At 53.9% G+C, this 243,793-nt stretch overlaps 2 protein-coding genes and 1 pseudogene across 3 annotated transcripts; 1 reads left to right on the top strand and 2 right to left on the bottom strand.

Moving 5' to 3' along the window:
- Positions 1-13,968: 13,968 nt before the first annotated feature.
- Positions 13,969-208,669, bottom strand: LOC310919491 (low affinity immunoglobulin gamma Fc region receptor III-like; the record flags this gene model as incomplete). Its single annotated transcript, XM_083878857.1, has 6 exons — positions 13,969-14,078; positions 14,159-14,226; positions 14,327-14,348; positions 14,710-14,793; positions 207,858-208,142; positions 208,366-208,669. 6 exons carry the CDS (start codon positions 208,667-208,669, stop codon positions 13,969-13,971), a joined length of 873 nt encoding a protein of 290 aa, XP_083734983.1.
- Positions 17,622-19,635, top strand: LOC310919443 (uncharacterized protein; the record flags this gene model as incomplete). The annotated part of the gene is made up of 3 exons (XM_083878808.1): positions 17,622-17,772; positions 18,191-18,272; positions 18,452-19,635. The coding sequence occupies exons 2-3, from the start codon at positions 18,218-18,220 to the stop codon at positions 19,633-19,635; spliced, it is 1,239 nt and encodes a 412-aa protein (XP_083734934.1). The 5' UTR covers positions 17,622-17,772; positions 18,191-18,217.
- Positions 208,670-228,756: 20,087 nt separating the features above from the next.
- LOC310919490 (low affinity immunoglobulin gamma Fc region receptor III-like) lies at positions 228,757-231,680 on the bottom strand (annotated as a pseudogene). The gene is made up of 6 exons: positions 231,377-231,680; positions 230,858-231,124; positions 229,490-229,573; positions 229,108-229,129; positions 228,942-229,021; positions 228,757-228,857 (listed from the first exon to the last, which is right to left on the bottom strand). The product of its transcript is annotated as a low affinity immunoglobulin gamma Fc region receptor III-like (transcript).
- Between the last annotated feature and the right edge of the window lie 12,113 nt (positions 231,681-243,793).

Raw genomic sequence — 243,793 nt, 5'->3', positions numbered from 1 at the left:
CCATTCCCTCCCCCAGTGCCAGGGGGCACAGGACCCTTGTCCCTCCCACTGCACCCAAAACGCAGCTTTTTGATTAAACCGCGAGAATTGGTTTTTGTTTGTTCAGCTGTGCCAGGTCAGCTCGGACGGAGGAGGGTCCCGGTCAGGTTGTTGAGCAGATCCGTGTGGGATTTGCAGGAGTTTTGGGGCTCTCTCAGTCCCTTGGGGACAGGGACAAAATGATCAATGGGGGCATTTCCGGACTGGTTCCCTCGCAGCTGCCCCGCACAGGGGAAGGAGCTGCCGCTCCCTGTTTGTCCCCTCTGGGTGACACCGGCCAAGGGCTCGGGGACCTGCGGCGGTGCCGCCCCGTGGCCACGGGCACCGATCCCGCAGCTGCCGAGCCCCTCGGGCCGAGCCCAGCTCAGCCCATCCCCGGCCCAGCCCTGCCCGGTGCCCCCCGGTGCCCAAAGCCCCGCACCCGGCGCTCCCCGAGCGGCGTCTGAGCCCCGGAGCTGCTGCGGAGCCTCCGCCAGGCCCGGCCCTGGGGCGGGCGGGGGGCGCCGGGAGGGAGGTGCCGGGAGGGCCGAGGGGACCAGGGAGCCCGGGGAGGAGCCCCCGGCACTGCGGGAGCCGAGTCCTGCCCTCGGGTCACTGTCGCACGTCGCGGCTGCCATCGCGCTGCCGGGGCCGGGACTGTCCCGGGCTGCGGGCACCGACGGTGGCCCTGTGTCCCCAGCGGCTGTGACAGCGTGTCCGAGGCCACTGTCGCCGCGTGTCGGGACCGGCTGTTGCCGTGGCAACGGGACCGACAGCTCCGGGCACTGACGGGGCGCCCATTTGGGGTCACCACTTCAGCCCCAGCACGGCCGGGGGGCAGAGCCACTGCTCGATCTTTCCACGCTCGTCCCCAGGACAGGATCCCCTGGATGTGCCACCCCCAGGATGTGTCACCCCCAGAACAGGGACAGCCCTGAACAGGGACAGGACCCCCTGGATGTGCCCCCCAGGACAGAACCCGCCCCTCCCGTCTGACTCAGCACAAACGGCCTCTTCCTTCTGCTGCAGGAGAGAGAAAGTGAAAGTGTGGGGGGCACAACCGGACGCCCCCAGTCCCCAAACCCCCCCACCTCTCCTACAGCCCCCGCACCCTTTTTCCCCTCCATGGGGCCCCTCAACCCGGTACCTGCTCAGGAGCTCCCCAGGATCGCTGAGCAGGGAACTGGAGGGGGATGCAAAAGTTACAGGAAAAGGAAGGAAATGGAAATAAAGAGAGCAAAAAGCCCCTCGGGTTTGGGGGGGGGGGGTGGGGGTCAGAGACCCAGAGCCCCTCAGAATTCACCTGGGGTGACCCCAGCAGACCACGAGCACACCGGGCCTTTGCTTAGCCCGGGTCGTCCCAAATTCTGAGGCGCCCAGGGAAGGAACTGCGACCCCCACGCCCACCTGGCCACTGCCCATCCCTGGCACCCTCATTCCCCTGGGAACTTGTGGGGGTTTAGCACAGATGGTGAGGTGCAATTGGTGGTTTCCTTTGAATTGACAACCAAAATAGCCAATTGCATGCAGAGATACACCTCTGGGTCACACAGCCCTAAAAGCCAGAAGGAAGCCTGGGGTCTCTCTCTCCCTTCCGCCCTCACAGCAGGAAAGGCAGTCCCGGCTCTCTCCTGTGGAGGGGCCCGGGCTGTCACGGGAGGCCTGGCCCGGTGACTCCCAGCCCGGGGAGGGGATGATGTGCCCCTGTCCCGGCCCCGATCAGTTTTTATCAGCTGTAAAACACCCTGCAGACCCCCCTATGGGGTGGGGAGCTGGCCCGAGGCCTGGCCGTGGCCTGGGCCCTTTCCCCAGCAGGGGAGGGGAGCCTGCAGCCTGCAGCCGCTCCGAGCTGGGCCCGCCCGCAATGAGACCGAGGGCTGGGGGGCAAAGAGCCTTTGATCAGCCGGGCTGCTCTGAGATCTGCCCGACTGAGGTTCTTTTTCTATTCTCCAGGCTTTTGAAAATCCTGGCTGCCCCCGGACAGAGATCATGGAACCCTCACAGGCCTGGGCAAGCTTTAACTCTTTCCTGTCAACATGAAGCTTTTAAAACTTAGCTCTTCTTAGAGAGAGAGGAGAGAGACAGAGTAAACATAAAAAAAAACCCAGAATAACAGTCAAATGGGGAGAGTGAGTGAAAGATTAATTTTTTAAAAAATAAGAGTTGCCTGCTCTCTGGACTTTCTTGTTTAAGCTATAGAACTGAACTTTGTTAGAAAATTGTTCTTTAAATCATAGAAAAATATGCATTTAGAAAAATGATTTTTAATTTTTTAAGCAAAAGTGTTTGTGATAAACTGTATAAAAAGCTCCCCCACCAGTGAAAGGAGTAAAAAGACATTTCTGTTCCTTGAGATGAGAAATCCTTTGCTTAAAGTTGCTTATCTTTAAAAAGTGACACCCCAAATGCCCAAGTTCCACAACCCATAAGCAGCTTGGGCAACTGCTAATGAAAAGACACCACATAAAAACAGGTTTTCCCCGGCAGCTGTTTCTGTGAGAGTTCCGACCCACAAAAAAACTTTTCTAAGTTATCAGTATAAAATTTCCATAATAAACAAAAGACTCCTCTCCTAAAAAATTAATAAAAAACTATATTTAAATAGTAAAACTGACTGAATGTCACAAGTTTTGTCTCTATGTTTTTTGTAAAAAAGTAAAGATTGTAGGGGGAGGAGAAGAGTTTTAAAAATTTTTTTTTTTCTTTCTTTTCCTTACTGCGTGTTAATAAACTGCTTCCTTTTAAGTTAAGCCTGTTTTGCCTTTTTGTCCCAAAATTCTATTTCCCAGTTAATAAATAAAATTCAATAAATGTGAAACCACCACATTAAATAGTGCATTAACCAGAAAATCAAATCCAAGCCACAACATTAATTGGTGTTTCCTCCCAGTTTCAACAAACAAATTAAGATAAAATCTAAGGAAAACAAAACAAACAAAAAAATTAAATAAGAAAACTTAAAAGCAAACCAAGTAGTAGCAATGAATTAAGTGCATTTGTAATAAAATATCTAAAATTAGAGTAGTTAATTGTTTAAGTAAATAAAAAATATATGTTGTATGTAATTTTATTAGTAATTTTCTAATGTGTTTCCCACAGGTGTAGAAGTGGAATGTGTTGGTTTAGCACAGATGGTGAAGTGCAGTTAGTAGTTTCCCTTAAATTGACAACCAAAATAGCCAATTGCATGCAGGGATACACCTCTGGGAAACACACAGCCTTAAAAGTTAGAAAGAAGCCTGAAGAAATCAAACCCAAGCCACAACACCCCCTAATTTGAACGTTATTATAATTCAGAGAGAAGGGGGTCACATTTTCCATCCCAAGGGCGGTTCCCGCCTTCCCTGGCAGACACTTGTCTTTCAAAACAAGACATATTGGCAGCCCAGAATTGGAGAATCACATTCTCAAAGTCTGACAGAGCTGAACAAAGAAACACCATTTGTGTCAGTTTCACCAAAAAACTGCAGTTTTGTCCCAGGAGCACAGAACCGGGTCCTGTGCCCCCTTGGAACTGGGACATGAAACAGGAAGCCACCTGGTGTACTGGGAGCACTGGGAGGGGGATTGCAGAGCTGCTGAGAACGTGGGGGTTGAGAGGAACCAATCTGATTTTCATGTCTCAACATATGCTGTACAGGAGGTGAAAAATTACTCCAGGGCCTGTACATGTGCTGGGAACCCTGTCCTGGGTTTGTCCTGGGGAGACTTCATGTAACAGCCAACGAGGGGAGAGAAAGCTTCTGTGAGTGGGCAGTGAGCAACCCCCCACTGGCTGGTGGGACACATGCCTGGATGCCCAGGAAAAATGTCTGAGAAACAGGCCCAGGAAAAAATGCCTGGGAAATCGACCTGTGGGAAGGAGCCTTAGCAAATAAAAGCAGTTAACTGTGACACAACAGGAGCCTCTTTGCTTTGGGTTTCTTGGAGGGATCAGGGGCTCAATCAGAGGGTCAGCTTCATCGCTTCTGAGAGGCAGCTCATTCCTGCGACGACCTGGTGCTCCACCACTTCCCCAATGGAGTGGGTGCTGCCTGTACCCAGTCATGGCAGCTGCCAGCACAGCTTCCCCCATTGCCTGCCACACCAGCCACAACCTCGTGCTTTGCCACTTCCCCAAAAGAGAAGAGGCTGCCTGCACACAGCCGTGTTACCCACGTTGCCTGTAGCAACAAGCCTTCTGCACAAGCCCACTGCAGCACCAGCCCATGGCATCCAGCCCACAGATATCACTCGCCAATGTCACAGACACGCAGGTACCACCACTTGGAAATCACACCCAGCCACTCACAAAAGCCACGAGGGCTCACCACACGCACACTCCATCTGCTGAGTGATGACAACAGAGCGCCAGGGGTTCCTGTGGTAATGCTGTCCCTGTCTTCTCTTTCTATCTCTGTCTCTCTTTCTCCCTCTCTACTCTCTCTTCTAATCCCCTTTGGTATGAACAGTTAGCCTCCTTTATCAATAAACAGTTCTCAGATATAATATTGCCACATATCTACTTTATTTTCATCCAAGAAATCCATCAGAAAGAATCTTTCCCGACTGCCCCTTTTACAGCAAGATGGGCCAGGGGGAAATGGGGAATGGGGAACCCCTGGGCATGCTGCTGGCACTGTGGAGAGAGAATGGGGAAGTCACGCAAGGTACTTGGAGCAAGCAGATGGGTATTGGGGAGACCCTGCAGGTACTGGGAAGGGGATGGGGAAGCCACTGGGGGTACTGGGATAGGAAATGGGGAGCAAACGGTGCCCTGTGTAGCCTCCCCCTGACTCATGACCACCTCCCTTGGAAGAATGGGCAACCACAGGAGCCATGGAGGGAGCACCTCCAGTGTCCCCCAGTGCCTCCTGCTTCCCAGAGTGTCACAACTTTTGTTGCAGAGTGTCATAGATATCACTGGGTTCCCATGGCTGCCCATGTGGCCCCTGCAGCTCCATGTAGGTCGCCTGAGAATCCTCCCCGGGAAGTGCCAGGGGCGCTGGGGAGGTACTGTGTGAATAAGGGGGTATGTGGAAGAGGATGGGAGGTGCTGGGGGTTTGGGTAAAAGGTGTATCATGGCTGGAGCCTGCACTCACCCTTCCTGGTGCTTCTTGGCATCTGCAAAGGAAAACTGAAGTGGTGACTTTGGAGTCCAGGGGCCTCCATCCACCCACGGGAATCCTGAACCACCCCCAGGCCCTCAATTCCCCCCAGGTCGCCCCAGTATCCCTGGTGACCCCCAGAAGCCCTGAACCACCCCACTTACCCCAACACCCCGAGCCCCAGAACCCAGAGCCTGACAGGGCAGGGGACCCTCTGAATTCCCCAAAACCCCCTGATAGAACCCCCAATTACCCTGCATGACCCTACAACACCTCCCCAGACACCTCAGGGCCCTGAGCCAAGGTCACTGGGGGCTCAGCCCCTCCCAAGTCAGGGGCTGTGGGTGCCCCCCATGGCCCCTGTATTCTGGGGGCCTTCCCACCACTCTCCACAACCCCCATCAGCCATTGTCACCCACCCCTGCGGTGCCACCAGTGAAAGGCCACGATGATCAGCAGGACCAGGAACAACAGTGACCCAATGACCCCAGCAGCCACTGCAGGAAGTAGAGAGAGACACACTGGGGTCAACACAGTTGCCCCAAAGGCTCTGCAGCCCCTATGACCTCGTGAGTTCCCCTCCTGTGCCCTGTTCCATTTGTTTCACTGCCATGGACAAGGCAGGACTGAACCCAGTTAGTCTATGACCTGGGGGTCTCAGGCCCACATAGGAACCCTGTGTGACCCCACCTGTGTATCCATGTCCCCATGATGTCACCTCCAGTGCCAGCTCAGGGCTGAGTGCCCAGAAAATGCGGTGCCCGTGTTGTCCCAGCTGGTTGGTGGCCACGTACTGGTAGGTGCCTGAATGTCCCACATCGACGTCCCCAAGCTCCAGGACAGGACTCCGGGCCACCTCCTGCCCATTGTGCAGCCAAGTGAAGGTGACAGGGGCTGAGCCCACCTGCACTGAGCAGCGCAGGGTCACGAGGTCACCTGTGTGCACCTGGTGTGACAGGGGACCAGGGGTGATGGTGGCATTGGCCACGGGCACTGTGGGGACACAGACAAGGCTGAGGCTGAGGGAAGTGGCTGGCACCCGGTGTGGGGGCAGGGGAGTTGGGGGAGGGAGTGTCAGATGGGGGACATGAGGGAGTCTGTGCATGGTGGCACCTGGAGACAGAGGAAGCCTTTCACCCAGGACTGTGACTTATGGTGGTGTTTCCCAGTCACCCACTGGGGATGCTGTGGGTGAGGGCAGCCAGAGCCAGAGGGTCCCGGTCACCCAGGACTGTGACCTGCATTGGGGGGGGCTGTTACCTGGTGTGGGATGGGGGATGCTGGGCTTAGGGTCACCACCATGAGGGTCCCGTTCACCTGACTTGCAGTGAGGGGCTCTTGGCCAACTGTCCCCGTTGCTGGCCCAGCACTGGTAGTGGCCGCTATCCTTGTCCCCAGTGTGGTGCAGCTCCAGGCAGGGTCAGTGCCCAGTGGTGCATCTGAGCCCTCCTGGTGCCAGCAGAAGGACAGGGGACCTGTCCTTTTGGCCACTGTGCAGCTCACCAGGGAGTTACCCAGTGCCACCTGTCCCCTGGGCAGCTGGGCCAGCAGGGACACCCCCAAGAGCAAAACCCCTGCTGGAGGACATGGTTGGGATGAGGGATCTGTGAAGGGTGGGAAATATGAGGAGTGGCAGGAGGAGAGTACGAGGGGGTTGGAAAGGGACCCCATTGAGGGAGAAGTGGACCCAGGGAGGGACGTGGGGTGGCTCAGAGATGGGTGGGGGGAGCCCAGGGAGGGACTGGGGGGAAGCAGGGAGGGGTGGAAGCAAGCCAGGTAGGGAAAGGAGAGCAGAGGATGGAACTAGGAACTCAAAAGGGGTATAGGTTGCCAGGTAGGGATGGGGGGACCTGGACAGAGACCCAGACAAAGATGGAAGGACCCAAGAGGGGCATAGGAAGGTGTGGGTGACCCAGGGAGGGATGAAAGGAGGGATGAGGGACTCAGGCACTGGTGGGGGAAAGCTGGAAAGATGTTGTGGTTTCCCATCCCCATTTCCACATTCACCATGTGCTGTCACTGTCACTGTCACTGGTGCTGACATCTCCCACCACGATGATGGCCCAGAGTTCACCCAGCCCCCGCAGTGGTAGCGGCCGCTGTGGTGCAGCTGGAGGGGGGACAGGGACAGCTAGGTCCCATTTAGGGGTCCCCCCAGATCCTTCTCCTCGTGGTAAAATCGTACTCCAGTGACTGCACCACCATGCCAGCTCCGGCAGCGCAGTGTCACCGTGTCCCCCTCCACCAGCAGCAGTGCTGGCAGCTGCAGCACAAGACACTCTGTGGGACAGGAAGGACCTATCACATCTGGGGTGTCTGAGGGATCCCAAAGGCCTTGGGAAGCACCAGGAGTCCCCCATTGCAACAGAGGGTCTCATTGCACTGGGATGTTCTGGGATGTCCCTGTGTGCAGGGGACAGGCCCTTGTCACACGAGGGATGTGACCCAGGAAGTGGAGCTCACCCAGAGCCCTGGGGGACCCCGGGGGTGCCAGGGCACCATCACCTCTCACCATTTAAGACACGGATGCGGGGGCTGAGCCTGGTGCCAGGTCTGTCACACTGGTAGCTGCCACTGGCGGTGACAGTGAAGCGGTTGGGTCCCTTCTGCCACCAGCGCTTTCTGTCCTTGTACCAGGTGGTGGCACCGGCGGTCCCTGAGCCCTGGCAGGTCAGTGTCACCTGGTCCCACAGCACCACCGGTCTCCAGGGGGGCTCCACCATGACCTGGGTGGTCTGGGTGCCTGTGGGTGACAGGGGACACCAGCCTGCCAGGGCCACGACGGTGCTGGGGACAGCGGGGTGGGGACATGGCATCCTTTGAGGACTCACCAGCGAGGCTGAGGGTCTGGGCTGGAAGAGAGAAGGGACAGGGCTGGGTTGGGGTGGCACTGTGGGAACAGCAGCACCTGGGGGTGAGGGTGTGGGGTTTGTCCCCAGTGTTCCCAATGGGACACTGGTCCTTGTGAGAAAGTGCTCAGGGATGATCCCCAACAGGTCTGGAGAGACCTGTCTGTGCCACAGCTGCCCACATGCCACATCCCTGTGGCACAGACACCTGAGGGACAGGGATAATGCAACCACCACAGGGTGAGGTAGGGCATGGGAACACTGTGAACACCCTGAGTGTGGGGACACCACAGAGATACCATGCAGCCACAGGTCACATCCACCAGTCCCATGGCACCTGTCCCCATGGCCCATTTGCAAGGGGCTAGTCCCTTTGTCCTTCTTCCTGCATCCCTCTACTTGTCCCTGTCACCACAGCTGGCCCAATCCCAATGTGCTTGTCATGATATCCTTGCCCCCAGATTTCATTCCCCCTATTCCTGTCCCCCTGTTCCTATCCCCACGGCCACCCCATGATCCCTGTCACACCAGCATCCACCTCATGCACTGACTCTGCTGGCCTTGGAGACATCAGGGGACCCCACGGCCCCCCTGTGCCCCCTCCCCACCAGTCTCTGCCTCACCAGGGCCCATCCCCAGGGTGTCAGGCCTGTGCCTGGGGCACTCACCCCACAGGAGCAGCACCACCTTCCCGGCCATCCCCTTGTCCCCAGCCATGTGGACTGGCTGTCACTCGCTGCTGTGGCCACCTGTCCCTTGGGTGTTGGCTCTTTGGATAAAAAGGAAGGAAGTGAGGTCATATCTTGTCCCCACATGTAAGTGGCACTTGGTGGGGGCCGGGTGGGGAGAGGCTGGGGACGTTGAGAGCCTCACTGGGCTATGATGGGACCTGGTGGGTCATGGGGATCCCAGTACCTGGGGGCTCCAGGGATGTGGGGAGCCAATGAGGGATTTCCAGAGGAGCAGGGCAGCCCAGGAATGCGGTCCCTGGGCAACTGGGGTGCCATGGGAATGGGGTGCCTCGGGAAAGGGAGGCACAGGGGGTGGGGATCTGGGGAATGTGGGTCCCATTGGGTGGGGGGGACCAGGGATGGGGCTCCCAGGGGAATATGGGCTGCAGGGATTTGGGATCATGGGATGCAGGTTCCAGGGATGGAGGGTCCTGCAGCAATGGGGAGCCCATGGGATGGGATCAAGGGGAGGGGAGTGCTGGGATATGGAGATTCTGGGAAATGGGCATCCTGGGATGGGGGTTCCCAGGAGAGGGAACCTAGGGAACGAGGTCCCATGTGTCACCCCTGCCCTTAGAGGGGTAACAAGTTGCGACGTGGGTGTGGACCCTCACAGAGGACAGCAGGCAGCAGCAGCAGGGTCAAACATGGAAGGCTCTTTATTATCTGACTCCAATCTACTTATATACATTTTGTACAGCGGGCCAAGATTGGCCCAAGGAGGTTAAAACCTCCTGACCTAATTGGTCACTTACTTTCAATCAAGTTCTCTCTCAGAGAACAACTATGCAAAACATATAGATAATTTCTAAGAATACAATATTGTTTACATGAAGCAGCATGAGAATCAGGCTGCAAAGGTTCAAACACTTGAAAGCAAGAAATGCAGGGGCGACACCCATGGTTGGGGTCCCAGGGGAATGGGGGTCCCAGGGATGGGCAGTGGCTGCATGGACACGTGGGTTGCAGCTTCTTCACTGGGTGCCTCAGATTCTGGGGTGACACAGACAAAAGCAGAGACCTCCATAATATTGGTGGTCTGGGGAACACCAGGGGGTTGCCATGGTGCTCCAGGTCCGTGCTCCCCACACTGGGACTCTTTCCTGTCTTTATTTCTATTTGTTCTTATTTTCCTCACTATTGTACACTCTCCCTCCCAGTTCATGGCTCAGCAATCCCCAGGAGCACCTGAGCAGGTAATGAGTTGAGGGGATGCCAGGGAGGGGGAAAGGGAGTGTGAGGGTGCAGGGAGGGGTGGGGAGGCTTTGGGGAATGGGGATGTGGGGCTGTGCCCCCCCCCCAAAAAAAAAAAAAAAAAAAAAAAAAAAAAAAAAAAAAAAAACCAAACAAAAACTTTCACTTCCTTTTTCCTGGCCAAGAAGGAAGAGGCCTTTGTGCTGAGATGGGAAAGGGGGGACACTCTGTCCTGTGGGAAAACCAGGGGGGTCCTGACCTGGGAGGTCCCTCTTCTGGGGGTGACATGACCTGGAAGAATCCAGTCCAGGACATGGCACATCCTGGCATCAGGTGATCCTGCCAGGGGATGGCAGTTCCGGAATTGTCCCGGCACGTTCCTGGTCGAGTGCCTGTCCCAGGGGTGCCACATCCTGGGGACCCCTGTCATTACAAGTGTGGGGCCCAGCCACGGCCCAGCCCCAGTGCACAGGGATGGGCATTGGCCAGCCCTGCTCTGGCCAGCCCCAGCTGGCAGCCACGACCTGAGGGTCCCCCCTGCCCCCTTGGCTTTGATTCTGGCAGCTTCAGAGCTGCTGCAAAGGTGAGAATTCTGTGGCAGGAAAAGGCCTGGCTGTGGTTTGCTCAGGCCTGTGCAAGAAGCACAAAAGCCAATGGGAGCCCAAGCAGTGGCTCTGTGAGGGCCTTTGATGGTTTTCAGAGCAGGGCTGGCTGGAAACCCCCCTGCAGGGGCAGCTGTGAGGGAACCAGTCCAGAAATGCAGCAATTGATCATTTTGTCCCTGACAAAAGCAAGGGGCTGAGAGAGCCCCAGAAGTTCTGCAAATCCCACACCCATCTGCTCAACAACCTTACCAGGATGCTCCGCCTTCCTTTCTCAAACGTGCAGCCCTTTGGAACTGCCAGAAAAAATATTTGGGTTCTGCCTGTGGCCTCCAGACAAGAGGGAAAAGTGTGGAAATATTGAGCAGTGGCTCTGCCCCACAGCCATGATGTGGCTGTGGAGAATGACCTTGTGTGGATTCCAGGTGTCCCCCCTATCCTCCTCACCTGCACAGGGCACAGGGAATAGACAGGGCTCTGCCCCGCCCCTTCCCTCTCCCATTCCGAGCACCCAAAGCTGTGGGGGGTTACCCTGGCAACGGTCAGTCCCGACACATCCCGACAGTGGCTTGGGACACGCTGTCACAGTCGGTTCAGACACCCCGTGACAGTCCCGGCACTCGCAGCGCGATGGCAGCTGGGCCCTTCCCAGTGCTCTGGGACCACCGTGCCGGTCCCTCCTTCCCGCAGAGCCCAGCCCAGGGTCTCTGCTCCCCCGCCGGGCCGGGGTCTCCCCTCGGCCATTTCGGTCCCTCCACCCTCGGGGCTCCCCACTGGGGTCCCGGTCCCTCCATCCCGGCCCCTCCCACCCGGTGCCCCCCGGCCCCTCCGGCCGCGCCCCCCGACAGCCGCAGGGCCGGCACCGGCAGAGGCTCCCGAGCTCCTGCAGGACAAGACGTTCCTCGGGCAGCGCCGCCTGAGCGGGGCCCGGCTCCCTCCCGCCGTCCTTGCCCGCAGCACGCGGGCTCCAGCAGCCCCGGAATGATCCTTCGGGATGTGCCCACCGCTCCCACAGCGCTGCCCTTTGTCCGGAACAAGCCCAGGAGTGCCCAAATCGTCCCCAAGGCCTGGTCTGGTTCCTCCTGTGAGGCTGTGCCTGAGCCCTGAGGGGGTTTTGGAGCCCAATGGGTGTCTTTGCTCTGTCCCAAAATCTCGGGGCAGCACAAATGGCAAGCGATGCCCCACCATGCCCCGGCCCCGTGGGCCTCACCTGAGCACCCTGTGCAATTCCCGGTGCTCCTGCTCCACCTGCATGGCCAGGTGCTGTTCCCGTGGCCACCTGCTCCAGCCGCTCCCGCCTCAGCCGCTGCTCCAGCTCGGCCTTCCTGGCCACATGGCACAGGCACTGAATCATCCCCAACACCAGCAAAAACCACCAGAAAACCATCCTGGCAGCCAAAATTGCTCCTTGTGGGCAGAGCTGGGGGAACCTGTCCCACAAAATGTGTCCAGTGCTCCAAATTGCCGGGAGAGGTAGTGGAGTTGTGTGTTTGTGCATGGGGGTGGTTTAGGAGGACGGCTGAACTTAAGGAACCCCAGCACTAATTCTAACACCTCGTTAAGGCTCTGCAGCATCCAGAGCAGAACAGAGGCTTTGGCCCAGCCAGCTCCAATTTTGCCCCATTTTGCGCTTTCAAGCCACTGCTCCCAGGTGGGCTGTCCCTTTGCTCCAGCTGCAGCTGCAGAGCCCTTGGGGATGTTGTTTTGCTCTGCTCCTCCTCCTCCTCTCCCTGTGGCTGCTGTGTCAGAACCAGCAGTGGCCCAGGAAGAGCAGGAACTCCAAACGTGGGCTGGAGCCCCCTGAGGAGCCCTGGCAGTGACAGCACTGAGCACCTACTTTCCTCACCATCCCAGGGGAATTCAACATTCCCAAAGCTGCTGTGCCAGGACTGAAGGAGGAAAAGGGAGTGAAAGGCTGAAGATCTTCAGGAATGGTGGCATAAAGCCATGAGAGGTGCTGTTGTGTCCCCGAGACTTGGCTGGGCAGTCGGTGCTGCCTTCCCTCCGCTCAGGAACGGTGAACGGTCACGTGTGTTGCACAGGGTGTGTGCCTGGCCCCAGGACATGCTATGCTGCCACTCAGCACTACGATCCAACCTGCTGCCTTGGCCTCTTCTGCCTGCTGCCGGTGGTGGTGCCGGGACCGATTGGCGGCCGTGAATTTGCAAAAGGAGCGATTTCCCCTCCTCCCTCCCAGCCGAGGCCGCCATCAGCCCTGAGGGGATCGAGCTGGCACCGGGGCGCCCCCTGCTGGCCGGGAGTGCTCCCTGCAGCGCCCCCTGCTGGCCGGGAGTGCTCCCTGCAGCGCCCCCTGCTGGCCGGGAGAGCTCCCTGCAGCGCCCCCTGCTGGCCGGGAGAGCTCCCTGCAGCGCCCCCTGCTGGCCGGGAGTGCTCCCTGCAGCGCCCCCTGCTGGAGGCTTGATTTGTGTAGCACCCCCTGGTGGACGTGGTCATAACTGCACCAGAGATGAAAAACCAGCCCTGAGCGGGTGGGAAAGTTCTGGTTTTGTGTTGTTTGTTCTGTTCTCTTCCAAAATTTTTCTGGTAAAAAGCTGTTGAACACTTTCTTGCATTTTTTCCTGGAAACCCAACAATTTTTGAAATTATAAAAAGTTTTCAGGCATGGGTTTTCTTTCCATTCCAGGAAGGTTCCCGCTTTTCTTGGCAGACGTTTGTCTTTTAAACCAAGAGAGTTGCCAACTCCTGGGTTCCAGTGTGGATGTGACAGCCACTCCAAGAGAAGATAGGGTCAGACAAAGGGCCACTTCATGCTCTGCCTTTGAAGCCCTTGGGCCACCGAGGGCCCTCCTGCCAGGTAGGACTTCTGGTCACTCAGCCGCTGAGGAGCTGGGTTTGGCAGAGTGTCATGCTGTCCCCAGTGTGCCATGGCTGACAGACTGATTGACAGACAGGACCCTGTCTCACCAAAAGCAAGGCCTGACCCACCCCTGCCACACATTGGTGTTCCAAAATGTCTCGAGATATCAAACGTTTCCTGTCTCTGACACCCCACCCTGTGCCATGGCCTTATCCAGGCTGCTGTGGAAAAGGGGGAGGCTCTGGGACACCCACAGGGGCTTTGTGATGTCACTGTGTGGGGAACACGGCAGAGGAGGGGTTTGAGACAGGGGAGAGGAGAATCCAGAGCCTCCTGAAAGCTGCGTTGGCCATCAGAGCAATGAAGATCCAGGGCCTTGATTGGTTTCTCTGGTGGAGGAAAAGTGCTGGAGGAAGAGTCTGGGGTTTGTTCCTTGTTGGGGGCTTTCCCTGGAAATCATTCCTTTTGTGACCCTTTGGGATTCTGAACCTTGTTGCAGTTGCTGTTGGTTTTGTTCTCTCTTTGCTGTGTCAGGAAATTGCTCTTCTCTCAGCCCTTTGGGATCTTTGCCTTTTGAGCCTCCACTGGCAGGGGGAGGGGCAGTTTTTATTGGCAACACAGACACGTGTGGGTGCCCATGGGTGGGGACCCTTCAGTGCCCCCCAGTGTCATGGCACAATCTCATAGATGTCACTGGGCTCCTCTGGATGCCCATGGGATCCTGGAGGCTCTTTGTAGGTCACTTGGGGTTCCTGGGGGATGGTGACACAGAGAGGCCCTGCAAGAGACACCAACTTGGGGGAACAAGCTGGGGGATGACACCAGTGGGTGTCACTGTCCCCCCACCACTGTACTCACGCCGTGCCTGTTTGGTGCTCACGACGTGGGTGTACAGAACTTCCCCCTCCTCTGGGGGGCCGGGGACTCTGGGGGGGCCCTGTGGGGATACAGGGGATGTGTGGGAGGGGATAGAGAGTTGTGGGATGGGCATAAAAGAGGGGCCACAGCTGGAGACCCCCCACTTACCTTTCCTGGTGCTTCCTGGTGGCTGCAGAGGAAAGAGGGGAGAGGTGACTGTGGGGTCTCCAGAGCCCTGACCCCTCTCAAGATTCCTTAACCCTCAAAGGACCCTCAATTCCCATGGGGACCCTCAAGCATCCCTGAAGTTTCCCAGAATTCATGAACCTCCCCAGTGGCCCCAACCAACTCAGCCTCAAGAACCCAAAGCCCAGCAGGGCCCCTGAAAAAAACCCCAACATCCCTGCAGGACCTTCCAGCACCTCCCCAAACCCTACAGGATCCCCAGCCAAGATTAAAATTCTGGGGCTTTGAGTGCTGCCCAATCGCTCCCCAACTCTTCAGGGCTTCCTACAGCTGCCTTGGACCCCTGTCCCTTCATTGTCACCCACCCAGGTGGTGCCACCAGTGCCAGGTCACAATTACACCCACAAGTAAGACCAGGAACAAAAGGGATCCACTGACCCCTGCGGCCACTGCAACAAACAGAGAGGGAGACATCAGGATCACCCATCACCACAGGGGTCCCATACTCCCTGGTGACCCTGTGTGAGCCCACCTGTGTCCCCGTGTCCCTGCGGTGACACCTCCAGGGCCAGCTCAGGGCTGAGTGCCCGGAACACGCGGTGCCCGTCTTGTCCCAGCTGGTTGGTGGCCACACACTGGTAGGTGCCTGAATGTCCCAGATTGATGTCCACAAGCTCCAGGACGGAACCCCAGGCCACATTCTGCCCATCATGCAGCCAGATTAAGGTGACAGGGCCTGAGCCCACCTGCACTGAGCAGTGTAGGGTCACAGGGTCACCTGTGTGCACCTGGTGTGACAGGAGACCAGGGGTGATGGTGGCATTGGCCACAGGCACTGCGAGGACACAGAGAGGGCTGAGTCTGGGGGGAGGGGCTGACACCCAGCAAGAGGGAGAGAAAAGGGGGATGAGAGTGGCCTGGAGGATGCTGTGAGTGGGGTCACCCTCAATCCAGGCCTCCTGCTCATCCAGGACAGTGACATTCATGGGGACACTCTTGGCCACGCTGTCCCCATCACTGACCTGGCAGCGATAGTGGCTGCTGTCATTGTCCCCAATGTGGTGCAGCTCCAGGCAGGGTCCAGTGCCCAATGGTGTCCCCAAGCCCCCCCCCAGTGCCAGGTAAAGGACAGGGGACCTGTCCCCGCAGCCACTGCACAGCTCAGCACCAGGCGGCCCACAAGTGCCACCTGTGCCCCAGGGGGCTGCGCCCACAGGGACATCCCCGAAAGTGAGATGGGGGTCACCAGGGGACAGTGAGGGACACAGGGAGTGTCAGTGAGGAGTAGGGGGACCTCAGTGCTGAAGAGGGGGCACAGAGCTTGGGTGTGCCTGGAAAGGAACCCAAGGAACAATGGGGGGTTCAGGGAGGGAACACCTGGAGAGGGAGAGGGGGGATGCCAGGGAGGGTGTGGGGACCCAGGGAGGGGATGATGGGACCTGGGGACTGTGGGGGGAGATCAGAGAGGGGTGGAGTTCACCCAGGGAGGGGTGAAGGGAGCCAGTGAGGGGTGGGGGGACAGGGAGGGGGACACAAACAGTGGTGGGGGGACGTGGTAAAAATTTAAAGGAAAGATGGGGGTACCCACGTAGTGCTGGGGGACCCGGTAAAGGACCTGGGAATGGATGGGGGACCTGCCACAGGAACTGGGGGACCCTGGCAGTAATGCAGACCCCCAGGCAGGGCTAAGGGACACAGGGAGCTTCTCAGACAGCTCTAACTTGACCCAACACCAATGGAGGTGCCACTAAGGGACACCCTGCGAGTGCCCCAAGTGCAGGAAGAGTTTCGTGTGCTGCTCCAGCTCCATCCCCCATGGCAGGATCCACACTGGATGATCCCCAGTGACCCCCAGTGGGCACAGCCCCCGTGATTCGGGTTGGGAAGACACCTGGCTGGGGCTCCACATCCTCCTGGCTCTCCGTGGCCTGAATTTCCTTTTCATTCCTCTTTGTCCTTTCAAACACCCAAAACTGGGGCAAAAATAAAGACGCTGAACTAAGACCAGGATGGGGAGCATAGGAGGATCTTTCAGGGGATGTGAGGGATGCTGGGTGAGAGGGAGTTGAGGGTTCCTGGCAGGGACTTGGGGGTGGCTCAGGGCTTTGGGCACTCCAGGCCAAGCTGCTCCACCTGCACTGGGAGACCCTGGTGGATGTTCTGGGGCAGCTGATCAAGAACCCCTTGCCCTGGAACTGTCCCCATGTCTCCCCTTCCCGGTTCCCAGTGTCCCCTGTCCAGGATCCCTCTCTCCCCGCTGTCACCCCCTTTGCCCCTTGCCCATTCCCGTGTCTCCCCACTCCCAGCCCCATCCTGCTCCCATCCCAATCCAGATCCCATTCCTGGTCTCATTCCCTGTTCCTGTCCCCTATTCTCTGTCTGGCTGTCATTCCCCTATTCCCAGTCCCATACTCCCTGCCCTGTTCCCATTCTCGTATTCCCAGTGCCATTGCCAGTCCCACATTTTCATTTCTCTATTCCCTGTCCCGTTCCGATTTAGCAGTTCCCAGTCCAGTTCCTGTATCCTCGTTTCCGATCCCGGTCCCATCTCCCTAATCCCCATCCCTTATTCTCTCTCCGGCTGCTGTTTCCTTATTCCCTGTCCCGTTCCCATATTCGCATCCTCGGTCCCATTCTCGGTCCCTGTTCTGTATCTGCAGTACCATTCCCGGTCCCTGTCCCCATTCCCAGTCCCCATTCCCTGTCCCCATTCCCTGTCCCCATTCCCGGTCCCTGTCCCCATTCCCGGTCCCTGTCCCCATTCCCGGTCCCTGTCCCCATCCCTGTCCCCACTCCCGGTCCCTGTCCCCATTCCCTGTCCCCATTCCCATCCCTGTCCCCATTCCCGGTCCCTGTCCCCATTCCCTGTCCCTGTCCCCATCCCTGTCCCCATTCCCGCTCCCCTCCCACCAGACGCCGCCGCCATCGCTCCGCCCCCCCCGGCCCTCACACGACCAGGGAAACCCCGCGCTGCTCCCGCCCACCAATCACAGCGCACGATCGCTCCTGTATTTGCATAACCACGCCTTTGCTTTGGCCCCGCCCCTCGCCGGCTGCAGCCGCGTGGGGGCGCTGTTTCCTCCCAGTTCCCTCCCGGCGCTCCCGGTCAGAGCGATACTGGGAGGGAAAGCGCTCCCAATTCCTTCCCGCCGCTCTCAGGATCGCTCCCGGTGCTCCCAGGATCGCTCCCGGGGCCGCGGGGCCGGGGCCGCTTTGGAACTCCCCCAGGGCAGAGCACGGCAGCTTTTGGGTGTCGGCACCGCCCAGGCCGGGCTGGGAGCGGAGGAGGAGCGGGAGGAAGAGGAGGGAGAGAGGAGGAGGACGAGGGAAGGCAGGAGCGGCAGGAGGAGGAGCAGCAGGAACAGGAGGGACAGAGGAGGAGGAGGAAGAGGAGGAGCGCGACAAAGTTTCCCCGCCGGAAGCCGCAGGTGAGCGGGGAGCGGGAGCTCACCCCAAATCCATCTGGGGAAGGTCTCCGGGAGGGTTTTTTGCGCGGCAGGGGATGTTTGGATCTTGCAGGACCCAAAGCCGAGCCGGACATGCCCCTGGAGGGATCTTGGGGGATCCCACGTGGCCATCGCCCGGTAGCGGCGGCAGAGGGGCCGTGTCGGGTTTGGGACCCCCGGGAGAGCCGGGGGGGAGCGCGGGAGCCCCGGAGCGGGGAGAGCGCAGAGGGGCGATCCCGGAGCCGGGGGACCCCCGGCAGCCTGGAGGGGTGGGGGAGCCTGGAGATGAGCGGGGTCCGGCCCCCCCAGGCTGAAAGGGGCGCTGACTTCTCCAGCTGCACTTGGGCAGCGGAATCGTCAAACCCAACGCGCTCAGCCCTTGTTTTCCCTTCCAAACCAGGATTTCCCGTTCCCAAACCTTGGCCCGATGGAGGAGGAGGAGGCCGGGAGGAAGAGGAAGATGGCCCGGGAGCCCCAGGCAGGTGAGGAGGAAGTCAGTGCCCCTTTCCCCCTCTCCTGCTCCATCTCCCCGCCCAGCCTGGCCCCGGCTGCAGGACAACTCTGCTGCCGACGCCGTCCTGCCTCAGCACTGAGGGAGTCTCCTTCCCCTTCCCTGTGGAACGGAGGCAAATCCCATCCTCTCCTTGTCCTTCCTCCCCAGACACTGAGCTGAGGATGGAGCCCAGGGAGGACAGTTCCCCGCGGCAGAACCTCGTGGAACAGACCGTTTTTAGCAGCTCCACGGCACAGGAATCCAATGGGGAGGAAAAGCTCCAGAGATCCCCCACGAGGAGGGGCTGCAAAGGCACATCACCGCGATCCGAGGAGGAAAGACACACCCTGGGCTGGGGAGGCGGCCAGAGATGCAGCTGGAGCCTGGAGCTGGGGCTCCCTGAGCAGCTTCACAACGGGGAAAAGCCCCACAAGTGCTCGAAATGTGAGAAGAGCTTCAGGCAGAGATCCAAACTGATCCGCCACTGGAGAGTCCACTCTGGGGAGAGGCCCTACGAGTGTGATCAGTGCAGGAAGAGGTTTCAGACCGACTCCAATCTCCTCCTGCACCAGCGGATTCACACGGATGAGAGGCCCTTCCGCTGCCCCGACTGTGGGATGGGATTCAAGCACAACTCCACCCTCGTCACCCACCGGCGCATCCACACCGGGGAGAGGCCCTACAAGTGTGGGGAGTGTGAGAAGAGCTTCAGCCAGAGATCCTCCCTGATCCTCCACTGGGGAATCCACGCGGGGGAACGGCCCTACGAATGTGGGGGGTGTGGAAAGAGCTTCAGACGGAGCTCCCACCTGATGGTCCACCAGAGGAGCCACATGGGGGAACGGCCCTATGAGTGTGGGGAGTGTGGGAAGAGCTTCAGGACGAGCTCCCACCTGATCCAACACCAGAGGAGCCACACCAGGGAGAGGCCCTACGAGTGTGATCAATGCGGGAAGAGGTTTTCGACCAGCTCCAATCTCCTCACACACCAGCGGATTCACACGGACGAGAGGCCCTTCCGCTGCCCCGACTGCGGGATGGGATTCAAGCACAACTGCACCCTCATCACCCACCGGCACATCCACACTGGGGAGAGGCCCTATGAGTGTGGGGAGTGTGGGAAGAGCTTCAGGCAGAGATCCAACCTGATCAGACACCGGAAGAACCACACTGGGGAGAGGCCCTACGAGTGTCCACACTGTGGGAAGAGCTTCTCAGACATCTCTAACTTGACCCAACACCAACTGAGCCACCAACAGCAGCCCTGTGACTGGCCCGAGTGCGGGAAGAGCTTCGTGTCTGCTCCAGCTCCATCCCCCATGGCAGGATCCACACTGGATGATCCCCAGTGACTCCCGGTGGGCAGAGCCCTGGTGATCCCTGGTGCTGGTGATCTGTGTTGGGAAGACACCTGCCTGGGGGCTCCCCACATCCCCACATCCTTCTGGCTCTCAGTGGCCTGGATTTCCTTTTCATTCCTCTTTGCCTTTCAAAACACCCAACACCAGGGTAAAAATAAAGAAGCTGAACTAAGACAAGGATGGGAAACATGGTGGGATCTTCCAGGGGATGTGGGGCATAGTGGTGTGAGGGAGTTGAGGGTTCCTGGCAGGGACTTGGGGATTGCTCAGGGCTTTGGGCACCCCAGGCTGACTGGCTCCAGCTGTGCTGGGAGACCCTGGTGGAAGTTCTGGGGCAGCTGATCAAGGACCCCCTGCCCTGGAACTGTCCCCCTGTCCCAGATCCCAGTGTCCCCTGTCCAGGATCCCCCTCTCCCTACTTTCACCCCCTTTGCCCCTTGCCCATTCCCGTGTCACCCCACTCCTGGTCCCATCCTTCTCCCATCCCAATCCAGATCCCATTCCCGGTCTCATTCCCTGTCCCTCTGCTGTATTCTCTGTCTGGTTGCCGTTCCCATATTCCCAGTCCCATATTCACTGTTGTGTTCCCATTCTCGTATTCCTGGTCCTGTTGTCAGGCCTGCTGCAAGGCCTGCATTTCCATTGCTATATTCTATTCTATTCCTGTATTCTCAGTCCCGTTGCCATATTCCAGTTTTCCTTCCCATCTTCGTATTCCCCATCCCGTATTCTCTGTCCGATTGCTGTTTCCATATTCCCTACCCCACTTCCATATTCCTAATTCCAGGTCCCATTGCAGGTCCCTCTCCCATATTCCTGGCCCCATTCCTGGTCCTTGTCCCACATTCCCCATCCCTGTCCCCTTTCCTGTTCCCCATACCTGGTCTCTGTCAACATTCCCAGTCCCTGTCTCCATTGCTTGTCCCATTCCCATTCCCAGTCCCCATTCCCAGTACCATTCCCCAGGGCCGCCTCTCACACGGGGCCCTGAGGGCTCCACAGCTCAGGCTGCCTGTGGCACACAAACCCTTCAGCCCAGCTGCTGTCCTTGGCCGGCTGCACAGAGCACAAGGCTTTGGCCATTTCTCAGAGGCCCCCAGCTGGCCAGAGCAGCCCCTCCTGCCAGCACCTGCTGTGCCTCAGAGCCCTCCCTCATGCTGGGGACAGGGAGGGGACACGGGCCTGCAGGAGCATCCTGTTCTTGGGACAGGAGCAAGGCTGCAGCTCCAGCCTTTGGGCCCTGGGCCGCAGCAGCCCAGGGGAGGCCCAGCTCCAGAGCTCCCAGCCCCGAATGGGTTTCACTGCAACATTTTGAACACTAATCCCCATCCCATATTCTCTCTCCAGTCGCTGTTTCCATATTTCTTTTCCTGTTCCCATATTCCCATACCTGGTGCCATTCTTGGTCACGATTATGTACCTCCAGTACTATCCCCTGTTCCTGTTCCCATTCCCAGCTCCAGTCCAAGTCCCATTCCTGGTCCCTGTCTCCTCTCACTGGACACCACTGCCATTGCTCCGGCCCCCCCAGCCCTCACATGTCCATGGAAACACGGCTCTGCTCTGGCCTGGGGTGTCCCAATGGCACCGGCACCCCCCCACTGGGTCACACCCAGCACACCAGGGGTTCCCAATTCCACAGAGTCCCCCTGCACTGGGATTCTCTGGGATGTCCCCGTGTGCAGGAGAAAGGCTCTGGTCACACCAGAGGGTGACCCATGGAGTGGAGCCCACCCAGAGCTCTCAGGGTCCCACAGGTACCACAGTGGGGACACTCAAACAACCCTTGTCATTTACGACTCTCCAGTGGGGGCTTAGCAGGAGGATAGAGAGGATCTCGGGGAGAAAGAAGGGCACCCAAAGATGGGTGCAGAGACCTCAGAGAGGGATTAGGGTGACATGGGAGAGTTGGGTTTTGAAGGACCCAGGCAACAAAAGAAGATGAAAAGACAGAGCAGAGAACTGAGAAGGGATGTGGGATGCCAGAGAGGGATGGGGACCCCAGGCAGGGCAGGGGGACCCAAGGAAGCTGTGGGGGCTCCCCGTGCCCATCCCTGTACTCACTGTGCACCATCACACAGAGCCGGGCGCTGCTCTTCTGCATGGCCCCCCCTCAGAGTGCACCTGGCAGCTGTAATTCCCAGAGTGGGAGACCCCCACAGCAGGCACCAGGAGCTGTGGGGACCCCTGTGGGCCCCCCACCAACTGCCCGTCCCGGTAGAAGAGGTGCAGGAGGGGGGCTGGGGGCCGCAGGGGGCTGGGGGTGCTGAGGCAGCTGAGATGGAAGGTGGACCCCTTGATGGTCTCGGAGCGACCCTCCAGCACTGGCACTGTGAAGAGCTCTGGGAAGGAGAGGGGAGGGGGATTTGTGACTCTTAAGGTCCTGGGGAGGGGCTGTGGGGTTGTAGGAGTGGCAGCTGTGGGGTGCTCACCCTGCACGGTCACTGTCACCGGCGCCAACTCACACGACCTCTCTGAGACCCAGGATTTCACCCCACTGCCTCAGCAGTAGTGGCAACTGTGGTTCAGCTGCAGAGGGGACAGGGACAGCTCAGTGCCATCACGGAGCCCCCCCCCCCATTTCTTCTCCTCACAGTAGAATGACACCAAGGTGACCAAGTTGTCCTCTGAGCCCTGGCAGTGTCACTGTGTCTCCCTCCAGCAGCGGCTGCACTGACACCTGCAGCACCAGCAGCACCTGGGGTCACCAATCCCAACACTGGGGTCACCTTGCACCAGGATGTTCTAGAATGTCCCCTGGTGCAGGAAATGGGCTCTGGTCACATCAGGAGGTGACCAGTGGAGTGGAGCCCACCCAGAGCCCTTGGGGTCCCGCAGATCCAAGGCTGGGGACACAAACTCCCCTTTCAGCCTGAGAATCTCATGGCAGGGGCTGAGCCCACTGACAGCTCTGTCACATGTGTAGGGTACCACTCCTGGTGATGGTGAAGTGGTCAGATCCCTTCTGCCCCCAGCGCTGCCTATCCTTGTACCAGGTGGTGGCACCGGCGGTCCCCGAGCCCTGGCAGGTCAGTGTCACCCTGTCCCACAGCACCGCCGGTGTCCAGGGGGGCTCCACCAGGAGCTGGGTGGTCTGGGCAGCTGTGGGTGACAGGGGACACCAGCCTGCCAGGCTCACTCATGCCTTGGGAGGGTTGACCTGGAACAGAGACTAGACAGAGCTGAGAGAATAAAGTAGATATTTATTTAAAGGCTTTAAAGGATACACCTTGGGCAGTACAGGAGCCTGGCCTGGGCTACACCCAAGGTAGATCCCAAAGTGGTCACAAAAGCTGCACGACCAATCAGTCACGAGGTCTCACAGTTTTGTATGTTTTGGTTCATTTGCATATTGGGGTTAATTGTCCAATTACTGCTTCAAGCTATGAAGTCCCATCACCATTGTTTTCTCTCTTCAGTCCACCATTGTTTGTGCTTTTGGGCCTGAAAACTTGTGACCGTAGTCCTTGGTCTCCAGCAGGAAAAGGATCTGTTTTGTCTACCTGTTCTGTGAGGAGAGCTTACTGACACTTAATATGAGATTCAGAACTACACCCCTTGGCAGCACAGAATCTGAAAAAACATGAAAGATAAAACTTAAGGCATCACCACTGTGGGGCTGGGGACAGTGGGGTGGGGACGTGGCATCCCCCAAGGTCTCACTGACAAGGCCAAAGGTCTGGGCTGGAAGGGAGAAGGGACAGGGCTGGGTGGGGGTGGCACTGCAGGGACAGTGGCACCTGGGGGTGGAGTGTGGGGCTGTCCTCGAGCTGTCCCCATCGGACACCAGAGTGCCACAGACCTGTCAGGGATGGGGACACTGTGGCCACCTCGGGCCCAGGCAGGACAAGGGACAGTGTGGATACCCCAGGCATGGGGACACCACGGCCACCCCGTGCTGGCACAGGTCACTCCCACCCACCAGCACCACACCCCCATCCCTGTGGCCCTGTCCCCATGGTCCCATTCTGATGGCACCTGTCCCCATGGCCCATCCATATGCGGCTTGTCCCCTTGTCCCTGTCCCTACATCTTTGTCTCCCTGTTCCTGTCCCCACTGCTGCCCCAGCCCCATGATGCCTCTTCCCACATTCCTGTCCCTCCTCTCCTGTGCCCCCTTTCCTGTCCCCAGAGATCAGTTCCCCTGGTACTGTCACTCTTTTTCTGTCCCCATGACTATCCCATGACCCCGGTCACCTCATTGCACTGACTCTGCTGGCCTTGGGGACTTCAGGGGACCCCACAGCCCCCCTGTGCCCCCTCCCCACCAGTCTCTGCCTCACCAGGGCCCATCCCCGGGGTGTCAGGCCTGTGCCTGGGGCACTCACCCCACAGGAGCAGCACCACCTTCCCAGCCATCCCCGTGTCCCCAGCCATGTGGACTGGCTGTCACTCGCTGCTGTGGCCACTGGTCCCCTGGGTGGCGGCTCTTTGGACAAAGGGGAAGGAAGTGAGGTCATGTCTGTCCCCACGTGTAGGTGGCCCTTGGTGGGGGCAGGGTGGGAACAGACTGTGGGCATAGTGGGGACATTGTGGGACTTGTGGGTGATGGTGGGACACGGTGGGACATGGCGGGGACCTGGTGGGGACACCATGTTTCCAGTATTTGAAGGCTGGGGGCTGTAGGGAGCCAAGGGTGGGTGCCCTGGGGGAATCAAGGTCCCAGGGCAAACAAGGTCCCAGGGGCTAGAATTACCAGGATGGGGGGCCCGGGGAATGGAGGTCCTAGGGAATGGCAGTCCTGGGATGGGGATTCCAAGGAGGAGGGGCCAAAGGAATGGGAGTCCCATGGTTGGGGTCCCAGGAGAATGGGGGTCCCAGGGATGGGCAGTGGCTGGATGGGCCCAGGGTTCACAGCTCCTCCCCTGGGTGCTTCAAATTTTGGGGTGACCCAGGGTCCAGAGCTGCCCCCGGTGTGCTTGTGGTTTGCTGGGAGCCACCCCGGGTGGATTCCAAGGGCTCTGGATCTGTGCCCCCCCAAACACCAGAGGCTTTTTCCTCTTTTCATTTCCTTCATTTTTTCTGTCACATTCACAACTCCCCTTTTTCCTGCTCGGCGATCCTGGGGAGCTCCTGAGCAGGTAATGGGTTCAGGGGACCCTGAGGAGGGGAAAAGGGGGTGCAGGGGCTGTAGGAGAGGTGGAGAGATTTGGGGGCTGTGGGTGTCCGGCTGTGCCCCCCCGCACTTTAACTTTCTCCTGTAGCAGAAGGAAGAGGCCATTTGTTCTGAGTCAGACAGGGAGGGGCGGGTTCTGTTCTTGGGGGGCAAATCCAGGGGGTCCTGTCCCTGTTCTGGGGTGTCCCTGTTCTGGGGGTGACACATCCTGGGGGTGGCACATCCCAGCCAGTGGTGTCCTGTCCTGGGAGAAGGGCAGGGAGGGCTCAGTCCCTGAGCGCCGTCACAGCCAAAACGGACTCGACTGGGGGAAATGAATTGAATTTATCATTCCTCACTTCAGAGCTCAAAAAGGAGAAGTGAAACACGTCTGAAAAAACCCTTCCTCTCTTGGGAAAGGCTCCAGCGGAAACTTTCTACGGGCTCACAGCCCCGTTCGGGCATCCCCTGCTCGGCCGGGGGCTCCTGCAGGGCTGCAGGGGGGTCTCTGCTCCCCGGGGACCCCCACGGGCTGCCGGGGAATCTCCGGAGCCCCTCGTGCCCCTCCCTCCTCCCTGCAGGGCTGTTCCTCCCGCAGCCTCGGGCTCCTCTCGGCTGTCGCAATTCCATCTCCGCCATCCCTTGGATTTGCCCTTCCCAACGCTGGGCGGCCCCAGCCCCTCCCCGCTCCCCCCGCCTGTCCCGGGGCGCCCCGTCAGTGCCCGGAGCTGTCGGTCCCGTTGCCACGGCAACAGCCGGTCCCGACACACGGCGACAGTGGCCTCGGACACGCTGTCACAGCCGCTGGGGACACAGGGCCACCGTCGGTGCCCGCAGCCCGGGACAGTCCCGGCCCCGGCAGCGCGATGGCAGCCGCGACGTGCGACAGTGACCCGAGGGCAGGACTCGGCTCCCGCAGTGCCGGGGGCTCCTCCCCGGGCTCCCTGGTCCCCTCGGCCCTCCCGGCACCTCCCTCCCGGCGCCCCCCGCCCGCCCCAGGGCCGGGCCCGGCGGAGGCTCCGCAGCAGCTCCGGGGCTCAGACGCCGCTCGGGGAGCGCCGGGTGCGGGGCTTTGGGCACCGGGGGGCACCGGGCAGGGCTGGGCCGGGGATGGGCTGAGCTGGGCTCGGCCCGAGGGGCTCGGCAGCTGCGGGATCGGTGCCCGTGGCCACGGGGCGGCACCGCCGCAGGTCCCCGAGCCCTTGGCCGGTGTCACCCAGAGGGGACAAACAGGGAGCGGCAGCTCCTTCCCCTGTGCGGGGCAGCTGCGAGGGAACCAGTCCGGAAATGCCCCAATCGATCATTTTGTCCCTGTCCCCAAGGGACTGAGAGAGCCCCAAAAATCCTGCAAATCCCACACGGATCTGCTCAACAACCTGACCGGGACCCTCCTCCGTCCGAGCTGACCTGGCACAGCTGAACAAACAAAAACCATTTCTCCCGGTTTAATCAAAAAGCTGCGTTTTGGGTGCCATGGGAGGGACAAGGGTCCTGTGCCCCCTGGCACTGGGGGAGGGAATGGGGAGCCCCTGGGGGTACTGGGAGCACTGGGAGCTCTGGAACGGGGAGCTCTGGGCAGCCCCACATGGGACCCCCCACTCGTGGCCCCCCCGGGCACGGTGGGCACCCACAGGAGCTGGGGGGGACACATACAGGGGGTGGCCTTGGGCAGGGAACTCCAGTGTCCCCAGTGTCACAGCATGATCTCGTAGATGTCACTGGGGTCCTGCTGTCCCTCGTGGGGTCCCAAAAGCTCCGCATTGGTCACTTCTGGATCCCGAGGTGGGGCAGGGCCAGGGGACACCAGTGGAGGCCCTGAGAGTGACACCAGTTGTGTGGACCTGGGTGGGGGGTGACACCCGTGGGTGATGTGTCCCTGTCCCCCCCTGTACTCACCCTCTGCCCGCTCGGTGCCCACGGGGGGGTCCTGTGGGGATAAGGGGGGGGTCTGGGGAGGGGAAAAGGGGAGTCCCGGCTGGAGCCCCCCACTCACCTGTCCTTGGGCTTCGTGGTGGCTGCAAGGAAAAGGGGAGGGGGTGACCGTGGGGACCTGGGGACCTCTGAACCTTCCTGGGACCTCGGCAGCTCCAACCACCCACGGGATCCCCAAATCCACACTGGAGGCCTGATTCCCACTGGACCCCTGATTCCCCCTGGGTATTCCAAGTACCCCTGAACTCCCAGAATTTCTGCACCACCACAGTGCCCCCAAACCCCCCAGTGTCCCTGACCCTTTGAGCCTCCAGAACCCCAAGCCAAGCAGGGACGAACACCCCCCAAACTCCCACAGGATGCAAGAAAGATCCCCCAACATCCCTGCACAGCCCTCCAAGAGCTCCCCAAACCCTCCTGGAGCCCCTAGTGCTACTCCAGCGTTCCTCAAAGCCCACTCAGGGTCGGCCCTGGAGCCCAACCAAAACCCTCTAAATACTCCCAAATCCCCCAGGACCCCCAGCCAAGGTCACTGTGGGCTCAGTTTCCCCCAGCTCAGGGGCCCTGGGCACTGCCCATCTCTGCCCCCACTCTGGGGGTTTCCCATTACTCCAGGACCCCCACTCTCCCCATTGTCACCCACCCCGGCAGTGCCAGCAGTGACAGCCCCCGATGACAGCCAGGAGCAGGACCAGGAACAGGAGGGTCCTGTTGACATTCACAGCCACTGCTGGGGACAGAGAGGGACACATTGGGGTCACCCTGAACCCCAAGGGTCTTGAACTGCCCAGTGACCCCGTGTGACCCCACCTGTGACCCAAGGTGAGCCAGGGGTCACCTCCAGGGCCAGCTCAGGGCTGAGTGCCCGGAACACGCGGTGCCTGTCCTGTCCCAGCTGGTTGGTGGCCACGCACTGGTAGGTGCCTGAATGTCCCACATCGACGTCCCCAAGCTCCAGTAGGGGACCCTGGGCCACCTCCTGCCCATTGTGCAGCCAGGTGAAGGTGACAGGGGCTGAGCCCACCTGCACTGAGCAGAGCAGGGTCACGGGGTCACCTGTGTGCACCTGGTGTGACAGGGGCCCGGGGGTGATGGTGGCATTGGCCACAGGCACTGCGGGGACACAGATGTGGCTGGCACCAGGTGAGGTAAGACGGCGATGCCTTGGGTGGGGTCACCCCCAGCCTGACTGTCCCCCTCACCCAGGACAGTGACATTCAGGGGGACAATGAGCCACACTGTCTCTGTCGCTGATCCAGCACTGGTAGTGTCTCCTGTCATTGTCCTCCCCAATGTGTTGCAGCTCCAGAGGGGGGCTGGTGCTCAGCAGTACCCCCGAGCCCCCCAGTGCCAGGAGAAGGACAAGTAACCTGTCCCCACAGCCACCACACAGCTCAGCACCAGGCAGTGCCACCTGTCCCCTGGGGGGGTGCCATGACAGCAACACCTCCGAGAGCAGGATGCCCTCAGGAGGGGGGACACCAGAGGACAGTGAGGTACTCAGGGGAGGTCAGCAAGGGGCAGAGGAACGCCAGTGAGGAAGAGGCAGTGCACAGCTTGGGGGGGCCTGGAAAGGAACCCCAACAAACAATGGGGGGTTCTGTGTGGGGACACCTGGAGTGAGATGGGGGAATCCCAGGGAGGGTGTGGAGACTCAGGAAGGGGATGGGGGCCTCGAGACTGTGGGGGAGATGAGAGAGGCATGGGTTTGACCCAGGGATGGGTGAAGGGACCCAGTGAGGGATGGGGGGCACGGAAGGGGACCCGAGTATTGATGGAGGTGACATGGAAAATGCTTATGAGAAAGATGGGGATATGCACATAGGGCCAGGGGCCCCAAGGAGGCTGTAGGGGCTCCCCATGCCCATCCTCACACTCACTGTGCACCATGACGTGGAGCCGGGCGCTGCTCTTCTGCACGGCCCCCCCTCGGAGTGCACCTGGCAGCTGTAATTCCCAGAGTGGGAGACCCCCACAGAGGGCACCAGGAGCTGTGGGGACCCCTGCAGGCCCCCCACCAACTGCCCGTCCTGGTAGAAGAGGTCCAGGAGGGGGGCTGGGGGCCGCAGGGGGCTGGGGGTGCTGAGGCAGCTGAGATTGAGGGGGGACCCCTCGATGGGCCTGGGGGGACCCTCCAGCACCAGCACTGTGAAGAGCTCTGGGAAGGAGAGGGGAGGGGGATTTGTGACCACGAGTCCATGGGGAGGGGCCGTGGGTGTGTCGGGGTGGTGGCTGTGGGGTGCTCACTGTGCACTGTCACTGTCACCGGCACCGACTGTGCCCATAGGGGCAGCCAAGAGTTCATCCAGCCCCTGCAGTGGTAGTGGCCGCTGTGGTTCAGCTGCAGAGGGGACAGGGACAGCTCGGTCCCAAGGAGAGACATCCTCACCTCCTTGTCCCCATGGCAGAATCGCACTGTGGTCACCGACATTTCCCGCCGGCAGCGACAGCGCAGTGTCACCGTGTCCCCCTCCAGCATTGCCCGAGCCGGCACCTGCAGCACCAAGGGGCCTGCGGGACACGGGGGTCCCATCACATCGCCGGGGCACAGGAGTTCAGATGGGGTCCCCCATTGGGTCACTCCCAGTGCACCAGGAATCTCCAAGTCCCCAACTCGACACTGGGATGCACTGGGATGTCCCCGTGTGGGGATGTCCCCATCCCCAGAGGATGGGCTTTGGCCACACCAGGAGGTGACCCATGGAGTGGGGCCAACCCAGAGCCCTCGGGGTCCCTGCAGGTCCCAGGTTGGGGACACTCGAATGCCCCTCACCATCTAAGACTCTCAGAGGGGCTGAGCCCGGTGTCAGGTCTGTCACAGGTGTAGCTGCCACTCTCAGTGACAACAAAGTTCTCGGGTCCCTCCTGCCCCCAGCGCTGCCCATCCTTGTACCAGGTGGTGGCACTGGTGGTCCCCAAGCCCTGGCAGGTCAGTGTCACCCGGTCCCACAGCACCGCCGGCCTCCAGGGGGGCTCCACCAGGAGCTGGGTGGTCTGAGCACCTGTGGGTGACAGGGGACACCAGCCTGCCAGGGCCAACATGGGGCTGGGGAAAGCAGGTCTGGGGATGTGGCTTCAGGACTCACCAGCGAGGCCGAGGGTCTGAGCTAGAAGGGAGAAGGGACAGGGCTGTTTGGGGGGTGGCACCATGGGGACAGCAGCACAGGGGCACAGAGTGTGGGGGCTTTCCACAAACTGTGCCTGTGTGGCACAGACCCCTAAGGGACTGGGACACGGCAGACACCCCATGCTCAGGCAGGAAATGGGGTCACCATGGCCACTCCGTGGTGGCAGAGGTCCCCCCCACGAGCACCATGATTCCTCCCCACACTCCTGTCCCCCCATTATTGTCCCCATGTTCCTGTTAGCCCTCTCCTTCCCCACGGCCACCACATGACACTAATCACCTCATGCACTGATACTGCTGGCCTTGGGGACCTCAGGGTACCCTGGAGCCTCCCTGTGCCCCCTCCCCACTGGTCTCTGCCTCACTGGGGCCCATCCCCAGGGTGTCAGACCCAGGTCGGGGCACTCACCCCACAGGAGCAGTGTCACCTTCCCGGCCATCTCTGTGTCCTCGGCCATCCAGGCTGGCTGTCACTCGCTGCCAGGGGCGGCTGTCCCCTGGGTGGTGGCTCTTTTACAAAAGGGGAAGGAAGCAAGGTCAGGTCTTATCAACATGTGCAGGTGCCCTTTGTTGGAGGAAGGGTGACCACAAGCTGGGGACAGGCTGTGGGATATGGGGTTCTCAGGAGTGGGGGGATTCAGGGAGGGAAGTCTTAGGGGAACATGGGATCCAGGGGCTTAGGGTCATTGCATGGGGTTCCTAGGGATTGGGTGAGGGGGAATGGGGGGCTCCATGGGAATGGGGGATCATGGGAGAATCAAGGTCCTGGGAGAAGGAGGACTTCCGGGGATGGATTGAATGGGAGAAGGTTCCTTGGGAATGGAAGGTCTGGGCCATGACGATCCTGGGGAATGGCAGTCCTGCTGTCCACCTGGATGGGGGTGCCAGGGAATGGGGACATCAGGAATGGGGGTCCCATGGTTGGGTTCCCAGAGGAATGGGGGTCCCAGGGATGGGCAGTGGCTGAATGGGCCCATGCGTCAAAGTTCCTTCCCTCACATTTTTAGTGCCTCACATTCTGAGGTGACTCAGGCCCCAGCAAAGCCTCCCAAGGTGCTTGTGGTTTTTAGGAGGTCACCCGAGGTGGATTCTGAAGGGCTCTGGGTCTGCATTCCCCCTGCCCTCCAGAGGCTTTTTCCTTTCTTCATTTCCATTTCCTTCCTTTTTTCCTCAATTTCACACTCCCCCAGTTCCTGGCTCGGTGACCCCAGGCAGCACCTGAGCAGGAAATGGATTGGGGGAACCCCAGGGAGGGGCAACAGGGAGTGCAGGGAGAGGTGGGGGCCTGGTGGGGTCTGTGGGCGTCCTCCCCAAAACTTTCACTTTCTCTCTTCTGCAGCAGAAGGAAGAGGCCGTTTGTGCTGAGTGTTGCACGGGTGGGGTGGGTTCTATCCTGGAGGGGCCCATTCAGGGGGGTCCTGTCCTTGGGGAGCTCCATGTTCTGGGGGTGACACATCCTGAGGGGGAGATCCTGTCCCAGGTGTGACACATCCCAGCCCAGGGGTCCCCACAGCCTCATCCATTACCTGCAGGCCCTGCATCCCCTTTTCCTCCCTCCTGGGGTCCCCTCAACCCGTTCCCTGCTCAGGTGCTTCCAGAATCACCAAGCCATGAACTGGGGGCTGTCAGAATTGAGGAAACAAGGAAGGAAATGGAAATGAAGAGAGGAAAAAGCCCCTGGGGGTTGGGGGGCACAGACCCAGAGCTCTTTAGAATCCTCCTGGGGTGACCCCCAGGCCACAAGCACCTTGTGGGGTGTGAGAAACGATGCCCACTTTTAAAATTTCATAGGTTTGCTAAACCTTAACAAAAGACAGCAAAAGACTGAATAAGGAGAAAGAGCAGCGCTGGGACCATGGAACTGAACCGCCATGTGCTTGTCTACAAAATATCTGCTCCACCTTTTATACTCCTGGTGTTACATCAGCCAACTTTGGCCCCTCCCAAAGCCTGTCAGTCAACTTCTCTTCACTGTCCATTGGTGGGGACTGCTTTCTTGCAATTTGATTGGCGGTCAGGTGTTGCCATGCCACGCCTCCTAGTGACAAGCCGGCCCCTCCCCCAATGCCCCAATCACTATTACGTGCAGTCATAGGTTGGAGACAGAAATCATGACTCGAGTCCTCCTGATCATGAGGCAAACAGCCTGTTTTATTCTTCAGAATCTTCTTATATTGGGAGTTTAAAATTCCCAGGTCTAGACAACTGATTGGTCTGGGCTTTAACACCACCCAGCTCTCTGGCCAATGATACATCTGCATTTAGGGTTGGAAGGGATTGGTTGAGGTCTCTGTTGAGTTTCAATCTGTCCTATGATTGCTCACCTAGGGACTTGTTTATCAAACTAGGAGAGCCTAATTGGGTTTCTAATTATAGCCAGATTTCTCTGCCCAACTACAGACTGCCTGTACTGTGACAGACCACCAAGGCCATCCCCTGACAAGAATACAAGGGGAGGGGAAAGAGGACTATGGGAGGACTTACCACAATAACATAACTATACATCAATAAAACTTCTCTTAACATACACATAATATTCATCCCCTAATTTTAAGAGCCAACCATTGCATTGCTCATCTATAACAAACCCTGCTGTACTTTTTCTATAAGTCATTTGACTTGAACAATTAATTTTTGTTTTCAATTTCGATGATTTACTTCTCTTGAGTCAAAGTTTAATTTTGGATGGGTCATACTAGCATCTCTTGACGTGGGTGAGGACAGTGGGAACAGAGAAAAAAAATCTCAGGGTTTTTTTTTCAGCACAATGGTTGGTGGAATTGGTGACATGGACTGGTTGGAGCAGACAAAGGGAATCACAGAGGTCTGGTATGGCTTTTTACTCTCATCTACCATTCCTATGGGGTTGCTGCCCATAGCAGGTGTATCTTGGTGGTGAGTACAGAGGCCAGTTTGGTCCTGCCCTCTAGTCTTGATTGTAATTTATTTGTCAATTGCACCCATATTGGATTCTGGAGGAAAAAGCAATTGAGGAATGAGAGAGGTCTGGTACGGCTTTTTGCCCTCACCTTACCATGCCTACAGGGTTGCTGCCCCCAGCAGGGCTATAGAATCTTCTCAGTGGTGAACACAGGGGCCAACCTGGTCTTTCCCTCTAGTTCCTGTCTTCCTCTACTTGTCGATTCCTAATGAACTGCCCCAGCACCTCTTATTGTTCCCTGTGTACTTCCCTTCAAGAGACACTCGCAATCCTCATCCATTAAAACACGACAATCACATTAATACCAACAGAGTTCAAATTTCCTCCCCAAAGTGTTACTTAAAACAGTCCTTGAGCTGGCTGGTGAAAGTGTGATTTTACTTTTCAGACTTCTTGGTGCTTTTTTTTTTTGCTACAGCTGCCTGCTCTTCCTGTACCCAGTCGAGATTTCAGCTGCACCAGGCTGCCCAGCTCCTGGGATCTTGGAAAGGAAAGTTTTTCTAAAGAAAAGGGACAAAAAGTCTGGCCATGCCTACGACACCTCCCCTTCTTCCCAGGGCAGGCAGCCTCTCCTTTCTTTAACAACTATAAAAGGGAAATGCAGAGGCAAATTTTTTCTTCTACGAAAACAGTGCACACAAAGCGCCAGGGCCGCTTTAGTGACACCTATCAATGACACACACACAAACACACATACACACGCCTGCTCTTCCCAGGTGGGACAGCAGCTGGACACACTGCTCTGCATCCAGAGCCGTGCCCTGGAGCCACATCCCTGTGAGCCCAGCTCGTGTGTGTGCCCAGGTACACCTGGAGAGCCAGTGCACACACACAGGCTTTGCTCACTGGCACAGAGCCCTGGTGTACAGTGGTACTTGTCAGTAGCACATTGTGGTGGTTTAAGTTCATAACCAGGCGGAAACACCAAATCATGTAGTGGTTTCACATTCGCCAATTTCTGTTTCCTAAATTTAGTGTAGTGGTCTGAGTGCTCACTAGAATAATTTACTCTTTTTCTACTGTGAGATAGGATTAGGAGAAAAGCACAGCAGGCTCAAACTTTAAAGGTATGAAGATAGATTTATTAACAAACACTAAAAGAAGAGAATGAGAATTAAAATGAAACCTTCAAAACACTTCCTCTCCCCCAACAACTTCTTTTGATGTTGAAAATGATGCAAGTTTACAGGAAAGTTTTACATTAAGAATGTTTAGCAGAAGGCTGAATGTGGAACCTGTACGTGAAAGAGAGACAAAAGGAAGTTTTGATATAGAAGAATAAAAGATGTCTAAATGAAAGTTGTTACTGGACAACCAAGAAACTCACAGTCTTTTAACTAATGCCTGCTACCCTCCACTATATATCCCACCACGCTGTTTTTCAGACGCTCCTGAAAATCCTGATGCTTTTTGGGTCCAAAAAATTAGTCACTAACTACCACTGCTGACTTGTAAGTTGTCAAATTGAGGAGTTCAGGTTAATAACACAGGTATGTTAGATACGGGTGCCAATATTTCTGTAATCTCTCATTCTCTTTGGCCAAAAGTTGGAAGTTGGTAACTCCCTCAGGTGCTCTCACAAGCATCAGAGGTGCCACTCTGCGCTTGCAAAGTCAGTCTTTGATTAGTGTTACAGGACCAGAAGAAAAGAAAGCATTGATTTGTCCCTATGTCGTGCAGGAACCCATCACAGTGTGGGGAAGAAATTTGCTTTCTCAATGAAAAAGAAAAAAAAAAATATATATATATATATATAAAAAAAGGGGGAGGAAGGAGAGGATTGGCTCTAGGCAGTGCCTCAGTCATTGAAACAAAAGGAGCAAACTGGTAAAGCAAACTGCTCCAAGGCGAAGAGCAGAGGCCCCCTTCAACAGAGTGCAACTCTTGCAAAACTTGTTAAAAGTGGTCCCACTCCCCCACTGAACAATTAGTTAGAGGAAACCACAATAAAACTTGCGGGAAACAATAAAAGTAGTAAAAAAACCCCAAACCCCTCTTCACAAAATAAAAAACTTCACCTGAATAAGTCAATGTAATTAACTGTTTCTTTCAGGCACATGTTTGCTGAGAAGTTTTTGTCTTTTCTCTTTTCTAGGAATGCCAAACATCCCTGCATCCAAGATAAAGACAGGAACAAAGAAACTGCAAACAGCTACTACACACCTAAATGTGATAACCACTTCTCCTGAACTCTGTTACCAACACATCAGATGGAGCTGCATAAAACCCAAAGAAATTTAAAGTGCCACCCTAGTTGCTTGCATTGTTAGTTTCTTAATATTTTATTTGTCTGTATTTTCTTTGCGAGCATCTTAGTGAGAAGACAAATATTACTTAAAGCATTCTACATAATATTGAATTTAATTTTTGCCAAATTAATTTTGTCTTTTTTCTGAAAAAATAGTATAACTAAAATTATAATCTGTCTCAGCAAATCTTATCCTGAGAGTTGGTAAAAGAATTTATACATATTTAAAATCGTATAAATATGTACTAACTTTCCCAGTCCTGCCTCAAAAGACTTCAAAACTATTGTGATTTGAGTAAAATTTTCGAATTTACCAATTAGTGAATTAAGGTCTTAACAAAACACAAGCAAAAGCTACAGAAAAAAATATTAAATATCCCTTCCTAAATCAAGAGAAGTAGCCATAGACTACAAATACAATGTAAATAAAATACAGAGAAACCTTCTACCAGATCTCAAATTAATGTACTGTTGAATTTCATGCCTTTTTTCCACCAGATTACAACAAATAGATCATTTTAGCTAAACCGTTTGATGGTTGGAGCTTTTTACCTTATCTGAAGGAACCTTGTAAAGTAGGCTTGATTGTTTTAGTAGTGATAATTGTAATTAGAGTAGTGGCACCCTGGACACTTCAATTTGCACAGAAAATGATGAATAAGACCATTCCTAGCATCTCTGTGGTTCATTGGAACAGGGGAGATGTTGGAAATGATGCAAGTTTACAGGAAAGTTTTACAGATATGAATGTTGAGCAGAAGGCTCTCTGAATGTGGAACCTGTAAGTGAAAGAGAGACAGAAGCAAGTTTTGATATAGAAGAATAAAAGATGTCTAAATGAAACTTGTTACTGGACAACTAAGAAGGCAAAGGTTAAGTCGAGCTGGAAAGAGGTTTTATGGTTAGAGGAAAAGATATGTTGACCACAAACAAAGAAGGTGTTTATAGCAAGCAGGAAGAGATCTCAAGAAAAGCCAAAGATACCATCAGCAAACAAAAGCATGTTTTTTTATCAAGTAGAAAAAAGGTCTAAGAATTTTCCACTGCAAGAAAATAGAAAAACAACTTTAAGCTTAAACTGTAACATAATATGTTAACAATAGTAGTTGTGATAGGCTAGAAGTAAATGTAAAGAGGTAAATGTAAAGGTATTGTATGTGATGCTGATTGGCTTTTATATATTAAGATGCTCAGGAAAGAAAACTACATAATGCATTGTAACCAGAGCTAAAGTGGCTCCAGTCATGCAAAGCTGTAGCTGGCAGCTTTAGGCATGGCTCTGTCACCCAGGAGCCAGGACTGCTGTAACATCTGTGATACAATAAACAGCATTTTGAAGAGCTGCCTGTTGTCCCAACATCCTTGATCAACACTTTCTTCTACATCTTCTCTTCTCACTGAAAATGTGCAAAGACAAAACACAGAACTCTAGGTTGGTACCACTTACAGAATAGTCTTTCATCAGTCCATTTAAAGAGAGAAGTCTCTTTTGGTCTGTTATGGTAACATTCCACAAGAAAGAAACAGATTGGGGTTTTTATCTCTCACAAAAGCAGCCGCCTGGGGAAAATCCGCAGCTGTGAACCTCCCATATAACACAGCATTTCCCGCAGCTGCATATGGGCCATGGACTCATGTAAACTCATTGGGTATCATTTTTACAGATGAACAGCACCAAAAGCCAAGGGTTTTCTTCATCTCCTGGAAGAGAGAGCTCTTTTTCCCTGGGGCAGAGGGTTCATATCTCATCTCTCGCTCTCTCTCTTCAAATTTCTCGTAAGATCACAGCTTCTCATAATAACAATATTCACTTAGTCCATCAATAAATGCTTTTGCTTATCTCTACAATTTCAACATTCTCATTATCTCCCCAAAATGCATATTTGTTCCACGGTTTAAAGGAATATTCTAGCATATTACACTGTTACCACGGCTCACAAAAGACTTTCAGCCCAAATACCAAGGCATCTTCTCCATCTCCTCAACACTTAGGATATAACTCCTCTTTCACTAACCCTGGTATCTTCATTCTGTCTCTTTACATGTCTCCCACTCTAACTTTTCTCTCACTCAGAGAAGGGTTAGTGCTTTATAAATTTCATCTGTGTAAGGAAAGAGTTAACACCTCGCCTGGGCCTGTAGATGGTCATGTAATCTCTGCTGGGGGTGGCTGCTGTAGCTGCAGGGCTGTTGGATTTCATGTTGGATTTCATGGTGGATTTCATGTTGGATTTCATATTGGATTTCAAAGCCGCGCCGATGGGGGAAGGCTCAGGAACAGCGGCCAGGATCTCAGGAGCCAGGCTGGTGGATGCCTCCCCCCTCCACCCCTCGCTCTCATGGGGTGGGCCCGGCCCAGCCCGGGCTCAGAGCTGCTCCCGAGGGGCACAGGGGACATCTCTCTCAGCCTGGCCTGTGGCGGGGCAGGTCTTAAAGTCAGCTAGATGTCAGTACTGGGGCCTCCCCTTCCCCTGCCGGCAGCTGATGGGGCCCAGGGCCAGCTCGGCCCCGCCGGGGCTGCAGCAGCAGCAGAGCCCAGCCAGGCTGTGCCAGGCCCGGGGAGGACCCACGGCAGAGCAGGACCAGCCCTGTTACCTGTTCCAAGGCAGGAAGGAAAAAGAGAAGTTTCCCAGGATTGCTCAACTCATATGTGTATTCACAAAGGCAAATCCATCCTCCTTAGTGGCTATACAATATGTCACTATCTAAAAATTGGCCTCTGATAGGTCCCTGTCCTTTCCAAAAGAAATTCCAAGATCCTTACAGGGAACTGTTTCCTCTTTAACTATAAACCAAGCTCTGTTAACTCATGACACACACACCTGTATACATATACATGGAGTTGTGCACACTAATATGTGCAGTGTTATATACATACATACCTTACACAGGGCTGTGCTTACACATAATCCCACAGAGGATCTGCAGCCAGCTCTAGCAGAGAAAAAGAAACAGCACTCCTTGGTCAGAGCTGGACTACAGAGGTGTCCATGTGCACAGTGCTGGGCACACGAGCACATCGGTAGCTGTGCAAAGTGGGACGTGTACACTTACATTGGGGCACACTAGAAAACACACAGGCAGCTTCACACACTGACACACGGGTACATCCCAGCACCTGTGTGCGCACACAGAGCCACACATACTGGCACACACAGGCACAGCATGTGCAGACTCACACCCTGGCATAGAGTCACACACACTGGCACATGGGTGCACAGCACTTCCTAGAGCACTTCTGGAAAAGAGAGTAGTTGGACATTTACTGCTTGCTACCCTGTAGGCAATATTCCACCCTCTGTGCCTCTGGGGCGGGATCAGTGCACATTAGGAGAGGAAGGGAAAGGGCAGTGTAGGTAAATTGTTGAGTTTCATCAAGGGGCACCTCTTGCCCCTTACCTGAGGGGGGATACATGTGGTTCCTCCACATTTTTGTGGAGGGTAGCTCACAGTTTCCTGGGGATCAGGCACAAACGGTATGGAAACTCCAGGCCGCTCTGTAGGGTCAGGATGGAGAGACTAGAGCAAAAAGGGTTGTTCAGCGAGAATTCCCTTCTCTCTGATCTCTGCTGGGGTTGTATATAGATGTTTAAAACTTGATGCATCCATTCATTCTCTGACTCACACCAAGGCCAGTACACTTGGTTGGGCTCAATCTTCCTTTCAGTCCACATTATTACACAATACTGCATAACCTTATGTCTTGGTTTGGAAAGACAGGTGTCTGCTATGGAGAGCAGGGCCTCCCTTGGAAAGGACAATGCAAACCCCCTCCCTCCAAACTGTTATAACTTTGAAGAATTAAGGAGCTCTCAGGCAAAGATATGGGGATGTGGATAACAGCTCTTTACTAGTATGTATAACAAGGCAAACAACCAATAACAACCACAGCATTAATAATAAACAGAACCCGGAACCCCGTAACAGCTTCCCTGAGCGCGGCACTTTCCCCTTTGGTGCAGTTCCGGGCACAGCCAGCAGGGGCGCTGGTGGCTCCCGGTGGGCGGGGCAGGTGTGATGATCCCCCCGTGGCTGCAGGGGGCGCTGTGGGGCGGGCTGGGGGAGCACGTGGTGATGGCGGCTGGGCCCAGATGGGAAGGGATGGAAGGGATGGATCAGAAACTCCGGAGCTGAGGCTTAAGATGCAGAAGGTCTCAGAAGACAGGGGTAGTGCTGAAGAAGCATTGAGGGCAGGACAACAGCGACCTTGCTCCCAGCACAGCAACAGGCCCCGCTTTTAGTGAAGCAGGAGATAACCAGGTCCCAGTTCAGTGGCTGATCCTGGGAGCAGAGGCTCCCCCCACACTAGAAGAAACAGGACTGAGCTGGACTTCTGCAGCAGCAGCGAGTTCCTTTCCCCAAGAAGCCACTCTACCATCACCATCTCCAAAAGCTCAGATCAAGTGAGCAAGAGTTTCCCATCCCTGGCAAGGGTTTTCCCTTCCCCGCCATCTCAAGCACGCAGCCATCGGTGCTTCTTAGCAACTCAGTGGGAAAAAAATTCCCACAGGTAAAAAGGAAAGAAAAAGAAACCAAGTCCCAACACCTTATTTTCACTCTTGGTGTTCAGGCTACATCTCCACTGGGTTCATCTGCTGCCCAGGGCACTGTTTAAGGGTACACTTGCTGCTCTCTTCACTTCCTTCTTTTCTCCTTGGGGATTCTCTACTTGCTCCCAGTCCTATCCTGACAGCCAATCACAGGTCTCCTGACAAAACACGCCTTCCCAACTAGCCAATCACAGGCCCTCCAAAACAGCCAATCACAGACCTTCCCTGTAAGACCCACCTTCCCAAACAGCCAATCACAGGCCCTCTTGACAAGAGCTGCCTTCCCAAGCAGCCAACGACAACCCACCTAACAAGGCCAGCCTTCCCAATCAGCTGGAAGGAAAAGGAGCGGGAAAAAAAAAGGAAAGAAAGGAAAGAAGAGAAAAGAAAGAGGAAAACCAAACCTTACCTTCTCCCTGGAAAACAAAAGCAAATAAACAACTCTCCTGTGATCTGGTGACTCCCATCCCACTGGGTCAGTTCCGCTGGGTTGGTGAGTGCTGGGAGTTCCTGTGCCGGGTCCCCGCTCGCTGCTCCCCACGTGGGCCCCCACGGCTCCTCTGCACCGCCTGGCCGCCCCTGCCGCCAGAGGCCCCTTGCCCCGGACAAGCGCGGTCTGCGCTGCTTGGCTGCCTCCACTGCCGGCGCCGTGTGCTCGGAACCTCCCGATACAAGCACGGCCACCACTGATCTGACACCCCCTAAATCCGGTAACTCTGAACCTGACACCCTTAGGAGTTCTTGAGTCTCCTTAAAACCGGTAACCTTCAACCTGACATCCCCAGGTGCTCTTGAGTCTCTCTCAATCCGGCAACTCTTTCAAGTCTCACACACACTCTAAGCACACTCCCAGACCCACACACATGTGCAAATATTCACAGTCTTCCAGATCATCTGCAGTTTTCTCCCCAGGGGACTTTTTCTCTTACCCCTTTAATTTTTCATTGTTCAATATTCCAATGACCTCAAGGTTTTCAACCTGCGATCACCAATGGTCCCAGGAGGAATTGACGGAGTCACTGAACTCACGGCGGCGCGCAATTCTCTTTCAAAAACCCCTAGGGCCACGGTGACAAGGTGTATATCCCAGACTGACTCCCCATTTGTGAGCAACAACACTCACTTTTAAAATTTCAAAGGTTAACTAAAACTTAACAAAATACAACAAAATACTGAATAAAGAGGAAAAGCAGCACTGGGAGCATGAACCTGAACCACCACGTGATTGTCTACAAAATAGCTGCCCTGCCTTTTGTACTCCTGGTGTTCCATCAGCCAACTTTGGCCCCTCCCAAAGCCTGTCAGTCAACTCCTCTTTGCCACTAATTGGTGGATGTCATCCCTCACTTAGAGGGGTCACACATTGCGACGTGCGTGTGGACCCTCACAGAGAACAAGCAGGCAGCAGCAGGATAAAGCATGGAAAGATTCTTTATTTTTCTGACTGCATTACTTATATACACTTTTTACAGAGGGCCAGGATTGGCCCAAGAAGGTTACAACCTCCCGACTGCATTGGTAACTGTGACCATCAGTCAAGTTCTCCTCTAAGAGAACAACTATGCAAAACACATAGATAATTTCTAAAATACATATAGTTTATATTAAAGCACTGTGAGAATCAGGCTGCAAAGATTCAAACACTTGAAAGCAAGAAAATCAGGGGCAACAGGTGGAGACTACTATCTTGCAATTTGATTGGAGGTCAGGTGTTGCCATGCCACGCCTCCTACTAACAAGCCAGCCCCTCCCCCAATGCCCCACCTACCAATCCCGTGACAACAATACAAGGGGAGGGGAAAGAGGACTATGGGAGGACTTACCACAATAACATAACTATACATCAATAAAACATCTCTTAACATACACATAATATTCATCCCTTGATTGTGAGAGCCAAACATCGCATTGCTCATCTACAACATGCAAGCCCTGCTGGGCCCTGGGTCACCCCAACATTTGAGGCACCCAGGGAAGGAGCTGTGACCGACGGGCTCACCCAGCCACTGCACATCCCTGGGACCCCCATTCCCCAGGGACCTGAACCATGGGGCCCCCATTCCTTATGTCCCACTCTCCCTTGGACTCCAAGCCCAGGACTGCCATTCCCCAGGATCTCCATGGCCCAGGGTCCCCATTCCCAAGGAACCCTCTCCCATTCATTCCATCCCCTGAAATTCCCATTCCCACAGGACCTTGATTCTCGAAATGAAAACCCCATTCCCATGGGATCCTCCATTCCTCCCGACCCCATCCCTGGCACACCCATCCCATGATCCCAAATCCCAGGAGCCCACGTTCCCATGGGACTCCCAACCCTGAGTCCCCCCAGCCCCAGGGACCCCCATTCCCAGTGACTCCCCCTTCTCATGACCCCCATTCCCCAGGTACCCCATCCCGGCCTCCCCAAACCCCCTGAACTCCACTCCTGATCCCACCATGTCCCACTTTGTGCCACCCAGATTTGTCCCCACCCAGCCCACAGCCCGTCCTGAGCTTGTGGTCACCCTGCCCCCAACAAAGAACACAGCCACGCTGGGGACACAGCCTGACCTCACTTCCTTCCCCGTTCTTCGGAAGAGCCACCACCCAGGGGACAGCCACCCCTGACAGCGAGTGACAGCCAGTCTGGATGGTCAGAGACACGGGGATGGCCGGGAAGGTGGTGCTGCTCCTGTGGGGTGAGTGCCCTGGGCATGGGAATGGGCCCTGATGAGGCAGAGACTGGTGGGGAGGGGGCACAGGGGGGTGCAGGGTCCCCTGAGGTCCCCAAGGCCAGCAGAGCCAGTGCATGAGGGGATCAGGGTTGTGGGGTGGCTGTGGGGACAGGAGAAGAGGGACAGGACTGGACGGACCAGAAAGTGGGGAGAGGAATTACGGGACTGGTGCAGCTGTGAGGACAGGGACAGGGTGACAGGAATGCAGGGACAGGGACAAGGGGACAAGCACCATGCAGATGGGCCATGGGGACAGAGGCCATAGGGCTGGTGGGGGTGACCTGTGCCAGCACAGGGTCCCCATGCCTGGGGTGTCCACAACGTCCCCATGTCCTACCTGAGCATGGGGTGGCTGCAGTTCCCCAATCTCTGAGACATCTGTGCCACACCAGAGTCCTCCGGGTGACAGTTCAGGGACAGCCCCCACACCCCATGCCGCCATACCTCTCTCTCCATGGGGCCACCCCCACCCAGCCCTGTCACTTCTCCCTTCCAGCCCAGACCCTCGGCCTCGCTGGTGAGTCCTCAGGGGATGCCATGTTCCCACCCCGCTGTCCCCAGCCTTGCATTGACCCTGGCAGGCTGGTGTCCCCTGTCACCCACAGGTGCCCAGACCACCCAGCTCCTGGTGGAGCCCCCCTGGAGGCCGGCGGTGCTGTGGGACCGGGTGACACTGAGCTGCCAGGGCTCGGAGACCGCCAGTGCCACCACCTGGTACAAGGATGGGCAGAAATGGTGGAAAGAGGGACCCAACAACTTCGCTGTCAGCAAGAGTGGCACCTACATGTGTGACAGACCTGGCAGAGGGTTCAGCCCCACCGTGAGAGTCTTAAATGGTGAGGGGAGTTTGGGTGTCCCCAGCCTGGCACCTGCAGTGACCCCAAGGGCTCTAGATAGTCTCCGCTCCATGGGTCACCTCCTGGTGTGACCAGAGCCCATCCCCTGCACACGGGGACATCCCAGAGCATCCCAGTGCAGGGGGACCCTCTTTGTGGAATTGGGGACCCCTGGTGCTCTCGGTGTGACTGAATGGGGACTCCCCATGAAAATGGGACCCCCCTCTTGGTGTGACAAGACCCCCGTGTCTCCCAGACTGGCTGGTGCTGCAGGTGCCGGCGCGGCCGCTGCTGGAGGGGGACACGGTGACACTGCGCTGCCGGGGCTGGCAGAACATGTCGGTCACCCAGGTGCAATTCTACCATGAGAATGAGGAGGTGAGGAGGTCCCCCAATAGGACCGAACTGTCCCTGTCCCCTCTGCAGCTGAAACACAGCGGCCAATACCGCTGCCAGGGCTGGCTGAACACTGGGGAGTCATGGCAGTGGCAACAGTCGGCACCAGTGAACGTGACAGTGCACGGTGAGCCTCACCCCCACAGCCTCCTTGGGTCCCCTGGTTGGAGACACTCAACCCATCTGGAGACCCCCAGCCCTGCCTGCAGACCCCCATTACTGCCCAGTCCTCCCATCACTGCCGTGCGTCCCTCATCCATTTCTGGGTCTCTCACCAGATCCCCCAGCCCTACATGGGCTCATCTTTCCTGTAAACTTTTTCTATATACCCCCATCACTGCTCCAGTCCCCCTCCTTATCCCCCCATCCCTGAATGGGTCACTTTGCTCGGACCTGAGTCAACCCCACCCCTCTCTGATCTCCCCCCACGGTCCCCAGGTCCCACCATCCCCTCCCTGAGTCCTCACACCCTCCCTGGGGTTCCCCCTCATCCCTCTCCAGGTGTCCCCTCCCTGAACTCCTCATCCTTCCTTCGGGTTCCTTTCCAGGCCTCCCCTCAGCTCTGCCACCCATTTTCCTCACTGCGGTCCTCCTGTCTCTCTCTGCCCGTGCCCCCCCGCCCCGCCCCCCCATGTCCCTCACTGTCCCCTGGTGTCCCCTCTCTCGCAGAGGTCCTGCTCTCTGGGGTATCAGTGTGGGCACAGCCCCCCAGGGGACAGGTGGCACCGGGGGACCGCCTGGTGCTGAGCTGCACAATGGCCATGGGGACAGGTCCCTGTCCTTCACCTGGTATCAGGGGCCAGGAGGCTCTGCCAGGAACTGGCCCCCACCTGGAGCTGTGGCATGTTGGAGACAATGACATTGGCCACTACCAGTGTGGAGTCAGTGATGGGGACAGCGTGGCTGAGACTGTGCCCCTGACTGTCACTGTCCTGGGTGTGAAGGCCCCTCGGGCTGGGGGTGACCCCACCCATGGAAACCCCAGCCCACCTTGCCAGGTGCCAGCCCTGTCTGTGTCCCTACAGTGCCCGTGGCCAATGCCACCATCACCCCTGGTCCCCTGTCACACCAGGTGCACACAGGTGACCCCGTGACCCTGCACTGCTCGGTGCAGGTGGGCTCAGCCCCTGTCACCTTCACCTGGCTGCACAATGGGCAGGAGGTGGCCCAGGGTCCTGTCCTGGAGCTTGGGGACGTCGATGTGGGACATTCAGGCACCTACCAGTGTGTGGCCACCAACCAGCTGGGACAGGACGGGCACCGCGTGTTCCGGGCACTCAGCCCTGAGCTGCCCCTGGAGGTGACATCGTGAAGACATGGAGTCACAGGTGGGGTCAGCAAAGGGAACTGGCTGGCACAGGAGAGGGACTCACGAGGTCACTGGGACTGGAGAACCTCTGGGGTGACCCTGGTGACCCCAGTGTGTCTCCCTCTGTTTCCTGCATTCGTTGCAGGGGTCGTTGGGTCCCTGTTGTTCCTGGGTATCATCATGGCCTTTCACTGGTGGCACTGCATGGGTGGGTGACAATGCGGGATGGGGGTCCTGGAGAGTGGTGGGAAGGCCCCCAGAATACAGGGGCCATGTGGGGGGCACCCACAGCCCCTGACTTGGGAAGGACTGAGCCCCCAGTGACCTCAGCTCAGGGCCCTGAGGTGTCTGGGGTGGTTTTGCAGGGTTGTACAGAATAGTTGGGGATTCTATCAGTGATTTTTGGGGAATTCAGAGGGTACCCCTCCCTGCCAGGTTTGGGGTTTTAGGATGTCAGGATATTGGGGGAACTGGGGTGGTGCATGGTTTCTGAGGGGCATCAGGATACTGGGGAGACCTGGGGGGGAATTGAGGGTCTGGGGGTGGTTCAGGATTCCTGTGGGTGGATGGAGGCCCCTGGGACTCCAAAGTCACCACTTCAGTTTTCCTTTGCAGATGCCAGGAAGCACCAGGAAAGGTGAGTGCAGGCTCCAGCCATGATAAACCTTTTACCCAAACCCCAGCACCTTCCATCCCCTTTCATACACCTCTTTATTCCCTCAGGGCCTCCTCCAGAGCCCCTGGCACCCCCCATGGAGGATCCTCAGGCAATCTACATGGAGCTGCAGGGGCCACACGGGCAACCATGGGAACCCAGTGACATCTATGACACTCTGCAACAAAAGTTGTGACACTCTGGGGAATGGGAGGCACTGGGAGACACTGGGGGTGCTCCCTCCATGGCTCCTGTGGTTGCCCATCCTTCCAAGGGAGGTGGTCATGAGTCAGGGGGAGGCTACACAGGGCACCCTGTGCTCCCCATTTCCTATCCCAGTACCCCCAGGGGCTCCCCCATCCCCTTTTCCCTGTACCTGCAGGAGCTCCCCAATCCCCATCCGAGTGCTCCAAGTACCCTCAGTGGCTTCCCCATTCTCTCCCCACAGTGCTCAGAGCACACCCAGGGGTGTCCCACATTCCCCATTCCCCTGGCCTGTCCTGCTGTAAAAGGGGCAGTCAGGGAGGATTCTTTTTGATAGATTTCTCAGATGAAAATGAAGCACAAATATGGCAAGATTATATCTGAGAACTGTTTATTGATAAAGGAGGGCAACTGTTCTTATAAAAGGGGGATTAGAAGAGAAAGTAGAGAGGGAAAAAGAGATACAGGGAGAGGAACAGAAGACAGACACAGCGTTACCACAGGAACCCCGGGCGCTCTGTTGGCATCACTCAGCAGATGGAGTGTATGTGTGGTGAGCCCTCGTGGCTTTTGGGATTGGCTGGGTGTGATTTCCAAGTGGTGGCACCTGCGTGTCTCTGGCATCAGTGAGCGATGGCTGTGGGCTGGCTGTGGGCTGGTGCTGTGGCACTGGTGGCCATGGGATGGCTGCCATGGGCAGGTACTGGGGTGCAGCAGGCTCGTTGCTGTGGGCAACACGGGCAAAATGGCAAAGGCAGCAGGTGTGTGCACGCAGCCTCTGCTCCGCTGGGGAAGTGGTGGAGCACCAGCTTGTGGCTGGTGTGGCAGCCAGTGGAGGAAACCTGGTGGCAGCAGCTGCAGCTGGATGTGGGCAGCATTGCTGTGTTGGGGAAGTGGTGGAGCACCAGGCTGGGGATGCAGTGGAGCACCAGGTCATCACAGGAACCAGCTGCCTGATGGAAGTAGCAAAGCAGGGAAGAACAGGTGCAGACAGGGAAGAAGGACCACAGGGAGGAAAAAGTGATGGAGGGATGAGGCCCAACTGACCCTGCAAGCAAGCCTCTGATACCCAAAGCAACCCAAAGGAGAATGGCTCTTGTTGTGTCACAATTAACTGCTTTTATTTGTTCCCAATTTCCTGGGCATTTTTTCTAGGCATTTTTTCCAGACATTTTTCCTGGGCATCCAGGCATCTGTCCCACCAACAACTGCAGAGTCACTCACAGCCCACTCATGGAAGCTTTCTCTCCACTGATTGGCTCTTACATGAAGGCTCCCCAGGACAGGGTTCCCAGCACATTTACAGCCAGTTGGAATAATTTTTCACCTCACATATAGTGTATGTTCAGACATAAATAAAATCAGATTGGTTCCTCACAACCCCCATGCTCCCATCAGCTCTGCAGTCCCCCTCCCAGTGCTCCCAGTACACCACATGGCTTGCTGTTTCCCATCCCATTTCCAAAGGGAAACAGGACCTCGTTCACTGCTCCTGGGAGAAAAGTGCAGCTTTTTGGTTAATCTGACACAAATGGAGTTTCTTTGATCAGCTCTGTCAGGCTTTGAGAATGTGATTCTCCAATTTTGGGCTGCCAACATGTCTTGAATTGAAAGGGAGATGTTTGCCAAGGAAGGAGGGAACCTGCCTTGGAATGGAAAATATGACCCCTTTGCCTCCGAAGTATTATAACTTTAAAATTTAAGGGGCCTTCAGGCAAAGATATGAGAACAGGAATGACAGTTCTTTACTAGTATATATTGTGAAAAACAAGTTAATTGAATTTGACTTTTGCTGGGTATTATATGAGTTGATATTACATTATCGGTTATATTGTTCAATAAATATTGTGATGCTGTTAATGTTGGGATAGTGATATATGCTGTGGAGTGGTTGATGTTTTTGCGGTGGCCTGGTTGCAAGGTTGGTTTTCGTGGGGATGATTTTGTGTGTTGTGGTGTGGGTCTTGTAGACTGCTGCTGGTCAAGCCTTTGGGACACGACCTTAAAAGGAGCAGAACTTCATCCAGTCTTGGCCCTGAGGACCACAATGACGAAAGTGAGCTGGCACCGAGGAGAGTGACAGGGGCCAAGATTGTATAAAATCAAAATGAATATGCATCTAGATGATGCAGCACCAGGGGTATGAAAGGCAAAGCTACCATTTTGTGGATGAGTCTTTTGCTTTGTGAATATTTTTATTGTTCTCAATAAAACTTGTATAACTCACTCCGACTTGCGGTCTGAGTGGTAAATAACAGATATATATATATGGATAACAAGGCAAACAAACAACAACAATGGCAGCAACAAGCAGAACCAGAAACTCCACAACTGCTCCAGGCACTTTCCCTCTGATGAAGTTCCGGGCACAGCCAGCAGGGGCGCTGGGCTGGTTCTCTCTCTCTCTCTCTCTCTCTCTCTCTCTCTCTCTCTCTCCATGGTAATGACAGGCGCAGTTGGCACCAGGGGTGGAAAAGCAGCTTCATTTACAAACTCATGGTTGGGAATTAGTCCTGGCTACCCTCCAGATAGTGGAATGTGCTGCAGCAGGAACCTGAGAAGCAGCAGCTGGAATGGCAGAGGTGAGCAGACGCCAGAGTGGCAAAACAAAAAGTAACACAAACTCCGCAGCTGTAGAAGGAGCCGCAGGGTGTCCCAGCAGGCACGTGGTGCTGGATTCCAGTGTAGCAAAACCAACCAGAGCAAAGGCAGAAAAACGGCGGGGCTGGGCAGTGGCAGCCTGGCTCCCAAATGCAGCCAGGAGAGGCTCCCTCAGAGGAAGAGGGGCTAAGGGTGCTGTGTTTTTTCTGATGTTATAAATGCTTATTATAAAGTTGGTTTTTCGCAAGATGTGTGCTATATAATTAATAACATTGTGGTAAGGATATAAGTTTTTTATTTCTGCTATTAGTAAAAGAAGATTAGGCATAGTGGTAGTAGTTGATATAAGTATGCTTAAACTGTCTGTTTGGTCGGGATAACAACCAGTGAACATGTAAAGAAGACTCTCCTATTGATATACCAACTATCAGCATCTGCCATCTGAAGAAAGTATGGACCATGGCCCAAGCTGGAGGTGATAATGAAGACACAGCCAAGAAACACACATGCTCTAAAAAGGCAGACCCAAGGAGGGACCATGCTAAACAGTTCCTGGAATATGGAAACTAGTTTATGGAAAAATATGAATATTCAACAAATTGATACAATAGAAAGGGTATTTAAAGAGTGTCTCTGATACAGCTGGTTGTGGACTTGGCTAAGTGCCAAGTCACTCGGCCGACTGTGCTTTGCCTTTTTTCTATCTCCTAATTGTCTTATTTTCTATTGAACCTACTTCTTAAAAGTTACAAAGAAAGTGAACCTCGTTTTGCACATGTGGGAATGGGGGATCCTGGGAAAATCAATGTCCTCAGGGAAGGGGAGTCATAAAAGATGGAATGAATGGGAGAGGGTTCCTTGGGAATGGGGCTCCTGGGCCATGGAGATCCTGGGGAATGGCAGTCCTGAGATGGGGGTCCCAGGGAGGGGGAACATAAGGAATGGGGGCCCCATGGTAAAGGTCCCAGGGGAATGGGGTTCCCAGGGATGTGCACTGTCTGGGTGGGCCCGTGGGTCACAGCTCCTTCCCTGGGTGCCTGAGAATTTGGGGTGACCCACAGCCCAGCACTTTCCTCTGAGGTGGCTGTGGCCTGAAGGTCGCCCCAGGTGATTCTGAACAGCTCCAGGTCTGTGTTCCTCCACCCCCCAGGGACGTTTTCCTCTCTTCACTTTCATTTCCTTCCTTTTTCCCCTCAATTTCACAACTCCCCAGTCCATGCCTTGATGATCCTGGGGAGCACCTGAGCAGGGAGTGGGTTGGGGGAACCCCAGGGTGGGGGAAGCAGGGGTGAGGGGTCTGCAGGGAGGGGTGGCAGGCTTTAGGGGGTGGGAGTGTCCAGCTGTGCCCCCCCCAACACTTTCCCTTTCTCTCTCCTGCAGCAGAAGGAAGAGACCGTTTGTGCTGAGAGTCACAAGGAGAGGTGGGTCCAGTCCTGGGGAGATCTTGTCCCAGAGAGGGACACATGCTGGCCAAGGGGGTCTGTAGGGATTTTTCTCCATGGATGGCAGGGACAAGGAACTCTGCACACCTGAGATGTTCTAGAAACATGTGGCTTTATTATTACAAGGGTCATGGGTAAAGCGGGCCTGCTTCCAGCCACCAGCCTCGGCTGGAGCAAAGCCCTAAAGAGAGAATGGGGAGAGAGAGAGATATAGAAGAGAGCTATGGGGTAAAAACAGGGCAGGAGCAGGGAAAAACGTGGGGAGAAAGCAGGAGCAAGGGAGGTGAGAGAGAGGAGAGGAGAGGAGATGAGTGGACAAGAGCGGGGAGGAGAGGACAAGGCAAGAGAACAAGAGGGGACAAGAGGGCAAGAGGAGAGAGGTAAGGGCAAAAGGTAGGAGAGTCAGGACAAGAGAGCGATCCTCTTGTTACAATACAATATATCCTTTTTTCTGTTGAATATTCTAATTCACATTGACCAACCGGTGTGAGATACAAAACCTACAAACTTTGCATGCAGCCTATAAGAACGACTGCATTACCATGTCATTTGACTCTCTATAGACTTCTTTCTTATGCATTTGTTCCTGGATGGCTTTGCCAAGGTGGAAAGGCAACATTCTTGTCCTTTTGTCACCTTAATCATCGTCTTCCTGCCTGCCATGCACACATCTCGAAACTGGCTTTCATTCCTATTTCACTCAGGTTTTGTATCCACAGTATTTCTTGCCATGCAGTCATATTCATAAGTCCTCCTGTCCCATCTTTCCCAACAGAAGTCTTGTCCTGGGGGATGGCAGCTCCAGGAGACTTCCAGACCCCTCCATTCTTGCTCACACTTTGCAGGATCTGAGCTGGCAAGAGCAGCTTGGGAATGGAGCCCCAGGCAGGAAGGAGCTCCCCAACTCCTCCTCCTTGAAGCCAGTGCCCATCCAAGTGTGGGGCCCAGCCATGGCCCAGCCCCAGTGCACAGGGATGGGCATTGGCCCGCCCTGCTCTGGCCAGCCCCAGCTGGCAGCCAGGACCTGAGGGTCCCCCCTGCCCCCTTGGCTTTGATTCTGGCAGCTTCAGAGCTGCTGCAAAGGTGAGAATTCTGTGGCAGGAAAAGGCCTGGCTGTGGTTTGCTCAGGCCTGTGCAAGAAGCACAAAAGCCAATGGGAGCCCAAGCAGTGGCTCTGTGAGGGCCTTTGATGGTTTTCAGAGCAGGGCTGGCTGGAAGCCCCCCTGCAGGGGCAGCTGTGAGGGAACCACTCCGGAAATGCAGCAATTGATCATTTTGTTCCTCTCAGCAAGGGGCTGAGAGAGCCCCAGAAGTTCTGCGAATCCCACACCCATCTGCTCAACAACCTGACCGGGATCCTCTTTTTTGAACAAAACCTGCAGCCCTTTGGAATCAGCCGGAAAGAATGTTTGGGTTCTGGATGTTGACATCAGAAGAGAGGGAACAGTGTGGAAATATTGAGCAGGGACTCCACACGTGGATCTGGGGAACAGGGGTGTCCCAGCAGGAGCGGGGAGTGGCCAGGCAGGGAAATTCAGGGCAGGGTGGAGTGCATTTCCCAGGGAAGCAGACCCTCAGGGACATATGGGCATTTCCAGGGGTTCCTGTGCACTGTTCCAGGGATGGACAGAGTTTGTTTTCACCATTTTGTGAGAAGAACACTTGGGGAGTAAGTCAAGTTTATAAGTGGGAAGGAGAAAAATGGGAAGAGTTCCTGAATATGACCCAACCAAAGCCTTCCCTATGGGCTGAGTTGCTGCCCAGCAGGCAGGGAACAATCCCATGGACCTGTAGGACACTCAGGGAGATTTCACACTCTGTGTTATCCACAAGCAAATGCTGCTGTGGGATGCACCAATGGGCTCCTAAAGGGAACCAAAAGGTCTCATTTCCTCTGTGATTTGTTTCTGTTGTTATTGTGAGTGACTTGTTGGGAGAGCAGTGATTAAAAGGATTCTATCAACCAGACCATTTTCTACACTGTCAGTTTGATTTTTGCTGAACTTCCTTTTAAAAGGGAAAAAAATGGTGTTGGAAAAGATTTTTACATTTTCATCCTGGATGTATAGTTTTGTCTCAACCAACTGGGCATCAGGGAATTACATCAAATTTAGCCAGCAGTTACCATCATCAGGGCAAGGTTGTAACACGTGTTCCTTAAGTTTAGGGAGCCCAGATATCACAGGGCCCCACTGGGGACAGTAAAAATGATCAGGGTCCCACCAGGACAGAGGTTCCCAGGATTTGCCACCTCTCAGACCAGAATCCCCAAGGACATGGCACCACCAGAACCAGGATCTACCTGGGACAAGACCCTGGGACAAGACCCAGGTGTCACCACACCACAGGAGCCCTTTTTCCTCAGGGCAGGACCCATCTGGGATCCTCCCCCAGCCCAGGACAGAACCCACATCCTCAGCTCAGCATAAATGGGCTCTTCCTTCTGCTGCAGGAAAGAGAAAGTGAAAATCTTTCACCTCCACAGCCCCCCAAACCCTGCCTGCACCCCCCACCCCCCTTATCCCTTTCCTGGGATCCCCCCACTGTTACCTGCTCAGGTGTTCCCTGGGATGGCTGAGCCAGGAAATGGGGGGGATGGGAAAAAGCCCAGGGGTGTGTGGGGCACAGACCCAGACCTCCACCCTGGGGTGCCCCCCTGGCCATGAGCACACTGTGGGGGCTGTGCTGGGCTCTGAGTCACCCCAAACTCTGAGGCACCCAGGGAAGTAGCTCTGACTCCCATGCCCACCCAGCCACTGCCGATCCCTGGGACCCCCATTCCCCTGGGAACCCAACCATGAGACCCCCATTCCCTTGGTCTCTCGTCCCTGGGACCCCCATCCCCAGACTCCCATTGCCCAGGACCACCATTGCCTTGATCCCATCCCATGGGATGCTTATTTCCCCTAAACCAGCCTTCCCAACGTTCTCCTTTTTTTGCCCTACATCCCCAGCCCCGGGACCCACATCCCATGACCCTAAATCCCTGGGCAACTGTCAGAGTCTGTCCGAGGATGTGTTATGCCTCACAACTGTCTCCGATGGTTGAAGACCAAGACCCCCGGAGAGACTGGGGAGAGCCCCTGGCCTGGCTGAGGTGGGCGCCTGCCGAGGACTGATACGCATCTCCACGAGAATGGAATGCAAGAACAATAGCAGCTCGTTACAGTGGACTGAGCTGACTATACTGACCGTGCTAGAAGGGCACAGCTTGAGCTTGTTCCTGAGCACCCAACTTTGACGCAGGTGCCTGCACTGGCCCAGTGCCCTCTTTGGCTCCGTTCCACTCGCCTTGGTCCTCTTCCTGACCAGCCTATAAAGACTCTGCAGATCCCGTGCACCCTTTGTGATCACCCCACTGGAGAAGATCGCGTCTATGGGCATCTCTACGTCTTGAGGACCTCCGACTCTCCACGTGGTAGCTATAATCCCCCTTCCCCTCTTTCTCTATCTTTCTCACTATTCTCTATTTTCTCTCCCTACTATCGCATTGTGGGCACTAAATAAAAGTGCAATTTTTGTTTAAGCAAACTGGTTTGTCCCCTGTTGTGTCTTTTGCGCTTTGAGATCTCCAAAACGAACCATCAGGTTCCCCGCATATGTTTGCGGACCCTGACATTTAAATTGGCGTCACGGACAGGATCTTGATAGACTGTGGAGTTGCGGGTTTTATATAGTTTGTAGAAGGGGAAGGACCCTCGTCTCAGCCGCACCTAGCACGCCACTTCGGTGAGCACTGTTAGAAAGCAAGGGGGGCGAGGGAAAATTCCCGCAAACTGTATACACCCAGGCGAATAAGCACTCCCTGTCATCAGGATATTTCAGAAACAATCTCACTGTGCAAAAGATGGGACTCTGTGTTTTAAACTGCTTGGTGTAGTTGAGGAGACAACAGGTGTTTTTTGTGAAGAAGTGCCTCCCAAGCAGCTGGGTCTCCTCTCCCATTCCAGGGAAGCGAAGGGAAACACAGTATTAGCTGTGCCATTGTTTGTAACTTTAAGAATACCTCCCTGAGAGTGGTTTTTGTCCCTTCACAAAAAAAATGAGTGAAAATTCTAGTACAAAAGATAAGGATATTCTTTTTGCTTTGTTAACAAAGCATGGTGCTAGACCTTCTCCAGCCGGAGAAGAGTGGGCACAAGATAATTGGTTTAAGTGTGAAAACATTGTAGATAGAATATATTCTTTGCAACATGATGCTAAGTATAAACTGGGCAAAAATAAAACCATTCTTTGCTCAGTTTTGGGGGCCTGCCTTTCGGCAGCCATAAAAACCCATTTTAAATGGGTAAGTGAAGAGAGAGCAGAAATAGAATCCCTGCAAAAACAATTGGAACAGGAAAGAAATCGAGAGGGAGAAGTAATAGAATCCCTGCAAGATTTGGTAGAAGCTTTGCAAAAACAATTAGAACAGGAAAGAAGTCGGATGTATTTGCTTGAGATTTCCCTTGCAGAAGAGCGGAGCAAAAATTCAAAACTTGTAGATTCACCAAAGGAAACAGGAGGAAAGGAGACATACAGCATTAAACAAATATACCCTCAGAAAGAATTAGCACACATGCAAAATTGTGGGGAACTCTGTTGCTCCAACTTGAGACCTCTTGTCAAAACAGAATTTAACTATATAAATGCAGAGGATCATGACCCCCACATAACCACCAAAGAAATACCATACACAGCCACTGAATTAGCTAAATTAAAGAAAGAATACTCCCGACTTTCTAGCGAATCAGAGACGGAGTATGTCTTTAGAGTTTCACTTACTGGGGGTGACCAAATTAAATTAAGTGAACAAGAAGCAAGTGGCTACTGGGGACATGGAGTTTTCTTAACAACAGGGAATACATGTGCTCCATGGTCCCTGACACAGCGTGCAGCTTACTGGGCAGGGGGACTAAGCCCCCTTGAAAGGGGCGACCCTCTGGCAATAGTCGGCACCCCGGACCAACTCCTAGAAAACATACACAAAGCTGCATGCTTGCAAATGATACATGAAAGAAAATTGATTTCTGACTATGAGTCACCCATGCAACAGCCTGTCAGACCCGAGATTATGACCCCCCTAATTCGAGGTTTGCCGGAGTCTCTTAAACCAACAACAATTCTTTTTCAAGAAACAATAGCATCTATCACTCCAGTAGACAGGCTTGAAAGATTTCTTGGACACACAAGTGATCAAACCGGTTCCACTGACTCCACTGACTTCTCGCCTTTTGCTACTCCTAGCACACAATCTAACAGCAGTCATAACAGTGGAAAATATGGACCAGTGAAGCACTCAGAGGACAAACCCAAAAAACCCAGAGAAGTCAGGCACATTGCTTCTCCTAATGAAAAACCAGAAAAGGAAAGACAAATCCCTAACCAGCAGCAGTTGTGGTTGCTAGGGCTGAAAAGGGGACTACCTCGAGAAGTAATGGACAAATTGCCTTATGATAAATTGGTTAAAATAAAATTGCTGCTTTTTGAAGCAACTGCTCACCAAGCCCTTGGCCCTATTCATCCTACAGATCCTTTTCAGGTAGAATGGAGATTTGCCACCTCAGGATTGTCATTATATATATGGCAAAGGGGTCCTGAAGGTCTGATCAGATCTGTCAGCTCTTACTCCTGTGGCTTTAAAGATGCTGAAAAGAAGTACACTACCTGGGAAAAAGGCTTGCTTGTGGTCAGCTTAGCTCTCATAGAAGTGGAGAAAATTGCACAACAGCAACCAATTGTTTTGAGAGACCCCTTCAAAGCTAAGTCAGTCACTACTGGGTTCCCCCCACCTGCCGGGGTGGCCCAGAGGACCTCAGTAAGACAGTGGTCTGCTCAGATTGAACATTATTGTAACATCTTCTCAATAACTGAAGAAGCTGTGAAAAATCTAGCACTACAAGAAGCAGAAAAGTTGGATAGCATCCAAGATAAACCTGCCTCAGTCATTACCCCTCCCTTTTCCCCCGAACAGGCAGCAAATCCTTGGTTTACTGATCCTTCTGCCTTTTGCCTGACAGCTTCAAGCATAATTCCCTCACTATGGGGACCAAGCAATTCCAGCAATCCAGCACATTGCCCTGAACAGTCTGTTTTGGTGGACCTCCCTACTGTAGGGGAAGTACCACTAGTGCTGAAAACCCCTCTGAATAAATATACATGGGCAGCCTTTGATGCTCTAGAGAAAGAGCATCAAATAAATACAGGATGGGCAATTTTCATCATTCTAACCTTCTGCCTCCTCGTGGCAGATTCTGTTGTGCTTACTTTCCACAGGAGAACTCCGAGGGACATGAAGGCCATATAAACCATGATAAATATTTTAAACAGAAATTTTAAATAGCATTGATTCAGAAATATTAATGAATAAATTGGTTGCCACAATTAGAGATTTGACCAAATTACAACAATTATTATAATTGTCCTTATTGGCTTTGAGGACACTTCAGTGATTGCTATTAAACATATTACCAAATTGGAAAAAGATAAATGTGAATGATAGCAAATTGGTAATTGATACACCTGATGCTACACAAAACAATGTTTCTTTGGCCCTTAAGCTGCATCCAGGCACAGCTTTGGATGCAAATGGTTGTTACCTTAATTATAAGGCAAGAAGAAGAAAGAATTCTTCCTACTGAAATTTGGAAAATAATTTGGAACAATTCAAATTATTTTCAAAGAGAATTCCAATCCTGGTGGAAATTAGTGAACTTTACCTATAACCCCAATACTAACACAGTTACAGCTTTTGTGTTAACAATTAGTAATGCTTCAGTACATTTGATATTCCCTATCATTGCATTAGGTATAAATCATGATGGAGCTATTCTCTATCCTTCCGAGCATAGGGAATGGGCCGTCAAACTGGTGAGAAATGGCAAACTGTCAATTTAGAATCTTGTGTTGTTAGGGAGCAGCAAGGTTTCATTTGTGAAAGTAATGCAATCATAGCTCAGGACATTTGTTTGGACACTGAGCAAAATATTTGTCATTTTGAAGTACATCCTAACAAAGCTCCTGGAACAGTACTCGTGTACATAGCCAATGGGTGTGCATGCTTTAGGACTGTCTGTGATGTTGTAATTGTAGAAAATGTAATGGTAGATACTAAAAATCACTCAAATTTTTGTGTTTGTGACTTTTCTTATAAAGTCCCAGCTACGTCCTCCTTTTGATTTTGGTTTTGATTGGCCTTGTTTTAGTTAACATCCCTTTTGCAAAGGACACTCCTAAAGTTATTGACGTAAAATGCACTACCCAGACAGCAAAAGTTAAGCCTGTAACGACAATTTGATTTAAAATGGTTTGCTGTTTTGATTAATGTTGCTTTGCCTTAGTCATGGTAATTAAAAATTAAGGTTTGTTTTGGTTTGGTTTGGTTTTTGTTTGTTTAGAAATTATTATCATTAAAAAAAAAAAAAAAATTAAAGAATTTTGTGAAAGAAATTGTTTTCAATTAAGTATTTGATTGAAAATTGTAATTGTTGATTTTAATTGATGGTATTACATTAATTATTTAGTAATTTGAGTTAATATTAAAATTGTTATATTAATTATTTGGTGATTTATGTTGATTATTTTGAAAAAATTGTTTAAAATTGTTAAATCAATTTCTTTAATTTTTGTTTCATTTTTGCTTCTATTCCCTTTCCGTATTTTTCCTTCTTACTCTCTCTCTGTCTCTCTCTCTCTCTCCCTCTCTCTCTTCTACACCCTCTCTATTGTCTCTGTTTTTCTGGGATATGCTGCCAATGTGGATGAGTCCTGAAGACTTCACGAGATTACGGAACCTGCTGATGGAAGAACACCTTCGTCGTCAGTCGTGAGTCACGGGGTGGTGTCAGAGTCTGTCCGAGGATGTGTTATGCCTCACAACTGTCTCCGATGGTTGAAGACCAAGACCCCCGGAGAGACTGGGGAGAGCCCCTGGCCTGGCTGAGGTGGGGCGCCTGCCGAGGACTGATATGCATCTCCACGAGAATGGAATGCAAGAACAATAGCAGCTCGTTACAGTGGACTGAGCTGACTATACTGACCGTGCTAGAAGGGCACAGCTTGAGCTTGTTCCTGAGCACCCAACTTTGACGCAGGTGCCTGCACTGGCCCAGTGCCCTCTTTGGCTCCGTTCCACTCGCCTTGGTCCTCTTCCTGACCAGCCTATAAAGACTCTGCAGATCCCGTGCACCCTTTGTGATCACCCCACTGGAGAAGATCACGTCTATGGGCATCTCTACGTCTTGAGGACCTCCGACTCTCCACGTGGTAGCTATAATCCCCCTTCCCCTCTTTCTCTATCTTTCTCACTATTCTCTATTTTCTCTCCCTACTATCGCATTGTGGGCACTAAATAAAAGTGCAATTTTTGTTTAAGCAAACTGGTTTGTCCCCTGTTGTGTCTTTTGCGCTTTGAGATCTCCAAAACGAACCATCAGGTTCCCCGCATATGTTTGCGGACCCTGACAGCAACATGTTCCTGAAGGACCTCCATCCCTGAATGCTTCAAGGCATGGAGACCCCAATTCCCCTGGACCCCCATTCTCCTGGACAACCATCCTTGGCTCCCCACAACCCCTGAGCCCCCTCACTCCTGGGAACACAATCCCCCACTAAGCCCCCAGACTGTCCCATAGTGTACCCAGCCTGTCCCCCACTGTTTCTCCACCTTTCCTCCACCCTGCCCCCACCAAGGGGCCACCTACATGTGGGGACGAGACCTCGCTTCCTTCCTCTTCATCCAAAGAGCCGCCGCTTAGGGGACTGGTGGCCACAGCAGTGAGTGACAGCCAGTCCACATGGCTGGGAACACGGGGATGGCCGTGAAGGTGGCACTGCTCCTGTGGGGTGAGTGCCCCAGGCATGGGCCTGACACTCCGGGGATGGGCCCTGGTGAGGCAGAGACCAGTGGGGAGGGGGCACAGGGGGGCTGTAGGGTCCCCTGAGATCCCCAAGGCCAGCAGAGCCAGTGCATGGGCATGGACCACAGTGTGACCAGAGTCATGGGGTGGCTGTGGGGACTGGAACAGGGGAACAGGAAGAGGGGCACTGGTATGTGGGGATAAGGACAAGGGGATAGAGATGTGGAGACCTTGGGGATGGGGCACCTCTGGGGGCAGAAAAATGGGGCTGCAGGGACAGGGACAAGGGCCACATATCATGCAGATGTGGCATTGGGACAGCTGCCATTGGAATTAGATCATGGGCACAGGGGCATGGGGATGTGGCTGTGGGTACAGGTGCTTTGAGCGTGGTGGAGGTGACCTGTGCAAACGTGGGGTGTCCACAGTGTCCCCATGTCCTGCCTCAACCAAGGATGATTGAGGTGTCCCTGTCCTCAAGACCTCTGTGCAACACCTCTATTCCCTTGGGGACAGTTTGGGGACAGACACCACACCTAGTCCCCAGGTGCTGCTGTCCCTGCAAGGCCACCACCACCCAGCCCCTGTCCCTTCTCCCTTCCAGCCCAGACCCTCGGCATCACTGGTGAGTCCTCAGGGGATGCCATATCCCCACCCCACTCTCCCCAGCATCACAATGGCCCTGGCAGGCTGATGTCCCCTGTCAATCGCAGGTGCCCAGACCACCCAGATCCTGGTGGAGCCCCCCTGGAGGCCGGCGGTGCTGTGGGACCTGGTGACACTGACCTGCCAGGGCTCGGGGACTGCCGCTGCCACCACCTGGTACAAGGATGGGCAGCGCTGGGGGCAAAAGGGACTCAACCACTTCACTGTCACCAAGAGTGGCAACTACACGTGTGACAGACCTGGTACCAAGCTAAGCCCCCCCGTGAGAGTCTTACAAGGTGAGGGGCTTTTGTTGTCCTCAGGGTGGCCCCTGGGGGACCCCGAGGGCTCTGTGTGGGCTCTGCTCCACGGGTCACACCCTGGTGTTACCAGCACCTGTTCTGTGCACAGGGGGACATCCCAGAGCATCCCAGTGCAAAGGAACCATGTTTCTGATATTGGGGACCCCTTGGTGGGCTGGGTGTGACCTAGAGCATGAGTCCTTGTGAAAAGAGGCCCCCCTGGCGTGACAGCACCCCCATGTCTCGCAGACCCATTGGTGCTGCAGGTGCAGGCACAGCCACTGCTGGAGGGGGACACGGTGATACTGCGCTGCTGGTTCTGGCGGGACATGTCGATCACTTCGGTGAGATTCTACCATGGGGATAAGGAGGTGAACAGGCCCCTCACTGGGACCGAGCTGTCCCTGTCCCCTCTGCAGCTGAACCACAGTGGCCAATACCACTGCAGAGGCCGGGTGACCATTGGGGTATCACAGGAGTGGAAGGAGTCAGCGCCAGTGACAGTGACAGTGCACGGTGAGCACCCCACAGCTGCCACCCTGACACCCCCACAGCTCCTCCTCAGGGACTCAGAGTCACAAATCCCCCTCCCCTCTCCTTCCCAGAGCTCTTCACGGTGCCAGTGCTGGAGGGTTCCTCTGAGCTCATCAATGGGTCCCCCCTCAATCTCAGCTGCCACAGCACCCCCAGCCCCCTGCGCCGCCAGCCCCCCTCCTTCACCTCTTCTACCGGGATGGGCAGTTGGTGGGGGGCCCACAGGGGACCCCACATCTTCTGGTGCCCTCTGTGGGAGTCTCCCACTCGGGGAATTACAGCTGCCAGATGCACTCCGAGGGAGGGGCCGTGCGGAAGAGCAGCGCCCGGCTCCACGTCACGGTGCACAGTGAGTGTGGGGATGGGCACGGGGAGCCCCCACAGCCCTCCCAGGTCTCCCAACCTTGCTCAACCCTCTGCGTGCCACCCTGCCTTCCCAGGTCTCTCCCAGGGTCCTCCCATCACCTTCTCTGCTGCCTGCATCCCTCACCAGGTCCCCTCACTCTTCCATAGCTGCACCTCTCCTACTCCAAAATCTCTCCATTGTCCACAGGTCCCACCATCCATGTCTGGGTCCCTACAACTATCCCTGTGGTTCCCTTATAACCCTATCTGTGTCTGTCCCCTCAGCAAATCTCCCACCCTTCCCTGGGGTCCCTTCCAGCCCTTTCCAGGCCTCTCTCCCATCTCTGGACCCCCTACTTCTCACTGGGATTCCTGCACTCCTTTCTGATCCTCCCCTTCCCTGAGTCCTTCACTGCTCCCTGATGTCCCTCACTTGTACCATGTCCCTAATCACCCTACTGAGCATGACCCTCCCAGGGGAGTGAGACCCTTGGGATTGGGGTGATGCCCCTTTTGATTTGCCTGATCAGACCCATCACATCCCACCCACGCCATTCCATGTCCCCCATGAAGTGACAGCCATCACCTCCCTTGGACACAGCAACCCTCATCCTATCCTCACCTCACCCTCATCCCATCCTCATCTCTCACTCCTCATCGATCTCGTCCATCTCATCCCACAGCACATGATGACCCTCACCACCATGGGGTCACTGTCCTGGCTGAAGGAGACCCTCTGTCTCCTGGTGCCACCACACAGACTCCCTCATTCCCCCATTCTGGGTGCCAGCCCCTCCTCCTGGCCTCAGCCCTGTCTTTGTCCCCACAGTGCCTGTGGCCAATGCCACCATCACCCCCAGTCCCCTGTCACACCAGGTGCACACAGGTGACCCCGTGACCCTGCACTGCTCAGTGCAGGTGGGCTCAGCCCCTGTCACCTTCACCTGGCTGCTCGACAGCCAGGACGGTGGCCTGGAGTCCCATCCTGGAGCTAGGGGATGTCGATGTGGGACATTCAGGCACCTACCAGTGCGTGGCCACCAACCAGCTGGGACAGGACGGGCACCGCGTGTTCCGGGCACTCAGCCCTGAGCTGGCCCTGGAGGTGACCCCTGGCTCACCCTGGGTCACAGGTGGGCTCACACGGGGTCACATGGGGTGTTCAGGACCCTCACGGTTTGGGGCGACCCCAATGTGTCCCCCTCTGTCCCCAGCAGTGGCTGTGAACGTCGGCAGGACCCTCCTGTTCCTGGTCCTGCTCCTGGCTGTCATCGGGGGCTGTCACTGCTGGCACCGCCGGGGTGGGTGACAATGCGGGGTGGGGGTCCTGGAGTGAAGGGAAGCCCCCAGAGTGGGGGCAGAGCTGGGGCAGCACCCAGGGCCCCTGAGCTGGGGGAAACTGAGCCCACAGTGACCTCGACAGGGGATCCTGGTGGGGGGGATTTGAGGGGAATATGGAGGGTCTTGGTTGGGCTCCAGGTCCATCCCTGGGTGGGCTTTGAACAAGCATTGGGGTGGCACTGGGTGCTCCTGGAGGGTTTGGGGAGCTCTTGGAGGGCCGTTCAGGAATGTGGAGGGATCTTTCTGGGGTTCTGGGGGAGTGTGAGGCGTGCCCCTCCCTGCTGAGCTTAGAGTTCCAGGGGATCAGAGTGTTGGGGACAATGGGAACTTGGGAGCACTGTGATGGTGCAGAAGTTTTGGGGGTTCAGGGGTTCTTGGAGTGTCCAGGGGGGAATCAGCGGCCCAGTGGGTTTCAGGGCTCCAATGGGGATTTGGGGGTCCTGTGGGTGGTTGGAGCTGCCGAGATCCCAGGAAAGTTCAGGGGTCCCGGGGTCCCCAAGGTCACCCCTTCCCCTTTTCCTTGCAGCTGCCAGGAAACCCCAGGACAGGTGAGTGGGGGGCTCTTGCCAGGACTCCCTTCTCCCCCTCCTCAGACACCCCTTGGACCCCCCTTATCCCCAGAGGACCCCCCCAGAGGAGGGGGCAGTGCTGGACCCCCACGTCGTGAGCACCGAGCGGGCAGGGGGTGAGTACAGGGGGGACAGGGACACGTCACCCACGGGTGTCACCCCCCACCCAGGTCCCCACAATTGGTGCCACTCTCAAGGACCCCACAGGTGTCCTCTGGCCCTGTGCCACCTCAGGATACACAAGTGACCAACACGGAGCTGCCAAGACCTTATAAGGGACAGAGGAACCCGAGTGACACCTTCGAGAGTGTGCTGTGACACTGGGGGACACTGGCAGCACTTGGGGGCATCGATTCCCCTCAGAGGTTCCTTTTTGCGTTTCACAGCACCCCACGGGGCTCCTCAATTCCTCTCTCACTGTCAGGGAGGCACACAACCTCTACTTCTCTTACTGAATCCACAGTCCTGCTTTTTGATTAAATTCAGAAAAATGTTTGGGTTTTCTTTCTTTTGTTGAGTTCTGTCTGTCCATCTCGTGAAGGAGGATGGTCCCAGTCAGGTTGTTGAGCAGATGGGTGTGGGATATGCAGAATCTTCTTCTGGGGTTCTCTCAGTCCCTTGCTGAGAGGGACAAAATTGTTATATATATATTATAGAGTTAGCTTTTTGCAAGATATGTGCTATATGGTTAATAATGTTGTGGTAAAGATATAGAATATAAGTTTTTTATTTTTGCTTTTAGAAAATTAGGCATAGTGGTAGTAACTGATGTAATATGCTTAAACTGTCTGTTTGGTTGGGATAGCATCCATTGCACATCTAAAGAGGACCCTGCTATTGATACACCAACTATCAGCATCTACCACCTGAAGAAAGCGTGGACCAAGGTCCAAGCTGGAAGCGATAATAAAGACACAGCCACAAAATACGCATGCTCTAAAAAGGCAGATCCAAGGAGGAGCCATGCAAAACAGTTCCAGGAATATGGAAACTAGTTTATGGAATTATGTGAATATTCATATATTGATGTAACAGAAAGGGTATTTAAAGACTGTCTCTGACATAGCAAGGTGTAGACTTGGCTGAATACCAAGTCACTCAGCCGGCCATACTTGGGGGTTTTTTTTCTCCTAATTGTCTTAATTATTATATTAAACATGTTTCTTAAAATTTACCAAAAAGTGAACCTCGTTTTTCACAAAATGATCAATTGCTGCATTTCCGGAGCAGCTGGTTCCCTCACAGCTGCCCCTGCAGGGGCTGTTTCCAGCCAGCCCTGCTCTGAAAACCATCAAAGGCCCTCACGGAGCCACTGCTTGGGCTCCCATTGGTTTTTGTGCTTCTTGCACAGGCCTGAGCAAACCACAGCCAGGCCTTTTCCTGCCCCCCAGAATTCTCACCTTTGCAGCAGCTCTGAAGCTACCAGAATCAAAGCCAAGGGGGCAGGGGGACCCTCAGGTCGTGGCTGCCAGCTGGGGCTGGCCAGAGCAGGGCTGGCCAATGCCCATCCCTGTGCACTGGGGCTGGGCCATGGCTGGGCCCCACACTTGGATGGGCACTGGCTTCAAGGAGGAGGAGTTGGGGAGCTCCTTCCTGCCTGGGGCTCCATTCCCAAGCTGCTCTTGCCGGCTCAGATCCTGCACGGACCAGCAAGAATGGAGAAGTCTGGAACCCTCCCAGAGCTGCCATCCCCCAGGACAGGACCCCCTTGGCCAGCATGTGTCCTCCCCAGACAGACCCACCCCCCCCACCCTCCTCACCCCCTGCCACCCCCCCCCCCCCACGCCCCATGTGACACTCAGCACAAACGGCCTCTTCCTTCTGCTGCAGGAGAGAGAAAGTGAAAGTGTTGGGGGGGCACAGCCAGACACCCCCATCCCCCACAGCCTCCCACCTCTCCCTGCAGACCCCTCACCCCTGCTTTCCCCACCCTGGGGTTCCCCCAACCAGTTCCCTGCTCAAGTGCTCCCCAGGATCATCAAGGCACAAACTGGGGGATTGTGAATTTGAAACAAAAAGGAAGGAAATGGAAATAAAGAGAGGAAAGTTCACTGGGAGGTGGGGGGACACAGACCTAGAGCACCTTTGATTCTGCCTGGGGTGATCACCAGGCCATGAGCACCTCAGGGGCACTGCTGGGCTCTGCGTCACCCCAAAATCTGAGGCACCCATGGAAAGAGTGGTGACCCATGGGCTTGCCCAGCCACTGCCCATCCCTGGGATCACCAATCCTTATGTGCCTCCTCCCTGGGCCCCCATGTCTGCCATTCCCCAGGATCTCCATGGCCCAGGGCCCCCATTTTCAAGGGACCCTCTCCCCTTCAATCCATCTTCTGAAATCCCCCTTCCCCCACGGCCTTCACTCTCCCAGGAGCTACCATTCCAATGGTGCCATCATCCCTGGCACACGCATCCCATCACCCCAAATCCCTGGAGCCCACATTCCCCTGGGACTCCCAGCCCTGAGTCCCCCCAGCCCTAAGGACCCCCATTCCTATGGCACCTCCATCCTCAGTGACTCCCCACTGCCAGGACCTCCATTCCCCAGGGACCCCATTCCCCTGGACCCCCATTCCTCTGGACACCCATCTCTGGCTACTCAAATCCCCTGAGCCCCCCACTCCGGAGAACCCCATATGCCACCTTGTGCTGCCCAGCCTTGACCCCAGCCTGTCCCCAGCCTGCCCACAACCTGTCCCCAGTTTGCGCACACCCTGCCCCCACCACGGGCCACCTACACGTGGGGACGAGACGTGACCTCGCTTCCTTCCTCTTCATCCGAAGAGCCGCCACCCAGGGGACTGGTGGCCACAGCAGCGAGTGACAGCCAGTCCACATGGCTGGGGACACGGGGATGGCCGGGAAGGTGGCGCTGCTCCTGTGGGGTGAGTGCCCCGGGCACGGGCCTGACACACCGGGGATGGGCCCTGGTGAGGCAGAGACTGGTGGGGAGGGGGCACAGGGGGTCTGTGGGGTCCCCTGAGCTCCCCAAGGCCAGAAGAGCCAGCACAATGAGGTGACCATGGTTGTGGGGTGGCTGTGGGGACAGGATCAGGAGGACAGGACTGGAGGGACCTGAAAGTGGGGAGAGGAATTGTGGGGCTGGTGCAGCTGTGAGAACAGGGACAGAGTGACAGGAATGCAGGGACAGGGACAAGGGGACAAGCACCATGCAAATGGGCCATGGGGACAGAGGCCATAGGGCTGGTGGGGGTGACGTGTGCCAGCACAGGGTCCCCATGCCTGGGGTGTCCACAATGTCCTCATGTCCTGCCTGAGCATGGGGTGGCTGCAGTTCCCCAATCTCTGAGACATCTGTGCCACACCAGTGTCCCCCTGGTGACAGTTCGAGGACAGCCCCCACACCCCATGCCCCCATACCTCTCTCTACGGGGCTACCCTGATCCAGCCCTGTCCCTTCTCCCTTCAGCCCAGACCCTCGTCCTCGCTGGTGAGTCCTCAGGGGATGCCATGTCCCCACCCCCCTGTCCCCAGCCCCACACTGGCCCTGGCAGGCTGGTGTCCCCTGCCACCTGCAGGTGCCCAAACCACCCAGCTCCTGGTGGAGCCTCCCTGGAGGCCAGCAGTGCTGTGGGACCGGGTGACACTGATCTGCCAGGGCTTGGGAACCACCAGTGACACCACCTGGTACGTGAATGAGCAGAGCTGGCAGCCAAAGGAACTCAACAACTTCACTGTCACCAGGAGTGGCACCTACCAGTGTTACAGACCTGGCAGCGGGTTCAGCCCCACAGTGAGCGTCTTAAATGGTGAGGGGTGTTTGGGTATCCCAGGGTGGCACCTGTGGGACCCCGAGGGCTCTGGGTGGGCTCTGCTCCAGGGGTCACCTCCTGGGGTGACCAAAGCCTGTGCCCTGAACACGGGGACATCCCAGAGCATCCCAGTGCAGGAGGACCCTGTTTGTGGAAGTGGGGACCCCTGGTGCTCTGGGTGTGACTCAATATGGGGGCCCTGTGAAAACAGGACCCCCCTGGTGTGACAGGACCCCATGTCCTGCAGACTGGTTGGTGCTGCAGGTGCCGGTGCAGCCGCTGCTGGAGGGGGACACGGTGACACTGCGCTGCCGGGGCTGGTGGAACATGTCGGTCGCCCAGGTGCGATTCTACCATGGGAATGAGGAGGTGAGGAGCCCCCGCCCTGGGACCGAACTGTCCCTGTCCCCTCTGCAGCTGAACGACAGTGGCCGCTACCATTGTGAGGGCCAGGTGTATACCAAGGGGTCACGGCAGCAGCAGAAGTCGTCGCCGGTAACAGTGACAGTGCACGGTGAGCTTCATCCCCACAGCCTCCTTGTGTTCCTTAGCTGGGGACACTCAGCCCCGTCTGGTGACCCCTAGACTGGCCTGCAGACCCCCATTACTGCCCAGAGTGTTTCCAGGTCTCTCACTGGATCCCCCAGCCCTATGTGGGTACCCCCATCTTTCTGTAAACTTTTTCTATGTCCCCCCATCACTGCTCGAGTCCCCCTCCTTTTCCCCTCAACCCTCACTGGGTCCTTTTGCCAATACCTGAGACAACCCCACCCCTCCAAGATCTTCCCCCACTGTTCTCAGGTCCCACCATGCCCTCCCGGTGTCCCCACACCTTCGCTGGGTCCCCCCCTGTCCCTTTCCAGGTGTCCCCTCCCTGAACTCTCCATCATTCCTTGGGGTTCCTTTCCAGGCCTCCCCCCAGCTCTCTGCCCCTTCTTCCTCCCTGGGGTAACCCTGCCTCTCTCCACTACCCTGCCATGTCCCTCACTGTCCCATCATGTCCCTCACTGTCCCCTGCTGTTGTCCTCTCCCGCAGAAATCCCAATCCCATGGGTGTCCATATGGGCACTGCCCCCTGGGGGACAGGTGGCACCGGGGGACACTCTGGTGCTGAGCTGTGAGGTGGCCACGGGGACAGGTCCCCTGACCTTCACCTGGCACTGGGGGGGCTCTGGGGCACCACTGGGCACTGGCCCCCACCCGGAGCTGCGACACACTGGCGACAATGACAGCGGCCACTATCACTGCCGGGTCAGCAATGGGGACAGCGTGGCTGAGAGTGTCCCCCTGAATGTCACTGTCCTGGGTGAGCAGGACTCTTGGGGAGGGGTTGATCCCACCCATGACACCCCCATCCCACCTCACCAGGTGCCAGCCCTGTCTGTGTCCCCACAGTGCCCGTGGCCAATGCCACCATCACCCCTGGTCCCCTGTCACACCAGGTGCACACAGGTGACCCCGTGACCCTGCACTGCTCAGTGCAGGTGGGCTCAGCCCCTGTCACCTTCACCTGGCTGCACAATGGCCGGGAGGTGGCCCAGGGTCCTGTCCTGGAGCTTGGGGACGTCGATGTGAGAGATTCAGGCACCTACCAGTGTGTGGCCACCAACCAGCTGGGACAGGACGGGCACCGCGTGTTCCGGGCACTCAGCCCTGAGCTGGCCCTGGAGGTGACCCCTGGCTCACCCTGGGTCACAGGTGGGCTCACACGGGGTCACTGGGTTGTTCAAGACCCTTGGGGTTCAGGGTGACCCTAATGTGTCCCCCTCTGTTCCCAGCAGTGGCTGTGAATGTCGGCAGGACCCTCCTGTTCCTGGTCCTGCTCCTGGCTGTCATCGGGGGCTGTCACTGCTGGCACCGCCGGGGTGGGTGACAATGGGGAGGGTGGGGGTCCTGGAGTAATGGGAAACCCCCAGAATGGGGGCAGAGATGGGCAGTGCCCAGGGCCCCTGAGCTGGGGGAAACTGAGCCCACAGTGACCTTGGCTGGGGTCCTGGGGGGTTTGGGGGAATTTGGAGGGTTTTGGTTGGGCTCCAGGGCCGACCCTGAGTGGGCTTTGAGGAACACTGGAGTAGCACTAGGGGCTCCAGGAGGGTTTGGGGAGCTCTTGGAGGGCTGTGCAGGGATGTTGGGGGATCTTTCTTGCATCCTGTGGGAGTTTGGGGGGTGTTCGTCCCTGCTTGGCTTGGGGTTCTGGAGGCTCAAAGGGTCAGGGACACTGGGGGGTTTGGGGGCACTGCAGAAAAGGTGGTGCAGAAATTCTGGGAGTTCTGGGGTACTTGGAATACCCAGGGGGAATCAGGGGTCTAGTGGGAATCAGGCCTCCAGTGTGGATTTGGGGGGTCCCGTGGGTGGTTGGAGCTGCCGAGGTCCCAGGAAGGTTCAGGGGTCCCCAGGTCCCCACGGTCACCCCCTCCCCTTTTCCTTGCAGCCACCACGAAGCCCAAGGACAGGTGAGTGGGGGGCTCCAGCCGGGACTCCCCTTTTCCCCTCCCCAGACCCCCCCTTATCCCCACAGGACTCCCCCGTGGGCACCCAGCGGGCAGGGGCTGAGTACAGGGGGGGACAGGGACACATCACCCACGGGTGTCACCCCCACCCATGTCCACACACCTGGTGTCACTCTCAGGGCCTCCACTGGTGTCCCCTGGCCCTGCCCCACCTCGGGATCCAGAAGTGACCAATGCGGAGCTTTTGGGACCCCACGAGGGACAGCAGGACCCCAGTGACATCTACGAGATCATGCTGTGACACTGGGGACACTGGGGACACTGGAGTTCCCTGCCCAAGGCCACCCCCTGTATGTGTCCCCCCCAGCTCCTGTGGGTGCCCACCGTGCCCGGGGGTGGCCACGAGTGGGGGGTCCCATGTGGGGCTGCCCACAGCTCCCCGTTCCAGAGCTCCCAGTGCTCCCAGTACCCCCAGGGGCTCCCCATTCCCTCCCCCAGTGCCAGGGGGCACAGCACCCTTGTCCCTCCCACTGCACCCAAAACGCAGCTTTTTGATTAAACCGGGAGAAATGGTTTTTGTTTGTTCAGCTGTGCCAGGTCAGCTCGGGCGGAGGAGGGTCCCGGTCAGGTTGTTGAGCAGATCCGTGTGGGATTTGCAGGATTTTTGGGGCTCTCTCAGTCCCTTGGGGACAGGGACAAAATGATCAATTGGGGCATTTCCGGACTGGTTCCCTCGCAGCTGCCCCGCACAGGGGAAGGAGCTGCCGCTCCCTGTTTGTCCCCTCTGGGTGACACTGGCCAAGGGCTCGGGGACCTGCGGCGGTGCCGCCCCGTGGCCACGGGCACCGATCCCGCAGCTGCCGAGCCCCTCGGGCCGAGCCCAGCTCAGCCCATCCCCGGCCCAGCCCTGCCCGGTGCCCCCCGGTGCCCAAAGCCCCGCACCCGGCGCTCCCCGAGCGGCGTCTGAGCCCCGGAGCTGCTGCGGAGCCTCCGCCGGGCCCGGCCCTGGGGCGGGCGGGGGGCGCCGGGAGGGAGGTGCCGGGAGGCCCGAGGGGACCAGGGAGCCCGGGGAGGAGCCCCCGGCACTGCGGGAGCCGAGTCCTGCCCTCGGGTCACTGTCGCACGTCGCGGCTGCCATCGCGCTGCCGGGGCCGGGACTGTCCCGGGCTGCGGGCACCGACGGTGGCCCTGTGTCCCCAGCGGCTGATTTGATGAATGAGAAATTAATTTCATTTCCCCAAGTCGAGTCCGTTTTGGCTGTGACGGTGCTCACGGACTGAGCCCTCCCTTCCCTTCTCCCAGGACAGGGCGCCACCGGCTGGGATGTGCCACCCCCAGGATGTGTCACCCCCAGAACAGGGACACCCCTGAACAGGGACAGGACCCCCCTGGATGTGCCCCCCAGGACAGAACCCGCCCCTCCCGTCTGACTCAGCACAAACGGCCTCTTCCTTCTGCTGCAGGAGAGAGAAAGTGAAAGTGTGGGGGGCGCAAGGCCGGACACCCCCAGTCCCCAAACCCCCCCACCTCTCCTACAGCCCCCGCACCCTTTTTCCCCTCCATGGGGTCCCCTCAACCCGGTACCTGCTCAGGAGTTTCCCAGGATCGCTGAGCAGGGAACTGGAGGGGGATGCAAAAGTTACAGAAAAAGGAAGGAAATGGAAATGAAGAGAGGAAAAAGCCCCTCGGGTTTTGGGGGGTGGGTCACAGACCCAGAGCCCCTCAGAATTCACCTGGGGTGACCCCAGCAGACCACGAGCACACCGGGGCTTTGCTCAGCCCGGGTCATCCCAAATTCTGAGGCGCCCAGGGAAGGAGCTGCGACCCCCACGCCCACCTGGCCACTGCCCATCCCTGGCATCCCCATTCCCCTGGGAACTTGTGGGGGTTTAGCACAGATGGTGAGGTGCAATTTATGATTTCCTTTGAATTGACAACCAAAATAGCCAATTACATGCAGAGATACACCTCTGGGTTGTGAAAAACGAGGTTCACTTTTTAGTAAATTTTAAGGAATATGTTTAATAAAATAATTAAGACAATTAGGAGATAAGAAAAAACCAAGAACGGCCGGCCGGGTGACTTGGCATTCAGCCAAGTCCACACCTTGCCTTCTCAGGGATACTCGTTAAATACCCTTTTCGTTATATCGATATATGAATATTCATAAAATTCCATAAACTAGTTTCCATATTCCAGGAACTGCTCTGCATGGTCCCTCCTTGGATCCGCCTTTTTAGAGCATGCGTGTTTCGTGGCTGTGTTCTTCTTATCGTGTCCAGCTTGGGCCTTGGTCTGTGCCTGCTGCGGGTGATAGATGCTGATAGTTGGTGTTATCAGTAGCAGAGTCTTCTTTACATGTTCACTGGATGTTATCCCAACCAAACAGACAGTTTAAGCAGCTGCTACATCAACTACTCCCTTTATATCTAGTCTTACCAATAGCAGAAATAAACTTATATCTTTATATCCTTACTATGTTATTAATCATATAGCATACATCTTGCGAAAAGCCAATTTTATAATACACACTTACAACAAACCCCACTTCTTCTTTTTATAATTCATTTGGCTTTGAGCCAAATTTCTTGTTTTCTAGCTTCCATTATTTCCTCTTATAGACACTTACTTTCCAACCAGTAACCGCTGGTCCTCAATTTTTCCGCAATTTAATATTTTCCCAATTATGAATACAACTATCTAATTTGGATGGGTTATAACAGTGACTGTCGATACGGGTATGTGTAATAAGAAAGGAACCTCGGTGTCTTTTCATATAGAACTTTCAATAGTATCTGTAGCATGATTTTGCCAATATCCTATAAGGCAAAAGACAAAGAATGAGTGAAGTGACAGAAAAAGGAATAACAGAGGTCTGGTATGGCTTATACCTCCACCCTCCATGCCTCTGGGGTTGCTACCCACAGCAGGAGTATATGATCTTCTTGGTGGCAAGTACAGCGGCCAACCCAGTCTTGCCCTCTATTTCCTTGTCAATTCTTTTTGTTTGTTTGTTTGTTAGTTTTCAGACAAATTGCCTTTGACTGTTTTTGGTTTGGTTTTTTTTGTTTGTTTGTTTTTTGTTTGTTGGTTTGGTTTTTGGGGTGGTTTTTTTTGGTTTTTTTTTTTGTTTGTTTGTTTGTTTGGGTTTTTTTTGTTTTTTTTTTTAAACCGTAATTCTCTCCACTGTTCCTCAGGTATTTCCCACTCAACAGGCACTGGTAATCCCCATTTACTGGGATATATGTACACATGCATTACTAAAAGGCAGTGAAGTCTTTTAATCCAAAGGCCTGCTGCAAAGCCTTTTTAGAACTGACAATTAATTATGCTGGCCAGAGCTGCACTTCGAGTAAAACTGCATCTTTAGTTCAGCTATTCCATGTACTGTGACTTTTCCGCATGATCATTTTACTGAAATTAGGGTGTCATCTCCCTCTCTGAGGAATCACTTCTGCTACCATTTAATTTTTGAAAGCTTCCACCTTTTAACTGTAACTAGGATTGAGGGACAGGTTAAAAAGAAATTTAAAGAGAGAAAAAAATTTACTCAACAAAAAATAACTTAAACTACAGAGTGAAGAGAAGAAAGAAGAGAAAAAATCCAACAAAAAACAACAGAAACTTCTTTTACCCCTTCTGATGTTAGAGTTTTATCATATTGAAGGTTTCTGTTGGGCCAATCCTCTGCTCAGCCTATTCTTAGGGCAGGAAGACAATGAATTCTTGCTATTCTAGAAGATTTTCCTTCACTGTTTAGGAGAACTTAGAAAGATACATACACTATAGGATTTATTTCTATCTAAGGCAAAAACACTCACTCAATTTGACATGCATTGATTTGAAAGATTAGATACTCCTTAGAAACTTCGATGAGAACCCCCTTTGACAATCAACACCACCAGTTTTGTGAGCTAGGTCTCATCTGCAGCCAGCTGGAAAACTAAGAAAAAAAGCTTCCAAAACAGTTTCTGCAAAATTCATAGTAACTTATCAAGCAGGGAAATAAATGAAACTACTAAAAAATTTTTGCATATACCACAATAATATTTCCAAGCAGCAAGTATCTTGTCATTCATACTATCTCTCCTTATATTCCACAAGAAAATCTGACATCTTCTTATATAAAAAAAAGAAAACCAAAACACCTTCAAAAGTTTCTTAACAAAGATACACAAAGAACTGCCCATAGAAAAAGAAATGCCCCCCCCCCCCAAACAAAAAACAACTTCTCAACCAATACCTACATCTCAACCTCTGTCTAAGAGGCGAATGACAAAGTTTTTCCACCTTATAAAGTTATATAATTAGTACTTTAAATTATTTTTGATCCACTCCCTTGAAGAGCAAATCTTTATATCCCTTCTCATGACTTCTAAATAGTAGAAGAAAAATTTGCTCTTGAGAATAAACCTGACAGAACTAGATTTCTATCAGTAATTATCTGTACCTTTTTGTGGGGACAACGCTGCCAGCGTAACTGAAGAATGTCCTGTATTGGTTACAAATATCTGCATGTTTGTGTGTGTACACAAAGGAATCACAGCTCCTGTATTAACTTTGACACAGTACCAGTTTAGTTGAAAACTCTTTCCTTAATTCCCACTGTGCCGGGTAGTAGTTCACCCTATATTTTGTGAGCACTAACATATCCTCTTGGTATTTCACATAGGCACTCTTCTCTGCCCTCCTTCTTTAAACAAAACAGATTAATAAGTAATAAAATGTCTTTAAGTTAGTATGAAAGAAGTACCTTAAACACACACAAAAATAGGAAAAATAAAACAGGCAAAAATATATTGTTTGTTCCGTAAGATATAAAACCTAAAATGAATTAGCCAAAATGTTAGGGATATGGAGCCCGTCTTCTTCTTGTGATTTTCATGTACCTGCAATATTATACAGTGGAGTGACATAAACACTTTCAAAAAACAATATTACATATTTTAATTTCAACTCCCCACACTAGAATTACTTGAAAGTCCATTTCCTTTGTAGCTGTGAAGAAACAGAGGTAGCATTTGACAGACCGGACTGATTTTTAGGTGTTATGCAGAGAAGTAAAACAGAGAAAGTCCTTTGTCCAAAACTTCCAAATTTACTTGAGTCTTTTCCAGTTCATGACCACTCAGCTCTGTTTAAAATTCAACTTTGTATCCCCTGGTTTAGATGCTACAGTTCATTCTTGGGTTCTCACACCGGTCTCTTGATTTTGCTGACGTTGATTCAAAACTTGCAGCTTTAGTTTTTCAGCCATACCGCAGCTTCAGTTGCCTGCAATACCTGAAAAAGCATCTTCCCACTGTGGGGTTAAAGAACTTCCTCTCCCATTTTTGCAATTGTAAAGCTATACCCTCTTAACATTAATTTCTCTTTATTTCATAATTTAAACATTATCTCATAGGGTGTTACTTTCAGGTTCCAATCTGGGTTGCATCTGGACTCCCAACATACATTTTACTCATGGCATTTGAGCATTAATTTTGTTTAAAAAAATTCCCAATAACAAAAGATCTAATTTCATCCATAATTCCTTCTTCTTCTAATTCCTTCTTATCAAACACCAGAACTCTCACAACTCTTTTGACTCCAATCTCCTGTTCCATTAAAACTATTTCTTCCTATTTCTGAGGTCACCCCCCAGCATTTGATGTCTTATAGCTATCTCTTTAGGCAATTTCAATGCACTCCCAAAAAAACCAAAAACCAAACCAAACAAAAACAACTTCTAAGACCTCTAAGAATTTCCAAAATTCTCAAAAAACCTTTCAAGACCTCTAACATAAGACTCTCCAAGCTTCTGTCCCACCTTCAGGATTCCATCCAGTCACTGCCTGGTCTCCTCTCTGCTATCCAACAGCCCGAACACCACCCCCTCCCTTTTTCCCCCAAGGCACAGAAAACTCATCAGCTCAGCAGCACAGCACCATGTGCTGCATACTCCATCTTTCAAAACAAAAACTCCTATTTTACTTCAGCAGTCTATATTACACATACATTCACTCAAGAACAACAATAACAACAATAAAAACTCTTCAAAATTAATTTCCCCATTAATCTGCAAAACTGCACCAATTCTCTTTTTAGACAGCCCTCTTGAACCTGAATTCTTCATTAATTCTCTTGCAGTTCTCCCTTTTTCCATTCAGACCGTTTCAACAATTCACTTCTTTAACACAAATAAACTCCACAACAAGCACACCTCTTAACTGTAACTACTTCCACTTACACAAAGACAACACAAAAAGATTGGTACCCTTTTTTTAAAAAAAATTGTTAGTTTTTACTCATAGGTATTTGACTAACCCCCAGATGTTCTTAGATTATCACACTTTTCAAGCCTTTAGTATTCCTCAACCTGGCAGCCTTTTCCAAAGCCCAGGTGTCTTGGACCTTACACCTGCAAGGCTTTTTGTGTTTCTATCCTCAATCTGGCAAAAACCCCAAAATATCTATATTTGGCCAAACCCTAAATGCTCTTGGGTCTTACGTAACCCTTTTAATTCAGCAGCAAGTCTAGGTGTCCTTTGCTCTCTTCCTTTAAGGGGTCCAAGCCCTTTTCCTGGGACCCCGTCCCAGACCAGGGGGTTCAAACGTTTCCCCCCTCCCAGTATCCCGTTTTCCCAGTGGATTGTATAGGAAAACTATTGGCTCCCTTGAGGGGTCCAACCCCTCCCTGGGACCATCCCAGCCACCCGGGGTTTTTACAACCCCTCTTTCCTCTGGGATCCCGTCCCAATCACCCGGGGGTCACATTCACACTTTTTATCTTTTGCTTCACCTCTGTACTGGCCGTTTCCCTTGTGAGATAACGAACAGCATGAGAAGCCACACCACACTCACTTCACCAGTCTGGGGTACCCAGCCAATGTCCCATTCACACACCACTCAGACCCCCCTTTTAACCCGCTCCCCTGAGAAATACAACCATTTTCTTCCTCAGGTTCTTCGTGCACGAGGTTTTTATGGAGCAAAAATACTGCAGTTTTAGGGAGCCTTTTCCCTTTTCCTTACTTGCTTTTTTCTTTCTCCTTGCTTGTCTCTTTGGATGTTGTCTTAGTTTGAAAAGACAGGAGTCTGTAAAGGAAGGCAAAAGCCTCCTGTGAAGTGGAAAAGGTAAACCCCCTCCCTCCCTCCGAATTACCACAATTTCAAAATAAAAAAAACCAGCTCTCAGGCAAAGGTATGGGAATGGGAATAATAGTTATTTACTAGAAAAAACTAAAATAAAAAAAAAAGAACAACAAATGTAATTAGTACAAACAAAACTACTGATACAGTCAGAAAACCTGACACCCTGAGGAGTCAGGGTGTTGGTAAAAGTCCAGTTGGATGGTGGCTGTGCCTCCTGCAGTGGCAGATGAAATGCTGCTGAAGCAGAGATCCTGTAGAAGGGTATAGTTCTCTGTGAAGGTCTGGTGATAGAGTAGATGGGCCTGGTCCTCCTCTGGGAATCCAGCAGGGAAGAAGCTGCTTCTCTGGGAATCCAGCGAAGATGGCTGCTCCTCTGGGAATCCAGTGAAGAAAAACTGGAGCCGATGGCTTAGACCAAGCTTATTTTATGCAGGTAGGAATGCTTGGTTCCTCCTTCTGGGTGGAGCATCTCACAATGGGATGATGTACCTTATCAGTCATGCAGTGAGTCACTTAATGGCCCATTAGCAGGAGACATCTCCCCGGAGGGAGACATTGTTCTTGGAAGAGATAAGATAACTGCCCCCCACCTCCAACAGATGGCAAATAGAATACATTCTTATCTCACAAATCCAGGACATTATCCACCCCTTATTCTATTTCCATCTGCATCACAATGAAATCTTACACCCATTTCTCACTTAAGACTAGGTTTCCTTGTGGTACACAACGGGTTTCTCCATCTTCCTGCATTACCCACCAAGTATAACCAGGTCCTTGAGCAAAAACAATCCCACGGATGGGTTTGTCTTTGCCTGAGGTGGGATTAATCCAAACAGTTCTTCCTAAAATACCTTTCATATGTACCACAGGGACTTTATCTCCATCTACTGTGTGCATGGGTTCAGACTGGGCAGGACCAGCTCGATTGATGGACCCTCGGGTGTTGACCATCCAGGTTGCTTTTGCCAGGTTCATTTCCCAGTTTCTAAAAGTTCCACCACCAAGTGCCTTCAGGGTGGTCTTAAGGAGTCCGTTGCACCGTTCAACTTTGCCGGCAGCTGGAGCATGATAGGGAATATGATATATCCATTCGATACCATGTTCTCTGGCCCAGGCGTTGATAAGGCCGTTCTTGAAATGGGTTCCGTTGTCCGACTCTATTCTCTCAGGGGTGCCATGTCTCCACAGGACTTGCTTTTCCAGGCCTAAGATGGTGTTCCGGGCGGTGGCATGAGGCACAGGGTAGGTCTCCAGCCATCCAGTGGTGGCTTCCACCATGGTCAGCACGTAGCGCTTGCCTTGGCGTGTCTGGGGCAGTGTGATGTAGTCTATCTGCCAGGCCTCCCCATACTTGTACTTGGACCACCGTCCACCATACCATAGGGGCTTCACCCGCTTGGCCTGTTTGATGGCAGCACACGTCTCACAGTCATGGATAACCTGAGAAATGCTGTCCATGGTTAGGTCCACCCCTCGGTCTCGTGCCCACTTGTAGGTGGCATCTCTGCCCTGATGACCTGACGCATCATGGGCCCATCGAGCCAGGAACAACTCCCCCTTATGGTGCCAATCTAGGTCTATCTTTGACACCTCTATTCTTGCTGCCTGATCTACTTGCTCGTTGTTTCGGTGCTCCTCATTAGCCCGACTTTTGGGGACATGGGCATCTACATGACGGACTTTCACTGTTAGTTTCTCCACCCGAGAGGCAATGTCTTTCCATATATCAGCAGCCCAGATGGGTTTTCCTCTGCGCTGCCAGTTGGCCTTTCTCCACCTTCCCAGCCACCCCCACAGAGCATTGGCTACCATCCACGAATCGGTGTAAAGGTAGAGCCTTGGCCACTTCTCCCTTTCAGCAATGTCCAGGGCCAGCTGAACAGCCTTGAGCTCAGCGAGTTGGCTCGATCCACCTTCTCCTTCGGTAGCCTGTGCAACCTGTCGTGTGGGGCTCCATACGGCTGCTTTCCACTTTCGGTTTATCCCTACGATGCGACAAGAACCGTCAGTGAAAAGAGCGTAGCATGTTTCCTCTGCTGGTAGTTGGTTATATGGTGGCGCTTCTTCAGCCCTTGTCACTTGTTCCTGTTCCTCATCATCAGCGAGACCGAAGTTTTCACCTTCCGGCCAGTTCGTAATTATCTCCAAAATCCCAGGGCGATTCGGATTTCCAATACGGGCACGCTGGGTGATAAGGGCAATCCATTTGCTCCATGTAGCATCAGTGGCATGGTGGGTAGTGGGAACCTTTCCTTTGAACATCCAGCCCAGCACCGGGAGTCGGGGTGCCAGGAGGAGTTGTGCTTCCGTGCCAATCACCTCCGAGGCGGCTTGAACTCCTTCATAGGCAGCCAAGATTTCTTTCTCTGTTGGGGTGTAGTTGGCTTCGGACCCTCTGTAACCTCGGCTCCAGAATCCCAAGGGTCGGCCTCGAGTCTCACCAGGCACCTTCTGCCAAAGGCTCCAGGACAAGCCATTGTTCCCGGCTGCAGAGTAGAGCACGTTCTTCACCTCTGGTCCCGTCCTGACTGGGCCAAGGGCTACCGCATGAGCAATCTCCTGCTTGATCTGGGTGAAGGCTTGCTGCTGTTCAGGGCCCCAGTGGAAATCGTTCTTCTTGCGGGTAACCAGGTAGAGAGGGCTCACAATCTGGCTATACTCGGGAATGTGCATTCTCCAAAATCCTATGGCACCCAGGAAAGCTTGTGTTTCCTTTTTGCTGGTCGGTGGAGACATCGCCGTGATCTTGTTGATGACCTCAGTGGGAATCTGGCGGCGTCCATCTTGCCATTTCACTCCAAGGAACTGGATCTCTCGGGCAGGTCCTTTGACTTTGCTCTTCTTAATGGCGAAACCGGCTTTCAGGAGAATCTGGATGATTTTTTCTCCTTTCTCAAACACCTCTGCCACTGTGCTCCCCCACACAATGATGTCATCGATGTATTGCAGGTGTTCTGGAGCCTCACCCTTTTCCAGTGCAGTCTGGATCAGTCCATGGCAGATGGTGGGGCTGTGTTTCCACCCCTGGGGCAGTCGGTTCCAGGTGTACTGCACACCTCTCCACGTGAAAGCAAACTGAGGCCTGCATTCTGCTGCCAGAGGAATGGAGAAAAACGCGTTAGCAATGTCAATAGTGGCATACCACTTTGCTGCTTTGGACTCCAGCTCGTACTGGAGTTCCAGCATGTCCGGCACGGCAGCGCTCAGCGGTGGAGTCACTTCATTCAAGCCACGGTAGTCCACAGTCAATCTCCATTCTCTGTCGGATTTGCGCACAGGCCAGATGGGGCTGTTGAAGGGTGAGTGAGTTTTGCTGACCACCCCTTGGCTCTCCAGCTCACGAATCATCCGGTGGATGGGGATCACAGCATCTCGATCTGTCCGATATTGCCGGCGGTGCACTGTCGAGGTCGCAATTGGCACACGTTGCTCTTCCACCCTCAGGAGTCCTACTGCAGACGGGTTCTCTGATAATCCAGGCAAGGTGTTCAACTGCTTAATGTTCTCTGCCTCTACAGCAGCTATTCCAAAAGCCCACCTGAGTCCCTTTGGGTCTTTGTAATAGCCGTTCCGGAGAAAGTCTATGCCTAGAATACATGGAGCGTCTGGGCCGGTCACAATAGAATGTTTCTTCCACTCCTTCCCGGTCAGGCTCACCTCGGCCTCCACCAGGGTCAGTTGCTGAGATCCCCCTGTCACACCAGCAATGGAAACAGCCTCTGCCCCCACCTGTCCCGATGGTATTAAAGTACACTGCGCACCAGTATCAACTAAAGCATCATATTTTTGTGGCTCTGATGTGCCAGGCCATCGGATCCACACTGTCCAGAAGATCCGGTTTTCCCGTGCCTCTCCCTGGCTAGAGACAGGGCACCTCTAACACTGGTTATTATTCCCTTCCTGGGCATACATACTAGAGGTTCCTTCAAGGGGATCTGACACATCATACCCGGCAGCTCGGTCATGGGAGGTCGAGGCTACCTTCACCTTGGTGGAAGTTCCTCGGTTAGAGTTTCCCTCTTTGAGCTGACGCACCCGTGCTGCCAGGACAGAAGTGGGTTTCCCATCCCACCTACCCATGTCTTCCCCATGGTCACGCAGGAAGAACCACAAATTGGCCCTTGGGGTGTACCCTCTATCTCTAGCTGGGGAATGTTGGGCACTGAATTTGGGGCCTGTAACTCGCACAGGGGCTGCATTAACTTTCTTCATCTCCTCCCTCATCTCCCTCATCTCCTCTTTGAACTCCTTAATCACAGCTGAGATATGAGCCTGCATTGGGCCATTGATCATGCTCTCATAATTCCTCAGCTTGTTGGCAACAGAACCCACGGTCTCTCGGTTAGTATCTGCATCAATTGTTGCAATAAAAGTGGTGTATTGAGATGGCCCAAGGTTTGCTAGGCTCCACAGCATTTGCCCTGTGCACCTGACTTTGTCAGGGTCATTGTCATGCTGTCCATCCCTCCCGAAGAGTACCTCCAGTATTGCTACTTCCCTCAGCTGTTGGATCCCTTCCTCAAGGGTCTTCCAGCGCATCCTATGGTGGTGCTCCTGCATTCTTTCCCTGTGGACAAACCTCTCTCTGACACTCATTAAAAGCCGCTCCCAGAGAGAAAGAGACCCTGGCTCCCTTACAAAAATCTGATTCATACCTGAGTCCTGGGTCAAGGGTCCCAAGTTCCTTGCCTCACCACCATCCAGCTGCACGCCTGTACCCATAAGATCCCAGACCCGGAGTAACCAGGTAGTATAAGCCTCACGTCCCCGTCGCACAATGTCTTTGTGCAGGTTACGGAGACTTTCGTACCTCAGGGACTCGGTGATGATTGCAACCTCTGGCTCCCCTGTGGGTTGTGAGGTTCCTCCATTCCTATCCTTATCTGGGTGCTCAGCTTTCATCTTAGACCTCCTTGTTTCTACCGGGGCAACTGCTGCTGGCTGTGACTGCCTTTGTGGTTCGGCTGGACCCTGGACAGTTGTAACACCTGTGGGTTCCACTGCTGTACTATTTGGCTGTCCCTCTTGAAGGCAAAGTGAGGGTTTCTCAATAGCTGGGGAAATGCACTCCTTCAGCATCTGACTCATCTCACGTATCTCCTCAACCAGAACCCCCACCCAATCTGGGTGGTTCATTTCTGAGACAGACTGTGGGGCAGGGTCAGGCTCTGGAACAGCAGCATCTCTAGTCTCTGGGGCAGGTGTCAGGGTAGTTCTCCATGTTAATCTTCCCTTATCTCTGAGTGCTAAATATAACAGGCATATCAACAACACCACCCATTGTATGACATCATTAGCATTCAGAGTGGATCTTAACCCTTCAAAAACTGGTGGAGCAGACCCAAAAAGATGGTTAAAAGGTTGGGAGAAAATCTCCCCTGGTGTCATTTCTTCACAATAGGTACCATTATTAAGGTAACCCCAAAAACACACAGTTAGTGTATGATAGCTCTGAATCCATGTACCTGCCTTCCAGAGGAAGTTAAAGATCCATGAATTCCTCACCTTATTAACCCATAAGCCAAACTGGATAACAGCCACAGTAGCCTTAGTTATAGGACCCATATCTAGATAAGGGCCTGCAAATGGGAGAAATACAGCCACGATCACGTGCCACCCAAACCAAGGTAAGCTAGACCACATGGTGACACTCAAAGATGTTTCTATATCAGTACACACAATTAGATTACTTAAGAACTATTATTCCCTTTTTCCTTTCAATGCCCTCGAGCCCCACGTTGGGCGCCAAGATCTGTCTTAGTTTGAAAAGACAGGAGTCTGTAAAGGAAGGCAAAAGCCTCCTGTGAAGTGGAAAAGGTAAACCCCCTCCCTCCCTCCGAATTACCACAATTTCAAAATAAAAAAAACCAGCTCTCAGGCAAAGGTATGGGAATGGGAATAATAGTTATTTACTAGAAAAAACTAAAATAAAAAAAAAAGAACAACAAATGTAATTAGTACAAACAAAACTACTGATACAGTCAGAAAACCTGACACCCTGAGGAGTCAGGGTGTTGGTAAAAGTCCAGTTGGATGGTGGCTGTGCCTCCTGCAGTGGCAGATGAAATGCTGCTGAAGCAGAGATCCTGTAGAAGGGTATAGTTCTCTGTGAAGGTCTGGTGATAGAGTAGATGGGCCTGGTCCTCCTCTGGGAATCCAGCAGGGAAGAAGCTGCTTCTCTGGGAATCCAGCGAAGATGGCTGCTCCTCTGGGAATCCAGTGAAGAAAAACTGGGGCCGATGGCTTAGACCAAGCTTATTTTATGCAGGTAGGAATGCTTGGTTCCTCCTTCTGGGTGGAGCATCTCACAATGGGATGATGTACCTTATCAGTCATGCAGTGAGTCACTTAATGGCCCATTAGCAGGAGACATCTCCCCGGAGGGAGACATTGTTCTTGGAAGAGATAAGATAACTGCCCCCCACCTCCAACAGATGGCAAATAGAATACATTCTTATCTCACAAATCCAGGACAGATGTTTACCTGCAATCCCCAATTCTCACCAGGAAAAACAAAGTTTTGGGCCGCCAAAAACCCAGGCGGGGCGCCTCCCTCGCTCTGCTTTTCCTGGGGTTTCAGGGATGAGGTATATCCCGGCAAGAGCCCCCAAATTGTGAAAAACGAGGTTCACTTTTTAGTAAATTTTAAGGAATATGTTTAATAAAATAATTAAGACAATTAGGAGATAAGAAAAAACCAAAAACGGCCGGCCGGGTGACTTGGCACTCAACCAAGTCCACACTTTGCTTTCTCAGGGATACTCGTTAAATACCCTTCTCGTTATATCGATATATGAAATTCCATAAACTAGTTTCCATATTCCAGGAACTGCCCTGCATGGCCCCTCCCTGGGTCCGCCTTTTTAGAGCATGCGTGTTTCGTGGCCGTGTCCTTTTTATCGCGTCCAGCTTGGGCCTTGGTCCGTGCCTTCTGCGGGTGGTAGATGCTGATAGTTGGTGTTATCAGTAGCAGAGTCTTCTTTCCATGTTCACTGGATGTTATCCCAACCAAACAGACAGTTGAAGCAGCTGCTACATCAACTACTCCCTTTATATCTAGTCTTACCAATAGCAGAAATAAACTTATACCTTTATATCTTTACTATGTTATTAATCATATAGCATACATATTGCGAAAAGCCAATTTTATAATACACACATATAACATATGGGTACAGGCAGTTTCTTACAGGTGCCCGATAGGAAAAATCACATCCCTTAATTCTATCAAAATTGCAAACACACAAATTGAATTGGGTTACAACTTGGTTGTCTATTTCTATAATGCAGCATGCTGTCTTTGGACAGACACAACCTTGCCCTGTATACACCAGTGAAGTTTTCTGTTTGTCTCAAAGTGACAGATCCTAACTGTCTTCTTGCAGTACAGGGCTCTAGATTAACAGTTTGCCATTTTCCTTCAATTTCTTGTGCTCACATTCGGTGTTCAGAAGGGTACAATACAGTTCCCTCATGATTTAATCTTTAGGGGACTATTGGCATGTATAGTTAAAACAAAGGCTGTCACTGTACTAGTCACAGGGTTATAGGTGAAATACTCCCAACCCTGTTCCTAGCACCCCAGTGAGAGATCTCTAGATGGCACCTGGGGATCACAGCCTTTCTATTACAGGTATTTGAGTCATACTCTTTTATTGCACACCCCTCTATTTTGAGTCTAAATGGAGGACATTTCCTTCCCATAACCCTTAGCATCTTATTTAAAGCCTTACGAGAGTAAGCATCATAAGCTTTTCTTTGGCACCTGTTTATCTCAGTCACATTGTACCTACGCAGTATTGCATTGACCCTTGTTGTGGTTAAGCTTATTACAGCAATAATTACAACTTTCCACATAGTGTCTATAAAAACTATTAGTCCATCTATTTGTGGTTCCGAGTGAGTTTCAGTTTTAGTTCATCGTCGCCTGGTGTGATCTTCCAGATTCCTTCTGGAGCTTTCTTCACTCGGGAGTGGTGGATCCAGGCCTTCTGTTCTTTGATCTTGATTGTAGTGAAAGTAGTAAGAAGCATCTGGAATGCTCCTTCTCACTGTGGTTCCAGGAACCTTTCTGCAAAAGACTTAATTTCTAGGTTGTCTAATTTTTGTTTTGAGCTCCAGCCACATATTTCTTAATTTCTCTATTTAGGGCCACCATATACTTGTGGTCCTTTATCTGGGGATATGGTGGCTGGAACTCTACCCCCGGTATTATTTTTGCAACCGTGCTTTGGTTACTTCTCGGGCTTTAGCCGTTCTAGTAGGCAAGGCTTCTGGCCATCCTGAAAAGGTATCAGTTAACACCAATAGGTAACAATATCCTCCCTTCCTGGGCAGCTCTGTAAAATCAATTTGTTATTGTTGCCCAGGTCCACAGCCTTTCCCAATTTGTCCCATTTTAGGCTTTGGTGTATTTTTGGAATTAGTTTGGAGGCAAAGACTACACTAACGGGTTACCTGTATCACTGTACCTTGTAGCTTTCTGGCCACAATTCTTTCCTTCAATTAACTATACAATATGTGTATTCCCCAGTGTGTTTTCCCATGTTCTCTTTGCACTAATGGCCATAACAAATAGGATGGTACTACAAGCTTCTCTTTCTCTGTCATGGCCCACCCTTCCTGATTATAATTTGCTTTTTCTGCTTTAATAAGTTTCTTACCCTTTATATTATATACTGGCTTATCTTGAATTGATTTTTTTTTTTTTCATCTGGGATAAGTGCTGCCTCAATTGTCTCATCGGGTACCTCACCTTTAGCTGCGTCTTTTGCCTCTCTGTCCGCCAGCATATTCTCTTCTTCCAATTAGAGCTCACTTTTTGATGCGATCTGTGCCATCCTCTCAAGTAGCTGCACAGCATCTAGCAGCTTTAGGATTTTATTTTTTTTTCCAAATGGCTCCATGTGCAAGGACTACCTCAAAGGCATCCAGCCTTCTGTGCAGAGGTGTTGGTGGGCAATGGTCCAGACTCTATTACCTCTCTGCTGATGGTAACTGCATACCCAGCATGCCTCTTTCCACTGACAACGTAGCTGCTTCTGTCAGTAAACCAGGTCTCAGCATTCTCAATCGGAGTGTCCTTCAGATCTGGGTGACTGGAGTAGGTGGTTTCGATGGTCTCCAGGTGGTCGTGGATCACTGGTTCTCCTATACTCCCGCTGAGGAAGGAAGCTGGGTTCACAATGTTAGTTACCACAATCTTAACATCTTGTTCTACCAGTATAGCTTGGTACATTAGGAATCTCTGTGGGGAGATCTAATGTCCTCCTTTTCTTCAAGGACTGCAGACATTGTATGGGACACTAGCACAGGCATCTTCTGGCCTAGAGTGAATTCTGAGGCACTCTGGCCATCCTTTAGGAGCCGTGTACTCACGTCTGGAAGTCCCAGGGCTGGAGCTGACATGACGGCCTTCTTTAGCTGGTCAAAGGCCTGAATAGCTTTCTTAACCCAGGTAAATGACTGTTTGCCTCATCAGCTGGGCTTTCTTCTGGGATCTGCAAGCCCAAAAAGTTTAGGAGGCTTACCGTCCGGTCCGCTCATGTTCCCTGGATCTGGGTAGCTATTAGGAGGTCTTCTGCATACTGGAGCAACTGTTTGCAAGCTGCTCCCCAAATACCTTCCATCCAGTTTGAGGTTCTCCTGTGCAAGGACCACCTCAAAGGACTCAAATGAAAAGATTTTCTGGCTGGCTTTATGGAGAGGGAGGCAAAAGAAAGCATCTGCACATCTAAAATAGTAAATGAGTTAACAAGATATAAGGGTTAGCAACTACTGAATACAAGCCTTCAGTTATCTTGTTAACAGCTAAGTTATGACTTGTCAGGCTTCTTTACTGGCAGGATAGGAGTGTTGAAATTAAACTGACACTCCTTCAGTAGGTTTATCTTTAAAAAGTTTTCTTTGCCCTGCCGGCATGTCAGGAGCCCACACTCCAGGAAACACCTAATCTATTTTCTTTTATTATTATTATTATTATTTTCAATTTTTTTTTTGTTATCTACATTAAACTTTGATCCTTTACCTCCAAAATAATTTTTCTATTTTTAAATATTACTTTTGCCTCCAGCTGCTCTAGCAGATTTCTGCCCAAAAGTGCAGATGGAGCATTAGGCATATAAAAATCGATGGATTCTCTATTGTTTCCCCAATTTAAACTTCAATGGTTTGTAAATGTAAGCCTTTTTTAGGTTGGCCAGCCGCTTCTTTTACTATTACATAGTTACTGGTTACAGGTGTTACGGTTTTATTGCCCCGGTGTCTTATCAAGAATTTTATTTCTTTTTTTCTGTTATGGCATCAAGCAGCAATTGGGATCTGGTAAATGCTGCTTGATTACAAACTTCATTTTCTTAGCAACCCCTATTGGATCACTTTGATAGCCTTTAGCACCCTTTTCCCAAATCTCTAAATCAATTGAGGAAAAGGGGACCTTAATCAATTTTGTAAAAGAAAAACCCCATACAATTGCCTAGACACTTAATCCAAATTACTGGTTATTAATTTTTAGGGTTTCTGAAATTCCGTTTCTGGGCAGGGGAACTCTTTGAACCAGCTTTTCAATTCTTGTTCCTTCTATTCTTAAAACAAAAATTTAGCAATATGTATTCTTTAAAACAAGGCTCGAAGCACCAGCTGTTGAAGAAAGAATTTGTGTTTACATAAAAAAGGAAAAATTCTTTTTATTTAAAAGAAAAAAACACGCGATTACCCAGACAATTCAAATTACTGGTTATTAATTTTTTTAGGGTTTCTGAAATTCCATCCCTGGACAGGGGAACTCTTTGAACCAGCTTTTCAATTCTTGTGCTTCTTATTCTTAGGCATATAGTTTACCAGAAAAAGGGAAAGAACATCTTGTTAATCTTAAAACAAAAAGTTAACAATTGAAGAAAAATTGCAATCAACTTCTTATACACTGTCCCCCTTCACCAAAACCTGTTTATGTGATAGCAATTTTTTTAGGCTCACAAAACAATGGGTTCTGATGACTTTAAACTCACTTAGTTAAAGATTTTAACACAGCGTCTCCGATCAAAAACACTCCACAAATTTTCTGCACTGAGGAAAAAGCAGGGGGATTTCTCGATCAGGCAGTTTTGGCTCTTTTTACAATTAAAACTGTATTCTACAAACAAACAACAGTTAAAACAAACACATCAGGCTTTTTCAGAATTTCAAAGACTCAGCCAGAGGCTGCAAATCCCGGCTCCCTGCCGGTTACCGGGACAACCCAGATTCCTGTCTGATCACTGTGATATCTCAGGAGAATGCTTGCAAAAAGCACAAAAAAACCACCCACCCAAAACTTTTTTTTTTACACTTGCTTGTTTTTCTAATAAACAATAAACAGTTTATCCACCCACAGATGTTTTTCTATTGAACAGCACACTGATTAAAATCACACTATCAGTTATGCGGTCAGAAATTACAGCGCTCTCTGTGACACCCTCCAGTCACAGCCCAAGCACATCCCCCCCCGAATTCCTCTGCTTTTCAGCAGAGATATCCATCCGCGGATTGGCGGGGATTTTAAAATCTCTTAAAAACAAAAACACTTAAAACACAAACTTTCACAATTCACACACATACGGTACACAAATTAAGCACTCAATCACAAAGAAAACCCAAACAGACACGAATACACACACATCCAGCGTTCGCGACCGCAACTTAAAACGGGACCCTGTTCACCTCAAAAATTCAGGCTAGCCTCTCAGATTATGAATCACCAAAGTGCACCTTTAAACTACAAGTCAAATTGGAACCAATACAATAGCTCTGTGCTGCCGCTGCTTTTCCCCCCGGAATGCAGCCAACAGTGACCAGCGTTACCTGGACAAACCAAAGATGGAGCCACTACGCCCCCAATACCAGCATCTCTATGCTGCTGCTGCTTTCCCTTCTGGAATGCAGCCAACAAGTGACCAGCTTTACCTGGAACACAACAACTGTTACAATACTCCTCGGAGATTCCAAAACCCAAGCCTCTGCTTTGCATAAGACATCTCTTATGACTTATAAGCCGCCTCTATTCAAAGGTACCTGCATTCAATACATTTTTCTTTAAACACACCTTTTGTCCGTAGTTCCAGGAGGTTCAGGTCTTTCCCCGGGTGGACGAGAAGGTCTGAGGAGCCCTCACCCCGAAAACTTCGGGCAGGTGCCTGGAGGGATCCTAGACCCCACCGGCCCCACAGCCAGAAAGAGCAGTTCTCCTGCCTGGCTCGCCAAAATGATTTATTAAAAAACTATGTACATTGATCTAATACCAATATCCAACTATGACGGACAAAGACTCTCTAACAGTTTAAAGTTAGAAAGTGTATGTTTATTACGACGATGGGCAGCATGCGGGATCGCTCCCAGAAACACACGCGCAATTTACATATCATCACAGGGTCTTTTATCTACAGGAGTATTGAATACACAAACTACAAATGCATATTCATAGCTCTGATACCTCCCATTCCCCGCTTCGTATGGTAATTAACCCAAAAAGCCATCAAGCATGCGTAGTTTGTTCTTTGAAATGGGTCGGTGGTCTTTTTTATGGGGTGGGGTCCCAAAATGATGAAGTAAGATTGTCTTCCTCAGCTCTGACTTTTTAACCTTTAGTGTTCATGACAGCTAAATCCTGTTTTTCCCAGGACTGTTTGATTTATGATTGTATTGTGTTCATAGGGTCTATTGATTATTCAGGATGCAAAAGCCTAGTTTGACAGCTCCTCTGATTGATCGGTTCCTTCCAAGGATTATCAGTTCCTTCAGTCTGGCTTCTGTTAGCAAAAGGGAAGTCCTAGCTACATTATCTCAGCACTATCTATTTTGACTACAGTCTTTAATTCTTCTAAATCAATGCCTCAGGTGTACCGGCAGCCAGGGGGCCGGGGCACGGCCCTGCTACGGCTGGCCCCGATCCCAGCACGGCCTCAGACACGCGGCCAGCTCTGCCCAACTGCAGCACTGCCGCCGGCAGCCGGGGGCAAAAACACCTCAGCCGGCTCTGCCTCCTCTGCAGCTCTTGGAGGCCCGGCCGGGCCCGGCCGCCCTGGGGCAGCGGGGCTTGAGCCGGGCCCTCCTCAGCTGCCCATGATGTCACCTGGTCACCAGACGGGGAGGGAAGAGGAAGTCTGGAACCCAGCCTCAGCTTAGATGGGTATTACCAAAAGCTGCATTCTGTTTTCTGAGTGGTCAGAACTACGTGTCAATCCAAAACCTGACCCCTGATAGATCCCTGTCCTTTCCAAAGAATTCTAAGGTCCCAGCAGAGCAATATTTTATTAACCAAAAAACCCAAACTGTATTAACCCATGACAAGCTCCTCTAGAGTGAGGTCTGAGATTTCCAGAGGGGCTGATGAGACCCCTGACCCAGAAGTAGACCCAGAAGTCGGCCCAGGTATGGAAAATCCTGAGTGGTGTGGAGAATGGGAGAGAATGGGCTGGGCCTTGAAGGAATTTTTTCATCCCTCACCTTGGGAATTTTGAGGTGAACAAATTTAGAACCCAAATGAGGTGAGGAAATATCTGGAGGAGAACTGCCTTGATGACTCTAAGGAGAAAAAGCTCATTGCAATAAGCTGGGCCCTGGCATATGATTATCTCACACTGCCAGATACTGTAGGGCAGCAGATAGAGGCAGGGGGGCAGGGAGATAAATCAGCAGCTACCCCCGTCACTGAGGCTGCAGCCAACACTCCAGCTACTCAGACAGCAGCTAAACCAGACAGTGAGCCTAAGTCAGCAGCTAAACCAGACAGTGAGTCTAAGACACTGGAAATCGCCCCAGCAAAGAAGCACACACACAAAACAGATCAACCAGTGGATGATGATGCAGGTGAAGGACCCTCCATGCCTCCCAACAACACTCAATCAGAAGCCCAACCAACTGACACCAAATCAGAAGCTGAATAAACTGGCAGAAAATCAGAAGCCCAACCAGTTGGCACAAGATCAGGAACCCCTATTGAGTCCTTTTCCCTGAAGGACCTTCATGGCCTAAGAAAGGATTACACTTGACGACCTGATGAATCTATAATTAGTTGGTCAGTCTGTCTTTGGGATGCTGCAGGTGAGGCTACAATGCTGGACGGCACTGAAGCGAGGCATTTGGGATCCCTGTCACATGATCCAGTTATTGACCAAGGAATGATGAGGGAGGCTCACCCTTGCAGTCTCTGGGAACGGGTCCTGGGAAGTGTGGCACAAAGATATCTGTGTGCAGACAATCTCTATATGCAGCAAACCCAATGGAAGACCATAAAACAAGGGATTCAACGCTTGAGAGAAATGGCAGTGGCAGAGATGGTCTTCTCAAATGACATAAACACTAGGAACCCAGACTTGGTACCATGTACACCCGTGATGTGGCAAAAACTTGTACAAGTTGGGCCACAAGAATACTCTTTTGCTTTAGCAATAATGAAGCAGGATGGTACAGAAGAGATCGTGCTGGATATGGTGAAGGAGCTCTGAGCATATGCAGATGCTGTGCATGGTCCAACACACACAGGAACTGCAGCTCTGGAAACCTGTCTGCAGAAATCAGAAGCCGAGATAGAAGAGAATCACAATACACTCAGAGAGGAGATTGAAGAGATGAAAGAGGGCTTTCTCCAAATCTCAGCAGTACAGATCTGAGGTTCTGGCACCAAACGCAGACGTCCCCTAGATAGAGAGGGAGGGGTCATCTCACGAGGTAAATTGTGATCACTCCTGAATGATTGTGGAGAAGATATGAGGAAATGGGATGGAAAATCTACTGCTGATCTGGCAAGACATGTGCTTGAATTGGACGAAGGCAAGACTCAGAGAGGAAGTTCCATCAAAAAGGAAGCAGCTCGTTACCCAGGAAAAGAAGGATAACCAGGCTTAGAGGGGCCCTGCCTCTAGCCAGGTAGAGGCTAGGAAAAACCATGTTTTTCTCACTGTGTGGATTCATTGGCCTGGCACATTACAACCACAAAAATATGAGGCCTTGGTTAACACTGGGGCGCAGTGCACATTACTCCCACCAAGACATGTGGGGAAAGAATCTGTTTCTATTGCTGGTGTGACAGGGGATCACAAGATTTTGCATTGCTGGAACTGATGTGAGTCTGACTGGAAATGAGTGGAAGAAACTCCCTATTGTGACTGGCCCAGAGGCCCCATGCATTCTGGGCATAGATTACCTCCAAAATGGGTATTTCAAAGACCCAAAGGGACTCAGATGGACGTTTGGGATAGCAGCTGTAGAGACAGAGTGTGTAAAGCAATTGAACACCTTGCCTGGACTGTCAGAGAACCCATCTGCTGTAGGACTTCTGAAGGGGGAAGAGCAACAAATGCCAATTGCCACTTTGACAGTGCATCACCAACAGTCTAGAACAACTCGAGATGCTGTGATTCCCATCCACAAGATGAACCAGAAGTGGAAAGCAGCTGTGTGGAGCCCCAAATGACAGGTTGCACAAGCTAAAGAAGGAGAAGGTGAATTGAGCCAACTTGCTGAACTCAAAGCCATTCAATTGGCCCTGGACATTGCTGAAAGAGAGAACTGGCCAAAGATCTACCTCTTGTCCTGGGTTGCAGTGTAGAATGTACACAAAGTATTTATTCTATCACCATCTTCATGAACTGTTAAACCAAGTGGGGCAGTGTTCTTCCCAGCCCCCTGCCTTTGGACTGTCTTCTGCTAATGGCCCATCAAGGCCTTGCCCATGACTCACAGATAACTCTCTCCAAAAGTTATCTCTGTTTAATGGGCCATCAAGGACCCACTTCACAACTCATCATCCCATTGTGAGATGCTCTGCCCGGGGGGAGGGACCAAGCATTCTCACCTGGATATAATCTGGGATTTGGGACAGTGCAAGCAGCCCTTACCTACTGGATTCCCAGAGGACCAGAGCTACCAGACCTTTCTACAGGATCACTGCTTCAAGAAGACCACCTCATCTGGACTACTTCCACCACCCTGCTCAGGTTGTGTTGTGACTCTGTCAGTGGTCCTTTGTGTTATTGCATTTATTTTATTTTATTTTTACCTTTTTACCTTTATTCTTATTAAATTGTATTTCTGACTTGGAGCCTCTCACTTGTTTTGCTTTCAAACCACGACACCTTTTAACTTTGAACCTGCTTTGCCTTTCTCCTAATCCTATCTCCCAGCAGAAAAAGGGTAAATAATTCTGGTACACACTCAGACCACTACACTAAATTTAGCAAACAGAAATTGGGGAACCTGAAACCACCACAGCCGGTGGTGTCCTGTCCTGGGAGAAGGGCAGGGAGGGCTCAGTCCATGACTGCCATCACGGCCAAAACTGACTCGGCTTGGAGAAATAAATTGAATTTATCATTTATCAGTTCAAAGCTGAAAAGGGAGAAGTGAAACACGTATGAAAAACACCTTCCCGTCTCAGGAACTTCTCCAGCGGAGACTTCCCACAGACTCACAGCCCCCTTCAGGCATCCCCTGCTTGGCCGGGGGCTCCTGCAGGGCTGCAGGGGGCTCTCTGCTCCCCAGGGACTCTCACGGGCTGCCGGGGAATCTCCGGAGCCCCTCGTGCCCGTCCCTACTCACTGCAGGGCTGTTCCTCCCACAGCCTCGGGCTCCTCTCGGCTGCCGCAATTCCATCTCTGCCATCCCTTGGATTTGCCCTTCCCAACACTGGGCGGCCCCAGCCCCTCCCCGCTCCCCCCACCTGTCCCGGGGCGCCCCGTCAGTGCCCGGAGCTGTCGGTCCCGTTGCCACGGCAACAGCCGGTCCCGACACACGGCGACAGTGGCCTCGGACATGCTGTCACAGCCGCTGGGGACACAGGGCCACCGTCGGTGCCCGCAGCCCGGGACAGTCCCGGCCCCGGCAGCGCGATGGCAGCCGCGACATGCGACAGTGACCCGAGGCCAGGACTCGGCTCCCGCAGTGCCGGGGGCTCCTCCCCGGGCTCCCTGGTCCCCTTGGCCCTCCCGGCACCTCCCTCCCGGCGCCCCCCGCTTGCCCCAGGGCCGGGCCCGGCGGAGGCTCCGCAGCAGCTCCGGGGCTCAGACGCCGCTCGGGGAGCGCCGGGTGCGGGGCTTTGGGCACCGGGGGGCACCGGGCAGGGCTGGGCCAGGGATGGGCTGAGCTGGGCTTGGCCCGAGGGGCTCGGCAGCTGCGGGATCGGTGCCCGTGGCCACGGGGCAGCACCGCTGCAGGTCCCCGAGCCCTTGGCCGGTGTCACCCAGAGGGGACAAACAGGGAGCGGCAGCTCCTTCCCCTGTGCGGGGCAGCTGCGAGGGAACCAGTCCGGAAATGCCCCAATTGATCGTTTTGTCCCTGTCCCCAAGGGACTGAGAGAGCCCCAAAAATCCTGCAAATCCCACACGGATCTGCTCAACAACCTGACCGGGACCCTCCTCCGTCCAAGCTGTCCAGGCACAGCTGAACAAATACCAAAAGAACAAACAAAAACCATTTCTCCCGGTTTAATCAAAAAACTGTTTTGGGTGCAATAGGAAGGACAAGGGTCCTGTGCCCCCAGGGGCCAGGGGCCGGGACGAGGGGGGATTGGGGTGTCCCTGTGGGTACTGGGAGCACTGGGAGCTCTGGAACAGGGAGCTCTGGGCAGCCCCACATGGGACCCCCAACTCATGGCCACTCCTCGGGCACGGTGGGCACCCATCAGGAGACAGGGGGGAGGGGACACACATGGGGGATGGCCGCAGGCAGGGACCTCCAGTGTCCCCAGTGTCACAGCATGTTCTCATAGATGTCACTGGGGTCGTGTTGTCCCTCATAGGGTCCCAGAAGCTCCACATTGGTCACTTGTGGATCCCGAGGTGGGGCAGGGCCAGGGGACACCTGTCGGGGCCCTGAGAGTGACACCTGTTGTGGGGACCTGGGTAGGGGGTGGCACCTGTGGGTGACATGCCCATGTCCCCACTCTGTATTCACCGCCTGCCTGCTTGGTGCCCATGATGTGGGGGTCCAGCACCACCCCCTCCTCTGTGGGGTCTTGTAGGGATACGGGGACATCTGGGGGGTGTCTGGGGAGCAGGAAAAGGGAGTCTTGGCCAGAGCCCCCTACTCACCTGTCCTGGGGCTTCCTGGCAGCTGCAAGGGAAAGGGGAGGAGGTGAACGTGGGAACCTTCATGGGACACTGAACCTTCCTGGGACCTTGGCAGCTCAAACCACCCATGGGACTCCCAAATCCCCACTGAAACCCTGAAGCCCACTGGGCCCCTGATTCTGCCCTGGGACGCTCCAAGCACCCCTGACCCCCCAGAACTTCTGCATCACCACAGTGCCCCCAAGCCTCCCCGGTGTCCCTGACCGTGTGAGCCACTAGAACCACAAGTCCAGAAAGGACGGGCACCCTCCAAAATCCCTCAGGACCCCAGAAAGATCCCCCAACATCCCTTCAATGCCCTCCAAGAGCTCCCCAAATCATCCAGGAGATCCCAGTGCCACCCCAGTGTTCCAAAAAGCCCACCCAGAGATGTCCCTGGAGCCCAACCAAGACCTTCCAAATTCTCCCCAAATCCCCGAGGATCCCCAGCCGAGGTGACTGTGCGCTCAGTTTCCCCCAGCTCAGAGCCCCTGGATGCTGTCCCAGCTCTGCCCCAACTCTGAGGGCTTCCCCTCCCGCCAGGATGCCCAATTCCCCCCAGTTTTCACCCACCCTGGTGGTGCCAGCAGTAACAGCCCCCGATGACAGCCAGGAGCAGGACCAGGAACAGGAGGGTCCTGCCGACATTCACAGCCACTGCTGGGGACAGAGCGGGACACATCGATGTCACCCTGAACCCCAAGAGTCCTGAACACCCCAGTGACCCCGTGTGAGCCCACCTGTGACCCAGGGTGAGTCAGGGGTCACCTCCAGTTCCAGGTCTGGGCTGCTTCATGGAACACTCGGTGCCCGTCCTGTCCCAGCTGGTTGGTGGCCACGCACTGGTAGGTGCCTGAATGTCCCACATCGACGTCCCTGAGCTCCAGGATGGACCCCGGGCCACCTTCTGGCCATTGTGCAGCCAGGTGAAGGTGACAGGGGCTGAACCCACCTGCACTGAGCAGCGCAGGGTCACGGGGTCACCTGTGTGCACCTGTTGTGCCGGGGGACTGGGGGTGATGGTGGCATTGGCCACGGGCACTGCAGGGACAGAGACAGGGCTGAGGCCAGGAGGAGGGGCTGGCAGCCGGTGTAGGGGAATAAGAGAGTCGATGTGGCAGCACCAGGAGACAGGGGGTCTCCTTCAGCCAGGACAGTGACCCCATGGTGGTGGGGGTCATGAGGGCATGTGATGGATGAGGGGTGAGGGATGAGGATGGGATGAGGGTGAGGTGAGGATGGGATGAGGGCTGCTGTGTCCAAGGCTGGTGATGGCTGTCACCTCGTGGGGGGCGCAGAATGGTGTTGGTGGGATGTGATGGGTCTGGTGAGGCATATCAACAGGGGCATCACCCCAGTCTCAAGGGTCTCACTCACCTGGGAGGGTCACACACAGTAGGGTGAATGTGACCTGATGGGGAGTGGGGCATGTGACAGCTGGCATTAGGGATCCATGGCCGGGATGTCCTGGGTGGGGATACCTGGAGCCAGACGGTCCCAGTTCTCCTGGGCTGTGACAGCCAGTGGTGGGGGCTGTGACTTGGGGTGGGTTGGGGATGGTGTGGGGGTTTGAGGTGGAATTAGAATGTGTGGAAATGAAGATGCTGTGTGTGGGATCACCCTCAGCCCAAGGGTCCTGCTTTCCCAGGACCGCGATGTTCAATGTGGGGCTCTTGGCCGCACTGTCCCCATCACTGGCCCTGCAGAGGTGTGGCCACTGTCCTCGTCCCCAACATGCCGCAGCTCCAGTTGGGGGCCAGCGCTCAGGTGCCAGGAGAAGGAGAGAGGACCTGTCCCTGTGGCCACCGGACATCTCAGCACCAGGCAGTCACCCAGTGCCAACTGTCCCCTGGGGGCTGCACCCACAGGGACACCCCTGCGAGCGGGACCCCTTCAGGTTGGCACAAGAGGGACTGGGGACACGGGCAGAATAAGGGACAGCAGAGAGCAGTAAAGGCCTCAGGGAGGGGGAGAATCAGAGAGGGGTGGGGAGATCCCAGTGAGGAAAAAGCGGGCTCAGAGATGGGAGGGAGGCTTGGAAAGGGCTGGAAGGGACCCCAGGGAAGGGTGAGAGATTCAGCCAGTGGATATATGGACTGAGGGGTTTGAGACTAATCACAGGTGGGTGCCCATAGTACCAGGGACATCTGGGTGGAGTCTCCATTTTGTGGGAGTACCCCAGGGACACGGAGAGCAACCCCGAGGCACAGGTTTCACAACATGGGTCCCATGCCACCGGGATGCACTGGGATGTCCCCATGTGCAGGGGACAGGCTCTTGCCACACGAGGGGTCCACACTCACAGAGTGGCACCCACCCAGACATATCAGAGGACCTGCCCGATCATTTAAGATTCCCCCCTCACCATTTAAGGTCGTTATGGGGTAGCTGAGCCCATCGGCAGGACAATCACACATATAGTTGCCAATCTCAGTGACAGTGAAGTTGTAGAGTCCCTTTTGCCCCCACCGCTGCCCATCCTTGTACCAGGTGGTGGCACCGGTTGTCCCCGAGCCCTGGCAGGTCAGTGTCACCTGGTCCCACAGCACCGCCGGCCTCCAGGGGGGCTCCACCAGGAGCTTGGTGGTCTGAGCACCTGGGGTGACAGGGGACACCAGCCTGCCAGGGCCACTGTGTGGAGCAGGGGACAGCAGGGTGGGGACATGGCATCCCCTGAGGACTCACGAGTGAGGCCGAGGGTCTGGGCTGGAATGGAGAAGGGACAGGGCTGGGTGGGGGTGGCCCTGCAGTGACAGCAGCACTTGGGGGATGAGGTGTGGTATCTCTCCCCTGACTCGCCCCAGTTTAACAATAGTGTAGAACAGAGATCTTGAGGATAGGGACACCTCGGTCACCTTGGACTGAGGCAGGATATGGGGACACTATGGACACCCCATGTTTGCACAGGTCACCACCACGAGCACTACAGCACCTGTTCCCACTGCCACATCCCCATGGCCCAGTGCCTGTGATCCCATTCTGATGGCACCTATCCCCATAGCCCATCTGCATGGTACATGGCCTTTGTCCCTGTCTCTGCATCTCTGTTCCCCTGTCCCTGCCTTGGGGACCTCAGGGGACCCCACAGCCCCCCTGTGCCCCCTCCCCACCGGTCTCTGCCTCACCAGGGCCCATCCCCGGGGTGTCAAACCCGTGCCCAAGGCACTTACCCTACAGGAGCAGTGCCACCTTCCCGGCCATCCCCGTGTCCCCAGCCATGTGGACTGGCTGTCACTCGCTGCTGTGGCCACCGGTCCCCTGGGTGGCGGCTCTTTGGATGAAGAGGAAGGAAGCGAGGTCACGTCTCGTCCCCATGTGTAGGTGGCCCTTGGTGGGGGCAGGGTGGGGGAAAAGGAGGAGACACAGTAGGGGACAGGCTGGGGACATGATGGGATAGTCTGAGGTTTCAGTGGGGGAAGGTGTTCCCACGAGTGGGGTCGCATAGGGGTTCTGTGGATCCAAAGATGGGTGTCCAGAAGGATGGGGGTCCAGGGAAATTGGAGTCTCCATGCCTGGGGGCATTCAGGGATGCTGGTCCTGTGGGAACCTGGTCCCAAGAAATGTGGGGTCATGAGTTGTGCGTCCCAGGGTGGGGGGTGTAGGGGGAAAAAAGGGGACCCTGGGAAAGAGAGGTTCTGGGGGAAGAAGCATCCCATGGGATGGGAACAAGGCAATGGTGGTTCTGGGCAATGGGAGTCCTGGGATGGAGGTCCCAGGGAGGAGAGACCAAGACAATGGGGGGCCCATGGGTGGGTTCCCAGGGGAATGGGGGTCCCAGAGATGGACAGTGGCTGGGTGAACACAGGGGTCTCAGCTCCTTCCCTGGGTGCCTCAGATTTTGGGGTGACTCAGAGCCCAGCACAGCCCCCACAGTGTGCTCATGGCCAGGGGGGCACCCCAGGGTGGAGGCTCTGGGTCTGTGCCCCACACACCCCTGGGCTTTGTCCCTTCTCCTCCATTTCCTGGCTCAGCTATCCCAGGGAACCCCTGAGCAGGTAACAGTGGGGGGATTCCAGGAAAGGGCAAAGGGTGGTGGGGGCTCCAGGCAGTGGTTGGGGGGCTGTGGAGGATGAAAGATTTTCACTTTCTCTTTCCCACAGCAGAAGGAAGAGGCTGTTTATGCTGAGCTGAGGATGTGGGTTCTGTCCTGGGGGGCACATCCAGAGGGGTCCTGTCCTGAGGGAAAAGAGCTCCTCTGCTGTGGTGATGCCTGGGTCTTGTCCCAGGGTCTTGTCCCAGGGGGTTCTTCATTCTGGGGATGCCACATCCTTGGGGATTCCAGTCCCAGAAGTGGCACATCCTGGGGTCCTCTATCCTGGAGGACCCTGAGCATTCCTTCTGTCCCCAGTGCGGCCCTGTGACCTCTGGGCAGCCCAGACTTAAGGGGGCACCTGATACAACCTTGCCCTGATGATGGTAAATGCCAGGCTAAATTTGGTTCAATTCCCTGATGCCCAGTTGGTTGAGACAAAATTAGACATCCAGGAAATAAAGGCAAAAATATTTTCCAACACCATTTTTCCCCAATTAAAAAGAAATTGAGCAAAATTCAAACAGACAATGTAAAAAATGTTCTGGTTGATAGAATCCTTTTAATCATTTCTCTCCCAACAAGTGGCTCACAGTAAAAACACAAAAAAAATCAGGGAAAAATGAGACTTTTTGGGTTCCATTTAGGAGCCCATTGGTTCATCCCACAGCAGCCTTTGCTTGTGGATAATACAGAGTGTAGATTCTCCCTGAGTATCCAATAGGTCCATGGGGTTGTTCCCTGCCTGCTGGGAAGCAACCCAGCCCATAAGAAAGGCTTTGCTTAAGTCATATTTAGGGACTCTTTCCATTTTTCTTCTTCCCATTCTGCATCTCGATTTACTTCCCATGGGTTCTGCTCCCAAAAAGGGGAGAAGAAACTCTGTCCATCCCTGGAACAGAGCACAGGAACCCATGGAAATGCCCGTGTGACCCTCAGCGTCTGCTTCCCTGGGAAATGCACAACACCCTGCCCTGAATTCCCCTGTCTGGCCACTCCCTGCTCCTGCTGTGACACCCCTGTTCCCCAGATCCACGGTTAGAGCCCCTGCTCAATATTTCCACACTTTTCCCTCTCTGCTGGTGTCCACATCCATAACCCAAACATTCTTTCTGGGAGGTTCTAACGGTCTGCATGTTTTGTTCAAGAAGAAGGGTCCAGGTCAGGTTGTTGAGCAGATGGGTGTGGGATTTGCAGAACTTCTGGGGCTCTCCCAGCCCCTTGCTGAGAGGGACAAAATGATCAATTGCTGCATTTCCAGACTGGTTCCCTCACAGCTGCCCCTGCAGGGGGGTTTCCAGCCAGCCCTGCTCTGAAAACCATCAAAGGCCCTCACAGAGCCACTGCTTGGGCTCCCATTGGCTTTTGTGCTTCTTGCACTGGGCTGAGGAAACCACAGCCAGGCCTTTTTCCTGCCCACAGAATTCTCACCTTTGCAGCAGCTCTAAAGCTGCCAGAATCAAAGCCAAGGGGGCAGGGGGGACCCTCAGGTCGTGGCTGCCAGCTGGGGCTGGCCAGAGCAGGGCTGGCCAATGCCCATCCCTGTGCACTGGGGCTGGGCCATGGCTGGGCCCCACACTTGGATGGGCACTGGCTTCAAGGAGGAGGAGTTGGGGAGCTCCTTCCTGCCTGGGGCTCCATTCCCAAGCTGCTCTTGTCAGCTCAGATCCTGCAGGGGACCAGCAAGAATGGAGAAGTCTGGAACCCTCCTGGAGATAACCTTCCTCAGAACAAGCCCCCCTCTGCTCGCATGTGTTCCCCCCATGACAGGATCCCCCCAGGACAGAACCCACCCCCCCATGTGACACTCAGCACAAACAGCCTCTTCCTTCTGCTGCAGAAGGGAGAAAGTGAAAGTGTTGGGGTTGCACAGCCAGACAGCCCCCATCCCTTAGAGCCTCCCACTCTTCCCTGCAGACCCCTCACCCCTGCTTCCCCCACCTTGGGGTTCCCCCAACCCCTTCCCTACTCAGGTGATCCCCAGGATCATCAAGGCACGAACTGGGGAGTTGTGAAATTGAGGGATAAAAGGAAGGAAATGGAAATGAAGAGAGGAAAATGTCACTGGGGGTTTGGGGAACACAGACCTAGAGCCCCTTGGAATCCCCTTGTGCTGGCTCCCCCAAACCAGGAGCATACAAGGGGGGCAGTTCTGGAAGCTGTGACTCACGGGGCCATCCAGGCACTGCCCATCCCTGGGACCCCCATTCCGCTGAAAAGCCAACCATGGAACTTCCATTCTTTATGTTCCTCCTTTCTGGGACCCCTATCCTGGGACTGCCATTCCCATTGACCTTCATTCCCAAGGATCCCCATCCCAGTAATTCCAGCCCCTCCCCTCCCCTTCCCCTGGGGAGCTCCTTCCTGCCTGGGTACCCATTCCCAAGCTGCTCTTGCTAGCTCAGATCTGGCAGGGGCTGAGCAAGAATGGACAAGTCTGGGACAGGTTTTCTCCCAAAACCCAAGAAACCCAAAATGGCCACACCCCTCAGGACAGAAACCCCATGGGGATGTAGTGGGGATGAGGAGTTAGAGGGGGCAGCCCCCATCAGCTTCAGCCAATCCCGATTTACATGGTCTCAGCCCTGTGGCATCAAATTGGGGCCAAATCAGCCATTTCCATTGTAAAAACCTGCAGTTTTACAGTGCTCTGAGGGGAGGGGCCAGAAGGGTTCTGGTGTATTGTGGATGCTGGGGGAAGGGTCTGGGGTTTGTTCCTTGTTGGGAGGTTTCCCTGGAAATTGTAGCTTTTGTGACCCTTTAGATTCTGAATCTTGTTGCTGTTGGTTTTGTTCTCTCGTTGTTGTTTCAGGAAATTGTTCTTCTCTCAGCCCTTTGGGACCTTTGCCTTCTGTGCCTCCACTGGAAGCAGGAGAGGCAGCAGCCTCTAGTTTTCAGCATGTTGGAGGTCAGGATTTTTCCTCTTGTTTTCTTTCTCTCCAGGAGTTTTCTCCCATTTGTTGCTAAGAGATAATAACAACCATTCGTAAGAGAGACAAAATGGCCAAGGTGGGGGGAAGGGGTGCAGCTGGCTGGAGCATCTCAGCCCATGGGGTTTTTCTCTTGGGAAGGGCAGAGGTACAGCAAGATTTTGGCTTGGGTGTGAGGGGCTAGGCTCAGCTCCCAGCTCTCTCTTCATCTGAGGATCAGAAGGAACAGTCAAACTGCTTCCCACAGCGAGAATTGACTGCTACCGCCAGAATCCAGCCCTGTACTGCTTCCTCCATACTGTTGGTGAGCCTTTGCTCAGAATAGCAGCTGTTGAACTGTGACTTTATTAACATCTCCTTTGCTTGGAAAGAATGCTCACCAACTCCTCAGGCACCTCAGGAAAAAACCTGGGACCCCGAGCCCCTCGTACTCTGAGGGAGCCTCTCCTGGCTGCATTTGGGAGCCAGGCTGCTGCTGCCCAGCCCCGCTGTTTTTCTGCCTTTGCTCTGGTTGGTTTTACTACACTGGAATCCAGCACCACATGCCTGCTGGGACACCCCGCGGCTCCTGCTACAGCTGCGGAGTTTGTGTTACTTTTTGTTTTGCCACTCTGGGGTCTGCTCACCTCTGCCATTCCAGCTGCTGCTTCCGAGGTTCCTGCTACAGCACATTTCACTATCCGGAGGATAGCCAGGACAAATTCCCCGCAGTGAGTTTGTAAAGGAAGCCGCTTTTCCACCCCTGGTGCCAACTGCGCCTGTCATTACCATGGAGAGAGAGAGAGACAGACAGACAGCCAAGCTGGTGCCACAGCGCCCCCTGCAGCCGCGGGGGAATCATCGCACCAGCCCTGCCCTGCTGGGAGCCACCAGTGCCCCTGCTGGCTGTGCCCGGAACTGCACCAAAGGGAAAGTGCCTACAGCTGTTGTGGAGTTTCTGGTTCTGTTTGTTGCTGCCATTGTTGTTGTTTGTTTGCCCTGTTATGTATCTATATCTATATCTATATCTATATCTATATCTATATCTATATCTATATCTATATCTATATCTATATCTATATCTATATCTATATCTATATCTATATGTTAATAGCAACTAAGACGCCAAGTGGGAATGAGTTATAAAAGTTTTATTGAGAACAATAAAAAAGTTCACAAAGCAAAAGCCTCATCCACAAAAGGGTGGCTTTGCCTTTTATGCCCTTGGTGTGGCATCAGCTTGATGCATATTCATTTTGATTTTACACAGTCTCAGCCCCTGTCACTCTTCTTGGCGCCAACTCAGTTTCGTCACTGTGGTCCTCGGGGCCATGATTGGGTGAAGTTCTGCTCCTTTTAAGGTCATGTCCCAAAGGCTTGTCCAGCAACAATCAATCCAATGTAAACCCACAAAACCCACACCGCAACACACAAAACCATCCCCGCAAAAACCAATCTTGCAACCAGGCCAGCACAAGAACATCAACCACTCCACAGCACATATCACTATCCCAACACTAACAACATCACAATATTTATTCAAGTATATGTTCAATAATGTAATATCAATTCATATAATACCCAGGGAAAGTCAACTTCCATTAACTTGTTTCTCACAATATATGCTAGCAAAGAACTGCTATTCCTCTTCCCATATCTTTGCCTGAAAGCCCTCTGTGTTGGTTTAGCACAGATGGTGAAATGCAGTTAGTAGGTTTTTTTTAACTGACCACTAAAATAGCTAATTGCATTCAGGGATATATTTTTGGGAAACACAGTTTTAAAAGTTAGAAAGAAGCCTGGAATCTCTCTCTCTCCCTTCCGCCCTCACAGCAGGAAAGGCAGTCCCGGCTCTCTCCTGTGGAGGGGCCCGGGCTGTCACGGGAGGCCTGGCCCGGTGACTCCCAGCCCGGGGAGGGGATGATGTGCCCCTGTCCTGGCCCCGATCAGTTTTTATCAGCTATTTTTCTATTCTCCAGGCTTTTGAAAATCCTGGCTGCCCCCAGACAGAGATCATGTAACCAACACGGGCCTGGGCAAGCTTTAACTCTTTCCTGTCAACATGAAGCTTTTAAAACTTAGCTCTTCTTAGAGAGAGAGGAGAGAGACAGAGTAAACATAAAGAAAACCCAGAATAACAGTCAAATGGAGAGAGTGAGAAAGGGATTAATTTTTAAAAAAATAAGAGTTGCCTGCTAGCTGGACTTTCTTGTTTAAGCTATAGAACTGAACTCTGTTAGTAAATTGTTCTTTAAATCATAGAAAAATATGCATTTAGAAAAATGATTTGTAAATTTTTACGCAAAAGTGTTTGTGATAAACTGTATAAAAAGCTCCCCCACCAGTGAAAGGAGTAAAAAGACATTTCTGTTCCTTGAGATGAGAAATCCTTTGCTTTAAAGTTGCTTATCTTTAAAAAGTGACACCCCAAATGCCCAAGTTCCACAACCCATAAGCAGCTTGGGCAACTGCTAATGAAAAGACACCACATAAAAACAGGTTTTCCCCGGCAGCTTTTCTGTGAGAGTTCCAACCCACAAAAAAACTTTTCTAAGTTGTCAGTATAAAGTTTCCATAATAAACAAAAGACTCCTCTCCTAAAAAAATTAATTAAAAAACTATATTTAAATAGTAAAACTGACTGAATGTCACAAGTTTTGTCTCTATGTTGTTTGTAAAAAAGTAAACATTGTAGGGGGAGGAGAAGAGTTTTAAAAATTACTTTTTTTTTCTTTCTTTTCCTTACTGTGTGTTAATAAACTGCTTACTTTTAAGTTAAGCCTGTTTTGCCTTTTTCTCCCAAAATTTCTTTTCCCAGTTAATAAAATTCAATAAATGTGAAACCACCACATTAAATAGTGCATTAACCAGAAAATCAAATCCAAGCCACAACATCAATTGCTGTTTCCTCCCAGTTTCAACAAACAAATTAATAAATTATCTAAAATTAGAGTAGTTAATTGTTTAAGTAAATAAAAAATATATGTTGTATGTAATTTTAATGGTAATTTTCTAATGTATTTCCCACAGGTGTAGAAGTGGAATGTGTTGGTTTAGCACAGATGGTGAAGTGCAGTTAGTAGTTTCCCTTAAATTGACAACCAAAATAGCCAATTACATGCAGAGATACACCTCTGGGAAACACACAGCCTTAAAAGTTAGAAAGAAGCCTGAAGAAATCAAACCCAAGCCACAACACCCCCTAATTTCAACATTATAATAATTCAGAGAGAAGGGGGTCACATTTTCCATCCCAAGGGCGGTTCCTGCCTTCCCTGGCAGACACTTATCTTTCAAAACAAGACATATTGGCAGCCCAGAATTGGAGAATCACATTCTCAAAGTCTGACAGAGCTGAACAAAGAAACACCATTTGTGTCAGTTTCACCAAAAAACTGCAGTTTTGTCCCAGGAGCACAGAACCAGGTCCTGTGCCCCCTTGGAACTGGGACATGAAACAGGAAGCCACATGGTGTACTGGGAGCACTTGGGAGGGGGATTGCAGAGCAGCTGGGAGCGTGGGGGTTGACAGGAACCAATCTGATTTTCATGTCTCAACATATGCTGTACAGGAGGTGAAAAATTACTCCAGGGCCTGTACATGTGCTGGGAACCCTGTCCTGGGTTTGTCCTGGGGAGACTTCATGTAACAGCCAACGAGGGGAGAGAAAGCTTCTGTGAGTGGGCAGTGAGCAACCCCCCACTGGCTGGTGGGACACATGCCTGGATGCCCAGGAAAAATGTCTGGGAAACAGGCCCAGGAAAAAATGCCTGGGAAATCGACCTGTGGGAAGGAGCCTTAGCAAATAAAAGCAGTTAACTGTGACACAACAGGAGCCTCTTTGTTTTGGGTTTCTTGGAGGGATCAGGGGCTCAATCAGAGGGTCAGCTTCACTGCTTCTGAGAGGCAGCTCATTCCTGCGACGACCTGGTGCCCCACCACTTCCCCAATGGAGTGGGTGCTGCCTGTACCCAGTCATGGCAGCTGCCACCAGAGCTTCCCCCATTGCCTGCCACTCCAGCCACAACCTCGTGCTTTGCCACTTCCCCAAAAGAGAAGAGGCTGCCTGCACACAGCCGTGTTACCCATGTTGCCTGCAGCAACAAGCCTTCTGCACAAGCCCACTGCAGCACCAGCCCATGGCATCCAGCCCACAGACATCACTCGCCAATGTCACAGACACGCAGGTACCACCACTTGGAAATCACACCCAGCCACTCACAAAAGCCACGAGGGCTCACCACACGCACACTCCATCTGCTGAGTGATGCCAACAGAGCGCCCGGGGTTCCTGTGGTAATGCTGTCCCTGTCTTCTCTTTCTCTCTCTGTCTCTCTTTCTCCCTCTCTACTCTCTCTTCTAATCCCCCTTTGGTATGAACAGTTAGCCTCCTTTATCAATAAACAGTTCTCAGATATAATATTGCCACATATCTACTTTATTTTCATCCAAGAAATCCATCAGAAAGAATCTTTCCCGACTGCCCTTTTTACAGCAAGATGGGCCAGGGGAAATGGGTAATGGGGAACCCCTGGGCATGCTGCCGGCACTGTGGAGAGAGAATGGGGAAGTCACGCAAGGTACTTGGAGCAAGCAGATGGGTATTGGGGAGACCCTGCAGGTACTGGGAAGGGGATGGGGGAGCCCCTGGGGGTACTGGGATAGGAAATGGGGAGCACAAGGTGCCCTGTGTAGCCTCCCCTGACTCATGACCGCCTCCCTTGGAAGGATGGGCAACCACAGGAGCCATGGAGGGAGCACCTCCAGTGTCCCCCAGTGCCTCCCAGTTCCTAGAGTGTCACAACTTTTGTTGCAGAGTGTCATAGATGTCAGTGGGTTCCCATGGTTGGCCATGTGGCCCCTGCAGCTCCATGTAGGTCGCCTGAGAATCCTCCCCGGGAAGTGCCAGGGGTGCTGGGGAGGTCCTGTGTGAATAAGGGGGTATGTGGAAGAGGATGGGAGGTGCTGGGGGTTTGGGTAAAAGGTGTATCATGGCTGGAGCCTGCACTCACCTTTCCTGGTGCTTCATGGCATCTGCAAAGGAAAACTAAAGTGGTGACTTTGGAGTCCAGGGGCCTCCATCCACCCACGGGAATCCTGAACCACCCCCAGGCCCTCAATTCCCCCCAGGTCGCCCCAGTATCCCTGGTGACCCCCAGAAGCCCTGAACCACCCCACTTACCCCAACACCCCGAGCCCCAGAACCCAGAGCCTGACAGGGCAGGGGACCCTCTGAATTCCCCAAAACCCCCTGATAGAACCCCCAATTACCCTGCATGACCCTGCAACACCTCCCCAGACACCTCAGGACCCTGAGCCGAGGTCACTGGGGGCTCAGCCCTTCCCAAGTCAGGGGCTGTGGGTGCCCCCCCATGGCCCCTGTATTCTGGGGGCCTTCCCACCACTCTCCAGGACCCCCATCCCCCATTGTCACCCACCCCTGTGGTGCCACCAGTGAAAGGCCATGACGATCAGCAGGACTAGGAACAACAGTTACCCACTGACCCCAGCAGCCACTGCAGGAAGTAGAGAGAGACACACTGGGGTCAACACAGTTGCCCCAAAGGCTCTGCAGCCCCCATGACCTCGTGAGTTCCCCTCCTGTGCCCTGTTCCATTTGTTTCACTGCCATGGACAAAGCAGGACTGAACCCAGTTAGTCTATGACCTGGGGGTCTCAGGCCCACATAGGAACCCTGTGTGACCCCACCTGTGTATCCATGTCCCCATGATGTCACCTCCAGGGCCAGCTCAGGGCTGAGTGCCCAGAAAATGCGGTGCCCGTCTTGTCCCAGCTGGTTGGTGGCCACGCACTGGTAGGTGCCTGAATGTCCCACATCGACATCTCCAAGCTCCAGGACAGGACCCTGGGCCACCTCCTGCCCATTGTGCAGCCAAGTGAAGGTGACAGGGGCTGAGCCCACCTGCACTGAGCACTGCAGGGTCACGGGGTCACCTGTGCGTACCTGGTGTGACAGGGACCCGGGGATGATGGTGACATTGGCCACAGGCACTGTGGGGACACAGACAGGGCTGAGGCTGGGGGGAGTGGCTGGCACCCGGTGTGGGGGCAGGGGAGTGGGGGGAGGGAGTGTCAGATGGGGGACATGAGGGAGTCTGTGCATGGTGGCACCTGGAGACAGAGGAAGCCTTTCACCCAGGACTGTGACTTATGGTGGTGTTTCCCAGTCACCCACTGGGGATGCTGTGGGTGAGGGCAGCCAGAGCCAGAGGGTCCCGGTCACCCAGGACTGTGACCTGCAGTGGGGGGGGGCTGTCACCTGGTGTGGGATGGGGGATGCTGGGCTTAGGGTCACCACCATGAGGGTCCCGTTCACCTGACTTGCAGTGAGGGGCTCTTGGCCAACTGTCCCCGTTGCTGGCCCAGCACTGGTAGTGGCCGCTGTCTTTGTCCCCAGTGTGGTGCAGCTCCAGGCAGGGTCAGTGCCCAGTGGTGCATCTGAGCCCTCCTGGTGCCAGCAGAAGGACAGGAGACCTGTCCCTTTGGCCACTGTGCAGCTCACCAGGGAGTCACCCAGTGCCACCTGTCCCCTGGGGAGCTGGGCCAGCAGAGACACCCCCAAGAGCAAAACCCCTGCTGGAAGACATGGTTGGGATGAGGGATCTGTGAAGGGTGGGAAATATGAGGAGTGGCAGGAGGAGAGTACGAGGGGGTTGGAGGGGACTCCACTGAGGGAGAAGTGGACCCAGGGAGGGACGTGGGGTGGCTCAGAGAGGGGTGGGGGGAGCCCAGGGAGGGACTGGGGGGAAGCAGGGAGGGGTGGAAGCAAGCCAGGTAGGGAAAGGAGAGCAGAGGATGGAATTAGGAACTCAAAAGGGGTATAGGTTGCCAGGTAGGGATGGGGGGACCTGGACAGAGACCCAGACAAAGATGGAAGGACCTGAGAGGGGCATAGGAAGGTGTGGATGACCCAGGGAGGGATGAAAGGAGGGATGAGAGACTCAGGCACTGGTGGGGGAAAGCTGGAAAAATGTTGTGGTTTCCCATCCCCATTTCCACATTCACCATGTGCTGTCACTGTCACTGTCACTGGTGCCGACATCTCCCACCACAGTGATGGGCCAGAGTTCACCCAGCCCCCGCAGTGGTAGCGGCCGCTGTGGTGCAGCTGGAGGGGGGACAGGGACAGCTCGGTCCCATTTAGGGGTCCCCCCAGATCCTTCTCCTCGTGGTAAAATCATACTCCAGTGACTGCACCACCGTGCCAGCTCCGGCAGCGCAGTGTCACCGTGTCCCCCTCCACCAGCAGCAGTGCTGGCAGCTGCAGCACAAGACACTCTGTGGGACATGAAGGACCTGTCACATCCGGGGTGTCTAAAGGATCCCAAAGGCCTTGGGAAGCACCAGGGGTCCCCCATTGCAACAGAGGGTCTCATTGCACTGGGATGTTCTGGGATGTCTCTGTGTGCAGGGGACAGGCCTTTGTCACATGAGGGATGTGACCCAGGAAGTGGAGCTCACCCAGAGCCCTGGGGGACCCCGGGGGTGCCAGGGCACCATCACCTCTCACCATTTAAGACACGGATGTGGGGGCTGAGCCTGGTGCCAGGTCTGTCACACTGGTAGCTGCCACTGGCGGTGACAGTGAAGCGGTTGGGTCCCTTCTGCCACCAGCGCTTTCTGTCCTTGTATCAGGTGGTGGCACCAGCAGTCCCTGAGCCCTGGCAGGTCAGTGTCACCCAGTCCCACAGCACCGCCGGCCTCCAGGGGGGCTCCACCAGGAGCTGGGTGGTCTGGGCACCTGTGGGTGACAGGGGACACCAGCCTGCCAGGGCCATCACGGGGCTGGAGACAATGAGGTGGGGACATGGCATCCTTCGAGGACTCACCAGCAAGGCTGAGGGTCTGGCCTGGAAGGGAGAAGGGACAGGGCTGGGTGGGGGTGGCACTGTGGGAACAGCAGCACCTAGGGGTGAGGGGTTTGTCCCCAGTGTTCCCAATGGGACACTGGTCCTTGTGAGAAAGTGCTCAGGGATGATCCCCAACAGGTCTGGAGAGACCTGTCTGTGCCACAGCTGCCCACATGCCACATCCCTGTGGCACGGACACCTGAGGGACAGGGATAATGCAACCACCACAGGGTGAGGTAGGGCATGGGGACACTGTGAACACCCTGAGTGTGGGGACACCACAGAGATGCCATGCAGCCACAGGTCACATCCACCAGTCCCATGGCACCTGTCCCCATGGCCCATTTGCAAGGGGCTAGTCCCTTTGTCCTTCTTCCTGCATCCCTCTACTTGTCCCTGTCACCACAGCTGGCCCAATCCCAATGTGCTTGTCATGATATCCTTGCCCCCAGATTTCTCTCCCCCTATTCCTGTCCCCCTGTTCCTATCCCCACGGCCACCCCATGATCCCTGTCACACCAGCGTCCACCTCATGCACTGACTCTGCTGGCCTTGGAGACATCAGGGGACCCCACGGCCCCCCTGTGCCCCCTTCCCACCAGTCTCTGCCTCACCAGGGCCCATCCCCAGGGTGTCAGGCCCGTGCCCAGGGCACTCACCCCACAGGAGCAGCACCACCTTCCCGGCCATCCCCGTGTCCCCAGCCATGTGGACTGGCTGTCACTCACTGCTGTGGCCACCTGTCCCTTGGGTGTTGGCTCTTGGATGAAGAGGAAGGAAGTGAGGTCATATCTTGTCCCCACATGTAAGTGGCACTTGGTGGGGGCCGGGTGGGGAGAGGCTGGGGACGTTGAGAGCCTCACTGGGCTATGGTGGGACCTGGTGGGACATGGGGATCCCTGTACCTGGGGGCTCTAGGGATGTGGAGAGCCAACGAGGGATTTCCAGAGGAGCAGGGCAGCCCAGGAATGCGGTCCCTGGGGAATTGAGGTGCCATGGGAATGGGGTGCCTCGGGAAAGGGAGACACGGGGGGTGGGGATCTGGGGAATGTGGGTCCCATTGGGTGGGGGGGACCAGGGATGGGGCTCCCAGGGGAATATGGGCTGCAGGGATTTGGGATCATGGGATGCAGGTTCCAGGGATGGAGGGTCCTGCGGCAATGGGGAGCCCATGGGATGGGATCAAGGGGAGGGGAGTGCTGGGATATGGAGATTCTGGGAAATGGGCATCCTGGGATGGGGGTTCCCAGGAGAGGGAACCTAGGGAACAAGGTCCCATGTGTCACCCCTGCCCTTAGAGGGGTAACAAGTTACGACATGGGTGTGGACCCTCACAGAGGACAGCAGGCAGCAGCAGGGTCAAACATGGAAGGCTCTTTATTATCTGACTCCAATCTACTTATATACATTTTGTACAGCGGGCCAAGATTGGCCCAAGGAGCTTAAAACCTCCTGACCTGATTGGTCACTCTTACTTTCAATCAAGTTCTCTCTCAGAGAACCACTATGCAAAACATACAGATAATTTCTAAGAATACAATATTGTTTACATGAAGCAGCGTGAGAATCAGGTTGCAAAGGTTCAAACACTTGAAAGCAAGAAATGCAGGGGCGACAGCCATGGCTGGGGTCCCAGGGGAATGGGGGCCCCAGGGATGGGCAGTGGCTGCATGGACACGTGGGTTGCAGCTTCTTCACCGGGTGCCTCAGATTTTGGGGTGACACAGACAAAAGCAGAGACCTCCATAATATTGGTGGTCTGGGGAACACCAGGGGTTGCCATGGTGCTCCAGGTCTGTGCTCCCCACACTGGGACTCTTTCCTGTCTTTTTTTCTATTTGTTCTTATTTTCCACACTGTTGTACACTCTCTCTCCCAGTTCATGGCTCAGCAATCCCCAGGAGCACCTGAGCAGGTAATGAGTTGAGGGGATGCCAGGGAGGGGGAAAGGGAGTGTGAGGGTGCAGGGAGGGGTGGGGAGGCTTTGGGGAATGGGGATGCTGGGCGTTGCCCCCCACCCCCCCCCCCACCCCAACACTTTCACTTTCTTTTTCCTGGACAAGAATGAAGTGGCCTTTGTGCTGAAAGTCAGATGGGAAAAGCAGGGGGGTCCTGTCCTGGGAGGTCCCTCTTCTGGGGATGACACGACCTAGAAGAATCCAGTCCAGGAGATGGCACATCCTGGCATGAGGTGATCCTGCCAGGGGATGGCAGTTCCAGAATTGTCCCTGCACATTTCTGGTTGGGTGCCTGTCCCAGGGGTGCCACATCCTGGGGACCCCTGTCAATACAAGTGTTGGGCCCAGCTATGGCCCAGCCCCAGTGCACAGGGATGGGCATTGGCCAGCCCTGCTCTGGCCAGCCCCAGCTGGCAGCCACGACCTGAGGGTCCCCCCTGCCCCCTTGGCTTTGATTCTGGCAGCTTCAGAGCTGCTGCAAAGGTGAGAATTCTGGGAGGGAAAAAAGGCCTGGCTGTGGTTTGCTCAGCCCTGCAGGAAGCACAAAAGCCAATGGGAGCCCAAGCAGTGGCTCTGTGAGGGCCTTTGATGGTTTTCAGAGCAGGGCTGGCTGGAAACAGCCCCTGCAGGGGCAGCTGTGAGGGAACCAGTCCAGAAATGCAGCAATTGATCATTTTGTCCCTCTCAGCAAGGGACTGAGAGCAGCCCCAGAAGTTCTGCAAATCCCACACCCATCTGCTCAACAACCTGACCTGAAGCCTCCACCTTCTCAATCCGACAGCCCTCTGGAACCTCATGGAAAGAATATTTGGGTTCTGGCTGCAGCTTCCAGGCAAGAGGTAAAAGTGTGGAAATATTGAACAGTGGCTCTGCCCCACAGCCGTGATGTGGCTGTGAGGAATGACCCTGTGTGGATTCCAGGTGGTCCCATAGCAGCCCCATCCCTGCACAGGGCACAGGGAATAGACAGGGCTCTGCCCCATCCCTGCCCTGCCCATTCCGAGGACCCAAAGCTGTGGGGGCGTTATCCTGGCAACAGTCGGTCCCCACACAATCACGACAGTGGCTTGGGACACGCTGTCACAGTCAGTTCAGACACCCCGTGACAGTCCCGGCACTCGCAGCGCGATGGCAGCTGGGCCCTTCCCAGTGCTCTGGGACCACCGTGCCGGTCCCTCCTTCCCGCAGAGCCCAGCCCAGGGTCTCTGCTCCCCCGCCGGGCCGGGGTCTCCCCTCGGCCATTTCGCTCCCTCCACCCTCGGGGCTCCCCACTGGGGTCCCGGTCCCTCCATCCCGGCCCCTCCCACCCGCTGCCCCCCGGCCCCTCCGGCCGCGCCCCTCGACAGCCGCAGGGCCGGCACCGGCAGAGGCTCCCGAGCTCCTGCAGGATGAGACGTTCCTTGGGCAGCGCCGCCTGAGCGGGGCCCGGCTCCCTCCCGCCGTCCTTGCCCGCAGCACTCGGGCTCCAGCAGCCCCGGGCTGATCCTTCGGGATTTGCCCACCGCTCCCACAGCGCTGCCCTTTGTCGGGAACAAGCCCAGGAGCACCCGAATCGTCCCCAAGGCCTGGTCCGGGACCTCCTGTGAGGCTGTGCCCGAGCCCTGAGGGGGTTTTGGAGCCCAATGGGTGTCACTGCTCTGTCCCAAAATCTCAGGGCAGCAGGAATGCCAAGTGGTGCCCCACCATGCCCCAGCCCCGTGGGCCTCACCTGAGCACCCTGTGCAATTCCCGGTGCTCCTGCTCCACCTGCATGGCCAGGTGCTGTTCCCGTGGCCACCTGCTCCAGCCGCTCCCGCCTCAGCCGCTGCTCCAGCTCGGCCTTCCTGGCCACATGGCACAGGCACTGAATCATCCCCAACACCAGCAAAAACCACCAGAAAACCATCCTGGCAGCCAAAATAGCTCCTTGTGGGCAGAGCTGGGGACACCTGTCCCACAAAATGTGTCCAGGGCTGCCTTGTGTGGCCAAAATTTCTTGGCAGAGGAAATGAAGCTGTGTGTTTGTGCACAAGGATGGTTTAGGAGCACAGCTGAACTTTAGGAACCCCAGCCCTAATTCCAAAACCTTGTTAAGGGTCTGCAGCACCCAGAGCTGAACAGGGGCATGGTCCAAGCAGCTCTAATTTCACTCCATTTTGCCCTCTCAAGCCACTGCTCCTGGCCCAATTTGTCCCTGTGCTCCAGCTGCAGCTGCAGAGCCCTCAGGACTGTGGCTCTGCTCTCCTCCTCCTCCTCTCCCTGTGGCTGCTGTGTTGGGACCAGAACTCCAAACGTGGGCTGGAGCCCTCTGACAAGCCCTGGCAGTAGCACCACCGAACACCTGCTTTCCTCACCATCCCAAAGGAATTCAACATTCCCAAAGCTGCTGTGCCAGGACTGAAGGAGGAAAAGGGAGGGAAAGGATGAAGGTTTTCAGGAATAGTGGCATCAATGCACAAGAGGTGCTGTTGTGACCCTGAGACTTGGCTGGGCAGTCAGTGACAACCTGACCAGGACCCTCCTCCATCCAAACTGACCAGGGCAGAGCTGGACAAAAAACCCCACATTTCTTGCGGTTTAATCAAAAAGCTGCGTTTTGGGTGCAATGGGAGGGGCAAGGGTCGTGTGCTCCCCTGGCACTGGGGGGGGAAGGGAATGGGGGGCCTCTAGGGGTACAGAGAGGACTGGGAGCACTGGAACGGGGAGCTCTGGGCAGCCCCACATGGGACCACCCAGTCGTGGCCATCCCCTCGGCACGGTGGGCACCCATGGTGCCCCAGAGTGGGGGGGGGTGGGATGCACACAGGGGGTGCCCTCGGGCAGGAACCTCCAGTGCCCTCAGTGTCCCCAGTGTCACAGCACGTTCCCGTAGATGTCACTGGGGTCCCGCTGTCGCCTGTAGGGTCCCGGCAGCTCCGCGTAAGTCACCTGGGGGGATGTGGCACGGGGGGGCCCTGCAAGAAACACAGGTTGTGGGGACCTGGGTGGGGGGTGACACCCATGGGTGACGTGTCCCTGTGTCTACCCTGTACTCACCTCCTGCCCGCCTGGTGCTCACGATGTGGGTGTACAGCACCTCTCCCTCCTCTGGGGGGGCCGGGGGATCCGGGGGGGCCCTGCGGGGATAATGGGGTGTCTGTGGGGGTGGGGGGGTTTGGGGTGAGGGTAAAATGGGGGGTCAGACCTGGAGCCCCCCACTCACCTTTCCTGGTGCTTCCTGAGGGCTGCAAAGGGAAGGGGGGGAGGGGTGACTGTGGGGTCCTCAGGGCCCCTGAATACCCTTGGGACCCCTGACTGCCCCTGGGACCCTCTAGCATCCCTGAAGCCCCCAAAAATTCTTGAGCCACCCCTTGAACCCCCTGAGCCCCTAGAGCACCCAAGCCCCCTTCAAATCCCTCACAGGACCCCCAATATCCCCACATGACCTTCTTCGACATCCCCAGATTCTCCAGGGCTCCCAGCTGTGGCCTTGGGGGCTCAGCTTCACCCAGGTCAGAAGCTGTTGGTGACACCATATGGCCCTGTACCCTGGGGGAGCTTCATCCCAATCTCTGGGACCCCAATCTCCCTCATTGTCACCCACCCCAGCGGTGCCACTGGTGCCAGCCCCCGATGACAGCCACAATCAGGACCAGGAACAGGAGGCACCCGCTGACCCCGGTGGCCACTGGGGACAGAGAGGGAAACATCAGTGTCACCCTGAATCTCGAGGGTCCTGAACACCCCAGGTGACCCCATGTGACCTCACCTGTCACCCAGGGTGAGCCAGGGGTCACCTCCAGGGCCAGCTCAGGGCTGAGTGCCCGGAACACGCGGTGCCCGTCCTGTCCCAGCTGGTTGGTGGCCACGCACTGGTAGGTGCCCGAATGTCCCACATCGACGTCCCCAAGCTCCAGGACAGGACCCTGGGCCACCTCCTGCCCATTGTGCAGCCAGGTGAAGGTGACAGGGGCTGAGCCCACCTGCACTGAGCAGTGCAGGGTCACGGGGTCACCTGCGTGCACCTGGTGTGACAGGGACCCGGGGGTGATGGTGGCATTGGCCACGGGCACTGTGGGGAGACAGATGGGGCTGGCACCTGGTGAGGTGGAATTGGGGATGCCATGGGTGGGGCCACCTCCATATCAAAGGTCCCACTTACCCAGAACAGTGACATTCAGGGGGACACTCTCCTCCATGCTGTCCCCATTGCTGACCCGGCAGTGATAGAGGCCACTGTCATTGTCCCCAATGTGGCACAGCTCCAGGTGGGGGCCACTGCCCAGCAGTGCCCCTGAGCCCCCCCGGTGCCAGGTGAAGGACAGGGGACCTGTCCCTGCAGCAACCTCACAGCTCAGCACCAGGTGGTCCCCCAGTGCCACCTGTCCCCCAGGGGGCTGCGCTGACAGAGACACCCCTGAGAGCGGGACCCCTGCAGGAAGGGTGGAACAGCAGGAGACAGTGAAGGACATGGGAGTGGTTGTCGAGGGGTAGGGTGACCCCACTGAGATGGAGGGTGCACAGAGCCTAGGGAGGGCTTGGAAAGGAACCCCGTAGAACAATGGGGGTTTCCGGGAGGGGACAACTGGAGAGGGCTAAGGAGGATAACACAGAGGGGATTGGGGGACCTGGAGAGCATGGGGGAAGATCAGAGAGAGGTAGGGTTGACCCAGGGATAGGTCAAGGGACCCAGTGAGGGATGGGAGGACGGGGCGGGGGGGACCTGAGCATGATGTCAAGATGTGGAAAAATTTGAGTGGAAAGATGGGAGTACCCAGGTAGGGCGGGGGGACCAGATGAGGGACCTGGGAAAGGATGGGGGATGGGCCACAAGAATGGAGGGTCTGGGCAGTAATTGGTGACCCCAGGCAGGGACCCAGGGAGGGATGTGGGGGCTCCCCGTGCCCATCCCAACACTCACTGTGGACCATGACGCGGAGCTGGGTGCTGCTCTTCCGCACAGCCCTCCCTTGGGAATGCACCTGGCAGCTGTAATTCCCTGAGTGGGAGACCCCCACAGAGGGCACCAGGAGCTGCGGGGATACCTGCGGGCCCCCCACCAACTGCCCGTTCCGGTAGAAGAGGTGCAGGAGGGGAGCTGGGGGCCGCAGGGGGCTGGGGGTGCTGAGGCAGCTGAGATTGAGGGGGGACCCTTCGATGGGGTCAGGGGAACCCTCCAGCACCGGCACCGTGAAGAGCTCTGGGAAGGAGAGGAGAGGTGAGGACTGTGACCCTGAGTCCAAGGGGAAGTGGCTTTGGGGGTGTCAGGATATTGGAGTTCCAGCCATGGGGTGCTCACCATGCACTGTCACTGTCACTGGTGCTGATGACAGCCCAAAGCTCACCCAGCCCTCACAGTGGTAGCGGCCACTGTGGTGCAGCTGCAGGGGGGACAGGGACAGCTCGGTCCCCCTGAGGAACCCCCTCAAAACCTTCCCGTCCTGGTAAAATTGCACCCTGCTGACCGACATGTTCTTCATGGCCCGGCAGCGCAGTGTCACCTTGTCCCCCTCCAGCAGTGTCCGTGCTGGCACCTGCAGCACCAGCTGGTCTGTGAAACAAAAAGGTCCCATTGCACTGAGGGGCTTAAGACAGGTTCAAGGTGGGTGCCCAAGGCACTGGAGACATCTGGGTGGAGTCTCCATTTTGCCAGAGGATCCCAGGGAAAGCACAAAAAACCCCTTGATACAGGTGTCACCACGGGGTCCCATCACACTGGGATGCACTGGGATGCATGAGAGGTGTAAGGCCACTAATAGAGTGGAGCCAACCCACACCTATCAGGGGGCTACCCTGATCATATAAGATCCCCCCTCACCATTTAAGACTGTCACAGGGAGACTGAGACCACTGCCGGGTCTGTCACACTGGTAGGTGCCACTCTCGGTGACAGTGAAGTGGTCGTGTCTGTTCTGCCCCCAGCTCTGTCCATCCTTGTACCAGGTGGTGTCACTGGCGATCCCCAAGCCCTGGCAGGTCAGTGTCACCTGGTCCCACAGCACAGCTGGCATCCAGGGGGGCTCCACCAGGAGCTGGGTGGTCTGGGAATCTGCAGATGACAGGGGACACCAGCCTGCCAGGGCCACCACGGGACTGAGGACAGCAGGGTGGGGACATGTCATTCCCTGGACTCACCAGCAAGGCTGAAGGTCTGGGCTGGAAGAGAGAAGGGAAGAGGGCTGGGTGGGGGTGGCCCTGCAGGGACAGCAGCACCTAGGGGACATGGTGTGGTATCTGTTCCCAGACTGTCCCCAGTGGAACACTGATATAGCACAGAGGTCTTGAGGACAGGGACACCTCTGTCACCCTGGGCTAAAGCAGGACATGGGGACACTGTAGACACCCCATGTTTGCACGAGTCACCGCCACCACCCTCACAGCACCTGTCCCCACAGTCACATCCCCATGGCCCCATGGGCATGATCTCATTCCAATGACACCAGTCCCCATCGCCCATCTGCATGGTGCAAGGCCCTTGTCCCTGTCCCTGTATCCCTGTTCCACTTTCTCTGCCTTCAGGACCTCAGGGGACCCCACAGCCCCCTGTGCCCCCTCCCCACCAGTCTCTGCCTCACCAGGGCCCATCCCCGGGGTGTCAGGCCCGTGCCTGGGGCACTCACCCCACAGGAGCAGTGCCACCTTCCCGGCCATCCCCGTGTCCCCAGCCATGTGGACTGGCTGTCACTCGCTGCTGTGGCCACCTGTTCCCTGGGTGGCGGCTCTTTGGATGAAGATGAAGGAAGTGAGGTCACATCTCGTCCCCACATGTAGGTGGCCCTTGGTGGGGGCAGGGTGGGGGATGGGTGGAGACACAGTAGGGGACAGGCTGGGGACATGATGGGATAGTCTGGGGGCTCAGTGGGGGGTGGTGTTCCCTGGAGTGGGGGGCTGAGGGTTTTGGGGAACCAAAGATGGATGTCCAGGGTAATGGGGGTCCAGGGGAATTGGCCTGAGAGCATTCAGGAATGGGGGTCCTGGAGAATATGATCCCAAGAGATGTGGGCCCCAGGGGTGATGATGCAGGGGGAATAAAAGGGGACCCTCCGGAAGAGGAGTGCTGGGGGAAGAAGCAGTCCATGGGATGGGAACAAGGCAATGGTGGTCCTGGGCAATGGGAGTCTGGGGATGGGGGTCCCAGGGAGGAGAGACCAAATGAATGGAAGTCCCATGGTTGGGTTCCCAGGGGAATGAGGGTCCCAGGAAAGGGCAGTGGCTGGGTGGGCACAGGGGTCAGATCTCCTTCCCTGGATGCCTCAGATTTTGGTGTTAGTCAGAGCCCAGCACAGCCCCCACAGTGTGCTCATGGCCAGGGGGGCACTCCAGGGTTGAGTCTCTGGGTCTGTGCCCCACATACCCCTGGGCTTTTTCCCATCCCCCCCATTTTCTGGTTCAGCCATCCCCAGCACCCTTTAGGAGCCCATTGGAGCATCCCACAGCAACATTTGCTTCTGGATAACACAGAGTGTAGAATCTCCCTGAGTGTCCAATAGATCCATGGCATTGTTCCCTGCCTGCTGGGCAGCAACCCAGCCCATAAGAAAGGCTTTGCTTAGGTCATATTTAGGGAGGCTTCCCGTTTTTCTTCTTCCCATTCTGAAACTTGATTGACTTCCCATGGCTTCTGCTTCCAAAAGGGGACAAACTCTGTCCATCCTTAAAACAGTGCACAGGAATCCACGGAAATGCCTGTGTGTCCCTCAAGGTCTGCTTCCCTGGGAAATGCACTCCACCCTGCCCTGAATTCCCCTGTCTGGGCACTCCCTGCTCCTGCTCGGACACCCCTGTTCCCCAGATCATATGTGGAACCCCTGCTGAATATTTCAACACTTTTCCCTCTCTTCTGGTGTCCACATCCAGAAACCAAACATTCTTTCCAGGTGATTCCAAAGGGCTGCAGGTTTTGTTCAAGAGAGAGGGTCCCGGTCAGGTTGTTGAGCAGATGGGTGTGGGATTTGCAGAACTTCTGGGGCTCTCTCAGCCCCTTGCTGACAGGGACAAAATTATCAATTACTGCATTTCTGGACTGGTTCTCTCACAGCTGCCCCTGCAGGGGGGTTTCCAGCCAGCCCTGCTCTGAAAACCATCAAAGGCCCTCACAGAGCCACTGCTTGGGCTCCCATTGGCTTTTGTGCTTCTTGCACAGGCCTGAGCAAACCACAGCCAGGCCTTTTCCTGCCACAGAATTCTCACCTTTGCAGCAGCTCTGAAGCTGCCAGAATCAAAGCCAAGGGGCCAGGGGGGACCCTCAGGTCGTGGCTGCCAGCTGGGGCTGGCCAGAGCAGGGCTGGCCAATGCCCATCCCTGTGCACTGGGGCTGGGCCATGGCTGGGCCCCACACTTGGATGGGCACTGGCTTCAAGGAGGAGGAGTTGGGGAGCTCCTTCCTGCCTGGGGCTCCATTCCCAAGCTGCTCTTCCCTGATCCTGCAGGGGACCAGCACGAATGGAGAAGTCTGGAACTCTCCCAGAGCTGCCATCCCCCAGGACAGGACCCCCTTGGCCAGCATGTGTCCTCCCCCGGAACAGGACCCCCCAGGGCAGGACCTCCCGGGACGTTCCCCATAGTGGTTTTGGTTTGCTTATTTGAGTTATAGCGCTATTTATGTAGTGGTTTCATGTTTGCTGAATTTTGTTCACTAATTTGGAGATGGGATTTTGGGAGAATAAGGCAAAACAGGCTTAACTTAAAAGTAAACAGACAGTTTATTAATACACAGTAAGCGAAAAAGAGAGAGAGAATAAGCATGAAACTTACAAAACCCTTCTCCCTCCACAAGTGTTCACTTTCCTACAAACAACATGGTGACAAAACCTGTGACTTTCAGTCAGTTTCACCATTTAAATATAGTCTTTCATCAATTCTTTAGGAGGGGAGTCTCTTGTTTACTATGGAATCTCCCCCACGGACAACATAGAACAGTTCTCTTGTGGGTCAGAACTCTCACAGAAACACCTGACTGAAAAACCTGCTTCCATGTGGTCTCCTCCCATTAGCAGTTTCCCAAGCTGCTCGGGGTAATGGAACTCAGGCATCTAGCGTGTCACTTTTTAAAGATAAGCAACTTCAAAGGCAAAGGATTCTTCATCTCAAGGAACAGAGATGTTTTCTCACTTCTTTCACTGGTGCAGGAGCTTCTTATTTTTCTTTCTCTGTTCAGGCATCTCATGGGATCACAAGAATCACAGATTCTAATGCAATATTACTCAGTCCATCACAAACACTTTTGCTCAAAAATCCACAAATATCTCTCCAAATACATTTTTTTCTATGATTTAATGGACAGTCTACCTATAGAGTTCATTTCCGTAGTTCAAACAAGAAAGTCCAGACAGCAGGCAACTCCATCATCCTTCCTGTAATAAATCCCTTTCTCACTCTCTCCATCTGACTGTTATGCCAAGTCTTCTCTGTGCTCAATCACTTGGTCTGTTCTCACTCTGGGAAGAGCTGGTGCTCTGAAGTTCCATCTGCTGGCAGGAAAGAGTTAAAGCTTGCCCAGGCCTGTGAGGGTTACATGATCTCTGTCCGGGGGCAGCCAGGATTTTCAAAAGCCTGGAGAATAGAAAAAGAACCTCAGTCCGGCAGGTCTCAGAGCAGCCCGGCTGATCAAAGGCTCTTTGCCCCCCAGCCCTCGGTCTCATTGCGGGCGGGCCCAGCTCGGAGCGGCTGCAGGCTGCAGGCTCCCCTCCCCTGCTGGGGAAAGGGCCCAGGCCACGGCCAGGCCTCGGGCCAGCTCCCCACCCCATAGGGGGGTCTGCAGGGTGTTTTACAGCTGATAAAAACTGATCGGGGCCGGGACAGGGGCACATCATCCCATCCCCCGGGCTGGGAGTCACCGGTCACTGTTGGACACTCAGGGAGATTCCACACTCTGTGTTATCCACAAGGAAACGCTGCTGTGGATGCACCAAAGGGCCCCTAAAGGGAACCAAGAAGTCTCATTTCTCTGTGATTTGTCTGTGTTTTTATTGGGAGCACCTTGTTGGGAGAGCAGTGTTTAAACGGATTCTATCAACCAGACAATATTCTACACTGTCAGTTTGATTTTTGCTGAGTTTCTTTTTTATTGGAATAAAAATTGTGTAGGAAAAGATTTTTGTCTTTATTCCATGGATGTCTAATTTTGTCTCAAACAATTGGGCATCAGGGAATTCAACCAAATTTAGCCTGGAATTTACCATCATCAGGGCAAGGTAGTATCAGGTGTCCCCTTAAGTTTGGGCAGCCCAGAGGTCACAGGGCCCCATTGGTGACAGCAGGAATGCTCAGGGTGCCCCCAGGACTGAGGTCCCCAGGATGTGCCACTTCTGGGAAAGGAATCCTCAAGGACGTGGCACTCCCAGAACGAGGATCCACCTGGGACAAGACCCTGGGACAAGACCAAGGTGTTACCACACCAGAGTAGCCCTTTTCCCTCAGGGCAGGACCCCTCTGGATGTGCCCCCCAGGACAGAACCCACGTCCTCACATCAGCATAAACAGCCTCTTCTTCTGCTGCAGGAAAGTGAAAATCTTTCATCCCCCATAGCCCCCCAAACACTGCCTGCACCCCCCACCCCCTTATCCCTTTCCTGGGATCCCCCCAATGTTACCTGCTCAGGTGTTCCCTGGGATACTTGAGCCAGGAAATGGGGGGATGGGAAAAAAGCCCAGGGGTGTGTGGGGCACAGACCCAGAGCCTCCACCCTGGGGTGCCCCCCCGGCCATGAGCACACTGTGGGGGCTGTGCTGGGCTCTGAGTCACCCCAAAATCTGAGGTACCCAGGGAAGGAGCTGTGACCCCTGTGTTCACCCAGCCACTGCCCATCCCTGGGACCTCCATTCCCCTGGGAACCCAACCATGGGACACCCTCATTCCCTTGGTCTCTCCTCCCTGGGACCGCCATCCCAGGACTTCCATTGCCCAGGACCATCATTACCTTGATCCCATCCCATGGGCTGCTTCTTGCCTCAGAACCCAAATTCCCAAGGGTCCTCTTTTTTTCCCTCTGCATCCCCAGCCCTGGGACCCACATCCCATGACCTGAAATCTCTGGGGACCATGTTCTTCATGACCCCCATCCCTGAATGCTTCAAGGCATGAAGACCCCAATTCCCCTGGACCCCCATTCTCCTGGACACCCATCCTTGGCTCCCCTAAACCCCTGAGACCTCCAGTCCTGGGAACACCATCCCCCACTGAGCCCCCAGACTATCCCATAATGTCCCCAGCCTGTCCCCTACTGTGTCTCCATCTTTCCCCCACCCTGCCCCCACCAAGGGCCACCTACATATGGGGACGAGACGTGACCTTGCTTCCTTCCTCTGCATCCAAAGAGCCGCCACCCAGGGGAACGGTGGCCACAGCAGCGAGTGACAGCCAGTCCACATGGCTGGGGACATGGGGATGGCCGGGAAGGTGGCGCTGCTCCTGTGGGGTGAGTGCCCTGGGCACGGGCCTGACACCCTGGGGATGGGCCCTGGTGAGGCAGAGACCAGTGGGGAGGGGGCACAGGGGGGCTGTGGGGGTCCACGGAGGTCCCCAAGGCCAGCAGAGCCAGTGCATGGGCATGGACCCCAGTGTGACCACAGTCATGGGGTGGCTGTGGGGACAGGAACAGGGGAACAGGAAGAAGGGCACTGGTATGTGGGGATAAGGACAAGGGGATAGAGATGTGGAGACAAGGATGTTTGAAAAGGAACCTCATGGCTGGGGCAGCTGTGGGGACAGAGAAACAGGGATGCAGGGAAAGGGACAAGGGCCACATACCATGCAGATGTGGCATTGGGACAGCTGCCACTGGAATTAGATCATGGGCACAGGGGCATGGGGATGTGACTGTGGGTACAGGTGCTGTGAGCCTGGTGGAGGTGACCTGTGCAAATGTGGGATGTCCAGTGTCCCCATGTTCTGCCTCAACCAAGGGTGACTGAGGTGTGCCTGTCCTCAAGACCTCTGTGCTACACCCCTATTCCCTTGGGGAAAGTTTGGGGACAGACACCACACCTAACCCCCAGGTGCTGCTGTCCCTGCAAGGCCACCCCAACCCAGCCCTGTCCCTTCTCCCTTCCAGCCCAGCCCCTCAGCCTCGCTGGTGAGTCCTCAGGGGATGCCACATCCCCACCCCACTCTCTCCAGCATCACAGTGGCCCTGGCAGGCTGGTGTCCCCTGTCACCCACAGGTGCCCAGACCACCCAGATCCTGGTGAAGCCCGTCTGGAGGCCGGCAGTGCTGTGGGACCGGGTGACACTGACCTGCCAGGGCTTGGGGACTGCTGGTGCCGCCACCTGGTACAAGGATGGGCAGTGCTGGGGGCAAAAGGGACTCAACCACTTCACTGTCACTGAGAGTGGCACCTACATGTGTGAAAGACCGGGCACCAAACTAAGCCCCCCCGTCAGAGTCTTACAAGGTGAGGGGCTTTTGTTGTCCCCAGTGTGGCACCTGGGGGACCCCAAGGGCTCTGTGTGGGCTCTGCTCCATGGGTCACACCCTGGTGTTACCAGCACCTGGTCTGTGCACAGGGGGACATCCCAGAGCATCCCAGTGCAAAGGAACCTTGATTCTGATATTGAGGACCCCTTGGTGGGCTGGGTGTGACCTAGAGCAGGAGTCCTTGTGAAAACGGGCCCCCCTGGTGTGACAGGACCCCTGTGTCCCGCAGACCCATTGGTGCTGCAGGTGCAGGCACAGCCGCTGCTGGAAGGGGACACACTGACACTGCGCTGCCGGTTCTGGCGGGACATTTCTGTCACTTCGGTGAGATTCTACCATGGGGACGAGGAGGTGAACAGGCCCCTCACTGGGACAGAGCTGTCCCTGTCCCCTCTGCAGCTGAACCACATTGGCCAATACCACTGCAGAGGCCGGGTGAGCATCGGGGTATCACAGGAGTGGAAGGAGTCAGGGCCAGTGACAGTGCAGGGTGAGCACCCCACAGCTGCCACTCTGACACACCCACAGCCTCTCCCCAGCGACTTGGGGTCACAAATCCCCCTCCCCTCTCCTTCCCAGAGCTCTTCACGGTGCCAGTGCTGGAGGGTTCCCCTGAGCCCATCGAGGGGTCCCCTCTCAAACTCAGCTGCCTCAGCACCCCCAGCCCCCTGCGGCCCCCAGCCCCCCTCCTGCACCTCTTCTACCGGGATGGGCAGTTGGTGGGGGACCCGCAGGGGTCCCCGCAGCTCCTGGTGCCCTCTGTGAGGGTCTCCCACTCAGGGAATTACAGCTGCCAGGTGCTCTCCAAGGGAGGGGCCGTGCGGAAGAGCAGCGCCCGGCTCCACGTCACGGTGCACAGTGAGTGTGGGGATGGGCATGGGGAGCCCCCAGAGCCCTCCCAGGTCTCCCAGCCTTGCTCAACCCTCTGCGTGCCACCCTGCCTTCCCAGGTCTCTCCCAGGGTCCTCCCATCACCTTCTCTGCTGCCTGCATCCCTCACCAGGTCCCCTCACTCTTCCATAGCTGCACCTCTCCTACTCCAAAATCTCTCCATTGTCCACAGGTCCCACCATTCCTGTCTGGGTCCCTACAACTATCCCTGTGGTTCCCTTAAACCCTATCTGTGTCTGTCCCCTCAGAAAATCTCCCACCCTTCCCTGGGGTCACTTCCAGCCCTTTCCAAGCCTCTCTCCCATCTCTGGGCCCCCTACTTCTCATTGGGATTCCTGCACCCCTCTCTGATCCTCCCCTTCCCTGAGTCCTTCACTGCTCCCTGATGTCCCTCACGTGTACCATGTCCCTAATCACCCTACTGAGCATGACCCTCCCAGGGGAGTGAGACCCTTGGGATCGGGGTGATGCCCCTGTTGATATGCCTCATCACCCTCATCACATCCCACCCACGCCATTCCATGTCCCCCATGAAGTGACAGCCATCACCAGCCTTGGACACAGCAGCCCTCATCCCATCCTCACCTCACCCTCATCCCATCCTCATCCCTCACCCTTCATCCATCACATGCCCTCATCCCACAGCACATGATGACCCCCACCCACATGGGCTCACGGTCCTGGGTAAAGGAGACCCTCTGTTTCCAGGTGCCACCACACAGATTCCCTCATTCCCCCACGCTGGGTGCCAGCCCCTCCTCCTGGCCTCAGCCCTGTCTATGTCCCTGCAGGGCCTGTAGCCAATGTCACCATCACCCCCAGAGCCCCAGCACACCAGGTGCACACAGGTGACCCCGTGACCCTGCGCTGTTCAGTGCAGGTTGGCTCAGCCCCTGTCACCTTCACACGGCTGCACAATGGGCAGGAGGTGGCCTGGGGTCCTGTCCTGGAGCTTGGGGACGTCGATGTGGGACATTCTGGCACCTACCAGTGTGTGGCCACCAACCAGCTGGGACAGGACAGGCACCGCGTGTTCCGAGCACTCAGCCCTGAGCTGGCCCTGGAAGTGACACCACAGGGACACTGGAACAGAGGTGGGGTCACACAGGGTTATTGGGATTGCCATATTCCCAAAGTGACAGGTGACCCTGATGTGTCCCTTTTATCCTCAACAGTGGCCACAGGGGTTGGTGTGTCCCTTCTCTTCCTGGTCCTGCTTGTGGGTGTTCCTGTGGGCTGGCACCAGTGGAACAACATGGGTGGGTGACAATGGTGGCAATAGTCGGCCCTGGGGAGGTGGGAGGCCACCTGGAATGTGGGGGTAAGGGTGGCACCCACAGGCCCGGACTTGAACAGCGCTGAGGGCTCAGGACCTTTGCTCAGGGATCTCAAGGATTTGGGCTGGTGTTGGAGGGTCTTGCAGGGATGTTAGGGGTTCTTGCAGTGATCATGGGGGAATTTGGAGGGTCTCCCTTCCTGCCAGGTTTGGGCTACTGGGTACTCAGGGGGTCCAGAGCACTGCAGTGGTTCAGGAGTTCTGAGGGGCATCAGGGATGCTCAGGGGTCCTGGAAGGAACTGGGGGTCCAGTGGGGTTTCAGGATTCCTGAGGGCGCCTTGGGGACCCCACAGTTACCCCTCCCCTCTTTCCTTTGCAGCTGCCAGGAAGCACCAGGTAAGGTGAGTGGGGGGCTCAAACCACACTGTCCCCTTTTACCCCAACCCCCAAGACCTCCCATTTCCTCCCACAAATCCCCTTTATCCCTGCAGGCCCCCCCGGACCCCCCGGCCCCCCCAGAGGAGGGGGAGGTGCTGTACACCCACGTCGTGAGCACCAAGCATATGGGGGGTGAGTACAGGGTGGGACACACACAGAGGGACACGTCACCCATGAGTGTCACCCCCACCCAGATCCCACAGCCAGTGTCTCTCGCAGTGTCCCCCTGTGCCACCACACTCCAGGATCCCCAGGTGACCTACGCGGAGCTGTGGGGACCCCATGGGCGACAGCGGGAACTCAGTGACACCTACGGGAATGTGCTGTGACACTCGGGGCACACGTGGGCACTGGGGGGCTCTGGGGGAACTGGGGGCCAGTGGGGGAGCCCACCCACGGGCAGACATATGTGTGTCTCTCCTACACTACTCCTGTGGGTGCTCAACATTCACGGGTAGGTGGGCACAAGTGGGGGTCACATCTGAGGCTGCACAGGGCACTCAGAGCTTCCCACGACCCCAGAACCCACAAGGGTTTCCCAACCCCCCTTCCACTACCAAGACTGGCTCCTCCAGTGCTCCAAGTACTCTCAGAGGCTTCTCCATTCCCTCCCCACAGTGCTCCCAGTAACCCCAAGGGCTCCCTATTTCTCCTCCCAGTGCCCTCCTGTTCCCAGTAGATCCAGGTGTTTCCCATTCTGTCTCCCAGTGCCCCTGTACTCCCAGTGGCTCTGCAATTGCCCTCTCAGCTCTCGAAGTACACCCATGGACTCGTTTCCCTGTTATAAGCCAAAAATGCAGACTTTTGGTTCAACTGGCAGAAATGATGTTTCTTTGTTAAGCTCTCTTGGGCTTTAAGAAGAGGGATTCTCCAGTTCTGGGCTGACAATGAAAACCAGGGGGTGCTGCCCCTCCCCCTGCCAGTGGAGACAGAAAATGCAAAGATCCCAAAGGGCTGAGACAAGAGCAATTTCCTGCAAACAGCAACGAGAGAACACAACCAACAGCAACAGCAACAAAGTTCAGAATCCAAAGGGTCACAAAAGGAAGAATTTCCAGGGAAAACCCCCAAAAAGAACAAATTCCAGGCCCTTCCCCCAGCACATTTTCTCCACCAGGAGGAAACTGGCAGGGCCCTGGACCTTCATTGTTCTGACGGCCAAAGCAGCTTTCAGGAGGCTCTGGATTCTCTTGTCCCCAGTCCCAAACCCCTCCTCTGTCATGTTCCCCTCACGATGATGTCACAAAGGCCCTCTGGGTGTTCTGGAGCCTTCCACTTTCCTGGGCAGTTGGAATGAGTCCATGGCACAGGGTGGGGCTGAGTTTCCAGTCAGTTCCAGGAGCTCTGGACACTCCTCCAGGTCAAGGCAAAGTGTGCCCTGCCCTCTGCTGCCAAAGGGATGGTATCCTGCTTTAAAGGTGTCCTAGGGTGACTATGATGCTTGTATCCCCAGTTGTCTGTTCTGTGTGTGCAGTATGTTGTGTTCTTACCTTTAAGACTGGTTCTGAGAGCAAAGAAGGGAAAGAAGACGTGCACAGTTTGTTTTGAGAACACAGTCTTCACTCCTACACATTTCTTCTCTGGACTCTGTGTTTTTTCAGAGGCGCAGACAGCAGTGGGACAGAGATCTCCTGTGCTTTTAGTTAGTTTTAGCTAGCTGAGGCTGAGAAGTTTCCTGGACTGTTTTTTTTTTCTTTTTTTTTGGGACTGTTTAAATCTTCTCTGGACTGAAAAAACCCCAGAGGAGCACCAAGGGCTCACACCTGCAGCCCACCAGGGCCTGGACCTCCAGAGGGACTGGGACTGGTGGGAGACTGAGTGAGCTGAGCTATACCCACAGCAAGGACTTCCTCAGCCTTTGCCATCTCTCTTCAGAGTGGTGAGAGGTTTTGTTGTTTCATATTGTTCATTCTTTAAGCTTGTGGGCATTTTTTTGTTAAATAAATAGATTTTTCCACTTTTCCGAGGAGATTCTTTTCCCGAACTGGCTGGGGGGTGGGGCCATTTGTGTTTGTTCTCCAGAGGAACTCTATTTGGAAGTTTCCTCCCAAATCTGCCCTAAACCAGGACAATACATTTTTTAATTGGCACCCAATTGCGTGGCTCGAGAGAGTGGAAAATCTTGTATTGATTACTGGTTGCATTTTGGTTGTACTATATGTGGGATAAAGTAGTCAGTAGCCCTGCTGCTCCTTGAACTCCTAATGTCTCTTGGAATGGAGTCCTTTCTGTGTTTCTGTTCCCTAGGCTTTTTTGAGGTTTTAATACCTTTCTGATTCTGGTTTATTTTCTTATCCAGAAATAGCTCCAATGTTGTCCCTAACACACAGCTTTTACACTAGGGGTGCATGAATTAGGGTTGCTTTTTTGTTGGGCTCAGTGATCATGATTTATAGAAAGTTTATAAAGGTACTGGAGTTTGTGCCAGGTATGTTTGGTTTATGGTCCATTTGTCCCACCCTGCATCCTAGTTCCTGCAGCATGTTTTGGGGATTTCTGAGTAATTTCACCCAGTTTGTTAGAGGAAGAATAAGGGATGAAACTTTCAAGCCTTTACTTTCCTTCTACTCTTTTGAGTCGTCTACATCACTTTTGGAGAATGTTCAGTGTCCCCTGGATATTAAAGAGACCACCTTCCTGGTATTTCATCTGGTAACCTCCCTCTATACAGTCTGCAGCTTGTGGTGGTTTTACGTTTGCTGAATTTTGTTGGCTAAGTGTGAGATAGGATTGTGGGAGAAAAAAAAAGGCAAAACAGGCTCAACTTAAAAGTACAACAGAGAGATCCTATTAACATATACTAAGAGAAGAAAATAAGAAAAGAAAAAAAAAAAAACCCACAAATTAATTTCGAAACTAACTCTTTCTTCTACTACAAACTGTTCATTGTTTACCAGCAATGTAAATAGGCAAAACTTAGAACTCCAGGTTAGTACTACTTATAAAATAGGCATTCATTTAGTTTTTGAGAGAGAGAAGTCTCTCTTGTTGTTTGGTAACTTTTTATAAGGGAAAGAGTTTGCTTGTGGCTTCTTACTTATAGAAAAGCAGCTTGGCCAGGAAATTTTGCAATTGTGGAATTTCTTATATCTACGTAGCTTTTCCTGTGACTACACATATGGGTTGTAGATTCACAGATTGGCATGGCACCTTTTAAAAATGAGCAGTTTCAAAGGCAATGATTTTTTTTTTAACTCAGGGAACAGAGATGTCTTTTTACTTCTTTACTGCCAGAGGGATTTTTTAAAATTTGTTTCTGTTTAACTTCGTATGGTATCACAAGATCACAGTTACTAATTCAGTATTCACTCAGTCCATTACAGATATGTTATATGTGTGTATTATAAAATTGGCTTTTCACAAGATGTGTGCTATATGATTAATAACATAGTAAGGATATAGGATATAAGTTTATTTCTGCTATTGGTAAAAGAAGATTAGATATGATGGGAGTAGTTGATGTAAGTATGCTTAAACTGTCTGTTTGGTTGGGATAACATCCAGTGAACATGTAAAGAAGACTCTGCTACTGATAACACCAACTATCAGCATCTACCACCTGCAGAAAGCACGGACCAAGGCCCAAACTGGAAGCGATAAAAAGGACACAGCCACGAAACACGCATGCTCTAAAAAGGCGGACCCAAGGAGGGGCCATGCAAAACAGTTCCTGGAATATGGAAACTAGTTTATGGAATTTTATGAATATTCATATATCAATATAACGGGAAGGGTATTTAACGAGTATCCCTGAGAAGGCAAGGTGTGGACTTGGCTGAATGCCAAGTCACCCGGCCGGCCGTTCTTGGTTTTTTCTTATCTCCTAATTGTCTTAATTATTTTATTAAACATATTCCTTAAAATTTACTAAAAAGTGAACCTCGTTTTTCACAATTTGGGGGCTCTTGCCGGGATATACCTCGTCCCTGAAACCCCAGGAAATCCAGAGCAAGGGAGGCGCCCTGCCTGGGTTTTTGGCGGCCCAAAACTTTGTTTTTCCTGGTGAGAATTGGGGATTGCAGGTAAACATCCAAAGAGACAAGCAAGGAGAAAGAAAAAAGCAAGTAAGGAAAAGGGAAAAGGCTCCCTAAAACTGCAGTATTTTTGCTCCATAAAAACCTCGTGCACGAAGAACCTGAGAAAGAAAATGGTTGTGAGTATTTCTCAGGGGAGCAGGTTAAAGGGGGTCTGCGTGGTGTGTGAATGGGACATTGGCTGGGTACTCCAGACTGGTGAAGTGAGTGTGGTGTGGCTTCTCATGCTGTTCGTTATCTCGCAAGGGAAACGGCTAGCACAGAGGTGAAGCAAAAGATAAAAAGTGTGAATGTGACCCCCGGGTAATTGGGATGGGATCCCAGAGGAAAGAGGGGTTGTAAAAAACCCCGGGTGGCTGGGATGGTCCCAGGGAGGGGTTGGACCCCTCAAGGGAGCCGATAGTTTTCCTATACAACCCACTGGGAAAACGGGATACTGGGGGGGGGGAAAACGTTTGAACCCCCTGGTCTGGGACGGGGTCCCAGGAAAAGGGGTTGGACCCCTTAAAGGAAGACAGCAAAGGACACCTAGACTTGCTACTGAATTAAAAGGGTTACGTAAGACCCAAGAGCATTTAGGGTTTGGCCAAATATAGGTATTTTTGGGGTTTTGCCAGATTGAGGATAGAAACACAAAAAAGCCTTGCAGGTGTAAGGTCCAAGACACCTGGGCTTTGGAAAAGGCTGCCAGGTTGAGGAATACTAAAGGCTTGAAAAGTGTGATAATCTAAGAACATCTGGGGGTTAGTCAAATACCTATGAGTAAAAACTAACAATTTTTTTTTTAAAAAAAAAAAGGGTACCAATCTTTTTGTGTTGTCTTTGTGTAAGTGGAAGTAAGTGCAGCTGAAGAGGTGTGCTTGTTGTGGAGTTTATTTGTGTTAAAGAAGTGAATTGTTGAAACGGTTAAAATGTTTGAATGGAAAAGGGGGAACTGCAAGGGAATTAATGAAGAATTCAGGTTCAAGAGCGCTGTCTAAAAAGAGGATTGGTGCAGTTTTGCAGATTAATGGGGAAATTCATTTTGAAGAGTTTTTATTGTTGTTGTTATTGTTGTTCTTGAGTGAATGTATGTGTAATATAGACTGTTGAAGTAAAATAGGAGTTTTTGTTTTGAAAGATAGAGTATGCAGCACATGGTGCTGTGCTGCTGAGCTGATGAGTTTTCTGTGCCTCGGGGGAAAAAGGGAGGGGGTGGTGTTCGGGCTGTTGGATAGCAGAGAGGAGACCAGGCAGTGACTGGATGGAATCCTGAAGGTGGGACAGAAGCTTGGAGAGTCTTATGTTAGAGGTCTTGAAAGGTTTTTTTTGAGAATTTTGGAAATTCTTAGAGGTCTTAGAAGTTGTTTTTGTTTGGTTTGGTTTTTGGTTTTTTGGGAGTGCATTGAAATTGCCTAAAGAGATAGCTATAAGACATCAAATGCTGGGGGGTGACCTCAGAAATAGGAAGGAATAGTTTTAATGGAACAGGAGATTGGAGTTAAAAGAGTTGTGAGAGTTCCGGTGTTTGATAAGAAGGAATTAGAAGAAGAAGGAATTATGGATGAAATTAGGTTTTTTGTTATTGGGAATTTTTTTAACAAAATTTATGCTCAAATGCCATGAGTAAAATGTATGTTGGGAGTCCAGATGCAACCCAGATTGGAACCTGAAAGTAACACCCTATGATACAATGTTTAAATTATGAAATAAAGAGAAATTAATGTTCAAAGGGTATAGCTTTACAATTGCAAAAATGGGAGAGGAAGTTCTTTAACCCCATAGTGGGAAGATGCTTTTTCAGGTATTGCAGGCAACTGAAGCTGCGGTATGGCTGAAAAACTAAAGCTGCAAGTTTTAAATCAACGTCAGCAAAATCAAGAGACCGGTGTGAGAACCCAAGAATGAACTGTAGCATCTAAACCAGGTGATACAAAGTTGAATTTTAAACAGAGCTGAGTGGTCATGAACTGGAAAAGACTCAAGTAAATTTGGAAGTTTTGGACAAAGGACTTTCTCTGTTTTACTTCTCTGCATAACACCTAAAAATCAGTCCGGTCTGTCAAATGCTGCCTCTGTTTCTTCACAGCTACAAAGGAAATGGACTTTCAAGTAATTCTAGTGTGGGGAGTTGAAATTGAAATATGTAATATTGTTTTTTAAAGTGTTTATGTCACTCCACTGTATAATATTGCAGGTACATGAAAATCTCAAGAAGAAAATGGGCTCCATATCCCTAACATTTTGGCTAATTTATTTTAGGTTTTATATCTTACAGAACAAACAATATGTTTTTGCCTCTTTTATTTTTCCTATTTTTGTGTGTGTTTAAGGTACTTCTTTCATACTAACTTAAAGACATTTTATTACTTATTAATCTGTTTTGTTTAAAGAAGGAGGGCAGAGAAGAGCGCCTATGTGAAATACCAAGAGGATATGTTAGTGCTCACAAAATATAGGGTGAACTACTACCCGGCAGAGTGGGAACTAAGGAAAGAGTTTTCAACTAAACTGGTACTGTGTCAAAGTTAATACAGTAGCTGTGATTCCTTTGTGAACACACACAAACATGCAGATATTTGTAACCAATACAGGACATTCTTCAGTTACGCTGGCAGTGTTGTCCCCACAAAAAGGTACAGATAATTACTGATAGAAATCTAGTTCTGTCAGGTTTATTCTCAAGAGCAAATTTTTCTTCTACTATTTAGAAGTCATGAGAAGGGATATAAAGATTTGCTCTTCAAGTGGGTGGATCAAAAATAATTTAAGGAACTAGTTATATAACTTTATAAGGTGGAAAAAATTTGTCATTTGCCTCTTAGACAGAGGTTGAGATGTAGGTATTGGTTGAGAAGTTTTTTTTTTTGAAGGGTTTTTTCCTTTTTTTTATGGGCAGTTCTTTGTGTGTCTTTGTTTAAAAACTTTTGAAGGTGTTTTGGTTTTCTCTTTTTTATAAGAAGATGTCAGATTTTCTTGTGGAATATAAGGAGAGATAGTATGAATGACAAGATACTTGCTGCTTGGAAATATTATTGTGGTATATGCACAATTTTTCTAGTAGTTTCATTTATTTCCCTGCTTGATAAGTTACTATGAATTTTGCAGAAACTGTTTTGGAAGGTTTTTTTTCTTAGTTTTCCAGCTGGCTGCAGATGAGACCTAGCTCACAAAACTGGTGGTGTTGATTGTCAAAGGGGGTTCTCATCGAAGTTTCTAAGGAGTATCTAATCTTTCAAATCAATGCATGTCAAATTGAGTGAGTGTGTTTGCCTTAGATAGAAATAAATCCTATAGTGTATGTACCTTTCTAAGTTCTCCTAAATAGTGAAGGAAAATCTTCTAGAATAGCAAGAATTCATTGTCTTCCTGCCCTAAGAATAGGCTGAGCAGAGGATTGGCCCAACAGAAACCTTCAATATGATAAAACTCTAACATCAGAAGGGGTAAAAGAAGTTTCTGTTGGTTTTTTGTTGGTTTTTTTCTCTTCTTTCTTCTTTTCACTCTGTAGTTTAAGTTATTTTTTGTTGAGTAAATTTTTTTCTCTCTTTAAATTTCTTTTTAACCTGTCCCTCAATCCTAGTTACAGTTAAAAGGTGGAAGCTTTCAAAAATTAAATGGTAGCAGAAGTGATTCCTCAGAGAGGGAGATGACACCCTAATTTCAGTAAAATGATCATGCGGAAAAGTCACAGTACATGGAATAGCTGAACTAAAGATGCAGTTTTACTCGAAGTGCAGCTCTGGCCAGCATAATTAATTGTCAGTTCTAAAAAGGCTTTGCAGCTGGCCTTTGGATTAAAAGACTTTACTGCCTTTTAGTGATGCATGTGTACATATATCCCAGTAAATGGGGATTACCAGTGCCTGTTGAGTGGGAAATACCTGAGGAACAGTGGAGAGAATTACGGTTTAAAAAAGAAAAAAAAAAAAAAGTCAAAGGCAATTTGTCTGAAAACTAACAAACAAACAAACAAAAAGAATTAACAAGGAAATAGAGGGCAAGACTGGGTTGGCCGCTGTACTTGCCACCAAGAAGATCATATACTCCTGCTGTGGGTAGCAACCCCATAGGCATGGAGGGTGGAGGTATAAGCCATACCAGACCTCTGTTATTCCTTTTTCTGTCACTTCACTCATTCTTTGTCTTTTGCCTTATAGGATATTGGAAAAATTATGCTACAGATACTATTGAAAGTTCTATATGAAAAGACACCGAGGTTCCTTTCTTATTACACATACCCATATCGACAGTCACTGTTATAACCCATCCAAATTAGATAGTTGTATTCATAATTGGGAAAACATTAAATTGTGGAAAACTTGAGGACCAGTGGTGACTGGTTGGAAAGTAAGTGTCAATAAGAGGAAATAATGGAAGCTAGAAAACAAGGAACATGGCTCAAAGCCAAATGAATTATAAAAGAAGGAGTGGGGTTTGTTGTAAGTGTATATTATAAAATTGGCTTTTCACAAGATGTGTGCTATATGATTAATAACATAGTAAGGATATAGGATATAAGTTTATTTCTGCTATTGGTAAGACTAGATATAAAGGGAGTAGTTGGTGTAAGTTTGCTTAAATTGTCTGTTTGGTTGGGATAACATCCAGTGAACATGTAAAGAAGACTCTGCTACTGATAACACCAACTCTCAGCATCTACCACCCTCAGAAAGCACGGACCAAGGCCCAAACTGGACGCGATAAAAAGGACACAGCCACAAAACACGCATGCTCTAAAAAGGCAGATCCAAGGAGGGACCATGCAGAGCAGTTCCTGGAATATGGAAACTAGTTTATGGAATTTTATGAATATTCATATATCGATATAATGGGAAGGGTATTTAACGAGTATCCCTGAGAAGGCAAGGTGTGGACTTGGCTGAATGCCAAGTCACCCGGCCGGCCGTTCTTGGTTTTTTCTTATCTCCTAATTGTCTTAATTATTTTATTAAACAAATTCCTTAAAATTTACTAAAAAGTGAACCTCGTTTTTCACATCTGGAACCCAGCCTCAGCTTAGATGGGTATTACCAAAAGCTGCATTCTGTTTTCTGAGTGGTCAGAACTACGTGTCAATCCAAAACCTGACCCCTGATAGATCCCTGTCCTTTCCAAAGAATTCTAAGGTCCCAGCAGAGCAATATTTTATTAACCAAAAAACCCAAACTGTATTAACCCATGACAAGCTCCTCTAGAGTGAGGTCTGAGATTTCCAGAGGGGCTGATGAGACCCCGACCCAGAAGTAGACCCAGAAATAGGCCCAGATGTGGAAAATCCTGAGTGGTGTGGAGAATGGGAGAGAATGGGCCAGGCCTTGAAGGAATTTTCTGATCCCCCACCCTGGGAATTTTCATGTGAACAAATTCAGAACCCAGATGAGGTGGGGAAATATCTGAAGGAGAAGTGCCATGATGACTCTAAGGAGAAAAAGCTCATTGCAATAAGCTGGGCCCTGGCATATGTTTATTGCACGCTGCCAGATACTGTAGGGCAGCAGATAGAGGCAGGGGGGCAGGGAGATAAATCAGCAGCTACCCCAGTCACTCAGGCTGCAGCCAACACTCCAGCAGCTCAGACAGCAGCTAAACCAGACAGTGAGTCTAAGACACTGGCAATTGGCCCGGCAAAGAAGCACACACACAAAACAGATCAACCAGTGGACGATGATGCAGGTGAAGGACCCTCCATGCCTCCCAGCAACATTCAGTCAGAAGCCCAACCAACTGTTACACAATCAGAAGCTGAACAAACTGACAGAAAACCAGAAGCCCAACCAGCTGGCACAAGATCAGGAGCCACTAGTGAGTCTCTTTTCCTGAAGGACCTTCATGGCCTAAGAAAGGATTATACTTGATGACCTGATGAATCTATAATTAGTTGGTTAGTCTGTCTTTGGGATGCTGCAGGTGAGGCTACAATGCTGGATGGCACTCACACGAGGTATTTGGGATCCCTGTCACATGATCCAGTTATTGACCAAGGAATGATGAGGGAGGCTCACCCTTGCAGTCTCTGGGAATGGGTTCTGGGAAGTGTGGCACAAAGATATCTGTGTGCAGACAATCTCTATATGCAGCAAACCCAATGGAAGACCATAAAACAAGGGATTCAACACTTGAGAGAAATGGCAGTGGCAGAGATTGTCTTCTCAGATGACCTAAACACTAGGAAACCAGACTTGGTACCACGTACACCCGTGATGTGGCAAAAACTTGTACAAGTTGGGCCACAAGAATACTCTTCTGCTTTAGCAATAATGAAGCAGGATGGTACAGAGGAGCCCGTGCTGGATATGGTGAAGGAGCTCCAAGCATATGCGGATGCCATGCATGGTCCAACACACACAAGAATTGTAGTTGTGGAAACCTGTCTGCAGAAATTAGAAGACAGGATAGAGGAGAATCACAATACACTCAGAGAGGAGACTGAAGATATGAAAGAGGGTGTCAGAGTCTGTCTGTGGATGTGTTATGCCTCACAACTGCCTCCGATGGTTGAAGACCAAGACCCCTGAAGAGACTGGGGAGAGCCCCTGGCCTGGCTGAGGTGGGGCGCTTGCCAAGGACTGATATGCATCTCCACGAGAACGGAATGCAAGAACAATAGTAGCTCATTACAGTGGACTGAGCTGACTATACTGACCGTGCTAGAAGGGTACAGCTTGCCACTTGTTCCTGAGCACCCAACTTTAACGCAGGTGCCTGCCTTGGCCCTGTGCCCTCTTTGGCTCCATGCCACTCGCCTTGGTCTTCTTCCCAACCAACCTATAAAGACTTTGTAGATCCTGTACACCCCACTGGAGAAGATCGCGTCTATGGGCATCTCTACGTCTTGAGGACCTCCGACTCTCCATGTTGGTAGCTATAACTCCCTTACCCTCTTTCTCTATCTTTCTCACTATTCTTTATTTTCTTTCCCTACTATCACATTGTGGGCACTAAATAAAAGTGCATTTTTTGTTTAAGCAAACTGGTTTGTCCCCTGTTGTGTCTTTTGCGCTTTGAGATCTCCAAAACGAACCATCAGGTTCCCCGCATATGTTTGCGGACCCTGACAGAGGGCTTTCTCCAAATCTCAGCAGTACAGATCGGAGGTTCTGGCACCAAACACAGACGTGCCCCAGATAGAGAGGGAAGGGGCGTCCCACGAGGTAAGCTGTGGTCACTCCTGTGTGATTGTGGAGAAGACATGAGGAGACGGGATGGAAAATCTACTGCTGATCTGGTGAGACGTGCTTGAATTGGAGGGAGGCAAGACTCAGAGAGGAAGTTCTACCAAAAAAGGAAGCAGCTCCATTTACCAAGGGGAAGAAGGGTAACCAGGCTTAGAGGGGCCCTGTCTCTAGCCAGGTAAAGGCTAGTGTCAGAGTCTGTCCAAGGATGTGATATGCCTCACAACTGTCTCCGATGGTTGGGCACTGGGACCCCGGACTCTGAAGGGAGCACTTGGCCTGGCTGAGGTGGATTGTTTGCCAAGCTTGGAGAACTGGTCTGCATCTCCATGAGAACAGAGTGAAAGAACAATGGAATTGGTCACAGTGGACTGAGCCGAGGCTGCTTGTCCTTACTGGTCTGTCCGTACCAGAGGTACGGTTTGCAGCTTGTTCCTGAGCATCCAACCTCAACACAGGTGGTTCTTGCTTTGGCTCTGTGCCCCTCGCTTTGGTTCCCTTTGGCTCTGTGCCCCTGCTTTGGTCTCCGCTTTGACCAAACTACAAAAACTCTGGAGACTCCCGCTCACTTTTGTGTACGCCCCACTGGAGAAGATCGGGTCTATAGGCATTGTTAGGCCTCAAGGACTCATCTCTCCATGTTGGTAGCTATAATCCCCTTCCCCTCTTTCTCTGTCTTCTTACTATTCTTTATTCTCCCCACTATCAAATTTGTTGGCACTAAATAAAGGTGCATTTTTGATTGAGTAAACTGAGTTGTCCCCCACTGTGTCTTTTGCACTCTGAGATCCCTAAAAAAAACCATCAGGTTTCCCACATATATTTGTGGACCCTGAGAGTCCAACAGCACCACCGGCCTCCAGGGGGGCTCCAAGACCTGCAGCTCTTTGGAATGCCCCAGAAAGAATATTTGAGTTGTGGCTGCGGCAGCCAGAGGAGCAGGAAAACTGTGGAAGGATCGAGCAGTTGCTCTGCCCTGCAGCCTTGCTGGGGCTGGTTGATGTCACCCCTCCTGGATGCCAGGGCCGGGCCCGGCGGAGGCTCCGCAGCAGCTCCGGGGCTCAGACACCACTCAGGGAGCGCCGGGTGCGGGGCTTTGGGCACCGGGGGGCACCGGGCAGGGCTGGGCCGGGGATGGGCTGAGCTGGGCTCGGCCCGAGGGGCTTGGCAGCTGCGGGATCGGTGCCCGTGGCCACGGGGCGGCACCGCCGCAGGTCCCCGAGCCCTTGGCCGGTGTCACCCAGAGGGGACAAACAGGGAGCGGCAGCTCCTTCCCCTGTGCGGGGCAGCTGCGAGGGAACCAGTCCGGAAATGCCCCAATTGATCATTTTGTCCCTGTCCCCAAGGGACTGAGAGAGCCCCAAAAATCCTGCAAATCCCACACGGATCTGCTCAACAACCTGACCGGGACCCTCCTCCGCCCGAGCTGACCTGGCACAGCTGAACAAACAAAAACCATTTCTCCCGGTTTAATCAAAAAGCTGCGTTTTGGGTGCAATGGGAGGGACAAGGGTCCTGTGCCCCCCTGGCACTGGGGGAGGGAATGGGGAGCCCCTGGAGGTACTGGGAGCACTGGGAGCTCTGGAATGGGGAGCTCTGGGCAGCCCCACATGGGACCCCCCACTCGTGGCCCCCCCGGGCACGGTGGGCACCCACAGGAGCTGGGGGATGGGGGGACCCACATGGGGGATGCCCCCGGGCAGAGTCCTCCAATGCCCCCAATGTCACAGAACATTCTCGTAGATGTCACTGGGGTCCTGCTGTCCCTTGTGAGGTCCTGGCAGCTCCGCGTAGGTCACCTGGGGGGATGTGGCACAGGGGGGCCCTGCGAGAGACACCAGTTGTGGGGACCTGGGTGGGGGGTGACACCCATGGGTGACGTGTCCCTGTGTCCCCACCCTGTACTCACCCCCTGCCCGCTCGGTGCCCATGATATTGGTGTACAGCACCTCCCCCTCCTCTGGGGGGTCCAGGGGATCCAGGGGGGCCCTGCGGGGATAAGGGGGTGTCTGTGGGGGTGAGGGGGTTTGGGGTGAGGGTAAAATGGGGCATCAGCCCCCCACTCACCTTTCCAGCTGCTTCCTGACGACTGCAATGGGAAGGGGGGAGGGGTGACTGTGGGGTCCTCAGGGCCCCTGAACACCCTCAGGACCCCTGAATGCCCCCTGGAACCCTCGAGCATCTATGAAGCCCCCAAAAAGCCTTGAAAAACCTCTTGAACCCCTTGAGCCTCAGAGACCACAAACTCTCCCAGAACTCCTGACAGAACCCCCAGTATCTCTGCATGACCCTTCAGGACTTCCCCAAATCCTCCAGGGCCACCAGCCAAGGTCTCTGGGGGCTCAGCTTCACCTAAGTCATGAGCTGTGGGTGACATCCTATGGCCCCTCTACTCTAGGAGGGATTCACCCCAACCCCTGCTGCCCCCATTCCCCCTCATTGTCACCCACCCTGGTGGTGCTGCCAGTGCCAGCCCACGATGACAGCAACGAGCAGGACCAGGAACAGGAGGGACCCACCGACCCCTGCAGCCACTGCTGGGGACAGAGGGGGACACATCAGGCTCACCCTAAAACCCAAGGGTCCTGCACACTCTGTGTGACCTCATGTGACCCCACCTGTGCCTCCATGTCCCCACGATGTCACCTCCAGGGCCAGCTCTGGGCTGAGTGCCCAGAACACGCAGTGCCCGTCCTGTCCCAGCTGGTTGGTGGCCACACACTGGTAGGTGCCTGAATGTCCCACATCGACGTCCCCAAACTCCAGGACAGGACCCTGGGCCAGCTCCTGGCCGTCACGCAGCCAGGTGAAGGTGACAGGGGCTAAGCCCACCTGCACTGAGCAGCGCAGGGTCACGGGGTCACCTGTGTGCACCTGGTGTGACAGGGGACTGGGGGTGATGGTGGCATTGGCCACAGGCACTGCGAGGACACAGACAGGGCTGGCACCTGGCAAAGCGGAATGGGGATGCCATGGATAGGGTCAAGCCCAACCCAAGGGTCCTGCTCACCCAGGACAGTGACATTCAGGGGGACACTCTCGACCACACTGTCCCCATCACTGACCCGGCAGTGATAGTGGCCGCTGTCATTTTCCCCAACGTGCTGCAGCTCCAGGTGGGGGCCGGTGCCCAGCGGTGCCCCTGAGTCCCCCCAGTGCCAGGTGAAGGACAGGGGACCTGGCTCCACAGCCACCGCACAGCTCAACACCAGGCAGTCCCCAAGTGCCACCTCTCCCCCGGGGGGCTCTGCTGACAGGGACACTCTTGAGAGCAGGACCCCTGTGGGAGGAGGGGACAACAGGGGATAGTGAAGGACTGGGTGGGGGAATGGGGAGGGGCAAGGGGACCACAGTGAGGAAGATGGGGTGCAGAGCTGAGGGAAGGGGCCTGGAAAAGAACCCCAAGGAAGGATGGGGGTTTCAGGGATAGGAAACCTGGAGATGGGGGGCACCCCTCGGAGGGGATGGTGGGGCCAGGGGACCATGGGGGGAGGTCAGAGAGTGGTGGTGTTGATCCTGAGATGAGTGAAGGGACTCAGCAAGGAGTGAGGGGACATGGAGGGGGCCTCGAGCAGTGATGGGGAGAATTGGAAAAAGTTTATGGGAAAGATGGGGGCACCCCCGTAGGGCTGGGGGACCCAGCAAGAGACCTGTGAATGGATGGAAGGCAGACCGGTGACAGAGATGGGGGATACAGGCAGTAATGGTGGTCGCCAGGAAGGGCTGGGGGACCTGGGAGAGCTGTGGGGGCTCCCCGTGCCAATCCCCACACTCACTGCGCACCGTGACGTGGAGCCGGGCGCTGCTCTCCTGCACGTTCCTCCCCTCGGAGTGCACCTGGCAGCTGTAATTCCCTGACTGGGAGACCCCCACAGAGGGCAGCAGGAGCTGTGGGGTCCCCTGCGGGCCCCCCACCAACTGCCCGTCCCGGTAGAAGAGGTGCAGGAGAGGGGCTGGGGGCCGCAGGGGGCTGGGGGTGCTGAGGCAGCTGAGATTGAGAGGGGACCCCTCGGTGGGCTCAGGGGGACCCTCCAGTACTGGCACTGTGAAGAGCTCTGGGAAAGAGAGGGGAGATGAGGACTGTGACTCTGAGTCCACTGGGAAGGGGCTTTGGGGGTGTCAGGATATTGGAGTTCCAGCTGTGGGGTGCTCATCGAGCACTGTCACTGTCACTGGTGCTGACAGTGACAGTCCAAAGCTCACCAAGCCCTCGCAGTGGTAGTGGCCAGTGTGGTTTAGCTGCAGGGGGGACAGGAAGAGCTCAGTCCCACTGAGGAATCCACATGGATCCTTCCTGTCCTTGAAAAATCACACCCTGCTGACTGACTGTCGTGGTTTGAAAGCAAAACGAGTGAGAGGCTTCAAGTGAGAAATACAATTTAATAAGAAGAAAGGTAACAAGGTAAAAATACAATAAAATAAATGCAATAACACAAAGGACCACTGACAGAGTCAGAATACAACCTGAGCAGGGTGGTGGAAGCAGTCCAGGTGAGGTGGTTTCCTGAAGCAGTGATCCTGTAGAAAGGTCTGGTAGCTCTGGTCCTCTGAGAATTCAGTAGGTAAGGGCTGCTTGTACTGTTCCAAATCCCACTTTATATCCAGGTGAGAATACTTGGCTCCTCTTCCTGGGTGGAGCATCTCACAATGGGATGAGGAGTGTGAAGTGGGTCCTTGATGGCCCATTAAACAGAGGCAACTCCTGGAGGGAGTTACCTGTGAGTCCTGGACAAGGTGTTGATGGGCCATTAGCAGAAGACAGCCCAAAGGCAGGGGGCTTGGGGACACTAGAACACTACCCTACTTGGTTTAATAGTTCATGAGGATGGTGATAGAATAAATACTTTGTGTACATCCTACACTGCAGCCCAGGACACTGACATGTCCTGCATGGCCCAGCAGCGCAGTGTCACCGTGTCCTCCTCCAGCAGTGTCCGTGCTGGCACCTGCAGCACCAGCTGGTCTGTGGGACAGGAGGGTCCCATTGCACTCAGGTGCTAGAGACAGGTCCAAGGTGGGTGCCCAAGGCACTGGGGACATCTGGGTGGAGTCTCCGTTGTGCAGGAGGATCCCAAGGACAACAGGAGCAACCTCATGGCACAGGTGTTCCACGGGACTCACATCACACTGGGATGCCCTGGGATGTCCCTGAGTGCAGGGGACAGACTTTCACCACACCAGGGGTGTGAGGTCACCCATTGGCAGACATTTCTCTTTTAAACCAAGACAGTTGCCAGCTCCTGGGTTCCAGCGTGGATGGGACAGACACTCCAAGAGAAGACAGGGTCAGACACAGGGCCACCTCATGCTTTGCCTTTGAAGCCCTTGGGACACCAAGAGCCCTCTCCCCAGGTGGGAGTTCAGGTCACCTGGCAACTCAGTACCTGGTTTGGCAGAGAGTTTCACTGACCCAACTCGGGGGTGCCCTGGAATGGGCGGGGCAGGGGCGGGGCAGAGCCCTGTCTATTCCCCGTGCCCTGTGCAGGTGAGGAGGGCAGGGATGGAGCAGCTTTGGGGACACCTGGAATCCAGCCAGGGACACTCACCACAGCCACACCATGACTGGAGGGCAGAGCTACTGGAAATATTTCCATACTTTTTTCCCCGTGCCTGTCGGCCCCAGCCACAACCCAAATATTCTTTCCAGGAGGTTCCAAAGGGCTGCAAATCTGAGACAGGAAGGTAGAGATTCCCAGCCAGGTTGTTGAGCAGATAAGTGTGGGATTTGCAGAACTTCTGGGGCTCTCTCAGCCCCTTGCTCAGAGGGACAAAATGATCAATTGCTGCATTTCCGGACTGGTTCCCTCACAGCTGCCCCTGCAGGAGAGTTTCCAGCCAGCCCTGCTCTGAAACCCATCAAAGGCCCTCACAGAGCCACTGCTTGGGCTCCCATTGGCTTTTGTGCTTCTTGCACAGGCCTGAGCAAACCACAGCCACGCCTTTTTTCTCCCTCCACCGCCAGAATTCTCACCTTTGCAGCAGCTCTGAAGCTGCCAGAATCAAAGCCAAGGGGGCAGGGGGGACCCTCAGGTCCTGGCTGCCAGCTGGGGCTGGCCAGAGCAGGGCTGGCCAATGCCCATCCCTGTGCACTGGGGCTGGGCCATGGCTGGGCCCCACACTTGGATGGGCACTGGCTTCAAGGAGGAGGAGTTGGGGAGCTCCTTCCTGCCTGGGGCTCCATTCCCAAGCTGCTCTTGCTGGCTCAGATCCTGCAGGGGACCAGCAAGAATGGAGAAGTCTGGAACCCTCCTGGATCTGTCATCCCCCAGGACAGGACCCCCTTGGCCAGCATGTGTCCCCCCCGGGACAGGATCCCGCCAGGACAGACACATCCCCCCGTGTGACACTCAGCACAAACGGCCCCTTCCTTCTGCTGCAGGAGAGAGAAAGTGAAAGTTTTGGGGCAGCACAGCTGGACACCCCCATCCTCCACAGCCTCCCACCCCTCCCTGCAGTCCCCTCACCCCTGCTTCCCCCACCCTGGGGTTCTCACAACTCCTTCCCTGCTCAGGTGCTCCCCAGGATCATCAAGGCATGGACTGAGGGATTTTGAAATTGAAGGGAAAAAGGAAAGAAATGGAAATTAAGAGAGGAAAAAGCCCCTGGGGGGTGGGCGAACACAGACCTGGAGCCCTTTGGAATCCACCGGGGGTGACCCTCAGGCCACAACCATCTCAGAGGGCTGTGCTGGGCCCTGGGTCACCCCAAAATCTGAGCCACCCAGAGAAGGAGCTGTGACCCCTGTGCCCACCCAGCCACTGCACATACCTGGGACCCCCATTCCACAGGGACCTGAACCATGGGGCCCCCATTCCTTATGTCCCACTCTCCCTTGGACTCCAAGCCCAGGACTGTCATTCCCCAGGATCTCCATGGCCCAGGGTCCCCATTCCCAAGGAACCCTCTCCCATTCAGTCCATTCCCTGAAATTCCCATTCCCACAGGATCTTGATTCTCCCCTGAAAACCCCATTCTCATGGGACCCTCCATTCCCCCTGCACCCCATCCGTGGAACACCCATCCCACGACCCCAAATCCCAGGAGCCCACGTTCCCATGGGACTCCCAGCCCTGAGTCCCCCCAGCCCCAGGGACCCCCATTCCCAGTGACTCCCCCTTCTCATGACCCCCATTCCCCAGGTACCCCATCCCAGGGTCCCCAAAACCCCTGACCCCCCACTCCTGATATCACCATGTCCCACTTTGTGCCACCCAGCCTTGTCCCCACCCAGCCCACAGCCCATCACGAGCTTGTGGCCACCCTGCCCCCACATAAGGCCACAGCCACACTGGGGACACGGCCTGACCTCACTTCCTTTCCGGTTATTCGGAAAAGCAGCCACCCAGGGGACAGCAACCCCTGACAGTGAGTGACAGCCAGTCTGGATGGTCAGAGACACGGGGATGGCCGGGAAGGTGGTGCTGCTCCTGTGGGGTGAGTGCCCTGGGCATGGACCTGACACCCTGGGGATGGACCCTGGTGAGGCAGAGACCAGTGGGAAGGGGGCACAGGGGAGGCTGCAGGGTTCCCTGAGGACCCCAAGGCCAACAGGGCCAGTGCGTGAGGGGATCAGGGTTGTGGGGTTGCAGTAGGGACAGGAGAAGAGGGACAGGACTGGAGGGACCGGAATGTGGGGAGAGAAATTATGGGACTGGTGCAGCTGTGAGGACAGGGACAGAGTGACAGGGATGCAGGGACAGGGTGACAGGGATGCAGGGACAGGGACAAGGGGACAAGCACCATGCAGATGGGCCATGGGGACAGAGGCCATGGGGCTGGTGGGGGTGACCTGTGCCAGCACAGGGTCCCCATGCCTGGGGTGTCCACAATGTCCCCATGTCCTACCTGAGCATGGGGTGGCTGCAGTTCCCCAAACTCCAAGACATCTGTGCCACACCAGTGTCCTCCTGGTTACAGTTCAGGGACAGCCCCCACACCCCAGGCTCCCACACCTCTCTCCCCATGGGGCCACCCCCACCCAGCCCTGTCCCTTCTCCCTTCCAGCCCAGACCCTCGGCCTCGCTGGTGAGTCCTCGGGTGATGCCATGTCTCCACCTCGCTGTCCCCAGCCCCGTGCTGGCCCTGGCAGGCTGGTGTCCCCTGTCACCCACAGGTGCCCAGACCACCCAGCTCCTGGTGGAGCCCCCCTGGAGGCCGGCAGTGCTGTGGGACCGGGTGACACTGACCTGCCAGGGCTCGGGGACCGCCAGTGCCACCACCTGGTACAAGGATGGGCAGCTCTGGTGGCCAGAGGGACCTGACAACATCACTGTCACCGCGAGTGGCAACTACACGTGTGACAGACCTGGCACTGGGCGCAGCCCCACTGTGAGAGCCTCATATGGTGAGGGTGGTTTGGGTGTCTCCAGGGTGGCATCTGTGGCACACCGAGGGCTCTGGGTGGGCTCCACTCCATGGGTCACCTCCTGGTGTGACCAGAGCCTGTCCCCTGCACACGGGGACATCCCAGAGCATCCCAGAGCAGGGGGACCCTGTTTATGGAATTGAGGACCCCTGGTGCTCTGAGTGTGACTCAGTGGGGGCTCCCTGCAAAAACGGGACCCCCCCGGTGTGACAGGACCCCCGTGTCCCACAGACTGGCTGGTGCTGCAGGTGCCGGCGCGGCCGCTGCTGGAGGGGGACACGTTGACACTGCGCTGCCGGGGCTGGGGGGACAGGTTGGTCACCCAGGTGCGATTCTACCATTGGGACGAGGAGGTGAGCAGGTCCCCCAGTGGGACCGAGCTGTCCCTGTCCCCTTTGCAGCTGCACCACAGCGGTGACTACCACTGCCGGGGCCAGTTTGACTCCTTGGAATCAAGGTCATTGGAGCAGCACAAGTCGGCGCCGGTGACAGTGACAGTGCACGGTGAGCCTCACCCCCACAGGGTTAGGGACACTCAACCCCATCTGGCGACCCCCAGCCCTGTCTGAGGACCCCCATTACTGCCCAGACCTGCCATCCCTGCCACGGGTCCCTCATCCATTTCTGGATCTCTCACCAGATCCTCCAGCCCTACGTGGGTACCCCCATCTTTCCTGTAAAGTTCTTCTAAGTCCTCCCATCACTGCTTGAGTCCTCCTCCTTATCTCCTCATCTTTCAATGGGTTGCTTCGCCCATCCCTGAGTCAACCCCATCCCTCCCTGATCTCCCCCCACGGTCCCCAGCTCCCACCATCCCCTTCCTGGGCCCCACACCTTCCCTGGGATTCCTTTCCAGGCCTCCCCCCAGCTCTGCCATCCCTCTTCCTCACTGGGGTCCCCCTTCCTCTCTCCATGACACCCGTCCCCCTCATGTCCCTCACTGTCCCCTGCTGTTGTCCCCTCCTGCAGAAATCCCGATCCCGTGGGTGTCCGTGTGGGCACAGCCCCCCGGGAGACAGGTGGCACTGGGGGACCGCCTGGTGCTGAGCTGTGAGGTGGCCACAGGGAAACGTCCCCTGTCCTTCACCTGGTATCGGAAGGGCTCAGGGACACCGCTGGGCACCGGCCCCCACCTGGAGCTGCGACACATTGGGGACAATGACAGCGGCCACTATCACTGCCAGCTCAGCAACGGGGAGAGTGTGGCGGAGAGTGTCCCTCTGAATGTCACCGTCCTGGGTGAGGGGACCCTTGTGGAGGGTTTGACCCCACCCACAGCACCCCCAACCCACCTTGCCAGGTTCCAGCCCCATCTGTGTCCCCACAGTGCCTGTGGCCAATGCCACCATCACCCCCGGTCCCCTGTCACACCAGGTGCACACAGGTGACAACGTGACCCTGCGCTGCTCGGTGCAGGTGGGCTCAGCCCCTGTCACCTTCACCTGGCTGCACAATGGCTGGGAGGTGACTCAGGGTCCTGTCCTGGAGCTTGGGGACGTTGATGTGGGACATTCAGGCACCTACCAGTGCGTGGCCACCAACCAGCTGGGACAGGACGGGCACCGCGTGTTCCGAGCACTCAGCCCTGAGCTGGCCCTGGAGGTGACCTCTGGCTCACCCTGGGTCACAGGTGGGCTCACACAGGGTCACCGGGGGCTGCAGGATCCCCTGGGTTCAGGGTGACCCCAATGTGTCCCCCTCTGTCCCCAGCAGTGGCTGTGAATGTTGGCAGGACCCTCCTGTTCCTGGTCCTGCTCCTGGCTGTCATCGGGGGCTGTCACTGCTGGCACCACCGGGGTGGGTGACAATGTGGGGGGATTGGGGTCCTGGAGTGAGGTGAAGCCCCCAGAGTGGGGGCAGAGCTGGGGCAGCACCCTGGGCCCCTGAGCTGGGGGAAACTGAGCCCACACTGACCTCGGCTGGGGATCCTGGGGGATTTGAGGGGAATTTGGACAGTCTTGGTAGGGTTCCAGGTCCATCCCTGGGTAGGCTTTGAACAAGTATTGGGGTGGCACTGGGTGCTCCTGGAGGGTTTGGGGAGCTCTTGGAGGGCCATTCAGGAATGTGGGGGGACCCTTCTGGGGTCCTGGGGGAGTCTGAGGCGTGCCCCTCCCTGCTGAGCTTAGAGTTCCAGGGGATCAGAGTGTTGGGGACAATGGGGACTTGGGAGCACTGTGATGGTGCAGGAGTTTTGGGGGGTTCAGGGGTTCTTGGAGTGTCCAGGGGGGAATCAGAGGCCCAGCGGGTTTCAGGGCTCCAATGGGGATTTGGGGGTCCTGTGGGTGGTTGGAGCTGCCAAGGTCCCAGGAAGGTTCAGGGGTCCCGGGGTCCCCAAGGTCACCCTCTCCCCTTTTCCTTGCAGCTGCCAGGAAGCCCCAGGACAGGTGAGTGGAGGGGTCTTGCCAGGACTCCCTTTTCCCTCTCCCCAGTCACCCCTCAGACCCCCCTTATCCCCACAGGACCCCCCCAGAGGAGGGGTCAGTGCTGGACCCCCACATCGTGGGCACTGAGAGGGCAGGGGGTGAGTACAGGGGGGGACAGGGACACGTCACCCACGGGTGTCAGCCCCCACCCAGGTCCCCACAATTGGTGACACTCTCAGGGTCCCCACAGGTGTCCTCCGGCCCTACCCCACCTCAGGATCCACAAGTGACCAACACGGAGCTGCCAAGACCTTATAAGGGACAGAGGGACCCCAGTGACACCTTCGAGAGTGTGCTGTGACACTGGGGGACACTGGCAGCACTGGGGGGCATCGATTTCCCTCAGGGGTTCCTTTTTGCCTTTCACAGCACCCCACGGGTCTCCTCAATCCCCCTCTCAGTGTCAGGGGGGCACACAACCCCTACCTCTCTTATTGAATCCAAAAGGCTGCTTTTTGATTAAATTGAGAAAAATGTTTGGGTTTTCTTTCTTTTGTTGAGTTCTGTCTGTCCATCTCATGAAGGAGAATGGTCCCAGTCAGGTTGTTGAGCAGATGAGTGTGGGATTTGCACAATCTTCTTCTGGGGCTCTCTCAGTCCCTTCCTGAGAGGGACAAAATGATCAATTGCTGCATTTCCAGACTGGTTCCCTCACAGCTGCCCCTGCAGGGGAGTTTCCAGCCAGCCCTGCTCTGAAAACCATTAAAGGCCCTCACAGAGCCACTGCTTGGGCTCCCATTGGCTTTTGTGCTTCTTGCACAGGCCTGAGCAAACCACAGTCAGGCCGTTTTTACCCGCAGAATTCTCACCTTTGCAGCAGCTCTGAAGCTGCCAGAATCAAAGCCAAGGGGGCAGGGGGGACCCTCAGGTCCTGGCTGCCAGCTGGGGCTGGCCAGAGCAGGGCTGGCCAATGCCCATCCCTGTGCACTGGGGCTGGGCCATGGCTGGGCCCCACACTTGGATGGGCACTGGCTTCAAGGAGGAGGAGTTGGGGAGCTCCTTCCTGCCTGGGGCTCCATTCCCAAGCTGCTCTTGCTGGCTCAGATCCTGCAGGGGACCAGCAAGAATGGAGAAATCTGGAACCCTCCTAAATCCACCATCTCCCTGGACAGGACCCCCTTGGCCAGCATGTGTCCCTCTCTGGGACAGGATCCCCTAGGACTGAACCCTCCCTCCCCGTGTGACACTCAGCACAAACGGCCTCTTCCTTCTGTTATAAATGCAATCACAAAATCGGAATAATATCAAAAGCAATTTATTAGAAAAACTATCCCGATCACCAACAAAGAGAAAAACCACAATAAGGACGGACAGCACAGCGCTGGGTGGACAGGGGTCTGCACCCTAAGTTACAGATTTCCCAAACCCAAGAGGAGCGGACTGCGGCTTGGGGTTTTATAGGGTTTTTCGTATCCCGAGGCAAAACAGGTGTGGGGCACAGTCCAACAAAGAGTCCAAATACAATTTGATGGCCCTCGTCCTGCTCTTTGTCTCGGGCTAATAAGCAGCTGTGGCTCAAGCAGCTGCCTGACTCGGGAAGGATTTTAAACAGACCACAACTTTTTAGATCTTTATACCAATACAATAAAACATACATTTCTATATTTCTCTTCACGAATTTTTACCCATATGTGACATTTACCACACTTCTGCTGCAGGAGAAAGAAAGTGAAAATTTTTTGGGGGCACAGCCAGACACCCCTAGCCTCCACAGCCTCCCAACCCTCCCTGCAGACCCTGCTCCCCCCACCCTGGGGTTCCCCCAACCCATTCCCTGCTCAGGTGCTCCCCAGGGTCATCAAGGCATGGACTGGGGGATTGTGAAGTTGAGGGGGAAAAGAAAGGAAATGAAAGCGAACAGAAGAAAAAGCCCCTGGGGGTTGGGGAAACACAGACCCGGAGCCCTTCAGAATTCAGCTGGAGTGACCCTCAGGCCACGACCACCTCAGAGGGCTGTGCTGGGCCGTGGGTCACCCCAAATTCTCAGGCACCCAGGGAAGGAGCTGTGACCCATGGGCCCACCCAGACACTGCACATCCCTGGGACCCCCATTCCCCAGGGACCTGAACCATGGAGCCTCCATTCCTTATGTTCCCCCTCCCTGGGAACCCCATCCCAGGACTGTCATTCCCCAGGATCTCCATGGCCCAGGAGCCCCATTTGTCAGGGTCCACAAACATATGCGGGGAACCTGATGGTTCGTTTTGGAGATCTCAAAGCGCAAAAGACACAACAGGGGACAAACCAGTTTGCTTAAACAAAAAAATGCACTTTTATTTAGTGCCCACAATGCGATAGTAGGGAAAGAAAATAGAGAATAGTGAGAAAGATAGAGAAAGAGGGGAGGGGGGATTATAGCTACCACGTGGAGAGTCGGAGGTCCTCAAGACATAGAGATGCCCATAGACGCGATCTTCTCCAGTGGGGTGATCACAAAGGGTGCACGGGATCTGCAGAGTCTTTATAGGCTGGTCAGGAAGAGGACCAAGGCGAGTGGAACGGAGCCAAAGAGGGCACAGGGCCAAGGCAGGCACCTGCGTCAAAGTTGGGTGCTCAGGAACAAGCAGCAAGCTGTACCCTTCTAGCACAGTCAGTATAGTCAGCTCAGTCCACTGTAACGAGCTACTATTGTTCTTGCATTCCGTTCTCCTGGAGATGCGTATCAGTCCTCGGCAGGCGCCCCACCTCAGCCAGGCCAGGGGCTCTCCCCAGTCTCTCCGGGGGTCTTGGTCTTCAACCATCGGAGACAGTTGTGAGGCATAACACATCCTTGGACAGACTCTGACACCACCCCGTGACTCACGACTGACAACGAAGGTGTTCTTCCATCAGCAGGTTCCGTAGTTTCGTGAAGTCTTCAGGACTCATCCACATTGGCAGCATATCCCAGAAAAACAGAGACAATAGAGAGGGTGTAGAAGAGAGAGACAGAGAGAGAGAGAGAGAGAGTAAGAAGGAAAAATACGGAAAGGGAAGAGAAGCAAAAAATGAAACAAAAATTAAAAAAAATTAATTTAACAATTTTTTAACATTTTTTTTTAAATAATCAACATAATTCACCAAATAATTAATATAACAATTTTTCAAAATATTAACTCAAATTACTAAATAATTAATATAATATCATCAATTAAAATCAACAATTACAATTTTCAATCAAATACTTAATTTAAAACAATTTCTTTCACAAAATTCTTTAATTTTTTTAAAAATGATAATAATTTCTAAGCAAACAAAAACAAAAAAAAAAACAAAACAAAACAAAGCAACCTTAATTTTTAATTAACATGACTAAGACAAAGCAACATTAATCAAAACAACAAACTATTTCAAATCAAACTGCTGTTACAGGCTTAACTTTCGCTGTCTGGGTAGTGCATTTTACGTCAATAACTTTAGGAGTGTCCTTTGCAAAAGGGATGTTAACTAAACCATATGTTCTCATTATAGATGCCAAATGTGTCAACTGCTTCATCATTTTCCAATTTAGGATGTATAAAATGATTGATAAAACAAGGCCAATCAAAACCAAAATCAGAAGGACAACAATAGGATGACACACTTTGTTCAGGATACCTGTAGCAGTAGGTGACCACCCAAAAAGGGTATCCCACCACCTGTATTCAGCATCCTTTTTTACCCTTTCCATAACACGATGTATTTCCTTCACATCATGATGGACTGTTACCAAAGTTTTCTGTCCATTTTCCTTGATCTTTTTCAAAATTTTTATTAAGTCCTGGTGAAGCAACAATTGCTTAACTAGGGTCAGGTTCATTCCAATGGGGGCAGGCATTATCTGGTGAATCAGTGTGAAATTGGATTGTAAAAGATGGTAGGACGTGACTGGGGCTTTATAAGAGAAGTCACATCCTGTAATTGTGGTAAAATTACAGACACAAAAATTAGAGTGATTTTTAGTATCTACCACTACATTTTCTACAACTACAACATCACAGACAGTCCTAAAGCATGCACACCCATTGCCTATATACACGAGCACTATTCCAGGAGCTTCGTTAGGATGCACTTCAAAATGACAAATATTTTGCTCTGTGTCTAAACAAATGTCCTGAGTTATGATTGCATTACTTTCACAAATGAAACCTTGCTGCTCCCTAACAACACAAGATTCTAAATTGACAGTTTGCCATTTCTCACCAGTTTGACAGGCCCATTCTCTATGCTCGGAAGGATAGAGAATAGCTCCATCATGATTTATACCTAATGCAATGATAGGGAATATCAAATGCACTGAAGCATTACCTATTGTTAACACAAAGGCTGTAACTGTGTTAGTATTGGGGTTGTAGGTAAAGTTCACTAATTTCCACCAGGATTGGAATTCTCTTTCAAAATCATTTGCATTGTCCCAAACTATTTTCCGAATTTCGGTAGGAAATATGCCTTCCTCACCTTCTCTTATGATTGAGGCAACAACTGTCTGCATCCATAATTGTGCCTGGATGCAACTAAGGGCCAAAGAGATGTTGTTTTGAGCAACATCTAGTGCTTCAATTATCATTTTGTGATCTTTCACATTTACCTTCTCCCAATTTGGTAATATGTTGGATAACAACCACTGTTGTGTCTCCAAGGCAGACAAAGAGGACTGTAGGGGTTGTTGTAATTGTGCCAAATCTGTCGTGGTGGCAGCTAATTTATTTAACAATACCTCAGAGTCAATGCTATTTAGGATTCCCAATCCTGTCCCCATAACACCGGTTATGTCTCTTGCCACTCTTGTCTTAGAAGGATTCCGTTTTCGCAGCCAGGTATCCCATCCCTGAAAGGAAGTTTGTAAAAAAGGTGAACAATTTGGTTGAATTTCTGAAACATTATTCTGCATCAGTAATTTGACCTTTTTGAGGGACCATTCAGGATTAAACAATATTTGTTGTTGTCCAGTTTTCCTAATTATGTATGGTCCAATTTCGTGAATCTGTGGCGTTAGCATGACCGGTGGTGAGGTAGTGGGCTTTACCACATTTACATCAAGTTCCCCCCAATGCTTAGTATAGTTATCACCACATACCACTTTGTGGGAAAATTGTACATTAGTCAAATTCAACCAACAATTTAGGTTTCAAAATTTACAATATGAAACACGGGCATGAGAGCCTATGGCAGAGCTATGTATGGGTTCAGCAAGGGATTCAACAATTAATTCACATCGAATTGCGATATCACCACCTTGTATCATTGTAAAGGGAGGAAAAATATTGTCCTTGCTGTTTAACACTAGGGGAGCTTGCATACCAGGTTGTATGATCACTACTCTTAATACAGGTCTTTCCACAGCATTGGTTTTAAACTTATAAACTAAACCTTTTAGACCTGACTGTTCTGCCGGGTCATTTTGCCAGTTACATGTCACATAGGTTGATTTGGTTAAAGTGAAATTATACCCGCAGTCAGTGGGTTCATCCTTACAAAGTTTTGTGATCTCAACGTTGTTGGTGCTGGGGTCAAGTGTATGCTTTCCAACATCCTTCTGGCGACAACACAGTTTAAGAGGGGCATGTTTTTTGCAGTTCCACGCTGTAGTGGGGCAAAGTTCTGCTGTAATGTTGGGGTGCAAACTGCTTGTTATGTTTGGTTCTAAAAGGTTTCCAGTTATTACGATGGAAGTAGCTTTCTCATGGGAAGATCCTTCTATCTTTCTGCATCTTACCTTGATTTCTTCACCAATTGTCCCAGACAACATTCTGGCCCAGTCCGTTTGGTCCCAACCCCACTCATCCCAACGATATACCTCTAAGTCATGCTGTACCACAGTTGCTAGGTTTGGGTGGCGGTCTCTAGGGTAGGATCCTTGGGCACTGGTGTACCTGATGATAGCTTCAGACCACGGCCACTCAGTCAAATTTTGGCCATGGGAGGATGACAGGATGCAGAAAAGTACTGATAATAGTAACATGGCTTATGTCACTTGAAGTGTCCCTCGGAGTTCTCCTGTAATAGCAAACACAGTATAATCTGCCACCTATGGGCAGGATATTAAAATGATGGAATTATCCAGCGGGTATTTATCCGATGCTCCTTTCCCAAGGCATCAGATGCTATCCATGTAAATTTATTCAGAGAGGTTTTCAACACAAGTGGTACTTCTCCCATCGTCGGGAGATCTACTAACACAGGTTGTCCCGGGTAATGAGCTGGGTTTTTGGGATCATTAGATCCTGTCCGTGAGGAAACTAGGCTCAGAGAATTTGGGCAAAAAGCGGTAATCTTTGGACACCCATTCACCCCCCATCTTTCATTTACACTTTGCACAGCTTTATGCAAACGGCCATCCCAGCCTCCCTCCTGTGGTTTCAGAAGTCGTTTTAAAAGACCATTGGTTCTCTCTACAATTCTGTTTGCCTGAGGGTAATATGGAGTGTGAAAAGTCCATTTTATTCCTTCACTTTTCGCCCATTCCTGTACCACTTTAGCAGTGAAGTGTGACCCATTATCAGACTGGATTTCCTTCAGTTTTGGGAAGGTTCCAAACCAAATTTGCAATGCCTTGACGGTGTTTTCTCCTGTAGCTCTTTTAAAGGCCTCGGCTTGAACTAATCCCAATGTTATCTCAACTCCCACTAACACAAAGTGTTTGCCTCCTGACTGCTTAAAGGGGCCGATGTAATCCACCTGCCAGGCATCCCATAAGCCTTTACCTGTTCTCAAGTGTAGTGGGTCATCCTCTAAAGGATGTCTTTCTAGTCGCTTGCGGCACTGCTCGCAGGCTGAAATACAGGTTTTACACATTTCTTTGGTAACGGGCCAACCTTGGGTGTGAGCCTCTTTATATAGATCTTTTGTACCTATGTGTTGTCTTTTTACATGCAACCACTCTAACAGGTGTTCCCAATCTTCAGTGATTTCGTCCTTTTTTTAGAGGACTTAATCTTGCTAGTTCATCAGCTCTGTTATTCCATTCTCCTGCTGGACTACCATCTGTTTGGTGAGAAGCTACCCACCCTACAGCAAAATTTCCTTGGCTTGCAATTTGTAAAATTTCTTGCCACTTCTCTTTTTGCCACACTGGAATTCTGTTCACTTCCCAATCATTCTGTTGCCAGAAGGGCAGCCACTCAGTGCAGCCTTTATATACAGCATAGGAATCAGTGTAAATACAAACAAGAGAAGTGTTTTGTGCTTCCCTCTGGAAAACACTCCAAACAGCTATGAGTTCCCCAATTTGAGCACTGCCCTCCCCCTCTGTAATAATCTGTTCACCAGAAGAAGTGTGCAAGGCTACAGCTCGGTATTTCCACACTTTCCCCTCACGCTTAGCTGAAGCATCAGTGAACCATGAATGTGCTGTTTGCTCAGGGGAAAAGGGAGGGGCTATATTAATCACTGAGACGGGTTTGTCTTGGTTGTTATTCAGATTTTCTGTATCTTGTATTGGTAAATTTTTTACAGCACCTTCAGTGATTGAGAAGATGTTATTATAGTGCTCTATCTGTGCATACCATTTTCTTACTGAGGCTCGTTGTGCTACCCCTTCAGGAGGAGGAGTCCCTGTAATTACTATCTTAATTACTTTGAAAGGACCTCTTAACACAATTGGTTGTTTCCGGGTGATTTTTTCTACTTCTATGAGAGCTTGGGTAACAACAAATAAGCCTTTCTCCCAAGTTTTGTACCTCTTTTCAGCATCTTTAAAGCCACGGGAGTAAAAGCTGACTGGTCTGATTGGGCCTTCAGGACCCCTTTGCCATATATGTACTGACAATCCTGAGATGGCAAATCCCCATTCTACCTGAAAAGGATCTGTAGGATGAATAGGGCCAAGGGCTTGGTGGGCAGTTGCTTCAAAAATCAACAATTGTAATGCTTCTTCCTGAGAAGGGCTCCAATCCCATTTTACTCCCTTTCTCAACAAATCATAGAGAGGTCTAGCTATGATTGAAAAATCTGGAATGTGTTATCTCCGAAACACCAGTAGTCCTAAAGCTTGTTGGAGTTCTTTTCTAGATTCAGGCATTTTGATTTGATCTAAAAAAGTTAGGGTATCTGGTGGGATACATGTCATACCTCCTTTCCACCAGATTCCTAAAAATTTCACTTCCTGGGAGGGTTTTTGTATTTTCTCTGAGGGGATCTGCAGACCAAGGTTTTCTAAGTGGGAAATTATTTTCTGTTGAACATCCCCCACTACTTCTTTTTCATCTCCTCCCACCAATATATCATCAATGTACTGATAGACATTTATGTTGTCAGGTTTAGGGATCTCTTCTAGCTCTTGAGCTAAAGCATGGTGGGCTAAAGTGGAAGAGTGTCGGTACCCTTGGGGTAAGCGTGTGAAGGTGTATTGCTGTCCCTCCCATGTAAAAGCAAAACGGTCCATGTCTTCTTGTTGTATGGGTATCATGAAAAACATGTCTTTAACATCTATGGTTGCCATAAAAGAGTGAGCTTTTTCCTGAATTGATATTATTAATTCAGCTATATTTGGGACCGCTGCTGTAAGAGGATCTGTGTTGGCATTAAGCCATCTGTAATCAACTGTAAATCTCCATGTTCCATTAGGTTTTTTAACTGGCCAGATTGGTGAGTTAAAAGGGCTGTGAGTGTTAACAATCACTCCTTGATCTTTTAAATCTTGAATAACTGGTTTAATACCATCTTTAGCACCCGAAGGTAAGGGGTATTGTTTCACAGAAGTGATTTTGCTGAATGGTAGGGAAGGAGCTGTTTTAAGCAGCCTGACATTAAGGCAGGGTGCTCCAAAAGACCACAGAGAGCCCTCTGAGTCTTCCCATTGTCTCCCGACAAGTACATCCATTCCTAACAAACTGTCGGGAATATCTCCAATGACCATTTGGACAGTTACTGAGTTGTCTTCCCCAGGCACTATGAGTTTTACTAGAGCGATTTTCATAGGCTCTGTAGTTCCTAGGGCATTTAAAACACAACATTGTTTTTTGCTGGGAACAACTCCACACTTCTGAGCATGTGCGATTGTCAGTGCACTGATCTGGGCTCCTGTGTCCACGACAAAGATTATTAACACTCAATTGGGACCAACTATTGCTGTGATCATTAAGTCTCCTGTTTTTGGGTCCCTTGTGAGCTTTCTCAAAAACATCCAGTCTCCGTTTCTTCGCTCACTATCAAGAAACGGAATTTCTAGTTTAAAGGAAAATTATGTTTTTCATTTCCCTGAAGTGGGGAGAGAGCTTGCTGCGTCTCATTGTTTGGAGCTAGCGTTGAGGAACGTTGTGGCTCCTTGCCCAGAGTTTGTGGTAAAGGGGGTGCACTGGGTTGTCGGTTGGGTGATTTCAATGTAACAGGTTTGGGATAGGGCCAATTTGAGATTATTTTGGCCAATTTATCATAGGGCAAATTATTCATTACTTCTCGTGGAACCGCCTTTTTCAGTCCTAACAGCCACAACTGTTGTCGGGCAGTGATTTGTTTTCCCTTTTCTGGCTTCTCATTTGGGGAAACAATGTGTCTGACCCCTTTGGGTCTTTCAGATTTGTCCTCTGAATATTTTACTGGTCCATATTTTCTATTGTAACTTATTAACTCCTCTGCCACCTCACTCCATGTCCAAACTTTATGATTGTTGCTAATTAATGTGCTAGGAGTTGTAAAAGGTGAAGAGTCGGTGGTGTCAGTGGACCCAGTTTGGTCACTTGTGTGTCCAAGAAGCCTTTCAAGCCTATCTACCGGAGAGATAGATGCTATTGTTTTTTGAAGAAGAATTGCTGTTGGTTTAAGAGATTCTGGCAAACCTCGAATTAGGGGGGTCATAATCTCGGGTCTGACAGGTTGTTGCATGGGTGACTCATAGTTAGAAATCAATTTTCTTTCATGTATCATTTGCAAGCATGCAGTTTTGTGTATGTTTTCTAGGAGTTGGTCCAGGTTGCCGACTATTGCCAGAGGGTCGCCCCTTTCAAGGGGACTTAGTCCCCCTGCCCAGTAAGCTGCACGCTGTGTCAGGGACCATGGAGCACATGTATTCCCTGTTGTTAAGAAAACTCCATGTCCCCAATAGCCACTTGCTTCTTGTTCACTTAATTTAATTTGGTCACCGCCAGTAAGTGAAACTCTAAAGACATACTCCGTCTCTGATTCACTAGGAAGTCGGGAGTATTCTTTCTTTAATTTAGCTAATTCAGTGGCTGTGTATGGTATTTCTTTGGTGGTTATGTGGGGGTCATGAACCTCTTCATTTATATAATTAAATTCTGTTTTGACAAGAGGTCTCAAATTGGAGCAACAGAGTTCCCCAGAATTTTGCATGTGTGCTAATTCTTTCTGAGGGTATATCTGTTTAATGCTGTATGTCTCCTTTCCTCCTGTTTCCTTTGGTGAATCTACAAGTTTTGAATTTTTGCTCCGCTCTTCTGCAAGGGAAATCTCCAGCAAATAAATCCAACTTCTTTCCTGTTCTAATTGTTTTTGCAAAGCTTCTACCAAATCTTGCAGGGATTCTATTACTTCTCCCTCTCGATTTCTTTCCTGTTCCAATTGTTTTTGCAGGGATTCTATTTCTGCTCTCTCTTCCTTTACCCATTTAAAATGGATTTTTATGGCTGCTGAAAGGCAGGCCCCCAAAACTGAGCAAAGAATGGTTTTATTTCTGCCCAGTTTATACCTAGCATCATATTGCAAAGAATATATTCTATCTACAATGTTTTCACACTTAAACCAATTATCTTGTGCCCACTCTTCTCCGGCTGGAGAAGGTCTAGCACCATGCTTTGTTAACAAAGCAAAAAGAATATCCTTATCTTTTGCACTTCAATCTTCAGTCATTTTTTTTTGTGAAGGGACAAAAACCACTCTCAGGGAGGTATTCTTAAAGTTACACAAAAAATGGCACAGCTAATACTGTGTTTCCCTTCGCTTCCCTGGAATGGGAGAGGAGACCCAGCTGCTTGGGGGGCACTTCTTCACAGAAAAAACTGTTGTCTCCTCAACTACACCAAGCAGCTCAAAACACATAAAACACACACACACAGTCCCACCTTTTGCACAGTGAGATCATTTCTGAAATATCCTGATGACAAGGAGTGCTTATTCGCCTGGGTGTATACAGTTTGTGGGAATTTCCCCTCACCCCTCCTTGCTTTCTGACAGCGCTCACCGAAGTGGCGTGCTAGGTGCAGCTGAGACGAGGGTCCTTCCCCTTCTACAAACTATATAAAACCCGCAACTCCACAGTCTACCAAGATCCTGTCCATGACGCCAATTTAATGTCAGGGTCCGCAAACATATGCGGGGAACCTGATGGTTCGTTTTGGAGATCTCAAAGCGCAAAAGACACAACAGGGGACAAACCAGTCTGCTTAAACAAAAAATGCACTTTTATTTAGTGCCCACAATGCGATAGTAGGGAAAGAAAATAGAGAATAGTGAGAAAGATAGAGAAAGAGAGGAAGGGGGATTATAGCTACCACGTGGAGAGTCAGAGGTCCTCAAGACATAGAGATGCCCATAGACGCGATCTTCTCCAGTGGGGTGATCACAAAGGGTGCACGGGATCCGCAGAGTCTTTATAGGCTGGTCAGGAAGAGGACCAAGGCGAGTGGAATGGAGTCAAAGAGGGCACTGGGCCAGTGCAGGCACCTGCGTCAAAGTTGGGTGCTCAGGAACAAGCGGCAAGCTGTACCCTTCTAGCACGGTCAGTATAGTCAGCTCAGTCCACTGTAATGAGCTACTATTGTTCTTGCATTCCATTCTCGTGGAGATGCACATCAGTCCTCGGCAGGCACCCCACCTCAGCCAGGCCAGGGGCTCTCCCCAGTCTCTCCGGGGGTCTTGGTCTTCAACCATCAGAGACAGTTGTGAGGCATAACACATCCTCGGACAGACTCTGACAGGGACCTGGGTGGGGAGTGACACCCATGGGTGACGTGTCCCTGTGTCCCCACCCTGTACTCACCCCCTGCCCGCTCGGTGCTCACAACGTGGGTGTACAGCACCTCCCCCTCCTCTGGGGGGGCCAGGGGATCCGGGGGGGCCCTGCGGGGATAAGGGGTGTCTGTGGGGGTGGGGGTGTTTGCAGTGAGGGTAAAATGGGGGGTCAGACCTGGAGCCCCTCACTCACCTTTCCTGCTGCTTCCTGAGGGCTGCAAAGGGAAGGGGGAGGGGTGACTGTGAGGTCCTCAGGGCCCCTGAACACCCTCAGGACCCCTGAATGCCCCCAGGACCCTCGAGTATCCCTTAAACCACAAAAAACTTTGAACCACTCCTTGAACCTCTGAACCCCCACAACCCCAAAACTTCTTCCAAACCCCTGACAGAACCCCCGTATCCCTGCAGGACCCTCCAGGACCTCCCCAAATTCCCCAGGACCCCCAGCTGAGGTCTCCAGTGGCTCAGCTCTTCGCCCAAGTCAGGAGCTGTTGGTGACACTCTATGGTCCCTGTACTCTGGATGGGCTTCACCCCAATCCCTGGGACCCCCATCCCCCTTCATTGTCACCCACCCAGGCGGTGCCTCTGGTGCCAGCCCAAGATGACAGCCACAAGCAGGACCAGGAACAGGAAGAACCCACTGACCCCTGCGTCCACTGCTGGGGACAGAAGGGGACACACTGGGGTCATCCTGAAGCCCAAGGGTCCTGCACCCCCCGTGTGACCCCGTGTGAGCCCACCTGTGACCCAGGGTGAGCCAGGGGTCACTTCCAGGGCCAGCTCAGGGCTGAGGGCCCGGAACACGCGGTGTCTGTCCTGTCCCAGCTGGTTGGTGGCCACGCAGTGGTAGGTGCCCGAATGTCCCACATCGACGTCCCCAAGCTCCAGGACAGGACCCTGAGTCACCTCCTTGCCATTGTGCAGCCAGGTGAAGGTGACAGGGGCTGAGCCCACCTGCACTGAGCAGCGCAGGGTCACGGGGTCACCTGTGTGCACCTGGTGTGACAGGGGACTGGGGGGGATGGTGGCATTGGCCACAGGCACTGTGGGGACGCAGATGGGGCTGGAACCTGGCGAGGTGGGATGGGGGTACTGTGGGTGGGGTCATCCCCTGCTCAAGGGTTCCCTCACCCAGGACAGTGACATTCAGGCGCAAACTCTCTGCCACGCTGTCCCCGTTGCTGAGCTGGCAGTGATAGATGCCGCTGTCATTGTCCCTAAATTGGTGCAGCTCCAGGCGGGGACTGGTGCCCAGTGATGCCTCTGGGCCCTCCCGGTGCCAGGAGAAGGACAGGGGACCTGTCCCTGTGGCCACCTCACAGCTCAGCACCAGGTGGTCCCCCAGTGCCACCTGTCCCCTGGGGGGCTGTGCCCACACTGACACCCACGGGATCGGGATTTCTGCAGGAGGGGGCAACAGCAGAGGACAGTAAGGGACACGGGGGGGAGGGGTGTGATGGAGAGAGGCAGGGGGACCCCAGTGAGGAAGAGGGATGGCAGAGCTGGGGGAGACCTGGAAAGTAATCCCAGGGAAGGTGCAGGGCCCAGGGAGGGGATGGTGGGACCTGGGGACCGTGGGGGGAGATCAGGGAGGGGTGGGGTTGACTCAGGTATGAGCAAAGTGACCCATTGAGGGATGAGGAGATAAGGAGGGGGACTCAAGCAGTGATGGGGGGACATAGAAGAAGTTTACAGGAAAGATGGGGGTACCCACGTAGGGCTGGAGGATCTGGTGAGAGACCCAGAAATGGATGAGGGACCCGTGGCAGGGATGGCGGGTCTGGGCAGTAATGGGGGTCCCCAGACAGGGCTGGGGGTCGCCAGATGGGGTTGAGTGTCCCTAACCCTGCGGGGGTGAGGCTCACCGTGCACTGTCACTGCCACCGGTGCCGACTTGTGCTGCTCCAATAACCTTGATTCCAAGGAGTCAAACTGACCCCGGCAGTGGTAGTCACCACTGTGGTGCAGCTGCAGAGGGGACAGGGACAGCTCAGTCCCATTGGGGGACCTGCTCACCTCCTCGTCCCAATGGTAGAATCGCACCTGGGTGACTGACCTGTCCCCCCAGCCCCGGCAGCGCAGTGTCACCGTGTCCCCCTCCAGCAGCGGCCACGCCGGCACCTGCAGCACCAGCCAGTCTGGGGGACATGGGGGTCCTGTCACACCGCGGGGGGGGGTCCCGTTTTTACAGGGAGCCCCCAGTGAGTCACACCCAGAGCACCAGGGGTCCCCAGTTCCACAAACAGGGTCCCCCTGCACTGGGATGCTCTGGGATGTCCCCGTGTGCAGGGGACGGGCTCTGGTCACACCAGGAGGTGACCCATGGAGTGGAGAACACCCAGAGCCCTCGGGGTGCCCCACGTGCCACCCTGGGGACACCCAAACCACCCTCACCATATGAGGCTCTCACAGTGGGGCTGCGCCCAGTGCCAGGTCTGTCACACTGGTAGGTGCACTCGCGGTGACAGTGATGTTGTCAGGTCCCTCTGGCCACCATTCCTGCCCATCCTTGTATCAGGTGGTGGCACTGGCAGTCCCCAAGCCCTGGCAGGTCAGTGTCACCCGGTCCCACAGCACCGCCGGCCTCCAGGGGGGCTCCACCAGGAGCTGGGTGGTCTGGGCACCTGTGGGTGACAGGGGACACCAGCCTGCCAGGGCCATCACAGGGCTGGGGACAGCAAGGTGGGGCCATGGCATCCCCCGAGGACTCACCAGCGAGGCCGAGGGTCTGGGCTGGAAGGGAGAAGGGACAGGGCTGGGTGGGGGTGGCCCCATGGGGAGAGAGGTATGGGGGCACAGGGTGTGGGGGCTGTCCCTGAACTGTCACCAGGAGGACACTGGTGTGGCACAGATGTCTTGGAGTTTGGGGAACTGCAGCCACCCAATGCTCAGGCAGGACATGGGGACATTGTGGACACCCCAGGCATGGGGACCCTGTGCTGGCACAGGTCACCTCCACCAGCCCCATGGCCTCTGTCCCCATGGCCCATCTGCATGGTGCTTGTCCCCTTGTCCCTGTCCCTGCATCCCTGTCACCCTGTCCCTCTCCTCACAGCTGCACCAGCCCCATAATTCCTCTCCCCACATTCCGGTCCCTCCAGTCCTGTCCCTCTTCTCCTGTCCCCACAGCCACCCCACAACCTTGACCCCTCATGTACTGGCCCTGCTGGCTTTGGGGATCTCACGGGACCCTGCAGCCTCCCCTGTGCCCCCACCCCACCAGTCTCTGCCTCACCAGGGTCCATCCCCAGGGTGTCAGGTCCATGTCTGGGGCACTCACCCCAGAGGAGCAGCACCACCTTCCTGGCCATCCCCGTGTCTCTGACCATCCAGACTGGCTGTCACTCACTGTCAGGGGTGGCTGTCCCCTGGGTGGCAGCTTTTCCGAAGAACAGGGAAGGAAGTGAGGTCAGGCCATGTCCCCAGCGTGGCTGTGGCCTTTGTTGAGGGCAAGGTGGCCACAAGCTCGGGATGGGCTGTGGGCTGGGTGGGGACAAGGCTGGGTGGCACAAAGTGGGAGATGGTGATATCAGGATTGGGAGGTCAGGGGGGTTGGGGACCCTGGGATGGGGTACCTGGGGAATGGGAGTCATGAGAAGGAGGAGTCACTGTCAGTGGGGGTCCCTGGGGCTGGGAGGCCTCAGGGCTGGGAGTCCCATGGGAACGTGGGCTCCTGGGATTTGGGATCATGGGATGGGTGTGCCAGGGATGGGGTGTGGGGGCAATGGAGGGTCCCATGGGAATGGGGTTTTCAGGGGAGAATCAAGATCCTGTGGGAATGGGAATTTCGGGGAATGGAATGAATGGGAGAAGGTTCCTTGGGAATGGGGACCCTGGGCCATGGAGATCCTGGGGAATGACAGTCCTGGGATGGGAGTCCAAGGGAGGGGGGGACATAAGGAATGGGGGCCCCATGGTTCAGGTCCCTGTGGAATGGGGCTCCCAGGGATGTGCAGTGGCTGGGTGGGCACAGGGGTCACAGCTCCTTCTCTGGGTGGCTCAGATTTTGGGGTGACGCAGGGCCCAGCACAGCCCTCTGAGATGGTCGTGGCCTGAGGGTCACCCCATCTGGATTCCAAAGGGCTCCAGGTCTGTGTTCACCCACCCTCCAGGGGCTTTTCCCTCTCTTAATTTCCATTTCCTTCCTTTTTCCCCTCAATTTCAAAATCCCTCAGTCCATGCCTTGATGATCTTGGGGAGCACCTGAGCAGGGAAGGAGTTGTGGGAACCCCAGGGTGGGGGAAGCAGGGGTGAGGGGTCTGCAGGGAGGGGTGGGAGGCTGTGGGGGATGGGGCTGTCCAGCTGTGCCCCCAAAACACTTTCACTTTCTCTTTCCTGCAGCAGAAGGAAGAGGCCGTTTGTGCTGAGGGTCACACGGGGGGATGTGTCTGTCCTGGGGGAATCCTGTCCCGGGGGGGGACACATGCTGGCCAAGGGGGTCCTGTCCTGGGGGATGGTGGCAGCTCTGGGAGGGTTCCAGACTTCTCCATTCTTGCTGGTCCCCTGCAGGATCTGAACCAGCAAGAGCAGCTTGGGAATGGAGCCCCAGGCAGGAAGGAGCTCCCCAACTCCTCCTCCTTGAAGCCAGTGCCCATCCAAGTGTGGGGCCCAGCCATGGCCCAGCCCCAGTGCACAGGGATGGGCATTGGCCAGCCCTGCTCTGGCCAGCCCCAGCTGGCAGCCAGGACCTGAGAGTCCCCCCTGCCCCCTTGGCTTTGATTCTGGCAGCTTTAGAGCTGCTGCAAAGGTGAGAATTCTGTGGCAGAAAAAGGCGTGGTTGTGGTTTGCTCAGCCCTGCAAGAAGCACAAAAGCCAATGGGAGCCCAAGCAGTGGCTCTGTGAGGGCCTTTGATGGTTTTCAGAGCAGGCCTGGCTGGAAACCCCCCTCAGGAGCAGCTGTGAGGGAACCAGTCCAGAAAGGCAATTGATCATTTTGTCCCTCTCAGGAAGGGGCTGAGAGAGCCCCCGAAGTTCTGCAAATCTCACACTTATCTGCTCAACAACCTGGCTGGGAATCTCTACTTTCCTGTCTCAGATTTGCAGCCCTTTGTGATAAAAATGAAATTTAGAATGTTTATCTTGTGATGTAACAGTGAAAGGCCATCTCCGTGGCACCCCTCAGACCACCTTAACGGCATACCTCTGGGGTGGGAGCCCGTTCCCTTCGGAGACGCTCGGTGCCGCGCCCCCCCCCGCCACCTCCCCGCAACGGCGGAGCGGGAGGGACCAGCGGAGTCGCCAGCGCTGCCGCCGATGGAGCGGGAGAGGAAAGAGCTGGCCGCCCCCCCCAGGTTCGGCACGGAGAAATCCCAGCCACCCGCAGCCGCGGAGAAGCCCCTCCCAGCCCCGTCCGTGGCCCGAGAACCGGCGTGGGGGAACCCAGAGCCCGCGGAGCCGCCCGCCCCGACGCGGCTCCAGCCGCAAAGCAGTCGGCTGCCCAGCACAAGAGACCCCAGCCGCCCCCCCTCCAAAGCTCGCATGTGGCTTAGCCCGCCCGCGGCCAGCTGCCGCCAGACCGCTGCCCCATTCCAAAAGAAAGAAACCCACACTCGCCACGTTCCACCACCACCTCACAAGAACCGGCCTGAACCCCTGCAAACGTTGCTGCCGCTGTGAAGCAGCGTGAGACCCCCGAAACGCCATAACTGCGGCAAAACTGCCACGCGGTCATTAGAGTCCCCAGGCGCCCGTCCCGGCTGATCCCGCATGCAAATAAAGGACTCCAGGTGCATCTCGGGATACCGTTTAACACCAAAAAACCCCTCATAAAATAAAAACCAAGCAAAATTGAAACGCATAAGAACTAATTCTAAGCCGTGTGGACCCTGAAATATCAAAAGAGCTAATTTCTCCGGTTTTGCTTACTAGCTGTAAGTTAAAAAGACCAAACCAGAGGTGAGACCCCCAAAGAAAACAAAGGAAACTCAGAACTCTGGGGGTTGCTCCCAGCGAGGGCGAGTTCTCCAACTCTGTTGAATTGCCTGCAGCAGAGCTGAAAAAGACCCTCCTCCTTCACGGCGCACGGGCAGCCAAAAACCCCTCGAGCAAATATTGAAAGAGCTGATTAATAAAGGCGTTTTAAGGAGATTAATATTTTCTCCGCCCATTTTTTTATTCATAACAACTGGGGACTCGTCCGGGAGTGGCCACGCCCAGAAGAGGACCGAGATGGGAAGGCGCTGCCCACCTTGGACCTCCTGGACAGCTGGCCTCCTGGACCAAAGAGGAGAACGCACGCCAGCCTCGAGGGACAACCAGTGAGGACAACGCACGCCAGCCTCGAGGGACACACGGCAGCCACAAGGGGGCGCCGTTGAGGAGCACCGGGTAAGTATAAACTCGGTGGCGGGAGTGGAGACGGACGAGTGTGTGTGTGTGTGAGACGGGGGCCGGTAGCTTGGACCCCCGAAGTGAGTGAGGACTCCTCAGTACTGCATTTCCACCTCTTCGCAAGGAGTGTGGTCAGGAACAGGAGGAAGCGGAAGGAAACAGAGTGAGCGAGGCGTCTCCAGGGGTGTAGGGGACCCCCCTCCGGACGTGCGGAGGCTAAATAGAGTGTGAGTGGCACGTCATAGAGTAAGTGGTACTGTGGGTTTCCCCTAAACCTGTAGGGGCAAACCACCCAGGTCACCTCAAGTGTGCGGGGAGGCCAGGGACAAGTGTGTGAGGCATGCACCACACCGACGCAGGAGAAAGGGTGGCTAGGGGCTGCTCCCAGGGACCTGCAGGGGTGTGGGGAGAGCAAGGGGTACTGGCCGAGGTTACCAGGGGCTGCTCCCAGGGGAGGGGTGGCCAGGCTGAGGTAACTGACGGGGTACAGGACGGTCACACTGGACGGGGGTGCTAAAAGGGAGCACGCTACCGGGTGTGAAGAGTGCATTGGTCGGGGGTCGGATTAGATACGCTACCGGGCTTATGTCGTGTAAAGCGGGGGTGGCCAGGAGCGCCATGCTACCGGACACGGAGTGGTAAAGCTGGTCGGGGGTATTTAAGGCCGGTGCTACCGGGTGCAGTGAGTGAAAGTCAGGGGAGTTCCAACGTGCGAGGAACTTGACGATAGGGCGAGTGAGTGAGTTGCATACTGTGTGTGTGTATCCTGGCAGAAGTAGCGTCTGGAACTCTGGGCCCAGGTTGACCGGCTGCTTACGGGGATACGCCAGACGCGCAGGAGTGAAAGAGGGTACCGGCTGGGGTGGTGACGAAAGCACCAGGAGTGCTGAGGCCATTGACGGGTACTGGGGGCTGGCTGTGGCAGTGGTCGGGGCCCTAAAGGCGGGTCATGCAAACTGCTTCCAGAGCTCACGAGTGAGTGTGAGTGAGTGAGTGTGAGTGAAAGAGCTTTCAAGAAATTTATTAAATAAAGTTACCAGGTGAAAATGGGTACTTGGATAAGTAGGCCTAGAGAGGCTGAAACACAAAAAGAGAAAATACCACACATCCCTCCAGGGAGCCCACTAGGAAAGATGTTAGAACAGTGGGACAGGGAGGAAAGTATTAGAAATTTAGATAGGATCAAGATGATCCATTATTGTATAGAGGTATGGCCTACTCTGGGTTTACCTGGAGAATGGCCATGGCACGGAACAACAGACCCTTGGATGTGTGCTCAGTTAAATCAGCATCTGAGAGCCCAAGGTAACATAAAAACAGAACAAGTGCAGTATGCTGCTTGTTGGGAAGAACAAAGCAGAAATAGAGAAAACATAAAGATTTGTAAGTTACAGGGGAAAAAAGAAAAAAGTGATAAAGAAGAGAATGGCCCCATCTGGGATCCACTTAGTTACTTACCTCCCCCTCCCGCATATCCAGATATGCCCCAGGTTCCCCCTGGAAACCCCTTCCGACTTCCCCAAACTGTAACCCCTGTTTCCCTCCTACCTTCAGCCCCAAGCCACCCTCAAATCCCTCAAACTAATTCCCCTATTCCTCCCTCTACCAATACCTTTGCCCCCTCCCTAACCAGCCCTCCGGTGAGTCTCCCCCCATCTAATACTAACCCCTTCTATACAACAGAAATACCCCCAGTTTCCCCCAACAGTAGCTATGTTTTTTCTCCCTTGCCATCCATGGTTCCAGCCCCACCTGCAAACTGGGAACCGAATTTGCCCACCCCAAGCATAGAGCGTCCCCCTGAAAATAATCCAGAGGGACATTCTTATAACACAAGATCAAAAGCTAAGCTTTTTCCTTTGAGAGGAGTTCCAATGGGCGGAGTTGCTGGAGGGGTGGGATTTGTAAATGCCCCTCTGACAGCCTCAGAGGTCAGGAACTTCAAAAAGGAACTAGGAAACTTAGTAGAAGATCCAGTGGGGGTGGCTGAACAGGTAGATCAGTTCCTGGGTCCCAATACCTTCACGTGGGGGGAAATAAATTCTATATTCAGAATTTTATTTAGCCCCGAGGAGATAAGGATGATTCGAACAGCAGGGATACGGATTTGGGAAAGAGAGAATAGAATAGGGCCCTCAGGTGAACATAAACTGCCAGTAAGTGACCCAAAGTGGAATCCAAATAGGGAAGAAGACAGGAGAAATATGGATGATTATCGAAATTTGATAATCAAAGGAATTAAAGAGTCAGTCCCCAGAAGCAATAACTCAAAACTTGCATTTGATAGTATGCAAGGAAAGGATGAGACCCCAGCCACTTGGCTGAGCAGAATAAAGCAAAATTTCCGAATATATTCTAATATTGACCCAGAAAGCCCTGAAGGCCAGGTGTTACTTAAAACACAGTTTGTTACAAAGTCCTGGCCAGATATTAGAAGAAAATTAGAAAAGATGGAAGACTGGCAAGATAGAGGAATAAATGACTTGTTAAGGGAAGCCTTAAAAGTCTATTTAAGAAGGGAAGAAGAAAAAACCATAACAAAGGGAAAAATCATGGTAGCTGTGGCTAGAGAAAGTGTATCTAACCAGAGTTCACCCCACCGAGAGGATAGGAAGCCAGTCAGAGGGCAAAGAAATAATCTACTACCTTGGGTGACCCCTAAAAGACAAGGGGAAACTCGGAAGTGTTTCTATTGTGAAGGAATAGGGCACCTCAAAAGAGATTGCCAAAAAGTATCATTTGATGAGGCAATCAAGAGAGAAAAAGATATATTAGAAAGTATATTAAATGAAAAAAATGATGAAACTTAAAAAGTCATAAAATGTATGACTTGCAAAATTGTAAAAACCAAATTAATAGAGGAAACACAGCTAAATTGGCTCAGCTGTTTGTTTGCCTCTAGCTCTTCTGTAAATTAAAACCTGGCCCCAATTTAACATAAGAGCTTTTCCTTAAGAAATGTTTAAACTTCCATTCTTGTTAACCCCCTAACCTAGGAGGTTACCAAGAAAGAAAAACCAAAATCCAAAAATCCCCAAACTCCTCCCCTTAATTCAAATATCACTCCATTAACCCCAAAATATAAGTCCTTTCCAGGTGCTGCTAAAGACCAGAGTGAAAAGACCAGCAACACCACCTCCAAACATCCTGTCCAGCACAGACCTTTCAAAACATCATCCCCCACAGACTGTTGTTTCATATTCAAACTCTTCAAAAATGACTTTCAAAAAACACCCAGAAACTCAGTAAAAAAAAAACAAAAAACAACAAACTACATATTGCATACAAGAAGTTTTTTTTACTGTTTGTATTGTTGGTTGTAATATTGTTGTTAAAAGTTTGTTGTTGTTATTATTGTATATTGTTTCTGAGAGCGCATATCAATCACAAAAGCTGTGGGATTGTTTGTTGTTTTGAATTAGTATAAATTATTGAGAAAATTACTACAAAAATTTAAAAATCTCTCATAGAGCACAACCCAAAAAGGCTACCTAAAAGTTAACAGCCAAGTGTGAAAGTGCAAGAGAAAAACTCTAGAAACTGAACCAAGAAAGCTCCTAAAACCAAGAGGCAAGCCCAGGTGAGACCAAAAAAATGAGAATGGTTCATACTGGACTCTTGAGAAAACTCATAATAGTCTGGGTGATGAGTAGCCCCATGAGAGGAGCTGGTTCAGAGAGGCATTCCCTCATCAATGATGAGAAGAACTCAAAGTCCTCAATAAGAGTTTATATCAACCCAAACCACACTTGCTTTGCTGATCTGCAACCCTCAACCTGTCAGGATGAGAAAAAACAATTAGTTATAAAAAATACTGCCACCTTTGAGCAAAGCTTAACTGGAGAGTGCTCTATAAGAGAATGGTTTTGGCTAGGCAAACCTTTCAGTAAGAATTTGGTTATTAGTTTGATAAAAAAATAAGCTACAAAAAGTCCCTAGTAGTCAGAAATATAGCCCAAATTCGGATTCCTTTTAACACTAAAAACACCTCAAAAAAAGCCCCAAAAATTAAGCAAAAAATGACAAAACAAAACCAAGCTGTGATTGATATGAGCAAAGTCCAAACTTGGACCAGTGAAGTTAAGACCCCAAAGAGAACCAAAACAATATATAAATCAACCACTGAGACACAAAATAAGTCCTGGAAGTACAAAACCCTCATAAATATGTTAAATCAGACTATTCAATCGCAGGCATTATTAAAAAAAATAATGAATAGAACAGTCTTAACCCTAAATCACATGAGCCATGAAATAGCCCAAACAAAAACAGAAATGAACCAAATAAAATTAGTTGTAAACTATTTACTAGCAAATGAAGGTAACCTATGGAAAAAGTTTAATTCATCACAATACTGTTCCAAAACAAAAACCAAAAAAAATCCCAAAAAGAAAAAAATCAATGTCAATTGGTGGAACAATTTTAAACCCCTAGAAAAAGCCTGGTGGGAAAAAACTGGATTTATAATTTTAAGTGTAATTATAATTTTCCTCTTTATTCGAATTATAACTTCCACCATACAAACCAGTCTTCAAATTCTAAAACTCAGCCCCAAAGAGCCTGCAAGCGTACTAGAACTAACCTCTAGTACAAAAACACTTAATAAAGCAGAAAAAATCTATAATCAGTATCAAAAGTCACAAAAATTAAAATTAATACCATAAATAGGTTGATGCAGGTTAAAAAAAACCTGATCAAAAGAAAAGAGGAGGGAATTGATAAAAATGAAATTTAAAATGTTTATCCTGTAATGTAACAGTGAAAAGCCACCTCCGTGGCGCCTTACCCCTTAGACCACCTTAAAAACAAAAAGAACCCGTTCCCTTCAAAGACGCCCAGCACCGCACCTCCCCCCCCCCAGGTCGGAGACGGAGCGGGAGGAACCAGCGGAGCCGCCGGCTCTGCCGCCGACGGAGGGAGAAGAAAGACCTGGCCGTCCGCCCCCCCAGTTAGCCGCGGAGAAGCCCCTCCCCAGCCCCGTCCGTGGCCGGGAGCCGGCGGGGGAAAACCCAGAGCCTGCGAAGCCTCCCGCCCCAGCCGCCCCAGCCCGCGGAGCGGCCCGCCCGCGGTCAGCTGCCGCGGCCAGATGGCGCGTCCCCGAGCTGGCCGAACTGCCGCCCCGTTTCAAAAGAAAGAAACCCACGCCCGCCATGTTCCACTTCCCACCTCACAAGAAACCAGCCCAAACCCCCGCAACGTTGTCGCCGCTGTGAAGCAGCGTAAGACCCCGAGACGCCATGGCTGCGACAGAACTGCCACGCGGCCGCAAAGAGCCTCCAACCGCCCGCCCCGGCTGATCCCGCATGCAAATAAAGGACTCCAAGTGCATCTCGGGATGAAGTTTAACACCAAAAAACCCTTATAAAATAAAAACCAAGTAAAATTAAAATGGATAAGAACTAATGCTAAGCCGTGTGGACCCTAAAGAATCAAAAGAGCTAATTTCTCCGGTTTTGCTTACTAGCTGTAAGTTAAAAAGACCAAACCAGAGATGAGACCACAGGAGAAAACAAAGAACTGTCAGGACTCTGGGGTTGCTCCCAGCGAGGGTCAGTCCTCCAGCTCTGTTGAATTGCCTGCAGCAGAGCTGATAAAGACCCTCCTCCTTTACGGCGACCACGGGCAGCCAAAAACCCCTCGAGCAAATATTGAAAGAGCTGATTAATAAAGGCGTTTTAAGGAGATTAATATTTTCTCCGCCCATTTTTATTCATAACATCTAATTGGGCCTTTTTTCTCATCTCTGAAGAGTTTAAGAAAGTTTTAATCGGTGTCAGGAAAGAGTTAAAGCTTGCCCAGGCCTGCGGTGGTTATGTGATCTCTGCCATGGCAGCCATGAAGGTTTCAAAGCCAAGCCGGAGGTGGGGGAAGCTGATGAATGCCTTCACTTTTACTCCAGATCTGATGGCGTGAGCCGCTCGCAGCTGCTCTTCGGGGCCCAGCGTAGGGTGGGGGAGAGATCCCATCTTTTTCTGGGGCCAGGGGTACCGGCAGCCAGGGGGCCGGGGCACGGCCCTGCTACGGCTGGCCCCGATCCCCGGCACGGCCCCAGACACGTGGCCAGCTCTGCCCAACTGCAGCACTGCCGCCGGCAGCCGGGGGCAAAAACACCTCAGCCGGCTCTGCCTCCTCTGCAGCTCTTGGAGGCCCGGCCGGGCCCGGCCGCCCTGGGGCAGCGGGGCTTGAGCCGGGCCCTCCTCAGCTGCCCACGATGTCACCTGGTCACCAGACGGGGAGGGAAGAGGAAGTCTGGAACCCAGCCCCAGCTTAGATGGGTATTACCAAAAGCTGCATTCTGTTTTCTGAGTGGTCAGAACTACGTGTCAATCCAAAACCTGACCCCTGATAGATCCCTGTCCTTTCCAAAGAATCCTAAGGTCCCAGCAGAGCAATATTTTATTAACCAAAAAAACCAAACTGTATTAACCCATGACAAGCTTCTCTGGAGTGAGGTCTGAGATTTCCAGAGGGGCTGATGAGACTCCTGGCCCAGAAGCAGACCCAGAAATAGGCCCAGGTGTGGAAAATCCTGAGCGGTGTGGAGAATGGGAGAGAATGGGCCGGGCCTTGAAGGAATTTTCTGATCTCCCACCTTTGGAATTTTCACATGAACAAATTCAGAACCCAGATGACCTGGGGAAATATCTGGAGGAGAAGTGCCATGATGACTCTTAAGAAGAAAAAGCTCATTGCAATAAGCTGGGCCCTGGCATATGATTATCGCACGCTGCCAGATACTGTAGGGCAGCAGATAGAGGCAGGGGGGCAGGGAGATAAATCAGCAGCTACCCCAGTCACTCAGGCTGCAGCCAACACTCCAGCTACTCAGACAGCAGCTAAACCAGACAGTGAGTCTAAGACACTGGAAATCCCCCCAGCAAAGAAGCGCACACGCAAAACAGATCAACCAGTGGATGATGATGCAGGTGAAGGACCCTCCACGCCTCCCAACAACACTCAAACTGAAGCCCAACCAACTGACACCAAATCAGAAGCTGAACCAACTGGCACAAAATCAGAAGCTGAACAAACTGACACAAAATCAGAAGCCCAACCAGGTGGCACAAGATCAGGAGCCACTATTATGTCTCTTTCCCTGAAGGACCTTTGTGGCCTAAGAAAGGATTACACTCGATGACCTCATGAATCTATAACTAGTTGGTTAGTCTGTGTTTGGGGTGCTGCAGGTGAGGCTACAATGCTGGACGGCACTGACACGAGGCATTTGGGATCCCTGTCACATGATCCAGTTATTGACCAAGGAATGATGAAGGAGGCTCACCCTTGCAGTCTCTAGGAACGGGTCCTGAGAAGTGTGGCACAAAGATATCTGTGTGCAGACAATCTCTATATGCAGCAAACCCAGTGGAAGACCATAAAACAAGGGATTCAACACTTGAGAGAAATGGCAGGGGCAGAGATGGTCTTCTCAGATGACATAAACACTAGGAACCCAGACTTGGTACCAGGTACATCCGTGATGTGGCAAAAACTTGTACAAGTTGGGCCACAAGAATACTCTTTTGCTTTAGCAATAATGAAGCAGGATGGTACAGAAGAGACCGTGCTGGATACGGCAAGGAAGCTTTGAGCATATGCAGATGCTGTGCATGGTCCAACACAGACAGGAACTGCAGCTCTGGAAACCTGTCTGTAGAAATTAGAAGGCAAGATAGAGGAGAATCACAATACACTCAGAGAGGAGATTAAAGTATTGAAAGAGGGCTTTCTCCAAATCTCGGCAGTACAGATCAGAAATTCTGGCACTAAATGCAGACATGCCCCAGATAGAGAGGGAAGGGGCATCCCACGAGGTAAACTGTGATCACTCCTGTGTGATTGTGGAGAAGACATGAGGAGATGGGATGGAAAATCTACTGCTAATCTGATGAGACTTGAATTGGACTTGTGCTTGAATTGGAGGGAGGCAAGACTCAGAGACGAAGTTCCACCAAAAAGGAAGCAGCTCCAGTTACCCAGGGAAAGAAAGATAACCAGGCTTAGAGGGGCCCTGCCTCTAGCCAGGTAGAGGCTAGAGAAATGCGTGGTTTTGGGACTGGGTGGATTCATTGGCCTGGCACATTAGAACCACAAAAATATGAGGCCTTGGTTGACACTGCTGCACAGTGCACATTACTCCCATCAAGACATGTGGGGGAAGAATCTGTTTCTATTGCTGGTGTGACAGGGGGATCACAGGATTTTACTTTGGTAGAAGCTGATGTGAGTCTGACTGGAAATGAGTGGAAGAAACACCCTATTGTGACTGGCCCAGAGGCCCCATGCATTTTGGGCATAGACTACCTCTGAAATGGGTATTTCAAAGACCCAAAGGGACTCAGGTGGGCATTCAGGATAGCGGCTGTAGAGCCAGAGGGCGTAAAGCAATTGAACACCTTGCCTGGACTATCAGAGAACCCATCTGCTGGACCTCTGAAGAGGGAAGAGCAACAAAAGCCAATTGCCACTTCAACAGTGCATCACTGACAGTACAGAACAACTCGAGATGCTGTGAATCCCATCCACAAGATGATCCGTGAACTGGAGAGCCAAGAGATGGTCAGCAAAATCCACTCACCCTTCAACAGCCTCATCTGGCCTGTGTGCAAATCTGACAGAGAATGGAGACTGACTGTGGACTATTGTGGCTTGAATTAAGTGACTCCACTGCTGAGCGCTGCTGTGCTGGACATGCTGGAATTCCAGGATGAGCTGGAGTGCAAGGCAGCAAAATGGTACTCCACTATTGATATTGCCAAAGCACTTTTCTCCATTCCTCTGGCTGCAGAATACAGGCCTCAGTTTGCCTTCACGTGGAGGGGTTTGCAGTACACCTAGAACCAACTGCCCCACCATGTGCCATGGACTGACCCAGGCTACACTGAAAAAGGATGAGGCTCCAGAACATCTACAGTACATTTATGACATCATTGTATGGGGGAATGCTGCAGCTGAACTGTTTGAGAAAAGAGAGATCATCCAGATTCTCCTGAAAGCTGGTTTTGCTATTAGGAGGAGCAAAGTTAAGAGACCTGCATGAGAGATCCAGTTCCTGGGAGTCAAGTGGCAGGATGGACGGCGTCAGATTCCCACCGATGTCATCAACAAGATAACCGCGATGTTTCTGCCAACCAACAAGGAGGAGACACAGGCTTTCCTAGGCATCATAGCTTTTTGGAGAATGCACATTCCTAGTACAGCCAGATTGTGAGCCCTCTCTACCCGGTCACCCACAAGAGGAACGCTTTCCACTGGGGCCCTAAACAACAACACGCCTTTGCCCAGATCAAGCAGGAGATTGCTCATGCAGTAGCCCTTGGCCCAGTCAGGACAGGACCAGATGTGAAGGACGTGCTTTACTCTGCAGCCGGGAGCCATGGTCTGTCCTGGAGCCTTTGGCAGAAGGTGCCTGGGAAGACTCTAGGCTGACCTCTGGGATTCTGGAGCTGAAGTTACAGAGGGTCCAAAGGCAACTACACTCGAACAGAGAAGGAAATTTTAGCAGCCCATGAAGGAGTCCAAGCTGCCTCAGAGGTAATTGGCACTGAAACACAGCTCCTCCTGGCACTCTGACTACTGGTGCTGGGGTGGATGCTCAAAGCAGAGGTTCCCTCTACCCACTACACCATCAATGCCCCATGGAGTAAGTGGATTGCTGTCATCACACAGCACGCCCGTACTGGAAAACAGAATCGCCCTGACATTTTGGAGATAATTACAAATTGGCCTGAAGGTGAAAACATTAGTCTCATGGATGAAGAGGAACAAGAGCAAGTGACACGTGTTGAAGAAGCTCCACCGTATAATCAACTGCCAGCAGAAGAACACGTTATGCTCTTTTGAAAGATGGTTCTTGTTGCATTGAAGGGATGAATCAGAAGTGGAAAGCAGCCATATGGAGCCCCACATGACAGGTCACACAAGCTGCTGAATGAGAAGGTGAGTCGAGCCAACTCGCTGATCTCAAAGCCATTCAATTGGCCCTGGACATTGCTGAAAGAGAGAAGTGGCCAAAGATCTACCCTGCACCCGTGTTCCCTCATCCCTGTCCTTAATGCTGCCCCAGCCCCAAGGTTCCATTTGACACATCCTTGTCCTCACATCTCTATCCCCCTCTTCCTGTTCCCACATCACAATTCCCTGTTCCTGTCCCCACAGCCACCTCATGACTCTGGTCACACGGGGCTCCATGCCCATGCACTGGCTCTGCTGGCATTGGGGACATCAAGGGACCCCACAGCCCCCCTGTGCCCCCTCCCCACCAGTCTCTGCCTCACCAGGGCCCATCCCCAGGGTGTCAGGCCCGTGCCCAGGGCACTCACCCCACAGGAGCAGCGCCACCTTCCTGGCCATTCCTGTGTCCCCAGCCATGTGGACTGGCTGTCACTCACTGCTATGGCTACCAGACTCCTGGGTGACTCTTTGGATAAAGTAAGGAACGAAGTGAGGTCAGGTCTCATCCTCATGTTTAGGTGGCACCTGGTGGGGGCAGGGTGGCCACAAGATGGAGACAAACTGTGATCAGGGTTGGGACAGGCTGTGGACAAAGCTGGGTGGCACAAGGTGGGACATGGAGTTCTCAGGAGTGGAAGGCTGAGTGGTTTGGGGGAGCCAGGAATGGATGTCCAGGAAAACTGGGGGTCCCAGGGCTGGGGGAACTCATGGATGGGAGTCTCTGGGGAATGTAAGGTCCAGGGATTAAGGGTCATGTGATGGGTGTGCCAGGAATGGGCTGTGAAGGGAATAGGATGGGCCCGAGGGAATGGGGTGTCCTGGGAGAATCAATATCCTGGGGGAAGGGGAGTTGTAGGAGATGGATCTATGGGAGAGGATTCCTCAGAATGGGGGGCCTGGGCCATGGAGATCCTGGAGAATGTGAGTTATGGGATGGGGTTCCCAGGGAGGGGGAGCATAAAGAATGGGGGTCCTATGTTTGAGTTCCCAGGGGAATGGGGGTGCCAGTGGCTGGATGGGCCCATAGATCACAGCTCCTTCAAGGGGTGTACCTCACATTTTGGGAAGACCAAGGACTCAGCACTGCCCCCCTAATATGCTCCTTGTTTGGAGGAGGCACCACCAGGAGATTTCCAAGGGGCTCTTGGTGACTGTCCCCCCAACCCCTAGTGACATTTTCCTCTCTTCATTTCCATTTCCTTCCTTTTATCCCTGTATTTCACAATTCCCCAGTGTGTGCCTTGATGATCCTGGGGAGCACCTGAGCAGGGAATGGGTTGGGGGAACCCGAGGGTGCGGGAAGCAGGGGTGAGGGGTCTGCAGGGGGGGTTGGAAGGCTGTGGGGATGGGTGTGTCTGGCTGTGCCTGCCCAACACTTTCACCTTCTCTCTCCTGCAGCAGAAAGAAAAGGCCCTTTGTGCTGAGTGTCACAATGGGGAGGGGGGCGAGTTCTGTCCTTGGGGGCACATCCAGTGGGTCCTCTCCTGGGGAGAGCATGTCCTCTGGGAGGGTTCCAGACTTCTCCATTCTTGCTCATCCCCTGCAGGATCTGAGCCAGCAAAAGCAGCTTGGGAATGGAGCCCCAGGCAGGAAGGAGCTCCCCAACTCCTCCTCCTTGAAGCCAGTGCCCATCCAAGTGTGGGGCCCAGCCATGGCCCAGCCCCAGTGCACAGGGATGGGCATTGGCCAGCCCTGCTCTGGCCAGCCCCAGCTGGCAGCCACGACCTGAGGGTCCCCCCTGCCCCCTTGGCTTTGATTCTGGCAGCTTCAGAGCTGCTGCAAAGGTGAGAATTCTGTGGCAGGAAAAGGTCTGGCTGTGGTTTGCTCAGCCCTGTGCAAGAAGCACAAAAGCCAATGGGAGCCCAAGCAGTGGCTCTGTGAGGGCCTTTGATGGTTTTCAGAGCAGGGCTGGCTGGAAACCCCCCTGCAGGGGCAGCTGTGAGAGAAGCAGTCCGGAAATGCAGCAATTGATCATTTTGTTCCTCTCAGCAAGGGACTGAGAGAGCCCCAGAAGTTCTGCAAATCCCACACCCATCTGCTCAACAACCTGGCTGGGACCCTCTCTCTTGAACAAAACCTGCAGCCCTTTGGAATCACCTGGAAAGAATGTTTGGGTTCTGGATGTGGACACCAGCCGAGAGGGAAAAGTGTTGAAATATTCAGCAGGGGTTCCACATATGATCTGGGGAACAAGGGTGTCCCAGCAGGAGCAGGGAGTGCCCAGGGAGGGGAATTCAGGGCAGGGTGGAGTGCATTTCCCAGGGAAGCAGACCCTGAGGGACACACAGGCATTTCCATGGATTCCTGTGCACTGTTCTAAGGATGGAGAGAGTTTCTCCCCGTTTGGGAGCAGAAGCCATGGGAAGTAAATCAAGTTTCATGGTGGGAATGCGAAAAATGGGAAGAATTCCTAAATATGGCTAAACCAAAGCTATCCCTATGGGCTGGGTTGCTGCCCAGCAGGCAGGGAAGAATGCCATGGACTGTAGGACACTCAGGGAGATTCCACATTGTGCGTTATCCACAAGCAAACACTGCTGTGGGATGCACCAATGGGCTTCTAAAGGGAGATATCTTGGGGATTTGTTTGTGTTCTTTTTGTAAATGACTTGTTGGGAGAGCAGTGATTAAAAGGATTCTATCAACCAGACCATTTTCTACACTGTAAGTTTGATTTTTGCTGAGTTTATTTTTATTAGAAAAAAATGGTGTGGGAAAATATTTTTGCCTTTATTTCATGGATGTCTAATTTTTTGTAAACCAATTGGGCATCAGGGAATTCAACCAAATTTAGCCTGGCATTTACCATCATCAGGGCAAGGTGTTAACAGGTACAGCCTAAAGTTTGGGCAGCCCAGAGGTCACAGGGCCCCACTGGGGACAGCAGGAATGCTCAGGGTCCCACCAGGACGGAGGTCCCCCAGGTGCCACCTCTGGGACAGGAATCCCCAAAAACGTGGCATCTCCATAACCAGGAACCCCCTGGGACAAGACCCTAGTACACGACCCAGGTGTCACCACACAGGAGGAGCCCTTTTCTCTCAGGGCAGGACCCCTCTGGATGTGTCCCCCAGGACAGAACCCACATCCTCAGCTCAGCATAAACGGCCTCTTCCTTCTGCTGCAGAAAACAGAAAGTGAAAATCTTTCCTCCTCCACACCCCCCCAAACACTGCCTGCACCCCCCATCCCCCTTTGCCCCTTCCTGGGATCCCCCCACCGTTACCTGCTCAGGTGTTCCCTGGGATGGCTGAGCCAGGAAATGGGGGGGATGGGAAAAAGCCCAGGGGTGTGTGGGGCACAGACCCAGAGCCTCAACCCTGGGGTGCACCCCCGGCCATGAGCACACTGTGGGGGCTGTGCTGGGCTCTGAGTCACCCCAAAATCTGAGGCACCCAGGGAAGGAGCTGTGACCCCTGTGCCCACCCAGCCACAGCCACTGCCCATCCCTGGGACCCCCATTCCCATGAGAACTCAATCATGGGACCCCCATCCCAGGACTCCCATTGCCCAGGACCACCATTGCCTTGATCCCATCCCATGGGCTGCTTCTTTCCCAAGAACGCCTTTTCCCAAAATTCTTCTTTATTCCCCTGCACCCTCAATCCTGAGACCCACAACTCATTACCCAAAATCCATGGGGACCATGTTCCCCCAGGACCTCTATCCCCATGGCCCCATCCCATGGGCTGCCTTATTCCCCAAAACCCCTCTTCCCAAGGTTCCTCTTATTTCTCCCTGCAATCCCAGCCCTGGGACCCACATCTCATGACCCCTCAACTCTTCAGACCATGTTCCCCAGGACCCATATTCCTGAATCCCCACAGATGGAGATGCCAGAACTGGTCCCCAGTTCTCCTGAGCATCCATCCTTGACTCCCCACAACCCCTCAGCCCCCCCACTCCTGGGAACACAATCCCCCACTGAGCCCCCAGACTATCCCATCATGTCCCCACCCTGTCCCCTACTGTGTCTCCACCCATCCCCCACCCTGCCCCCACCAAGGGCCACCCACACGTGGGGACAAGACGTGACCTCGCTTCCTTCCTCTTCATCCAAAGAGCCGCCACCCAGGGGACCAGTGGCCACAGCAGCGAGTGACAGCCAGTCCACTGGGGACACGGGGATGGCCGGGAAGGTGGTGCTGCTCCTGTGGGGTGAGTGCCTCGGGCATGGGCCTGACACCCTGGGGATGGGCCCTGGTGAGGCAGAGACCGGTGGGGAGGGGGCACAGGAGGGCTGTGGGGTCCCCTGAGGTCCCCAAGGCCAGCAGAGCCAGTGCATGGGCATGGACACCAGTCTGACCAAGGTCATGGTGTGGCTGTGGGGACAGGAATAGGAGGACAAGTACAGGGGAACTGGGATGTGGGGAAAGGAATAGAGGAATAGAAATGTGGGGACAAGGATTGCGGAAATGGAACCTTGGTGCTGGGCAGCTGTGGGGACAGGGATAGGGGAACTGGTCTGCAGGGACAAGGACAAGGGCTACATACCATGCAGATGGTGCATGGGGACACATGAATTGGATCTTCTGAATTGGATCACAGGCACAGGGCCACGGGGATGTGGAGGCAGGTGCTGGGAGGATGGCGGAGGTGACCTGTGCAAACATGGAGTGTTCACAGTGTCCACGGTGTCCCCATGTCATGGCTCAGTCCAGGGTGACTGCAGTGTCTCTGTCTTAAAGACCTCTGTGCTACACCAGTGTTCCATTGGGGACAATCTGGGGACAGACACCACACCTCATCCCCCAGATACTGCTGTCCCTGCAGTACTCAGCCCTGTCCATTCTCTCTTCCAGCTCATACCCTTAGACTCGCTGGTGAGTCCTTGGGGGGTGCCATGTCCATGTCCTGCTGTCCCCAGCCCTGATATGGCCCTGGCAGGCTGGTGTCCCCTGTCACCCACAGGTGCCCAGGCCACCCATATCCTGGTGGAGCCTCCCTGGATGCCACCAGTGCTGTGGGACCAGGTGACACTGACCTGCCAGGGCTCGGGGACCACTGGTGCCACCACCTGGTACAAGGATGGGCAGCACTGGGATCAGGAGGGACTCAACTACTTCACTGTCACTGAGAGTGGCAGCTACACGTGTGACAGACCTGGCAGTGGCCTCAGCCCCGCTGTGACCATCTTAAATGGTGAGGAGGGATCTTAAATGATCACGGTGGCCCTCTGATAGGTTTGGGTGGGCTCCAGTCTGTGGTTGGCCTCACACCCCTTGTGTGGCAGGTTCCTGTCCCCTGCACTCAGGGACATCCCAGTGCATCCCAGTGTGATGGGAACCCCGTGGTGACACCTGTGCCCTGGGGTTACTCCTGGTGTCCCTGGAATTGTCCCACACAATAGAGACTCCACACAGATGTCCCTGGTGCCATGGGCACCCACCTTGGGCCTGTCTGGAGCATTTCAGTTCAGTGGGACCCTCTTGTCCCCCAGACTGGCTGGTGCTGCAGGTGCCGACGCGGCCGCTGCTGGAGGGGGACACGGTGACACTGCGCTGCCGGGTCATGCAGGACATGTCGGTCACTGGGGTGCGATTCTACTGTGGGGACAAGGAGGTGAGCAGATCCTCCACGAGGACTGAGCTGTCCCTGTCCCCTCTGCAGCTGCACCACAGCAGCAAATACCACTGCCAGGGTTTGGTGAGCTCTGAGGTATCACAGGAGTGGCAGGAGTTGGCACCAGTGACAGTGACAGTGCACGGTGAGCACCCCATGGCTGGAACTCCAATATCCTGACACCCCCAAAGCCACTTCCCAGGGGACTCAGAGTCACAGTCCTCCCCTCCCCTCTCCTTCCCAGAGCTCTTCACAGTCCCAGTGCTGGAGGGTTCCCCTGAGCCCATCGAGGGGTCTCCCCTCAATCTCAGCTGCCTCAGCAACCCGAGCCACCTGCGGCCCCCAGCCCCCCTCCTGCACCTCTTCTACCGGGACGGGCAGTTGCTGGGGGAACCACAGTGGTCCCCACAACTCCTGGTGCCCGCTGTGGGGGTCTCCCACTCGGGGAATTACAGCTGCCAGGTGCACTCTGAGGGGGGGAACGTGCAGAAGAGCAGCGCCTGGCTCCACGTCATGGTGCACAGTGAGTGTGGGGATGGGCACGGGGGGCCCCCACAGCCCTCCCAGGTCTCCCATCCTTGCTCAACCCTCTGCGTGCTGCCCTGCCTTCCCAGGTCTCTCCCTGGTCCTCCCATCACCTTCTCTGCTGCCTGCATCCCTCACCAGGTCCCCTCACTCCTGCCTAGCAGCACCTCTGTCTCTCTGAGGTCTGTCCATTGTCCACAAGTCCCACCATCCCTGTTTGGGTCCCCAAAACCTTCCCTGTGGTTCCCTTCAACCCTCTCCATATGACCCCTGGCTGAATCTTCCACCCTTTTTTGGGGTCCCTTCCAGCCCTTTCCATGTCTCCCCTCCATCTCTGGGCTCCCTTCTTCCTCCCTGGGATTCCCCTACTCCTGTCTGATCCTCCCCCTCCCTGAGTCCTTCACTGCTCCCCTTGTGTTCCACACATTTGCCATGTCCCCAATCCCTCCTTTGACCCCCCACAGGGGTCCCACTCTCAGGGGTGTCCCTGTGGGTGCAGATCACCAGAGGACAGGTGGCACTGGGTGACCGCCTGGTGCTGAGATGCATGGTGGTTAATGGGGACAGGTCCCCTGTCCTTGTCCTGGCAGCAGGGGGCCTCAGAAAAACTGCTGGGCATCGACCCCCACCTGGAGCTTTGGCACGCTCGGGACAAGGACAGTGGCCACACCTCTGCAGGGCCAGTGATGGGGACAGCGTGGCCAAGAGCCCCGCATTGAACATCACTGTCCTGGTAAAGTCGGACCCTTGGGCTGAGGGTGATCCCACCCACAGCATCCCCAATTCCACACATTCCCATTCCACTGCAACCCCCTCACACCATCCCCAACCCACCCCAGGTCACAGCCCCCACCACTGGGTGTCACAGCCGAGGGGAACTGGGACCCTCTGGCTCCAGGTATCCCCACCCAGGACATCCAGGCCATGGATCCTTAATGCCAGCTGTCACATGCCCCCCTCCCCATCAGGTCACATTCACCCTACTGAGTGTGACCCTCCCAGGGAAGTGAGACCCTTGGGGTTGGGGTGATGCCCCCATTGATATGCCTCATCAGACCCCTCACATCCTGTTGGGAAAGATGGGACAGGAAAAGCTTACAAATATGATTGCCTGGCAAGAGATACTGAGAATGTAAAACTGTGAGTGAAATAGAAATGAAAGCTAGTTTTGAGATGTAAGCATGGCAGGCAGGAACAGGGTGATTAGCTGGGAGATGGCTAAAGTGATAACAAACAATGGGACACTAAGGGACCCAAGGGTGTAGCTCCACTCCACCCTGCCAAGGTATCAGGGAAAAGATAGATAAGAAGATAGCCTTTAGAATTTAGAATACAGAGTGAAATGGTAATATAGCAGTTCTCATAGGCTGTATGCAAAGTCTGTAAGTTTTGTATCTCATGCAGATTGGTCACTGTAAATTAGAACAGTCAACACAAAAGGAGATATAATATATTGTTAAAAGACTCTGTCTCTCTTACTTCTTACTTTCTTAGCTCTTACCTTACTTCTCTTACCTCATCTCTCTTACCTGAACATTTTCTCTTACCATACCTCCTTTACACCTGCCACATCTCTTATCTTCTTATCTCGTGCCATCTCTCTCTCTCTCTCCCTCCTTGGGGCTTCCCTTCAGCCAAGGCTGGTGGCTGAAGGCATGCCTTTTTACCCGCAACTCTTGCAATAAAACCACGTGTTCTCTCAAAAATATATTAAAAAAAAATCTCAGGTCTGCAGAGTTCCCTCTCCCTGCCATCCACAGCTGGTTTTACAACATCCCACCCATGGTATTCCACACCCCCCACGAGGTGATGGCCATCACCACCCTTGGACACAGCAGCCCTCATCCTATCCTCATCTCACCCTCATCCCATCCTCATCCCTCACCCCTCGTCCATCATGTGCCCTCATCCCAGAACACATTATGGCTCCACCAGCATGGGGTCACTGTCTTGGGTGAAGGAGACCCTCTGTCTCCAGGTGCCACCACATGGACTCCCTCATCCCCCCACACTGGGTGCCAGCCTCTCTCACCAACCTCAGCCTTGTCTGCGTCCCCACAGTGCCCGTGGCCAATGTCACCATCACCCCCAGTCCCCCAGCACACCAGGTGCATACAGGTGACCCCGTGACCTTGCGCTGCTCAGTGCAGGTGGGCTCAGCCCCTGTCACCTTCACCTGGCTGTGTGACAGGCAGGAGGTGGCCCAGGGTCCTGTCCTGGAGCTTGGGAATATTGATGTGGGACATTCAGGCACCTACCAGTGCGTGGCCACCAACCAGCTGGGACAGGACGGGCACCCTGTGTTCCGGGCACTCAGCCCTGAGCTGGCCCTGGAAGTGACACCACAGGGACACTGGAACAGAGGTGGGTTCACACAGGGTCATTGGGATTGCAGGGTCTGTGGAGTGACAGGTGACTCTGATGTGTCCCGCTCTGTCCCCAGCAGTGGCTGCAGGGGTTGGAGGGGCCTTCCTCTTCCTGGTCCTGCTCGTGGGTGTAGGCATGGGCTGGCACCGGTGGAACAACATGGGTGGGTGACAATGGGGGCAAGGGAGGCTCTGGGGAGGTGGGAGGCCACCTGGAATGTGGGGGTGATGGGCAGCACCCACAGGCCCTGACTGGGGCAACACTCAGTGCTCAGGACCTTTCCTCATGGTCCTCAAGGATTTGGGATGATGTCAGAGGGTCTTGCAGGGATGTTGGGCATTTTTTCAGTGATCATGGGGGAATTTGGAGGGTCTCCCTCCCTTGCTAGGCTTGGGCTTCTGGGTGCTCAGGGGATCCAGAGCACTGGGATGGTTCAGGGATTCTGGGGGGCATCAGGGATGCTCAGGTGTCCTGGAAGGAACTGGGGGTCCAGTGGGGTTCCAGGATTCCTGACGGGGCCTTGGGGACTCCACAGTTACCCCTCCCCTCATTCCTTTGCAGCTGCCAGGAAGCATCAGGAAAGGTGAGTGGGGACCTCAAACCACACTGTCCACTTTTACCCCAACCCCCAAGTCCTCCCATTCCCTCCCATACATCAACTTTATCCCTGCAGGGCCCCCCCAGATCCCCCAGCCCCCCCAGAGGAGGGGGAGGTGGTGTACACCCACGTCGTGAGCACCAAGTAGATGGGGGGTGAGTACAGGGTGGGACACACACAGAGGGACATGTCACCCATGAGTGTCACGCCCACCCAGATTCCACAGCCAGTGTCTCTTGCAGTGTCCCCCCGTGCCACCACACTCCAGGATCCCCAGGTGACCTACGCGGAGCTGCGGGGACCCCATGAGCGACAGCGGGAACTCAGTGACATCTACGGGAATGTGCTGTGACACTCTGGGCACACGTGGGCAGTGGGACCCCACCCATGGGAAGCCACATGCATGTCCCTTCCACTGCTCCTGTGAGTGCCCAACATTCACGGGTAGGTGGGCACAAGTGGGGGTCACGTGTGAGGCTGCACAGGGCACCCAGAGATCCCTATGTCCCCAGAACCCACAAGGGCTTCCCCACTCCCCTTCCACTACCACAACTGGCTCCTCATTCCACCTCTAAGTGTTCACAGCACCCTCAGAGGCTTCCCCATTCTTTTCACACAGTGCTCCCAATACCCCTGGGGCTCCCTATTTAACCTCCCACTACCTCTGCAATGCTCCCAGTAGATCCCGGTGTTTTCTATTCTATTTCCCAGTACCTCTGTACTCCCAGTGGCTCTGCAATCCCTCTCTCAGCACTCTGAGTACACCTATGGCTCCTCATCTCTCCTCCCAGTTCCAGGGGAACTCAGGACTTGTTTCCCTGTTATTAGCCCAAAATACAGCTTTTTGGTTAAACTGGCAGAAATGGTATTTCTTTGTTCAGCTCTGTCAGGCTTTAGGGATGGGATTCTCCAATTCTAGGCTGGCATTAAAAACTAAGGACTGCTGTCCCTCCCCTTGCCAGTGGAGGCACAAAAAGCAAATGTCCCAAAGACCTGAGAGAAGAACAATTTCCTGCAAACAGCAACGAGACAACACAACCAACAGCAGCAGCAACAAGGTTCAAAATCCAAAGGGTCACAACAGGAACAATTTCCAGAGCAAGCCCCTAACAAGGAATAAACCCTGCACCCTTCCCCCAGCATGTTTCCTCCACCAGAATCCTGAACCTTCATTGCTCTGTTGGACAAAGCAGCCTTCAGGAGGCTCTGGATTCTCATCTCCCCTTTCCCAAACCCCTTCTCTGCCGTTTTCCCCACACAATGATGTCATCAGGGATCTCTGGATGTGCCTGAGCCTCCCCCTTTTCCAGGACAGTCAGAAAGAATGTTTCCATGGCACAGAGTGGGGCTGAGTGTCCAGTCAGTTCCAGACCTCTGGAAATCCCTGCAGGTCTAGGCAAACTGTGCTGTCTCCTGTGCTGCCATAGAGACGGTATCCTGTTTTAAAGGTGTATGCTAAAGCAGGCTGGAACCTGTCTTGGAATGGAAAATATGTCCACCTTCTCTCCAATGTATTAAATTTTTTTAAATATTATGGGGCTTCCACGCACAGACATGGGAACAGGAATAAGAGTTCTTTACTAGAATATATATAACAAGACAAACAAACAAAAACACTGACAGCAACAACAAACAAAAACACAAACCGAGTCCCAGCCCTCTCTGGGCTGCAGGCACTTCCCCTGCGGTGCAGTTCCGGGCACAGCCAGCAGGAGCGCTGGTGGCTCCCGGCCGGGCAGGGCAGGTGCGATGATTCCCCCGCGGCTGCAGGGGGCGCTGTGGCGCCAGCTCGGCTGTCTCTCTCCATGGTTAATGGAGACTCAGCCGGCGGGAGAGAGAGAGAAGCTTCCTTCTTTCACTGACAGGGCTGGGGGGCAGCCGGGAATGGTGCCACTCCGGATGGCAAAATGGGCTGCAGCAGGAACCCTCAGAGTGGCAGCTGGAACAACTGGGGGGAGACACACCCCAGAGTGGCAAAGGAAGTATAGCAAAAACTCCAAAGATGTAGCAGGAGCTGCAGGGCTCAAGGATCAGGTGGGACATGGGTGTAGGGTTAAAGTATAGCAAAAAGCCCAAAGCAGTGGCAGAAAACAGCGGAGCTGGGGAGCCACAGCCGGGCTCCCTCAAACAGCTGCCGCACGCAGCCAGGAGACGCGCCCTCTGGGAAGGGCGAGGGGCTCTGGATGCCGGGTTCTCCCCTGAGGCACCTGAGAATATGGTGAGGGTCCTTTCCAGTGAAATCGGGAGTTGAAAAGGTCCCAGTTCAAAGGCTGCTCTTAGGAGCAAAGCCTCACTCATGGTAGGAGAAGCAGTGAAAGGTGGAACTCCACAGTGGCAGCCAATTGTCCCCAGAGCAAGAGCAGCACTGTCCCACCTCTGGTGCCAGGAGCAAGAGAGAGAGAGGAGCTGAACCCAGCCCATCAGTCCCCAGCCAAAATCTCACAGTACATCTGCCCTTTGCAAGAGAAATTGTTCTTGCACCCTGAGGAGCCCCACAGCAGAAAGGTCCTGGGAGAGCCCAGGGCAGGGATGGAGCTGTGGAATTCTCTCTGTCTCCACAGCAGCTCTGCCAAAGCCCAGCAATGCTGTTTGGGCTCCTTGAAATCCCCTCTCCTGGGAGAATCAGTGCCAAGGATTCCTTGGGCAGACTCTGATAACATAGAAGGCAACTGTGTGATATCACAGAGCTGGCTGGGACATCACAGCATGCTTTACAACATCACAGAGCACTCTGTGTCATCATGAAGGAGATTGTGACATCAAAGAGTGGTTAGTGATATCACAGAGCAGCTGTGTATGTCTTCACACAACAGCTGTGATGTCACAGAGCAGGTGGTGACACCATCGGATGGTTTTTGACACCATATAATGCACTCTGACATCACAGGATGGCCGTGTGATATCATAGATGGGGCTGTTTCACCACAGGGTGAGCAGGCTGTGATGTCACAGGAGGGCTTTGAGGTCACTGCATTGGTCACTCTGCCCCACTCCCCTCTCCAAGCTCCCCCCCTAGGAAGTTCTCCTGTGCTGCTCGTGCAGAGTGGTGTCCCCTGTCCCCCTGGGTCCTCTCCTGCCCCCCAGCACCACAACCTCCCCCAGAGGATGTTCCACAAGATCAATCCCCACAGCCTGACACAGGGACGGCGGGCCAGGGCCATGGATGGGGTGGGACAGGGGAACAGGGACTCCCCAGCAGCATTCCTGTCTCATCCCTGGTGGGGAGCCTGGGCCAGGGCTCCTCCCCCAGATCTACAAAAGCACCAGACAGGACCAGGATGAGGAGAACAGACCCCACCAGCCCCCAGTGATGCTCGAGGTCATGGACAGCAGCCACCACAAGGGCCTTCAGGGGAGGGGCTTTCACAGCTTTCCTCCCCCCTGAACTGTCCTGTATCCCTGTCCACTGACTCTCAGGCATCCATATCCCACATCTCCCACATCTCCATGTCCCATAGCCCCCACACACCCACATCCCATGGATCCCATGCATCCACACCCCACAGCTCCCAATGCATCCACCTCCCTCAGCTCCCACGTGTTCCTGGTGATCCCCCCAGCTGGCACCAGCCCAGCCCAGTGTGTGAAACCACACTGAGGGTTCTCATCCCTCTTCCTCCCAGTCAGGAGAAGGAGAAATTCACCCACGGGAATGTCTCTGCTAAGAAGGTGCTGCTGGCAGTGCTGAGATCAGCCACTGCCTGCCTGAGTCTGCAGAAGGAACAACTTCTTCCTTCCTTCCTTCCTTCCTTCCTTCCTTCCTTCCTTCCTTCCTTCCTGCCTTCCTGCCTTCCTGCCTTCCTGCCTTCCTGCCTTCCTGCCTTCCTGCCTTCCTGCCTTCCTTCCTGCCTTCCTTCCTGCCTTCCTGCCTGCCTTCCTTCCTGCCTTCCTGCCTTCCTGCCTTCCTTCCTGCCTGCCTTCCTGCCTTCCTTCCTGCCTGCCTTCCTGCCTTCCTGCCTTCCTGCCTGCCTTCCTGCCTTGCTTCCTTCCTGCCTTCCTGCCTTCCTTCCTGCCTTCCTCCCTCCCTCCCTCCCTCCCTCCCTCCCTGGACTCCTGGGGTGCACTGGGCAGTGGTGAGGGGCTGGGACAGCCCAAACATGGGAAGGACAAATCAAAGGGATGGCAGAGATGAAATTACAGCAGCCTAGAGGTGTCTGAGGCTGTGAGGGGAACAACCCAGCAGGCAGTGAGTGCAGGGATAAAGGAAGGGAACAAGGGGCTCCAGATGCCAGAGAGAGGATTTCAGGAATCCCAAAGGGCATCGTTGGGCTTTGGCAGAGCTGCTCTGGAGACAGAGGCAATTCCACAGCTCAGTCCCTGGCCTGGCATTCCACAGCCCCTCAAGACCCTGCTGTGGATGAGAAGCCCCCCGGGGTTTACAGTGGTGAGGTTACAGGAGGTTGGTGCCCACTGGGGAGGGCACAAACACCCCCACAACCTCCCAGAACCACCCCAATCCCCCATCCCTTGAAGGGACTCTGAGCTGGGAACCAGGGGACAGACAAGACCCTCCAGCTGAAACACTTGTGACACTCCTGAACATCACCTATGTCCACAACACCCAATGACTATCCTGCCCCCTCTGCCCCCGCACTGCAATGGAAAACTGCAGCTTTTTCCCTGTGGTAAAATGGCTGACTTGGCTCCAGATTGCAGCGGTGAGGCTGAGACCCCCAAATCTGTAGTGGCTGAAACTGTTGGAGGCTGCCTCTGCTCTCTCCTGATCCCCACTTTATCGCCCAAGGGGTTTCTGTCCTAAAGGCTTGGGACACTTTGGGTTTCTTGGCTTTTGCGAAAAAACCTGTTCCAGACTTCTCCATTCTTGCTCATCCCCTGCAGGATCAGAGCAGGCAAGAGAAGCTTGGGAATGGAGCCCCAGGCAGGAAGGAGCTCCCCAACTCCTCCTCCTTGAAGCCAGTGCCCATCCAAGTGTGGGGCCCAGCCATGGCCCAGCCCCAGTGCACAGGGATGGGCATTGGCCAGCCCTGCTCTGGCCAGCCCCAGCTGGCAGCCAGGACCTGAGGGTCTCCCCTGCCCCCTTGGCTTTGATTCTGGCAGCTTTAGAGCTGCTGCAAAGGTGAGAATTCTGTGGCAGGAAAAGGTCTGGCTGTGGTTTGCTCAGGCCTGCAAGAAGCACAAAAGCCAATGGGAGCCCACGCAGTGGCTCTGGGAGGGCCTTTGATGGTTTTCAGAGCAGGGCTGGCTGGAAACCCCCCTGCAGGGGCAGCTGTGAGGGAACCAGTCCGGAAATGCAGCAATTGATCATTTTGTCCCTCTCAGGAAGGGACTGAGAGAGCCCCAGAAGTTCTGCAAATCCCACACCCATCTGCTCAACAACCTGACCTGGACCCTTCTTCCTGAACAAAATCTGCAGCCCTTTGGAACCTCCTGGAAAGAATATTTGGGTCTGGCTGCTGCCTCCAGTCAAGTGGGAAATGTTTGGAAATATTGAGCAGGGGCTCTGCCCTGCCGTCGTTTTGTGACTGTGGGGAATGACCCTGTGTGGATAGCAAGTGTTATAAATATATTATATAATTGGCTTTTTACAAATATTGAAATAAATACTATGTGTGTTATATTAGGAAATTTTGTTGTATTATAATAGTATGCTTAAACTGTCTGTTTGGCTGAGATAACATCCAGTGAACACTTAAAGATGACCCTGCTGTTGATATACCCACAATCAGCATCTGCCATCTGAAGAAAGTATAGACCACGGCCCAAGCTGGAGGTGATAATGAAGACACAGCCAAGAAACACACATGCTCTAAAAAGGCGGACCCAAGGAGGGGCCATGTAAAACAGTTCCTGGAATATGGAAACTACTTTGTGGAAAAGCTTGAATAATCAACAAGGGAGATGAAATAGAATGAGTATTTAACAAAGACCAATAAAATAGAAGGTTTTGGACTTGGCTGAATGTCAAGTCACCCTTCCATTCGTGCTTTCCTTTTTTGTTTCCTAATTGTCATATTTTTTTATTATTAAACCTATTTATTAAAATTTACCAGGAAAATAAACTCTGTTTTTCATGCAGGTGTCCCCAAAGCTGCTCCATCCCTGCCCTCCTCCCCTGCACAGGGCACAGGGAATAGACAGGGCTCTGTCCCATCCCTGCCCCGCCCATTCCAGGGCACCCTCCGAGTGCCCAAAGCTGTGGGGGCGTTACCCTGGCAACGACTGGTCCCCACACATCACGACAGTGGCTTGGGACACGCTGTCACAGTCGGTTCACACACCCCGTGACAGTCCCGGCACTCGCAGCGCGATGGCAGCTGGGCCCTTCCCAGTGCTCTGGGACCACCGTGCTTGTCCCTCCTTCCCGCAGAGCCCAGCCCAGGGTCTCTGCTCCCCCGCCGGGCCGAGGTCTCCCCTCGGCCATTTCGGTCCCTCCACCCTCGGGGCTCCCCACTGGGGTCCCAGTCCCTCCATCCCGGCCCCTCCCACCCGGTGCCCCTGGGTGGTTAACATGGATTAACACAGTTTGGTTTTTAGTTAAAGAGGAATATAGAATACTGCTCTATCAGGACCTTGGAATTTTTTTTGGAAGGGCAGGCACCTATCAGAGGCCATTTTTAGATACTGACATATTGGTTAACAACCGAGGAACGACTTTGTCAATACACACATAAAGCTGAGACTGTGTCTGAGCAGGCCCTTTTCCCACTGGCCTCAGAGGAGGTAACAAGGCAGCCCCGGCTCTCTCCTTGTGAGGGGGGCCAGGATGGCCTGGCCTGCCCAGGCCCAGGCTTTTCATGGGAGACCCACCTGGCCCAGTGACTCCCAGGCCAGGGGAGGGGGTGAGAATTTGCCCCTGTCCCAGCCTGGATTGGGTCTCCAGCAGCTGTAAAACACCCTGCTGCTCCCCCCTGTAGGAGGGGGGGACAGCCGGCCCAAGGCCCGGCTGTGGCCCTGAGCCCTTCCCCCAGCAGGCAGAGGGGAGTCTGCAGCCTCTGATGGCAGCTCCGAGCTGGGTCACCCTGGATGAGACCGAGGAGTGGAGGGGCAGGAGGCATCTACCAGCCAGGCTGCTCTGAGATCCCTCGTGGTGAAATTCTCTTCTCTCCAGTCCTTGCAGCTTCTGAAAATCCTAGAAGCTGTTGCCCAGCAGAGATCATATGATGACCATAGACCTGGACAAGTTTTAACTCTTTCCTGGTACAGATGAGACTTCTCAAAACTCTGATCTTCCTTTTGAGTAAAAGGAAAAAGACCAAAGTGATTGAATGTAGAGAAGACACAACATGAAGTCAGTGAAAAGAAAGTCCTAAGTGAGACAAAGGAGGAGGAGTGGCCTTGTTTCACTGGACTTTTCTGGTGAAACCATGAAAAATGAACTATTTCCTGTAATATATGAATGCTGTTGGGGGAGAGCGCATGGCTCTAGTTAAAAGTGATATGAAGCCCTTCAGTCCTTGGGAAAAAGCAGATCTCTAGTTTTAGAGATGAAGATGGTTTTGGAGATGGAAGAAGAGAATTTTTGTTTTATACTAGAAGAGGAATTCTTAAACAGTACCCCAAATAAGCTGATAGGCCCCTATGAAGCCATGGGAAAGGCTGGTAATGGGTGGGATTTCATAGTTTGCAGAGATTTCTTTCAGGCAGCTGCAGATTCCTGACATGGGAGCCATGAGAGGATTGTTTCTCTTACGGCGATGTCTTCATGGGACTCAAAGAGAGACTCCTCTCCTAAAGAACTGATGAAAGAGTATTTTTTAAATGGTGAAACTGACTGAAAATCACAGGTTTTGTCTCTTTTTGTTGTTTGTGGGAAAGTGAACACTTTGTGGTGGAAGAGTGTTTTGAAAGTTTCATTTTGATTCCTTTTATCTCCTTTTAGTGTGTGTTAATACATTTATCACTGTACCTTTAAGTCTGCTTGCTTTTCTCCTAATCCTATGTCACAGCAGAAAAGACACTAAATTTGGAAACAGAATTCAATAAACATGAAACCACTACACCCTGTTCTGGGGGTCACACATCCTGGGGGTGGCACATCTGTGGTAGTTCGGGAAGGAAGTGATTTCTTCGAGAGTTATAGTAAACTCAATCAGACTCTAGGTTTGAATATTGACATTTGGTATAGCCATTAGAAAGAGGCCACCCCTCTGGGAGCACACAGGGCTCAAATCAGAGAACTGCCGGGAATCGCTCTCTGCCTCCCAGGACTGGAGAGAGGTTACAGGAGTGGCGGGCTGTCCCCGCTCCACCGCCGGTCCCCCCGTTGCCCCGGGCCCGGCGTGGCCTGGCCGGGCTCTGCCGCTGCTGCAGCCCCGGCGGGGCCGAGCCGGGCCCCGGGTCCCAGCAGCTGCCGGAGGGGAAAGGGGAGGCCCTGGCTACAAACATCCAGCTGATTTTAAAGCTTGCCCCACGCCGGCCTGGGCAGAGGGAGGTGTCCGCCGGGCCCCTGATAACAGCTTCGGGCCCGAGCTGGGCCGGGCCCACTCCGGTGCCAGCGAGGGGAGGGGGAAGTGTCCCTCAGCCTGTCCTGGCCGCTGACATTCCTGACTGCCATTTCCCCGGGCCGAGTCCCCCTCCGGCAGCGGCTGCCGGGCAGAGGAAGAGGGAGAAAAAGCCGAGCCATGGCAGAGATCCTGGCTCCAGCTCCAGCACGGCCTGAGTCTGCCACCTTCGTGATCTCATGGCGAATTTTTAAGAGAGGAAGATAAAGATAGAAGCCCTCTGCCCCCAGGGAAAAAGAAGACCCTTGTTCCTTTAGATGATTTTAGAGATAGTCAAGAAAACCCTTTGCCTTTGGAGCTGTTCATCTTTAAAACTGATACCCCATGAGTATGCATGAGTCCATGGCCCATATGTAGCTGTGGGAAAGGCTGCGTGATGTGGGAAATCCACAACTGCAGATTTTCCCTGGGTGGCTGCTTTAGTGAGAGTTAAAAGCCACAAGCCATATGATCGTTCTTGTGAAAAATACCATACCAACCAAAAGAGATTTCTCTCTCTAAATGGACTGATTAAAGTGCTACAGACCTAGAGTTCTGAGTTTTGTCTTTATACATTGTCTGTGAGAAAGAGAAGAAGCTGTGGGGTGATAGGGAAGTGTTTTGAAAGTTTTATTCTGAATCTTATTAATTTTTTTTCCCTCTTCTAGTTCTGGTAATAAACCCATCTTTATAACTTTTAACTTTGAGCCTGCTTTGCCTTTCTCCTAATCCTATCTCCCAGCAGAAAAAGAGAAAATAATTCTGGTACACACTCAGACCACTACAGTAAATTTAGGAAATAGGAATTGGGGAACCTGAAACCACTACAGCCGGTGGTGTCCTGTCCTGAGAGAAGGACAGGGAGGGCTCAGTCTGTGAGCACCGTCACGGCCAAAACGGACTTGACTTGGAGAAATAAATTGAATTTATCATTCATCAGTTCAGAGCTGAAAAAGGAGAAGTGAGACACGTCTGAAAAACATCTTCTCCTCTTGCAAACTGCTCCAGCAGGGGCTTCCCATGGGCTCACAGCCCCCTTCAGTCATCCCCTGCTCGGCCGGGGGCTCCTGCAGGGCTGCAGGGGGGTCTCTGCTCCCCGGGGACCCCCACGGGCTGCCGGGGAATCTCCGGAGCCCCTCGTGCCCCTCCCTCCTCCCTGCAGGGCTGTTCCTCCCGCAGCCTCGGGCTCCTCTCGGCTGCCGCAATTCCATCTCTGCCATCCCTTGGATTTGCCCTTCCCAACGCTGGGCGGCCCCAGCCCCTCCCCGCTCCCCCCGCCTGTCCCGGTGAAGGAGGTACAGGGAGAGGTGAAGACCTCATGGGGGCTGCGGATATCCGGTTGTGACCCCACACTTTCACTTTCTCTCTCCTGCAGCAGAAGGAAGAGGCCGTTTGCGCTGAGTCAGACAGGGAGGGGTGGGTTCTGTCCTGGCACATCCAGGGGGTCCTGTCCCTGTTGAGGGCTGTCCCTGTTCTGGGGGTGGCACATCCTGGGGGTGGCACATCCAGGGGTTCCTGTCCTGGGGACGAGCGTGGAAAGATCGAGCAGTGGCTCTGCCCCCCGGCCGTGCTGGGGCTGAAGTGGTGACCCCAAATGGGCGCCCCGTCAGTGCCCGGAGCTGTTAGTCCCGTTGCCACGGCAACAGCCGGTCCCGACACACGGCGACAGTGGCTTCGGACACGCTGTCACAGCCGCTGGGGACACAGGGCCACCGTCGGTGCCCGCAGCCCGGGACAGTCCCGGCCCCGGCAGCGCGATGGCAGCCGCGACGTGCGACAGTGATCCGAGGGCAGGACTCGGCTCCCGCAGTGCCGGGGGCTCCTCCCCGGGCTCCCTGGTCCCCTCGGCCCTCCCGGCACCTCCCTCCCGGCGCCCCCCGCCCGCCCCAGGGCCGGGCCCGGCGGAGGCTCCGCAGCAGCTCCGGGGCTCAGACGCCGCTCGGGGAGCGCCGGGTGCGGGGCTTTGGGCACCGCGGGGCACCGGGCAGGGCTGGGCCGGGGATGGGCTGAGCTGGGCTCGGCCCGAGGGGCTCGGCAGCTGCGGGATCGGTGCCCGTGGCCACGGGGCGGCACCGCCGCAGGTCCCCGAGCCCTTGGCCGGTGTCACCCAGAGGGGACAAACAGGGAGCGGCAGCTCCTTCCCCTGTGCGGGGCAGCTGCGAGGGAACCAGTCCGGAAATGCCCCAAGTGATCGTTTTGTCCCTGTCCCCAAGGGACTGAGAGAGCCCCAGAAATCCTGCAAATCCCACACGGATCTGCTCAACAACCTGACTGGGACCATCCTCCTTCATGAGATGGACAGACAGAACTCAAGAAAAGAAAGAAAACCCAAACATTTTTCCCAATTTAATCAGAAAGCAACATTTTGGATTCAATAAGAGAAGTAGGGGTTGTGTGTCCCCCTGACACTGAGAGGGGGATTGAGGAGCCCCGTGGGGTGTTGTGAAATGCAAAAAGGAACCCCTGAGGGGAATCGATGCCCCTCAGTGCTGCCAGTGTTCCCCAGTGTCACAGCACACTCTCAAAGGTGTCACTCGGGTCCCTCTGTCCCTTATAAGGTCTTGGCAGCTCCGTGTTGGTCACTTGTGTATCCTGAGGTGGGGCAGGGCCGGAGGACACCTGTGGGGGCCCTGAGAGTGGCACCAATTGTGGGGACCTGGGTGGGGGATGACACCCTTGGGTGATGTGTCCCTGTCCCCCCTGTACTCACCCCCTGCCCGGTCAGTGCCCATGACGTGGGGGTCCAGCACTGCCCCCTCCTCTGGGGGAGTCCTGTGGGGATAAGGGGGGTCTGAGGGGTGTCTGAGGGGGAGGAAAAGGGAGTCCTGGCAAGAGCCCCCCACTCACCTGTCCTGGGGTTTCGTGGCAGCTGCAAGGAAAAGGAGAGGGGGTGATCGTGGGGACCTGGGGACCCCTGAACCTTCCTGGGACCTCAGCAGCTCCAACCACCCACGGGACCCCCAAATCCCCATTGGAGCCCTGAAACCCACTGGGCCACTGATTCCCCCCTGGACACTCCAAGAACCCCTGAAACCCCAAAACTTCTGCACCATCACAGGGCTCCCAAGCTCTCATTGTCCCCAACCCTCTGAGCCCCCAGAACTCTAAGCTCAGCAGGGAGGGGCACGCCTCAGACTCCCCCAGGACCCCAGAAAGATCCCTCCACATTCCTGAACGGCCCTCCAAGAGCTCCCCAAACCCTCCAGGAGGACCCAGTGCCACCCCAATGCTTGTTCAAAGGCTACCCAGGGATGGACCTGGAGCCCAACCAAGACCCTCCATATTCCCCTCAAATCCCACCCCCCGAGGATCCCCTGTCGAGATCACTATGGGCTCAGTTTCCCCCAGCTCAGGGGCCCCTGGGTGTTGCCCCATGTCTGCCCCCACTCTGGGGGCTTCCCCTCACCCCAGGACCCCCACCCCGCATTGTCACCCACCCCGGCGGTGCCAGCAGTGACAGCGCCCGATGACAGCCAGGAGCAGGACCAGGAACAGGAGGGTCCTGCCAACATTCACAGCCACTGCTGGGGACAGAGCGGGACACATCGAGGTCACCCTGAACTCCAGGGGTCCTGAACACCCCATGTGACCCCGTGTGACCCCACCTGTGACCCAGGGTGAGCCAGGGGTCACCTCCAGAGCCAGCTCAGGGCTGAGTGCCTGGAACACACGGTGCCCGTCCTGTCCCAGCTGGTTGGTGGCCACGCACTGGTAGGTGCCTGAATGTCCCACATCGACGTCCCCAAGCTCCAGGATGGGACCTTGGGCCACCTTCTGCCCATTGTGCAGCCAGGTGAAGGTGACAGGGGCTGAGCCCACCTGCACCGAGCAGTGCAGGGTCATGGGGTCACCTGTGTGCACCTGGTGTGACAGGGGACCGGGGGTGATGGTGACATTGGCCACAGGCACTGCGAGGACACAGACAGGGCTGGCACCTGGCGAGGTGGGCTGGGGGTGCCATGGGTGGGATCACCCCCAGTCCGAGGGTCCTGCTCACCCAGGACAGTGACATTCAGGGGGACACTCTTGGCCACGCTGTCCCCATTGCTGACCCGGCAGTGATAGTGGCCGCTGTCATTGTCCCCAAAGTGCCGGATCTCCAGGTGGGGGCCGGTGCCCGGTGGTGTCCCTGAGTCCCCCTGGTGCCAGGTGAAGGACAGGGGACGTCTCCCTGCGGCCATGGCACAGCTAAGCACCACTCGGTCTCCTGGTGCCACCTGTCCCCTGGGGGGTTCTGCCCACACGGACACCCATGGGATTGGGATTTCTATGGGAGGGGACAACAGCAGGGGACAGTGAGGGACACCAGGGGACAGTGAGGGACACAGGGAGAGGGGTCATGGAGAGAGGCAGGGGTACCCCAGTGAGGAAGAGGGGTCGCAGAGCTGGGGGGAGGGCTGGAAAGGAATCCCAAGGAAGGATGGGGAGTTCAGGGAAGGGACATCTTGAGAGGGATGGGGGGGGACACCACGGAGGGTGTGGGGACACTGGGAGGGCATGGTGGGACCTGAGAACAGTGGGGGGAGATCAGGCAGGTGTGGGGTTGACTCATGTATGGGCAAATTGACCCAGTGAGGGATAAGGGGATAAGGAGGGGGATTCGAGCAGTGATGGGGGAACATAGAAAAAGTTTACAGGAAAGATGGGGGTACCCACGTAGGGCTGGGGGATCTGGTGAGAGACCCAGAAATGGACGAATGACCTGCTGCAGGGATGGGGGGTCTGGGCAGTAAAGGGAGTCCACAGGCAGGGCGGAGGTCCACAGATGGGGCTGAGTGTCCCCAACCAGGGGACCCAGGGAGGCTGTGGGGGTTAGGCCCACCGTTCACTGTCACTGTCACAGGCGCCGACTTGTGCTGCACCCATGATCCCCCGGAGTACACCTGGCCCCGGCAATGGTACTGGCCACTGTGGTGCAGCTGCAGAGGGGACAGGGACAGCTCGGTCCCACTGGGGGACCTGCTCACCTCCTTGTGCCCACGGTAGAATTGCACCTGGGTGACCGACCTGTTCCACCAGCCCCGGCAGTGCAGTGTCACCGTGTCCCCTTCCAGCAGTGGCCGCGCCGGCACCTGCAGCACCAGCCACTCTGGGGGACACGGGGGTCCTGTCACACCGGGGGCGTCCCATTTTTGTGGGCAGCCCCCAGTGAGTCACACCCAGAGCACCAGGGGTTCCCAATTCCACAAACAGGGTCCCCCTGCACTGGGATGCTCTGGGATGTCCCCGTATGCAGGGGGCGGGCTCTGGTCACTCCAGGAGGTGACCCATGGAGTGGAGCCCACCCAGAGCCTTTGGGGTGCCACAGGTGCCACTTTGGGGACACCCAAACCCCTCTCACCATTTAAGATGGTCATGGAGGGGCTGAACCCACTGCCATGTCTGTCACACTGGTAGGTGCCACTGGTGGTGACAGTGAAGTTGTTGGGTTCCCCCTTCCACCAGAGCTGCCCATCCTTGTACCAGGTGGTGGCACTGCTGGTCCCCAAGCCCTGGCAGGTCAGTGTCACCCGGTCCTACGGCACCGCCGGCCTCCAGGGGGGCTCCACCAGGAGCTGGGTGGTCTGGGCACCTGTGGGTGACAGGGGACACCAGCCTGCCAGGGCCATCACAGGGCTGGGGACAGCGGGGTGGGGACATGGCATCCCCTGAGGACTCACCAGCGAGGCCAAGGGTCTGGGCTGGAAGGGAGAAGGGACAGGGCTGGGTGGGGGTGGCACCGTGGGGAGAGAGGTATGGGGGCATGGGGTGTGGGGGCTGTCCCTGAACTGTCACCAGGGGAACACTGGTGTGGCACAGATGTCACGGAGATTGGGGAACTGCAGCCACCCCATGCTCAGCTAGGACATGAGGACTTTGTGGACACCACAGGCATGAGGACTCCGTGCTGGCACAGGTCACCCCTACCAGCCCCATGGCCTCTGTTCCCATGGCCCATCTGCATGGTGCTTGTCCCCTTGTCTCTGTCCCTGCATCCCTGTCACCCTGTCCCCGTCCTCACAGCTGCACCAGTCCCATAACTCCTCTCCCCACTTTTTGGTCCCTCCAGTCCTGCCCCCCTTCTCCTGTCCCCACTTGTTACCCCACACCTTTAGAAGGGCAACATGTTGTGACGTGGGAGTGGACCTTCACAGAGGACAGCAGGCAGCAGCTTGGTGAAACATGGAAAGCTCTTTATTATCTGACTCCAATAGGCTTATATACATTTTCTACAGAGGGCCAAGATTGGCCCAAAGAGGTTACAACCTCCTGACTCCATTGGTCAATATGACCATCAGTCAAGTTCTCTCTCAGAGAACAAGAATGCAAAACATACAGATAATTTCTAAGAATACAATATTGTTTACATGAAGCAGCGTGAGAAGCTGCTGCAACGACTCAAACACTTGAAGGCAAGAAATGCAGGGACGACACCCACTGCAACCCTACAACCCTGATCACCTCATTGCACTGGCTCTGCTGGCTTTGGGGTCCTCAGGGGACCCTGCAGCCCCCCCTGTGCCCCCCACCCCCCCCCCCCTCCCCCACCGGTCTCTGCCTCACCAGGGCCCATTCCCATGCCCAGGGCACTCACCCCACAGGAGCAGCACCACCTTCCCGGCCATCCCCATGTCTCTGACCATCCAGACTGGCTGTCACTCGCTGTCAGGGGTGGCTGTCCCCTGCGTGGTGGCTCTTCAGAAGGATGGGGAAGGAAGTGATGTCAGGCCATGTCCCCAATGTGGCTGTGGCCCTTCTTGGGGGCAGGGTGACCACAAGCTGGGGACAGGCTGTCGGCAGGGTGGGGACAGGCGGGGGACAAGGCTGGGTGGAACATGGTGGGACAGGAGGTTCTCAAGAGTGGGGGCTCAATGGGTTTTTGGAGCCAGGGCTGGGTGTCCAGGGCAATGGCGGGGTGCCAGGGATGGGGTGCAGGGGAATGGAGGGTCCTGTGGGAATGGGGTTTTCAGGGGAGAATCAAGGTCCTGTGGGAATGGGAATTTCAGGGGATGGAATGAATGGGAGAGGGTTTCTTGGGAATGGGGACCCTGGGCCATGGAGATCCTGGGGAATGACAGTCCTGGGCTTGGAGTCCAAGGAAGAGTGGGACATAAGGAATGGGGGCCCCATGGTTCAGGTCCCTGTGGAATGGGGCTCCCAGGGATGTGCAGTGGCTGGGTGGGCACAGGGGTCACAGCTCCTTTCCTGGGTGGCTCAGATTTTGGGGTGACCCAGGGCCCACCACTGCCCTCTGAGGTGGTCGTGGCCTGAGGGTCACACCAGGTGGATTCCAAAGGGCTCCGGGTCTGTGTTCACCCACCCTCCAGGGGCTTTTTCCTCTCTCTAATTTCCATTTCCTTCCTTTTTCCCCTGAATTTCAAAATCCCTCAGTCCATGCCTTGATGATCCTGGGGAGCACTTGAGCAGGGAAGGAGCTGTGGGGACCCCAGGGTGGGGGAAGCAGGGGTGAGGGGTCTGCAGGGAGGGATGGGAGGCTCTGGGGGATGGGGGTGTCCAGCTGTGCCCCCCAAAAACTTTCACTTTCTCTCTCCTGCAGCAGAAGGAAGAGGCCGTTTGTGCTGAGTGTCCCATGGGGGGATGTGTCTGTGCTGGGGGGATCCTGTCCCAGGGGGTGACACATGGTGGCCAAGGGGGTCCTGTCCTGGGGGATGGCAGCTCTGGGAGGGTCCAGACTTCTCCGTTCTTGCTGGTCCCCTGCAGGATCTGAGCCAGCAAGAGCAGCTTGGGAATGGAGCCCCAGGCAGGAAGGAGCTCCCCAACTCCTCCTCCTTGAAGCCTATGCCCATCCAAGTGTGGGGCCCAACCATGGCCCAGCCCCAGTGCACAGGGATGGGCATTGGCCAGCCCTGCTCTGGCCAGCCCCAGCTGGCAGCCAGGACCTGAGGGTCCCCCCTGCCCCCTTGGCTTTCATTCTGGCAGCTTTAGAGCTGCTGCAAAGGTGAGAATTCTGGGGGTGAAAAAGGCGTGGCTGTGGTTTGCTCAGCCCTGCAGGAAGCACAAAAGCCAATGGGAGCCCACGCAGTGGCTCTGTGAGGGCCTTTGATGGTTTTCAGAGCAGGCCTGGCTGGAAACAGCCTCTGCAGGGGCAGCTGTGAGGGAACCAGTCTGGAAATGCAGCAATTGATCATTTTGTCCCTGTCAGCAAAGGACTGAGAGAGCCCCAGAAGTTCTGCAAATCCCACACCCATCTGCTCAACAACCTGACTGGGAATCTCTACCTTCTTGTCTCAGACTTGCAGCCCTTTGGAAACTCCTGGAAAGAATATGTGGGTTGTGGCTGGGGCCGACAGTCAAGGGGGAAATGTGTGGAAGTATTTCCAGTGGCTCTGCCCCACAGTCAAGGTGTGGCTGTGGCGAGTGACCCTGGCTGGATTCCAGCTGTCCCCAAACTGCTCCATCCCTTCCCTCCTCACCTGCACAGAGCACGGGGAATAGACAGGGCTCTGCCCCACCCCTGCCCCGCCCATTCCAGGGCACCCCTGAGTTGGGTCAGTGAAACTCTCTGCCAAACCTGGTACTGAGTTGCCACGTGACCTGAACTCCCACCTGGGGAGAGGGCCCTTGGTGTCCCAAGGATTTCAAAGGCAGAGCATGAGGTGGCCCTGTGTCTGACCCTGTCTTTCCTTGTAGTAGCATCTGTGGATGGCAAAGACAAGGAACTCTGCAGACCTGAGATATTCTAGAAACACGTGGCTTTATTGCAAAGGTCATCGGTAAAGAGGGCCTTCCTTCAGCCACCAGCCTCGGCTGAAGCAAAGCCCCAAAAGGGAGAAAGGGGAGAGAGAGAGTAGAAGAGAACTGAGGGGTAGAAATGGGGTAAGAGCAGAGGGAAGAGAGCAAGCAAGAGAGTAGGGGAAAAGTGGGTTGAAAAAGCATGGGAGAAAAAGCAGGAGCAAGAGAGGGCAAGAGAGAGAGTTGAGAAGAGAGGGCAAGCACGTTGTTACAATACATTATATCTCTTTTTGTATTGGATATTCTAATTTACAGTGACCAACCGGTGCAAGATACAAAACCTACAAACTTTGCATGCAGCCTATAAGAACTACTATATTACCATGTCATTTTATATTCTAAGCTCTAAAGAGTACTTTCTTATGCACTTGTTCCCCCATGCCTTGGCAGAGTGGAAAGACTACATTCCTGAGTCCTTTTCTTTTCTTGTCCTTCAACCTATCACCAGCTAATCACCGTTTTCCTGCCTCCCATGCCTACACCTCAACCCTGGCTTTCATTTCTATTTCACTCAAAGGTTTTACATCTGCAGTATTTCTTACCATACAATCATATCCACAAGTCCTTGGAGTGTCTGTCCCATCCACGCTGGAACCCAGGAGCTGGCAACTGTCTTGGTTTAAAAGAGAAATGTCTGCCAATGGTGGCCTCATACCCCTTGTGGGGTGAAAGTCTGTCCCCTGCACTCAGGGACATCCCAGGGCATCCCAATGTGATGTGACCCCCGTGGAACACCTGTGCCATGGGGTTGCTCCTGGTGTTCCTGGGATCCTCCTGCACAATGGAGACTCCACCTGTTGGAGTCCAGGGCATCCCTCTGGGCACCCTGGAAAGTCACTGACCTTGGTAGAGAGGCCTGGGACCCAAAAAAGAGGGTCTGGAGTCTGTGCAGGGGCTTTGCCTGGCACAGAGCCCAGGAAGACACATTCTTTGATTTTGGTCCATGAGAAAAACCTCTAACAGAAAGAAGAATTGCAAGTCACAAATGTATAACAGATAGTAGTGTAGTTATCACTGTGTAGAAGACTTTGTAGTTTTGGGATTTTCAGAATGTAAATGCAAGGGGACAAGATGGAGATTTTAGGGTGATGCCCTGGGTTCTTCTTCTCCGTTGGCATCCATCTTCCGTAGTGACGTGGGCACAAAGTAGTTTCAGTGGATTGGAGCAAACTAGAAATGACTCTGTTAGTATAGGTGATAAGCATTGGTATGAAATGGTAAATAATTACCACATAGTTATCTGTAAAAAAGCAGAGTGAGCTCCCCTCACGGAGGGAGTCGCATCGTGTCTGAGCTGCTGTGAACACCTTGGCCGGACACAGAGAATTGTAAGATAAGAATTAATAAACAACATGAGAAACCAAGAAAACCAAGACCTTGTGAATCCTCATCATTCTTGCACCGCGCCAGACAGCAGACTCAAAACCCTTCAGAGGTCTGAGAGAACAGACAGAAAAAACACCCACTCGAACCACCAGCCTTGAGATCTCGGGCAGAGAAAGAACCATAAAACCTGAGACCACCATGATGTCCCCAGTGCCATGGGCACCCACCTTGGACCTCTCTCCAGCCTCTCAGTGCAGTGAGACCCTCCTGTGCCACAGACCAGCTGGTGCTGCAGGTGCCAGCACTGACACTGCTGGAGGGGGACACGGTGACACTGCGCTGCCGGGCCATGCAGGACATGTCAGTCAGCAGGGTGAGATTTTACCAGGACAAGAAGGATCTGAGCGGGTTCCTCAGTGGGACTGAGCTCTTCCTGTCCTCCCTGCAGCTGCACCACAGCAGCCACTACCACTGTGAGACCTCAGTGAGCTTTGGGCTGCCACTGTCAGCACCAGTGACAGTGACAGTGCACGGTGAGCACCCCATGGCTGGAACTCCAATATCCTGACACCCCCAAAGCCACTTCCCAGGGGACTCAGAGTCACAGTCCTCCCCTCCCCTCTCCTTCCCAGAGCTCTTCACGGTGCCAGAGCTGGAGGGTCCCTGTGAGCCCACTGAGGGGTCCCCCCTCAATCTCAGCTGCCTCAGCACCCCCAGCCCCCTGCGGCCCCCAGCCCCCCTCCTGCACCTCTTCTACCGGGACGGGCAGTTGGTGGGGGGCCTGCTGGGACACCCCGGGGCTCCTGCTACAGCTGCAGAGTTTCTGCTACTTTTTGTTTTGCCACTCTGGGGTCTGCTCACCTCTCCCATTCCAGCTTGCTGCTTCCGAGGTTCCCCAGGGAAAGTCAACTTCCATTAACTTGTTTCTCACAATATAGACTAGTACAGAACTGTTATTCCTCTTCCCATATCTTTTCCTGAAAGCTCCTTAATTTCAAAGTTATAATAATTTGGAGGGAAAGGGGTCATCTTTTCCATTCCAAGGGAGGTTCCCAGTGTCCTCGGCAGACACCTGTCTTTCAAACCAAGATGTATTGGGAGCTGAAAATTGGAGAATCCCGTTCCTAAAGCATGACAGAGCTGAACAAAGAACAACATTTGTGTCAGTTTAAGCAAGAAGCTGCATTTTTGTCTCAGGAGCAGGAAACCAGGTCCTGCTGTAGCCCTGGTTCGTGCCTGAGATGTTTTTAGTTTTCTGAAATTCCTTTCCCAGGGAATTTTCTGTAAACAAGAGACATGTTCTTGAAACAGCAAATTGTTGACATTTCTTTCCCTAGGAGGGACTTCTTTTGATGTCCCTCGGGTCTGACCAATGTGATTGAAGAGGTTTGTCTTTATTTCACCAATCAAATTGGTCTGTGTAGAATGGTATAAAAAGGGAGATACATCCAAAGAATAAGAGTAATTTTCAGGCTGCTAAGTCGGATTCTTTGTGTCCTTGTAGTGTCATTGTGCTCCCTTGGAACTGGGATGGGCAATAAAGAGCCACGTAGTGTACTGGGAGCACTGGGAAGGGGATTGCAGGGCCATGGGGGGCATGGGTGTTGAGAGGAATCAATTTGATTTTCATTAATGTCTCAACATACGCTGTACATGAGCAAATAAAAGCAGTTAACTGTGACACAACAGGAGCTATTTTGCTTTGGGTTTCTTGGGGGGATCAGGGGCTTGCTCCGAGGATCAGCTTGGTCCTCCTCCTCACCTCACCTTTTCCTCCCGGTGGTCCTTCTCTGTCTGCACCCGTTCTCCCCTGCTTTGCTGCTTCTGTGAGGCAGCTCATTCCTGCGACGACCTGGTGCTCCACTGCTTCCCCAGCCTGGTGCTCCACCACTTCCCCAGCAGAGCAGAGGCTGCCTGCACACACCTGCTGCCTTTGCCATTTTGCCCCTGTTCCCACAGCAACGAGCCTGCTGCACCCCAGTACCTGCCCATGGCAGCCATCCCATGGCCACCAGTGCCACAGCACCAGCCCACAGCCAGCCCACAGCCATCGCTCACCGATGCCAGAGACACGCAGGTGCCACCACTGGGAAATCACACCCAGCCACTCACAAAAGCCACGAGGGCTCACCACACACACACACTCCATCTGCTGAGTGATGCCAACAGAGCGCCCGGGGTTCCTATGGTAACGCTGTGTCTGTCTTCTATTTCTGTCTCTCTTTTTCCCTCTCTACTCTCACTTCTATCCCTCTCCAATAAGAACAGTTAGCCTCCTTTATCAATAAACAGTTCTCAGATATACTATTGTCATGTTTGTGCTTCATTTTCATCCAAGAAATCAATCAGAAAGAATCCTCTCCAACTGCCGCTTTTACAGCAGGATGGGCCAGGGGAATGGGGAATGTGGGAAACCCCTGGGTGTGCTGTGAGCACTGTGGGGAGAGAATGGGGAAGCCCCTGAAGGTACTTGGAGCACTCGGATGGGGATTGGGGAGCCCCTGCAGGTACTGGGAAGGGGATGGGGGAGCCCCTGGGGGTACTGGGATAGGAAATGGGGAGCACAGGGTGCCCTGTGTAGCCTCCCCCTGACTCATGACCACCTCCCTTGGAAGGATGGGCAACCAAAGGAGCCATGGAGGGAGCACCCCCAGTGTCTCCCAGTGCCTCCCGTTCCCCAGAGTGTCACAACTTTTGTTGCAGATTGTCATAGATGTCACTGGGTTCCCATGGTTGCCCGTGTGGCCCCTGCAGCTCCATGTAGGTCACCTGAGGATCCTCTGTGGGGGGTGCCAGGGGCTCTGGGGGGGCCCTGACGGAATAAAGAGGTGTATGAAAGGGGATGGGAGGTGCTGGGGGGTTGGGTAAAAGGTGTATCATGGCTGGCGCCTGCACTCACCTTTCCTGGTGCTTCCTGGCATCTGCAAAGGAAAACTGAAGTGGTGACTTTGGAGTCCCAGGGGCCTCCATCCACCCACAGGAATCCTGAACCACCCCCAGGCCCCCAATTCCCCCCAGGTCTCCCCAGTATCCCTGATGCCCCTCAGAAACCCTGAGCCACCCCAATTCCCCCAACACCCTGACCCCCTAAAACCCCAAACCTGGCAGGGAGGGGTACCCTCTGAATTCCCCAAAAATCTCTGATAGAATCCCCAACTACTTTGTACAACCCTGCAACACCACCCCAGATAACTCAGGGCCCTGAGCTCAGGTCACTGGGGGCTCAGTCTTTCCCAAGTCAGGGGCTGTGGGTTCCCCCCCACGGCCCCTGTATTCGGGGGGCCTTCCCACCACTCTCCAGGACCCCCATCTCCCATTGTCACCCACCCATGTGGTGCCACCAGTGAAAGGCCACGATGATGCCCATGAGCAGGACCAGGAACAGCAGGGACCCAACGACCCCTGCAATGACTGCAGGAAATAGAGGGACACGCTGGGGTCACCAGGGTCACCCCAGAGGTTCTCCAGTCCCAGTGACCATATGAGTCCCAATCTGGTGCTAGCCAGTTCGCTTTCATGACCCCACCTGTGCCTCCATGTCCCCACGATGTCACCTCCAGGGCCAGCTCAGGGCTGAGTGACCAGAACACGCGGTGCCCGTCCTGTCCCAGCTGGTTGGTGGCCACGCACTGGTAGGTCCCTGAATGTCCCACATTGACGTCCCCAAGCTCCACGACAGGACCCCGGGACACCTCCTGCCATTGTGCAGCCAGGTGAAGGTGACAGGGGCTGAGCCCACCTGCACTGAGCAGCGCAGGGTCACATTGTCACCTGTGTGCACCTGGTGTGACAGGGGACCGGGGGTGATGGTGGCATTTGCCACAGGCACTGTGGGGACACAGACAGGGCTGGCACCTGGCGAGGTGGGCTGGGGGTGCCATGGGTGGGATCAACCCCTCCCCAAGAGTCCTGCTCACCCAGGACAGTGACATTCAGGGGGACACTCTTGGCCACGCTGTCCCCATTGCTGACCCGGCAGTGATAGTGGCCGCTGTCATTGTCCCCAATGTGGTGAAGCTCCAGGTGGGGGCCGGTGCCCAGCGGTGCCCCTGAGCCCCCTCGGTGCCAGGAGAAGGACAGGGGACCTGTCCCCATGGCCACCTCACAGCTCAGCACCAGGCAGTCCCCCAGTGCCACCTGTCCCCCAGGGGGCTGTGCCCACACGGACACTCCCGAGACCAGGAGCCCTGCAGGGGGGGGAGACACCAGGGGACAGTGAGGGACGTGGAGTGGGGCGCAGAGAGGGGTAGAGGGACCCCAGTGAGGAAGAGGGGTGGCAGAGCTGGGGGGAGGCCTGGAAAGGAACCCAAGGAAAGATGGTGGGTTCAGGGAGGGGACACCTGGAGAGGGATGGTGGGGGGACCCCAGGGAGGGTGTGAGGACCCAGGGAGGGCATGGTGGGACCTGGGGACCGTGGGGGGAGATCATGGAGGGGTGAGGTTGACTCAGGGATGGGTGAAGTGACCCACTGAGGGATGGGGGGATAAGGAGAGGGACTCAAGCAGTGATGGGGGGATATAGAAGAAGTTTACAGGAAAGATGGGGGTACCCACGTAGGGCTGGGGGATCTGGTGAGAGACCCAGAAATGGATGAGGGACCCACGGCAGGGATGGGAGGTCTGGGCAGTTATGGGGGTCCTCAGACAGGTCTGGGGGTTGCCAGATGGGGCTGACTGTCCCCAACCAGGGGACCCAGGGAGGCTGTGGGGGTGAGGCTCACCGTTCACTGTCACTGTCACCGGCGCCGAATAGTGCTGCTCCCATGATCTGCCGGAGTCCACCTTGCCCCGGCAGTGGTATTGGCCACTGTGGTGCAGCTGCAGAGGGGACAGGGACAGCTCGGTCCCACTGGGGGACCTGCTCACTTCCTCATTCCCATGGTAGAATCGCACCTGGGTGACCGACATGTTCCACCAGCCCCGGCAGTGCAGTGTCACCGTGTCCCCCTCCAGCAGCGGCCATGCCGGGACCTGCAGCACCAGCCAGTGTATGGGACACGGGGGTCCTGTCACACCGAGGGGGTCCCGTTTTCATGGGGACCCCTCATTGAGTCACACCCAGAGCGCCAGGGGTCCCCAGTTCCACAAACAGAATCCCCTTGCACTGGGATGCTCTGGGATGTCCCCGTTTACAGGGGGCGGGCTCTGGTCACACGAGGAGGTGACCCATGGAGTGGAGCCCTCAGGGTGCCACAGGTGCCAGGCTGGGGACACGCAAACCCCCCTCACCATTTGAGACTCTCACGGCAGGGCTGTACCCACTGCCAGGTCTGTCACACTGGTAGGTGCCACTCTCAGTGACAGTGATGTTGTTGAGTCCCTCCTGTCCCCATCGCTTCCTGTCCTTGTACCAGGTGGTGGCACCGGCAGTCCCCAAGCCTTGGCAGGTCAGTGTCACTCGGTCCCACAGCACCGCCGGCATCCAGGGGGGCTCCACCAGGAGCTGGGTAGTCTGGGCACCTGTGGGTGACAGGGGACACCAGCCTGCCAGGGCCAGCACGGGGCTGGGGACAGCAGGGTGGGGACATGGCATCCCCCGAGGACTCACCAGCGAGGCCAAGGGTCTGGGCTGGAAGGGAGAAGGGACAGGGCTGGGTGGGGGTGGCCCCATGGGGAGAGAGGTATGGGGGCATGGGGTGTGGGGGCTTTCCCTGAACTGTCACCAGGGGGACACTGGTGTGGCACAGATGTCTTGGAATTTGGGGAACTGCAGCCCCCTCATGCTCAGGCTGGACATGAGGACATTGTGGACACCCCAGGCATGGGGACCCTGTGCTGGCACAGGTCACCCCCACCAGCCCCATCGCCTCTGTCCCCATGGCCCATCTGCATGGTGCTTGTCTCCTTGTCCCTGTCCCTGCATCCCTGTTACTCTGTCCCTGTTCTCACAGCTGCACGAGTCCCATAATTCCTCTCCCCACTTTCTAGTCCCTCCAGTCCTGCTCCCCTCTTCTCCTGTCCCCACTGCAACCCCACAACCCTGATCCCCTCATTGCAGTGGCTCTGCTGGCTTTGGGGACCTCAGGGGACCACTGTGCCCCCCTGTGCCCCCTCCCCACCAGTCTCTGCCTCACCAGGGTCCATTCTCATGTCTGGGGCACTCACCCCACAGGAGCAGCACCACCTTCCCAGCCATCCCCATGTCTCTGACCATCCAGGCTGGCTGTCACTTGCTGTCAGGGGTGGCTGTCCCCTGGGTGGTGGCTGTTCTGAAGAACGGGGAAGGAAGTGAGGTCAGGCCGTGTCCCCAGCGTGGCTGTGGCCTTCGTTGGGGGCAGGGTGGCCACAAGCTCGGGACAGGCTGTGGGCTGGGTGGGGACAAGGCTGGGTGGCACAAAGTGGGACATGGTGATATCAGGAGTGGGGGGTCAGGGGGTTTGGGGACCCTGGGATGGGGTACCTGGGGAATGGGGGTCATGAGAAGGGGGAGTCACTGGGAATGGGGGTCCCTGGGGCTGGGGGGACTCAGGGCTGGGAGTCCCATGGAAACGTGGGCTCCTGGGATTTGGGATCATGGGATGGGTGTGCCAGGGATGGGGTGTGGGGGGAATGGAGGGTGCCATGGGAATGGGGTTTTCAGGAGAGGATCAAGGTCCTATAGGAATGTGAATTTCAGGGGATGGAATGAATGGGAGAGGGTTCCTTGGGAATAGGGCTCCTGGGCCATGGAGAACCTAGGGAATGGCAGTCCTGGGATGGGAGTCCAAGGGAGAGTGGGACATAAGGAATGGGGGTCCCATGGCTCAGTTCCTGGGGAATGGGGGTCCCAGGGATGTGCAGTGATGGGGTGGGCCCGTGGGTCACAGCTCCTTCCCTGGGTGCCTCAAATGTTGGGGTGACCCAGGGCCCAGCACAGTCTGCATGTTATAGATGAGCAGTGCAATGTTTGGCTCTCACAATCAAGGGATGATTATCTGTATATTAAGAGAAGTTTTATTGATGTATAGTTATGTTATTGTGGTAAGTCCTCCCATAGTCCTCTTTCCCCTCCCCTTGTATTGCTGTCATGGGATTGGTAGTTGGGGCATTGGGGGAGGGGCTGGCTTGTCACTAGGAGGCGCGGCATGGCAACACCTGACCTCCAATCAAAATGCAAGAAAGCAGTCTCCACCAATGGACAGCAAAGGGAAGTTGACTGACAGGCTTTGGGAGGGGCTAAAGTTGGCTGATGTAACACCAGGAGTATAAAAGGCAGAGCAGACATTTTGTAGATGAGCACATGGTGGTTCAGTTCCGTGCTTGAGAACTGCCTTTTCGCCTTATTCAGTCTTTTGTTGTATTTTGTTAAGGTTTAATAAACGTCTGAAATTTTATAAGTGAGTCTTGTTTCTCACAAATGAGGACTCAGTCTGGGATATACACCTAATCTCTGTGGCTCTAGGAGTTTCCAAAAGAGAATCATGCCCTGCCGTGTGTTCGGTGATTTAGCCAGTTCCTCCTGGGACTATCGGTGATCACAGGTCCAAACCTTGGGGACAGTGGAAGACTGAAAAACAAAAAATTAAAGTGGGAAGAAAAAAAGCCCCATGGGGAGAAAACTGCAGATGATCTGGAAGACTGTGAGTATTTGCACATGTGTGTGAGCGCGGGAGTGTGCTTAGAGAGTGTGTGAGACTTGAAAGAGTTGCCGGATTGAAAGAGACTCAAGAGCACCTGGAGACACCAGGCTGAGGGTTACCGGTTTCAGGGGGACTCCAAATCACCTCGGGACATAAGGCTAACAGTCACCAGTTTTAAGGAGTCCCAAGAGCTCCTGAGGGTGTCAGGTTCAGAGTTACCAGATTTAGGGGGTGTCAGATCAGTGGTGGCCGTGCATGTATCGGGAGGTTCTGAGCACACGGCGCCGGCAGTGGAGGCAGCCAAGCGGTGCAGACCGCGCTTGTCCGGGGCGAGGGGCCTCTGGCGGCAGGGGCGGCCAGGCGGTGCAGAGGAGCCGTGGGGGCCCACGTGGGGAGCGGCGAGCGGGGACTCGGCACAGGAACTCCCGGCACTCACCGACCCAGCGGAACTGACCCAGTGGGACGGGAGTCAACAGATCACAGGAGAGTTGTTTATTTGCTTTTGTTTTCCAGGGAGAAGGTCAGGTTTGTTTTCCTCTTTCTTTTCTCTCCTTTCCTTTCTTTCCTTTTTTTCCCTTTCCTTTTTCTTCTAGCTGATTGGGAAGGCTGGCCTTTTTAGGCGGGCCTGTGGTTGTCTGGTTGGGAAAGCAGGCCTTGTCAAGAGGGCCTGTGGTTGGCTGGTTGGGAAGGCATGTTTTGTCAGGAGACCTGTGACTGGCTGTCAGGATAGGACTGGGAGCAAGTAGAGAATCCCCAAGGAGAAAAGAACGAAGTGAAGTTGTAGCGACAACGTCTCCACTACGTTCATCTACTGCCCAGGGGGCTGCTAAACAGCCTCCTTCACACCAAGAGTGAAAATAAGGTTTTGGGGGTTGGTTTCTTTTTCTTCAATTTTCCTTCCTTGTTACCTGTGGGACTTTTTTCCCATTGAGTTGCTAAGAAGCACTGATGGCTGCGTGCTTCAGATGGCAGGAGGAGAAAACTCTCGGCAGGGATGGGAAACTCTCGCTCACTCCATCTGAGCCTTCGAATGGCGACAGTGGAGTGGCTGCTTGAGGAAAGGAATTCACTCCTGCTGCAGAATTCCAGCTCAGTCCTGTTTCTTTTGATGTGGGGGGAGCCTCTGCTGCTGGGAGCAGCCAGTGAACTGGGACCTGGTTATCTCCTGCCTCACTAAAAGCGGGGCCTGTTGCTGAGCTGGGAGCTCTCAGGTTGGTTTTCTCACCCGAGATTCAGGTTGTTTAAAGTCCTTGCCCTCTAAAAGCCCTGAGTCACGTTGGTACAAAGAAGTGGAGTCTTCAAGGCCCGTGTTTTCTGGTTTCTCGAGTTGTTTATTATTTGATATCACAGAGTTTTTCTCTGCTCCCAGCTGAGGTCCGGACAGCGTCTGGGACACGAAGCGACTGCCCACCGATGGGACGTCACCTCACATTTATACAGATAGTTACGTGTAGGTTATTTACTATTTTGTACCAATGCCTAGTGCTTACACTAAAAGGGTCACTTCTGCTTTGACCCAATCCACTCTCACTACCTTATATCATCACCACGCCAGAAGATGGAGGTCGAGGAAGAGGGAGAGGGACACGAGGTACCACCCAAATTCCACCATCTTGTCCCCCATTTACCTCTATTCAAAGAATCCTAAAATTACTGAATTTTGCATGTTCTACTGTGCTAAACTACTATTTTCACTTCCTGGTGATTTGCAATTCCTCTCCTTGTGTCGGAAGTTTCTCCCATGGGCTAAGATCAAACTCAGTGTCTTCCTGGGCTCTGTGCCAAGGTCTCCAATACCCCTGGACCGGCTCCACACCTCCCTGTCCAGGGCTCAAATTCCCTTTCCCGGGTCCCAGGTCATCCAAAGGGATGTCCTGGACTCCAACAGGGAGCAAGGTCGCTGTTGTCCTGCCCGCAGTGCTTCTTCAGCACTACCCCTGTCTGCTGAGACCTTCTGTGTCTTCAGCCTCAGCTCCGGAGTTTCTGGTCCATCCCTTCCATCCCTTCCCATCTGGGCCCAGCCGCCATCACCACGTGCTCCCCCAGCCCGCCCCACAGCGCCCCCTGCAGCCACGGGGGGATCATCACACCTGCCCCGCCCACCGGGAGCCACCAGCGCCCCTGCTGGCCGTGACTGGAACTGCACCAAAGGGGAAAGTGCCGCTCTCAGGGAAGCTGTTACGGGGTTCCGGGTTCTGTTTATTATTAATGCTGTTGTTGTTGTTGTTGGTTGTTTGCCTTGTTATACATACTAGTAAAGAACTGTTATCCCTATCCCCATATCTTTGCCTGAGAGATCCTTAATTTTTCAAAATTATAATAACTTGGAGAGAGGGAGTGTGCATTCTCCATTCCAAGGGAGGCCTTGCTCTCCCTAGCAGACACCTGTCCTTCCAAATCAAGACATGAGGTAATGCAGTAAAGTGTAATAACATGGACTGAAAGGAAGATTGAGTCCAACCAAGTGTACTGGCCGTAGTATGAGTCAGAGGAAGAATGGATGCATCAAGTTTTAAACATCCTTATACAACCCCAGTAGAGATCAGAGAGAAGGGAATTCTCACTGAACAACCCTTTTGACCCTAGTCTTTCTGTCCTGACCCCGACAGAGAGGCCTGGAGCTTCCCTTGCCATGTGTGCCTGATCCTCAGGAAACTGAGAGCTACCCTCCACAAAAATATGCACCACATGTACCCCCCTTCAGGTAAGGGGCAAGAGGTGCCCTTTGACAAAACACAACAATTTACCTGCACTGTTCCTTCTCTTCCTCTCCTAATGTGCACTGTCTGCTCCCACCCCAAAGGCACTGAGGGTGGAATATTGCCTATAGGGTAGCAAGCAGTAAATGTCCAACTACTCTCTTTTCCAGAAGGTCTCTAGGAAGTGCTGTGCACGCATGTGCCAGTGTGTGTGACTCTGTGCCAGGGTGTGTGAGGCACAGCATGCTGTGCCTGTGTGTGCCATACGTGTGGCTCTGTGTGCACACACAGGTGCTGGGGTGTACACGTGTGTCAGTGTGTGAAGCTGCCTGTGTGTTTTCTAGTGTGCCCAAATGTAAGTGTACACGTCCCACTTTGCACGGCTACCGATGTGCTCGTGTGCCCAGCACTGTGCACATGGACACCTCTGTAGTCCAGCTCTGACCAAGGAGTGCTGTTTCTTTTTCTCTGCTAGAGCTGGCTGCAGATCCTCTGTGGGATTATGTGTAAGCAAAGCCCTGTGTAAGGTATGTATGTATATAACACTGCACATATTAGTGTGCATAACTCTGTGTGTGTGTGTCATGAGTTAACCCAGCTTGGTTTTTAGTTAAAACAGGAAATAGTTCCCTGTAAGGACCTTGGAATTTCCTTTGGAAAGGACAGGGACCTATCAGAGGCCAATTTTTAGATAGTGACATATTGTATAGCCACGGAGGAAGATGGATGCGCCTGTGTGAATACACATATAAGCTGAGGAATCCTGGGAAACTTCTCTTTTTCCTTCCTGCCTTGGAACAGGTAACAGGGCTGGTCCTGCTCTGCCGTGGGTGCTCCCTGGGCCTGGCACAGCCTGGCTGGGCTCTGCTGCTGCTGCAGCCCCGGCAGGGCTGAGCTGGCCCTGGGCCCCATCAGCTGCCGGCAGGGGAAGGGGAGGCCCCAGTACTGACATCTAGCTGACTTTAAGACCTACCCCGCCACAGGCCAGGCTGAGAGAGATGTCCCCTGTGCCCCCCGGGAGCAGCTCTAAACCCGATCTGGGCCGGGCCCACCCCATGAGAGCGAGGGGTGGAGGGGGGAGGCATCCACCAGCCTGGCTCCTGAGATCCTGGCCGCCGTTCCTGAGCCTTCCCCCATCGGCGCGGCTTTGAAATCCAACATGAAATCCAACAGCCCTGCAGTTACAGCAGCCACCACCCAGCAGAGATTACATGACCATCTACAGGCCTGGGTGAGGTGTTAACTCTTTCCTTACACAGATGAAATGTAAAAAGCACTAACCCTTCTCTGAGTGAGAGAAAAGTTAGACTGGGAGACATGTAAAGTGACAGTATGAAGATACCAGGGTCAGTGAAAGAGGAGTTATGTCCTAAGTGATGAGGAGATGAAGATCCCTTGGTATTTGAGCTGAAAGTCTTTTGTGAGCCGTGGTAACAGAGTGTAATATGCTAGAATATTCCTTTAAACTGTGGAAAAAATATGCATTTTGGGGAGATCACGAGAATGTTTAAATTGTAGAGATAAACAAAGGCATTTATTGATGGACTAAGTGCATATTGATCTCATGAGAAGCTGTGATCCTGTGTGTCTTGCATTGGAAAGTCAGGTATGTGCCAGGGCATGCTGGAGTTTCCCTTGGAATGGAGAATGCAAACCACTCCCCCTTTCTCCAATTATAAATTTGCAGTTAGGTGCTTTCAGGCAAAGATTTGGGGATAGAAATAGCAGTTCTTTGCCAGTCTGTATAACAAAGCCAAAAACTACAACTACAGCATTAATAACAAAACCAGTACCAAGAACCTTGATGTTATAAATGGGCAGAGATAATATTTTTCTCCTTAAAATGCCTTTATTAATCAGCTCTTACAATGGTGGCTCGAGGGGTTTTGGCAGCCCGGTTCGCCCTTGAGGAGGAGGGTCCTGGTCAGCTCTGCAGCAGGAAGTTCAGCAGGGCTGGAGAACTCTTCCCTCGCTGGGAGTGTCCCCGGAGTTCTGAATTCTGTTTGTTTGCCTCGGGGTCTCACTCCTGGTTTGGTACTTTTAAGTTACAGTGAGTTACAAAAACTGGACTAATCAGTTCCACTGATGCTCTAGGATATACATAGCCCAGTATTGGTTCTTGTGGGTTTAAATCTTACTTGGATTTATTTTTATAAGGGGTTTTTGGTGTTAAAAAGGGTCCCAAGATGCACCTGGGATTTCTAATCTGCATGTACGGGGTCACCCCGGGGGCGCAGGGGCTGCAGAGGCTCCAGCAGCCGCATGTCAATTTCGCCGGGGCGGGCGTCCCGTTGGCAGAGACATGCTGCCACCGCAGTGGCGGCGGTTCGGCGGCCGCTCGGGAGCAGCGGGGGTTTTCCGCACCTGGGCTCGGGCTGGGGTAGGACAGGGCTGTTTTGTTGGCAGAGCCGCAGCGGCCGCGGCCGCCCGGGACAGGAGCTGCGCTGGGGCGGGGTGGCTCAGCAGCCCCGTCAGTCTGTTGTGGCGGCTGGCTGCCCGGCGGCCGCCCGGGAGCGGTTCGGCCGCTCGCGCTGGGAAGGCTGCAGCCCGAGGCTGCCGGGGATGCAGCTCTCTTTACGGGAGGCCGGGGACGTGCCGTCCCATCGGCGCAGCTGCGGGAAGAGGCTGTGGTGGGGACAGAGCGCGGCGGGCCGGCTGCGGAAGAGGCACAGGGCCGTGCGGCCGGGCTTCTTTGAAGGGAGCGGGTGAGCCCGTTCCTGGGGTTTGTGTAGGCTGGGTTTTTTTTCAGGTGGTCTAGGGTCTGGGAGACGTACAGGCTCTCTCTCTCAAGGCAGCAGGCAGTCCACTTTGGGGTCGGAGGGAGGGGGTCTGCAGGCAGCTTCCAAGTGACCAGGCAGCCTCCCCTTCACTGCCCCCCCCCGGGGGGGAGGGACCACGGAGGTGGCTCTTTACTGTTACATTACAATTTTACAATTTAGGATTATTAATTTAAATATTAATACACTTATTTTATGTCAATCAAGGGTTTCAACTTTTCAAATCTTTAACATTTCTAATTTTCATTTTTATCATTGAGGGCTTTGCTTCACAAGAACCCAGGGCAGTTTGGTCTCATGCCCCTGCAGGATCCTCAGAGCACCAAGCTGGAACAGTGGAAAGTCCCGGGCTGGTGGCTGGGAGGGCAGGATGTCCCTGGCAGGGCAGGGGCGGGATCTCCCGGCAGGGCAGGGGGGTGCAGGGTCACACTGTAGCAAGAGGAGCAGCACTGAAGAAGCCGCGATGGTGGGGCAGGGCTGGCCCAGCTCCAGCAGGGCAGGTGGAGGAGCTCAGAATTCCAGGGCACAGAGCAGATGATGGTAGATTTCCCAGGACTGGACCCATCCAGTGACAGTGAACTCCTCCCGCAGCAAGCAGCAGCCTGGCTGTTCTCTCTCTCCAAATGCCAAAAGCCAGAGAGACCAAGCTGCCTCCAGCTCTGTCCTTTACCTGCCCCAAAACTCGGGTGATCTTCCCCCTCTGAGCTTTGGCCACCTCTTTGTTTTGGTCCAGCACCCTTAAGCACCCAGTCCTTAGTCTCCTTGGTAACTTATGGGGAAAAAAAATCTTTAGAGTAAAAAAGGAACAAACCCAACTCCCAACACTGGGGTGGGGGTGCCATGGGAATGGGGTCCCCAGGGCTTGGGGGACTCAGAGATGGGAGTCCCAGGGGAATGTGGGCTCCAGGGATTTGGGATCATGGGATGGGTGTGCCAGGTGAAAAAAATGGAGTTTAAAGGACTCCTGGTTATATGTTAAAGATTTAAAGTGTTAAAATCCTCTTAATTGTTGTAAAATAATTGTATTAATGTTCTAAATGGTTTGTAATTGTAAGTCCCTGTAGTGTGGCACTGGGGAGCCACCTCCGTGGTCTCCTTGAAAAAGCAGGGAGCACATTTGCTCTTTAGAAACCGACGGCCCCACTCCCTGTGCGGCCACCGCTGCCCCCAGGCCAGCACTGCTGCCCGGGTCGCTGCTGCCACTTCAGGGGGGGTGTGAGAAGTCTTGTTCTCCACGCCCGCGCTCCCCGGAGAAACCAGGGCAGCACTGCCACCGCCTCGGAGGGGGCCAGGGCACAGCCGCTTCGTTCTTTGCCATACAATAAACCAGTGTTCTCAGCGGCGCTGCGGGACCCCCGGGCTGCCACTGGCACTACGGAGCCGGCCCCGCACCCTCTCACACCGCCGATTCCACCACCGTCAGTGCGGCTCCGCACCCCCACCGCCGCGGGTCGGCCACCGCCGCCAACCAGCCAGCCACCATGGAGACAGAGCCACTGCCAGCACGGCCCCCGCGCCCCCGACAGCGCAGGTCTGCCACAGAGACCCCATGCCCCCAGACCACTGTCCCCCCACCGCCGATACCACCGCCACCAGTGCGACCCCGCGCCCCCGACAGTGCGGGTCTGCCCCAGCCGCCCCCGACACGCGCCCTGCCGCTGCGCCAGTTCTCAAGGACTGCTGGCCACCACGAGCACCCCGTCTGCATTTCTGCCCACGTGCGCTTCGTCAGCATTTCCTGCTGGCATGGAAATTAGTAGAACACCCATGAAACCCTGCTGCAAACTAGAACATAATTGGCACCGAAAATCCCCAGCCAAGACAAACCGATGCCAAATCCAGACCCACAAAAGACAGTGCTGAACTGGATATGCCCTAAAGTGTTAGTAAACAGTTTTTTGTATCTTGCTGTAATTTAAAAGTGCCTGAGAAAGGGGGGGATACCCCTGGAGCGGGCTGGCCTGAGTGAGCTCCAGGAACACCTGCGAGGGCGGGCTCCCGGCTCTGCAGTGACCAAAGCTGCAAAGCCAAATGGTACCTCCTCCTCAAAAGTGAACCAAGAAGAGCAGCAAAGGCTCAAACCATCCCTCGAGCTACCCCTTTGACAGCTGATCAATAAAGGCATTTTAAGGAGAAAACATTGTCTCCTGCCCATTTTTAACACCAGGGATGGGGTGCAGGAGGAATGGGGGGGTACCATGGGAATGGAGGGTCCTGTGGAAATGGGGGATCCTGAGACAATCAATGTCCTCAGGGGAGTTGTAGGAGATGAAACGAATGGGAGAGGATTCCTTGTGAATGGGGCTCCTGGGCCATGAAGATCCTGGGGAATAACAGTCCTGGGAAGGGGGTCCCAGGGAGGGGGACATAAGGAATGGGGGTCCCATGGTTCAGGTCCCAGGGGAATGGGGGTCCTAGGGATGGGCAGTGGCTGGGTGGGCCCGTGGGTCACAGCTCCTTCCTTGGGTGCCTGAGAATTTGGGGTGACCCAGGGCCCAGCACAGCCCTCTGAGGTGGTTGTGGTCTGAGGGTCACCCCAGGTGGATTCCAAAGGACTCTGGGTCTGTGTTTCCCCATCCCCCAGGGGCTTTTTCCTCCCTTCACTTTCATTTCCTTCTATGATCTCCTCAATTTCACAATCTCCCAGTCCATGCCTTGATGACCCTGGGGAGCACCTGAGCAGGGAATGGGTTGGGGGAATCCCAGGTTAGGGGAAGCAGAGGTGAGGGGTCTGCAGGGAGGGGTGGGAGGCTATGGGGGCTGGGGGTGTCCAGCTGTGCCCCCCCAAAACACTTTCACTTTCTCTCTCCTGCAGCAGAAGGAAGAGGCTGTTTGTGCTGAGTGTCACATGGGGAGTGGGTCTGTCCTGGGGGGAACCTGTCCCAGGGGGGACGCATACTGGCCAAGGGGGTCCTGTCCTGGGGGATGGCAGCTCTGGGATAGTTCCAGACTTCTTCATCCTCGCTTGTCCCCTGCAGGATCTGAGCCAGCAAGAGCTTGGGAATGGAGCCCCAGGCAGGAAGGAGCTCCCCAACTCCTCCTCCTTGAAGCCAGTGCCCATCCAAGTGTGGGGCCCAGCCATGGCCCAGCCCCAGTGTTATGAATAAAAATGGGCGGAGAAAATATTAATCTCCTTAAAACGCCTTTATTAATCAGCTCTTACAATATTTGCTCGAGGGGTTTTTGGCTGCCTGTGCGCGCCGTGGAGGAGGAGGGTCTTTTTCAGCTCTGCTGCAGGCAGTTCAACAGAGTTGGAGAACCCGCCCTCGCTGGGAGGAACCCCAGGGTTCTTGGTTTCTTTTGTTTCTTCCGGGGGCCTCATCTCTGGTTTGGTCTTTTTAACTTACAGCTAGTAAGCAAAACCGGAGAAATTAGCTCTTTCGATACTCCAGGGTCCACACGGCCTAGAATTGGTTTCTGTGCATTTCAATTTTGCTCGGTTTTTATTTTATAAGGGGTTTTTGGTGTTAAACGGTATCCTGAGATGCACCTGGGGTCCTTTATTTGCATGCGGGATCAGCCGGGGCAGGCGGAGACCGGGCGCTCTTGCGGCCACGTGGCAGTTTTGCTGCAGTTATGGCGTCTCGGGGGTCTCACGCTGCCTCACAGCGGCGGCAACATTTGCGGGGGTTCGGGCCGGTTCTTGTGAGGTGGGGGTGGAACGTGGCGAGCGTGGGTTTCTTTCTTTTGGAACGGGGCGGCGGTCCGGCGGGGGTTCGGTCCGGGATTCTCTGTGCCGAGCTTGGGGGGAAGCGGCCAGCTCCTCTTTCTCGTGCTCTGGCGGCGGCGGCTGCGGGCCGCTGGGATTCCTCGCGCCGAACTTGGGGGGGGTGGCCGGGGCCTCCCTCTCTCCCCCGCTCTGGTGGCGGCGGCCGCGGGGGGTCTGGGACCTCCCGTGCCGGCACGGGGGAACGGCTGGCCCCTCCTCCTTCTGCTCCGTCAGCGGCAGCGCCGGCGGCTCCGCTGGTCTCTCTCGCTCCACTGTTGGGGGTGGGGGGGGGGGGCGCGGCGCCGAGCGTCTCCGAAGGGAACGGGCTCCCGCCCCAGAGGTCTGCCTTTAAGGTGGTCTGAGGGGTGCCACGGAGGTGGCCCTTCACTGTTACATCACAAGATAAACATTCTAAATTTCATTTTTATCACCAGTGCACAGGGATGGGCATTGGCCAGCCCTGCTCTGGCCAGCCCCAGCTGGCAGCCACGACCTGAGGGTCTCACTGCCCCCTTGGCTTTGATTCTGGCATCTTTAGAGCTGCTGCAAAGGTGAGAATTCTGTGGCAGGGAAAGGCCTGGCTGTGGTTTGCTCAGACCTGTGCAAGAAGCACAAAAGCCAATGGGAGCCCACGCAGTGGCTCTGTGAGGGCCTTTGATGGTTTTCAGAGCAGGGCTGAGTGGAAACCCCCCTGCACGGGCAGCTGTGAGGGAACCAGTCCAGAAATGCAGCAATTGATCATTTTGTCCCTCTCAGCAAGGGCCTGAGAGAATCCCAGAAGTTCTGCAAATCCCACACCCATCTGCTCAACAACCTGACTGGGAATCTCTACCTTCTTGTCTCAGACTCGCAGCCCTTTGGAACCTCTTGGAAAGAATATCTGGGTTCTGGCTGGGGCCAACAGGCAAGGGGGAAATGTGTATAAATATTTCCAGTGGCTCTGCCCATGGCCATGGTGTGGCTGTGGTGAGTGATCCTGTCTGTATTCCAGGTGTCCCCAAAGCTACTCCATCCCTGCCCTCCTCACCTGCACAGGGCACGGGGAATAGACAGGGCTCTGCCCCACCCCTGCCCCGCCCATTCCAGGGCATCCCCCGAGCTGGGTCAGTGAAACTCTCTGCCAAACCAGGTACTGAGTTGCCAGGTGACCTGAACTCTCACCTGGGGAGAGGGCCCTTGGTGTCCCAAGGGCTTCAAAGGCAGAGCATGAGGTGGCCCTCTGTCTGACCCTGTCTTCTCTTGGAGTGTCTGTCCCATCCACGCTGGAACCCAGGAGCTGGCAACTGTCTGGGTTTAAAAGAGAAACGTCTGCCAGTGGTTGACCTCACACCCCTGGTGTGGTGAAAGTCTGTCCCCTGCACTCAGGGACATCCCAGGGCATCCCAGTGTGATGTGACCCCCGTGGAACACCTGTGCCATGGGGTTGCTCCTGGTGCCCTTCCAAGGGAGGTTCCCACTATCCTTGGCAGACACCTGTGTTTCAAACCAAGATGTATTGGCGGCTGAAAATGGAAGAATCCCGTTCCTAAAGCCTGACAGAGCTGAACAAAAAGCATAATTTGTGTCAGTTGAACCAAGAAGCTGCATTTTTGTCCCAAGAGCAGGAAACCAGGTCCTGTGCTGTAGCCCTGATTCCTGCCTGAGATGTTTTTCGTTTTCTGAAATTCCTTTACCAGGGAATTTTCTGTAAACAAGAGACATGTTTTTGAAACGGCAAATTGTAGACATTTCTTTCCCAAGGAGGGATTTCTTCTTGAAGTCCCTCTGGTCTGACCAATGTGATTGAAGAGGTTTGTCTTTGTTTCACCAAACAGGTCTGTGCAGAATAGTATAAAAAGGCAGACACATCCCAAGAATAAAGGAGTCATTTTCATTCTTCTGAAGTCAGATTGTTTGTGTCGTTGTGGTGTACAACAGCATGACTGTGCTCCCTTGGAACTGGGATGGGCAGTGGAGAGCCACGTAGTGTACTGGGAGCACTGGGAAGGGGATTGCAAGGCCATGGGAGGCATGGGGGTTGAGAGGAATCAATTTGATTTTCATTTATGTCTCAACATACGCTGTACATGAACAAATAAAAGCAGTTAACTGTGACACAACAGGAGGCATTTTGCTTTGGGTTTCTTGGGGGGATCAGGGGCTTGCTCCGAGGATCAGCTTGGTCCTCCTCCTCACCTCACCTTTTCCTCCCAGTGGTCCTTCTCTGTCTGCACCCATTCTCCCCTGCTTTGCTGCTTCTGTGAGGCAGCTCATTCCTGTCATGACCTGGTGCTCCACTGCTTCCCCAACCTGGTGCTCCACCACTTCCCCAGCGGAGCAGAGGCTGCCTGCACACACCTGCTGCCTTTCTCATTTTGCCTCTGTTCCCACAGCAACGAGCCTGCTGCACCCCAGTACCTGCCCATGGCAGCCATCCCATGGCCACCAGTGCCACAGCACCAGCCCACAGCCAGCCCACAGCCATCGCTCACCGATGCCAGAGACACGCAGGTGCCACCACTTGGAAATCACACCCAGCCACTCACAAAAGCCACGAGGGCTCACCACACACACACTCCATCTGCTGAGTGATGCCAACAGAGTGCCTGGGGTTCTTGTGGTAACGCTGTATCTGTCTTCTGTTTCTCTCCCTGTCTCTCTTTTTCCCTCACTATTCTCTTATAATCCCCTCCCATAAGAACAGTTAGCCTCCTTTATCAATAAACAGTTCTCAGATATAATCTTGCCATGTTTGTGCTTCATTTTTATCCGAGAAATCGATCACAAAGAATCCTCCCCAACTGCCCCTTTTACAGCAGGATGGGCCAGGGGAATGGGGAATGTGGGAAACCCCTGGGTGTGCTGTGAGCACTGTGGGGAGAGAATGGGGAAGCCCCTGAAGGTACTTGGAGCACTCGGATGGGGATTGGGGAGCCCCTGGGGGTGCTGGAATGGGAAATGGGGAGCACAGGGTGCCCTGTGTAGCCTCCCCCTGACTCATGACCACCTCCCTTGGAAGGATGGGCAACCACAGGAGCCATGGAGGGAGCACCCCCAGTGTCTCCCAGTGCCTCCCATTCCCCAGAGTGTCACAACTTTTGTTGCAGATTTTCATAAATGTCGCTGGGTTCCCATGGCTGCCCGTGTGGCCCCTGCAGCTGCATGTAGGTCGCCTGAGGATCCTCCGTGGGGGGTGCCAGGGGTCCTGGGGAGGTCCTGACGGAATAAAGAGGTGTATGAAAGGGGATGGGAGGTGCTGGGGGGTTGGGTAAAAGGTGTATCATGGCTGGAGCCTGCACTCACCTTTCCTGGTGCTTCCTGGCATCTGCAAAGGAAAACTGAAGTGGTGACTTTGGAGTCCCAGGGGCCTCCATCCACCCACAGGAATCCTGAACCACCCCCAGGCCCTCAATTCCCTCCAGGTCTCCCCAGTATCCTGGTGACCCTTAGAAACCCTGAACCACCCCAGTTCCCCCAACACCCTGACCCCCTAAAACCCCAAACCTGACTGGGAGGGGTACCCTCTGAATTCCCCAAAAATCTCTGATAGAATCCCCAGCTATTCTGTACAACCCTGCAAAACCACCCCAGACACCTCAGGGCCCTGAGCTCAGGTCACTGGGGGCTCAGTCCTTCCCAAGTCAGGGGCTGTGGGTGCCCCCCCATGGCCCCTGTATTCTGGGGGCCTTCCCACCACTCTCCAGGACCCCCATCCCCCATTGTCACCCACCCGTGTGGTGCCACCAGTGAAAGGCCACGATGATACCCATGAGCAGGACCAGGAAAAAAAGGGACCCAACGACCCCTGCAGCGACTGCAGGAAATAGAGAGGGACACACTGGGGTCACCAGGGTCACCCCCAGAGGTTCTCCAGTCCCAGTGACCTCGTGAGTCCCTCTCCTGTGCCAGCCAGTTTCTTTTGCTGACCCCACCTGTGACTCCATGTCCCCACGATGTCACCTCCAGGGCCAGCTCAGGGCTGAGTGCCTGGAACATGCGGTGCCCGTCCTGTCCCAGCTGGTTGGTGGCCACGCACTGGTAGGTCCCTGAATGTCCCACATCGATGTCCCTGAGCTCCAGGATGGGATCCCAGGAAACTTCCCGGTTGTTGTGCAACCAGGTGAAGTTGACAGGGGCTGAGCCCACCTGCACCGAGCAGTGCAGTATCACGTTGTCACCTGCTCGCACCTGGTGTGACAGGGGACTGGGGGTGATGGTGGCATTGGCCACGGGCACTGTGGGGACACAGATGGGGCTAGCTCCTATCAAGGTGACATCGGGGGTGGCATGGGTGGGGTCAACCCAAGCCTGAGGGTCTCCCTCACCCAGGACAGTGACATTCAGGGGGACACTTTCAGCCACATTGTCCCCATCACCGACCCGGCAGTGATAGTGGCCACTGTCATTGTCCCCAATGTGGTGCTGCTCCAGGTGGGGGCCGTTGCCCAGCGGTGTCCCCAAGCCCCCCCAGTGGCAGGTGAAGGACAGGGGACATATCCCTGTGGCCACCGTGCAGTTCAGCACCAGGCAGTACCCCAGTACCACCTGTCCCCCGGGGGGCTGTGCCCACACAGACACTCCCGAGACTGGGACCCCTGTGGGAGAGGGGACACCAGGGGACAGTGAGGGACATGGAGGGGGGGCGGGGTGCAGAGAGGGGCAGGGGGACCCCATTGAGGAAGAGGGGTGGCAGAGCTGGGGGGGCTTGGAAAGGAACCTTAAGGAAGGATGGGGAGTTCAGGTAGGGGGCATCTGGAGAGGGATGGAGGGGGACCCCAGGGAGTGTGTGGGGACCCAGGGAGGGGATGGTGGGACCTGGGGACCGTGGGGGGAGATCAGAGAGGGGTGGGGTTGACCCAGGTATAGGCAAAGAGACTCAGTGAAGGATGAGAGGTTAGGGAGGGGGACTCAAGCAGTGATGGGGGGACATAGAAAAAGTTTACAGGAAAGATGGGGGTACCCACGTAGGGCTGAGGGATCTGGTGAGAGACCCAGAAAAGGATGAGGGATTCACGGCAGAGATGGGAGGTCTGGGCAGTAATGGGGTTCCTCAGACAGGGCTGGGGGTCCCCAGATGGGGCTGAGTGTCCCCACCCAGGGGACCCAGGGAAGCTATGGGGGTGAGGCTCACCGTGCACTGTCACATTCACCGGCACCGAATAGTGCTGCTCCCATGATCCCCTGAAGTACACCAAGCCCCGGCAGTGGTAGCGGCCGCTGTGGTTCAGCTGCAGAGGGGTCAGGGACAGCTCGGTCCCAGGGAGGGAACTTCTCACCTCCTCGTCTCCACGGTAGAATTGCACCTGGGTGACCGACATGTTCCACCAGCCCCGGCAGCGCAGTGTCACCGTGTCCCCCTCCAGCAGCGGCCGCGCCGGCACCTGCAGCACCAGCCAGTCTGGGGGACACGGGGGTCCTGTCACACCGAGGGGGTCTCGTTTTCGTGGGGAGCCCCCATTGAGTCACACCCAGAGCACCAGGGGTCCCCAGTTCCACAAACAGGGTCCCCCTGCACTGGGATGCTCTGGGATGTCCCTGTGTGCAGGGGACGGGCTCTGGTCACTCCAGGAGGTGACCCATGGAGTGGAGCCCACCCAGAGCTCTCAGGGTGCCACAGGTGCCACCCTGGGGACACCCAAACCCCCCTCACCATTTATGACTGTCACAGGGGGGCTGAACCCACTGCCAGGTCTGTCACACTGGTAGGTGCCACTCTTGATGACAGTGAAGTTGTTGGGTCCCTCCTGCCCCCATCGCTTCCCATCCTTGAACCAGGTGGTGGCACTGGTGGTCCCCCAGCCCTGGCAGGTCAGTGTCACCCGGTCCCACAGCACCGCTGGGATCCAGAGGGGCTCCACAAGGAGCTGGGTGGTCTGGGCGCCTGTGGGTGACAGGGGACACCAGCCTGCCAGGGCCAGCACGGGGCTGGGGACAGCGGGGTGGGGACATGGCATCCCCCGAGGACTCACCAGCGAGGCCGAGGGTCTGGGCTGGAAGGGAGAAGGGACAGGGCTGAGTGGGGGTGGCACCGTGGGGAGAGAGGTGTGGGGGCATGGGGTGTGGGGGCTGTCCCTGAACTGTCACCAGGGGGACACTAGTGTGGCACAGATGTCTCAGAGACTGAGGAACTGCAGCCACCCCATGCTCAGGTAGGACATGAGGACATTGTGGACACTCTAGGCATGGGGACCCTGTGCTGGCACAGGTCACCCCCACCAGCCCCAGAGCCACCCCACAACCCTGATCCCCTCATGCACTGGGGATACCACAGCCCCCCTGCGCCCCCTCCCCACTGGTCTCTGCCTCACCAGGGCCCATCCCAGGGGTGTCAGGCCTGTGCCCGGAGCACTCACCCCACAGGAGCAGCACCACCTTCCCGGCCATCCCTGTGTCTCTGACCATCCAGACAGGCTGTCACTCGCTGTCAGGGGTGGCTGTCCCCTGCGTGGTGGCTCTTCAGAGGAACAGGGAAGGAAGTGAGGTCAGGCCATGTCCCCAGCATGGCTGTGGCTCTTGTTGGGGGCAGGGTGACCACAAGCTGGGGACAGGCTGTGGGCAGGGTGGGGACAAGGCTGGGGACAAGGCTGGCTGGCACATGGTGGGACCGGGGGTTCTCAGGAGTGGGGGGCTCAGTGGGTTTGTGGAGCCAGGGATGGGTGTCCAGGGCGATGGGGGATCACAGGGATGGGGCCCCTGGGGAATGGGGGTCATGAGGATGGGGAGTCATTCAGGATTGGGGTGCAATGGGAATGGGGGTCCCTGGGGCTCGAGAGACTCAGGGCTGGGAGTCCCACAGCCTTAAGGGTGCTTTGGTCAAGCACCCAGTCCTTAGTCTCCTTGTAACTTATGGGGAAAAATTTCTTTACAGTAAAAAAAGAATAAACCCAACCCCCAACACTGGGGTGGGGGTGCCATAGGAATGGGGTCTCCAGGGCTCGGGGGACTCAGAGATGGGAGTCCCACAGGAATGTGGGCTCCAGGAATTTGAGGTCATTGAATGGGGGTGCCAGGGATGAAGTGCAGGGGAATGGAGGGTCCTGTGGGAATGGGGGGTCCTGGTAGAATCAAGGTCTTGAGGGAAGGGGGTTTTCAGGGGATGGAATGAATGGGGGAGGGTTCCTTGGAAATGGGGACCCTGGGCCATGGAGATCCTGGGGAATGGCAGTCCTGGGCTTAGAGTCCAAGGGAGAGGGGGACATAAGGAATGGGGCCCCATGGTTCAGGTCCCTGGGGAATGGGGATCCCAGGGATGTGCAGTGGCTGGGTGGGCCCGTGGGTCACAGCTCCTTCCCTGGGTGTTTCAGATTTTGGGGTGACCCAGGGCCCAGTGCTGTTCCTGTGATGTGTTTGTGGTTTGGGGGGATCACTCCAGGTGGATTCCGAGGTTTCCTCCCTGCCTCCTCGAAGTCTTTTTGCTCTCTTCATTTCTATTTCTATCCTTTTTTTTTTTTTTTTTTTTTTTTTTTTTTTTTTTTTTTTTTTTTTTTCTGCCACATTTGCACCCCCCCAGTTCCCTGCTCAGGGATCCTGGGGAGCTCCTGAGCAGGTACCGGGTTGAGGGGACTCCATGGAGGGGAAAAAGAGTGCGGGGGCTGTAGGAGAGGTGGAGGGGTTTGGGGACTGGGGGTGTCCAGCCTTGCGCCCCCCACACTTTCACTTTCTCTCTCCTGCAGCAGAAGGAAGAGGCCGTTTGTGCTGAGTCAGACGGGAGGGGCGGGTTCTGTCCTGGGGGGCACATCCAGGGGGTCCTGTCCCTGTTCAGGGCTGTCCCTGTTCTGGGGGTGACACATCCTGGGGGTGGCACATCCAGGGGATCCTGTCCTGGGGACGAGCGTGGAAAGATCGAGCAGTGGCTCTGCCCCCCGGCCGTGCTGGGGCTGAAGTGGTGACCCCAAATGGGCGCCCCGTCAGTGCCCGGAGCTGTCGGTCCCGTTGCCACGGCAACAGCCGGTCCCGACACACGGCGACAGTGGCCTCGGACACGCTGTCACTGCCGCTGGGGACACAGGGCCACCGTCGGTGCCCGCAGCCCGGGACAGTCCCGGCCCCGGCAGCGCGATGGCAGCCGCGACGTGCGACAGTGACCCGAGGGCAGGACTCGGCTCCCGCAGTGCCGGGGGCTCCTCCCCGGGCTCCCTGGTCCCCTCGGCCCTCCCGGCACCTCCCTCCCGGCGCCCCCCGCCCGCCCCAGGGCCGGGCCCGGCGGAGGCTCCGCAGCAGCTCCGGGGCTCAGACGCCGCTCGGGGAGCGCCGGGTGCGGGGCTTTGGGCACCGGGGGGCACCGGGCAGGGCTGGGCCGGGGATGGGCTGAGCTGGGCTCGGCCCGAGGGGCTCGGCAGCTGCGGGATCGGTGCCCGTGGCCACGGGGCGGCACCGCCGCAGGTCCCCGAGCCCTTGGCCGGTGTCACCCAGAGGGGACAAACAGGGAGCGGCAGCTCCTTCCCCTGTGCGGGGCAGCTGCGAGGGAACCGGTCCGGAAATGCCCCAATTGATCGTTTTGTCCCTGTCCCCAAGGGACTGAGAGAGCCCCAAAAATCCTGCAAATCCCACACGGATCTGCTCAACAACCTGACCGGGACCCTCCTCCGCCCGAGCTGACCTGGCACAGCTGAACAAACAAAAACCATTTCTCCCGGTTTAATCAAAAAGCTGCGTTTTGGGTGCAATGGGAGGGACAAGGGTCCTGTGCCCCCTGGCACTGGGGGAGGGAATGGGGAGCCCTGGGGGTACTGGGAGCACTGGGAGCTCTGGAACGGGGAGCTCTGGGCAGCCCCACATGGGACCCCCCACTCGTGGCCCCCCCCGGGCACGGTGGGCACCCACAGGAGCTGGGGGGGGGGACACACACGGGGGGTGGCCTTGGGCAGGAACCTCCAGTGTCCCCAGTGTCCCCAGTGTCACAGCACGTTCCCGTAGATGTCACTGGGGTCCCGCTGTCGCCTGTGGGGTCCCGGCAGATCCGCGTAGGTCACCTGGGGGGATGTGGCACGGGGGGGCCCTGCAAGAGACACCGGTTGTGGGGACATGGGTGGGGGGTGACACCCATGGGTGACGTGTCCCTGTGTCCCCACCCTGTACTCACCCCCTGCCCGCTCGGTGCCCACGACGTGGGTGTACAGCACCTTCCCCTCCTCTGGGGGGGCCGGGGGATCCGGGGGGGGCCTGCGGGGATAAGGGAGTGTCTGTGGGGGTGGAGGGGTTTGCAATGAGGGTAAAATGGGGGGTCAGACCTGGAGCCCCCCACTCACCTTTCCTGCTGCTTCCTGAGGGCTGCAAAGGGAAGGGGGGAGGGGTGACTGTGGGGTCCTCAGGGCCCCTGAACACCCTCAGGAACCCTGACTGTCCCCGGGACCCTTGAGCATCTCTGAAGCCCCCAAAAAGCCTTCTACCACTTCTTGAATCCCCTGAGCCCCTAGAGCACCCCAATTCCCCCCCAACCCCTGACAGAACCCCAATATCCCTGCATGACCCTCCAGGACCTCCCCAAATCCCCCAGGACCCATAGCTGAGGTCTCTGGGGGCTCAGCTTCACCCGAGTCAGGGGCTGTTTGTGACACCATATGGCCCCTTTACTCTGGGGGCACTTCACCCCAATCCCTGGGACCCCCATCCCCCCTCATTGTCACCCACCCAGGCGGTGCCTCCGGTGCCAGCCCACGATGACAGCCACGAGCAGGACCAGGAACAGGAGGGACCCACCGACCCCTGTGGCCACTGCTGGGGACAGAGGGGGACACAGTGAGGTAACCCTGTAGCCCAACAGTTCTGCATCTCCTGTGTGACCCCGTGTGAGCCCACCTGTGACCCAGGGTGAGCCAGGGGTCACCTCCAGGGCCAGCTCAGGGCTGAGTGCCCGGAACACGCGGTGCCCGTCCTGTCCCAGCTGGTTGGTGGCCACGCACTGGTAGGTGCCTGAATGTCCCACATCGACGTCCCCAAGCTCCAGGATGGGACCTTGGGCCACCTTCTGCCCATTGTGCAGCCAGGTGAAGGTGACGGGCTGAGCCCACCTGCACTGAGCAGCGCAGGGTCACGGGGTCACCTGTGTGCACCTGGTGTGACAGGGGACTGGGGGTGATGGTGGCATTGGCCATGGGCACTGTGGGGACAGAGACAGGGCTGGCACCTGGCGAGGTGGGATGGGGGTGCTGTGGTTGGGGTCACCCCCAGCCCGAGGGGTTGCTCACCCAGGACAGTGACATTCACGGGGACACTCTTGGCCACACTGTCCCCATTGCTGACCCGGCAGTGATAGTGGCTGCTGTCATTGTCCCCAATATGCCGTAGGTCTGGGTGGGGGCTGGTGCCCAGTGGTGCCCCTGAGCCCCCCCAGTGCCAGGTGAAGGACAGGGGACCTGTCTCTGCAGCCAGCTCACAGCTCAGCACCAGGCTGTCCCCCAGTGCCACCTGTCCCCTGGGGGGCTGTGCCCACATGGACACCCACGGGATCGGGATTTCTGCGGGAGGGGACAACAGCAGTGGACAGTGAGGGACACCGGTGGGGATGGGGGGCGTGCAGAGAGAGGCAGGGGGACTCCAGTGAGGAAGAGGGGTGGCAGAGCTGAGGGGAGGCCTGGAAAGGAACCCCAGGGAAGGATGGGGAGTTCAGGAAGGGGACACCAGAGAGGGATGTGGGGGGACCCCAGGGAGGGTGTGGGGGCCCAGGGAGGGGATGGTGGGACCTGGGGACCGTGAAGGGGGATCAGAGAGGGGTGGGGTTGACTCAGGTATGGGCAAAGTGACCCAGTGAGGCATGTGGGGATAAGGAGGGGGACTCAAGCAGTGATGGGGGGATATAGAAAAAGTTTACAGGAAAGATTGGGGTACCCATGTAGGGTTGGGCGATCTGGTGAGAGACCCAGAAATGGATGAGGGACCCGCAGCAGGGATGAGGGGTCTGGGCAGTAATGGGGTTCTTCAGACAGGGCTGGGGGTCGCCAGATGGGGCTGAGTGTCCCCAAGCAGGGGACCCAGGGAGGCTGTGGGGGTGAGGCTCACCGTGCACTGTCACTGTCACCAGCTTTGACTCCTGCCACTGCTATGACTCCCCGGTGTTCAGCCAGCCCCGGCAGCGGTATTGGCCACTGTGGTTCAGCTGCAGAGGGGTCAGGGACAGCTCGGTCCCAGGGAGGGAACTGCTCACTTCCTTGTCCCAATGGTAGAATTGCACCTGGGTGACCAACATGTCCTTCCAGCCTCAGCAGCGCAGTGTCACCGTGTCCCCCTCCAGCAGCGGCCGCGCCGGCACCTGCAGCACCAGCCAGTCTGGGGGACACGGGGGTCCTGTCACACCGGGGGGGTCTCGTTTTCGTGGGGAGCCCCCATTGAGTCACACCCAGAGCACCAGGGGTCCCCAGTTCCACAAACAGGGTCCCCCTGCACTGGGATGCTCTGGGATGTCCCCGTGTGCAGGGGACGGGCTCTGGTCACACCAGGAGGTGACCCATGGAGTGGAGCCCACCCAGAGCTCTCAGGGTGCCACAGGTGCCACCCTGGGGACACCCAAACCCCCCTCACCATTTATGACTGTCACAGGGGGGCTGAACCCACTGCCAGGTCTGTCACACTGGTAGGTGCCACTCTTGATGACAGTGAAGTTGTCGGGTCCCTCCTGCCCCCATCGCTTCCCATCCTTGAACCAGGTGGTGGCACTGGTGGTCCTCCAGCCCTGGCAGGTCAGTGTCACCCGGTCCCACAGCACTGCCGGCCTCCAGGGGGGCTCCACCAGGAGCTGGGTGGTCTGGGCGCCTGTGGGTGACAGGGGACACCAGCCTGCCAGGGCCACCACGGAGGTGGGGACAGTGGGATGGGGACATGGCATCCCCTGAGGACTCACCAGCGAGGCCAAGGGTCTGGGCTGGAAGGGAGAAGGGACAGGGCTGAGTGGGGGTGGCACCGTGGGGAGAGAGGTATGGGGGCATGGGGTGTGGGGGCTGTCCCTGAACTGTCACCAGGGGGACACTGGTGTGGCACAGATGTTTCGGAGACTGAGGAACTGCAGCCACCCCATGCTCAGGTAGGACATGAGGACATTGTGGACACCCCAGGCATGGGGACCTTGTGCTGGCACAGGTCACCCCCACCAGCCCCATGGCCTCTGTCCCCATGGCCCATCTGCATGGTGCTTGTCCCCTTGTCCCTGTCCCTGCATCCCTGTCACCTTGTCCCTGCATCCCTGTCACTCTGTCCCTGTCCTCACAGATGCCACAGTCCCATAACTCCTCTCCCCACTTTTTGGTCCCTCCAGTCTTGCCCCCCTTCTCCTGTCCCCACTGCTACCCCACAACCCTGATCGCCTCATTGCACTGGCTCTGCTGGCTTTGGGGTCCTCAGGGGACCCTGCAGCCCCTACTGTGCCCCCTCCTCACTGGTCTCTGCCTCACCAGGGCCCATTCCCATGCCCAGGGCACTCACCCCACAGAAGCAGCACCACCTTCCTGGCCATCCCCATGTCTCTGACCATCCAGGCTGGCTGTCACTTGATGTCAGGGGTGGCTGTCCCCTGGGTGGCGGCTGTTCCGAAGAACAGGGAAGGAAGTGAGGTCAGGCTGTGTCCCCAGCGTGGCTGTGGCCTTTGTTGGGGGCAGGGTGGCCACAAGCTCGGGATGGGCTGTGGGCTGGGTGGATACAAATCTGGGTGGCACAAAGTGGGACATGGTGATATCAGGAGTGGGGTTAAAGGGGTTTGGGGACCCTGGGATGGGGTACCTGGGGAATGGGGGTCATGAGAAGGGGGAGTCACTGGGAATGGGGGTCCCTGGAGCTGGGAGGACTCAGGGCTGGAGTCCCATGGGAACGTGGGCTCCTGGGATTTGGGATCATGGGATGGGTGTGCCAGGGATGGGGTGCGGGGCACATGAAGGATCCCATGGGAATGGGGTTTTCAGGGGAGAATCAAGGTCATGTGGGAATGGGAATTTCACGGGATGGAATGAATGGGAGAGGGTTCCTTGGGAATGGGGCTCCTGGGCCATGGAGATCCTGGGGAATGGCAGTCTTGGGATGGGAGTCCAAGGGAGAGTGGGACATAACGAATGGGGGTGTCGTCCCTGCATTTCTTGGTTTCAAGTGTTTGAGTCTTTGCAGCAGCTTCTTACGCTGCTTCATGTAAACCATATTGTATTCTTAGAATTTATCTGTATGTTTTGCATTCTTCTTTGAGAGAGAACTTGACTGATGGTCATAGTGTCCAATAGAGTCAGGAGGTTGTAATCTCTTTGGGCCAATCTTGGCACTCTGTACAAAATGTATATAAGCTTTTGGAGTCAGATAATAAAAGAGCCTTCCATGTTTGACCCTGTTGCTGCATGCTGTCCTCTGTGAAGGTCCGCTCCCACGTCGCAATGTGTTGCCCCTCTAAGGACAGGGGTAACATGGGGGTCCCATGGTTCAGGTCTCTGGGGAATGGGGGTCCCAGGCATGTGCAGTGGCTGGGTAGGCCCGTGGGTCACAGCTCCTTCTCTGGGTGCTTTAAATGTTGGGGTGACCCAGGGCCCAGCAGAGTCTGCATGTTATAGATGAGCAATGCAATGTTTGGCTCTCGCAATCAAGGGATGATTATCTGTGTGTTAAGAAATGTTTTATTGATGTATAGTTATGTTATTGTAGTAAGTCCTCCCATAGTCCTCTTTCCCCTCCCCTTGTATTGTTGTCATGGGATTGGTAATTGGGGCATTGGGGGAGGGGCTGGCTTGTTACTAGGAGGAGTGGCATAGCAACACCTGACCTCCAATCAAATTGCAAGAAAGTAGTCTCCACCAATGGACAGCGAAGAGAAGTTGACTCACAGGCTTTGGGAGGGGCTAAAGTTGACTGATGTAACACCAGGAGTATAAAAGGCAGAGCAGATATTTTGTAGACAAGCACATGGTGGTTCAGTTTCATGTTCCCAGTGCTGCACTTTCTCCTTATTCAGTCTTTTACTGTATCTTGTTAAGGTTTAATAAACCTTTGAAGTTTGTAAAGTGAGTGTTGTTTCTCAGAAATGGGGACTCAGTCTGGGATATACACCTTCTCTCTATGGCCCTAGGAGTTTTCAAAAGAGAACTGTGCCCTGCCGTGTGTTCGGTGACTCAGTCAATTCCTCCTGGGACCATCGGTGATCACAGGTCCAAACCTTGGGGACAGTGGAAGACTGAAAAACAAAAAATTAAAGTGGGAGGAAAAAAAGCCCCCTGGGAAGAAAACTGCAGATGATCTGGAAGACTGTGAGTATTTGCAGATGTGCGTGAGCCCGGGAGTGTGCTTAGAGTGTGTGTGAGGCTTGAAAGAGTTGCCGGATTGAGAGAGTCTCAAGAACACCTGGGGACACCAGGTTGAATATCACCAGTTTTAAGGGGACTCAAGAGCTCCAGAGGATGTCAGCTTGAGAGTTACCGGATTTAGGGGGTGTCAGATCAGTGGTGGCCGTGCTTGTATCGGGAGGTTCCGAGCACACGGCGCCGGCAGTGGAGGCAGCCAAGCGGCGCAGACCGCGCTTGTCCGGGGCGAGGGGCCTCTGGCGGCAGGGGCGGCCAGGCGGTGCAGAGGAGCCTTGGGACCCACGTGGGGAGCGGCGAGCGGGGATCCGGCACAGGAACTCCCGGCACTCGCCGACCCAGCGGAACTGACCCAGTGGGATGGGAGTCAGCAGATCACAGGAGAGTTGTTTATTTGCTTTTGTTTTCCAGGGAGAAGGTCAGGTTTGTTTTCCTCTTTCTTTTCTCTCTTTTCCTTTCTTTCCTTTTTTTCCCTTTCGTTTTCCTTCTAGCTGATTGGGAAGGGGGGCCTTGTTAGGTGGGCCTGTGGTTGTCTGGTTGGAAAGGCATGTTTTGTCAGGAGACCTGTGATTGGCTGTCAGGATAGGAATGGGAGCAGGTAGAGAATCCCCAAGGAGAAAAGAAGGAAATGAAGCGAGCAACAAAGTCTCCACTGGGTTCGTCTACGGCCCAGGGGGCTGCCATGTGGTGGCAAGATGTAGCCTGAACACCAAGAGCTGGTGTTGGGAGTTGGTTTCTTTTTCTTTCATTCTCTTTCCTTGTTACCTGTGAGAGTTTTTTTTCCCATTGAGTTGCTAAGAAGCACTGATGGCTGCGTGCTTGAGATGGCGGGAGGGGAAAACTCTCAGCAGGGACGGGAAACTCTTGTTCACTCAATCTGAGCCTTCGAATGGTTACAGTGGAGTGACTGCTTGGGGAAACGAATTCACTGCTGCTGCACAAATCCAGCTCAGTCCTGTTTCTTCTGGTGTGGGGTGAGCCTCTGCTCCCAGGATCAGCCACTGAACTGGGATCTTGTTATTGCCTGCCCCACTAAAAAAGGGGCTGGTTGCTCTGCTGGGAGCAGGGTCACTGTTGCTCTGCCTCTGTGCTGTTTTTTTCAGACTGTTCTATGTGTTTTTGCTACTCTGTAACCCACACCCTCTGCCTGCTGAGACCTTCCGGGTCTTCAGTCACAGCTCTGGAGTTTCCGATCCATCCCTTCCCATCTGGGCCCAGCCGCCATCACCACGTGCTCCCCCAGCCCGCCCCACAGCGCCCCCTGCAGCCACGAGGGGATCATCACAACTGCCCCGCCCACCGGCAGCCACCAGCGCCCCTGCTGGCCGTGACCGGAACTGCACCAAAGGGGAAAGTGCTGCGCTCAGGGAAGCTGTTACGGGGTTCCGGGTTCTGTTTATTATTAATGCTGTGGTTGTTTTTGGTTGTTTGCCTTGTTATACATACTAGTAAAGAACTGTTATCCCTATCCCCATATCTTTGCCTGAGAGACCCTTAATTTTTCAAAATTTTAACAGTTTGGACAGAGGGGTTTTGCATTGTCTATTCCAAGGGAGGCCCTGCTCTCCCTAGCAGACACCTGTCTTTCCAAACCAAGACATAAGGTTATGCAGTATTGTGTAATAACATGGACTGAAAGGAAGATTGGAGTTGCACCAAGTGTACTGGCCTTGGTGTGAGTCAGAGGAAGAATGGATGCATCAAGTTTTAAACATCCTTATACAACCCCAGTAGAGATCAGAGAGAAGGGAATTCTTACAGAAGAACCCTTTTTGCCCTAGTCTCTCCATCCTGACCCTACACAGAGGCCTAGAGCTTTCCTTACCATGTGTGCCTGATCTCCAAGAAACTGTGAGCTACTCTCCATAAAAATAGTAACCACATGTACCGCTCTCTCAGGTAAGGGGCAAGAGGTGCCCTTTGACAAAACACAACAATTTACCTACACTGCCCTTTCCCTTCCTCTCCTCTCCTCAGGGATGCACTGTTCCCACCCCAGAGGCACTGAGGGTGGAATATTGCCTACAGAGTAGCAAGCAGGAAATGTCCAACTGCTCTCTTTTCCGGAAAGGCTCTAGGAAGTGCTGTGCACGTCTGTGCCAGTGTGTGTGACTCTGTGCCAGGGTGTGTAACTCTGTGCCATGATGTGAGTTTGCACATGCTGTGCCTGTGTGTGCCAGTATGTGTGGCTCTGTGTGCACACACAGGTGCTGGGGTGTACCCGTGTGTCAGTGTGTGAATCTGCCTTTGTGTTTTCTAGTGTGCCCAAATGTAAGTGTACACGTCCCACTTTGCATGGCTACCGCTGTGCTCGTGTGCCCAGCACTGTGCACATGGATACCTCTGTAGTCCAACTCTGGCCAAGGAGTGTTTTTTCTTTTCCTCTGCTAGAGCTGGCTGCAGATCCTCTGTGGGATTATGTGTAAGCATAGCCCTGTGTAAGATATGTATGTATACAACACTACACATGTAAGTGTGCACAACCACATGTATATGTGTGCAAGTGTGTGTGTCATGAGTTAACACAGCTTGGTTTTTAGTTAAAAAAAGGAACAGTTCCCTGTAAGGACCTTGGAATTTCATTTGGAAAGGACAGGGAGTTATCAAAGGTCAATTTTTAGATAGTGACATATTGTATAGCCACGGAGGAAGATGGATGCGCCTGTGTGAATACACATATAAGCTGAGGAATCCTGGGAAACTTCTCTTTTTCCTTCCTGCCTTGGAACAGGTAACAGGGCTGGTCCTGCTCTGCCGTGGGTCCTCCCCGGGCCTGGCACAGCCTGGCTGGGCTCTGGTGCTGCTGCAGCCCCGGCAGGGCCGAGCTGGCCCTGGGCCCCATCAGCTGCCGGCAGGGGAAGGGGAGGCCCCAGTACTGACATCTAGCTGACTTTATGACCTTCCCCGCCACAGGCCAGGCTGAGAGAGATGTCCCCCGTGCCCCCCGGGAGCAGCTCTGAGCCCAGGCTGGGCCAGGCCCACCTCATGAGACCGAGGGGTGGAGGGGGGAGGCATCCACCAGCCTGGCTCCTGAGATCCTGGCCGCCGTTCCTGAGCCTTCCCCCATCGGCGCGGCTTTGAAATCCAACATGAAATCCAACATGAAATCCAACAGCCCTGCAGCTACAGCAGCCACCCCCCAGCACAGATTACATGACCATCTACAGGCCCGGGTGAGGTGTTAACTCTTTCCTTACACAGATGAAATCTACAAAGCACTAACCCTTCTCTGAGTGAGAGAAAAGTTAGAGTGGGAGACATGTAAAGTGACAGTATGAAGATACCAGGTTGAATGAAAGAGGAGTTATATCCTAAGTGATGAGGAGATGGAGAAGATGCCTTGGTATTTGAGCTGAAAGTCTTTTGTGACCTGTGGTAACAGAGTGTAATATGCTAGAATATTCCTTTAAACTGTGGAACAAATATGCATTTTAGGGAGATAATGAGAATGTTGAAATTGTAGAGATAAGCAAAGGCATTTATTGATGGACTAAGTGAATATTGTTATTATGAGAAGCTGTGATCTTACGAGAAGTTTGAACAGAGAGAGTGAGAGATGAGACATGAACCCTCTGCCCCAGGGAAAAAGAGATCTCTCTTTCAGGAGATGAAGAAAACCCTTGGCTTTTGGTGCTGTTCATCTGTAAAAATGATCCTCAATGAGTTTACATGAGTCCATGGCCCATATGTAGCCACGGGAAATGCTGTGTGATATGGGAGGTTCACAACTGCAGATTTTCCCCAGGCGGCTGCTTTTGTGGGAGATAAAAGCCACAAGCTGTTTCTTTCTTGTGGAATGTTACCATAACAGACCAAAAGAGACTTCTCTCTTTAAATGGATTGATGAAAGACTATTCTGTAAGTGGTACCAACCTAGAGTTCTGTGTTTTGTCTTTATACATTTTCAGTGAGAAGAGAAAATGTAGAAGAAAGTGTTGAGGAAGGATGTTGGGACAACAGGCAGCTCTTCAAAATGCTGTTTATTGTATCACAGATGTAACAGCAGTCCTGGGTCCTGGGTGACTGAGCCACGCCTAAAGCTGCCAGCTACAGCTTTGCATGACTGGAGCCACTTTAGCTCTGGTTACAATGCATTATATAGTTTTCTTTCCTGAGCATCTTAATATATAAAAGCCAATCAGCATCACACACAATGCCTTTACATTTACCTCTAGCCTATCACAACTACTATTATCACCATATTATGTACAGTGTGATAAATTTGGGGTAAAAATTCGTGTATGAAATAATAATCCGATATATAATAAAAGCAATGTTAATAAAGTGTAAAGCAAACCGTTCCCCCCCCGCCCCCCCCCCCCCCCCCCCCCCCCCCCCCCGCCTCTCAGCCTGCACAGCTTCAGTTGTGAAACAGGATAAGAATCATCAGACTAGACAAAGACTCTGGCCAACCTTGATAAGAATCACTTCCTCGCCAATGCAAGGAGAAATTCCTTCTTGACGATGATGAGGATGCAGATTTCATCAACTCCCTGGCCCGACATGCAAACTGAAATCAACATAAGACTGACCTGTGAAATTGACGTAAGAAAAGAAAATTGACAAGATCTGGGAAGACCATCGAAAAGAAATTCGGACTATTCAGCCCGCCCTGGACACCTGGACTGCCTAAGGGCAGAAAAATCCTATAAAAGGGTGGACTGAAAGCTGCACCGGCGTGGATTTGGGCGTCTTGCACCCTGGTGTGCGGACCCCTGTCCACCCAGTGCAGCGCTGATATTCTCCTAATTTGTGGTTTTCTCATTTTTCCGGTGTTCGATATTGTGTTATTAATAAATTGTCTTTTATTAATCCGATATTTGCCGTTGCATTTATAACATACAGTTTAAGCTTAAAGTTGTTTTTCTATTATCTTGCAGTGGAAAATTGTTAGACCTTTTTTTACTTGCTAAAAAACATGTCTTTGTTTGCTGATGGTATCTTTGGCTTTTCTTGAGATCTCTTCCTGCTTGCTAAAAACACCTTCTTTGTTTGTGGTCAACATATCCTTTGCTGTAGCCATAAAACCTCTTTCCAACTCGACTTAACCTTTGCCTTCTTAGTTGTCCAGTAACAACTTTCATTTAGACATTTTTTATTCTTCTATATCAAAACTTGCTTCTGTCTCTCTTTCACTTACAGGTTCCACATTCAGAGACCCTTCTGCTAAACATTCATATCTGTAAAACTTTCCTGTAAACTTTCATCATTTTCAACATCTCCCCTGTTCTGATGAACTACAAAGATGCTAGGAATGGTCTTATTCATCATTTTCTGTGCAAATTGAAGTGTCCAGGGTGCCACTACTCTAATTACAATTATCACTACTAAAACAATCAAGCCTACTTTACAAGGTTCCTTCAGATAAGGTAAAAAGCTCCAACCATCAAACTGTTTGGCTAAAATGATCTATTTGTTGTAATCTGGTGGAAAAAAGGCCTGAAATTCAACAGTACATTAATTTGAGATCTGGTAGAAGATTTCTCTGTATTTTATTTACATTGTATTTGTAGTCTATGGCTACTTCCTTTGATTTACAAAGGGATATTTAATAACTTTTTCTGTAGCTTTTGCTTGTGTTTTGTTAAGACCTTAATTCACTAATTGGTAAATCTGAAAATTTTACTCAAATCACAATAGTTTTGAAGTCTTTTGAGGCAGGACTGGGAAAGTTAGTACATATTTATATGATTTTAAATATGTATAAATTCTTTTACCAACTCTCAGGATAAGATTTGCTGAGACAGATTATACTTTTAGTTATACTATTTTTTCAGAAAAAAAGACAAAATTAATTAGGCAAAAGTTAAATTCAATATTATGTAGAATGCTTTAACTAATATTTGTCTTCTCACTAAGATGCTCGCAAAGAAAATACAGACAAATAAAATATTAAGAAACTAACAATGCAAGCAACTAGGGTGGCACTTTAAATTTCTTTGGGTTTTATGCAGCTCCATCTGATGTGTTGGTAAGAGAGTTCAGGAGAAGTGGTTATCACATTTAGGTGTGATGTAGCTGTTTGCAGTTTCTTTGTTCCTGTCTTTATCTTGGATGCAGGGAGGTTTGGCATTCCTAGAAAAGAGAAAAGATACAAACTTCTCAGCAAACATGTGCCTGAAAGAAACAGTTAATTACATTGACTTATTCGGGTGGAGTTTTTTATTTTGTGAAGAGGGTTTTGGGTTTTTTTACTACTTTTATTGTTTCCCATAAGTTTTTATTGTGGTTTCCTCTAACTAATTGTTCAGTGGAGGAGTGGGACTGCTTTTAACAAGTTTTGCAAGAGCTGCACTCTGTTGAAGGGGGCCTCTGCTCTTCGCCTTGGAGCAGTTTGCTTTACCAGTTTGCTCCTTTTGTTTCAATGACTGAGGCACTGCCTAGAGCCAATCCTCTCCTTCCTCCCCCTTTTTTTCCCTTTTTTTTTCTTTTTTTTTTTTCTTTTTCATTGAGAAAGCAAATTTCTTCCCCACACTGTGATGGGTTCCTGCACGACATAGGGACAAATCAATGCTTTCTTTTCTTCTGGTCCTGTAACACTAATCAAAGACTGACTTTGCAAGCACAGAGTGGCACCTGTGATGCTTGTGAGAGCACCTGAGGGAGTTACCAACTTCCAACTTTTGGCCAAAGAGAATGAGAGATTACAGAAATATTGGCACCCGTATCTAACATGCCTGTGATATTAACCTGAACTCGTCAATTTGACAACTTACAAGTCAGCAGTGGTAGTTAGTGACTAATTTTTTGAACCCAAAAATCATCAGGATTTTCAGAAGCATCTGAAAAACAGCGTGGTGGGATATATAGTGGAGGGTAGCAGGAATTAGTTAAAAGACTGTGAGTTTCTTGGTTGTCCAGTAACAACTTTCATTTAGACATCTTTTATTCTTCTATATCAAAACTTGCTTTTGTCTCTCTTTCACTTACAGGTTCCACATTCAGCCTTCTGCTAAACATTCTTAATGTAAAACTTTCCTGTAAACTTGCATCATTTCCAATATCAAAAGAAGTTGTTGGGGGAGAGGAAGTGTTTTGAAGGTTTCATTTTTATTCTCATTCTCTTCTTTTAGTGTTTGTTAATAAATCTATCTTCATACCTTTAAAGTTTGAGCCTGCTGTACTTTTCTCCTAATCCTATCTCACAGTAGAAAAAGAGTAAATGATTCTAGTGAGTACTCAGACCACTACACTAAATTTAGGAAACAGAAATTGGCGAATGTGAAACCACTACATGATTTGGTGTTTCCGCCTGGTTATGAACTTAAACCATCACAGTGAGCTACTGACAAGTACCACTGTACACCAGGGCTCTGTGCCAGTGAGGAAAGCCTGTGTGTGTGCACTGGCTCACCAGGTGTACCTGGGCACACACACGAGCTGGGCTCACAGAGATGTGGCTCCAGGGCACGGCTCTGGATGCAGAGCACTGTGTCCAGCTGCTGTCCCACCTGGGAAGAGCAGGCGTGTGTATGTGCGTTTGTGTGTGTGTCGTTGATAGGTGTCACTAAAGTGGCCCTGGCGCTTTGTGTGCACTGTTTTCATAAAAGAGAAAGTTTGCCTCTGCATTTCCCTTTTATAGCTGTTAAAACAAGGAGAGGCTACCCGCCCTGGGAAGAAGGGGAGGCATCCTAGGCATGGCCAGACTTTTTGTCCCTTTTCTTTAGAAAAACTTTCCTTTCCAAGATCCCAGGAGCTGGACAGCCTGGTGCAGCTGAAAACTCAACTGGGTACAGGAAGAGCAGGCAGCTGTAGCAAAGAAAAAGCACTAAGAAGTCCAAAAAGTAAAATCACACTTTCACCAGCCAGCTCGAGGACTGTTTTAAGTAAACAGGAAATTTCTTTGGCCAGGAAATTTGAACCATATTGGTTATTGATGTAATTGTCGTGTTTTAATGGATGGGTATTGTGAGTTTCTATTGAAGGGAAGTACATGGGGAACAATAAGAGGTGCTGGGGTAGTTTGCTTAGGAATTGACAAATAGAGGAAGACAAAAACTGGAGGGCAAGACCGGGTTGGCCCCTGTGTTCGCCACTGAGAAGATTCTATAGCCTTGCTGGGGGCAGCAACCCTGTAGGCATGATAAGGTGAGGGCAAAAAGCCGTACCAGACTTCTCATTCCTCAATTGTCTTTTCCCTCCAGAATCCAATATGGGTGCAATTAACAAATAAATTACAATCGAGACTAGAGGGCAGGACCAAACTGGCCTCTGTACTCGCCACCAAGATACACCTACTATGGGCAGCAACCCCATAGGAAGGGTAGATGAGAGTAAAAAGCCATACCAGACCTCTGTGATTCCCTTTGTCTGCTCCAACCAGTTCATGTCACCAATTCCACCAATCATTATGCTTTAAAAAAAAACCCTGAGATTTTTTTCTCCGTTCCCACTGTCCTCACCCATATCAAGAGATGCTAGTAGGACCCATCCAAATTTAAACTTTGACTCAAGAGAAGTAAAAGTAAATCATCGAAATTGAAAATAAAAATTAATTGAGTCAAATGACTTCCAGAAAAGGAAAAGGGGGTTTGTTATATATGCAATGGTTGGCTCTCACAATTAAGGGATGAATATTATGTGTATGTTAATGTCGCTATGTCGGACACACAAAAGACACGCAGGCCACAGCAGGTCAAGCAGCTATGAATATCTTTTAATGTCTGACTCCATCCTTATATACATTTTGTACAGAAGGCCAAGGATTGGCCAAAAAGGTCACCACCTTATGAACATCATTGGTGGACTTGACCATCAATCACATTCCTCCTCCTAGAGAAGAAATATGTAAACACATAGATAAAGTTCTAAGAATACAATATTGTTTATGTGAAGCAGCGTGAGAAAACTGCTGCAAAGGCACAAAATTTCACAGGCGAGAAATTCAGGGCGACATCTCACCCTTTTACCATTAAAAAAAAACAAAAAACAAAAAAAACCAAAAAAACCACCCAAAAAAACCACCCAAAAAAAAAAAAAAAAAAAAAAAAAAAAAAAAAAAAAAAAAAGAAAATGAACACTGTTCAATTTCTGGTTGTGTTCTGGTTGTGGAAGGGCCATCGGAGTGATCACTTGCGACCTCGACATCAGAGTCGTCACTCAGTGGTTCCTCCACTTGTTGACCTTCATGTTGGTCACGGTCTCCTGGCTGTCTGTTGGCCAAATTCTGTCTCTGCGGTCTCAGGTCAGGATGAACACACTTTGCAGGTACCCAGCGAACTCCAGTATCTGTGGAGACACAAGCATACCCTCGCCCCGAAGCGATAAGGTCATAGGGACCTTCCCATTGCTTGGTGACTAGATTTCGCACCCGGACCTTCGCTCGGGGCTGATGCGTCTCGTCTGAAGCCTGCAATGAAAGGTGGTGATTCAGGAAAACAGGGTTACTTGATTCTGCAGCACCGTAAGGTGATTAATTGTATACAAAGCCTTTTGCAACCGACTGTGTGGGGTTTCACCCTGCATTCCCCGCTTTTGCTTCTGGAGAACACGCTTGAGTGTACCATGAGCACGTTCTACAATTGCCTGGCCGGTGGGGGAATGAGGGATACCCAACTTATGAGAAACACCCCACAACTGCAGGAACTGCCGCACCCTCTGTGAGGTGTAAGCAGGACCATTGTTGGTCTTGACAGCAGAAGGGATGCCTAAAACAGCAAAGGCCTACCTCCAGTGG

The sequence above is a fragment of the Zosterops lateralis genome, assembly GCF_965231275.1.
Source record: "Zosterops lateralis genome assembly, chromosome: 27".
Taxonomy (NCBI): Eukaryota; Metazoa; Chordata; class Aves; order Passeriformes; family Zosteropidae; genus Zosterops; species Zosterops lateralis.
This window is presented reverse-complemented; position numbering and strand designations above follow the sequence as displayed.